This window comes from Cupressus sempervirens, chromosome 11 (genome assembly GCF_028749045.1).
Source record: "Cupressus sempervirens isolate cs-2001-9-10 chromosome 11, ASM2874904v1, whole genome shotgun sequence".
Lineage (NCBI taxonomy): Eukaryota > Viridiplantae > Streptophyta > Pinopsida > Cupressales > Cupressaceae > Cupressus > Cupressus sempervirens.
In genome coordinates, this window is record NC_143128.1 from 650,357,378 (window position 1) to 650,645,735 (window position 288,358).

General features: G+C 35.8%; 3 protein-coding genes and 1 pseudogene across 4 annotated transcripts; 2 read left to right on the forward strand and 2 right to left on the reverse strand.

The window, feature by feature from the left end:
* The first annotated feature begins 5,511 nt into the window (after positions 1-5,511).
* LOC149531447 (P-loop containing nucleoside triphosphate hydrolases superfamily protein) lies at positions 5,512-217,397 on the forward strand. Of its 2 annotated transcripts, none has more exons than XM_089810337.1 (8): positions 5,512-5,739; positions 52,190-52,888; positions 53,146-53,237; positions 73,808-73,907; positions 75,985-76,239; positions 130,525-130,718; positions 216,268-216,689; positions 216,823-217,397. In XM_089810337.1, the coding sequence occupies exons 1-7, from the start codon at positions 5,590-5,592 to the stop codon at positions 216,545-216,547; spliced, it is 1,770 nt and encodes a 589-aa protein (XP_089666463.1). In that variant the 5' UTR covers positions 5,512-5,589; the 3' UTR covers positions 216,548-216,689; positions 216,823-217,397. The 2 variants fall into 2 exon arrangements, with proteins under 2 accessions (XP_089666463.1, XP_089666464.1); XM_089810338.1 differs by having other exon boundaries at positions 216,914-217,397.
* A 22,247-nt stretch (positions 217,398-239,644) lies between these two features.
* On the forward strand, positions 239,645-244,616 carry LOC149531448 (expansin-A10-like). The gene is made up of 4 exons (XM_089808340.1): positions 239,645-239,692; positions 241,805-242,003; positions 242,702-243,008; positions 244,307-244,616. The coding sequence occupies exons 1-4, from the start codon at positions 239,645-239,647 to the stop codon at positions 244,614-244,616; spliced, it is 864 nt and encodes a 287-aa protein (XP_089664466.1).
* Positions 244,617-248,365: 3,749 nt separating this feature from the next.
* LOC149531449 (uncharacterized) lies at positions 248,366-248,800 on the reverse strand. The gene has a single exon (XM_089808341.1). It carries the CDS (start codon positions 248,798-248,800, stop codon positions 248,366-248,368), a length of 435 nt encoding a protein of 144 aa, XP_089664467.1.
* An 11,828-nt stretch (positions 248,801-260,628) lies between these two features.
* Positions 260,629-263,283, reverse strand: LOC149531450 (sucrose transport protein pseudogene; annotated as a pseudogene).
* Between the last annotated feature and the right edge of the window lie 25,075 nt (positions 263,284-288,358).

Sequence of the window (288,358 nt, forward strand, 5' to 3'; positions counted from 1 at the left end):
AGATGAAGGATTAGAGTATTCAAGCCTTTGAAAGGATTTGGTTCAAGCATTCAAGATTCATCATTCAAACCCTAGATCTATCCATCATGGTGATGTGATCTTCCTTCAAGATCCTTTGTTCATCTTCAAGATCTATTCATTCTTCCCTCAAGGTGGATTTCAAGCATACAAACATTGAGGTTTTGGTTTACATTTATGGTTTTGATTTACATTATTGAGTTGAAGCTTTCATATCAATATACTTATTTACATTCAAATACACTTGCATATCTATTGAATATCATAGCTTCGTTGATAGATCTACTTCTATTACTTGCTAGCATTATTTATTTCAACTCCATTATTAAGATTGATTCCAAACTAGGATTTCACTAAGGTAAACCCCCTCATCTGAACAAAAAATCCCTTTTTCTTGCATATACCAATGCAAGATAACGAATATCAGTGCAAATTTGGATACCCATTTTGCCAAACTTTTAGGATCTGCAAAAAAAAATTCGTCATAGTACAGGTCAAGGTCAAAAATAAAGGGGTAAGATTGTACCCAGGGTAAAATCTTACCAAGCATTTGGGTCAAGGTTGATCTAGCTCATAAAAGAAAAATATTTTTGGGTTTTGTAGATCTCACATTTCAGTTTAGGAGTATGGAAATCAATAGTTTCTAGGACTGTTTGACAAGATTTTCAACAAGTTCTTTTTCGGAGGTAAGTACTTTCATTTCTTCATTTCAATATTGGCATTTCCAAATTTACATTCCATCCCCTTACAGTTCAAATGTACGTGTAAAATATAGGTTTAAGGTCTCTTTCACATGCATTATTCTAAACCCTATTCATCCATATTTTTTAATATTTTACAAAATATAATTTTTTTAACTGTTGCTTAGCTTGGGTTAACTCTCCTTTCACAATAGTATTGTATTTCTCAAGTTCTACATGCTCTATTTTAAATGTATCAAATTCATATGTCATTTTTGTAAGATGGGATTTTAGATCTGTATTCTTAGATTTTAGATTTGATTCAATCTTGCTATCATCTTTCTTCAGACTTAACTTTAGTTCGACAATCTTCAACTCATGGTTCAAAATCTCATTCTATTTCTTTAATGTTGCTACCTCATCACTATATTTTTTCTGTTCACTAGGTTCTTTTCTAGATTTGAGATGATCAATCTTATCTTTCAATTTCCCAATGTAATATTTTACATCTTCATACCTTTCTTTCACTTTGTCTTTTTCTTCAGTAAGAAGATCGATCTGCTCAAGGGCTTCTTCAAGATTCCTTTGTAATTGTTCCATATTCATAGGGATCTTACTCAAGCTATTAAACCTCTTCAGAGTAACTGAGCTCTCTCTGGTACCAATTGTTATAAATAGGTAATACTAAGAGGGGGGGGTGGGGGGTGGGGTGAATTAGTATTCTACAAACTTTTGCCCACAACTAAATATCGTTAATTACTTTATAACATGCATAAAGTAAACTAATAATGTTCAACAAGAAAGATAACCAAAGAGAACTCATAACACAATATTTTGTTAACTAGAGAAACCCTGACCAAGGGAAAACCCTGGTGGGGATGGTACCCACAAAATGATCCACTAAACAAAAGTATCCCATTAAGGATGTTGGCCTTGTTAGGAGTTTATGAAGTACATATAGTGTCTCGGTCCTTGTTAGAGGACTAGGCCATGTTAAAAGCCTCAACCTTGTTAGGAGTTGGTATTACAGTTATAGAATGTATGCAAGATGAGCCCACTGCCCAAACATGCAATTATACAATATAGTTCCTTTATACAAAGAGAGATAGCTATTGTTGATATCTTCAATATCTGATCTTTCTTTTGTTGCTCTTCGCATATCTCTAATCATACATTAGAATTCACATCATATAGTTTGCATAATACTTTGCATAACATATATCAATTGCACACTACTTCACATAATGTGATATTTCCTTTATACCATTGTATTTTACAAAATTTGCCAGTTGACCTTCAAGCTTTCACACACTTGGCAAAACACAAAACTAATTCATGCTGACTTAGGGTTAATATCGAGAATGATGTCCCTAATTGGTTAAATAATTATTTGATAAATAAAATGATTCTTTAACATGTAATCATCATTTCTTTGTCATGCTTTGTTCTTTCCTGCACATTGTCTGTTTGGTAAATTGATCATAACTATTGCTATACTATCTGTACTGCCACACACACTTAGCCACATCATCATGACACTCTGTACTACCTATCCTTAACTGCACACATGCCAAATATTGCTTTGTCTTTTGTACATACCAAAACTGTTCCTACTCTACTGGATAACTATCTGACACTTAGATAATTTCCTAAGTATAACTGCCTTGACTTCCTTTTCATAATATGCTCAGTTCATACTGAAATCATGCTGTCATAAATGACAACATTTGATGATTACCTTAGCCAAGTTTTCAACAATCCTAACCCTAACTATAAGCATATCTAAAACCTTAATCATAAGCCAAATACTAATCCTACAATAAGCCTAACCTTAGCCCTGACCATATACTAATGCTAAGTTTAACTATAACCCTATTTGTTACTCTTCTCCCAACTGTAGCCCTACATATAAGGCAAACTATCAACTTAATAGTTGCCTTATTATCCACCTAACTACAATTCTAACCCTAACCCTATCCCCGACCCTATTCCTAAACCTAAGTCTAAATGTAACCCTAACCATATTTCTAATGTTAAGTCTAATTGCAACCCTATCTATAACCCTACTCATAACCCTAACCATATTCCTAACTATAACCTTAAAATAATATCAACTCTAAAATTTACACCACGTATCTAACTAAATAAAATACAACATATAAAATAAATATTAGGAAAAATTTAAATTAAATGAACTACTAATTTAGCCAACATGCTATTATCTTGGAGACTTTGGTTGGTAGTGTGATGTATCATACAAAAAATATTTAATGCTCGATAAAAGTTGCCAAAAAGTTTAGTCACTATCAATTAATGGACAAAAGGCTCCATGGTGGACATTGGACCACACCTGTTGTAAGTTGAATAAGGAAATGTGGGTGCACCAGGAAATTAGATTACAAACACATAAATAGAAATGGGCAACCCAATAACATTGGGAACCAACGATACTTGTCTTGTTGCTTCCTATGGACCACTGCCAAATGTATGCTATAAAAAAAATAATGACCTTCCAAATACTACCAAGATTGGAGACAAAACAATTTGCAGCAATCAAATAAGCATATATGAAACAACCATGCTTTGGAGATGAAATAGTGAGTCTCTTGTGGGAAATTGTGTTACGAATGGAGAGAGCAAGTTATATGACAGAGTGCCACTAGGAATATACGATGATTAGGTAGGTGTTTTTGAAGGAGAGTGTTTTCAATTTGGGGTTCAAGAAGATGAGTATTGAGGAAGTTCATAAGACTAAGTGGGAGCTACTTGAGATTGAGATCTTGAAGTGGATGCAGGATCTGAAAGTGTTAGTAAATATTTTATTTTCAAGCAGACAGGTGTAAAAGGATTTTTGTAGGTATTCCTTCTATTTCAGAGACACACTTTGAGGAGCTTGCAAAGGGGACAATGTTTGAACTTCTTAGTTTTGATGAGGCCATAACAATTAGTCAAAGGGATCCAAAAAGCTCTTCAATATTTTGGATATATATGAGATATTGAGCAATCTTATACCTAAAAAGTTATGTATTTTCTGGTGAATTTGGTTTAGAAGCGAGGCCAAAAGCTTTTATCGGTTGGGTGCTATTGGAGGAAGCCATATGGGGAATATTTGTGAGGTTGAGAATGCCATCTAAGGGAAGTAGCCAAGAGCCCTATACCTAGAGGATCCTTTCATCCTCTCATCTATTATGTCTTGAATTACATGAGACTCGCATGTGATTATGAAAGGGTCCCTTTGGTTGTTCACATTATTGTCAAAGGGTTGGAGGAAATTAAAATCCATTGATATTGAATATCACAAAGCCAAATACAATTCTCCCTAGTGAAATCAGACAACTCATCGACTTGATTCTATAAATACAAAATATTAGAGATGCACATAAGATAAGATATAAACATGCATGTAAGCATTATTCTTGATGCCTTTACTTAGTCATGCAAAATTTATGGATTCTTTTAAACGTCTATGACCTCAACGTACAAAACAATCAACAAATTTCACTAAAAAATGAATTGAAATTGCTTCCTTGATTGGCATCAAGGGACCAAAGTTTTTAAGGAAATATTTTTTAGTCAAACTTGTGTAATGGTAGACATCTTTCGAATTTCACATATAGTGCACTCAAATTACATTGTCTAAGATTAAAATTTCTCTTTTGGTTGCTTAAAAATCTGCACTCCTTCACCAAGATCAAACATTCCTCATAACTCTTAATTTTTTTTTAATCCTTTTGAGGTTGTGATCTATTTTTCCTGTCTTCATGATAAGTTCGGGCCTTCAAATTCTTTGGTGGTACTTTCCATGACAATTATCTTAACCTTTTTACTACAATATGCCCAATTATCCATGAAAAAATAGGAGCTACAACGTAAATTCTCATGAAAATAGCTTAATTTTTAGGAATAAGGTTTTTAACAATTTTTTTAAATTTAAAAGTATTATATTTAGTGGTTTTAAAAAATTGTTAAGGGTGATTTGCTTAAGAGGTTTTAATAAGAAAAAAATACTACATAATAATCATGGAAGAGGCTATTTGAGAATAACTTTAGCATTATAGATGTTATCTTAGCTCACTAAATATTGTTATTCTATTTATTCAAATTGAAGACCAAAAATATCTATTCTAGAAAATTCAATTTGATTATGAATTCAAATTTTAAAATATGTAATAAGTTTTAAGTTATTTACATTATTACAAAAAATAAAATACTTAGAACAACTCTAAGATCATGCAGATAATTCCTATGTCACCATCCAAGGCAAAAATCACTCAAGACTTATGTTTACTCCATGTCAAGAGTCAAACTATTAAACAACCTTCCCATTCATTGATCTAAGAAAAAAAAGAGAAAGATCTATTGTAGAAACTTTCAATGTGTATATATGTCTATCGACATAACTATTGCACCTCCTTTCCATATAGTATTCTACTAAATTTAAGAAAATCAATTATATCTTCATGTTACACAAATAAAACTTAATATATAAAATTGAAATAAAAACTAAAAAAATAATTTAATACTAACTTAAAAAAATATATATAACAAAAAACAATAAAATAAATTTAATTCATACTAACCTTAACCTAACCTATATACAAGCATGGATATTAATTGTTTTTGATGTGTGTATTTTCATCAAATTCCCACTCCAAACAAATATATATATATATATATATATATATATATATATATATATATATATATATATAAGTAAAAGTTAGTTAATATTCTAAATACAAATTATATAAATAAAATGTAAAAACTAAATACAAATTATATGAATAAAATGTAAAAACACCACTGCATGTTCAAATCGAGACAGACCTAAGTTAAAATTATCCTTTGTTAAAACTCGTCTGCTACTGGGTTGAGCTCCACGGCAGAAGACATGGCCAAAGGAGAAGATGCAATTGCCAAAAAGCGCAACAAAGGTATTCGCAAACGCCTGAGGAAGGATTTGGCTACCTCTTCCCCTCACATCAAAGGTATCATTGCTGCAAAACGCCGTAAAAAAAACCAAACGCGTCGGATATGCAGAGTGAGTCCTCGTATCACCTTTCACTTCTTTAATGATTTCCCTGCGAATCTTCATGTTGGATAAATAAATGCGAATGGTAGTATTTTTCAATAATCTTTTGCCAATTTGCATAGCTAAAAGGTATCTTTGAAACTGTTTCCAAACAAAGAATTTAGGTTTTTGGTACTCTGAAAAATGTAATGTGTTTTTGGCAACTGTAAGCTTTAAACGAAGGTTGCAAATCGTGGGATGATATGTTTTCAGTTACTTAAATGGCTGCCATAGCCTATTCCGATGTTAGGTCCATGTAGTAGACCTTTGACGAATGAGTGTTTGGTGACTGGTCACTGGTAGGATGAATGATGATGTCGAAAACAACCTAAGAGATTGGTTTTGCAAAATTGTTGTTCGTAATGTTTATCCGGAACCCTTCTTGCAGTTATTTATTTGAATTTCAAATATTCCTTTTGTTGAGCTAAAATAAAATGTTGAAAACAAAATAAAATCTTAAACTATGCCAGACAGAAAAATAATGTGCAAAGTTAACGCCAAGATTTATAGTGGTTCATCCAGAATGTCTGGACGTCCACTCTTCAAGCAGAGTAATATATCTATTCGAATTAATTTACAGTACAATGCTCCAGTAGAAATTAGATTATTGTTACACATTCCTTCTTCATTCTTAGTGGAAGACGAAAGGACATGTAAGAGGAAGAGATGAAAATGATTGGGCTTCACCGTCAGACCATCAGAACTGTTTTACAATATTCCTCTACCATAAAACCATTACAATCTCTCACTTGAAGTCCAATCAGCACTGCACAGAGATATCCCCTACTTGGAATGCTTATGGCTATGTCATGACAATGCCGAGAGAAGCTCTACAAAATTCAAACTTCTCGCGGGATACAACTTTTGTGAACACATCAGTTGGATTAACCTTTGTATCAGTCTTCTCTAACTATAATCTTCCCTCTTCAAAAGCATGATGAATGAAGTGAAATCTGGTTTCTATATGCTTTGTGCGACTGTGGAAAGCTGAATTTTTTAGCCAAGTGAATGACACTCCTGCTATTAGAAAATAGAGGGAAGTTGGATTGTTTAAATCCCAACTCTTGAAACAACTCTTTAGCCCCCTTAGTAAGAGCAATGTATTCAGTCTCGGTAGAGGAAAGAGCAACAACTTGTTGCTTACGATAAGTCGAGCTAATCGCTGCCTCGGCAAAAGTAAACTCACAGTAGTAGATCTTTTTTTGTCTAAATCTTCAGCCATATCAGAATCAACATAACCACAACTATAAGGAGTCTTACTATTCAAACATAGAACATGAGAGGAAGTGCTTCTCAAATACCAAAGAATCCATTAGACTGCTTGCCAATGAATTTTTCTTGGATTACTCATAAAACCACTCACAACTCCCACTGCATGAGCAATATCCTTACGCATGCTAACTATTGCATATATCAAACTCCCAATCGCTGAAGAGTAAGGAACATCATCCATCTCATGTTTTTCTTCCAGAGTGGAAGGAAACATTTTAGAAGCCAAATGAAAATGATCAACCAATGGAGTAGCAACTGATTTTGTATTTGACACATTGAACTTTTATAAAACTTTTAAAATATATTTTTCTTGAGATAATCTGATTTCTCTATTATGTCTTCTACAGATTACATCCATCCCAAGAATCCTTTTTGCTGCCCCTAAATCTTTCATGGCAAAATGAAGAGCTAAATGTGTTTTTAGCTCATGAACAACTCACATACTTGTTGTCCTCAATTTTGACATCATAAAATTGAGGCAACCCTTCGCAATTTTCTCATGGATCCGTAGGTGCATCCTCTTTGTTTTAACTTTTAATGCATCGATAAAGTATCATAAAGACACTTTGTTATCCTTGAATTGTGCTTTGTGTTGCTCTGTCTATGCGTTCTTTTGAAGGTTTCGATTTAGTTGAATCCCCAACTGTTTGTTAGTAAGAGTTTTTCTTCTTTGACTGCAAACGCTCTTTTTTTGGCAAACTTTCGCATCTTTTCTTTGTGTTGTAAATAATCTTTGGTCTTGTTTTTGCCTTGGGATAATAGCCCTTGGAATTCCGCTTGTTTCGAGCTAACTTAGGTCAAAATCTGAGTTGTCTAGCTCAAGTTATAAGGGATATTTTTGTTAAAAAACCTCATAAAAGTGGGCTTTTTATTGGCAATTGCACGATATAAAATTATATTTGATATCTAAAGTGGATTTTGTGGTCCATTTTAAAATTTCAACTCATTTTGAGTTGATTTGACCATAGTTTTTTATGTTTTATGAAAATAGCCTATTTCAAGACTATATTTCATGTTACTTTATTAAAATCTGTAGTTAGATATTAAATTTAATTGCATAAGACACTTAAATGCACTTAAGTGGGTTTTTATTACATATTGCATATATCCACGTGCAAATGACTATGTGAAAACCCACTTCCAATAAATTATAAGTTCTAGCATTAATTGAAATGAACTTTTTATATGCAATAACATGTTTTAATGTGTTAAGTGGGTTTTTAATATGTATTTACATATTTTAAACTTATTTAATTAATATAAATGGGAAAATCTATCTCATTTACATATGTTGTTGCATTTATAAGTTTATTTTAATTATATTAATGCATTTAAATGAGGTTTTTCAAACTCATTGCATATACATATTTTAAAATTACCATTTAATGAACTTTTAAAGCTAAAATACATGTTTTACTAAGATGTAAATGCACTAGGTGGTGATTTTGGACCCAATTGCATGTGTACATAATATTTTAAAACCCATTTCACTTAGCCAAAGTGACATTTTTTGGCCCAACTACATGCATTTTAAAATGTGTTTTCATGTTTTAAAACTCCACTAAGAAAAAATGGCCATTATTTGCCCAATTGCATGTCTTTAAAATACATGTAAATGGTCTTCAAAAGTGCGTTTTGCACTATGTCTAAAATGAAAAACACAAAGTAGCGATTTTGGAGCATATTGCATAAAGAAATCCCGCTTTTAACTTGCAGCTTGCATTTGGAAGGTTTTTGGGCACATTTTTCACATGCAAATGCAACCAAAAAGTGTGTTTTTACTTCACAATATGAGACTTTTTGATCAAACACCCTAAAGTAGTGATTATTAGCTCAAAAACACATGTTTTTGCCTCTCAAAACTTCACTTTTTAAGGCGTTTTTGTCCAAAAACGAGTTTTCCAGCCTTCACATGCTCATATCTTGAATATTTCTTGGTCGTTTTTGATGATTTAAGGGTTGTTTTTGCCTAAAATTACCCAAAGAACACATTGGGCTACTAAAAAAGGGAGTTTGTTGAGAGTTTTCTTCATTTCTCAACCCATTTAGGACACGTTTTTACTAAAAAATGCCCTACTTTTGAGCAATTTGCACCATTTAAACAAGTGTTTGTTTCAAGGTAAGTTTAAAAGCATTTCCCATCCTTCCTAGCTTACATAGAAGTCTTTTAAATCACTTGATGTGCTTTGGACATCATTTTCCAAATTCTTTGCATGTTGCACATTGCTTGGTCAAAACAGTTGCTAAAATGATGCAAATTTTTGCTCTAACTTCCTACACTTGGCAAGCTACGAATTTTGACTCATCTCTTGTAAGGACACTTAATCTTGCAATCTTTCTAAATCCAAGAAATCTCTTTGATTGCATTTTCAGATTTTTCACAAGTGCTTAAAAAAGACTTCCTCTTTTGCCTCTCGAGAAAAGGGTATGACCCCTTATTTTTCTTAAGGTTTTTGTTGTATATATTTGTTGTGTTCTGTATGCAAGTCTCATCATTTCCATTTTCAGATTTGTATGTTTTTGTATATATGTTGTCTCTTCTTCTTCTTCAGTCTTCTTCTTCAAGTTGCATATGCAAGGTCCCATTTACTTGCATATGCTGTCAGGGATAAAATCTCGTTTTAATATGGAAGTAAGTTCCTCTTTTTCACTAATGTGAATGCAAAGAAATCCCACCAATACGCATTCCATGAACCTCCATATGGCTGCTGTATGGATGAAGAAGAATTTCCCACTTGCTTGTCGGATACGTAGTATGACTTCCACCTATTAAAGTATGCTATGTTTCCATTTCATTACACTTCAGTCCTCATTTGCACATCTTAAAGCTTGCTGTCCGCATATGCAATCCATTCCAAAAAACCTGTTTTTGGTTTTTCTACTCATTTTTGAGGCATTATGAGCTTAACCCATTTGCTCATTTGCTGTCCGCAATCATCCCAAACACTTCCCCTATTTATACTTTGCCCAAATCCTTGTTTTTACACATCAAAAGCGAGAAATGGACCCATCTATGCTTGAAGGAACATAAACTCAATAACAAAAACAAGCATAACCCTGAACATGCAAAGAAGAAAGAGGAATGCGAAGCAAGAGTGATCGCATGATGGAGGCTACAAGGAGGTGAAAGAATGATTAGAAGTATAAAGTGCTTTCAAGCTAGTCGATGAACACTTAACGAAACAATCAAGGATTCATATTCATACTCCATTTCAAGATGCTTCCACCAAACATGAGCACAACAATCGTAGAATATCGGGCATCTTGTAGCAGCACGAAGACCAATCAAGCTTGATGTAATAGAATTTGTGTTTTGTAAGACGCTTAGAATATTATTTGTAATTGACATATTACATGTGATGGAAAAACATGATGTAATTGCATGTGATAGTATCACGTGCAAATTTGTAATATTTAATCAAGTTGCAATTGCATTAGGCATACAACTTTGAATAAAGTCAAAGTAGTTAGTTAGAGATAAGTCAAGGTGGTTGAGGTTGTTCCACTTTTTCCTCCACCTTTGTCCCTTCTATTTCCCTATATAAAGGAGGAGCTCATTGTAAATAATCATCTTTTGCCAAGGCAAGAAAATTCTGCTAGTTTATATGTGCACTCTAAGACTTTGTGCTTGGATGTAAATCTAAATTGCTATCAATAAAAGAGGCAACTTGCTTTCAAACTTTGTGTTCATTCAAGGTGTTATGTGACGACATTTTTTGGATATTGATAGTGAGTTTTAGAGCTTTGATCAAGGGGGATTTGAATTTAATCGTGTAGACTTTGTGCTGCTTATTGCATTTAGAGCCAATTTGAACTTTTGAAGACTTCGTGCTGCAGGAGGACAAATTATAATTGATAGTAGTGACTGTAATCATTTAGATTTGAAAACTTTGGGCTTCAGTTGTAAGTGTTTTTATTAAATTTGAGAGTATCCAGTAAGAGACTTTGTGCCTTACTGTTTATTCTTCTTGAATCCTTATTCGAGACAAATGCAGGAGACTTTGGGTTCCTGTTTTTGTTTCACAAAATATAAAAAGTAAACTGCTGCCCCTGGTGTTGTTCTTACATCAATTCCAGGGTCACCAGTATTATCGTAGCAATAAGGCACTTTTTGTTAAGGTGGAAAGTTAGAGTTGTAGGCAAATCATCCTGAAAAAAGAGGAATTGATCAATAGAAACATCCTTTTTGAACTTTCAGTTAAGTTCCTATTGAAACCACCTACGGCAAAAAGGGAGCCTTCCCTATTGCTGAGAGGAGAGAGAAATCTGATGGAATGTTGCCTAAAGTCACAATTTTGTAAGTCGTAGTCAGTGACATACATACTTTTTAGCCAACAATACTATTCCCAGCAGCCAACATGTCATCAACATAAAGCAGCAAAATAAAAAATTCACTAGTAGGAAGCCTCTTATAGTAAACACACGGGTTCAATTCACAGTGAGTAAAACCTTGGTGTGTCATAAAATTATCAAAGTTTAAATATCATTGGCGTGGAGCTTGCTTCAGCCCATACAAACTCCTCTTTAATTTGCAACATAAATGCTCTTGCCCCTGTTTAACAAATCCCTCCGATTGCTCTATGTATAGCTTTTTCAATATCACCATGTAGGAATGCTGTTTTTACATCAAGTTGCTCAAGCTCAAGGTCTGATGCTGCTGTTATGCCCAAAACCAAACGAATAGTCTGCATTTTTACCACTGGAGAGAATATTTTGTTAACGTCAACACCCTTTTGTTGAGAAAATCCCCTCACCATCAATCTAGCCCTGTATTCTGTCCATCTTCCTCTTTTATCCAATATACCCATTTATTTTTCAAGGCCTTACGATTTGGTGGAAGAGAAACCAAATCCCAAGTCTGATTAACATGTAAAGACTCCACTTCATCTTTCATGGCATCCATCTAATACACTGAATTAACATTATTACACGTTTGCTTATATGTTTGAGGCTCTACATGATCATAACACAAAGAAAATAATAATTCATTGTCATCAAATCTCCTTGTACGGTTTCTCTCTCCGATAGATCTTCCTAGTTGTGTATTTTGCTCATTTGTGGGACAATGAATGTCATTCATAGCTTCTATATTTCCAATAGAAAAATCGTTTTTAGTACCCTGTTCAGTGGATTGATTTTGGATTTGAGTATCATTTCAGACATTACTAATGCCTTGTTCAAGTTGAATATTATGACCACAAGAATTTTAATTATTTAGGCAATTCGAAATGCCTCGAGATGTTTGTGAGTTGTCATTTGCTTGTTGATTTGTCATGGTCGACTCCTGTCCAGAATTTGGATGGATTGTGTTTGCATGGGTCTCGTGTCTCTTTGACCAGCCAAGTCGCCGACCTTCTTGCATTGAATTACTAGGAGAATGAGGTAAATGTGACATGGTTGTATTGTGTGCATAGTGTCCAGGCATTGTGCATCAAGTGCGAACTCGACAGAGTATCATGCGCTTGGGGGAATTGACCGCCCAATAGAGAAGTTGAAATTATAGAATAACGCGTTGTCTCAAGGCAAGAAAGGGGACATGGAGACACATAAGTTGGAGGGCTAGTCAGTATGTGACTAGATGCAGAATATGAAGGTTGCGCCCTAACCAAAGGAAGACGCTCTGTTAAAACAACATTGCCCAACATAGAGGAAACACGAGTAGTGTGAGAGGGGTCAACATGCATTGGAGACAGAGCATCATGATTTGTGGTCTGCTCATTGCTAATTGTGGGAGCATGTGAAGTCTGGACCATAGGGGAAAACAAGGCTGTAGTGTCTATGGTAATTCCATATGGTGACAGAGGTGTGGTAGTAGATTTGAATGGAGGCTACAACGAATCACACGCAATACTTGGAGTTACTACTATGGGTATATTGGTGAGATTGGGTTGTGTAGGGATTATACAAGGCATAGGTTGTGAAGGTATAATAGTGGTAGTGGGATGAAATGTGACCCAGGGAGTTTTATGTGTGTGTGAGCCATTAGCAAATAAATCAAACTTAATAGAATCAGGAGAAGAAATGTGTTGCGTTTTCAAACTTGAGAATGATTTCTCATTGAAGATTACATTCTGACTGCGAATCACCTTACGAGCAATTGGATCCCACAATCAAAAGCTGAATTGATCCCCACCATACCCCAAAAGCACACATTGTTTGGATTTAAAATCCAATTTCGTTCTCTGCCCCTTAGGAATGTGAACATGAGGATCACAACTGAAAACTTGCAAATGGGAAAATGAAATTTTTTTACCAGTCTACCTTTCTTTTGGAATATCAAAATCAAGGCGAGATGAAGCAGCTCAGTTAATTAAATACACTGCTGTATCGCATGCCTCTGTCCAAAATTCTTTCCCTAAACCAGCATTTGATAGCATACACTAAGCTCTTTCCAAGATAGTCCGATTCAACCTCTCAGCTGCACCATTTTTTTGAGGTGTATAAGGGACAGTTTTAATACGTCTAAGACTAATGCCATGATTTGCACAAAAACCATCAAACTTCAAACAACAAAACTTGCCACTATTATTGGTTAAGAGGCGTTTAATGTTCTTCCCAATCTGATTTTCAACCATAGCCTTCAAATATTACAATTTTGAAAACACTTGTGATTTCTTATTCAACATGTAAATCCAAACTTTACGAGTGCAATCATCAAGAAATGTATCAAAATAATTGACACCACTGATTGAAGTTACCTCCATAGGACCAAAGACATCGGAGTGCACGAGTTCTAATGGCAAAGATTTCTTCTCATGACCCGTCCTTACGAAGCTGGTTCGATTTTGCTTGCCATAAAGACAATGTTTGCGTAGCTCCAAATTGAGTGATTTAAGACCTGAAAGTTGGTATCTTTGAAGCATTACTTCAAGCCCCTTTTTGCTCATATGACCTAGCCTCTTATGCCAAAGTTCACCATTACTTTCTGCAACCACCATGGCTGCTCCCACTTCACCATTGCACTCTAAAATGTATAAAATTCTAGATTTCTTTCCTTTAGCCAAAACCAATTGCCCTTTTGATACTTTCCACGAATCAAGATCAAAATTGACATTAGAACCTTGTGTAAATATTTGACTCACAGATGTCAGATTATGTTTGAATGTAGGAACATGCCTAACATCCTTTATAAGCCATTGATTCCCATTTTTCAGCGACAATAAAATATTCCCTTTGTTGACAATATCACATTCTTTGTTATCGCCAAGAAATACTTTACCAAAAATACATTTGTGGTAATTTGTGAATGGACTTCGACATGGAGTAGCATGAAGACATGCATCGGAATTGAGAACCCACAGACTTGCATTCGTGTCAGTAGCTACAAGAACCAAAACTCCATCTTTAACAGCTTTTGTGTGTACACCATCATTCATTACTTTATTTTGAGCCTTTTTGTAATTCCAACATTGCTTCTTTGTGTGCCCTGGCTTGCCACAAAACCAACAAGTGACATTTCTTTCTCTAGAATTTGTTGTCGGTAAATTCTATGTTATAGTTGACGGGTATAATTGTATCCAAAAGGGTGCGTGACGGTTGAGTCACCCCTTCGGGAAAGTATATGTACATTGTCCGTAGGGACTATTGGAGGATCGTAATCATTATCATTGTAAGCGTTGTATTAGGAGTGCATATTGCGTATATGAATAAATAATCAGTTCTGTGTTACATCCTAATCTACTGAATGCGATAAGTATCTGTATACCCTCTACGGTAAACATTTGGCGCTGTTGCTAGTCGAACTTGGAACAAAGGAAGTGTTATGAAGATTAATGCCGAATTTGCTTAATAAAGATAGGAATAAGATAAAAGATAAGGATGAGATATGCACAACACAGGAAGTATTAATTTTAGCACAATGGGTAGAGTGTAGACAGGAGCTTCAGCAACTTATTGATGGACACCGAGGGGGTGAAAGAGCACAGAAGGAGGGAGTGCATTCACCTAGTAGACCGAGGAGTGTCGAGGAATTGCTAGAAGAAACTCGATAGCAATTGAATTTGGTGGAAGAGACAAGGGAGGAGTTCTTTAACTTGTATACACCGAGGGTAGAGAATCTGAACAGAAGGGAAGTAACTTGCATGGCTCGTAATGCCGAAGGAGCACGAGCGTGGAGTGAACTCTTCGTTCCCAATACACCTGATGAATGGATATAGGTAGAGAATCAAACAACTTCGCTTGAGGAAGATCTTTTCACACTGGGTAACGCGATTGTCCAAAGTAGGGTGGTTATTCGAAGCAGCGTGGTTGTGCAGAACAACGCGGGTGCTCAGAACAACGTGGGTACTCAGAATAGCGTAGGTGCTCAGAACAATGCGAGTACACAAATACCACAAAATCAAAAGAAAACAGTAATGGCAAGATCAAAGGAAAAATTGCCGAAGTTTAATGGTGATGGGATAGTCGATCCAATTAGACATTGTAAAACCTGTGAAATGATCTGGATGGCGAACGACGTAACGGACCAAGATGATTGGATCTGACAGTTTCCGGCGACCATACGGGGTGTAGAGATTGATTGGTTTTCAAATGCCGATCCTCAGAAATTAATTACATGGCATGGCCAAACGTCAAGAAATAATTCATAGCAGAATTCCGACTACTGAGGGATGATAACGAAAAAGAAGCGGAAATATATAGTATGAAACAAGGGAAGAACGAAACAATTCAGGTATATGCAAGAAGGCTGGAAGAGTTAGTGGGGAAAATGGAGAGCCAGCCAGCGGACAGATTAAAGAAAAGATGGTTTGTTGAAGGGCTACGATCAACACTAGAGAAAAAGATGAAAATTATACCTCTAGCGTCGTACATAGATGCGTATAATCGGGTGATGGATATGGAAAGTGAGCAGAAAACGAGCAAAAATAAGAAACACAAATCGTTTGACTGAGATGATTCATCTTCCAAAAGTAGCAGCAGCGACGAAGAATCAAATAAGAAAGTTTGAGCATTGCAGAAGGATATGTTACGAATGATGAAGTTCAAAAATCTGAAAAAGAATTCTGACTCAATGAAAGGGGAATTGTGGTGTATGGACTGTAAGGAGGAGGGCCACACAAAGGGCTCTTGCCCATAAAAACAATTTTGCAATATCTGCCAGATTGCGAGACATTCCACCAAGGAATGCTTGTTCAATATGAAGAAAAAGGGACATTAGCAAGTGTTATTGACGTAGGAAGTGTCCACCGTAGGAGCAGGAATGGACACGAATAATGATGCAACCTCAGGTGAGTACCGGAACAATAATCGATGCAGACGAGGCAGTAATAATAATAATAACAATAACAATGGGGGTCGAAGTCGGATATAGCATGACTCGAGTGGACGGCCGATGATACAATGCTGTGCAACCTTAGGGACACTTCACCAGAGACTGTACCACGAAGGAAATGCCACAACTATTATGCAGATAGTGTGGTTTGGGAGACCATGAGGATTCGAAATGCCCTAAGCAAGGGGTGAACCTATTAAGCATAGAAACGTGTGATGAGGAGACATTAGCCATCACCCGTGAGCAAGCAAAAAAGGCAATGTACCCAGATGCAGAGGAAGGAAAGAAGAGGTTGCAGCAAGTACGAACGGAATTGGAAAAGCAAATGGAAGCTGAAAAATTATAAACAAAAGACACTGCCAACACCTCAAAGAGGAACTTGGCAGAACATAATATTATAAGGCAGGTAATGCAAATGGAAGTTCCCATGAAACTGAATGACTTTACAATGCCTTAGTTATGAACGACCATATTGAACATGACACCATTTCCAAAAGCAACGGAAGAGACAGGAAAGGATGGCAGCAGAACAACTGCAATAGACCCAATGCTACTGGCACTCACTATGAGAAGACATTTTGTAGTAGTAGAGATGGGTATCTTGGGAACCGTACTCATGGATGTTAGGAATAAGGTGTCTCAACCTTGGATAATTCCTATTCTTATTATTTGTTTTGTAAAATATATTTCTTGCAAATAATGTTGATGTGTCGGCATCTTGAATTGTGTATAAGGAGATCATGGCTAAAACGGCTATGATGGATTCCTATGACACGTAAGAGCTATGTCAGGAAGATTCAATGACAAGTGAAGACATGTGGCAACTGATAAATTTGAGTACTGTACACTCTACCCCAATCGTGGGGTTCGGGGTTCCTATTTTCTCGGAGAATGGTAAAAACTGTAATACGGTTACCTTTGGGAGTAGCCCAAAAGTGAAGCGCATGTTATAAGTGTTTTTAGGGTTGCGAAGAGATGTGATGCGAAAAAGTGTATTGTTGGTACTGTGAGTTGCTACTGGAGTCTTTTGTTGTCACTGTTGAACTTGCATTGCAAGTGTATTGTAACCTTGTGTTGAAGATAATACATTGGACAGGTTCTGGAGGGGTGGGGTTGTTTTATCGAAAGGTTTTTCCCCACCGGCAAATCATTGCGTTATGTGTTTCTTTCTCTATCTATTTTCTTTATGCTTGGTTGGCTGAAATATTGTTGTTTACACGATATTGAATCTATAAGTGTAAAAGATTTTAATAGGATTTGCACCATACTTATCTTAAGAGATTAGTGTAGGAAGCTGTTTCCGCACCTGAGTTTCCTTACAACGGACACAATCGTCGATGGAGGGTCATGAGTGAATGTATTATTAGAAGATGTATGGAAGAAGTTGGGACAACCTATGTTGTGGCCACCTACATTTCAACTACTCATTGCCAATCAGCACCTGATCAAGCCTTTAGAGACCCTGATGGCGTAGCTTGTAACCATCGGAACACAACCATTCTTATTGGATTTTGTGGTCATCCTGTTAAAAAAAAAAGGGTATGATGCCATCTTTGGATGGGGCTAGATGGTATAGGCAAAGGTGAAACATGATTGGAAACGGAATACCTTGTCCACAGAAGGCGGAGGTCGAAATTTGTAATTGACTTACACACATAAATGGTAGGTGAGGAGGCATTGTTGTCGGATTCAAAAGGCGAAGGCAGAGGAGAAGACGAGGGGAAGAAGAGAATGGAACCTAGTGAAGAAGGAATATTGAGATTGGAAGGAGGGTCTAACTATGATGACTTGGACTCGGTGAATGGCCTACTCCATTGGCAGATAGAGGACTACGAACTTTTTCCAAGCTGTAACATGTTAGAAGTCGGAGATGGAAAAGAAGAGAATGAATTTCCGAAGGAGTATAGAGAAGTGAAGGAGGGAGAAACACAGATCGATGAAACACCAGTGTATAAGTTTAGTGAAGACAAATTAATTAAGTACGAAGGGCCTACAGTAAAAACAATGAACTTAGGAGATGAAGCCACTTTGAAAAATATATTTGTGGGAGATGATTGGAATCTAGTCCTGAAGGCAGTAGCGTTCAAAATATTTATGGAATATAAGGACATATTCGTGTGGACGTATAAGGACCTGAAACAGGTGCTGTCGGAGTTATGTGTCCACCGGATACCACTGATAGAAGGTGCAATACCCATTCGGAAGTGGCTGTAGCAGATGAACAAAAATTATGCTGCATGGGTCATTGATGAGATCGACCGAATGCTGGAAGCTAGAATTATTTTTAGGGTGCAAATGAGTGAGTGGGTATCACCGATTGTGATATCTCTGAAGGACACCACTCAGATAAGAATATGCGTGGACTTTCTATGTCTAAATGTTGTTATGATCAAAGATCTGTTCCCGATACCATTCATTGATAGCATTCGGGAAGAAGTTGTGGGGCATGAAATTTGTTCATTTATGGATGGATTCTTTGGATACAACCAAATATCCATTGCCGAAGAAGATGGCTTAAAACAACGTTCATCATTAAGGATGGGGTATATGCCTACAACAGGATGTCGTTCAGATTATGTAATGCTCTAGCAACATTCTAGAGAATTATCTTGCACATATTTGATAAAATGTCAGTCGGGAATTTTAAGGCATTTCTGGACGATTAGTCAATTTTTAGCGTAGAGGACAAGCATATAACTGCACTCGGAGAATGCATGGAAAGATGCAGATGGGTGAGACTGACACTGAACCCAAAGAAGTGTAGATTCATGGTGCTGCAGGGGAAGCTACTAGGACATATAGTATGCAAAGTAGGATTAAAAATGGATCTCGACAAAATCTGGGTAATCTTGGATATGCCACCGTTGACAGATGTATCAGAGGTAAAGTCATTCCTTGTACACATTGGCTACTACCAGAGATTCATCAAGAACTTTGTGAAAATATCCTATCCATTAGACAAGCTAACTTGTAAAGGAGAACCGTACAAATGGGAAGCGGAGGAGAATGAAGCTTTCGAAGGACTAAAAACAAGATTAGCTACAACACCTATCCTGGCTTATCCGGACTGGGATAAGGAGTTTCATGTCCATTTTGATGCATCAAACTACGCGATTGGAGCAACATTGGCACAAATAGGTAACCACGGATTGGATCATCCAGTATACGTTGCGAGTAGACTGTTATCTAAGACGGAGAAAAATTACAGTACGACAAAGCGAGAGGCACTCGAAATGGTGTACGCAATACAAAAATTTAGACATTATCTACTGGTGACGCTATTTGTATTTTATGTAGATCAAGCATTGTTATATCTTGTAAACAAACCGATCATTCGGGGAAGTATAAGCAGATGGCTATTACTATTACAAGAGTTTACATTCAAGATTGTGGTACGACCGGAAAAGTTATGTAAGCGTAGATCACTTATCAAGGATAAAATCAGGAGAGCCACCGGTGGGGGTCAATGATGATTTTCCTAATGCACAACTATTTCAGATTGCCTTACTACCATCCTGGTACACGTGTATTGGAGAATATCTGTGAAAAGGACAATTTCCTAGGGAAATGTCACCGAATGAGAGAAGGAAACTAGTGCTAAGGAGGCAGATGTTTCAGTTGATCAACGGGTTACTGTACAAAATGGGACTTGACCAGAGTTTAAGACGGTGTGTTCTAGAAGAGGAAATTCCAAAGGTGTTGAAGGAAGCACATGAAGGACCAGCAAAAGGACACATGGGACTGGAAACAACTGTTCGAAAGATACTTCTTGTACGGTTATGGTGGCCAACTATGCACAACGACACCGGGGAGTGGGTTGTGGTGTGCGATACATGTCAGAGAGATGGGAAACCACTAAAGAGGGACTTCATGCCTTTGAATCCTTCACACACACAGGAGTTATTTGAAAGATGGGGGTTGGACTTTCTTGGACCCTTCTAGGTAAGTAAAACTGGAAGATGCAGGTACATTGTGGTAGCAACGGAGTACCTTACCAAGTGGATAGAGGTGCGAGCCCTATCAGACAACTTTGCGGTAAGCACAAAGAAATTTATCTGAGCAAATAATCACAAGGTGCAAGATTTCGCTACAATTGACAAGCGATTGTGGGGGACATTTCGTCAATTATGTCATCCGACTGCTGATCACATAGTTCAAGATTTACCATTCTTTGTCGAGCCCGTACTATCCGAGAGCCAACGGACAAGCATAAGCTACGAATAAGATCCTAGTTGGGTTGATTTATAAATCTTTTGCAGTTGAAGGAGAAAATTGGGAAGAAAAGCTACCATCCATGTTATGGGCGTACCATACTTCATACAAGGTAACCATGGGACACATCCCGTTTCAGTTGATGTATGGGCAGGAGGCTGTGTTATCGACGGAATTCATGGTACCGAGTTTAAGGATCGCGATCTAAAACAAACTTGAAGATATGGAAAGCCTGAGGGAAAGATTGTATAATTTAAATAAACTTGATGAGTGACGATTGTAGGCACAATGGGCCACTGAGGTTACATAGAGGGGTCATTGAAGTGAGATCAATTGTAGCGGGATCCCAGAATCAGGAAGAGCATATAAACACAAGAATAAGCAAGTGAGTACCGTACGATCATTGAAGTGAGTATTGTATGGATATTGCATCATAAAGTGGGGACTATACGACAAGTTGAAGGAGCAGCAATAAACAAGAGTGGGTATATTGTACGGTCTAGGATAAGATAATACACAACAACAAACAAGTGACAATACCGTACGACAAGCAAAGGAGAGCAAGCAACCCATACCATACAAACTAGCAAGGAGAGGGAGATAGCTGTACGGTCGTGAGGTAATACATAGGCAAAGCGCTTTGAGCCACTATATGGTTGCAGGCAGAAATTGATAATCTAAAAGACAATACACCGTACAACTATAAGTGAAGAGTGAACTCGTACGAACAATGAAGATAACGTACAGGTAGGGGTTATAGAACATTGGATTACCGTATGGATTGTAGTTGATCATTATACGGATTGCAACCGATCCTCGTACAACACAGAATTGTGTAGCTATGGAACACAAGTAATTTCAATACCGTACGACCACAAGAGCAATAAAAGCACGAATAAACATTAAACAACACAAGGGTAAGATAACCTACCGTATGGATAGCTTAGCAAGGATCAACTCAGGTTACCACCATACGAACAACAAGTCATATAATCACCGTAGCACATAGAGGCACAACAGAAGGAGATTGCCATATGATTGGAGAATTGGAAGCAACATTCAGCAAAGAGTAGATTGTAGTACGGTTAGTGAAGGCTTGATTAAAGGCAAAATATACCAAGGACAAATAGCTATAGCAGCCGTACAGTCATACGAGGAGAAAAGCATTGCATCCGTATAGCCGCAACAAGCAAAGGAGTGAATATGAATTGGTTAATAGCTACCGTACCATCATTCAAAGAAATGTTTCAACTGGCCTAACGGTTTTTGTCTTCTTCAAGCAAAAGAACAAAAGAGGTGACAGTATGCATTCAGCCGGAAAGAGAGCGTGGAAGAAGAAACTAGAAAAGGATTCATCAAGCAGCACAATGAACAAAAAATGTACAGTCTTTACCATTGGGTGTACGTATTGCAGGCAATACAGACAAAAAGAAAGCAAGGGCATAGCCGACTGCAACAACACATCTCACACCTCAGAATGTGGCATTCGAGGGTTTGAATAGACTGGAGCGTAGAAAATGGTGGCAGGAGGCTCAAAATGATCACTTTGCAAAGGACAACATATAGAGGGTACAGGTGGAATGGGTGTTGTGGATACTAGTATTCTGCATTTGTGACTTCGAAGGGTTTCTTCGCACAATGCTAGAAACCTATGATAGGTTTTCACAAACATGGTCATTTCCTTACCTCATACAGAATTTGGTGATATCTTTCAAAGCCGTAGACTTCACTAGGGTATTCGACATACTAGGTCATGCGCAGGGAGGAAGGAAAATCAATAATAAACCAAAGAAACTCGACTAGAAAACCAAGGAGCAGTTGGTAGAATTAGTATGTGGGAAACGGCCGGAGGCAGAAAGTGAAGCATTGATGGATTCTTCAAAGGCAAGAGGACTAAAGAAATCTGAGGTGCTAGAAGGACATTGGTGTTGTTTGATGGATTTAGTGAAGAGTAGACTCACTGGTTCGAGTAGTGCATCAGACATTTCATTTTTGCAGGTGACCATGATGAACGGTATCATGAATGGCATGGTGTATGATTGGGCATCCTTGTTGGCTGAGCGCATACAGGAGTTCATGTCACTGCAACACAAAACCTTTTACATGCCACACTATGCCATTGGCCTATTTCTTGATGCGACTACACGAATGATACCGAATGAGATGTTGGAAATCAAGCCAGGTTTGATAGAACTAGGGGAGCCACCGATTATGCAGTGGAGGCATCTTGATAGTCCTGGACAACAGAAGGCCATTGGACAAAAAAGGATGCAACAAGAGGTAGAAAGTTCTGAGCACGAGAATACAGATAGTGGGAGACAGGACGCATCTTCCAAGGACAGTGACAACTCAGAGGAGGAAATGGAGGACGAGGATGATGATGAGGAAGTCAAAGTTATTAGAACACTGCCCCTACTATTGTTGAGGACCCTTACAGCTACCTCCCACTCACACTTAGTTCCCGCAAGCGTTCACATTCCTGGATTCAGATGGTCTAGGCAACCTGTTGTCATGACACCAGTCATCATAGCAGCTAGACCAGTAGCATGGCCAACACCACAACCAACAGCATGACCAACAGTATTAGCACCTTCAGGGAGTACCGAGCCTTTAGTCGATACAACTAGATCGAAGGTAGCCATGGGGTTAATTGAAGGAGTGGTCAAAGAGGGCTTGCCAGCCGTACCAGAGGCAGGGTCTAATATATTTATTCCAGATGTGGAGATGGACACTCAGGAGGGAGTGATGGAGATACCGACAGGCGACAGTTTGAGGATGTCGGATGTCCACTTGGATGTGGAAGGTTTAGACGCAGTAGTTACGGTGGATGCAACATCGCTAGCACCGACGAAGGAGCCAGACAGAGAGTAGAGTTCAGAGGTTGAGCTCTACTTGAGTACGAGGTTTAACTGTATGCCAACAACACGAGCTACATGCATTCTCATTCCTGTGTGAGAGGTTGCTTTAGAAAGAGATTCTCTATAGACACAAGTGGAGGAGAGTCACTTGACACAGACGATGAGGTACCACCTAGCACCGTTGAGCGGATGGTGGAAGTAGTGGAGACAACCATGGGTGCCTAGCAGCAGCCTATAGTGGGGCCAGAGACAGTGGTGGGAGAGGTTGTGGAGACATTTCTCGCTGATGTAGCGACTCGTGTTGGCCAAGCGGTGGCTTTTGCATAGACACTTGCCTTGGACTTAGTGGTCAAGGAGCTGGAGAGCGTCATATCCTTCATGAGAGTGGGATGTCCAACAACCTTTATAGTTTGTTTTGAGGAGTGCGGATGACCAAGTGTGGAGACTGTGGAGATGCACTAGGATTGGGCCACTACGACAGAGACAAGTATGGAGAGCTGCATTGAGACTCTGGTTGAGGAGATAGTCCGAATACACAGGGATGCTTATTATACCCTTTGGAGGAGCCAGGTAGACCAGGCAACTGCAGAGAGGGCTCGGGAGGAGTTAGATGCCAGGCTGGCAACAATGAAAGCGGAATTAGATGTAGAGAGGGCAGCTTGGGAATTCGAGCGGGCAACACTTTTGGGCCAGCAGAGTTAGCTACAACAGGTGGCAACAGAGAAAGAGAAGGTGGTAGTAGAGAAGGAGAGGGAGCATGGAGAGAGTGCTGAAATGATGCTGTCAACCTTGGAGCTTCAGATGGAGGCTGAAGTAGATTTGAAAGTACGAATAGGGCAAGTATAACAGCTTTGAGCAGAGCTGGACAAGCTTAGAGCACAAACATCTACTACACTTGGGATGCTTCCCTCTTCTTAGTTGTTTAAGTTTTGATATAATTAGTTGTTTTGGTTTTTGTTGTACGAGTTGTCTCTAGTTTGTCTGGAGACGACTTTACTTTTTGGGGGGAATGATGTTGGTAAATTCTATATTGTAGCCAACGGGTAGAAATGTATCCAAAAGGGCGCATGACGATTGAGTCACCCCTTCGGGAAAGTATATGTACATCGTCTGTAGGGACTATTGGAGGATTATAATCATTATCATTGTAAGCGTTGTACTGGGAGCACATATTGCGTATATGAATAAAGTATCTGTTCTGTTTTACATCTTAATCTACTAAATTGGATAAGCATCCGTTTACCCTATACGGTAAACAGACTCTGAATGATGATTTGATCTGCCTCTTCCGTTATTGTTATGCTTGCCTCTTTCGCAACTTCTACCTCTATTGCTTGTGCTCACAGCTGTAAGAGTACTACTAGAAGAGGGTTCTTGATGCTTCCTTCTCATGTCTTCATTGAGTTGTGTGGCTGCAACTTCGTCAAATTTCAGCTTAGTCTTGGCTGCTACCAAAGTGCTCACAGCCATTACTACACCTTCCCAGCTGTTTGGAAGTGAACATAACAATAAAATGACTTTTACTTTATCATCAAAAGGTATACCAACTGAAATTAGTTGAGTCACTAGTGTATTGAACTCATTGAGATGATTCAACATTACTCACCCTTCTTTCACTTTTTAGATTGTATAACTTCTTCATTATTAACATTTTGTTCCATGTTGAAGGTATCTCATATAATGAATATAATTTTTCAACCAACTCTCTTGTTGTCTTCTCTCCTAAAATATTAAACAAGACATTGCTTGAGAGAGCTAAGAAAATTGTTGCCCTTGCTTTCAAATCCATTTTCTCCTAGTCATCATCTATTATAGACCCTTTGCCTTTTGTTTACCAAGCAATGCAGGTTGCAAATCCTGCTTGATAAGCAAAGACTTAATCTGCACTTTCCATAGCCCAAAGTTTTGCGCATAGTTTTTTTTTTTCAATTTTCCACTTATCTGCCTCATCAGTAGCGCTTGTAAATCTTCATTGATTTTAAGAAAAGAAAATGTGACCAAGAAAATAAAATAGATTATTGAACTAAAAGAAAATGCTGAAAACAAAATAAAATCTAAAACTATTCTAGACATAAAAATTTTGCCCAGAATTTTTTAAAATTTTCTACTTATCTACCTCATCCATAGCGCATGTAAATCGTCATTGATTTCTAGAAAAGAAAATGTGACCAAGAAAATAAAACAGATTGTTGAGCTAAAAGAAAATGCTGAATAAAATAAAATATAAAACTATGCCAGACAGAAAAATAATGTGCATAAGTTAACACCATGATTTATAGTGGTTCATTCAGAATATCTAGACTATGTCCACTCTTCAAGCAGGGCAATACCCCTATTCAAATTAATTTACATTACAATGCTTCAGCAGCAATCAGTTTGTTTTACATATATTCCTTCTTCATTCGTAGTGGAAGACAAAAGGACATGGAAGAGGAAGAGATGACAACAATTGGGCTTCACCGATAGGCCATTAGAACCGTTACAATATTCCTCTGCTAGAAAACCGTTACACCTTTAAGGTCAAGAAGCTATGGTGTAATGATACCAGGGGTTTGTAGAAGAGTTTACAAGCTGTGAATTAGCCCACTGCAAGGAGGCGCCCAAATTGTGAGTAGAGATTTGGGGAGGTTGTAGTGTAACTATTATTGGGTACATTTACCAAATCCTCTTATCATCTATATTTTTAGGACCCACACGAAAGAGGTCCAATCCAATACCGAATTATTTATGTTTATTTTCATCCAAATTGAAATGTAATATACCAACTCTTTCCCTTTATGCAACCCAAGAATTTAGGTTTTATGTATATTTCTATTATATTATTTATACGTGTACACCTACACACAAATATGAACACATGCATACGCACTTTTTTCTTTGAGTGGTTTTTCTATTTTTTTACTCTAATTTGTTTCTTGATAGATTGCTTCCTTCTCGTTCAAATATGGGTTTGTAACTCACTAACTACATGAATAAAGTACAATCCTTACAAATACTGAGACTGTGGTCAAAGATTGCTCTACACATTGGTAAAACTAAAAGGGTGTGCTAGGTCATAGGGAACCTTTTCTTTTTTTAGTTTATGAAGCTCATAGGCTAAGTTTGAAGAAGTAGTTGGAAAACTCTCACTTGACAACAACTCCCCAAGGCCCCCAAAAGAAAATCAGCAAAAACTCGGCCAATTTTTCAAAAAAGTTGGGGAAAAACTCAGGAACCTAAAAAACAACTTAAATTTAATTAAAAAGACATTTTCTTTTGCAAAATTCAATGAGAAGATGCATGTAATGAGTTAATTAAAGAAAATATAAAAGAAACAAGAAGAGTTTAGATATATATAAAGGCATAGTTAGTACAAAATCACATTCTCATGCAAAATGTTGATGGTGGGAAGCAAAATAGTAAATAGTTTCTGTCAAACTGGAAGTAAATACATCATTACAATCACATTCCTCTTCCCAGCTCTACTAGCATGAATGTGAGAGGGCCTAGTTTTGGAAGAGGAACCTTACATTGGGCGTGACTGGGAAGTCTGTGGCTGTGCCACCTTGCTCGTTATACCTAATGACTTGCTCTTTGTCTTGGATGTATCTCCTCCTGCTTGTGGCATTGGTAATGACTCTTCATTTGACTCCTCATCGTTGTCCTCCTCAATTTCATCCAATCCAGCCCCCACCTCCTCCATGGCCTACGTCTCCATTTCAACGATGTCACCCTCTAAAAATAATGGACCTGACTCTTGTGTCGTCCAATTAGAATAGGAATTTATATCATCCCTGTCAAGTAGACTAGGTACTGAATACTGTGCCATTTTCATGTGCAACTTAAGATTATATTGCACATAAACAAGGTCACTGAGCCATTTATGAGTCATTTTGTTTTTTTTCATTATGTGGATGGACTCAAATAAGCTCCAATTGCGGTCACAATGGGATGCGGTACAAGGCTGACATGAGATTCTAAGAGAAAATTGCTTTAGATTGGGGGTATTACCACCCCAAGTTTGGCACTAGGCATTTGCAAAATAAAATATTAATAAGTTATAAAGCAATGAAAAAGAGAACATAACTTATGAAATTGCTAATGTTTTAGAGATTAAAACATTAAACTTTTACGTTTTACCTGGGGTTTGAGTGCCTCTTGCTCTCTTTGCTAGCTCAGAAGAGAAAAAATAACCCTTTGATTCCCACATAGATTTGTGTTGAGTTTTAGAGCCCAAAAAACAAAGAAGATAAACAACAATGAGAAAGAGCCATAACTGAAATCATAAACACTAGAATTTATCCTGGGAAAGCCCTTCGAGAGTGAAGGGAAAAACCCAGCCACACAACAAAAATATATCTTTATTGATAATGAAATGCTCAAGTGTACAATATCCTTTGCATGATGCAAAATATATAACAATAGGAGACTCTTCACATGATAACCGAAAGGTTTCTTGAGATTCCTATAACTCCTATAATTAATTATGACTCTTCGAACATTCATGTCTCAATGCATGAGAATGACACATGTCATTTACATTTAATATTACAAATTAAAACTTAAGTGACTTTTTGAGCTGAACGTAACAATAACGGTAATAACGTTCATATCTCCAGAGATAAAGATCTCTATCGTAGCTACCATCTTCAACACTCCCTCTTAGCCAGAGAGAGATCTTTAGCTGAACAAACACAAAAGACTGCAACCAAAATGTTAATGATGAAATTTTATCCCATATATCCTATTAGATTCATGGAAAACTATAACAATCAACCATATTCATGGAATCGCTCAACATGAAACCTTGTAACAATTAATCACATTCATGGAATCTCTCAACATGAAAACCTATAACAATTAATCACATTCATGGAATCTCTCAACATGAAAACTTGTAACAATCAATCACATTCATGGAATCACTATACAAGAAAAGATTTGCAAGACTCACAGCTAAGCCTTTGTTCATAGACTCTCTCAATGTGAACTGTCTTGGAATCTCTCAACATGACATCCAACTCCCATCACGGAATCTCTCAACACGATGACATCATGGACTCTCTCAACATAATGTTCACTATCGCATAGTGAAAGAGTTATCATAGCTGATCTTACAATCTCATTTTATTCACACAAAAATACAAATAGGCATAATAAAAGCAAGACTTGGTTCCATTTAAGTCTCAGATTTTACAAATACCACAAACATCACAATCATAAATAAGAATGAAGGGGATTTCTTAAGCACTCCCTCTTAATTATGAAGCCTCCCTCTGAAGCTAAAATCTCCCTTTAAAGTTCAACATCTCCCTTTGGAGTTATAATCCTTATCTTATTGAATTCTGCAACCAAGAGAGATTAGTAAACTAATGTATTATATAAAGAGACAAATACTAAAAAGAAAACACTATTACCAGCTATATAAAACATTGAACTTCCATGGAGCCAAACATTACTCCTGAAGTGTATGTTGCTTTCTCAACAAAATCCTTTCACACAAGAATACTTTACACAATATTAGTCAAAGATAGTACCAATTACAATGCCTCATCGTGTTGCCCTCTATATATTATTTTGCAAAAGAAATGCTATTAGACACAAAACTAAACAGGCTCCCACGTATACAAAGCTACCCATCTTTTAGGCCCCTACCAAAGCATCCATTACTAAAGCCATTAAACTGACTGAACCTAGAACCTCACCCAGTAAATGTAAACAAGCTCTCCAAGACTTGTAATAGTTGGTACAAAAAGGAGGCTCCTAGCTTCAACACGTGTCCAAAAAAAAAAAAAAAAAAAAAAGTCCGCTAAAAGGTCAACAAACAACGCACTGCGAAAGCAACCCACTATGAAGCCATTAATTTTGCAAACATCAGAGCCATAATTCCGATACAACTTAATAGACCTCAAATAGCTACAGAAGCGTTAAGATCCCTGAACATAACAAATTGTCTAAAAAAAAATATAACAATTGTCAGCAAGCTTGCACAACCCAACAATAAAAATGCTAACCATTAAAACATGGTTGTGTTGCTAAAGGACCCATATGCATTGCTCACGATGAGATAATATGGCACTTAATTAGACATACAAGACTCGCCTGCCTACCCAAAAACATCATTTGTCCCTTGACCTTGAGATTAATACGAGCACTGCCCTGATCCATTGGATTTTTTTTTCTCTTCCTCCTGGTTGATGGCACCCGAAGTTCCACCATTATCCACACCCGACATTGACATGGCCAAAATCTCGCCAAACAATGACAATTTTTAGGCGAGAAAGAAAAAAAAGAAAAAAAGAAAAACTCTAAAACTGGCTTAAATCAACTACGATGGTGGCAATAAAAAGTATAAACAAGGCAAAGACGAAAGGTAGTTTGAAATAGAAGATTTCACTCCCACTATTATCCGACTAGTTGTGATGAGTGTAAATGAACAGAGGAATAAATTGGGGGTAAAACTATGCTCTAGTTTAATGTCATTTAAAGTCCGCGATTCTCCGATTACATCATAAGAATCACCATCCAAAATAATAAAGGGTGCGCGCGATAAAGTCACTGCACATAAATAAAAGATGAGACGCAACACCCGTTACATAGGAAACTTATAAAAAATCGACATCAATACTATACCAAACCAATAAAATAAAACAATCGACACCATATAATAAGACAACATTACATTGTCATAGAGCATAGGAATGGTAAACATTGACGACTGAGGAAGACAAATGGCATAGGAACAAATAAAAGAAAAGAGAACTTCAAGCCATAGAAAATAAATACACAGTTTTCAGAGGGAGATCTGAACAAGAAAACCACCGATAGCTATCAAAGATAATCAAAGACTGAGAATGATAATTTGAAATTTCATATTCACTGGCGTAATCCAATAAAACACATGATCTTGCAACTTTAAATCTAGATTTAAAAAACAAAAATACCAATACGAAATTTATGTTTTCTCATAACTATGCAATCATGATCAAGATAAATATTCAATAGAAGCAGTCACCATGCACACAAAAATAGATGGCATAGATTTTGCAGAAGCGCCTTGGCTATTACTGCCATTTGATAGCCTCATCAATTGATAGTGGCACATGTCTCACAAGATTGACCTATTAGCCTATGTTGTTATTTATTCAAAACACCATGCAATAGCCCATAAAAATTTCAATCTTGCCTGACCAATAAATATTTGAAGACACAATAAAGAAAATAACATTAACCTTTCTAAGCTGTTATCTAAGCTAGCTCTGATACCATGTTGAGTTTTAGAGCCCAAAAGACAAAGAAGATAAAAAACAGTGAGAAAGAGCCATAAGTGAAATCATAAACACCAGAATTTATCCTGAGAAAGCCCTTCGAGAGTGAAGGGAAAAACCCAGCCACACAACAAAAATATATCTTTATTGATAATGAAATGCTCAAGTGTACAATATCCTTTACATGATGCAAAATATATAACAATAGGAGGCTCTTCACATGATAACCGAAAGGTCTCTTGAGATTCCTATAACTCCTATAATTAATTATGACTCTTCGAATATTCATGTCTCAATGCATGAGAATGACACATGTCATTTATATTTAATATTACAAATTAAAACTTAAGTGACTTTTTGAGCTGAACGTAACAATAACGGTAATAACGTTCATATCTCCAGAGATAAAGATCTCTATCGTAGCTACCATCTTCAACAATTTGTTGTTCGGTCACAACAAGGTCTCTCTGCCCAACATCAAATATCATCCTCTCAGTGCATGCAGAGGGGCCTTCCATAACCTCACCATTAGGATCTGAAAAGGAATAATCATGCCTAAAAGAAACAAAAAGTGAATCAAGTCTTAGTACCCAACTTAAAAACACAAAGTAAAATGAACTTAAAGTGTTATTAAAATCTGAAGAACCATAGTACTTGAAACGAGGGTTGAGGAAGTAGCTTGTTGGTGGAGTATGTTGTTCTACGTGCTATCAGTTATTTCCTAGATGGGATCAAATTTGAGCCTATCCCTGTTGTAGACATTTCTAATAGACTCTTTGGCCCTATCCATGGCCTCATAAAGACATCCCATTGGGGATTGGTGCCCATCAACTAAGTGCATGACTCTAACTAAAGGCTTAGATATCTACAATTGAAATTTGAAAAATAGAAATTAGTTTACAAAAAGATTATTTAATGAAATTACTAACTTAAGTTACAATTTAATAATGAGACTTGAATCAACTTTCAAGAACAATTAAACAATTAATGTTACCTTCACAATCTTGGTAACCTTTTCCAAAGAACTTTGGTGAAATACTATCTGTGCCACAACCTCTCCTTCAACCTTCTTTGAGTAAGGTGAAGCAACCCAATCAAGACACAACAATTTGTTTCAAAAGCAATATTGTGCTAGTAATACTTTGCAACGCCAAGAAAACCGTTGCAACCTTGTGATAGCAAGTCTCACCAAATCTTTGTCTTTAGTGAACTTTCATTTAGAACCCATGGGTGATTATAGATAAATTTGTTGACTAGCCTTGCATCTTCCACAACAGGAGTCACCTAATCAAGTTTTCCTATGTCCTCCAAAAGAAGGTCAAGGACATGTGCTACACAAGGTGACCAACAAAGTGTGGGGTGCCTCTCTTAGAGGATTCTACCTGGCATATTAGTAAAAAATTAATGATTAGTTGCCAATTGTTCATATTTTACATCAAAGGTAAATTGAATAATACCATAGAATTAGATTCACTATTCATATGCAACATAAAAAATTAAAATTACCTATTGCCACAAATGTTGCTGCATTATTTGTGATGATTTGCACCACATTCTCTAGTCCTACATCCATCACAACATTTTCCAACATTAATACCAATGTGTGTGCATTTTTCACCTTATTGGAGGCATCAATAGATTTCCAAAACACCACATCATCTTTGCTAGCAACCGAAAAAAAAAAAATGGGTCTATTCTTCCCATATGTCCACACATCAGATAGAATGGTGTAACCATATTTATTCCACTCATTTTTTTGTTCTTCCACCATTACTCTTGACCTATCAACTGCTTTTTCAAGCAACCTACAAAATTAAAGTGAAATCAAGTGTTAGTATATGATTTTCATTTAATAAATAGGAAATAACTATTAAAATATAAAATATAAAAATGAACTCAAAGTGGGTTTTGATTATTTACTAACCTTACACTCAAATCCTTGTGAGAAGGTGCCTTGTACCCTTTACTTGAAACTATCAATGTAGTCACCAAATTCAGCCAATAGGGACTATCAACCACATGCATTGGGATATTGTTGAAAAACCAAAATTCTGCACATGCAATATTAGCTTGCTCATGCACCTTGTTCCATCTAGTGGCCTCTAATGATGGTTGTGCTCCAGGTGTGTTCCTGGGCCCAAAATAGCTGCCTATCTCTGATGTTGATGGTGATGAAGAACGAGGTACTCTAAAAGAGAGAGTGGAAGCGGTAAAAGAGGCACTTTGGTTACGGATTCGTGGGCCACGAAAATATCCCACTATGTTATCAAGTGTTGCATCTTCTTCTTCAACATCAATAGCAGCACCTTGAGTTTCAGCTATGTCTGTCTTTATAGCTAATCTTCCCCTCTCCCTATTCAATTTATCTCAGTTTGGGGACAGCGGGGGGACAATGAGGGTGCAGTTGCGGGGTGGAGCGCAGGTGGGGGGAGGGGGGGAGGTTGCATAGTATACATATATGACTGAAAATGCTAATTATCAAATGATGCTTCAACATAACATACCAAATATAGTATACTATAGAAAATTGAAATGCGATTCACAAACCATAAGTTCAAACTTGAAACTTGAAACTTCATAACCATTACAAATAACCATTGAACTTAGTAAAATACTAAAACTTTTAAACATAATAGTGATAATGAAAAATGAAAAATATAAACCATACATAGTACCATGTAAGTCAACCATTGACTAACAATTTATCGAATGACAAAGATAAAAGATTCAAAATTCATTGTTCAAATATAAATATCATATAGGGTTCCCATGCTTAAAAAAACAATAAAAAAACAAAATCAAGAAACTTTTTTTTTTTGACTTTTTCGGCTAGTCGCCGGTCACACCCCGTGCACACATTGGGCACACCCCTACACTCAGGACGCACTCGCATCCTGCCTTGGTGTGCCGACCGGTGCGGTCGTGTTTTGGCTGCAGTTGTGGAACTTGGGTGTGCGACGTAACCGCACCCGGGACATGTGCGCATCTGGTGCGGGGGGCTTTAGGGTGGGTGTGCACACCCGAATTACACTGATTTTTTCTCTTCACCAGCTGCAAGTAGGGAATTAATGAATATTTTGAATTTCCTGGCTGCTCTGTCATAAGGATTTGAATCATGTCTCCTTATGCCTGCAACGTGGTATTTGAGGCGGTTTATGCTTCCAGAAATTACTTTTTCACATTGAATGCATATCATCTTCGTAGGCTCATTTGGAGCTTCAGAGGCATAACACTATGCCTTATCTCTTCCATTTCTAGATTGAGTGCATATATAACCAAATGGGTATCGTGTTAGTGGTCACACTTGCCATGCTTATCTAATGCTTAACTGCTGCCCTACACATAGAAATTTAAAATACAAATTAAAATTTATAGAAAAATAATTAAACAAAGTTAGAACATAGAAATAGAAACTATGTAAATTAGTTTGATTATTTTTAGGCATCATTTAAAGTTAAACATTAACTACCCAAACTGCTAGGGTTTGTTTTTAAAAAAGAATTATACATTCTTAATAAAAAACAGTGATAGATTAAAAAAAATTAATGTCAACTTCAAAATCATTTCTAACCACTTAGGAATAAATTTGAATTCATTTACTGTGGTATCTCAAAAATCCAGTTGAGCATCATGACCATATCATTATAGTCTCGTTGCAATTCGAGCCATACCAATTTCTTAGGCAACTTCGAATGGTGAGACTTGTTCTTCAACCACTTACTGTTGATGACCTCTTTACAAAACTGAGTCTTGACTGTGTAGACCCTAAGTGCTTGCTCCTTTGTTTTTATCACCATTCTTGGGGGCGAGGGTATTCCAAATGCTTGAGTTATGACTAATGGAGAGAAATTTGCAATGGTGTTTCCATCAGAGTCCTTGATCATCCTATCTTTGGTGCTATAATGCTTTGCACACTCCACAACCAATTCAAGATGTTGAAAGGATGGAGGGAAACCAGCTGCAACAACGATTCCATTGTTCACAATTTGAATGACCAAATGCATTGACTGATGGTCTCTGTATCCAGATTCCAAACATCCTTCAGTTGAACTCACTCATATCAAGGCCACCGAGGTTAGTGTCTCCAATTTCTGCCCACTTGGAAATTATTTTGGATTTGGGGTAGAAGCCTCTTTTCTTATTCTTTAACAATTGCCCTCTGATTTTGCTTGTTCCCCTAGAATCTGCCATTTCTACTTCCCGGAAAATAGTAAATAGACATACATAAGAGCATGCAAGAAAAAAAATAGAAGCATTTTCTCCAAAAGGAATTTTTTTGGAAGATTTGTTAGAATTCCCTGATTTCTCTTCATAATGCACCTTCCCAAAATCTATCATTTTTCATAGACTTCTCAACTTACTAAAAAGGGTTCTTCACAATTTTTACAATTTTCAAGAAATATTCCCTTTCATCTCCTCAAGAATTCCTCTTTCGAGCAATTTCACGTTCTTCCAAACAAAATCTCTTTAGATTTTTTTTTACGAGCCCTCTGAATCTCAACTCTTCCTTCTCAATTTGGTCTTCAAACCTATGTGTGAGAATGATATAAGAATGGGCTTCTTATATAGACCATGCCCATGAAAAGTTGCCTTAAAGACTGCAAGCTAACTTAGGAAATTGCATTAACTTTCCTGTCAAGTTTTCAAAAATTTGAAAATATTCTCTTACAAGAAATGCCATTTGTCATTGTTTTCTATTGTTTTTTGAAAATTGCCATTTTGATCCCTTTAACTTTGTCTTGAAGTTTTATGTCCTTGCAAACTTATTTAATTTTTTTGATTAAAATATTAATTATCGAGGAAAAGTCTCAATACTTAATTAATTACTTCATCGGAAAAGCACTTTTATTCCCCTTTTCCAAAAAAATGATTTATCTAAGTTAATCAATCTTGCACTTTCTTGTATTTTGAATTTTTTGAATTGTTAAATTATTATTAATTAAATATGAAACATTTCATTAATTATGTCATTCACACAAAATATGAAACTCACTATCCAAAAAATGTGTAGTTTTTAACCTTTTCTAAATTTCGGGGATTTTTTTGGAATTTTAAAATCTTTCGACATTTTCCATGTTTTTCCAAAACTCCAAAAATTCACAAGATCTTGAAATTTCCAAATTTGAATTTTTTCAACATTTCACTTTTTTGGAGTCCCCAAAATTTTAAATTTTTCTAGAACTTTTTTTTTTGGAAATTTTCAACTTTTTCCGAAATTTTGATTTTCTCCAATTTCTTCAAATGCTTTCAGAATTTTGATTTTTTTCACTTTTTCAAGGCCTCATTTTTTTTGGGATTTTCAAAATTGCATATTCCTCAAGATCTTTTTTTTTTCTTTAAATTTAAAATTTTGCATTTTCAACAAAATATACACTACATTCATCCAAAAATCAATCTCTTCATTTTTTGGCTCAAATTTATCCCTTGTTTGTCTTAAATTTTTTTCAAGACTTGATCAATTAAATATGAAATTTCATATTAGAAAAGAAATTCATCTTGATGTGTTTCTACCTCCTTTCCTACATAAGATTTATCAATGTCTCATAAAATCTTACAACAACCCACGTCTTATTAGAGTATTTAAAATTTGCTTGAGCGCATCCTCTATTTTTTGGAGTATTCCATGTTTCAAAAAAAATGTGGGTTGGGGTGCAAATTTGTCAGTCACAGATTACTCCCTTTTTCCAAATTTGTTACCCAACCAAATTTGCACTATAGCGCATTCGCAAGGGTGTCACAGATTACTAAGTTTTTGTAACTTTTTCGTGACTATGTCAAAATCGCACTCTCGGATGAGGAGAGGCGTGGTTTTGGGTATGTCACTGATTTTTACTCTTAGAGGAATTTCGTTGATTGCATGGACTTGCGCTCCATTGTTGGCGGACATTTTATTTTTCAAAATTCGTGAACTTGGTTAAACTTGCATTTATTACGTGGATGGGTATGCAAAAGGTTCATGTAAAAGGTTCTCTCTTCAAGCAAAAGTCCAGGCACGTTGAGGAATCATTTTGTGCACTCATTCAAGTCTTATAATATCCAAAATATTTTTCTTCTATGGACACCATGGATATAGATCTAATAACCTCTGATTGTTTTGAATCATCATCGAGATTTTCTTTGCCTCAACCTTCACATTTGTTGCTTGCCTTCGAGAAATTTTGTGTGAGCATCTTTTGTAAAATTTTACTTTGTCTTTTGTATTCAACATCATTTTGGCGTTAATGGCAAACCATTGTGGGAGAGTGGCATGTCACATCTATGCAGGTCATGTATCTTTGCTATTCTATAAACATAGTTCATTTCCTTTATCATGCCCTAGATTTTTATGGTGGTCCAAACTTCTTCTTTAAAATGTGCTTGATGAGGTTACTTCCATACTTGACATTGGCATTGTTTTTTTGTATTTTATCCACAACAAGCCAACCTTCCTAAAAAGCTTGCACATCGATGTACATGGAGGCTATAGATAGAATTTCGTTTGTTTGCAGATTTGATGACTTAATGTAGTATGTGTGGGGGCCTAAATTCCTTTACCATCAGGAAGACATGCTAGAGTGCAATTGAAGCCTTGTCATGGATTGTTCTTGATCATCATTCCTTAACGTAGTTGGAAATGTGCTTAAGGTATGCTTGAAGGTAATTGGCAGAATCTCCACTAAGCTCTTTCCTTGGTTGTACTAGTATCGTATGGTGGATTTCAACTAGTATTTTCCCTCATTCAACATCTTCAAATTTTTCCTTTTCTAATTTTGAATTATTCTTGAATCTTTAAACTTTTCCTTTTATAACTCTGATAGGATGAAACAAGGGAGCCTCCTCTTCCTTAATGAACTTTTGTGTCCTTTGCTTTAATGGCTGGCATGACAAAAGTATAGGTCTCATAATTTTTTTTGAAATCCTGTTGATTCTCATGAAGGTTGCAACTTCGAAAGATACGGAATCGAAACATAGAATAAGACAAACCCACCCTTTCTCAAACAGATCACAGGGAAACCTCTAGAGATGAAGCTCAAAGCTACTGAGACAGGAAAAACCAAAAGGGCCAAGGAAACTTAAAAAGATAGGAATCGCATGCAAGTGGGCAATGTGTGATAAAGGTCACAACAAGTGCCACCTAATTATCCTTATATGGTAGATCCATTTAAGAGCACGTGCTTTGAATCCTGTCCTGTGGAATATATCTATAAAAACTGCAAATATTTGTTGCTCGATTGTTAGAAAGTAAATTTAATTAACTCTTTCGATTGTATTAGCACCTGTGGATGAATCTATTGGCTTATGGTTCTCAATCTCTTGCCTCATCTTTGAATCTTCTCCATCCTCTTAAACTTTTTGTAATATCCCCTTTTCTCGGGCCTTAGCTAACAACTAGCATATCATCAAAATACAGTTACTACTTCACATTCATGAGAAGGCAATTATAACAGTTATCTTACATATTCATATGAAAGAGATTAACGGTCACAATCAGTTTAACCAAAATATCATAACTAACAATTGAAGGAATTAATCAAATAAAACGAAATTGGAAATTTTAAGTTTGCAATACCCTCCAATCCCAAACCAGTATCCGCCTAGGGCATCAGCTGCAAAACCCTGGGTTAGTCTGCACATACTACTTAGGGCACAAAAGTTACACCATTGTATCATCATAAACAATACCATTTAAGGCAACAAGACCACACTAACATCCTTTTTTCCCATTGCTAATTATGACAATTAAGAGTAAATAAAAGATACGATTAATTTATATTCACATGAATGGAAGATAGTTATAACAACCATCAAGTAAGCCTATCTCATATATGCAATTACATTTCATGATCAATTTGTAAAACCAACTGATTTCATTGATTTTCTAATACATTTAAAAGGAAACAGATTTCTAAGCTATTGAAGGGAATAACTGATTAAATAATATTAACCATCTAACATTTCTGCAACTTGAGTTTTCAAATATCATTAAAGTAAACTACTTGTTACCAGAAGATATTGAATGTAGGTTGTATTTCTGTCTCATGCAAGCCTTGGCATCTAGTGGAGAAGAGAAGCATTGTCAGGGGCTTAACCTCTCAACTGCGGACCCTTAAATATCCCCACACAATCTCATCAAAGAAAGGTCCTCCCTACTTGAAAAAATAGATAGGGGATACCTTGTCGAGCCACAGAGAATCATGGTATATAGAGTGTATCAACCCACCGCTAGACTAGACAACAATATCTAAACATTGGACCTCCATGAGCTGACTCAATTTTCTTTATGCAGTTTTATAATTAAATTTCTTCATTTTTGATCTCATTTGTTCTTGCAAGGATGTTCTCTCCTCCCACCCTTTTGGCTTGACCTTTTCGGTCTTTATGGGTGCTTCCTAGGAGATCCCGAGATAATATACAAATCAGGTTCAGATTGGGTATTCTGTTTTTAATGTTATAGCTATGCCACCATGAGCAAATCTCATCTCAGAGGCATATTGCCAACACCTTTGTATGAGTCAGGATGATTATTATGTACAAAAGTATTTTTGGTGCTTGCTTGTAGAGCATTTCATTACAAAATATGTCATTGGAAAATAATTGCAAATTATTTATTGTGATCACATAGACAACTTATAATTTTTCATGACAGTACTACCAACAAACAATCTATATGCATGGCATTGAAAATGAAGTTCAGTGATCCAATAACAATTCCATTGGCGACCAATCCATGGCAACAATGTTAGCAATGAGCAAAGTACACAGATGGCAACGTAGTAAAACCATTATTTGCTTAACAATATCAGCAATGAGCAATATAGATAAATGACAATGCAACAATAAAACAATGATTTCATAACTAGTAATTGAGTGTTGCGCTGCTTGGAGTGGTCTTGAAACCACGGGCCGAGACGCAAGTAGAGTGTAAGCTGGAATGTTTGGAAATGAATTCCACAGAGCCGATGTATCTTCTAGGCTCACTACAATGCAGAGCTTTTGCAAATGATTCGATTTTAAATTCAAACTCGACTTTGTTGCCGTTTGATAGAGTTTTGCAGAGTATAACGAAGCTTGGACAATAATGAAAATGTGCTCGCATGGTCTTCGTGAGAGCATAAATAAGCAGTCCAAAAATGCTCCTTCTTGGTTGCAAGGAGGAGACTGAGGTGGCGGTGCAAGCCAGTTAACAGTTCAAAAGAAATTTCTTCCAAATCAATTAAAAGAGTAACTCCTTTGATTTGAATATTAAAAAAAAAAAAAAAACCCGATAAGAGATGGGCAAACACTCAAATAATAATGAGCAAATATTTAAGATATTCAAAAAGGTTATCCTTCCACATGATTCTAAAATATATTGGCAACATGGTATTTGTGCCACCGCTATGTTTACGTACATATATATATGTGCATAAATTTTAATCATAATTTTTTTTTTATATTATTATATTGATTTACGCACATATATACATACATGTAAGTGCAATTATAGATTTCAAAATAACATGGTGTCAATATATTGAGATATATAATCAGGAGGCTACACAACGATCGTAGATAAAAAAGGTAACAATTTATATAATTTAAATGCTTAATATTTTTCTTGATAAGCGTTATGAACTGATTGGTTAGCTCATGGTTGTCCATGTACACTCTTGCTTTCCTAGCTGTTTACCCTTAGCCATGGTGGTTCAAGACTCGTACCTATTTGCCTAGTGATAGGTGGTGCCCTCGTGCCCAATTCCTTACTAGCAATGCTTCCCCCCTTTTGACGTGCTTCTGCAAGGGAAGAAATTTTCCATGATGATATCATATTCCTCAAATCATAATTTCTAAACAAGTTATTGTTCACAAAGCATCATAATGACTAACTACCATTTCACTTCCTAAGAATGGGTAACCAACTTTCCAAGACCTCAAGATAATAATATAATAACATCATAAAGATTAACTTGTCATCTTCATATTAAATCATAATGATTAACCATCTTACCATTTCACATGATCATAACTAATTTTACTTGTCAATTGACTTCACATAAAACCTTAACGGCTATATGAACATTTTTAAATTGAGCGAAAAATTGGGATGTAACAGGTTATCCTTACACATGATTTTAAAATATATTGGCAATAGGGTATTTGTGCCACCTCTATGTTTACATACATATATACATATATGTTACATAAATTTTAATCATATATCTCCTTTGTATTATTATATTGATTTACACACACACACACACACATATATATACATGTAAGTGCAAGTATAGATGTCAAAATAATGTGGTGTCAATATATGGAGATATGATCAAGAGACTACACAACGATCACAAATAAAAAAAAGTTAACAATTTATGTTATTTAAATGGTTAATGTTTTTCTTGATAAATGTTATGAACTGACTGGTTAGCTTATGGTCATCCAACATACACTCTTGCTTGCCTAGCCGTTTACCCTTAGCCATGGTGTTTTAGGGTTCGTACCCATTTGCCTAGTTATAGGTGGTGCCCTCGTGCTGAATTCCTTACTGGCAATGCTTCCCCCCCTTTGACATGGTTCTGCAAGGGAAGAAATTTTCCATGATAATATCATATTCCTCAAATCATAATTTATATAACAAGTTATTGTTCATGAAGCATCATAATGGCTAACTACGATTTCATTTCCTAAGAACGCATAACCAACTTTCCATGACCTCAAGATAATAATATAATAACATCATAACGATTAACTAACATGTCATCGTCATATGAAATTATAACGATGAACCATCTTACCATTTGACATGATCATAACTAATTTTATCTGTTAACTTACTTCACATGAAACCTCAATGGCTATATGAACATTTTAAAATTAAGCCAAAAGTTGGGATGTAACAGGTTATCCTTCGACATGATTTTAAAATATATTGGCAACATCGTATTTGTGCCACCTTTATGTTTACATACATATATACATATATGTGCATAAATTTTAATCATATATTTCTTTTGTATTATTATATTGATTTATGCACATATATTTACACATGTAAGTGCAAGTATATATGTCAAAATAACATGGTGTCAATAAATGGAGATATAATCAAGAGACTACACAATGATCGCAGATAAAAAAGATAACAATTTATATTATTTAATTGCTTTAAGTTTTTCTTGATTAGTGTTATGAATTGACTGCTTAGCTCATGGTCGTCCAATGTACACTCTTGCTTTCCTAGCCATTTACTCTTAGCCATGGTGTTTCAGGACTCATACCTATTTGCCCAGTGCTAGGTGGTGCCCTTGTGCCGAATTCTTTACTGGCAATGCTTCCCCCTCTTCGACGTGCTTTTCCAAGGGAAGAAAATTTCCATGTTAATATCATATTCCTCAAATCATAATTTCTATAACGAGTTATTGTTCACGAAGCATCATAACGGCTAACTACCATTTCACTTCCTAGGAATGAGTAACCAACTTTCCAAGATTTCAAGATAACAATATAATAACATCATAACGATTAACCATCTTACCATTTCACATGATCATAATTAATTTTACTTGTCAACTGATTTCACATGAAGTCTTAATGGCGATATGAATATTTTTATTTGAGCCAAAAATTGGGATGTAACATACCCTTCCCCTTGTGTTTCATTGTCCTCAATGAACTTTGAAAATTTAACAAACACTATAACGGACATTTAAAATTGGGCCAAAATTTGGGATGTAACACTTTTTGCATAGCTTGGCTTTCAGTTGTATTCTGATCTTGAGGATTTGTTCATGTAATTCAATCCCCTCTTTGTCTAGAACTTGAATTGGCATTTTGATAGCTTGACTTGAGTTCCTCTTATCATGTGAATGTCTCGAAGAGTCTTGGTTACCATCTCTTGCCCTTCTAGCTTCCACAACTTCTCTTCATCGACTTACCCTGCAAGAAAAAGGAAAATCACTTATTAAATTCATTAAATGGAAAGAGTACATAATATCAAAGTAATCTGAAAGCACAAATGAAATAAATTAATGAACTTGATCAGATGTACCCATTGAATTTTGAAAAGAGGGAAATTTATTTTAAGGTTAAGTTGGAGGTTTGAAGGGTCTTCGTCACCACATCTCTTTACCTTGATTAGTTCAAATCAGACTTCACATATTTAGATTTTGTCATTGTTTTGCCTAGATCTGCTCCTTTTACCCCTATTTTTTGATTCTCTTGAAATTACAAGCTTCATACACGGGTTTTGATTGAATTTGATGTTGGCAGGGTTTGATATTCAATAAATTTTATTGCTTCTCTCATATTCAAACTGCTGATGTGGAATTCACTGCTAAAGAGGAGTTGCAATTTGCTGTTCAATCAGAGGATAATTTGCTGATCTAATCCAGAGGTAAATGACCCCTGCCATAGTGTTGAAATGAATTCAATTGTGTCTCCTTATATAGTAAGGTGGCAGGCTTCAACATGGAGGCCAATGTGACCAATAGAAATGATGTCATTTATTTGGAAACACTTTAGTTTCCCAAGATTAATATGTTAAAATGCTGGGCTGACCTGCATAAGGGAGGCAAGGTTTAGGTGTTTGAATTGAAGTCACCAATCCTGGGCGGAAATCCTATGATTTTTGGATTTTTGCCAAGGATTTTATCATCATGGCCAGCTTTCCGTTTAAGAATCAAGACACCAACTCTTCTCAAGTTCGACCTATGGGTGGAGAATCAGAAGCTAAAGGATTTTGGGGGGCAAAATTCCTCTAATTAGAGGAATTCTGCCAAAGGATTAGTTAATCTCTTTGGTTGAATTGATTTCCCTCTTGATTTGCTATGCTAGCTCCCCTTTCCCAAACTCAAACTTCCTTATGATCAACTCTATTTGGCACGCATTGCATTTAGAGGGGGTGGGGGATTTTCAACATCGGAAGAATTTTGCCACATTTGACTTCACCTTATTTACCTTAAAACACCCAAAATTGTTCTCCTAGCATTGCTTAGCAAAATTTCAACTCATTCACGTCTCACAATATAATTTTGACCATGCTAGGGGAATTCAAAATCTGAGAATTTCTCGACATCTCAAGATTTCCACAATGCTTTCTACTCCTCACATTTCCCTGCGACTCAATTCACTTCATTCTTACCCCTTCAATTTCCAAATTGTTTGACAACTGTTCCAAGAAATTTGACTTAGCAAACAAATGCATTCTAAGGGTGGTGGATATTTCAACTTTGGAGGATTATTAAAGGCGGATATTCTCTAGTTAGGGGATTTCTGCCAGCTTTGTCTTGTCATTTTGACATTGTAAATTAATAAACTTACCATCTTAACAGCATTTGAGCACTTTATTCTCAATCTGTGCCGTACAACCCTTTATCATCAATTTTGATCCAGTTTTGGTCGTCACACAAGGGGGCAGAGACTTCAAGATCCGAGGAATTTATGGGTGCATTCACAAATCGGAGAGAATCCCATCAACCTGCTTTGATTTCAGCTTCAGATTTGTTTCAAACAAGTGCTTCCTACTTCAACAGTAAGCCAAATTGGTCATGCTCGACTACCTCTAAATGACCTCAAGACTTGACTGGCTTCAAAACTCTATTGGTCTGATTAGATCAAACTCCACTCCTAGGCCTTGGAGACTTGAGGTGATTCATATAGAGGGGGACCTGTATAATAGAAAATTCAGAGAGTTTAGGAAGAATTTTTGAGATTTTATAATTTCATAACGATAGTAAAGGATGATCTGGTTTGTATGTCATTATGTTTTTCCGAGTTATTATTACTGATTTCTTGCATGTTAAATCGGTAGTCCCTCTATTTATTTGTGGGATCCATCAATTTTTGATTCAAACAATCTATGCAATTGATATAAAGAAACACAATCATATTAGGTGTCTTGGTTTGAATTTGAAGTAACTTGTCTCTTTGTTTTTCGAGATTGGTTTTCCTTGATTCATCATCATTGCATATTGAAAAGATATGTTTTGGTGAAACACCCTTGTAAGCTGTCGTAGTTTGAAGTCTTATTTGGTATTTGTATGTTTTCCATTAAGGTTTCTATTATTCATTTTCCCTTAGTTGTGTCTTTCCTCTTTTGTGTGCTTTCAAGTTAAAAATATATAGAAACTACAAAAACCCCTACCATCTATGGAAGTTGCCCCTCTCAAATGCAAGAGAAGATTTTTTTTAAAAGATAAGTGCTACCAAATTAAGGGGTAGCTTTTGTACAAAGGTTATTTAAAGAACGATGGTGCCTTGAATGCTAAAAGAGATCCATAAGGAGCCCTAGAACTAGAACCAACAAGACACCCGTATGATAAGAATGGGGGTGGGGCCAAATAAGCAACCAGAGTAAGATTAGCTAGGAGTTGCCTTCATCTCCACAATATGAGGGAGGCCTGACCATTTAGTAACATCTGAACTAACAATGAGGTCCTTGTCCAGAGAAACCACGATATTAGCCATACAATCCACAATGCAATTGGCTTCACAATAAATGTGATGAATAGTGAAATTGGCAAGCTAAGATAACAAACCCTTGATAAGAGTGAACCAACGGTTCAACTTCCAACTAAAATGACCCTCAGCCAAAACAGCAATGAGTCCCCTTCGATTTCAACATCGTCAATCCGGAATTTGAGGCATAACTTGATCCCTAGTGCCAAAATGTTGCACTTGGCCTCCTTGTTGGTGCATTCTGAAAGCTTCTTTGAAGCCCCCCAAACAAATAATACTCTTGAAGAATCACGAATGGTGCATCCAACCCCACCTTTCGCAGGGTTGCCTTTAGTAGCCCCATCGAAGTTCAACTCCCAACCATGTGTGACAGGCAGACCCCAACAAGCCAAGGAACGCTTACCATTGCACTTGTTAGGGAACTTGAGATCACCATTGAGATTCAACCATTTGGACATAATGTCCTTGTCACAACTGGAGAATCTTGACTTGCGAGAGACCATGTTTCTATTGTTAGTTGTCTCAATCAAGGTCTTGTGAATGACTTCAATGAGTTCATCGTAGTCCATGGATTTGCCTTTTAAAATCTGTCGGTTCCTCTCTTCCAAATGTGCCAAATGACCATGGAGGGAGCTATAATCCAAATCAAAGACCATAGGTTACACCTGGAGAGGGGCTAACAATGAAGTCCAAAATGTTATCCTGTTTAGGACCGAGTCGTTGAAGTTTAGATTGGATCCAATTCTAACCAACAATGAAGTCCAAAATGTTATCCTGTCTAGGACTAGAGCCATTGTAAGTTTAGATTGGATCCAGTTCTAGCATGTGTAAGCCATAGGATAGTCAAGGAAGAGATGAGTTATGATCTCAGTTGCTAGGCACATGCAACACCTTGAGGGATCGATAAAGCCTAGGCGCCTCATTATTTCCAGTGTCAAGCACCTGCGGTGAAGGACCAACCACAAGAAATCATCTGCTTTGGGGAGGGCGAACATGCTCCATTACAAGATGCTAGGCCACTCGTGGTTCTAGGCCTGTGTGGTTTGTAGTAAATACCCAAGATGCGATGAATATTCCCCACTCTTGGTGCCATACTAAAAAATGGAGTCCTTAGCCTAATTAAGAAGGCACAAACGATAGCCAACTCCAACATTCAATTACTGATCACATCAATAGGCAATATGGGGTATGAAACATCCATGCAATCCCAAATTGCGCCGAACACACCATTTTGCAGACCACATAATCTTTGACAAAATGGTCATAGAGTTCCACTCTCTTAGGAACTAGATCCTTGATTCAAAGGTAAGGCTCTAGGCTCCCTAAACTGTTCCAAGAGTCACGCCAAAATTATGCTCGCTCGCCATTGCCGATATTCCAAGATAGATGATCACAAATAGTATGCTTACAATTGTTCATGAACCTCAAGATAACTAATTCTCCAAATTGTCTCGGGATCGTGAGAATGCGAGAGGATGCTCATAGTCAAGGTATTTTACTTCCAACACTCTGCACCTTTGTTACATTATCCAAATCAGCTTGGTACCGAGGGCCAGGTTCCACTGTTAGAGCCCTTAGATACTAGTACCCCAACAAGCTTATCCACATTTCAGAAGAGGATTTAGTCTGATATCTTTAGAACCATCCTACAAATTTTTGCTCAAAGCACCCTCGATCTCCTCAGCTTTGGAGGTGAGCTCCAAACAGGACAGTAGTAGGCCGGGGTGGCCAAAAGAACTGCCTTAGTCATCGTGATGCACTTGGGTAATGTGAGCCATTTAGTGTGCCAAGATATAGCCATCATGTTCGATCTCTCGATGATGTCAACCCAATGCTTCGTGAAACTAATACCGCTAAAAACTTTGACACCCAAAAATTTGGCTAGTAGAACATGTGTGGAGAATTAGAGAATAGAAGCGATCCTTTTTTGGGTGCTTTTCCAAGTGTTGAAGAAGAAAATCTTGGATTTTTCTATTTTATCACCTCGCCATTTTGCCTCTCCTAGTTTGAGAGAGTAACCTGAATGCACTTGGCTTTGTTGATGCTAGATTCGCCATATAATGAGGTGTCATCAGCAAAAAGTGAATGTGTAGCAGTATCAAAATCGCTGCAAATGCTTTTACCTTTCCTGTTGGAGTTGCGCTCTTGATTGCGTATTTCAAAGCTTCTGCCATAATGACAAAAAGAGAGGGCGATAAAGAATTACCTTGCCTAATGCCATTTGTAGCTTGAAAAACCCCGCGAAGGTCGCCATTGATGGAAACCAAGAACGTAACAGAGGAGATACAAAAGGAAATAAGATCCCTTCACTAATCGTAGAAGCCCATCCTTTGCATAAAACCATCAAGAAAGGACCAAGAGGCCTTGTCATAAGCCTTTGCCACATCTAATTTTATGATAATGCCGAAGTGTTGCTTGGATTTGAGAGTGTGCTTAATCTCGTTGGTAAGAGTGATGCTATCTAAGATGTTTCTACTAGGCACAAAATTGTTTTGTTACTGCAAAATAATCTTCCCCTAGAACTTTTTCAGCTTGTTAGTGAAGATCTTGTATATTAATTTGTAAAGGCTGTTACAAAGAGGGACTGACCTGAAATCATTGAAAGTTTTACACTCCTTTTTGCGAATCAAAGTGATAATGGAATTGGGGAGGATATGGGCAACCATGTTTGCTTGGGTAGAGAACAACTTAGGGGAGATCAAGAATCTATCCAATTTTTCGGAGATGGTTGTAAAATCCTTGAAGCGATTAATCCGAGTGAAGAGACCATTCAATTAGCCTTGATGTGTCCACAAAATCTCTAAAATCACAAATGACTTGGTCAACCAATTTGATGCCACTCAATTTTTTTGAAAGATCATGAATTGCATTGAAGTCCCCACCATTGAGGATGATTCGGTCCTAGGAAGATTTCATGAAGTCCAAGAGAGAATACTAGATTGCATGCTTGTCCAATGTGGCAATGGGCCCGGACACGTTGACGATAGTGAGTGAGTGTTGCAAGAGTAGACTATCACTTGGTAGCACAACAATGAAGATCCTTGTAAATAGAAGACATTGACTGGGCATCTTCCTTCCATAATAACTCAATACCTCCATACGCCCGTTTGGAATCCAAGAGAAAACTTTTTCAAGGACAACAATAATTTTCGAAAGCAAAACCTTCATCTGAGTTAAGTTTAGTTTCCTGGAGCACTAGCTGATCCGTGAAGAGTTGAAGCTGCCGCCTAATGAGGCGCCTTTTTTCAAGAGCCTTTAGGCCCGTGACATTTTGGGCAATAATCTTTATTGCTTGCCAAGGGAGAGAGCCTCCCTTGGTACTTAGAGTTTCCTGATGTCAGTGAAACCTTTGGTTGTGACTTCTTCCTCCCTACCTGCCTGTTTGACTTCCTCCTTCTCAACCTTCTAGTCTTACAATGTTTCCCGTTCCAATAGAGGTAAAGCATTTTGAGCAATGCAACTAAGGGTGATGGTAACCAAGACATCCTTCCCTAATTTAGGGTTGTCATTGGAGTTAAAGGAATCAAATTCCTCCTCCAAAGCAGCATTTTCTGCCTTAGCTAATTCCGAAGTGGATTGGGACACATTATCAGCGTCAAGGGGATCAAAAGTTAGATCTAGCAATTCCGGACCTCTAGGACCAGCTAGGGTTAGGATGGCATTTTGCCGTAACCTCATGACCAAGATCCTTTGCATATGGAGGTGGGGTGACATTGGAATGGTGACACGCAACAATTTGATAGGGGTGCTGAGGGCATTCATCACCAAAGCGATTCTTGCCACAACAATGTGAGGAAAATCGCTTATTGATTTCGATTTCCATAATTCGAGTCCATCTGACACTGTTGACAATCGAACCTATAAACTTAGGAATCGGTCTGATTGCAATAATCTCAATCTTGGTGTAGTTTCCAGACTTACCATCAATGACATCCATGTCCAATTCTAGGAGAGTGCCAAGGGTCCGTCCAATTTTCGCTTCAACCCAATATTGCAAAGTCATGTGATAAAATTGAATCCAGATTGGGGAATCATACAGATGAAATAAGGATGGATTGAAGTTAGGGGACCATGGCATCATGAAGAGTGGATGAGAGTCCATGAACCAATTGTTTGCCGAAGTAATGTGCCACTTATTCCCTTCACTCGGGAAGACAACAATGAAGAGCTGTATTAAAAGGAATTTGATGACGACTTCTATCTTCCAGTTAGCAGCAATCCAATCCTTGACAATCCGATGGGAAGGCTTATTCCTAGTGAATCTGCAAACGAAACCAAGCCTATAGAGAATTTCATAGTCTTCTGCCATTTCATTGGACACATCAATGTTGACTGGTGCTGAGTCTGTTGAACCCAAACCCTTGACATCGCTGCTTCATGGGAATCATTGATGCCATTTCTGGCTTTTCCCCGGTGTCCCCTAAATTTACAAGATCACCTTGAAGAAGGCAACTCAAAGGATCGCCTTTGCTTCGCTAGCTCAAGGAAAGGATCATGAGTTCCCTAGACTGCCCGTTCTGTAAATTATCGCAGGTCTATTGAACAACCCTAGCTTCTGGGTTCAATGGGGGGATAGCCCAATTGTGCCCAAGAAGGTTCAGCTCTTTTGAGATCTTAGGTTGACCCATCGCCCCTCTTCAAAGCCCCATTGTGGGATATGCTAAGGAAGAGCGTTCCCAGCAAAAGAATGACTGGGGAATTTCCAATTTTCCTTGGCTACCCATTCCTTGATGACTTCCATGGGGCACTTAGTCTCTACTTCCTCTGCCCAAAGACCAATGCCTCTATCTCTGCTAATATTAATCCCTGTATCAAACTTCTGCTCTGACTGGACAGCTACATCACCCTTCAGCTCCTTGCGCGAACACGGCTCTGAATGGGCTGCTCTCTGTGCTTTGCCTCTGCGCTGTGCTTTACCATCCACTCTTCATATGTTCAAACATTTGTTACTGCTCATTGGATGAGTTACTTTGAAATCTGCAGTGACAAATCTATTTACCAGCATGTTTCAAGGGATATTTGTGTTCGAGTGCAACATTTCACATTCTCCCTAGTGCTACCATTTGTGGGAGCTATCATTCAGGTTTTTAGGTCATTGTATGTTTAAGGGTATAGACAAATCTAAGGTTCTATGGTAGATCTAATAATTGTCTTATGCAAAGGATTTATTTCAGAACTTGCCATGCAAGAAATATATTCAACCTGAACAAATCTGCACAATCTGTGATTTTGTGCTTATTGGAAATCAAATAATATAAAATAATCCATCCGGGTTATTGCATAGATGCCTTGGTACATAGGACACAACTGTTCCTTTACCATCTTTGCATAAAACTATCTTCATAACATTTAGGATGGATTTGTCTAGGATGTACAAGGTGCTTCTTTTATTATGGTGGTCTAATACAACTCTACCAGAAGTTTTCTGTTTGGATAAACTTTGCCAAGTTGGATACCTTTTAAAATCCATTACCAGCTCCCACTTGGAAAACACCCCAAGGGAAAAAAAACTATAGCAAATCTTACAAATGAGGGAAGCAATTTGACCAATTAGTAATTGCATCATGACGCGCCATCATATGTTCATTGTCCACTCCATCTGACCATTAAATATTGAGCAAGCCAATGCTTAAATCCTCATTGCATCTTTATATTGCCATTCAAGTAATTTTTTTTTCATATATAGATCCAAATGTCAGATCAATTTTATTCTCAGGAGGGAAAATATCTCATGCAGTAAATGAGTTTACTTGTCATAGTCACTAATTCTTAAGACAAATGATGGCTGAACAATCCCCTCGTTAGTAAAGTGTCTGCCTATCACCTCCTTAAAGCAATTCTTGAATGGAATGCTATTAAAATGCCTACCAAATTGTTGGGTAGAGATGTTTATGGTTGCTAAGTAATTGTTATGAAGCTATGTCATGGATTTACTTGTCTGTTTGGATATAGCATTTAAACCTGAATTGCTGCAAACTTGTTGTATCAATCTGCATTATGCCTACTTTTATAATATTGAATCCAGTCACTTATAATGAAATAATAAAATTTTGTTTTGAGGAAGATGGCATGGCATGTAATTTACTTCTTTCTTCCCTTATTGTTTAGTATAACTTACTAAATTATGATGTTTTGTTTATAGCTTATGTAGAAGTCTTGCCGAGTACCTTCATGATTTTCTATATCTGAAGCTTTATGTATTTGGTTGGTTATTGTTTACTGTACTGGGTAAAGAAATCAACGCACAGACCATAGATATGAATAGCAGAACTTCTTATTATTATTCGCATATGCCAAACAGTACATTATGCTTGATAAGATTAATGATAGAAGATGATAATAATTTACAATGATCCCAGACGGGATATAAATACTATCCGCTGAACCTTCTCGAAAGAGTTTGTCGGCCACAAACATTATATCCGCTACAAACTATTTACCCATCGGCTACAAAATACAAAACACCGACGACAATCATTCCGTCGGCTACAGAAACACCGACGACAATCCAGTCGGCTGACAGTTATGTGTTTGCTAGTTATTGGGAATCTTTTCAAGTTGTCAAATTGTCAGTTGTTTTTGTATGAAATTTTTTAATCAGATTCAACAATGTCTTTCTGCGAACTTCGTCAGTCCAATTCTAATATTTTTCATAGATTTGCCCATATGATGCTATCAACTACCAGATTAATTATCTTACCCTTTTTCTTTGTGCAATGAGTATAATTTAGTCAGTCAGTGCTTCAGTAATCTGTGCATCTGTGGCCCTTCCTCATTCACATCTCTATGTAAATGCTTGGACATATATTGCAAGGTAAAAGAAGTTTACTAGGTCACTTCTTAGTGAGAAACCTCTTTATTGTATAAGAGGATTCTTATTTTCTTTTACCTTAAACATTGTTCAGCAAGTTATATGGCCCTATCTTCTTGGATTCCAATCTGGGACCTCCCATCTGGAGTACACATGCCTTCAACATCAAGTTCACTCAGTTATGATTTCCGTGAAAAAAGAATAGGAAGGTATTAATGCTATGAGAGAATTAGATTCTCTGTGTACAGATTTGCAAAGCATCTACGTTGGATTTCATTTAATATTTGTCTACTCGAGCCATTTTCTAATGTTTACTATTATGTTGTTGCAGGGTATGTGCTATACACTCCCAACTCCCGAAAACCCTTTTAATGATACAATTGAGCAGATCTCTCAGAAGAAAAAAGGTGGTAAAAAGAGATTACTTTCTAAATCTGGGATTGAAGAACAACACGTGGAGAAGAGAGATGCAGTAGTTCAGAATTCATATCTTGCTGAAGATGAGATCAGCAATCCAAGTGAAAAAAGAAAGAAAAGAAAAAGGGATTTGTTAGATAACATGGAAACCAGTCAATTGCAGAAAAAAGTCATCCAATCAAATAAAGTTAGCAAGCCCTCAGAAGATGCTATTAAGTCAAAGAAGAAGAAAGATAAACTAAGTGGGACAGCATCTTCATTTAGACACTGCAGAATTTCTGAAAGTCCAAACAATTTGCAGATAAATGCCATCCCGAAGATGGTTTTTAAAACATCCTTGGATGCAATAAGGAAATTAGAACTTGAAGAATGTGTAATTCCTGAAGGGACTCAGAAATTAACTTTGAACAATAAGTGGGGAACAGAATTTTGGAAAGCATGTTTAAAGGGTTCAAACATTTTGGGAGTCTCAAAAGTGTCATTTGATTTCGAGCAAACTGCTTGGGTAGTTTCTGCTGCAGCTTCTCACGTCATAAGTAAGGTGACAGAGGGTTCAGTTATCTGTGGTCCTATGGTTTTGTACATAGTAGTTTCCCAAGAACATGCACAGAAGGTCAGTTTGTGGTGTTTACTATTTACAACTGCTGAAAAGCTTATTATTTGCTCTGATAGGTAGTAACTTTATGTGACCTTTTGATAGGCTTCAGCATTTTTGCATTTTTTAGTTACCTTCAATTTTTTGTTGAGCAATATCTGACAGCTAGCTTGGATAAAAGAATATTGCATTGTTCTGACATGTTACTATCCAATGAAGTTGGATGTTAAATGGTGTAAGAATATTCTTTTCCCTCATTAAATGATTTGCTTCAGGTGAGAATGGTATTCAAGCCGCTCAGAAAGCTTCTTGGAATCCAATCAGTGAGCTTACATTCAGGAGCTTCAGTCAATCATCAAATTGATGGGTGAGTCTTGTTTTGAAGATATCAACAGAAAATCATGATCTCACACACTCTCTCACACACAGACACAGACACAGACACAGACACGCACGCACGCGCACGCACATGCATGCACACACATGTGCACGTACACACACGCACACGCACACGCGCACACACACACACGCGCTGTCGATTGACTAAGGGAACTATCTTTATATTGTATTTGATAAAGATATGACTTTACTTCCATTCAATCTAAGTTATATCAGGCATATCGTATATTGGATTTCTGTAATTAAGCACTTGATTTTTTTTAAGTACTGAATTTTTTATGCGCTCACACACACACATACACCCGATAATTAATTGGCTGTCGATTGATTAAGGGAACTATCTTTATACTGTATTTGATAAAGATATGACTATAGTTCCATTCAATCTAAGTTAAGTTATATCAGGCATATCGTATAGTATTATTAATTTTTTTATTGGATTTCTGTAATTAAGTACTTGATTTTTTTTTTAAGTACTGAATTTTTTATGCATTTCAGTTGATAGTAGTTGCTGGAGTGGATTAGCTTGGAATTCCAGATTTGGATTGCACATTATCATATTGAAGGCTGCTTGACGAGCAGTGTTATTCATTTGGTTCCTAAATAGTCGATGTATTAGTATATCTATTATTCATATTTATGTGCCCAAATGTTTTCTCTGAAATGGGAGCCATAAAAGACACAAAGACAGTGGCATAAAAAATAAAATAACTGCGTAGGAACAAAGGATACAGAAATAAGAATAACGCCTCTTTAAAATAATGAATCAATATGTTAGAAGTTTTGGCACGGATTTTGGGAGTAAGGTGTTTTAATTGACTGAAATATACTCACTATCTGTGAAAGTAGGATGTCCAAGTCGGTTGCGTGCTAGTCTTTAATTATTCAGGGTTGTTTGACCTTCAAATAAAGTCATGGTCTAGCTTTTGATTTATATTGTGTTCAAGTCTTGCTAGATGTGAACAACATTATAATTCCCTTATTTGCTAAATGGACATGTCAAATAAATCATGATCAATTAATTTCTTATATAGTAAGTGCTTGTTTGTTTCTGGTTGAACAGAATGACTAAGTAAAATATCCTTTCAACCTTATGCAAGACATAGTTCATCATACATTTAACTTGTCACAGTTTACAATCTACTGTAAATCAATTCGCTGCTTATCCTTACTCAAGCATATAGACGTAAGCAACAAAATTAAGAAGTATCAAAATATTACATAGATAATTGGTAAAAACTTGAATTAGTTAAGAACAAAGAACATAAATCTTCTTATAGGTTTGTATATGAGATGTTCATTAAAAGAAACATACAAAGAATAAAAACTAGCTATTGTTTACAAAATATCTAGGAGTGACCATTAAAATAGAAATAATCTATATAAGACAATACTATTGTAATGCTCTTCAATCCAATTTCTCTAAGGAATATTGCGATAATAGATAGCTTCTTATCTATTTTGTAATCTATTGTAAATATTAGAATGTTTCTAATGTTTAGTTAGTTGTTTTTTGGATTCATGTTAAAATAGGTTTTGAGGGGACCCAAAACCCCTTACAAAATCCATTAAAATATAAAACGATAAATCCATAGTATCAAAGCAGCAGAAAACCATAGGTTTTACAAGGATTTGAAACCAGTGTTACAAGACTTGGTGAGTTTGGCAAGGACTTGATGAGTCCCGAGGTGAGCCTAGCAAAACTTGGCAAACTGCCTCAGGACTCAGACTCTGTCGAATCCTGACCAAGTCTTGGCTGATTCATCGAGTCCTGTCAGCTTGACTTGGCTGGCGGGCAACGTCTAGAAAAGACAAAGAAATATATTTTTTTGTTTTTTTTGGGATGTTAAGCATGAGTAAGACCTAAAAAGGTCATTCCATTACTTGCAAACACAAAATAGAGAAAGAAGAGTTAAAGGAAGACTATTGGGGTTTTGGGATCCAACAATGGCAATGGCAGTGGAGGAGGCTAGAGCACGAGTAGACCCATGCAGGATCTTGAGGCCTAGAGTAATGGATCCGACTTTGATGATGAGGATTATGAGGATGAGTGAGGATGATATTGATAATGATGAGAATGTCACTAACATTCAACCTTAGACATCGGGAGAGAGAATGACTCTAGAGTCTTCCATGACCTATCTTAGGCATACTCGTAGGAAGACATAGGCTACTATGAGCCTTTCTTTTGATATATGTTTTGAACTTTTGATTCCATGGATTGTATATTCCATGGATATTGTAGACATTTGATAGCTACACTATATTTCAGAGTTCTATTATGTTATTCATTGCAACTTTAAGTAATTTCTTTCAAAAATTTGCATTTTTACTTATGTGATCTATGAAAAGTTGTATATGTGTGCAAAGTAGCTTCTATTTATCTCAATTATTGTGTATTTGATGTTAATTGGCTAAATGATGCACGAAAAAAACTTAAAATCTTTAAAAAACTTTGAATTTCATGGGTTTTTTAATTTGCTGAGTCCTTGCCAAGTCTAGCTACCAAGATCAAGTCTGAGCCCAATTTGGGCTTGGTTGAGTCCGAGTCGAGTTCGATGCTGGTAACATTGTTTGAAATGTTAGTAATTTATACATTAATAAAGTAGACCAAAACCCCATAAGGGTAGACACCTATCTACTGCTGGAAACAATAGGGACCAACATACACAACCAGAAACTAGAATTAGAAACCAGAGACCACACTGAAGACGAACAAGACAAAACGACCAAAAAGCCAAAATGAACAAGCAAAACACTAGGATAGCTCTTTCACAACCTTGCCCAGGTTCTACCCGAGATTGGCCACTTCTTCAATAGATTTCTTCGCGGTCAATCCAAGAGCAGCCTCAATAGCCTTCTTCGTGCTCAACTTGGTATGCTTGCTAGGGCCTCCGCTTAAAGAGTTAGCAATAGGGGACATAGTTTCCTCCGCACTTATCTTGCCCAAACTAGCAGTAGCAACACAGAGACTAGAAGTAACCATATTCATATTCTGCACACGATCTTTAATTAGTTGGCAAAGTTTTTCCTCATAATCCAAAAGTTACTTGGAATGTCTCCTACCTTAGCTTCCATATCCAGCCTTTTGTTTCTTTCTTTCTCCAGGCTAGCCTGCAAGTCCCTAACCTTCCTCTTTAGAGAATTCATCTCATTATACTTCCAGGTGTCAACCATGAGGGAGATATCAGCCCAGAATTTAGCTTTGTGAAGAAATTCCAGATTGCCCTCTCTTTCTTCCTTGACCATTTCATCAGTTTCATCAATGACATAGTTGCCCTACTCCTTACCATGCTTAGTATTAATTTCTTCAATTCTTGTATCTTCCAGACCCTTGAAGAAATCCTTTTCCTTCATGAAATATTTAGTTAGCTGTTAGATAGAATAGAAGGTTTCTATTCCTTACAATTGTTTCCTAAGGAAACATCGTTTATCTATTTGTATATATTGATCTATTGATCACTGTTGATAACAAGCAAGTATTTTACCAATTACTTTCTAATATGATATCAGAGCAAATACTTCAATTTTTTTTTGAATAAATATAATAAGTTCGTTTGTGAAAGAATCAGTGCCTTTTGTTATTCGAAAATATTTCAGCCTTGGCTTTTACTCTGCAAATTGTGCCCTTGTGTTGGTTGTTTTTTTTTGCCTTTGCAAGGTTTCAAAGTTGTTTTTGGAGTTATTATTGTTGCAAATCCCGCCCATTTTCATGAGTTTTTGCTGCAACCCTTGATCATTTTTTCGGTAAAAAACAACTACTGTTGTCACTTTATATGGTTGTTTTTTGCTTATATGGAGGCGTCTAGGGTTTCTAAAACCCACAACATTAGATTCACGCTTAGAATCTGCTATTTTTTTGTAAATTTGACATTACTTTGAAGCTTTTTTCAATCCAGGCTACTTTCTCTAGGTACCTCAATTTTCGAGCCAGCGGATCTAGAATTTGACAACAAATTCTTTCCAAGTTTTTCGAGGTTTCTTTTGTGTACTTCATTTTTTTGGGTCTTTCGATTTTTGCGTTGGAGTTCCTGCTGTCATAGATTTTCTTGTTTTTTATTGAAAAAGATGCCATGGCATCTTTGACAAATATTATGTAGAGGGAAAACAAAAGTTTAATGGCCGAGATTATGGCACATGGAAGCAACAGATGTTAACAATCTTTGAATATCAGAATACTGATTAGATTGTTCAAGCTATTACACAACGTCCGACTGTAGCTCGTACCGATCAAGATACATGGGATCAGAATAATGGGAAGGCGGTGATGCTTCGCAAATTATCAGTAGTTGATGATTAGCTCGCTCAAATTCCATCCGGCAAGGCATTTGTCGAGCTATGGGAGCGTCTCAAGAAACTGCATAAGACTAAAGATAAAAGCAGGGCTTTCTTTCTCAAGAATTCACTATTTTCTATTGTCATGGATGAGCAAAAATCGCTCCAAGAACATTTCAATAAGATTCATGATATCCGTGATCAATTGCTTGCCATTGGACTCAAGATGGAGGAAGAGGACATTGTGGTAATAACCCTAAAAAGTTTACCCAACTCCGAGCATTTTATCGAGACTCTCAACATCACTTCTATTAGTGTTGATCTGAAGTTATAGATCTTTGTACTTCTGCTTCAGCAAGTTGATGGAAACAACAGATCGATAGTTGTTCTAGCTCCACCTCCACAGAGCAAGCCTTTGTTGCTAAATCCTTTCAGAAGGATAAAGGCAAGTCTCATTCACAATGGTTTTCTTGGTAGAAGTCATTTGCTCTAGCATCAGAAGGCTCCAAGAAAAAGAACATTTAATGCAACTACTGCCACAAGTATGGTCACATGAAGGTTGAATGTCAGGAATGTTTGGCTACCCAAGCTAAGTGATTTGGTTCGTAGCCCAAAGCAAACAACACAAAACACACTGAGCAGACAAATTTTCCTTTTACACCTTCATGAGTAAAATTCTTGCGGATAATGTGAAGTCGTCTGCTTGGTACATTGATTTAGGCGCCTCTCGTCATTTCACCCGCCAGCCTTTCTTAGATTCAATTTTCTTGGTGGAGGGGAAGAGTACACTATTGTCGACAAATGCAACATTCAGATTCAGTTTGTTGGGAGGAATCTCATTTTCCTCGATGTGTACTATGTTCCAAGGATGGAACTAAATCTACTCTCAGTCACTCCAATGTTGTGACACTTCCCATGATTGGATATCACCTTCAGTTCAAATCACTACACCATCACTAATAGTGATACTCGGTTTGTTGTTGCAATTGGCCTTGAGGATCATTGTCTTTTTAACTTGTTGATTTTGGTGATTCTCAGGACCTAGCTATGGCTGCTCGGTGGTCTTCTGTCAGTTCACTTTGGCATCAACAGTATGGGTACTTAAATGTGCATTATCACTCTCAACTTGCTTAGGAAGAGCTTCTTCTCGGTTTTCCAGAGATTCAGCCTTAGCTTGTGTTAGTGTATTTAAGGATTGTTTTTCTACAAATGTAACAACACTGCCATAGTAATTGGTGTCTTTCAAATGCAGATTTGAAGACATATAAATATGAGAGGAGACATGTCTCATGAAGAGACATGTCTCTATGGCTAGTCATCATTAGGTAATAATAATAATATATATTAACAATAATATAAATAACCATCTATATTTAACATATATATTATATATATAAGAATATTTGTATAAATGATGATTTACCATCAGCAATGTATCTCATGACTGAATCAATCCAACCGAAGCTATAAAGTTAACACTCCCTCTTAGCTAGGGAGGATTGTTACAAAACACATTATGCTTTCAAGTATATGAAGAGATATCATCTCAGAATGATATACTTGGAATGGAATATTTAAGGATATCAACTATATCCATCAAGTTAGGTGTTATTTTTCAAAATAATCCGATGTATGTTTCAACAAGAAATATCAATCATATGATATTCATCATACTTATATTCTTTTGGTATGTTTCAAAAAGAATATGTTATATCCTAGTAGGATAAGAGTTTTCTGATTTTTGGCACTCAGGGACAGCAACTTAATGAAGTCAATCAGATAACTAGTAATCAACATGTCACGAACTCTATCATGACAAGTATCATGATGTACGACACTCTGGGACAACAACTTAATGTAGTCTAATCATGATACATTCATTATCATGACTAGTGGCACTCTGGGACAGCAACTTGATGTAGTCTATCATGATAACAGGTCTAGCTATTGATAAGATCATCACCTTTCAGTAGGTATCCTCCAAATATATATATCAATGAAAGATCGTCACCTTTCATGACATAATCCACATATGCAAAATAGTAACAACCATGAACCAAGTTAGAGGGTGGAACAAGGGCTTTCACCTCAACTTCTTTCTCATAAAGAAGAATGCATTACAAGGAATTTCACTTAGAACTTCTCTCTCATAGAGAATATATCATTCAAAAGGGATTACACTTCAAAATTCTCCCTATGAACAATGATCCTAGGAAGTCAGGTTTTGTAGTTACTTCCTTAGAGGCTCTCTTCGCCCAAGGATGCCTGTCGTTCTCCCTTTGAATCTGATATTAATCTTTCGACTTCTTAGTGACAAGTCGTTACTTCCTCATGATTAATCTAAGTATCAATCTTCTAGGCTCCTATGTTGCCTTTGGAAAAGTGTTCAACTCCCTCTTAATGAAGGAATCCCTTGTCTTGACTTTATTTCACAATCCCAGATGTTATCACTCACAAAAATGCCTTCTAAGAATGTTTTCCATATTTGAATAATCTCCACATTGTGTATGGTTCAAGTGGGAATGGAACATTGGTTATCATTCCCCGCCTCAATGTAAAATATCCATTTATTCCATTATATATGGAATTTTCAGTCACTTGTCCCAACTGAATCATTCGTGTCATTTTACATATTGGTTCACATTAGTTTTAATTTACTCAAGAAAATAAACATTCGCTTCATTCATATCTCAAGCTTATTTATTCTCTATAAAAATAACTCCAACCGTAGAGAAGGACAGATAGTTGGAATGTTGCACTTAGCCATATAGGCCAGATGCTTGAAATATTAAAGCTTGATGATTAATATTCTCAACACTTTTATAGTACGCCCTTGGTATTTTACCCAAATGTGTATACAAGCATCTTCAGGCCTTTCGCGAGATACAATTTTACTGGAACACCTAGAAATGGGCAAGTATGAATCATTTTGCATTGAGATCTCACACATAAATTTTTTCACTTGATAATCGAGCACTTGATATTTTTATTGCAAATCCCACTTCTTCAATATATTCTATCAATGTCATATGCACCAAAAATATTTGGTCTCTGCTCTTTGCTAGTATGTTCAATATCCATTTCTTGATTGTATGTTGTTTGGCTTGTTTATTTATCTCTTAGTGAATACTAAAAATTAATGATTTTCTATTGATTGCTTATCATATAAGATCAATTGCTCCATTTTCTAATGATGAGTAGTGTCACGAAAGGACACATCTAGGGCTATTTTAATTTCTGCATCTTCTCATTATACATTAAATAATACCCTTTTGACCATTAATTACTATTTTATTGTAGTACTTCTCCAATACATTAGCATATGATTCGTGTCTCCATTCACTAAGATATTAATGTTGAGTCTTCTAAACAAATCTGGTACACAAGGAGGACTGTCAATGCAAGAAGGCGTTGTTTACATTCTGCTCAACAATAAGCTGAACTTCAATGGATTTGAGACAACAAATTTGTAAGCTGGAAGAGTCATTTTTTTTTTCAAACTTGTACATCAGTCATCAGATATGTGTGTTGGACCCAATGCTACATTGTTGGCATTGAGCAGGCTGCCATAGAAGATTTAGTGCCCAAAGATTTTAGAACGAGCGTCTTGTATATTACTCCAAGGCTACGTTTGGCTTGATTACTTTCTCTTTCTAACAGATGGAGCCACTCTTGAATTTTCAATACCAACCTCTTTATTGAATGTAAATATTAGGAATACTAATAGTGATGGACACTAAACTAACACAACTTAGAGTGTTGGGGATTTATCTAGTTCTTATTCATAGAGGGATCTTATATCAACTAGTTGCAAATTGCAAAATATTTGGCCATACTTGGAGTTTATGGTTGAAAATGTATAGAGGATGTATCAGGCTTGGGACAATTATATAGCTATGTTTGTGTGATAGACCTTACTATTTCCAATAATATGACTAACTCCTGTGGTTCTGGTGTGTTAGCTGCCCTGCCAACTATTTATTGCAATTAGATTAGAACTCCCGACAATGACTTCTGTCAACTCTCTCTATCACATCTCACGCAACTTTATTGTAGAAACCTTTTCATTCGTGTGAGTGATGTTTCCCAACTATTATGTAATTCGAAAAAGTGAGTTTGTTATGCATGTCAGGCTAGGAAGCAACAATGAACACCTTTTCCTGTTAGCGATTCATGGTGGCCTTGTCAGGTACTTCAGCTTGTTCATGCCGATATCTGTGGCCCTATGACCACTCTTGTTCTTGGGTCCAGGTATTTTGTGTGTTTTGTTGATGATTTTAGTAGAAAGATGTGGGCATATTTTCAAAAATAACTCAGATGTGTTTACTGTATTTCAAAAGTTTAAACCTTTAGTTGAAAAAGAGTACGAGAAATCTATTATTGCTCTTAGGATAGATAATGGTGGGGATATTGTTCTATTGAATTCTCTAGCTTCTTTTATACTCATGGCATCAAGCGCTAGTTAACCACACTCCACACACCACAACAGAACAGTATTGTTGAACATCAGAACCAAACAATCACTGAGATGGTTCAATCCATGCTCAAACACAGACATGTTCTGAAGAAGTTTTGGGTAGAAGAAATTAATACTACAATCTATGTATTGAACCGTTCACCCGCTGTGGCGGTCAAAGGTAAGACTCTAGAAGAGGCCTGTTCAGATCGCAAACCCAAAATCAGTGACTTGAAGGTTTTTTTTCTCTCTTGCCTATGTTTGGATCCCTGATGCATCACACACCAAGTTTGATGCCAAGAGTTAGAAACTTGTGCTTGCTAGATACAGTAGTCTTCACAAAGCCTACCGCTTGATCGACACTAAGACATCTCGTCTCCTGTACAGTTGTGATATAGTCTTTGATGAACAATGAGGACCATTAATGCTTGTTTCTCTTGTTCCTGATCCAGTAGATCAGCTTATGAAGGCTCATGATGGGTTTACAAAATAAAATACAAGTTTGATGGTTCTTTGGGTACGTACAAAGCTCGTTTAGTTGCAAAGGGCTTTTCTCAACGTTAGGGCGTTGATTATGAGGAGACCTTTGCTCCTACAACAAAGATGAGCACTATTAGATTAGTCCTAGCCATGGCAACTCAGTTTGGTTGGAAGGTCCATTAGATGGATGCCAAGATGCTATCTTGAATGGTGACCTACAAGAAGAGGTCTACATGACGTAACCTCGTGGTTTCAAGGTTTCTGGTGAAGAACATCAGGTTAGTGAAAGATCTCTATGGCTTGAAGTAGGCCCCTAGCGCATGGTACATGAAAATTGATAAGTACCGCAATGATCAAGGCTTCCAGAGGAGTTCTTCAAACTTACAAATTTGTACATCAAGACTAATGATAGTGGCATCATCCTTCTGGTTATTTATGGGATGACTTCTTTATCACTGGTAGTTTTGCATCTTTGATTCAGGGAATCAAACAAAGTTTATGCCAATTCTTTGATATGATTGATCTCGGGCTCATGCATTATTGCCTAGGTGTTGAAGTTTGGCAACAAAGTTTGGCAACAAATTTTTGGTATATTTGTTTCTCAATCCTAAATATGCCAGGGCTCTATTAGACAAATTTCGTATGTAGGATTGCAAGCCTCCATCCACATCCATGGAGAAAGGTCTTAAGTTATCAGCCAAGTTTGATTCTCCTCCAGTTGATGATACAACATATAGGCAACTAGTAGGTAGCCTCATCTCCCTCTCTGCTACTAGACATGATATCAACTTCGTAGTTAGCAACATTTCATGTTTTATGACAGCTCCTAAGGCTGATCATTGGATGGCAACAAAGCATGTGCTTCGTTATGTGAAGGGCATTACTGATTATGAACTTCTTTACTCTTGGAGTTCTAATCCTAGACTCAGTGGCTTTAGAGATTCAGATTGGGCATGTTCTATTGATGATAAAAAATCAACTTTTGGATATGTGTTTAGTTTGGGATCCGGTGCCATCACATGGACCAATAAGAAGCAACAGGCAGTTTCTCTCCACCACAAAGGGTGAATACAAAGGGACAATTAAGGCAAGTTGTGAAGCTGTTTGGCTTTGTCAGATGCTTGGGGATATGCAGATGTCAACAACAAGATTGATCACTTTGTTTATTGATAACGAAGACGTTATCAAGTTAGCACGGAATCCAGTCTTCCATGAACAAACCAAGCATGTGGATGTTCACTGACATTACACGACAACTGGTTGAAGATGAGACAACAGATTTGCAGCATGTTCCTACAACGGATCAGATTGCAGACATCCTCACCAAGCCTCTTGTTCTAGATAAGTTTTTCAAATGCAGAGGACAACTTGGTGTAGTGGATAGATTGACCATTAAGGGAGGGTATCATGATAGTAGATAGCTTGTATTATTATTTAATGGCTATCTATTTTGTTATCTATTGTAAATATTATAATGTTTCTAATTTTTAGTTAGCTGTTAGCTAGAATAGAAAGTTTCTATTCTTTACAATCGTAATCATTGTTAATAACAAGCAAGTATTTTACTAATTACTTTGTACTAAGGAGCCCCTTTAACTTAATAGACTTAGAGAGGGACAAACACATCCAATGCTAGTCATCAACAAGGATACACACTTTTCTCACAACAATTATGATTTGGGACAAACACTTCCCATCCCTAGTGTCTAGAAATAGTACTCTGGGACAAACACATCCATTTACTTACAAAAAAAGATTGAATACACTCATTTTCACATATGCAACCACCCTTATAGATCATTGGCACTTTTATCACAAATGATATAAGACGGTTGTCAGTGCCACCTAGGAATCGATCTTGGCTTTAGTCCTTTTGGCACAAGTTGATTTGTCACTACAATAGTTTTACAATCCCCTTGCTATTGATTGATGAGAGAACACTAAATTTCCTCTAACTTCATGTGGTTACATCCTCTAGTAGATTTGATTTAGAAAACATAGTCCTCACTATCTTTGTGTGGAGGGTCTTTAGTAACCATCCTATTGCGACCTTTTCACATATTGCCCCATTCCAAATTCGGACCCCCTCTTGTTGTTGTTGGCCTTGTCTTTTTGGCTTTCATTCTTAGTAGTTTTTGGCTCAATCCCCTAAGGTTCCCCATGTTCGAAATAAGAATTGGTGACATCTGGCTCCTAGAATGGAAATTGTGTTTTTGTTTGTGAATTAGGTCAAGTGTGAACGAGAATTGATCTTTCAAAAAGAATGCCAGTGTAATTTTGAATGTTTTGACATACTTTCTATTTTTAGAAATGTCTACTTTTAGTTTCATTGCATCTTGAAATGCCTAATTTTGGGTTTGGAAGAACTTATTATTTTTAGCATTGTTTATTTATAATAAATTTCATCGTCTCCCTAATTGGGCTCATTTTGACTTTGGAACAAATTATTGTTTTTAGAAAGCCTAGTTTTGGTAGATCTATTTTGGCAACAAGTGAGCTCTGGTTGATAAAGAGATAAAATGTTATCTTGTTCTATATCTAGAAGAATGGGCAAGTGAGTCAATCAATCAAAAAATATTTAAGTCGGAAACACCCTTGAAATATCAAAAAGTGGAAGGGGATGAAAAAATTAGAAAAACGGTTAGGTTTGAAGAACATTTTAAAAAAAATAATATAAAAGCAAAAGAGATGAAATTTCACTAAGTCATGGATTTCCTTGAGTTGAAGAAATCCTCCACAAGTGCCAAAATGCGCCCGAGAGCACAGGGAGAGACAAAAAATAGCCAAATGTTGGAAAATTCTCCTCTATGGAAGAATTTGCAAGGAAAGATGAGAAAAATGGCTATGTGTTGGAAAATTCCTCCTCTATGGAAGAAACTACAAAGAAAGATGGAAAATGCCCGTGTGTTGGAAAATTTCTCCTCCATGGAAGAAATCGCAAGGAAAGTTAAAAAAATGACTAGGTATTGAAAAATTTCTCCTCATGGAAGAAATTTTAAGCAAAGATGAAAAAATGGCAAAGTGTTGGAAAATTTCTCCTCGAAAGAAATTGCAAATAAAGATGAAAAAATGCCCAGGTGTTAGAAAACTGCTCCTACATGCAAGAAATTGCAAGGGAAGATGAAAAATTGGCTTAGTGTTGAAACTATCTCCTCAATAGAAGAAATTGCAAAGAAAGATGAAAAAATGGAAGTGTTGGAAACTTTTTCCTCCATGGAAGAAATAGCAAGGAATATATAAAATTTGGCAATTTTTGGAAATTCCATCATTTTTGCAGTTTACTCATGCATTTTCCTTGGTCACATTGCCCTATCGGGAAATAATATGGTGAGTAATTCATTGGTTATGCTGGCTTGTGAATACTTTTGTTAAAATCAAGATCGCCGATAAGAACAAGTGATAAAATAATTGATGGAATATACTAGACTTAGATTTACTTACCAATCTGATACTGCAATTGTGCTTGCTCTGATTGTGCAGATCTCTGGGACTATGTATTTATTGAGTGTGGATGGATTTGCTGTAATTAATTGTAACGCCCCGCCAAGGGATCCAAAAGAAATAACTTGAAGTTTTACTAAGTTTGCCAAACATTTTTTTTTTTTGAAACAAGAAAGAATAACATACACATCAAACACATAGTAGCGGAAGCAATAACATACAATCAACTATAGCATACATAATAGGTTACATTTCTTAAGGATCCGAAGACGTTGAATTACATATTAATTTAACTAACAACTACCACATCCATATGAAAGAATAATTAAAAAGTCCAATGTCCATTTTAATAATATACATTTGTTCTGAATGCCTCTTGGCAAATTAAATTCAGAATGCTCAATCATCCATTGTACGTCACAGGATATGAAAGGTTTAAAAGAATATAAATATGTAGAAATAGAAATACATCCTCCTCCTCGGATCCATGATACAAGTACAATAAAATAAATGAAACCAATAACACACATGATACAATCCATCCATCATAAAACACAACTAAGTGCGCGGTTCCACCCATCTGTCAATAGCATCATAAGACCATCGTGGGCCCTAGCCATCCCTCGCGCGTAACATCCTCAGGCCACCGACTAGATCATCGGAGCTATAGTGATAGGGACGTCACTACTAAACTATGCTACAACATACATAAAGAAATCTAACATGCTAGAATAAAGCATAAGATGATCTTACAAAGTAGATAACATCACCTATCACATGCTAATCATCAATATAAGGAAATGCGTTAGTAAATAACATCATCTAAACATGATAAACAAGCATCCCGCGAAGCTCCAACCACAGTGACTATGGATGGATCTCAATGGTAAGAGTGAAAAAGCACTACCACCTGACTGCGTGGAACCTAAATGGCCGACTCCCACCATGCTAAGGAGATAGTCTCAAGTCCCAAACAAGATATCAAACCACATAACAAAATACTCTCTAAGTCTGGAAATCCCTAAAGTATTCTAACTCAAGGGTTCTAAAATAGATCGACATCTAATTCCCAGAAGCACACAAAGACACGTAGGAAACCTACCATGTAAGTGGGCAAGTGTCATCACACGAATCACGTTGGAGTTACCTTGGTAGTTTCTTAGGACTCCAGGGTCCTTAGTGATCACTATGCGGCCACTATTATCCTCTTGTATTGAAAATGCATACTATAGAATGCAAGGTCGCAACCAAGTGTTCTCTCTACTCCCATTCTAGTCTGTACTAGCACTCGAGGCATGAGCGAGAACATACAAAAACTCTTATTAGGTTCATTTTAATCCCCATTTAATGTAATGTTTTCACTTATTAAACAACTTACAATGAGTTACCCTCAGAGCCACTTAGGGCCCCCGGCCCCCATTGCAAGCCACTTTCCGACACTACACATAGATAACCTACCCTAGGCTCGTGAAATCACAAATCAAAGGATCATATAAAATCACCTCAGCCCTATACAAGCGACTGAAAAGCCTCAATATTCACATCAGTTCTCCACGAGCAATTGGAAAGCACAAAGATAACTCACAACATCCATTAGTTCTCAACGAGCAACTGGAAAGTATCCCAAAATGATAATACTGATCAACTACTCAAAACAGTTAAGTCAAACATGTCACAATATGACATCACCATGATCAAGCAAACACTTCAGTCCCATAAGGCGACTGGAAAGTAACCCAAGTATAATTGATCAAGGACTCAAAAATGGTTAAGTCAAGTATCTCATATACACACACCTTAGCTTCGCATAAGAAAGCTAGAAAACAATAACAATCAATAATCCACACACATCATAGAGCATGCCATCACATACCATGGTTGAGTAAAAATAATCAAGATTGAGATCAACATCAGCATGACATCACAAACACATAACCTCTGAGCCTCTGGTAACATCCTAGGACTGGTCAAGCGAGGTCACACCCCGAACCCCAAAGCATAAACAACATGCAAACAAGAATGTAGTTTTCATGGTTCGATTTGATTTGTAAACACGTAGTTGAGTTAAACAACAAAGTTCTTAGTTTTTGTTTTCAGTATGTGTTTTCGAGTAGCTAAGAATTTCAATTTTACCCTTGCAGTTAAATCCATTCTCATTCATATAATTAGAAAATCATATCATGACTTAGAAGTAATAATAATCATTTATTAAATTATTAAAATAATAATAATAATTGATTATTAAATAAAAATACTCCCAATTCCATTAATAATCGAATTTTTAAATAGTTAATATAATTAAAATATTAATTGATATTTATTTAATTCAAACTTATTCTAATAATCATTTACATTAATAATTATTAATTATTTAATAGTTATTAATTAATTAATAGTCAAGAGTTATTGACAAAATTCTTTGATAAATGATATTTACTAAAATATTAATTAATTTAATAATTAATATTTAAACTATGAATCAAATCTCTCTCTTGTTTTATAAATAACATTTACTAATTCATTAATTAATTAAAGTAATTAATAATAAATTTATTAATTAAAAATTATTAATAATTAATAAATTAATATTAAAATAAATTTAATTAAATTAAATAATAATAAAACGATTTTTAAATTAATATAAAAAAATAAAAAATAAACTAGCGTATTTTTAGAAAGCCCGTCGGCTTTGTACATGGCCGTGCAGCCGTAGCCCTGGCTGCTGCCGCCGGCAGCAGTAATAACTGTTGCCATGTATAGCAGCAGGGTTTGCGTACGTTGGTAGTCGTTGAGGTAAGTAGGGGGGGTGGGGTGAAACCTCCTCCCCAAAAATTATATATTTTTAAAAATTTTTCTTTTAAAAATTATTTTATATAATTTAAAAAAAATTAAAAATAATGTTATAAGCAATAAACAAAACCTCCCACCTGTTATGATTTTTCTTTTAATATATATAGTTTTTAAACATTTACAATTTTACACTTAGAGGAGGAATACGAATATCCATTGAATTTTTTTTGATTTAAAAATTCCATATTATATCAAAACCCATTTCCCCGTTTAATTTTCCATAATCAAATCTATTGAAAGAAGGTTTCAACGATATTATATCCCCCATGTATTCATAAAAATTCCCACAAGCATTTTGATAAATTCAAAATATAATATTGAAAGATTCATCGCAGGGAAGAAAAATCGAACAAACAATTCTCAGTCACGATGAAGACAAGAAAGGAAAGAGCGTAATCAACTATTCGAAAAATCACAAGCATATATTTGGACTCTGATGCTAATCGCTACACTCAAGACAATTGTAGAGGAATCCCTCCTCTCGAAGCCTTCTCTATTCTGAAATTCTTTTTCCTTCCTAAATTCTCGTCCTTCGAAAATGAACCCCCAAGTTGTGATATGGAGTTCTATCCTTAAATCGGGGCACTAATTGTGCGTTCACCCGAGAGAACTCTGGCTCACTAGAATTAACTCTTAATTATCTTTTCTTTACCTTTCCCATGCACATTTATTGAATTATTAATTTACTTTATTTAATTTTTACTTGACTTCTCTTTAATTATTTTATTAAATTTTAGACTCATGCACGCACTTTATGCAATTAAAATATCTTTATTAAATTCACTTGTTTTATCTTTTTAAATTAATTTCTTACATTTTCATCTCATGCATACATCATGCAATCGAACAACTTTTAATAAATTAATATATTTCACTTTTAAATTTATTTTCGAACATTAAATTTGATAACTATTTATTAACTTAAATAATAATATTATTTAGCATTTATTTAAAAACGAACTCTAAATTTATAATTATTAAATTAAATAAATATTATCATGTTCCAAATTTATACTATAACTTTTATCTTCAAATTTAATTCTTTTATTTAATTAATTTCTCAATTAATTAAATATTATTAAATATTAAAATATCATAATAATTTTCCATTAAATTAAATCATTAATTTAATCTTTTAATTAGACTTAATTAATAGAAAATTCACCAAAGACTCATAAAGCAACATATGAAAACCCATCAAAGAAAAACACATACAAAATCAAACTAAAGGGTTATAATGACGAATTAATGTCATCCAACGCATTCAGAGGTTTATTGACTCAGATACTTGTCCTAATTATCAATTAGGACAAATGGCTTAAGGGTTTAGGATTTGGACTTAAGAATTTATCTCCCCTCTCTTACCATTGAGATAATATAGTAGGGTACACTCATCCTGGCAATTCAGGGAAGTCGATGCCTGGTACTTGCAACTTGCATAAAATCCACGCATGTACAAACACAATATATACTAAACTAAACAGGCAATGGCAGGAAGTGGTGCATCGTGTAGATCCCAACTAGCAAGTGCCTACGACTCCCTTCCTTAACCACATCAAAAACGCCATACATAAAGAAAACAAACACGCACACCATACAAATGCAGTATGGGGTAAGTATCCATAAGAAAACACATAATAATCCATCTAACTAATCATCATCAATAACTGAAAGCACTGTAATAATCATCATGCATACATGAAATATAGAGTACCAAGTAATCTCATCATATAATAAACTGAACGTAAAACAATATTTGATAATCTCAAAATAGTACTACTAAACATCAAGCATAAGCTGACCTAAAAGAGTTTGGCAAAGATAATAAAAATGCGAACTAGGGGCAGGCATTACATTAATGGCTTTGGTTGTAGATACAATTGCTATAACTGAATAATGATCAATGTCCTTATTGCTGGAGTAATCGACGAGTCTGAGAATTGCCTTGTGATTGATTTCAGACTGCTGATAACTCTTGGGATATATATGAATGGTAATATATCTCCGTAGGGAGATGACTCTACGTGGCCAATGGCCACGTAGGGTCATGTCCCTACATGGACATAATACTAAGCTGTAAGTGATCTTAATCGGTAGTTAACAATCTCACCCGATAACCATTCGGTGTCCAATTTCATTTGTCTTTACTTATAACAAGAGCCCGCTATGACAAGTGAAGTCATTTATGAATAATCAAACATACATATATATATATATATATATTTATATAATTCTTATCAGTAATATAAAACAGTGTTCATTCAAATGCTCAATATCAGTTCGACTGAAGCTATACATCAACACTTGTGAGCTTTGCCGATTTTCATAACTATGCTAAATTTTATAAGGTGTAGCCATGTCATATTTGGTTTTATTGCTTGCTCATATTATTTCAGATACATAATCATTCAATGTTTTCTTTTAATATCCCATAGAGCTATGTTTTAGTTTCAACTGTAGATACCTCATGTTGCACTGTGCTGTACTTTCTTCTTTCATTGACTTGATATCATTCTTCTTTACTATGTTATGTTTTCTTGTCTTTGGTTGTAGACACAATTGCTATGACTGAATAATGATCGATGTCCTTATTGCTGGAATAATCGACGAGTCTGAGAATTGCCTTGTGATTGATTTCAGATTCCCGATAACTCTTGGGATATATATGAATGGTTAAATGTCTCCGTAGAGACATGACAGTCATGTCCCTCCATGGACATAATACTAAACTGTAAGTGATCTTAATCGGTAGTTAGCAATCTCACCTGATAACCATTTGGTGTCCAATTTCATGTCTTTATTTATAACAAGAGCCCAATATGACAAGTAAAGTCATTTTTGAATAATCAAACATATATATATTTATATAATTCTTATCAGTAATATAAAACAATGTTCATTCAAATGCTCAATATCACTTCGACTGATGCTATACATCAACACTAGTGAGTTTTGCCAAGTTTCATAACTATGCTAAATTTTATAAGGTGCAGCCACGTCACATTTGGTTTTATTGCTTGCTCATATTATTTTAGATACTTAATCATTCGATGTTTTCTTTTAATATCCCATAGAGCTATGTTTTAGTTTCAACTGTAGATACCTCATGTTGCACCGTGCTGTACTTTCTTCTTTCATTGACTTGATATCATTCTTCTTTACTATGTTTTGTTTTCCCGGGGTTATTAGAATTTTGCCTTGGTTTAACAAGTTTGAGAACTAGTTCCAATGGTTAATCACTTGAGAACAAATATTATAAACATATAAATAGTTGGAAAGTTCTTGGAATATAATTTATGATGATATAAAAGCTATTTTACTACAATTGTTATTAATATATACAATGAAAGTTTGTACAACATGTAATGTCCCCATCTTTCGTGCCTCTTAATGGAGTTCTTAGCCTTTCATTCTCCAAAGGCTAAGAGGAGAAACAAGGAAAAAATCAATTAATTATAAGGTTATCAATTATATGAATATTAAAAGATAACCTTATATATAATTAATGTTAAAATAACAAAGTAAAATGTCTCTTGAAGCTTCTTATGTTTCTAGAAGCTTCTTGAAGGATACACCTCCTTATGTTCCTAGAAGCTTCTCATTATGTTTCTAGAAGCTTCTTGAAGGACCCACCTCCTCATGTCTTTAGAAGCTTCTTGAAAGATCCACCTCCTCAATGTTCCAAGAAGCATCTTAAAGGATCCACCTCCTCTTGGAGAAAAAGTAATCATCAAGTTCTTGACAATTGCTTTGATATGTTCATTTGTGGAGTTAAGGGTTTCTACAAAGTTACATCATTAGTCATTGGGAATGATCCCTCCCATTGATAACCATAATTGAGGCGGTGAAAGATCCTCCGAAGGGTTGCATCTGTTTGGGTGAAAGATGTTCAATCTTTCACATTGGTATAATTATCATTGAGTTCTTGACAATTGCTTTGATATGTCCATTTGGGGAGCCAAGGGTCTCCACAAAGTTACATCATTAATCATTGGGAACAACTACTTTCATTGATACACATAACTGAGTTGGTGAAAGATCTTCTAAAGGGTAGTGTCTGTTTGGGTCAAAGATATTCAATTTTTCACATTGGTATAATTATCATCGAGTTCTTGAAAATTACTTTGATATGTCCATTTGTGGAGCCAAGGGTCTCCACAAAGTTACATCATTAGTCATTGGAAACGATCATTCCCATTGATAAGCCTAATTGAGGTGGTGAAAGATCCTTCGAAGGGTTGCATCTGTTTGGGTGAAAGATATTCAATCTCTCATACTGGTATAATTATCATTGAGTTCTTGACAATTGCTTTGAATAGTTCATTTGTGGAGCCAAGGGTTTCTACAAAGCTACACCAGTAGTCATTGGGAACGATCACTCCCATTGATAAGCATAACTGAGGTGGTGCAAGATCCTCCGAAGGGTTGCAGCTGTTTAGGTGAGAGATATTCAATCTTTCACATTAGTATAAGTATGTTCAGATTTCATGGAGGTCAACTTGGTATGAGTGAGCTTCTAAAGAACATTCCTTTGTAAGCCAAGAGTCTTGGCCATCACTCAATGGTTGTAATCAGTTATTTACATTTCATTCTAATACAATGTTTAGACTTTTTTGAAGACTTTTGCAAGCATTTCTTTTGTTACCAATTGAAGTTAAGCATAGTAGAAGCAGTCTGCAAGATATCCCTTTGTGTAAAGTGTTTGATAAGATCAAAAATCATAAAATTGGAATACGAATTAGTAAGGGATATTACACAACAGCCTTAGGATTCTTCCATTTCAATAACTGTGTTCTCCGCATTTGTATGCATCGTTGTACTCTAGAGTTTATTGTTCCATATGTGATATATGTTGGGGTAGAAAGAGTTCTACTTTCTGTCAGCATTGTCAGAAAGCTTAACAGACTTGCTATAATAATCAACTCAAATTTGTATCTGCAAATATTCATATAAAAGGACTAAATAGTATGCTTGATGTTTTGATCTATTTGTTCTATGTTTCAAGAAAGCTTAAAATTATAATTTCGGTTTCGCAGGTTGAGTATATGCAAACCAGAAATATTAGTCTCCACACCTCAACGGCTTTTGGAACTCATTGAATTGAAAGCACTTGATATATCAAGTGTTTCTTTCCTGGCAAGCTTCTATTTCAACCTTATATCTTTGAAGTACTTGTTGTATACTTATGCAAACATTTTATGTACTTAAATTGGTCTGTGTTTGATAAAGTTTGTTTAGTTCTTTGATTTCTGCTGGATGCCTATCTCTGACAAAACATTCTTTCTGGTAAATTGGATTTAATTCTTCACACTTTTATATCATAGATTCTAGGTTCATAGGGAAATATTTTAAGAGCACTAAAATTGTAGAAAATAAGTAGATCTCACTAATACTGCAGTTGAATGATAGATGAGCCAGGAATTTGCATTACATAGGCATTAGATCTACTTATTTTCCTAGCTCATTTAATACTCAATGCTCAATGTTGTTCAAAATATGTTACTATAACCTTACTTTCTTATGTTTCATCATCAAGCTTCAACTGCTAATAACAAGCATAAAAAATCACAATGAGAAGATTTTGATGTCACAAAAGATTGGACATCTTGGTACAATATTAGGTTACATATAATATGAGCTTTATGTTTTATGTAACCACTGTTTTTGACATTTGTATTACATCTTGAGAGGTTGATAAAATGTTATGAAGACAACAGATGACCTGCAGATAGGATTGCCTCTCCACTTCTAGTAATGAGACTGTAAAAAGGTGAAACTTTAGCATTGTCCTATTCACCAAGAAAAGCAATGAAATGACAAATGGCTTAAATTTGCATTAAATTCTAGCCATTTAGCCAAGATTATAGATTATTTCTTTCACGAGAACTGATGTACAAGTTTATGACTAGAGAAAAAGATAGACCATCAAATGTTGTTTGGAGCAAAGAACGAACCAATCTTAATAATAATAATTTAGCTGTGCAAAAAATCAGGATAAGAAGTAGACACAAAATTAAGCCATGATAAGCATAAAATGTGAAGTAGACACAGTAAGCTAAAATATAACATTAGACTATAGACCATTCACCTGTTATAATAGCAAAATACTCTCTTCTGAAGGAAACTTCACCAAAATAAAATAGATTTTACACTTGTTTATCTCGTTAATATAAATTGAAGATTCTTGTGATATGCACATTGAAAATTTTATTTAACATGTAACATTGATAATAACTACACACAAAATTTAATCATGTGTGACAACATATTGATGCTATTGACGGAGTTCTTAGCTTTTGAATATAGATAAAATTAAACCATGAGACATAAAACACGAAGTGTGGACAACAAGTGAAGATATAACCTTGTAATATCGACACCATTCACTTGTTGTAACATTAAAATACTATCTTTTTGGCTAGAGTCCCAACCAAAATAAAATAGATTGAACATTTTTTACCTTGTTATTTTATTTGAAAGATCCCTGCAATGTGTACTTTGAAAATTTTATTTAGCAATTTATTCATCTATTTGTATGCATTGGTTGAATTTTGCATAAATATTATTTATATGTTACGTGAAGTTTTAGAATGCATTTGCAATAGTGTTACAACAAAAAACTGCCTTCCTTTGACTTAAATGCACCACTTCTTGACTGCTTGCAAGTTTGCAACTACTTGTGCTTTCTATGCATGTCCCGATGAGCTCCGATTTGTAGTTGTGCTCTATAAATATTGCACAACTACACTATTCACAAAATATTTTGCCATTTCATAGGTTTCAAGGGTTTTACAAATTGGCAAGACATTGTTTTTGATGCAATTTGAATTGAATTTAAATGCAAAAAGGTTGTTGAAAATTGGGGTCAACAGTGGGATAAATTTGCAAAAAATCAGGTATAATTTGGATTTTTAATTTTTTTTTGCAATTTTACATGCTATATTATGGTGCTAGAAGTGTATTTACCATTACTCTAGTTCAGATCTGGCATATTGCTCCATGTACTATTGTAATATCTTCATAAACAGTCTCAGTTGTGTGTTGAGATGGTTGTGAAAGTATCAGTATAACCGACCTCATGTAGAAAATAGTCTTGATATTATGTTTTTGTACATTCTTTACTGAGTTTATGTGTTTCTGAGCTTTAGTGACAAAAAAAGGTCATTCATGTACACTGATTAAATTATTTTTTTCAATGTCACTGAAATTTCAGGTTATTGATGGCCTAAACAGTATTCTGGAGGGATACTCCGCAGAAAATCTGAAATCATTGGGATCTCATATGTCTGGAAATCCACAAGCAATTGTTTTAAGTAATACATACGCTGGCATGGTGACCTCTCTAGCTCAGTCCATACTTAAAGACCCTGTGCACAGAGTGTCATCAGATTGCTCTATTATTCTTCAAAGTGCCTGCATTGCTCAAGCTGTTTCTGTTTTGACCTCGGAAGACATGAAAATACAGAGGGTATGCTTTATTGGCTTATATTTATGTTTCACCAATATGCATCAATATATTAATATTTAGGTAGTAATTTTTCAGGAATAAAAGATTTATGCAAAGATAATATTTTCTGCTGCTAGCAAGGTACCTTTTTGTACTCGTTTCTTAGATAGTACTTCTGCAGTTGGTACTGCATAATTTTATTAGTCACCTTAGATGTACATTAGAGTTTCAATACTTTTGAGTCTTGACAAGGATACCGCATAATATATAGGAAGTTACAAGCTTCATCCATTATATACTACCGTTAAGTAAAGGATATATCTTGTAAACAAGTCAAATTTGAGATGATTGAAATCTGAAACTGTAGCTTGATTTGTGTTGCCATTCATTATATCCTATCATTACATGAATAAACTGAAGATAATTAAGAGGTGCATTGAGTTTACACTATGTAGTACCTCTTCAGAAATGACTGCTGCCTGCCTATAACTTTGACTATGCCTTCCATTTGTTTGCCCCTTCTGTGATAATATATTTTCAACTCTGAAATTTGCTTCCAGTCTGTTTTAAGCTATTTTTGGGATCGACATCATTGCTAGTTGTACTAGTAATACTTCATCTTAAGGAAGGGAATTCCTGAATCTTCATTTAGAGTTCATCTCAATTAAGAAGGGTGATATATTTAGTAACTTAGGGATGGAATTAATCTGGAGATAGTACACTGATTGATGCAATTTTGCTGCTTGACCAATTGATTGGGTCTTAAGGCTGGGTTCCCAAGAGAAGCAACAAAGCATATCCAATTTTTTTTTTATTACAGTCCCACTTGAAGGAATAGTAATTTTGACCCTTGCATGATGATATTTACTACCCATTGATTAAATATACAATGAAAGAGATTGTGCTAAGTTGCGCGCATGCCATTTCCTAACCAAACCAATGCTCAAGTCTTTAGTCAGAACATTCAATCTATATGCCCTTTTCATTTAAGTTTATTTTTTTTGTGCTTATGCAGCTGTCTGTGACTACAGATTAGAGACATGTTTTATTATCTTATCTTTGTTGGATGGATGGCAAGGAAATGAATAATAAGATTGTCATGTCCCCATTTTGGAGGTAGTTTGATTTAATTAATTTAATTAATTAAGTTGTCCAAAATAATGAATATTTTATGAGGATGACTAATTAATTATTTTAATTAAATAAATAAGTGGTATTAAGTTAATTATTTATAAAGTTATCAAATAAATAAATATTAAAAGATAACTTTATATTTAATTAATTTAATAAAGTGACTTGAATTATAAAATATTTTATAAAGTCACTTAATAGATAAAATAAAATAATGCTCTAGAGGTTTTTGCAGAAAGTGGAGAAAAAGAATATATAGGCATGGAGGGCTCATTGTCTATCGTCCAAGTTTATTTTCTCTATTGTGTCTACTTGAGCATTTGTGGAGCTTGAAGTCCTGCAAGTATTCAGCTTAATCATTGGGAACAATACCTTCCAAGTGATTGCATAACTGAGGGGGTGAAAGATCCTCTGAAGGGTTGCCTTTTGGAAGTGGCACTTAGCCATTTCAAGTTGAACTTAATTTGTATACTCAGACTTATCTAAGGGTTTGAGTTTTTGGTTGCAAGAGGAAAAAAACAGATCCGAAAAAGCAAGTGAAAAAGTAGATCCGAAAAATTGAAGCGAAAAAACAGATCTGAAAAAGCAAAGCGAAAAGGCAGCATTGGTAAAAATTATTACAGCCATCTACAATCAGGTTCCTTTGGATATTTTATGCATTTTTATCATTTAGATGCATATTAGAAGATAAGGCTGTAGGTGAAAGTTTGTATCAGATTTAAGCATTATTCTTGCAGATGGAAGCCAAGAATCTTGGCCATTTCATACTAGCATTATAGTTGACATTATATGTGCAATAAAGGTGACATAAGTTGCTGGTCTGACATAGTTGTAATTGAATATGTTAGCTTATTAGTTTGCATGCCAATTGTTTGACAAAATGTCAATTGGCTGTGGGTTCTGTTTTTGGCATAAATAATGTTATAATTTTGCGTACCAAGTGTTTGTATTAATGCCACTTGGCTAGAAGTGCATTAACGCCATGATAGGTTGCATCCAAAGTGTTTGTCATAATTACTCTTTGCTGTAGCTGCATATTGCAAGTAGTTTTAGTCACATTTATGTATTGAATATTGTCAAAATAAGTTGCACATTCATGTTAGGTCATTGTTTAGTCAATTTTGAGCCCTCTTGCAAAAATTCTGATTGATGCTAATTGAAGAAAAGAGTCATTAAAGCAAATTGAAATACTATATCAGTCATATGACCCTTGTATATGAAGTGTTTGACAAAATTTCTCAGTTCAGCATTAGAGGTTTTTAGTGGCCTATTGGTAGGGGTCATTACAAAGAGGCCTTTTGTAAAGATTTCCCTCACATTAGTATGGGCGAAATTTTGAATTAGAAAAGCTGATCTCTGAATGGAAACCTTACTACTCTACTTGGAAGACGGCAATACAACTTGAGGGCCTCTATCCTGAGTAAATCTAGAAGTTTGGAGGAAGGAATAATAATCAATTTGTGTCATAGAACATGCAAGTTTTGGCCATTAGTGTGCATGGTCATTAAAGCTTTGGAACATAGCGCTCATTGTGTGAATGGTAAAATGATCAAAATTTTATGTTCTTATTTATGAGCAACTGGATACCCTCTTATTTTATGTTTTAACTAATTCACACGCAGTGGTATCAGAGTCTGGTACAACTACCCGGCAAGCTTAAATCCTGTACGTGCGGGAGGACTTTATCACAAATACATTAATGTATTCTATGTGAACAAAGAGGAGTAAAGGTGTGGAGATATTTTTAAATATTCTCAGCGCCTTTCTATACATCACTGTGGAAACTGTCACAGAAGAACCTTGATGTCATATGCTTTTTAAATTTTTTTGTTGTTGTTGCAGAGTCTGGTTTGCACTTGCATAATGATCAGTATATATTGACTGGAGCCCATAATTCTGTATCAAAATCTCTTTCACCTAAAATAAATATATCTAGCTGAAGAATAATTTTTGTCTTTTGAAGCCTATGTCATAAAGAATTGAGAAGATGGCTGCAGACAGACTCTGAATTGAGAACATTTCGATTTGTATTAGGCTCAGAATTCAGACATAAATTGCACTGATGTCTGAGCAGAAATGATTTTTTGATTGACATTTAACTCTTTTTTACCTGAAGAAGCCGAGTTCGTTCAAAATTTGTTCAGATATTACAATAAATATAAAACCTTTCACTTATTAATACAATTGCAGTACCAGGAAAGGAAAGATAATCATTATTTGTTTTCCTTGAGAGATATTCATTATCATTTATATTTAGTGGTTGAAATTATTCTAAGCAGCCCCTTATTATCCTTAACGTGAATGATCAAGAAAGGGCTGCAATTGCAAGTGAAAAGGCAGCAATGGAATGACCCATACCAATAGGCCACTAAACAAACCCTAAATTTAACACACTACTAAAATATATTGCTGAAATAAAAGAAATAATAGTGTTAATGTATTCATTCAATGAAAACCAAATGTTTTTACAAATGATATAACAAATTTCAGCACCAAAACATTATGACATTGCACATTACAGAGAAACCCTAACTGGCTGTATACAATTGAGAACTTGTTGCAACTACAGATTGAAAAGAAGAACCTGGATTGATCAAATACTGGAGACTGACTGCTAAAGATGATATGGTGAAAGTGCAACTCCAACTGAAACTCCAAATCAGCAATTAAGCACAAATGAAAGGACTGAAATATCCTTCCCACAGCTGCAATAATTCAGGTGATCTCTCACACCCTCAAAATTGCGTACCAATTGAGAGTTTTCGTTTTCAATGGCCAATTGTGACTATTTGCAGAAACCCTAGGCTCCACAACGCACATAAGCAAAAATCAATAATAAGTCTCAATGATAGACAATGAGCCCTCAATGTCTATTTATTCTTTTTTCCTTGATAGGCCGGCCTCCCTTTTTAATTTTTCTCCACTTCTTCCAGCAACCTCGAGAAGCTTTTTTTTATTTAATTTATAAAGTTACCTTGTAATATATATTTTTTAATTGATAACTTTATAATTAATTCCTCCCAAAAAAAAATGGGACATTACAGGTCCGCCCCTCCTAAAATTGCTTGGCCTCAAGCAATCTTAATGTTGGATGCTGCAAAATCACTTCTCCCTCTCAAGTAGCATCTTCAATAGGTAAATATTTCCACTTAACTAGATACTCTTTGATTACTCTCCTGCGAAGCTGCTTTTCTCTACTATCCAGAATGAATTCTGGCACTAAGATCAATTTCCCTTCATCATCCAAGGGAGGTAATACTACAGAAGGCATCACATTCTGACCCAACGCCTTTTTGAGGCGTGATACATGAAACACATTGTGCACTCGACTATCTGTGGGAAGCTCCAACTCATAAGCCACCTCACCAACTCGTTTGATGATCTTGAATGGTCCATAATAGCGTGGCTTGAGTTTCTTTGTACCACTCTTCTTGAGAGCGGACTGCTTATATGGCTGCAACATGAGGTAAACCATATCATTTACCTCAAAACTACGCTCAGTCCTCTTCTTGTCTGCATACTGTTTTTGCTGGTTCTGAGCTCTAGCAATGTTGTTTTTGAGAGTAGCAACTATATCCTTACTTTCCTGTAATAGTTCACCTGCACGGGGTACTCGACTGTCTCCCAACAACAAATCTAAGAAACTAGGTGCCTCATAACCGTAAAGTGCCATGAAGGGTGTCATTTGTATAGTCATATGATATGTAGTATTGTAACAATACTCACAGAGATATATCCATCTGACCCAAGCTCACTGTTGATCTGCCACATAATTCCTCAAATACCCTTCCACCCATTTGTTTACAATCTCTGTTTGACCATCAGTCTGTAGGTGATAACTAGTACTAGGTGTAAGTTCAGTGCCAGACAACCGAAATATCTCTTGCCAAAAGTGACTCATGAAGCGGCTGTCCCTGTCACTCACAATGCTCCGAGGTAAACCGTGTAATCTAAAAATCTCCCTGAAGAAGACCTCTGCCACGTAAGTTGCTGAGTATGTAGTAGCAATAGGGAAGAAGTGAGCATATTTTGTCAGCCTATCCACCACCACATAGATACAATCACGCCCCTGGGCCCTAGGCAAGCTCGTAATAAAATCCATAGAGATGCACTCCCACTTCCTGTCAGGAATAGGAAGTGGCTGTAGGAGCCCTGCTAAATAAGTGTGCTCTTGTTTGTTCTGCTGACAAACATGACACTCATGTCGTTGGTAGAAATTGTGTATCAGCCGACGGGTCCCTTCGGGAAGGAAATTGTGTATCAGCCGACGGGTTCCTTCGGGAAGGAAATTGTGTATCAGCCGATGGGTCTCTTCGGAAAGGTTTTTGTTATGTAGCAGACATAATGTATCTGGCCGACGGATACCTTCGGGAAGGTTCGTCGGAAAGTATTTATAACCCCTTCGGAAGCATTGTAATCGGGATATGAGAACCTAATGTAATATCGGGGCATATGCGAATAATAATAAGAGTTATGCTGGTTGCTGTTCATGTTCGTATTCTTTGTCTATGTGCGTTTCTTAATTAACTTATGCGGTAAACATTTGGCGTCGTTGCCCGATGGACCTGGTACGCAGGCAGGGGGATATGAATTAAATGCCGAATCAGTTGAACAAAGATAAGAATAAGCGGAAGGAAAAAGATGACATATGCGTTACACAAGAAAATTTAATTTTGGCTTAGCAAACAGAGCGCCGAAGGAGATTCCAGAAGATTGCCGACGGAAACAGGAGTGCAGAAGGATTGTTGAAGGAGACTCGACAACGGCTTGAGTTGGTGGAAGAAGCGTGGGAGGAGTTTCTGAATCTGCATACGCCACAGGAAGAGAATCCTGACGGAAGGAGATCGACTCGCACGGCTCGAAGTGCTGAAGGAGCACGAGCGTGGAGTGACCTCTTCGTCTGAGATATACTTCCGGGACGAACAACTTCGATTGACGAACCCTCTTCTTCACCAAACAGTGCGGGTGTTGAAAACAGTGCGGAAGCAGAAAATAGCGCGGGTGTTGAAAACAACGCGGAAGTAGAAAACAACGCGGGTGTAGAAAACAGTGCGGGTGTGCAGAACAGCGCGGGTGTCCAGAACAGTGTGGGTGTGTAGTACAGCGCGGGTGTTCAAAACAGCGCGGGAGTTTAGAACAGCGCGAGTGCTCAAAACAACGCGAGAGTGCAAAACAGCGCAGGTACACAACAAAACCCCCGACATATAGTGATAATGGCAGGTCCGAAGGAAAAATTGCCTAAATTTGATGGTGATGAAGCAGCTGATCCCATTCGACATTGTAAAACATGTGAAACGATCTGGAGGGCAAATGGCATAACAGATACAAACGAATGGATTTGACAATTTCCCGCTACTCTACGGGGTGTTGCGATTGATTGGTTTACTGATGCTGATCCACAAAAATTAAACAGTTGGGATAACATTAAGAAGGATTTCATTGCAAAATTCCAACTTTTGCGTGATGATAATGAAATTGTAGCAGAAATATTCAATACTAAGCAAAAGAAGAATGAAACAGTACGGGTCTTCGCCAGGAGATTGAAGGACTTAATCAGTAAAATGGAGAATAAGCCGGCAGATGGACTCCAGAAAAGATGGTTCATTGAAGGCCTTCACCCGAAGCTACGGAAAAAGATGAAGATCGTGCCACCATCAACATACATTGAAGCGTACAATCGGGCAATGAACCTCGAAAGTGACCAGAAGACAAAGAAGAAAAAGAAGACCAGCTCATCAGATTCAGACGACGATGACCCTTCAGGAGAATATAGTAGCGACAATGACGAGGGCAGCAACAAGAAGGTCCGTGCTCTCCAGAAGGACATGATTCGGATGATGAAGGAATTCAAGAACATGAATAAGGAGACTAAGGGCAATGAACTGTGGTGCACGGAGTGCAAGAAGGAAGGCCATACAAAGGGATCCTGTCCGAAAGATTAATTTTGTGAGATTTGCCAGATTTTGGGACACTCGGTAAAGGAGTGCCCTTTCAATTTGAAAATAAGAACACCGCAGCAAGTGTTCCTGACACAGGAGGCATCCTCGTTATGAGCGAACGGGAACACCAGTATGGAAGGAGCCACATCGGGCGGATACAGAAACCACCGGCACGGTCAAAACAACAACAATAGCAGCAACAATAATAATGGTGGAAGAAGTCGAATCTAGTATGATGCGAATGGCCGACCGATAGTTCAATGCCGTGCATGCAATCTGTGGGGTCACTTTGCTTGAGAGTGCACAACGGCGAACACACTGAAGTTACTATGCCGATAGTGTGGACCTGGCGATCATGACGATGCTAAGTGCCCGAAGTCTGGAGTAAACTTGATTACCGTCGGGACAGGTGAGGAAGAAGCTCTGGCAATCACTCAGAAGCAGGCGAAGCTATACCCTGATCCAACGGAGGAAAAGAAGAGACTGGAGGGAGCATGGGCAGAGATCCAGAGAGCAACACAGGCAGAAATGGCACACCTGAAGGACACGCCTGGTACCTCCGTACGAAACTATGCAGAACAGAACATCGTACGGCAAATATTGCAAGCCGAGATACCCATCAGGATAAATGATCTGTTGCTCACTATGCCTCAGCTCCGATCGGCACTCACAAACATTGTCCCCGCTGCTAAACTCCCAGGAGAACATGGAAGGGAGCAGGAAAGTGGAGCAAGTACAGCGGACAAAAAGGAGAAGGAAAGTGGCGCAAGTGCAGAAGATCCGATGTTGTTAGCCCTCTCATCTGGACGCCATCCAGCAGTAGTCGAAATGGGAATTCTCGGGACTGTATTGACAGAAACGATTGTGGACGGAGGGTCTGGTGTCAATGTGTTGCCTGAAGACACCTGGAAAAAGTTGGGACAGCTAATGTTGTGGCCACCTACCTCCCAATTGTTAACAGCCGATCAACATGGAATCAAGCCATTGGGAGTACTCACAGCGCAACCAGTGACGATTGGAACACAACCGTTCCTGTTGGACTTTGTCGTGATCCCACTGAAGCGGAGAGGATATGATGCCATTCTGGGCCGAGGGTGGTTGATACAAGCCAAGGCAAAACACGATTGGAAGAAAAATACTTTATCACTTGAAAGTAAAGGCCGGAAGTATGTCATTGATCTACACACTTAGATTGTTGGAGAAGAAGCTCTATCGTCAGATTCCGAAGGAGAAGATGATGAGAGGAGGCAGAGTATGGAACCCGATCAGGAGGGAGTCCTATGATTGGAAGGAGATGACGATCTGGATTCAGTAAATGGTCTTCACCACTGGCAGATAGAGGATTACGAGCTCTTTCCAAGTTGTAATATGCTAAGGATCGACGAAGGTAAGAAAGAAGAAGGAAATGAATGTCCGAAGGAACACAGAGAAGCCGAAGGAGGAAATGAATGTCTGAAGGAACATAGAGAAGCCGAAGGAGGAAATGAATGTCCGAAGGAACACAGAGAAGCCGACGGAGGAAATGAATGTTTGGAGGAACATGGAGAAGCCGAAGGAAAAAATGAATTTTCGAAGCAACACAGAGAAGCCGAAGAAGAAAACGCGGATATGACTGAAGCTGAAGGACAGAACATACAGTACGAACCCAAAAGAAGGAAAGATTCTACTATACGATTGCGCCGGAAGAAAGTATTATGTCGAACCACAAATATAGCAGAAAGGTACCAGCAGCAAGGAAGACACACGATACGGTCTGCACAGGCAAAAAAGAGGAAGGGTTCAATAAAAGTTGTAGCAATACAAAGTGAATGTGTTATTGACAGACAGAAGGGGCAGTTGAAGGAGTCTATGGTAGCGAGCTTCGGGAACAAACTGGGCGATATGGAGATGACACAGAACAGGCGTAGCAGGTTTCAACTCGGACATTGGGTGTTGAAGTACGATGACCGGAATGAGATCAAACCAGGCAAGTTCAAAGTTAAGTGGGTCGGGCCGTATCAAATCTGGGAAGTAGGGGACAATGGAGCAATAAAATTATGGACTTTGGATGGACAGGAAGTGCCTCAGGCGGTGAATGGCTCGAAGCTGAAGGTATACCACTTCCGGAAGACTTTTGCGTCACAGAATGGCCTTCGGGAGACTCCTTCGTCATTGCAGATCGACGGTGACGATGGTCAAAGGGAAAACTGACTTTGCTACTCATTATTATTCAAAAAAAAAAAAAAAAAATTAGAAAAAAAAAAGAAAAAAATGGAAAAAAAAGAAGAGAAGAGGAAAAGGAAAAGTACCGTACAGATTTCACAGTAAATTATGAGCGCCGTACGGCTTCCCCAAGCACCGTACGGATTTCACAATGAAGGAGCGCTGTACGGATTTCTCACAGGATGGAATGTGCCGTACGGTTTTTAGAGGAAAGAGTCTGTACTGTTTTTAAGGGGCAAGTACCGTACGACTTTTTGAGGGAAGGTGAGTACCGTACGGTCCTTAACACCTGAAGGAAGGAGAATACCGTACGGTCTTTGATATCTAGGAAGAAGACTACCGTACGGTTTTTGATATCTGAAGGATGGTTTACGGGTTTCAGACAATCCAAAATGTGGTACGGTTTTCAAGATGGTAGTACGGTTTTGTGGTAGTGTACGGTTTTTTTAAAGAGCCTGAGAAGGATAACGTACGAAATTTGGAGCCAAATTCTAATTTGCATCGTACGGATTTTGAAGACTTGGTGGGATATTACAGTACGGCTTTTCCAGAAGATTGAAATAGTGAAGATGCCTTCAGAATTGTTTCAGCAAAACTCGTGTGCGTGGCAGCTCCAGGAAGGAGGCATCCATATGTAATCAGCAAACAGTGTCAAGATTGAAGCCATACGGATTTCATCACAGAAGGGTGACAAGAGGTTTTCTAAAATAAAAAAAAAAAGAAAACGACGACAGAATCAAGTTGTTCAGAATGAGTGACAGATGATGCCAAAGGGAAGGGGACGCATCCGTGGTTGCCAAAAAGAGTGCAAAATCGGCAGATAATGACAAAAATGGTGTGTTCCGTGCATTTCTATGCATATCAGTCGTGGGAGTTTGACCAGTTGAGAAGACTTAGAGCTGCTGCAGGCATGGAGTGTCTGTGTACCAAAGGCACTGAGAGTAGGTGTTGGCTGTGAGGCTGTCTTGGTGGATGCGTAGAGAGCTCGGGAGGAGCTGATCATCCAATTGGAGGCAGTGCAGCGACACTTGGTTCAGTGTACTCGGAATTGGAAGGCAGAAAGTGGCACAGGTGGCTATCAGGGTCAGATGTTAGATTGGCTAAGGTGACAGTGTTGAAGACCAGTTAGTCAGTCAATGTATTTTGGTTGTTGATTTCTCTCAGAGATTTTGTAATAGTTGTCAGGAGACGACTTTTCTTTTTGGGGGGGATGATGTCGTCGGTAGAAATTGTGTATCAGCTGACGGGTCCCTTCAGGAAGGAAATTGTGTATTAGCCGATGGGTCCCTTCGGAAAAGTTTTTGTTATGTAGCAGACATAATGTATCTGGCCGACGGATATCTTCGGGAAGGTTTCTCGGAAAGTATTTATAACCCTTTCGGAAGCATTGTAATCGGGATATGAGTACCTAATGTAATATCGGGGCATATGCGAATAATAATAAGAGTTCTGCTAGTTGCTGTTCATGTTCGTATTCTTTGTCTGTGTGCATTTCTTAATTAACTTATGCGGTAAACAACTCACGCACATACTGCAAAACATCAGCCTTAAGTCCCTTCCAAGTGAATCGTTCCCGTACTAACCTGTAAGTCTTGAAATACCCAGGATGGCCTGCTGTAGGTGAATTATGGAATGCTCTCAAAATCAACTGCTTTACTTTCGATCCTGGGACTAAGTAAATCCTGTTCTTGTAGATGATCAAATTATCTATGAGAGTGTATCTAGTGTCGATTGTTGTCCCCTCCACTATAGAAGAGGCCCACGTGTCTTTGGCATATTCTGCTACAATCAAGTGTCGCCAATCCTCTGATATTTGAATCATAGAAGTGAGGTGTGGCCTACGGGATAAAGCATCTGCAACAATATTCTGTGTCCCCTTAACATATGTGATATCAAAATCATATGATCAAATTATCTATGAGAGTGTATCTAGTGTCGATTGTTGTCCCCTCCACTATAGAAGAGGCCCACGTGTCTTTGGCATATTCTGCTACAATCAAGTGTCGCCAATCCTCTGATATTTGAATCATAGAAGTGAGGTGTGGCCTACGGGATAAAGCATCTGCAACAATATTCTGTGTCCCCTTAACATATGTGATATCAAAATCATATGCCTGTAACTTACTCACCCACTTCTGCTGACGATCATTCAGGTCTCGCTGTCCCAAAAAGTGCTTCAAACTATTATGATTAGTTTTAATACAAAATTTGCTGCCCACAAGATACTGTCTGAATTTGGTCAAGGCATGCATGATGGCTAACATCTCCTTATCATATATGCTGAATGATCTCTCAGCCCCTCTGAGTTTCCTACTCTCATAAGCTATAGGATGCTTGTCCTGCATGAGTACAACACCAACTCCCTCTCCAGAAGCATCACATTGAAGCTCAAATGGCTTCGTGAAATCAGGCAATGCTAATACTGGGCATGTAGTCATTATTTCCTTGAACTGCATAAAACAGTCTTGTGCCTCCCGAGTCCACACAAATGCCCCTTTCTTCAGCAAATTTGTCATGGGCGCTGCATGTCGTGAGTAGTCACTAACAAACTTGTGATAGAATCCACATAGACCAAGGAACCCTCTTAATTGTGTAAGGTTCTCTGGTGGTGGCCAATCAACAATAGCACGGATCTTTTCAGGATCCATTCGCACTCCTTCCGCACTAATGATGTGTCCAAGATACAACAATTCTGTCATCCCCAAATCACATTTGGACTCCTTGGCATACAAGGACTCGCTCTGTAAAATGCTTAATACTGTCTCCAAGTGCTCTAAATGTTCTTGCCATGTCTTGCTATAGATCAAAATATCATCAAAGAACACTAGCACAAATTTCCTCAACTGATGGTGGAAGACCTTGTTCATAGTGGACTGAAAAGTGGCAGGTGCATTAGTCAAACCAAAAGGCATGACTACAAACTCAAAATGACCGTAATGACATCTAAAAGCAGTTTTTTCAATATCGTGCTCTCGAACTCTGATTTGGTGATAGCCTGATCTCAAATCAATTTTTGTGAAATAACAAGCCCCATGCAATTCGTCTATCAGCTCATCAATGCGTGGGATGGGATACTTGTTCTTTATAGTTCTCTTATTCAACACCCTATAATCAATACACATTCGTAGAGTTCCATCCTTCTTTTTTTTACCAAAACAACAAAAGATGCAAAAGGTGACTTACTTGGTCTGATGTGTCCCATTGCTAGCAACTCGTTGATGGTCCTCTCGATCTCATCTTTGAGTCGTTTTGGGTGTCGGTATGGTGTGATCATGATAGGCTTAGCACCTTCCTCCAACTCGATAATGTGCTCAATACCTCTGTCTGGTGGCCTGCGTGGTGGAATCTCACTGAATACCTTCCCATACTTGATTCTCAATTTTTGAAATATTTGGATGATATTCAGTCTTATGTTGCTCCCCCTGGGTAGGCATCAAGGCACATATTGCTGCCCACTCTATATTATTATGCCTGGCTAATCTCTCCAACCGCCTAAATGAGATAGTCCTAACATCACCATTACGGATAGCCTTCAACAGATGAGTCCTGCCATCCACACTTCTGGATGGGCTTGGAGAATGTCTCTCAGCCATATTCTTAGTTATGCTGGTTCCTTTTTAAACTAAATTAAATGGTGGCTGGGTAACCCTATCAGGTTGGCAGGAAACCGCTCTGATACCACTGTAATGACCCGTACCAATAGGCCACTAAACAAACCCTAAATTTAACACACTACTAAAATATATTGCTGAAATAAAAGAAATAATAGTGCTAATGTATTCATTCAATGAAAACCAAATGTTTTTACAAATGATATGGCAAATTTCAGCACCAAAACATTATGACATAGCACATTACAGAGAAACCCTAACTCGCTGTATACAATTGAGAACTTGTTGCAACTACAGATTGAAAAGAAGAACCTGGATTGATCAAATACTAGAGATTGACTGCTGAAGATGATATGGTGAAAGTGCAACTCCAACTGAAACTCCAAATCAACAATTAAGCACAAATGAAAGGACTGAAATATCCTTCCCATAGCTGCAATAATTCAGGTGATCTCTCACACCCTCAAAATTGCGTACCAATTGAGAGTTTTCATTCTCAATGGCCAATTGTGACTGTTTGTAGAAACCCTAGGCTCCACAACGCACATAAGCAAAAATCAATAATAAGTCTCAATGATAGACAATGAGCCCTCAATCTATTTATTCTTTTTTCCTTGATAGGTCGGCCTCCCGTTTTAATTTTTCTCCGCTTCTTCCAGCAACCTCTAGAAGCTTTTTTTAATTTAATTTATAAAGTTACCTCGTAATATATATTTTTTAATTGATAACTTTTAATTAATTCCTTCCAAAAAAAAATGGGACATTACGAGCAACTACACAACATTTATCTTTTCAAGGCTTAGGGTTGTGATCCTTCCTATGTTCGAGGGTATAAAAGGAGGAAGCCTCATTTGAGGAAGACAATCGAGTGTGAATTGGAGAAACAAAGGAGACTGAGATATAAGGCAGCAATACAATAGCCTTAAGCAACCATCTTATCTTGAGATAAGTTTGAGTATAATATTAGATTATAAATTAATTGATATGTTATTTTCTTTATGGATTGGTAAAGTTTATATCTTTTTTTAATTATAACAAATTTACAGTACATTGTCATTTGTCTAGAATCCTCATAGATGTTATTGGTAAAATCTATAGTATAACTGACAGGTAGAATTTTATCCGAAAGGGCACATGATGGTTGAGGCACCCCTTCGGGAAAGTATATATACACCGTCCAGAAGGGACTTTGAGACATCATAATAATTATATTGTAAGCATTGGAGTGCATATTGCTTATATGAATAAAGTATCTGTTCTGTGTTATATCTTACTGTACTACATGCGATAAGTATCCTTTTACCTTGCACAGTAAACATTAACATGTGAATGTGATGTGATGGAAAAAAATCTATCCCGTTATAGTTAGTCATAGTTAATGTATTCCATTTTGTTTATCTGTCTCAGACATTTTATAATTGTTGTCCGGAGATGACTTTACTTTTTGGGGGGATGATGTTGTTGGTAAAATCTACAATGTAGCCGACGGGCAAAATTGTATTCGAAAGGGCAGATGACGGTTGAGTCACCCCTTCAAGAAAGTATATGTACACCGTCCGAAAGGGACTTTGAGAGATCATAATAATCATATTGTAAGCATTGGAGTGCATATTGCGTATATGAATAAAGTATCTGTTTTGTGTTATATCTTACTGTACTACATGCGATAAGTATCCTTTTAATTTGTACGGTAAACAATAGATTGAACTGATTTTTCTTCCATTGTCACATACGAGAGCCAAAAAACAGTGCTCCACTACCATTGGGGATGTTGGACTAGTTGCGAGGACAAAGAGACAATTGGCCTAAGTTTGAGGATGGTAGTGGGGTATGGTGCTGATATACATATAGTATTTGGAATGCTAGATGTGAAAAGATGTATAAGAATCACAGTTGGAATGAAACTTTGGCAAATTAGTAAAATAACAAATTTGCAAATACTAAACACTTGAATACTAAAAAAATTTCTATTTGGCAAATGAAGTTGTTGACTTGGAGATTTCTATTAGATTGAAAATGTCATAAAGAAGACTATAGCGAGTAGCTTGATATCAAAACAAGTATAGTGTCAAAATGTAGCTAAGGGAGGCCTCTAATCATCCCCTATGACAAACTTATCATCACTAGAACTACTAGACTTCTCACGGTCAAGCTTTGCCGAACTCACAACCACCATGTAACAAATGAATTTTCTTAACTAAAAGGAAAGAAACTATTATCTACTTTCAATTAAATATGAAAGTAACATTTCAACTAAACTACTAAACATAACATCTTAAAATCCATTTCATGAAATATTAATTGAAATAACTTTCAACTAAATTAATTACCAACTGTATTAACTACTTTCTAACATTTTTATATAAAAGTAAAGTAAATCATTACTATTCGTACTAAGATTCAAAGTAAACTAATTGCATTGAGAGAGTAGATAAAACATACAAAAGTAATCGAAGAGTCTTGAATTGGTTGTGCAAGCCTCGACTACTAGATAAGAGGAGAAGCATTGGCTTAGGCTTAACCTCCCAAACGTGGACTATAACCATCTCCACACAATCTTTTGAAAAGAAAGGCCCTCCCTACCTTGGGGCTAGGCTTGGGGCAGTACTAGTCCAACTATTCGAGCAATACTGGTGTTTAAAATGTTCGCACAGTTATGGATGGACATGTTTGAATAACTGGCGCTATCGACATCATGTGATCTTTTAGAAGGCAAGCATGCCTTTAACGACCTTGGCCAAGATTTTTGGATGGGTTTTTGTTACTCAATCACCATTGCTCGACTTGATAATAGAATAGATTAAGACGACATGCATGAGCTATTTAATAATTCTTTTAAAATGTAATAAATTCATTAAATCGCTTCTAATTCTGGTTTTCTTGTTCTTGCAGATTTTCTCTCACCTCTTCACCCTCTTTCTTGGCCATCCGGTTGGGTGAGTCCTAGGTGTCAATTCTTTAACATAATCCAACTCTTTTTCTGAACTTCAGTTGGTGTAAAGAAAAATATAATTTAATTTCACTACTGTCATAATACAGTTTTATGACCCAAGAACCTCTCTTTAAGGACTTACAAGTAGTTTGATTTTGGAATCTGACTGTAACAAGACGCGTCTGAACATAGCATATATAATTGATTTTGACTTAACATGGGAAGGATGTGTTGGTTAGACTTAACATGGGAAGGATGTGTTGGTTATCAAAATCGTTGATTAGAAACCTACGAGCCTTGCCTGCTCGATGCTGGGTATCAAATCGATTTTGGCCAATGTGACTGGATCAATTGAATTGATTCAAATCCCCTGCGCTTTTTGGCTTCACTAAACCAAGGCCTCTACATCTGATCCTGGATAGCAAAACTTGGATCCAAGATGATTTATAGAGAATAGATTTATAACAAAAATAATTTCCCTAACTGGCAAAAATTTAGGAAAACTTCGGGCTCGTAAGTTATGAATATTATCCTTCGAATTTTAATAAACTTGTGAATGCTGAAATAAGATTAAAAGGTGAATTACTAAAACAAAGTAGATATCAAACCCTTAAAAGAAAAATATTAAAAAATTGCCAGCATACAGATTGAGAATTATGAGGAAATTTTATGATCAGTGCCAAAGATTAATTGGGTAATAGAGTCAAATATATATTTCTTACGTACAACTTTGTGATACTAGTTATATTATATTTGTAAATAATTCTGTTATTATGATGCCTCAAATTGTCATGCTTTTCAAGTATTTAGATCAATCTATTATGCTTTAACCCTTATGTGGACACAATAGATACAAATAAAGAAAATAATTATATCTTGCAATATTTGTATTTATCAGATCTAAATATAAGCGAACAATTTGACACACTTATCATAACAATGAATTATAAACAAATAAATAATAAGATGATCACAAAGGACAAATTATATAAATTTAAACTCTATAACAAATAAAACTCTTACTGATTTTATTGCAGGAAAGTTTGTATTGAAGACACTCAAATTGTTGATGCTCTATTCAACACAACTTGATCTCAGACAATATTGAAGTTTACGCCCAAAAGAATCTCAATTTCCACCTGCTTAGTTCAACATTCAATCTCTTCCAAGAAAGGAGTTCAAATATCACATATGCTTCAGAATATGTAAAAAATTGTTTTTTAGATAATGAGCAAAATTGTGTCTTGTTTGATTTTGAATCGCATATTTATAAAGGTTGAGATGATGCCAGTTGCCTTTTCACCGTTGCAACCTTTCAAAACTAATAATCGACCACTAATATGATCTTAATATAATTCAAACTTCGCTACAAAGTAACTGGCAACGTATTCCTCATTTGCATAAATATCACGACTTCCTTTCCAAACCACTCATGATCTCCTATGTGAATTGCAAATTCGCAAGTGGTGCAACATCTCGACCTTGGAATAAATAGTTAATTGCCAAAAACCAAGTGGCTCTGACATCAATGCTACAACTTCTCTATCCCTCGAGTAGCCTTCTCGTCGTATCTGAATAACTCCCCACACATCTTCTACAGGTAAGATGCGGAATTCTTCCATGAAGACAAGGGCCGACATGTTTATTTGTAGAGACGGGCCATTGTATCCTTGCTTCCGCTTGACTTGCAATCTAATTCTTTGCACACAACAACACAAATTAAAAGTAGGGAAAATATATATACAGAAAAACTCTAATATATTTGAATAGAGAGAAATTTGGGAAACGAAAAGTAAAGGGATCAAGAAAGCCGGTTTCGTGTTATACCAAACAGGTTTAATCCTTTGAGCCTTGGGAAGTCTCCAATTGCGCATATGAATGCTTCAGGTGTCTCTTCCACACATTTATAAGTCTAGTTCTTTGAATATTCCTCGATTGTCCCAATCCATATCATCATCACTGATGCTAACCTCCACTAAGAAATTCTCAATTGCATCATCAGTTTGTTGGCAATCTCTATCTTCTTTAGCAATTTGCAATAACCCAGGATGATTCCATATCTTAGATAAAGAATGATATGCACTAAAGAAACATTTTCTTTGCAGTCCTTTTGCATATACAATCTTGTCATTCTTTGTAAATCCGTGGTATTCTAAAAATCTAATAGACAATTTCCGCTGCAATGAGGAGAGCTTTACAGATATTACATATACAACTTTTGGAGGAAGGTCATCCTTCATCACATTCATGCCCATGCGTTGCACAAAACCTTTCAGGTGCTCATACAAAACATGTGATCTTTGGTTCATAATTTTCACATCATCTGCTGTTGAATTAGCATGTTGGCCATTTTGTATAGGATTCTGGAACCTGTTCCTAAACTCGTGCTTAGTTCCTAGAAAGCCTTCTCTTACAAAATTCACCATGCAATAGTATTCCATTAGATTATTTTGCAAAGGTGAACCTGTCAATGCAATTCTGCGTTGGGTCTTCACTTGTTTCAATGCTTGAGTTATATCAGCCTTCGTATTCTTAATCATATGGGCTTCATCACAGATGAGTATATCAGGTCCACTCTGTAAAGCTTGACAAATATCATCTACAACAGTTTTGTCTCTCACATATTTCCCTAAAGATAAGTTCCGGAATGCTGCATAACCTATTAAAAGAACTCCGCCCTTTTTGTTCTTTCTTTAATTCTCCACGAACCACTTATAACTGCCCTACTCATGATTGAAACATAATTCTTGAATGCAAGTAGTGGATAAGATCAAAAAATCTTCTCTTGCCCATGGTGCTCAGGATTCTAAATTCTCAAAAACATTAGAAATTTTAGAGTTCCATCAGTGGCTTTTTTGGGGACGTATGCTCCCTGTGAGCATAGCGAGATTGTAGTTATCTCTGGAAGAGCAGACCTGTCAAAAGATTAAGAGCAATCAGTTTGTGGAATAACACATATAAAAATCTATGAAAAATACAAAAAAACAAAGAAAAGAAATAATTCTCCCCTTGCATGCTTATTGAAAAAATGGCTTAAGGTACTGTCCATGGATTGGAAAATCTTGCATGCAACCATCTGTATCCTACAAAAATAAGATTGTTCCCCAACCTCATCAAAAATTATAAATGGTCCGAGCCATAAAGCCTCTAACTTACCATGGTTTCCTTTGTCATGATCCTTAGCGCTCCATTTCAAGACCCAATCACTTGCCTTAAAAGATCGGTTTGAAGATTTTTTGTCATAAATGAATTTAACTTGTTGCTGCTTATTTATATTTTGTTCCGGTGCTAACCTTCTTACCTCGTCTAACTCAATTAGTGCACTTAACCTATTCTCCATGAAATTGATATCTTCGAATTGTTCCTCAGTAACAAACTTGTAAACAGGCAATAAATTATTCAAGGGAAGCTTGGCTTCTTTGCCATAAACTAGGTTGAAAGGAGAAAAACCAGTTGACTTTTTTACCATTATTCTGTTCGCCCATGGTGCTAGATTTAGCTTTGAATCCCAAGCGCGCTTATTGTTGTCCAACATTCTTCTGATAATCTTGAAGATGTTTTTGTTGCTAGACTCCGCTTGTCCATTGCCTTGGGGATGATATGGAGATGAGTATGATATCATGATGCCATATTTCCTGCAAAACTCAACAAACTCATTAGATTTAAAACACATGCCATTATTTGCTATTATTTTTTGAGGGACTCCGAATCTAGTCAATATATTTTCAGTAAGAAACTAAATTACCACCTTACTTGTAGATTGCCGAGTGGGTATAGCCTCTACTCACTTGGTAAAGTAATCGGTGACGACAAAAATCCAACTATGTCCACCACTTGACTTATCTCTAATCTGTCCTATAAAATCAATTCCCCACATTTGGAAGGGCTCTTCTATTTGTAATGTTCTTAAGGGAAGTGCGCCATCGTATTTCAACTTACCAGAGAATTTCTGACAAGCTTTGCACTTTCGAACATAAGCATGACAATCTTTAAAGAGTTAAGGCCAATAATAACTTGCTCACAATATCTTATGTGCGGTGGTCCTAGCTGAAAAATGACCACCGCAAACTCTTTCATGCATCTCTTTGAGAATAATTGCCGACTAGGCAACATCTAAACAAAACAATAAGATTCCATCCTGATTTTTTAAAAATAAATCTTCCTGAATTAAAATATATTTTGCAGCTTGTAATTTAATAGTTCTTTTTTGATTTTCATTCAAATCATCTCTACATTTAGTATGCCGCAAATAATAAACTATATCTGTGTACCAAGGGCATCTCTCAATACTAACTTTAGTTTGATCATCGTCAATCTGGTTTACTTGTACGGCCTCCAAATTTGATTCAGCCATAAGCTTATCCAATCCCTGCCCTCTAATTAATTTTGTGATATGAGTATCTATATTAAATTCTTGGATTTGATTTATCCAACGACATCATTTCTCAGTAGTTTCAAACTTTCTAAATATATCCTTAATGGCAGCATTTGGTCCGTAAGCAATGACTTTAGCTCCGACTAAATAAGGTCGAAAGGATTTAACCGCCTTAACAAGAGCATAGGCTTGCTTTTCATTTATGTCATAATTGAGTTCAGCAGCGTGTAAACTTTTACTAAAGAATGCAATTGGCTGCTCATGCCCCTCATTGTTCTTTTGTAATATAACATCGGCTATATTATGGTAAGAAGCAAACGAAAAAATTTGGAAAGGCTTCTTAAAATCAGGGGATTTCAAAACTAGAGCCTCTTTTATAGCTTTCTTTATCTTAGCGAATGCTCCTACAACATCATTATCTCAAGCGATCTTTGCTACCTTTTTAAGCATCTTAGCAATAGTTTTAATGATCTCAACAAAATTAGAAACAAATCTTCTCACGAAGTTGATTTGCCCAAAGAACGATTGGATTCTCTTGGTTGTTTTAGGTATTTGAATATTATCGATGGCTACTACTCTCTCTGGATCGATTCTTACCCCTTCCTTAGAGACAATATGACCTAATAATTTTCCTTCAGTGACCCCAAATTGACACTTTTTAGGGTTTAAAGAAATTCCAAATTCAAGAGCTCTTATAGAAATCTTCTCTAAATGCTTACAATGATCTTTTGCTTTCTTAGAATAAGCGGCGAGGTCGTCCTAATAAACTACCATAATTAAATCAATTAATCCATCGAAAGCAACATCCATTGTCCTTTGAAAGGTAGCTCCTGCATTCGTTAGCCCAAAAGGCATCCTAGCATAGACGTAAGTACCCCAAGGTGTTGTGAAAGCAGTCTTATACTGTTTGGACTCTTTAACTTTAACTTGATTATTACCCGAGAATCCGTCCACCATAGATAATAGTTCTTTACCAGTTACTTTTTGCAATAAAATTTCCATATTAGGTAATACTTAATTATCCTTAAGAGAAGATATATTCAAATTTCTGAAATCTATACATAATCATATATCACCGTTCTTCTTTCTCACTGAGACTACATTTGAAACCCATGTAGAGTTCATAATAGGATTAATAATTCCAGCATCTCTTAACTTAATGAGCTCATCTTTCATTTTTTGAGCTAGGGTTGGATTTATTAGACGTTGTCTCTGTGTAAATGGCTTCGCATCAGGTTTTAGAGGTATTTCATGTTGAAATAAGTCTTCCTTATGTGCTTTAAGTTCGTCATAACTCCAAGGAAAGACATGTCTATACTTTCTTAACAGAGCAATCAAGTCAGCCCTTATTTTGGATGACAATTTCTTTCCTATATAAACCTTTTTGGGAGAACTTTCACTTCCTAAATTTATTTCCTCAATATCATTTTGGATTTTAGTGGATTTGCTATTTTTTGTACTCTCCCTTTCATCAAAGATTCGCTCTAATGCCACCAAACCCTTAGGTATTTTATTTGTTTTTAATTGCACTGTTTCTTTTCCAAACAATGTTTCCTTACCATCTTTTTCTTCAACACACCCATTCCAATCAATGAACTGATTTTCATAATCCTTCTAACAAGTTAAAAATCTAATAATATCTTTATCATCTTCAAAAACTTGCCAGTTTTGCACATTATTTGGTACCGAAGGTCTGTTTTTCATTTTACTTGAATAACTTCATCAAATGGGATATCTATTTGCCTAATAGAAAGGTTAGCCATTATATCAGCTAGGTAGTTAACTGACCTATCAATCCATTTAATAGAAAAGGCATCAATGAATTCTAGCCAATCCCACACATAATTTTAATATTGTTTTAACCTTGGGTTCCTAGTTGAAAACTTATGCCTAATTTGGGAAACAATTAGATCTGAAAACCCTAAGATAGTGAGTATAAGCCTTTGCGATATCAAGACAAACGATTAATGCCTCATATTCAGCAATGTTATTAGTACATTCAAAATTTAATAAAAAAGAAAATTTAAAAGTTTTACTTGATGACGAAATAAATATAACGCTGGTCCCATTTACTTCCTTACTACAAGCATCGTCAAAGAACATTTGCCAAATGTCATTACAATTTTCTTTCACGTAAATTGAAATTGGATTAATAGTTTTAGAAGTAGGTTTAGTTATGCTTATTTGGAAGTATCCATGTCGGAATGGCAAAAGTTGACTTCAGGATCCGAAATATAATCCTCAACTAGGTAATATGACTGGAGTTCCCTCTCAATTCTGATTTCCTTGCCCCCTACAGGTATGGTAGCATAAGACAAATCCAGTTGCTCATGACCACCAACCAAATTTGACCACTGTCTAGATAACAACATGCCATAACTCGCTGATATCTCGACTACTGTAATGTTAGTTCTATATGATATATGTGGAAATGATGAAAAACAAATGTCAGCTGACTTGATTGTCGTCGGTGATTTTGTACTTTGTAGCCGATGTCGTCGGTGATTTTGTACTTCGTAGTCAATGTCGTCGGTAAATAGTTTGTAGCGGACATATTGTATGTGGCCAACGGACTCCTTCGGGAAGGTTCGGCAGAAAGTATTTATACCCCGTCTGGGATCATTGTAAATCGTCTTAGGAAGCATAATGTAATATTCTGGCATATGAGAATAAAATACGGAGTTTGCTGTTTGTGTTCCTATTGTCTATATGCATTAATCTAATTTACCCGTACGGTAAACATTTGGCGCTGTTGCCCTATGAACCTGGAAGGAGGGAGGAATGAAGTTTAATGCCAAATCAGCTTAACAAGGATCGAAATAAGATAAAGGGAAAAGATGGAATACGTACTGTGCAAGAAAATTTAATTTAGGCGCAGCAAGCTGAACGCAGAAGGAGGTTCCAGAAGACTGCCGACGGACACAGAAGCGCGAAAGAATTGTTGGAGACTCGACAGCGAGTGGAGTTGGTGGAAGAAGCAAGGGAGGAGTTTTTGAATTTGTATTCGTCGAGGGAAGAGAATCTAGACGGAAGAAAATCGGCTCGCATGGCTCGGAGTGCCGAGGGAGCACGAGTGTGGAGTGAACTCTTCGTCCAGGATACACTTCTGCAGGGGACAACTTCAAAAGATCTTTCTTCACCAAGGTTCGTAGCTGTTGAGACCGCCGGTGTGGGAGAACAATCTGCCGGTGTGGGAGTACAGTCTGCTAGTGTGGGATTGCAGACCGCTGGTGTGGGAGAACGATATGCCGGTGTGGGAGTGCAGACCGCTGGTGTGGGAGAGCAGTCTGCTGGTGTAAGAGTGCAGACCGCCGGTGTGGGAGTACAGACTACCGGTGTGGGAGAACAGTCCGTCGGTGAGGGAGTATAGTCCGCCGGTGTGTCAGTACAGTCCGTTGGTGTGGGAGAACAGTCCGTCGGTGTGGGAGTGCAAAGCCATGTTGGGGGAGTGAACAACGCCAGTGTTGCAGGACTGAACAACGCTTGTGCACAAAATCTAGTAGTGATGGTAGGACCAAAGGAAAAGTTGCCAAAATTCGATGGTGATGGTACGGCCGATCTGATCCGACACTGTAAAACATGCGAAATGATTTAGCAGGCAAATGGCATAATAGATACAAACGAATGGGTCCAACAATTTTTGGTGACCCTACAGGGTGTTGCAATTGATTGGTTCGCCAATGCAGATCCCCAAAAGTTTACTGCTGAATTTCAACTGTTGCGTGACGACAACGAAATTGTTGCAGAGATATACAATACGAAGCAAGGGAAGAATGAAACTGTCCGCGTCTACGCCAAGAAATTAAAAGATTTGATAAGTAAAATAGAAAATAAGCTAGCGGACGGACTTCAAAAAAGATGGTTTGTGGAAGGTCTACGCCCGAAGTTGCGGAAGAAAATGAAAATTGTGCCACCGTTATCATACACAAAAGCATATAACAGAGCATTGAACTTGGAAAGTGAGCAGAGGACGAAGAAGAAGAAGAAGAATAGTTCCTCCGACTCAGATGACGACGAGTCCTCAGGTGAGGATAGCAGTGATCATGAAAACAGTAACATGAAGGTCTGCACCCTATAGAAGGACATGATCCGCATGATGAAGGAATTTAAAAATATGCAGAAGGAGACAAAAGGAAGTGAGCTGTGGTGCACGGAGTGTAAGACGGACAGTCATACTAAAGGGTCCTGTCCAAAGAACCAATTCTGCGACATTTGTCAGATCATGGGACATTCGTCAAAAGAATGCCCCTTCAATATGAAAACCAGAGGACATCAACAAGTGCTCCTGACACAAGCAGCTTCCATATCAGGAGGGAACGAAAATGCAAACATTGATGGTGCCACTTCGGGTGGGTACAAGAATAATAGAAGAGGGCAAAATAACAACAATGCGAACAATAACAATAATAATGGGAGCCGAAGTCGAATTCAGTATGATGCAAACAGACGACCGATCGTTCAATGCTAAGCATGTAATTTGTAGGGTCATTTTGCGCGGGATTGTACAACGGCAAACACACCGAAATTATTATGCAGATGGTGCGGACCTGACGACTATGAAGATGCCAAGTGTTCAAAATTCGAAGTAAACTTGATCACCGTCGGGATGGATGAAGAAGAGGTTCTGGCAATTACACGGAGGCAAGCGAAGGTGTACTCGAACTCGGCGGAAGAAAAGAGGAAATTGGGTGAAGCGCGAGCAAAAATTGAGAAGGCATCGCATGCGGAGACATCTCAGTTGAAGGACACCACCGACACCTCAACAAGGAACTGCGCCGAGCAAAACATAATAAAGTAGGTGATGCAAATGGAAGTCCTGATCAAATTAAGTGAGTTCACAATGCCCCAATTATGAACGGCCATTCTGAATTCTACACCACTTTCAAAAGCAACAGAGGAAACAGGAAGCGACAGTAGTGGAATGACGGCAACAGACCCAATGCTTCTGGCACTCACAACAGGAAGGTATCTGACGATCGTCGAGATGGGGATTTTGGGAAATGTTCTGACAGACAATGGTCGACGGAGGGTTCGGCATGAATGTGTTACCAGAGGATACTTGGAAGAAGTTGGGAAAGTCGACGTTGTGGCCACTTGCATTCTAGTTGCTCATGATAGACCAGCACGGGATCAAACTGTTGGGAACTTTAAGGGCGCAATCGGTAACTATTGGAACGCAACCATTTTTATTGGACTTCGTGGTCATTCCATTGAAAAGAAAAGGATATGATGCTATTCTGGGACGAAATTGGTCGGTGCAAGCAAAAGTAAAACATGATTGGAAACGAAATACCTTATCAATGGAGCGCGAAGGCAAAAGATTCATAATTGACCTGCACACACAAATGGTAGGTGAGGAGGCAGCATCGTCAGACTCAGATGGTGAAGGCGAAAGTGATGACGAAGGAAAGAGGAGAATGGAACTGGACGGCGAGGGAGTATTGAGACTAGAAGGAGGATCAAATGACGACAACCTAGACTCGGTGAATGGCCTTTTCCATTGGCAGATAGAAGACTATGAACTCTTTCCGAGTTGTAATATGTTAAGGGTCGACGAAGGTGAGAAAAAAGAGGAAAATGAATGTTCGAAGGAATACAGAGAAGCGGAAGAAGGAAAGGCGGTTATGGTTGTAGCTGAGGGGACGAACATACAGTCCAAACCCAAAAAAAAGAAAGATCCCACCATCCGGTACACGGTGAACGGACCGCACAGAAAGAAAAAATGCATCGCAACATTAAATTAGTTGAAGGGTGCCGACAGCAAGGAAATAATCTAGATGCGCAACGATCGCAGGCCCAGTGGGCGACGAAGGTGACACAATCACACGTAAGGCATGGCATGACAAGCATCTTAAACTCAACAGGTTTCAGTCGAGGCAGTTGGTACTCAAGTACGATGGACATAATCAAATCAAGCCAGGAAAGTTTAAGATTAGAAGGGTCAGATCATATCAAATTCGGGAGGTAGGCGACAATGGAGCGATCAAATTGTGGACTTTGGATGGGCAAGAGGTGCCTCAGGCAGTCAATGGATCCAAATGGAAAATATACCGTGCCAGGAAGATCCCATCGTCGTCGTAGAATGGCCAGATGACTCCCTCGTCGTTGCAAAATGGTGATGTCTGGAGGGAAAATTGAGGTGCTGTATATTTGGAAAAAAAAATAATTTTTTTTTAAAAAAAAAAAAAGAGAAAAAAGAGAATAAAAAAAAAGAAAAAAGAAGAGAAGTGAGCGGAAGAGTTTCCACAGGCACAATCTGCGGACAGCTGCTCCGTGGACAGCTTTTTGCGGGTGGTCCCGTGGACCCCTTCCTGCGGGGTGATGTCCCGTGGATCCAAGGCTCCCCCACGGATGTCTTCCCGCGTGCTTCTTTTCTTGTCCGCGTGTGAGGTTTCCTTGGTTGCCGCGGACCCCCTTTTTATTTGCTCCCACAGACTTCCTTTCATTTCAGCAGTTGTGTTAACCTTTCGCGTGCTCCTCTTCCCTTCTCCCGCAATCATTGTTTATTGCTGAGTGTTCATCGATGGAGGTTCTTTTGCCGTGGACTTCTTTTGTCTTCCGTGGGTGTTGGTTTCCCACCTTCCGCATGCGTTTGATCACTTCTTTCGCGGGCTTTGTATGATCGCCAACCTTTCGCGGGTAGGCCCGTTCCCGTTAGGGTCTTTTACCTTTGCGTGGAAGTCTTTATGTTGTCTATTTGGTTCTTGCGCAGAACATCCTCGTATCCCCACGGCTTAATTTATTGTTTTCCGCTGTCAAGCGACCAACAACAACCGACCAGACAAGCACAGTAGCGTGAGATGGGGACTTCCATTTTCTACTGGGCGTAGGGGAATTCATAAATAAGTTGCAGACAATCAAGATGCCGAAGAAGGTTTATAGGTGGTTTGCTAAAAAAAAAAAAAAACGACGTCAGATTCAAATAGTTCAGAATGAGTAACAGATGATGCTAAAGAGAAGGGGAAGCATTAATGGTTGCCAGAAGGAGTGTGAGATTAGAAGAAATCGCAAAAAAAGTGTGTTCTATGCATTTTTGTGTGGGTTTTGGAGTGCTAATTTGGTCTTGGCGGCGAGGGGCACTGCCCCTCGACCCCGCCGAGGGAATTGCCCCCTAGACCCCCAGTCGTTGTGGATATCATTCGTGGGAAGTATGACCAGTTGATGAAGAATTAAGCTGTTGCAGGCATGAAATGTCTGTGTACCAGAGGCACTTGGAGTAGGTGTTGGATGTGAGGCTGTCTTGGTGGATGCATAGAGAGCTCGGGAGGAGCTGATCATCCAGTTGGAAGCAGTGCGGCGACACTTGGCTCAGGGTACCCAGGAGTTGGAAACAGAGAAAGCAGCACAGGTGGCTGTCAAGGTCAGCTTGATTAAGGAGACAGTATTGTCTTAGCAGAGGCTACAAATTTAACGTGGGTTGGAGACTAGTTCGGTGCAGGCTTGGACGAATGTGATATTGGTGTCGCAAAAATAGATCTATCTTGTTAGTCAGTCAATGTATTCTATTTTGTTAATTTGTCTTAGATATTTTGTAATTGTCGTCCGGAGACGACTTTTCTTTTTGGTGGGAATGATGTCAGCCGACTTGATTGTCGTCGGTGATTTTGTACTTTGTAGCCGATGTCGTCGGTAAATAGTTTGTAGTGGACATATTGTATGTGGCTGATGGACTCCTTCGGGAAGGTTTGGCGGAAAGTATTTATACCCCATCTAGGATTATTGTAAATCATCTTAGGAAGCATAATGTAATATTCTGGCATATGCGAATAAAATACGGAGTTTTCTGTTCGTGTTCCTATTGTATATATGCATTAAGCTAATTTAACCGTATGGTGAACAACAAAATTCAACATTTTTAATAATTCCAACTATAGGTACAGATCTATTATTCATAGCATAGCATTTGCCAAAAGGAGTATCAACTTTGAGACCTATTTTTTTCATTACATCAGTAGACATGATATTATTTGCTGTGCCAGAATCAATCATACAATTCTTTACCAATTTATTATTTATCAACAATGTTAAATAAAATGGGTCTACTTGATTTGACTTTTATTCAATGTTGTTCCTAAATATACAAGAGGTGACTCTTTGTTATTTCTCACATCATTCTTATTGCTAATATCTTGTACGCTAGATAATATCTTCAAAGTCTCGTCCCTGTAATCAAAAAATTTCATCATTTCCATTAGAGGCATAGTAATTTTCAGCTGAGATAAAGCATGATTCATAAAACTATGATAGTCAGATATTTGCTTACCATTAATATGCATGACTGGTTGCTTGGTCAGCTTATAGGGCTGATTACCTTCTCTTTGCTTGGTTTGGGCTTGATTACCAGGTTTTTTAGGCATTTCTACCTGCTACTAATTTTTTGCAAATATACTAGCAAGACTACCAAATCAGCATTATTGTCTTTATTTCTTCTTTGGTAAGTGTGTTTAGCATGTTCTACTGCTGCAATGGTATAAGCTCTTCTTTCTTCTACTGTTAATCTGTGTAAAATAGGTGTATCTTCCTCATCTAAAAACACTTGTTGAACACAACGTTGCTGATTAGAGCCCTTGTAATAACAATCAGAATTTTGGTGTTCATCTGTAGAGTCATCTTCATCCCTACCTCACAATGGTTTTGACGATATGGTGTTGACTACAGGTTTCTTCTCATTTTCCTGATTTTCTTCCTCAAAAACAGTTTGTGCAACAATGCAATGTTTAGGATCATGAGGCAGTTTACGTACATCACACCATGGGCCATCAACGATGTTGACTTTCTTTAAAGGATCAGGGGTGTCCTTAGCATAATTCAGTGTTTCTGGTTTCCCGCCTTTCCAATTTGTATTGTAAGGCATGTCCTGCAGTCTTACCCTATCATTTCTGTGAAAGGGTGGTCTTTCATTTCTATTTTGTTTGACCTTTATTTCCTTTAACATATCCATTATTTCTTTTAGTTCATCCTTCTTAGGATTTTTATGATTGTATAATTTTGGATCATCCCTCTTGTTGATTCTCCCTGTTGCTTTCCTATCATTCTCAATTGTCATGGCAATTTTGAAAGCTTGTGGCAGCGAAGAAGGTCATTGAGATCTTATCTCATAGTGGGTTTTACTATGAAATGCACTTAAGTAGAAATCAATTAAAAATGAATCCACCGGTCTCGTTTCCCTTGGAATCCGGTTGAGAACTTTGTTAAATCTTTTGTTGAATTCTGATATTGATTCATTTGTATTCTTTTTAATGCTGGTTAATTCATGTGATGAAAAGGATGTATCATTGTGATCACCAAATTGCTCAATAAACTGATCAGCAAAATAGCACCATCCAGAAATGGATCCATCCGGCAAACTTCTATACAATTCTGCAGCATCCTCAATTAGTGATTGAACAAAATGTTTCATGAATACATCCTCGTGATCTTCCTCAAAATCTTCAATTACATTTTTCAGATTAATTACATGTCTTTCAGCAGATTCTATTCCACTTCATGAAAATTTTGGAATAGCATTCTTTAAGTCATTTGATATAAGATTTGGATATCCTCTAATCCCACTGAAATCAAGTTGTCTATATCTTTCGATTGCCACAGGCTACCATATTAATTACTTGATTTCTAATGCCCTAATTTTGCACCATATGACCCTGGATGTTTTGATTGTTATTATTTTGATTCAACCCATAGGGCTGTCTAATGTTTCCACCATTTTGCAAAATTCCTCTATTATGTTGCCCATTGTTCCATGTCCGTTGATTATTATGGAAATGTTTGTTAAAATTATTATTTTGATTCCTATCTCTTTTGTTCTCATATAATGGATTAACATGACTAGTAGCAAACTGTGTCTCCAGATTCTTTCTATGAGGCAGATTGTACTTTGGTGGTGTATTCATTTCATTTTATATTTGATTAGACCTTTCTTCCTTCCACCTATCTAACTTTTCTTCATTACAAGCTTTTCTAGGCGGGGAGGCAATGAGATCTTTTGATATTCCTATTTTTGCGAGGATATCATCCAGCTGCATTTTTAATGTTTTGGCCAATATTGCACTATTACCGTTTGTTGTTTCAGCCATCTTTTTAATTATCATATCCTATTGCATTATTTGTTCTTGTTCTTTGTCATCCTCAATACGAGTTATCTCGCATTCTGGCTCTTCATCAACCTTAGAAATGTGAAAAAATGGATTACAATTTTCTTCATCCTTTTCAGGACTGTTATGATTTGATTCACATATTTCAGGTTGTTTGTTGGTCCTTTCCTGAAAGTTTCTATGTTCTGTGTAAAAATTTTTTGCCTTTTGATTTTTACCTTTCTTATTTCTTGGCTTTTTCTCAAAAGTTAATTGTTCAAGTCTTTTAGGTCGGGGATTTATTGATCTTCTACCCCACGTACACTTCAAAAGTAAACAAATGAAGCTCAATAAAATATATTATCGAAATAAAATAGGGTCGCCACTTTCTCTTAAGAAGAAAGAAATAAATATCTAGGTTCTTTATCCATCAGAGTTAATGCCAACAACTTGAGAATGATTTGCTGAAAATAACAAAAGAGCTTTTGTCTTAGTTGCTTTCAAATAATTGCGTGAAATGGAGATAACTTTAGATTAAGCAAAAATTAAGACTTTTGAACACAATCAGAAATCTCAAGAAGAACCTTATGAAATTTTGCTCAAATGCTGATAAGAAAATTGAATATTAGAATCTGAAAATTATAAAACAGCAAATGAAAATATTAAAAGTAAGTTTAATAACACGTTCATGATTTTGGTGAATGCTTAAAAGAAACAAAATTTAAGAACTCACCACAAAGCTGTGCTTAAATGAAACTCTAGACTGGTCTGATGGAGTATGCAAAGCTTACTTGCGACTTGTCCCTAGTAGAGTCGCCAATCTGTTGGTTATCAAAATCATTGATTAGAAACCTATGAGCCTTGCCTGCTCGATGCTGGGTATCCAATCAATTTTTGGCGAACATGACAGGATCAATCGAATTGATTCAAATCCTTTGCGCTTTTGGCTCCGTTAAACCAAGGCCTGTACACCTGATCCTGAATAGCAAAACTTGGATCGAAGATGATTTATAGCAAATAGATTTATAACAAAAATAATTTCCCCAAGTGGCAAGAATTTAAGGAAAACTTCCGGCTCGTAAGTTATGAATATTATCCTTCAAATTTTAATAAACTTGTGAATGCTGAAATAAGATTAAAAGGTGAATTACTAAAACAAAGTAGATATCAAACCCTTAATAGAAAAAGATTAAAAAATTGCCAGCATACAGATTGAGAATTATGAGCAAATTTTATGATCAATGCCAAAGCTTAATTGGGTAATAGAGTCAAATATATATTTCTTACGTACGAGTCAAATATATATTTCTTATGTACAACTTTGTGATACTGGTTATATTATATTTGTAAATAATTCAGTTATTGCGATGCCTCAAATTGTTATACTTTTCAGGTATTCAAATCAATCTATTATGCTTTTGTTAAATCTATAGCCCAAAAATCAAAAAATTAATAGCCAGCAATAAGAAAGAGAAAAATTGAAACAAAGAACACCAGAAATATATTGAGAAAACCCTTTGAGAATGAAGGGAAAAACCTAGCCAGACATCAAAATATATCTTTATTGATGATAAAAGTTCAAGTGTACAATATCCTTTGCTTGACACGAATATATAACAATAGGAGAGACTCTTCACATTATAACCAAAGGTCTCTTGAGATTCTCATAACTCCTAATTAATTAATTATGACTTCAAATATTCATGTCTCAATGCATGTGAATGACACGTCATTTACATTTAATATTACAAATTAAACTTAAGTGTCCTTTTCAGCTGAAGATGACAATAACGATAATAACGTCCAAGTTTAGAGAGTCATTTACATTTAATATTAAAAATTAAACTTAAGTGTCCTTTTCAGCTGAAGATGACAATAACGATAATAACGTCCAAGTTTAGAGATAAAAATCTCTATCGCAGCTACAAACTTTAACACTCCCTCTTAGCAATAGAGAGATCTTTAGCTGAACAGTCACATAAAGCTGCAACAAAAAAATTTCAATGATAAATTCTGATCGTACGAATTCAAAACATAATTCATGGAGTTACTCAACATGAACACCTATAACAATGAATCATATTCATGGAATCACTCAACATGAAAGCCTGTAACAATGACTCATATTCATGGAATCACTCAACATGAAAAGATTTATAAGACTCACAGCTAAGCCTTTATTCACAGACTCTGTCAACGTGAACTGTTATGGAATCTCTCAACATGACATCCGACTCTCATGACGGAATCTCTCAACGTGATGACATCATGGACTCTCTCAACATGATGTTCACTATCGCATAGTGAAAGAATTATCATAGCTGATCTTACAATCTCATTTATTCACACAAGAATAGAAATAGGCGTAATAAAAGCAAGACTTGGTTCCATTTAAGTCTCAAATTTTACATAGACCACAAGCATCACAATCATAAATGAGAATAGAGGGGATTTTTGAAGCACTTCCTCTTAATTACGAAGCCTCCCTCTAAAACTATAATCTCTCTCTAAAGCTCAATATCTCCCTTTGAAGCTATAATCCTTTTATTGTTGTATCTTGCAACCAAGAGAGATTATTAAAATCAACTATCAACGCTAAAAATAATCTTTTTTTAGCAATATAATCATAAATACTTATCTCTTTATGGTCTAATTTCATACATACACAAAGAGATTCAGAATGATGCCTCTACAACTAATTTAAATCTTATAACATTATAAGAATACTTATCTCTTCAATTCGATGCAAGAGAATAGAGATTTAAATCCTAGACAATATATGAATGCGAACAAAACAAAACCCAATACTGCCAAATGACAAAAGCTTAGGTTGTAAACTCATAAAACCATATCATACGAGTCTAGGGATAACTTCAGGCAAAGAGCATCTTGTAGATTCAACCATGCGATTTATGTCTAGGTGAATTGATGTCGATGACTCCCACTATACATATTCTTACAACGGTTCTTCAAAACCATTGACATGAATCCAAACATATCATCTTTGAGGTATACCATAGCTAAGCAAAGACAATACATGTCATGCATGCAGTTTCACTAAACAAAAAATTGTGACCAGCTTGCTTGAATAAACATGTCTTATGATTCTTGCAGATTATGAGTCTACCTTCACCTCCATGTTAGATGCGATGGCACTATATCTTGCAATTTAAAGACAAATATTGCCCATGCAAATTTAATTCCAGACAAAAAATAGTCTCGTACAGCTAGCTGAAACAATATTCCAATATAACAGGTAGTAATAACAAGTAAACTGCTCGGTCTAACATACAAGCTTCAGTTTCTGAATAGCAACAATAATATTCACTATCTGAACTATCAAGAAAATCCCATGTTCTAGCAAACAATAAGGTTGACCAAAGATGGATAGACAAGGAACTCCTAAGAACGTAGTTCCAAAGGCACACGGTGTACAACCTCGACTCACTATACTCTTCACCGCTCAAAATCTTGCCCTTGCGCCAATGTATGAATGGCAAAATAGCAAGGTAGAGTCTCACTCCTAGGCAATTTATTGCACTCGCATCCTCCTTGCAAGCTCATGCCACTCAAATCCTTGAAGGTATTCACTACCCAAGGATTTATGCACCAACATTTTACATTGAAAAACTTTGCAATAATGATCCGACTAGGGTTACATAGTTCATAAGCCTGAAGAGCTTCCAGTAGATATCTAGATTTGTTATTCAATGTGACCTGACATTCCTTAGACACACGTTGTGAACAGAAGAGACTTCCCAAGCTATCGACGGGTGCATTAAACATTAACTAAGATGGTGAAATCTTCAATCTGCCTTGCCTTTACAAAGTCTCTGCTTTATCGAGGAATATCCATTGCCTAGAAACATGTAGACATTTAGAGAGTCCATGATGCATTACCAAGGAGTTGTTTGCCCAAAAACTCATGCCAAAACATGTCACAAGGAATGCGTTAGTTAAAAACAAGAAAACGAGAATATATTTATGCCAACAATCATTCATACTGTAACTGCTCAAAGCTCTTAATTTCATAGATTCCAATCTATTTGAAAATTTCAACAATCTTAATGTCAGAAATTCGAATCCCAGCAGCCAAATCAATCAAAGACGAGGAAAATACTTACCTCAAACACGTCTCCATCATTTGAATGCTTCTATATCACATTATTAAATTAATTAAATATAAAGTTGCCTTGTAATATATTTTTAATTGATAACTTTATAAATAATTGACTCCTCCAAAACGGGGACATTATAGGTCCGCCCCTCCTAAAATTGCTTGGCCTCAAGCAATCTTAATGCTACATGTTGCAAAATCACTTCCCCTCCCAAGTAGCATCTTGAACAAGTAAATCTTTCCACTTAACCAGAAACTCTCTGATTACTCTCCTGCGAAGCTGCTTCTCTCTACTATCCAGAATAGATTTTGGCACTAAGATCAATTTCCCCTCATCATCCAAGGGAGGTAATACTGCAGAAGGTATCACATTCTGACCCAATGCCTTTTTGAGGCGTGATACATGAAACACATTGTGCACTCTACTGTCTGCGGGAAGCTCCAACTCATAAGCCACCTCACCAACTCGCCTGATGATCCTGAATGGTCCATAATAGCGTGGCTTGAGTTTCTCTGCACCACTCTTCTTGAGAGTGGATTGCTTATATGGCTGCAACATGAGGTAAACCATATCATTTACCTCAGAACTACGCTCATTCCTCTTCTTGTTTGCATACTGCTTTTGCTGGTTCTGAGTTCTAGCAATGTTGTCTCTGAGAGTAGCAACTATATCCTTACTTTTCTATAATAGTTCACCTGCACGGGGTATCCGACTGTCTCCCAACAACAAATCTAAGAAACTAGGTGCCTCATAACCGTAAAGTGCCATGAAGGGTGTCATTTGTATAGTCATATGGTATGTAGTATTGTAACAATACTCACAAAGATATATCCATCTGACCCAAGCTCGCTGTTGATCTGCCACATAATTCCTCAAATACCCTTCCACCCATTTGTTTACAATCTCCGTTTGACGATCGGTCTGTGGGTGATAACTGGTGCTAGGTATAAGCTCAGTGCCACACAACCGAAATACCTCCTACCAAAAGTGACTCATGAAGTGGCTATCCTTGTCACTTACAATGCTTCGAGGCAAACCATGTAATCTGAAAACCTCCCTGAAGAAGACCTCTGCCACCTGAGTTGCTGAGTATGTAGTAGCGATAGGGAAGAAGTCAGCATATTTTGTCAGCCTATCCACCACCACGTAGATACAATCGCGCCCTTGGGCCTTGGGCAAGCCCGTGATAAAATCCATAGAGATGCACTCCCACTTCCTGTCAGGAATAGGAAGTGGCTGTAGGAGCCTTGTTGGATAAGTGTGCTCTTGTTTGTTCTGTTGGAAAACATGACATTAACGCACATACGACAAAACATCAGCCTTAAGTCCCTTCCAAGTGAACTGCTCTCGTACTAACCTGTAAGTCTTGAAATACCTAGGATGGCCTGCTGTAGGTGAATTATGGAATGCTCTCAAAATCAACTGCTTCACTTTCGATCCTGGGACTAAGTAAATCCTGTTCTTATAAATGATCAAATCATCTATGAGAGTGTACCTGGTGTCGATCGTTGTTGCCTCCACTATATCAGAGGCCCATGTGTCTTTGGCATATTCTGCTACAATCAAGTGTCGCCAATCCTCTGATATTTGAATCATAGAAGTGAGGTGTGGCCTACGGGATAAAGCATCTGTAACAATATTCTGTGTCCCCTTAACATATGTGATATCAAAATCATAGGCCTGTAACTTACTCACCCACTTTTGTTGATGATCATTCAAATCCCGCTGTCTCAAAAAGTGCCTCAAACTATTATGATTAGTTTTAATACAAAATTTTCTGCCCACAAGATATTGTCTGAATTTGGCCAAGGCATGCATGATGGCTAGCATCTCCTTATCATATATGCTGAATGATCTCTCGAGCCCTTTGAGTTTTCTACTGTCATAAGCTATAGGATGCTTGTCCTGCATGAGTACAACACCAACTCCCTCTCCAGAAGCATCACATTGAAGCTCAAATGGCTTCGTGAAATCAGGCAATGCTAATACTGGGCATGTAGTCATTATTTCGTTGAACCGCATAAAACAGTCTTGTGCCTCCCGAGTCCACACAAATGCCCCTTTCTTCAGCAAATCTGTTATGGGTGCTGCATGTCGTGAGTAGCCACTGACAAACTTGCGATAGAATCCACATAGACCAAGGAACCCCCTTAATTGTGTAAGGTTCTCTGGTGGTGGCCAATCAACAATAGCGCGGATCTTTTTAGGATCCATTCGCACTCCTGCACTAATGATGTGTCCAAGATACAACAGTTCTGTCATCCCCAAATCACATTTGGACTCCTTGGCATACAAGGACTCCCTCTGTAAAATGCTCAATACTGTCTCCAAGTGCTCAAAATGTTCCTGCCATGTCTTGCTGTAGATCAAAATATCATCAAAGAACACCAGCACAAATTTCCTCAACTGATGGTGGAAGAACTTATTCATAGTGGACTGAAAAGTGGCAGGTGCATTAGTCAAACCAAAAGGCATGACTACAAACTCGAAGTGTCCACAATGACATCTGAAAGCAGTTTTCTCAATATCTTGCTCTCGAACTCTAGTCTGGTGATAGCTTGATCTCAAATCAATTTTTGTGAAATAACAAGCCCCATGCAATTCGCCTATCGACTCATTGATGCGTGGGATGGGATACCTGTTCTTTATAGTTCTCTTATTCAACACCCTGTAATCAATACACATTCGTAGAGTACCATCCTTCTTTTTTACCAAAACAACAAAAGACGCAAAAGGTGACTTACTTGGTCTGATGTGTCCCATTGCTAGCAACTCCTTGATGGTCCTTTTGATCTCATCTTTGAGTTGTTTCGGGTGCTGGTATGGTGTGATCATGATAGGCTTAGCGCCTTCCTCCGACTCGATAATGTGCTCAATGCCTCTGTCTTGTGGCCTACCTAGTGGAATTTCACTGAATACCTTCTCATACTTGATTGTCAATTTTTGAATATCTGGATGATATTCAGTGTTATGTTGCTCCCCCTGGGTAGGCATCAAGGCACATATTGCCGCCCACTCTATATTGTTATGCCTGGCTAATCTCTCCAACCGCCTAAACGAGATAGTCCTGACATCACCATTACGGATTGCCTTCAGCACATGAGTCCTGCCATCCACCTTGAATCGTATCTCTATATCCTCCAGTCTTAGGGTAACCTCCTTCAAAGAATGTAGCCACTGCATCCCAAGTACTATGTCCATGTCACCCATGTTGACCATATGATAGTCTGCCTTGAACTTATAGTTGTTTAGGCGCAAAGGTAGATCTCGTACCATCCTGTCACAGCGAAGAGTATATCCATCAGCTACCTTGACTCTCAATTCTTCGAACTCCTCAATAATGAGTCCACACCTCTCCACAAATCGTGCATCAATGAAATTATGTGTGGCACCTATATCCATTAGAGTAATCACCTTCTGTCCTGCCAAGACTCCTCGGAGTCTTAAAGATCCCCGTCTTTGAATACTAGACAGATGTGCCTCCTATAAATGTAGCTTTGGAGCCTCTTTTATCTCAGCACTATCTACCTCCTATTCACCCTCTACCTCATCAAGATCCTCATCATGGTGCTCTAAGCTGTTTGAATCTGAACCCTCGTAATAAACCCACATCGCTGAGTTAGCGTTCCCTTTAGGCCTCATAGGACAATCATGACCAAACTCATAGGGACCTTTGCAAAAAAAGCGTAGCTTCTTCCTACGTAGGTCATTAAGCGTTTCCTTATCCAAACGTGCAGCTGACTTGCCCTTTGAGTCACTAACCTTCTCTTTACCCTTGCTGAATTCCCCTTTGTTATCTCTAAATGATGAAGAACCCTTCGAACTAAACCGGTTTTCTGGAGCTGCAAGTTCCATACTGCGGGCTTTCTTCATGGCTTCCTGTAATGTAGGAGGATCAAAGGCATTTACCCACCCCTCGAGTGGTTCAGTTAATCCCTCTGTGAATAAAATGACTAGCCTCCGTTCTGAAATGTCAGGCACCATCACTGCAAGCTTTTGAAAGTCATTGATAAATTGTTCTAAGCCTCCTGATTGTCTCAATTGGGCTAACTCCCGGAAATGAACTTCAGGATTTTTTTTATCAAACCTTTCTATTAATCTATCCACGAACTTTTGATAAGTTGTTATCTGAGTGTGTTGCAATGTGATCATGCCATGTGTCCACCAATCATGTGCTGCCCCATCTAAGTGTAAAGTGGCATACTTGAGTGCTTCAAATTTTGTCATAGTCTTCAAAGATAGGAAAGTATTCACCTTATGAATGCAAGCACGAGTAGTCATTTTTCCACTGCCATCAAATGTGGGTAATACTAACTTGTTGGTGACTTGTTGCAACTCACTGTGTTTATCTGCCTGCTTCTGCCTGGCAGCTCTGTAGTTCAGGTACCTGTCAAATGTCCATCCATCTTGTACATATGTTGGTAATGAATCCCACTCATTCCTCGCTTGTTGGAGTTCATCTACAATATTTGTTACCATAGCATCAAGTGTGCATGCTGGAGTTTCTTCTCTGAATGTAGGACGTGTGGGTTTGTTAGTTGTTCCAGACCGTGTCCTATGTTGTGATCTTGCTATGCTCCTGTCATCCTGGTCATTATTATGATTATTTCTCCTATTTTCCCCAATCAAATGTTGCATCATAACCATCATTGCCTGTGTACTTGCCTCTATTGACTGTAGAAGCCTCTCCTGATGCTGTGAAGTCTCATCATCTCGCATAATTCTGGGTGGGCTTTGAGAATGTCTATCAGCCATATTCTCAGTTATGCTGGTTTCTTGTGTAAATTGTAAACTAAATTGGCTGCATAAACCCTATCAGGCTGGCAAGAAACTGCTCTGATACCACTATAATTACCCTTACCAACAAGCCACTAAAAAAAACCCTAAATTTAATACACTGCTGAAAGTATATTGCTGAATAAAAGAAATTTTTCTACTTAAATAACTGATGTAAAATAGTGCCAATGTATTCATTCAATGATAACCAAATGTTTTTACATATGATATGCAATTTTTAGCACCAAAACATTACAACATGGCACACTACAGACAAACCCTAACTGGCTGAATTCAACTGAGAACTTGTTACAACTAAAAACTGAAATGAAGAACCTGGATTGATGAAATGCTGGAGACTGAATGCTGAAGATGATATGATGAAAGTGCAACTCCAATTGAAACTCCAAATCAGCAGTTAAGCACAAGTGAAAGGACTGAAATATCCTTCCCACAGCTGCAATAATTCAGGTGATCTTTCACACCCTCAAAATTGCATACCAATTGAGAGTTTTCGTTTTCAATAGCCAATTGTGACTACTTGCAGAAACCCTAGGCTCCACAACGCACACCAACAAATATCAATAATAAATCTTGATGATAGGCAATGAGCCCTCAATGCCTATTTATTCTTTTTTTGCTTGATATGTCAGCCTCCTTTTTAATTTTTTCTCCGCTTCTTCCAGCAACCTCTAGAACATTATTTTATTTATTAACTTTATAAAATATATCACTTTATTAAATTAATTAAATATAAAGTTACCTTGTAATATATTTTTAATTGATAACTTTATAAATAATTAACTCAGTGCCAAAGATTAATTGGGTAATAGAGTCAAATACATATTTCTTACGTACAACTTTGTGATACTAGTTATATTATATTTGTAAATAATTCTGTTATTATGATGCCTCAAATTGTCATTCTTTTCAAGTATTTAGATCAATCTATTATGCTTTAACCCTTATGTGGACACAATAGATACAAATAAAGAAAATAATTATATCTTGCAATATTTGTATTTATTAGATCTAAATATAAGCGAACAATTTGACACACTTATCATAACAATGAATTATAAACAAATAAATAATAAGATGATCACAAAGGACAAATTATATAAATTTAAACTCTATAACAAATAAAACTCTTACTGATTTTATTGCAGGAAAGTTTGTATTGAAGACACTCAAATTGTTGATGCTCTATTCAACACAACTTGATCTCAGACAATATTGAAGTTTACGCCCAAAAGAATCTCAATTTCCACCTGCTTGGTTCAAAATTCAAGCTCTTCCATGAAAGGAGTTCGAATATCACATATGCTTCAGAATATGTAAAAAATTGTTTTTTAGATAATGAGCAAAATTGTGTCTTGTTTGATTTTGAATCGCATATTTATAAAGGCTGAGAAGATGTCAGTTGCCTTTTAAGTGTTGCAACCTTTCAAAACTAATAACCAACTGCTAATATGATCTTAATATAATTCAAACTTCGCTACAAAGTAACTAGCAACGTATTCCTCATTTGCATAAGTATCACGACTTCCTTTCCAAACCACTCATGATCTCAATGCATGAATCACAAATTCGCAAGTGTGGCAACATCTCGATCTTGGAATAAATAGTTAATCGCCAAAAACCAAGTGCTTCTGACATCAATGCCGCAACTTCTCTATCCCTCGAGCAGCCTTCTCGTCGTATTTGAATAACTCCTGACACATATCTTCTATGTGCAAGATGCAAAATTCTTCCATGAAGACAAGGGCCGGCATGTTTATTTGTAGAGACGGGCCATCGTATCCTTGCTCCCACTTGACTTGCAATCTAATTCTCTGCACACAACGACACAAAATAAAAGTAGGGAAAATATATATACAGAGAAACTCTAATATATTTGAATAGAGAGAAATCTGGAAAACGAAAAGAAAAGGGATCAAGAAAGCCGGTTTTGTGTTACACCAAACAGGTGTAATCCTTTGAGCCTTAGGAAGTCTCCAACTGCGCATATGAATGCTTCAAGTGTCTCTTCCACACAGTTATAAGTCTAGTTTTCTGAATATTCCTCCATTGCCCCAATCCATATCATCATCACTGATGCTACCGTCCACTAAGAAATTCTCAATTGCATCATTAGTTTTTTGGCAATCTCTATCTTCTTTAGCAATTTGCAATAACCCAAGATGATTCCATATCTTAGATAAAGAATGATATGCACTAAAGAAACATTTTCTTTGCAGTCCTTTTGCATATACAATCTTGTCATTCTTTGTAAATCCGTGGTATTTTAGAAATCTAACATACAATTTTCGCTGCAATGAGGAGAGCTTTACAGATATTACATATACAACTTTTGGAGGAAGGTCATCCTTCATGACATTCATGCCCATGTGCTGCACAAAACCTTTTAGCTGCTCATACAAAACATGTGATCTCTGGTTCATAATTTTCACATGATTTGCTGTTGAATTAGCATGCTGGCCTTTTTCTATAGGATTGTGGAACCTGTTCCTAAACTCGTGCTTAGTTCCCAGAAAGCCTTCTCTTAAAAAATCCACCATGCTATAGTATTGCATTGGATTATTTTGCAGAGGTGAACCTGTCAGTGCAATTCTGCGTTGGGTCTTCACTTGTTTCAATGCTTGAGTTATATCAGCCTTTGTATTCTTAATCATATGGGCTTCATCACATATGACTATATTAGGTCCACTCTGTAAAGCTTCACAAATATCATCTGCAACAGCTTTGTCTCTCACATATTTTCCTAAAAATAGGTTCCGGAATGCTGCATAACCTATTAAAAGAACTCTGCCTTTTTTGTTCTTTCTTTAATTCTCCACGAACCACTTATAACTGCCCTGCTCATGATTGAAACATAATTCTTGAATACAAGTAGTGGATAAGATCAAAAAATCTTCTCTTGCCCATAGTGCTTAGGATTCTAAAATTCTCCAAAATTTTAGAAATTTTAGAGTTCCATTAGGATGGGCTCATCGAATATTCTATTCGACGATTTCAATAATGAAACATGGAATTCAATGAGACAGTTCTTACCGTTGTATTATGAATGCAAATATTTAGCATTTATGAATTTAAATGGCTGACCGCATAACTTGATTAGGAAGATGTGGAGCTTGGCTTGACTCTATATAGCCGACTATTCTTGACGTGCGTATTCCAATGTGCAGAGCTCAAACAAATAATGATTTTGATTGTCCTCCAACATTCACAACAATAAAGATGACAGAATAATAAGATTGCAGCGGTATATATGTAGTTCTCCCGACTTGTATATAAATAAGACAGTTGAAGGAAATATAAAGGCTTCCAAGAAGCCGTGACTCTTTGGCCAGTTATAAAAAGAATATAAACCAATCTTCTTGGATCACCAATAGAAGACGCCAAGTGTACATTCTTGCCTCTTATAGAGATAAATAATTATGAGGAAGAATTCAAAGGTGACTTAATCAAAAGGAATAAATTATAATTTATATTTATATATACATATTTGCATATATGTATATTATTTATAAAGGTGGCATCATATTATTATTTGTCCAAGGTTGTACTTACTAAGGTATGCATATCTAATTACACGTATCACTTTGGAAGATTATTTTATCTCCACATCTTCTCAAGGTATACGCATATTTAGGTATATGTATTTTAATAGATATGAGCTTGTATAAATTAATACTATGGTGGCACTCTACATTTTATACCTATGTGCATGTATATATATATATATATATTTGAATTGATGAGAAGGTCAACATAAACCATTAAAGGTATGTATTTTGATTAAATTAAATTGTTTAATGTTTAAATGATTGTCCAATAGCTCATGCATGTCGAATGATTGTATCCCGTTATGTAAGTCGCTAGGTGCTCACCAAGATAGAGGTCGTACCTGTTGATCAGATAAATGGACTAAGGTAGTACCCCATTTTGTAGATCCTGTTAAGCAATGCTTCTCCCCTTCATTTGCTCCTGCAAACACCCGTGCAACATTTTCCACAATAATAACAAGTTTCCAAGATAAATCCATATTAACATTTAACATAGATATTTGTAAAGAAATTAGTTAATAACCATAATTCTAAAATCAAGCAACTGCTAACTACTATCATCAACATATGACAAGTAATGGTTAACGACCATCATCATTAAATGGTTATACATAATAATTGATAACAACCAATTTCATAAAAAACAACGGTTACATTTAACTACCATTTTCAGATGAACATGAAAGAGAAATCCATTCAACTCAACGGCTATAATAATTTTACTTAGGTCAAAATTTGGGATGTAACACACCAGCCTTGTATTTGATGTTTGTAGCCTTGCCATCAAGATGTGATAGCTGCTCTTGCTCTACATCCAATCATGCTGTTGAACTCTCGTTGTACACATGTGACTTGCAAAATTCTGTCATCAGTGGAAAATGTTTTCATTTCATTTATTCATGGACTGATCGTAAAATTGGATTCATTTGGACTTGGTGACCTTGGGGTGCCCCATATGGGCCGTAGCAAAGGATTTAACTATTTTCTTTCATCACATGGCTCTCAAGAGTGACAAGCATCAAAGTAAAATTTAAAAAGGCAGGATCTCAAATTCAAAGCTAACTCTTCATTTCATAGTTATGAACTAGGAAGTAGTTTACGACCAGCAATTCAAAGTTGGGACAAGAGGAACCAAGAAGATTGTAACCGAAGCTATCAATACAAAGACAAAAGGTCCAAGAAAAGAAAATAGGCAAGGGGTTCCATTTTTTAAATGGGCGATTTGTGACAAGATCACTAGAGGACCCCACATTAGCATTCTATAGTGAGTACATTCAGCCAATCATTCAGCACAAATGGAAGAAGTTGAACATTCCCTTGCATATCTTTACTTATGCTTTGAATCAAAAGTGGTACATGCCTGGGCCTAGTAGAGTTACACTCGTTCAAGATGATGAGGTGAAAGCAAGGTTCTTCAAATGCATTGATAAGATTTACAATTCTACTACTGCTAGCATGATTCACACTAAGTGAATAAAATTTGCCACTCTTAGGGTTTATTAAATATTTAGATGTGCCTAAGATGGATATATGAACCATGGCACAAGATGGCCCAGTTTTGTGGTGAGTTGTTGTGGACAAAAATCAAAGACTACCACACTAGTCATTTATTTGCTATCTCACATTTCTATTTCTTCAGCTATTCATAGGAATTGATCTATTTATAGCTTAATCCACTCTCTTAAAAGGAATAGACTTGCCTCTAGGGGAGGAGAGTAGCTTGTGGCCATCGATAGTGCTTGATGTATCATTGATCACAAGTCACGTGTGTACAGAGAGAGTCCAACAACACGGTTAGATGTAGAGCCAAAGGAGCCCTCATAGATTGATGGTGATGCTACGAACATCAAAAGCAAGGCTAGTTGTTGTAAGTTTGGCGAAGCTTGACCATGAGGAGTCCATTAATTCTAGTAATGATGAGTTTGTCTGAGGGGATGATTAGAGACCTCCCTTTGCTACATTTTGACACTATACTTGTTTTGATATCAAGCTACTCATTGTAATCATCTTTATGACATTTTCAATATAAAAGAAATCTTCAATTCAACAACTTCATCTGTCAAATTGAAATTTTATTTAGTATTGAAGTGTTTAATATTTGCAATTTTATTATTTTATCGATTTGCCAAAGTTTCATTTCAAATGTAATTCTTACACACCTCTTCACATCTAGCATTTCAAATACAATATGTATATTGGCACTACGCACACCCCCCACTACCATCCATAAACTTAGGCCCTTTGTCTCCTTGTCCTCGTAACTAGTCCAATCAATGAGAATTTTGCATAAATGACAATTTAATATAGAAAATTATAATTCATAAAAGATACAAACTTTACCGATTCTTACATATATTTCAAAATATCTAATGATGACATGTTAATACTTGTTTTATGTAGGATACTCAAAGAACAAAGCTGATCATAACATATATGTCAAAATATCTAATGATGACATGTTAATACTTAATTTATATGTTGATGCTCTATTAATAGCAGGTGAAGATCATTTAATTCAAAGATGCAAACAAGATCTTATAGCTGAATTTGAAATGAAGGATCTAGGCCTACTACAATGTTTTTTGGGTCTTGAAGTATGTGAAAAGAAAGATCATATTTTTTTACATCAGGGGAAGTACACTCATGACATCTTGGCTAGATTTGGGATGATGGATAGCAAACCTCTAGCAACTCCAATGGAAACAAATCTACACAAGCTAAAAGGTGGTGTGAATTCAGAGTCTAGTGATCCCACTCTTTATAGACAGATCATTGGATCAATTACGTATCTAGTAAATACTAGACCTGATATCTGCTATGCCAGCATTGTTCTAAGTCATTTCATGTTTGAACCAAAGAAGATTCATTTGATGGCTGCTAAACATAACTTGAGATATCTACATGGGACTATTGGTCTTGGTTTGAAATTCAAAAATATTGAGATTAAACTTGAAGGATATACTGATTTTGATTGGGATGGTTGTTCCATAAACCACAAGAGTACTACAGGGTGTTGCTTCAGTCTTGGATCAGCAATGATATCCTGGTTTAGTAGAAAGCAACCTACAATTGCCTTGAGTTCCACAAAGTTGAATATATGGCAGCCTCCATGGGAGCTCGTGAAGCAGTATGGTTGAGAAAGCTATTATTTGGACTTTTTGGGAAGAAGCTAAGTCCAAGAGTGATTCATTGTGATTATCAGAGCTGCATCAAACTTTCTGCTAATCCTTTCTTCAAATCGATCAAAGCACATTGAGACTCCTTACCATTACATAAGAGACATGGTTGACATAAATGTTATCAAGCTGATTTATATCAACACTAATGAGCAAAATGCTGACATTTTCACCAAGCCTCTTGCAAGGTTGAAAATAGAGTACTATAGAGGTAAACTTGGTATGACAAATTTGTAATTACATTTGTAAGGGACATTTGTAATTACAATTGATTTTCATAGTGTTTGGAAAAATCCGGCATAAAGAACCATGATGGTTACCAAGGTGTACAGCAAAATCCGGCCCAAAGAACTATGATACCACTTTGTTCCAACACTTTTGGTGTTAGGAGATGGATCAACTATTGATAAGGTCATCACCTTACAATACTGACCTTACACATGTGAAAGATCGTCACCTTTCATAATCTAATTTTCAATTTTTCATGAATATATATATAAACTTGGTATGACAAATTTGTAATTACATTTGTAAGTTTTATATATATATATATATATGACCTTATCAGTAGTCGATCTATCTCCTAACACCAAAAGTGTTGGAACAAAGTGGTATCATAGTTCTTTGGGCTGGATTTTGCTGGACACCTTGGTAACCATCATGGTTCTTTGTGCCGGATTTTTCCAAACACCATGAAAATCAATTGTTATGGCTTGTTGGACCAGATTTTGCTGGACACCATAACTTAATAGACCACATTTACAGTGATGTTTATTCTTGTATTAAATCTGTTTAATTCCATTCTTGCTAAAGAGGGGAGTGTTAAGAATATTAGCCTCATAGGATATTGAAGCAAATATAATATATGATAGTTCATATTATGTAGATCTGGTTGTTATTTATATATATATATATATATATATATCACCATAATCTTATATATTTAAAATATCAAATGACCAATTATTTGTCAGTTATGAACTGATTTCTGATTATCGAGCATCATGTAATGATACCGATCACATCTAATATGTATCAGTTTTGTTTGTAATTATCACCGATTGTATTCTGTGATACTCTTGTATCAGGCATTACTCATAATATATGATCGGACATTACTCATTATATAAGATCAGACATTTTGGTTATACTGATTCATTAGCTTTGTTATGTTAATCATCGATAGTCTTCAAATGGTGTATTCTTAGAACATAATGAATATGTGTTGAGACGTGATTACATAGGGTCATGCCCCTACGTAATCATGTCTCAATACATATAATATACATCATTTACAACTACAGATTATATTAATAACAAAGGCGTATAGATCTCAGTCTGGAAATCAGAGCAGTATAAATATATTAAATAAATTAAATCTGCAGCAGCATTGTATAAAGAAGATCTGCATATATAAATTAAGAGTTATTATTATCAGTAAAATATATACATAAGAAGAGATGCAATTTAGTTAGTCTCCACCAACAACGATAATTAAATTTATATATTCATTATTATGTAATAATATAATGACAGTTATAATTTTATAGTTTTATATATAACTAATTTCCATATATCATTATTATATAAATTTCTCTCAATATATATATTTTTATATTTATAATATCTCATGGGATTTGAATCAAATAAATATCTAATATTTTCAGTCCCATAAACCCTTGTGGTTTTTTGTTGGACATTAATATTATAATCTTATCTTATCTTATCTTATCAATAGTTTAGATTCATAGATTTATCTGATTGAAGCTACCGAAAAATAATCACACCTTTGAAATGCAAGAATGGTTGAACTACGAAAATGTGGTTTACCTGAAACTTAGAGAGAGTAAATGCATCCTCAATACTGCTTTCAACTTACTCTATGCACACACGACCTCACCATTGGGACGAGAATCACCGTAAGGTAATTATTTCTTTGAACTTTGTCCCCTTGTACATCCTCTCAAGCAGACACCTTTCCCAACTGGCTGCATTTCCCACACCACTTGATCATCCCCTTGCATTAGCTTTTCTACCAACTTTTAATGTTTTTCCACCTTCGTATTTTCCTCACATCTGATATAAAACTCTAAAGTTTCTGAATGTTATCATCAATTTTTTTTGTGATATTCACTATTTTGTCCAGCTTCCAATTGTTTGTTCTTTGTTTAATAAGCTTATTCATTATGATTTGTGAATATCCATCTAGATGAAGCACTTGTACCCACAATCTCTTTGCCAATTTCATTGCTAGGAAAGCTTTTTTTCTTCTGCTTCATTATTTGTGCCCCTGTTGAGCCTTTGCATACACTAGGTTAGATTGTTGCACTTCCAATCTTTAGCAACACAATCTGCTTCTAATGAACATGGATTCCTCTTTGTGTGAAATTCGAATTTTATTTAATTCTACCATTTTCTGGTGCTAAATATTCTCTTGAATTGTCCTTGATGGTTGATGGATTAACACATACACAAAAATCTAGTATTTATGTATTTGTAAATAAACATATGATTTTATACCGGAGTTATCGATGCTGGTTCTGATGTTGATGTGGGTGCACGGTGCTGATGCATGGAGTTTTTTTGGGGTGATTTTGGGTGCGTCTATATATAGAAAAATAAACCATTCCATAGCATGATACTTCACCATTGATAGTTCAAATTGAAATAACTAATTAGTAAATTACTCAAGTTCAAGATTCCAATGCAATTTGAATTACAAAATCAAAACATAGTTTGTTGTTGATCAATCAATAGTCAAGGCTTTGGATTCACAAATCACATTCAGTCAATCAGAATCATAAGTATTCTTAAAAATATCCACATTCTCATCATCTCCTTCTGCTGGAAGACATGCAAGTTCATTTGAATCAAACATGGTTCCACTTGTGCTAGATGCACGTGCCATGATGTTATCAACATCATCATCTGTCATTTCAGTAAGATTCTGAAATGTTGCATCCAAGTTTCGCACGCTCAGGGGCTACATCCCAAAGCTTGGTTGACCCACCCTTGTATCCATCCTTGTTACGTGACAAAAGATGCAAGTTGGTATGTAAACAAACCAAGTTCTCAGCTTTCTTTGAGATGAATCGGCTGTGCTTCATTGAATGGATGTAGAGTATGTACTCCAATTCCGTGCAGCAGCATAAGAACTTGCAACTTGGATAGTGTTCTTAAAATTAAACATACAAATGAAAAGCAAATTAAAGAATGTTGAAGACTTAATTGTAGAATACAATTGCTAAACAAAAATAAATATAAACTTACTTGTGAGAGGATCTTGATTGCAAGAGGCTGTAGATTCTTGAATGGTTGACCATACATGTACCACCATTTGAAAGCTCCCATGTCATTTTGGTCCTTTATTGCATATGGAGTAAGTTTTGATCCTTAAGAAAATAAGCCAAATTCTTGCCTCAATTTTTTGTGCATTCCATCATTTGGGAAGAGTATTGCAAATGCATTGTAGTGCCCAGTAGCAACGTCATCTGTAAGTGGTGCAACTCTATCTAGCATAGCAACTACAAGTACTTTCTGGCTGTAGTATCTTGAAGATAAGGCATATACAAGGAGGTGCAATGGGGTAGTTATCTTCTCCCAACGGTGATGAATGATTGCTTCCACCTTATTGCACAAGGCTTCACATTTTGTGGGGTTATTCTCATGTGCTTCTATGGAAAGCTTTACCTTTTCCACCATGGTGTCCATGTCATCGTACACATCCCCCAAGTAAGGTGCATTTGTATTAGCCAAGCATAGCATTGTCATGATAGGCTCGGTGAAATATACAAATTGCACGCGAGCCCACCGAGTGTCATCCAAGACCAAAGCCTTGACCTTTTGGGCTCTCTTTGAATTTGAAGCCTTCCATATACTCCATTGGCTAGAAATAACCATTCGGCTCGACACCCTTTGGACCTTGAATAGTCATCTCATAACAACAATATGAGATGCAAATCTAGTCTCAATAGCCTAAACAAGTTAACAATATGATAGTAAATATTAAGCAACGTTATATACAAGTAATAATTTGATAACTGAACATGAATATAAAAATTATTCAAATGAAATAAATAAATGAAACTAACTAATAACAATTTTAAACTTATGTTCAATAACTCCAACTTGGAGGATGATTTGAGTATCGATTGTGACATGCGGTTGTTTGTCACAAACATTTGTATCTCCTCTCCTTGGTATATTTGCTTCACCCAATCTATTTGGGTGCCAATTTGTTGCATGACTAAGTTGAGAGAGTGTACAGTGCATGGTGTCCAAACAATATGGTTGTATCGAGACTCAACCAAAGCACCTACAACACTATAGTTTTTGGCATTAGCTGTGACCACTGGTACCACATTCTGACTACCCACCATCTCTATTGCCTCAATGAGAATTCTAGAAATGAATTGTGAATCCTTTAACTTCTCCTTCACAATCAACCACCCGCAAAAACATTGCCCCTTTGGGGGACATTGCAATCACATTAATCAATGGTTGGTTTCTTGTATCTTTCCATCCATCAAATACAATAGTTATACCGGAAATTTTCCAAGAAGTTATAATTGGTTGAAGGTCTTCGTCTATAGAAATCTTTTCCTTCTACAAAAAAGTAGCATGCATTTTTTCAAACCCAGGACTAGTGTAATCAGCCAGCACTCTAAGGATGACTATGACCATTTCCTTTCAATATGGTGATCTTACGAAGTTGAAAGGAAGACCATTAGCATAATGGCAACGTGCAATTGCTTCATCAGCAAGCTCTCTGGCCTCCATTTTGAATGCTTGATCCAACAAACCTCTTTTGTGGGTAATAATTTCTACTTCTTCCTCTTCCTCTCCTACTTGCAAGAATGGATGTTTGGAGGATGCAACATGATCGGTGGGCACATTATCTTTGCTCTTTTGGATGAAGGTTGATACAACCTTCTTTTTGATTTGTGCACTAAACGATCAACAACTTACATTAATTATTTAGTAAAGTAATTAAATTGACTTGACTATTCAATTAAGTGAAATTTAATTAGGTCACCTTGTTATTATTTTTGTCAAGTTCAAAATCAAGTATGATAGGGAAAATTAGAAGGGTAAGGAAAGAGAAAGCCACAAGTCTTTTGTAGTACATATAAAAGAATAGGTTGAGCTTCATTTGTTTATGCTTAATTTATTAATTTCTTTTGAAGAGCTTTGAGATTCCCACTTTCAGTTCGTAAAGGATGGAAACCCTTGGGACTATTAAATTGGACATAAACTGAATTTAGGGTGAAGGTATCTTTTAGGTGTCATTTATAAAGATCGAGTGCTAATATTATATTGAAGATTTTTATGGAAAAAAAGTATTATTTTATTATGCTTAATCTTTGGAGTTTTGGCATTTATTATAACTGCTTGCAAGGCTTTGAGATTTATTATATATATTTCAATGCCAATACTATCTAAGGAATAAGATATTTTCTTCATATCGGCGTTATTAAATGAAGGTTGGCATTTCTTTGTGAGCATTCACTTTTTAATGGCATGCTGAATATTTGATTAATCAAACTATTTGATAATGGAAAATTAAAGTGGCATATTAGGAAGAATAATGGAGCATTATTTTTTGCAAGGGTAGACAAATAGTCGTCATTGGATAATATTTTTCAAATCTTGGGAAAATAATCAAAGGAAGGCAATTTTAGTTATAGTTGGGCTTTTTTGCTTGGCTTGCACTTTGAGAATAGTATTTGGTTGAAAGGCATGATTATACTAGGAAGTATATTTGAAAACAATTGACATCTGAATAACTTTGGTAGAACGTTTTTAGCTAATAAATTTCTTTCTTTGCTGTTTTTGTATGATATCAAGGTTATTGTGGAGCATTGTCTCAAGATATTGCAAGTGTTTTGGGCCTCTATACTCGATGTGTGGGGTTTTTTTAGCCTTAATTTCTGATCTAGCTTGAGGCTTTGATTGTGTGAGTTTTTAGAGATATGCTTCTACTTTCTAGTAAATGTGTAGACCTTCCTCTCCAGAAGGATGCAAAGAGGAAATAGTACAAGGAAAAAAAGAGTGTGATGGAGAAAATCTTCAACAAGGTAGATGCTTCCACCCAAAATTTGTCAAGAATTATAACATGGGTGTTTTCATTTGAAGAACACAAGCTTTGTTCAATTATTTTTGAAGAGTTTTAGTTTGTTAAAGAAAAGCCCGTCCCTCAATTGTAGACCTTGAAGGATATTTCTACCTTTGCATTGGAGAGGGCCCAAGTGATAAAGGGAGATGAAGCAGTAGACTTCCATGGGTGGTATTGTACACTAGTCTTGAATAGGGATGCCCTGTAAAGGGTGACAAATGATTGCCAGTGTTTGAAGAAAATATTCATGGTACTCCAAGATGGAATTTTCAAAACCTTAAGGAGAACATTTGAGTTTGAAGTAAACAAAGAAGAAAATATAGCTGTGGAAGTATTGAGAGAATGGATGAGGTAGTTCACTTCAAAGGCACCAATGTCATTAAGAGGAACCAATTGAGGGGACTTGTGACCCTCAAGACTTTCATGACAACTTATCTCTAATAGTACAAATGATTAGGATAAGACTTTTGCCCATTGCATAGAGGAGCTAGATGTTTTTGAGTATGGAATCAAGGTGCCAAGTGTCCCCATGAAGAAGCTAGATGAAATCATGTAAGCTAGATGAAATCAAGTCTAGGTGCATTGAATTTGCAAGAAAGGAAAAAATCAAAGGGAATAATCTTCTTGGGGAGGATTTATTGTATGCCTTCTCACTGGTTAATAATTAGGTGCTTTATTTTGATTGACCCACTGTTTGGTGCCTTTTGCCTAATCTACTTAACCCATTTTATTATTGGCTCTTCAAGGAAATGCAAAATTTCTGTTGGCTCAAATGTTGATTAAATATAAATGGGTGATGGTTATAGCAACTCTAATTAGGGCTTTCTTTGAGTTAATTTGGGCCATTGAATTTGATTTAATCTTGGTTGTTCATTGTACTAGAGGTCCCTATATAAGGCCTGCTCTCCTTATTTGTAAAAGGAGATTGTTGGAAAATTGTTGTGAATATGCAACCAAAATTGCCATCTTTTCATTGTGGTGTTGTGCATGGCGAACACTTGTAGTCTTTTTTAGTATTATATGCTGATCCATCTTTCTCACTTAGAATATAATTTGATTAAAGCACTTAGTTTGAAGTTTTCTTTGAGTAGTTTAGTTGGATAAAAACAATTGTGAATGTATCTTTGTTTGAGTTGATCATATACCAAAAGGCCAACTGCATACTGATTGTAAGTATTGCATTGTGTAGTTGAATGACAATATTATGAAGTTAACTTCAGTTGGTACTCACTCGTTAATTTGTATCTATAGATGGGATTGATGAAATGGTAGTAGTTTGAACTTTGAACATCTTTTGAATATACCTTAGAAGATTGTGCTGGGTGGGTGGAGTTGATGGCAAAAACACATCTAGTAGAATTATAAGGATAGTCACAATTTCTTAAATCCTAGAGTAGAAGTCAAAGTTTCTTAGATTCGAAGGTTTAGTTTCATTGTATTTCATTAGTTGGAAGTGGTTAGTTTTCATTGCACATTGTGAAGCTATATTCTTTGAAGTCAAGTTAGTAAAGTCTTAGTGAAATTAGTTTATGTCCCCTCGTGATACCAACATATCACATAATTACTACTGAGGGAGTATCCACAATTAGAAGGAATCTTGGAGTCTCCTTGAAGCTATATCCTTTGAAGTCAAGTTGGAAAACTCTTAGTGAATTAGCATAAGTCTCCTCATGATACCAACATATCACATCATTACTACTGAAGAGTATCCACAATTAGAAGGAACCTCAGAGTCTCGTTGATGATCTTTCTTTGCAATCTTTAACATATGTGGTATCTTTATTCAAGAGAGGATTCCATGGTCAGTATTTCATTCTGAAACACCACGTGTTTCGTTCTGCATGTTGTAGTGGTCTAAAACTCACATCAACACTATCTAGTCAGACTATATAAAAGCATGCTTTTTCAAGATATTATCTTGTTTAATGGCTTCTTGTAACAAGGCTCTAGCCTACTTTAACATATATTTATGCTTACCTTAAAGGTTTTGAAAAGATTGGCGAGATGTATTAACAATTTGAGTCCCATTTACCAAGAAAATAAAAATAAAAATTGGGGGTTTCTTTAGGCACTCTATTCTTTTACTATTATGATGTTCTGTACGTCTAAGTTGCATTAACCAGTGCCACTGCTTATTAGTTTTACCACAGCCTCTTTCTTTGCATTTGACAACATTGGCTTCTCCTGCAATATCTTGATGAATTATTCTCGTGCTTTTCTTTTTTCATATGTTATCAGTTTATTTCTTGATTTATTGTAATATCTTGCTGTCTGTGATTGGCATTCATATAGGTTTTGAGGATTTTGCGACAAATAAAAGACAAGAAAATTACTGCGTTAGCCAGGGTCGTGTTAGTAGTTAATAATGCTGGGAAGGCCCAACAAGTAGTGCCTGCCATGGAACACGAAGGATATATTGTTCAGAGTTTTATTAAAAATCTAGGAGTTGAAGAAAGGAAACCTGACAATAGTTCAGAGAATAACAGGTTTGCTTCTCAATCTCTCATTAAATGCATGGAATAAGGGATAGTTGCAATTGATCTTGGTTTCCAGATGCTAATGCTCAACACACTCTGACTGCATCGAGTTCTGTCACTTTTGTTGCCTTTAAAAACAAGTTTGTATGCCTTATTCTGATACTATCCTAAATCCTTTTCCATGCAAAGCGCAATGTGTGTAATGTTTTCTCGCAAATTTTTTACTACTTGCTATTTGTTAATCTTATGAGCAAATGTTCTCTCTATGATGTTTTACCTTTCAACTGAATTGTTCTCTATATTCTATTTATATAAATTTATGGTACTTGATGATAATGATCTGGCTTTTTAAATTGGCTAAGATCTTTTCTGATTAACATTAAGATAAGAACAGGATTAGACTCAGGCTGTAGATATAAGATACAAACAGAAGGGCCTAATAATGAAACAGTACTGAGAAAAATCAACAAAGCATAATTTCAAAAAGTGTGCTTAATTAATAGAAGGCCTTTTTCAGGCAGAGCCGAAGGATGTTTCAGGATAGTTAGATGCTTTTTCCTTAACCCCCTTACTCAAATTAGTGCCATGCTTGGGCAAGCAGTATTTGTTTTGGTTCAAAGTTAAATATATCACAATTGATTTTTTTTTTTTTTTTTAGACTGCAGGAATCGGTGCAACACGGCCCCCCTATAAACTGCAGTGCGCCTGGTAAACTTTTTAATGTGACCGGTAGTGCTGGCGCGACATGCCCACCGGTACCACGAGGACGGGGGAGACTAGAATCCGTGACCAACCCCCTACAACAGGGAAGATTTAGCCAACCGAGCTAGAGCCCCCGCCCCGTATCACAATTGATTTGATATTAGAAATTTTATGGATATTTTAGATAAAATTGTGTCATGAATGCTACTATTTATAATTTTATGGTTTACCTCCTACCAACCTTTACAATGCAAAACATTCGGTTGAATTTTTGTATTAGGCTGTGGAAAATTGTAATGTCCCCAATTTTTTAAATGACAATTAATAAAATTGATTTTCATCAAGTCGTCAAAAAATAATTAAAATACTCCAACGATGACTTAATAATATTTAATTAAATAATATTATAATGTCATGTTATTAATATATTTATCCAGTCAGTGTATTTTATAGATAATTCTTGTAGATTTTTACAAGGGGGCATCAATATATTCAGCCATTGTATACTGCATAGGGTAAGAAGTTCAACACAAGTATAACACGATTCAATTCCGAATAGGTACTTTATTCATGTATGCATTTGCAGATTACAATGACTACAATGATTTCCGATTACCATGATGATTCCAAAGTCCATCTCGGACATGTACATATACCTTTCCGAAGGGGTGACTCAAGCGTCACGCGCCCGTTCAGATACTACTCTACCCGTCGGCTACACTATACATTTTACCGACAACAGCCATTACCCTCAGAATTTGCTTTAGTTTTTTCTTATCTTTTTTTACTTTCCAAGACTTGCTTAACATCCTATTTGTAGAAGCCTGTGATGATTGCCTACATCCCTGTCAGGTATCTTAAGATTCACCTTTTCTACTTCAAAATTCCCAACGGCCGGTTCCCAAACTTCCTCTTCACTGAGAGGCTTGGCCCCCTTTGTAATCCAGGTTCCTCTCTTGTAATCTATTACCCCTCTTCAAGTAGCCTTAAGTTTCTTAGGTTTTTGGGCTGTTCCTAGGCATTTGCTAACCATATCATCTAGATGCAAGGAAATTGGAAGAGTATTCCACTGCTTACTTATGACAACTTTAGTCATTTGAGAGCTTTGTTGGGAGTGTACTTAGTAGAAGAAGGTTGGTTTGCTGTGGGGTTAACCATAGCTAGCAAATCTGCGAAATCAATAGTATCAACCAAGTCTATGGTGACCTCTGGCTGATAGTCCATATCAAGTTTAGAAAAATCCATCTCATTGTGGAGGCACACTATATTTTATTAAATTAAAAGAAATATGTTTTAAATACATTGATTTTATTATCAATCATATACATAAATATAATTTTTGGTTAAAGATATGAAAGAGAAATTGATAATTGAAATAGTTGTCCTCTTCTCACTGTCTCTTCCTGAATGTAGATCGATAATTGCTTCTTCAATTTGTTGTACTTTTCCCTTACCCTTCAATCTCGATCTAGTTTTTCGAACAAGGGAAGTGGTTGCTAGGGTACTCTTTAGACTTTTTACTAGGAGCAATTTTCATGGGCTTGGCTTTGGAGTTACCTGCATCACAAATTGAAACATTTTTAACAACAAAGGTAATATGTGGCTTGCGTTCTTTAAAGTATTTTGTGGATTTCTGCCTACTGGTTTGAACTTTATTAGCTCTCTGCTCATTTAACCATTTCTCAGCCCTCCTTATGATTGGGGATATTTTCATTTCTAGATTGTCTCTATTCAGTCCTGTCCAATTAACCTCTGGAACTAGTAACAATTTGACCTATTCATACATAGAATCCATCAGAGAACTTCCATCATCTTCAATTCCTCTTGCATCCATCTTTATACCAAGACTAACAGTTTGTTGCAGGGTAAACTTGCTCCATAGTCTTCTTACAACTTCCACTTCATCAGAGCAATTCTCCCAGTAGTCTTCCATATGTGATAGAAGTAAGAATTCTTCTCTCAAAGCTAGGTGCTCTCTAGAAAACCCCTGTTATCAAAATTAATTCTTACTTTATAAAATTGAAAATTAAACTTCATCAGATCCACTTCTAGATTAAGGGCTTCAGAAACAGACTTGCATTCACAGAAACTCAATTCAATTGGGAAAGCAACACCTGGCTCCTTTTTGGGTGAATATATTTCGCTCACATGAGTGAGTTGTTTCCATAGTTCCACTATTACCAAGCAATTCAATGCATATCTATGTAGCCTCATTGGTTCACCTTCAAATTCACCTACTCTGAGATAGAGGAAGCGTGAGAATTGTGTGTATTAGCTGTTGTAGATACTCACTAACTGCATAGCTTCTTCATACATTCTCTTATAGGGAATCTCTTCCACTTCATGTGTTAATTTACTAGTAAATACATGATTCACCCATCGGTAGTTTTCACAACACCTTTTCTTCTATAGAAGGGGGTAATACTGATAAATTTTAATTCCTTCTACAAATGGTTCATGGGGTAAGCCTGTCCATTCCCTCGTGCAGGCCAAACAATAAAATAGACATGGAATGATATAAAACCCTTGATGCCCAAAATGACCATTATTCAACTGATCATGCGTTTCCTTCGTAATTATTTCTCCCTAGTCGAGGAACTGGGTACCCTGCAGGATAATTTGAATAAAGAAATACATCCACTTCTTGAAGAAAAGGCTTGTTGAGAACCTTTCACCTTGTACAACAATACTACTAGGGCTCTGATACGAGGTTTCATGTGCTCCCTCGTGATTTTCCTAGTCAGTCTTGACCCTGCATTCTGAAATTTTAACAACCAACTCCTGGCAATCACATTTCTGTATACTTGCTTCTTTTCATTAAAATTAGACCTAGACAATTCTATAGTAAAATTAGAATAGGTTTCTTTTACTGGAATCCCCATGGCACCAATCATGGCCTCCCTATTGATAGAGAATAAGATCTCCCCATTGAGCTTCCTAGTGCACTTATCCCTTGGGTCATATCTATTCATTCGATCTCTGACAAGTACAGGGCAAATTATAGTTAGGGGAATAGCCATAGCTTCAACTATGCCACTTTCAACAGATTTTTCCATAATGGAATCTTCTTTAGGGTTTTGGGTTCTTTCTACGAAATCGTTTAAATCATAGTGAACTAGAAATGTGTCTTTGTGCTCGGGAGAAGAACAAACTAGACTAAACTCATTCATAAAGATTTGAAATGTCGTTCTGATGGTACCAGAACTCAGAATAACTAAACTATCAGTAAAGTTTCAAATATGTTACCACGTTGAATTATTAATAAGAATGAGCAATTCAAAACTCACCTCTAAAACTGAAACCTTTGCAACTTCATATTTGTAAAATCCAGTTATCTTGTGCATTGCCTTCTCCTTGCCAATTTTTGTGCTTATTTTAGCACAAGGTTGCCTTTAAATCATCTTCCCACAATGAAAGATTTCTGGAATGATGACTCTATCTTCTATTTATGCCAATTAATTGCATGGGATTTTGCCCTCGATGAAGATTAATTACCCATGTTTTTGACATGTGAGCTTATTAGCTCATCATCAGTATTCCTTTTTGAGAAACTGCGAAATTCATAGTCCATGATATGCTGCACCGCCAATCACTTTTCATTCAAAATAACAGTGGTTTATTCTCCACCTTTGATAATCGGCTAACCGTTTGTACCGCTTGAACTGAGTGAATTGGTTCAACGGGTTCAATGAGTTTAAGCAATTCAAAGGCAATTCCATTTTTCAATTGAACATACAGACATATAAGAATGAAAGAATAAGATATGGATTGACACAACACTTTAATATCACCAACAAGGTTGAAGTTGAACCAATTAAACTACTTTAACTTATTGAACTAGTTCAAGAGGCTTAATTGGTTCATCACTTTACTGATGGCCGATTTCATAACAAGGACATGAAACCTTTGGGCACGATTTTGAGAACGTTGAACCTGTTGAACCAATCCAAGAGGTTCAATGGCCCATAGGGTTCAAGCGGTTCTATGACTTATTACTTGACTTATCCTGAATTTGACACTATTTTTAAAGGAAAGACATGACATATGATCAAAGAGGCTTGACTCCAATTTGACCTACATGTGCTATAAAAGTAGAAAAGTTGGGGTCGGGGTAACACAACTTTTGACCCCTTCTGATATTGCTATTAGGATTTAATTGTATAGTTTTTGAGTCAAACTCATTGACTTATGTTTATTATTTAATGAGTAGTGATTCACACAGATCCTAAATCCTAGGATGTCCTAGTGCTTCACCTCTGTGAGCATCACCTAGATCCAATGAGTGTTAAGTGTTCCATTTATTGTCACGAGAGATGGATTTGTGTGAATCACTACTCATGAAACATGAGTCAATGAGTTTGACTAAAAACCAACCTAATTAAATTCTGATAGCAATATCACAATTTGACTTGTTGTGGAAAAATATCTCTTACTTTGACCCCTTGATGTCCTATCTACAAAAGATGGCAATAGACTCTAGTATAGCTTCCAAAATAATGTTTGTGGCAACACTCCCATTTGCTACTATCCCCCAAATGTTTTTCTTATCCTTGTCTTCTCTTGTGGTAATTTGTAGGAGAGGATTCTTGGGGATGAACGAGCCTTTTGCAAACTTTTTGATGACGACTTGGGAATGGTGCTCAAATGGGTTAGAGGTTTCTGCCTCTTCTACATGAACGTCCATATCTTTGGAACCCCCTATGACTTCCCTAGTACTAGGTCTTTTTATTTGTGATTTTGAGTTTCTTGCATTGCAACAACCATGTGATGACTATCACTACTTCCCTCACTCTCACTGCTGCTCATGATGTTGAGAATAGAAATGTAAAATAGTGCTGCAATTTTAATAGTTATTTTTGCTTGAAATGTACTCTGATGAATCCAAGCAATGCCTCTATTTTGTCTATAGTCGCTATGTTTTAGTTGTCTATGTCAAGTGTTTGGTCATGGTTAAAGGGTCTAGAACTTGGTTATTAAGTATTTTGTAATGTTTAGCCGAACTTGATATCATGGTCATGAACTTATCTTTAAATTCCATTTTTAATAACAAAAACTTTTAAATGGTTATAGCTATGCTTAATCATAGTTACGGTTTAATGGATGTTAACATAAAAAGTAATGAGACTTGGACCTGGCTCGGAGTTGCCAGTGACTCGGCAAAGTGACAAAACCCTTGAAATTTTGAGATTTTTAAGGATTTAAATAATATTCCATGCACCCATTATTGAATAAAGCTTAAAGACACAATAACATCATGAAATAGAACGTAATTTGATCACATACTTAAACATACATCGATTACATAAGTACAAAGGTAATTGCTAAATACTAAATTAGAGCTGAAGGAAATAGAAAACATAGATATATAAAATGATAAATTCATGAAACCCATCAAAATGTATATCAAATCCAACACATCAATAGTCATCATCAAATGTTCCAATCATATGTTAAGTGAAACAAAAAGTCAAAACAAGACTATAGCTATGGCTCCTAGTCCTCATCCTCTTCCTCATCCTCATCCTCAACCTTAGACTCAGTATAATCTACAAAATGCCTCTTAGTAAGGCGTCTAAGGTAGGTCCTGGATGACTGATTAGCTATAGCATCAGCCTGTGAGGTGCCTATAGGATCAACTGTATTCTCTGTCAATGCCTGTGAGATGCCACTAGGAACAAATGTAGCTCTTTGGTCCTTTGCTGCCATAGCCATGGCCTCAGCTTCTTTTTCTGCCTCATCAACCCACTCTAGGTCCTCATCATCAAAGGTAGGATTAGTAGCCTCAGTGATCCACTCAGACTCTGGATCAACCTCTTCTAGAGTAATTGGAGAGGTGTCACTATCCAAAATCTCCTTTGTCCTAATGCGTAGGTTGTAATGCACAAAGACTAGCTTATTCATTTTTTCCACAGACAACGTGTTACGCCTCTTCGAGTGGATGTGCTTGAACATGCTCCAGTTGCGCTTTCATCTACAAGTGCTACTTGGTTGGTTCATTTTGCGGATGGCGATTTGTTGAAGGTTTTTGGTTGAAGTCCCAAACATTTGTCACCATCTATCTGAATTTTGAAAAAAGGAAAAGAAAAAAATATTAGTCTCATTTCAAAATTTGAACTTTAAAGCTAGAAAGTTAGAAACTAGATAGTATATATGCGCATCACTGCATATTGTATAAGGCTAAGTTGCAATTTTACCTGGCTGCAATTTCTACGACCTCCTTCGCAAATTTGACTTGAAAAAATGGGCCCTGTTGCATTATTATAGGCATCCATCCCAAGCAATATATCTATGGCACTAGTGGCCATCTTCGATATCACAGTGTATAGGCTACTAAGAACCTCCTTATTTGCGTCGAAATCTTCACGGAAACAGTATGTCAGATTGAGGTGATAGGCTGCTACGTGGATGAGTCTATGAAGCTGATTTTGCCATCTTCTATCAATTATGTCCCAAACAAGGCCATACTTGTCTTCAAGTCCTACATATTTGGCTCTAATAGCCTCCTTGGCCCTATCCATGCCCTCATATATTTAGACCATAGCAGGCTTCTCCCCATCAACAACTCATAGGAGGGCTTCAAGGGGCGCAGTGATCTACAAAACAATTAAACGAAAAACAGTTTAGTGAATGATGAAACTTTGCAAAGTTGCACAATGAAAATAAAACAAAAATATGTATGAGATAAATTAATTTATAAAATTTTAAGACTTAAGCTTTTAAAATTTAAATTACCTCCACAATCTCCTTACATGGCTCCCAAAAACCTTCTTCATAATAAATGCATTTTGTTGCATCTATCCTTGTAGGGATGGTGGCAAAGGAGGAGGAATTCGATTGTGGACCAACAAACATGCACCTCAAAGGTAACTTTGAACTCAGCAAGGATTTTAGTGTGATAAAATTAGAGGCAAATCTTGTGATACTGGGACGAGCCAACTTCTTTCCCTCCGTGTATTCCCTCATAATGTTGAGGACCAAGGCATGATTATAGATGAGCTTGCAAAGATTTTTGGCCTTAGCAACACATGATTTCACCCATTCAATTTGTAATGTCCCCTCTTCCATAGTGTAATGTAATGATAATAAGAAAGAAACAATAGATAATGAGAAATTATAATTACACTATCTTAATAATAAAACATTATAATATATAAATCATCTATATTATAATTATTATACAAGATTATATTAAAAGGGTGGCATATAAGAGTATAAATAAATAATAATAGAAGTCTAATAAATTCAATAATAAGATAATATAGTAATCAATTATCAAATGACCAGGTTAATGATAATATATATTACTATTATTATATATTATACAAAGACCTCACAGCAGGGGCATACTACACCTGCCACTTAGTATGAATTGATCAATAATAAATTCAGTTCAAATATGAAGAATGATCATGAGAGCAATCAAGATAATTGTTCAGATGAATATGCTATGTGAGACGATAAAAGGAGTTGACTTTCATAGGGTCACACCACTAAATAATGCATCGTGAAAGGCAACATATATATTGCATTTATCGGTAGAGAGTCATTCAGCGACTGCTTTGTTTATCAGTCAAGGGAAAAGGGTTAGCATATAAATAATAATATAGTAGAGAACACATCCACATCAGAACAGATGAAATTCTAATAATGCCCGTGATAGCACGAAGATATAGAGCATTTTTCTTAATTGACATTGAGGAAACCACAATCATCAAGAACATAACATTTGCATACCCACGATAAGTCTCACATAGTTTCCTATATCACGATGATATTATTGAGCGATCATATAGTCATAAAGAAAATGATCCACATACAAAGATAGAGCCGTTGGATGAGAACGAAGAATATGGAGCCATTGAGAACAAAGAATATAAACTTAGCGTGTTATTGCTAAAAGGTAGACCAATATGATAAATGACAATCAGACTTAACAATGAATTAGTTAAAGTTTCCGAACAATAATCATTAAACGAAATGTAAGTATTTTCTTCCCTTGGAAAGATAACAAGACAAATATGCCTCTTGATGCCAAATGATGTAACCATTCAATAATGAAAGATATATATTTAAAAAATGGAGGGACGTGGAAAGGAATTCTCGGAGAATAATGTGTGTTATAAGCAAGACGGAAGATTGGGAACTTTAGACAGCAAATACATGAGGAAGAGCTTCGACCAAGTGTGTGAAATATAATGTTTTAAATCATCAAAAAAAACATCATCCAATCAGAAATGTCTCAAAGCAAAATCATTAACCCGTCTCAAGAAATATATATGTTCAGTATCAAGTTTGTGAATAAAGGAAGACATGGAATAGAAAGTCCCAGTATTCAGATCATTAGCCAACAGCCTCTTGGCCCTAGACGCAAATTTCAACTCTTACAAATAAAAAATAGCGCCACTCTTGATTGCAAAGTCATCGGACGTAACAAGGAAGCATTTAGGTCAAAGATCTTATGGAATCACTAAATTAGTCCCACATAATCGGCAAGTGTTCATGCAGATCAAAGATTATACCAGACCCATATGAGATTATTGTGGCATACTAATAAAACCATATAGGACATAGCAAGCAAAAGTGACCAACCAATTAATCATACATCAAGAGCTATATCACATAAGCAATTGCATAGTTATACTATGCTGCCAAGAATAGCATAATGGTACAATTGTCATAGATCGGATTAATATATCTCAAGAACAGCAATTAAACATATCTTTGATGGATATGAGAATAACCTTTAAACCTACATAATCTAAGATTTTTATAGAGAAGATAAGATTCATTCAGAATTTAGAATATATCACATTTCTTGAACAAAGAGATCATCATCATACAAATCTGTAAAATATAACTCCTACATAAAGTCATCTAGTAAATTTACTCTAATTTATAAGAGTTTTAGAGAAAGAACTCTCCTCCATTCAAAAGAAAACCGAAAACATTAAAAGATCGAAAAAGAGGACACTACACAATCTTGCCAATATCCTCTAACATGAGGTCAAGGCAATGGGCTGCACATGTAATCCAAAAGATTCTTGGGTGTCTCCCCATCAAAAGTTTTCATACAACAATTTTAAATTAGTTAGCAAACAATTAAAAATTTAGATGTTTTAAAAAACTTTTAATTTTCAAAATTTAATGAAAAACTAAAATAAAAAATTTAGAAACTTAGAAGTTAAAATTTTACTTGCAGCAACATAATTAGCTGCATTATCAGTCACCACCTGGACAACATTCTCTTCCCCCACCTCCCTTATGACCTCCTCAATAGCCTCACATAAGAATTTTGCATTTTTGACATGTGAGGAAGCATCTATAGACTTGAAAAACATGGTGGATCCTGAAAGTGAAAATAAAATAAAATAATTATCATTGAATAATTAATAAAACAAAATTTTAGTTATTCAATAATACATTAAATTTTAGTCTTCGAGAAGTAGAGGATGATGAATTACCTCTGCTAGAAACAAGAAAGTTTAGGAGAGTCCTATTCCTCCTATCTGTCCATCCATCCGTTATAATGGTGCACCCCTTTTGGCTCCAAATCTTTCTATGGTCCTCCAACTCAAGTTTCATCTCAACCATTTCTAGTAAGAGGGGGCCACTAAACTCATCTTTAGTGGGGGCTTTAAACTCCATACCACAGATGGAAACCGCATCAATCATCCCTTGCAAATAAGAAGTCCTGTTACATTTATAAAAACATTTTAATTAACATATTTCAACATTAAGTTAAAATCATACATTTTATTTTAAAAATTGAATTTAAAACTTAAAACGTAAAACAATCAAATATAAATGAAATTGAAGTACTTGGCTGGTATAAATGGAATGTTGCAGAAATACCAAAACTTGCAAATTGCTCTTCTTCTAGCTTTATGGATTGCCCTATTCCAGACCAAGCTCTCAAGTGAGGTTTGTGCATCAGAGTGGAACGTGGTACAAAAAGATTGTCCAACCTAGATATTCTGACTCTAGGATGAAAGGTAATGCCAGTACTACTAGCAGGGGCAGCGCCACTAGTAGTGCAAGGAATAGATGTAAAAGAAGTACGGGAAGAACCTTCTCCAACACAACCTATTGAACCTAGGGGTGTAAAACTAGATACAAAAGCAATTCTAGATAAGCGTGGAAGGGAAGTGGAACTAATCTGAGCTAACTCTGCTAATTGTTTTTCTCTTAATTTCTTTTCTTCTTCATATTTTGCTAAGGCAACATAACAAAAATGTTGAGCCTCAGGAGTTGCAACTTTACAAGGCTCAACATCATGACCACGTATGCTAGCGATATGGTATTTCAATCTATTTATCCCCCCACTATTAATGACCTTACAAAATAGGCATTTTGTTTGAGTTTTACCTCTACCTGGAAAGTCTATGGTGTACTTCCAGCACTCATCTTTTTTATTGCCTTTAGAGAGCTTGGGTTTTCTAGCTTTAGGACCCATTATGAGTAAGGAAAAATGTCAAAGTTGCTGCAATAAGACATTTTAGACCAAATATTACTATTTAAGCATTGTATTTAATGAAGATCTAAAGTAAAACAAAACCCATAACCATACAAAAAAAATTCATCCAAAAAACCCATAAGCATAGAGAAAAAAATCATCTAAATCCAAAATATCAACTCTTACCTCTTTGAAATGAGTTGAGAAGTGTTGAGAAGAGCTCCTATAAACTCCTTGATGATCTAAATGCAAGCATATAGTTGCTCCAATGTTACAAATGCAAGCTTTTTTCCTCTTCCTTTCAGCTGGTTGCAAAACAATGACACTTTATTTCTCTTCTTCCTCTCTCTCTCTTTTTCTTTTTCTCACAATAGAGTGTTATGAAAGCCCTTTTAGGGCTCTAAGGATAAGAAAGAACCAAAAAAAATATTAAAAAACAAACATTTTTTATTGTTTTGCCTTAGCTGGATGTTGACTGCTGTGGCTGGGTCAAGACAGTCGTGACCCACGAGTCATGCCTTGACTCGCGAGTCAGGCGAGTCATCACACCTGACCTGCCGAGCCCAAGTCACGGGTTATTTTGACCCAGCAAGCCATGTTTGACTCGTCAACTCGGGAGACTCGCCCGACTCGCAGCAAGTCTCGTTACTCTGCATGAAATAGATATTCCTATGTTGTTGTGCACACTAATGCTATGATGCAGGAGCAATTAAGAAGCAGAATCAGTCAATTGCTATGATGGAGGACCAATTAAGAAGTAGAATTAGTCAAGCCTGCGCTTAAGGAGATTCATACCATGCATTTAGCTAAGGACCAAGTCAAATTGATTGAGCAAGAGCCGACATTTAAGAAGTCAGTATGTGATTGACAAGAACTTGTATGGAGTGTTTATGGAGCTTTAATGACCATTCTCAATAAGGAGTAAATCTAGAAAGTTGTTATGCTATATCTTCTCTGCAACTGAACAATTAACTATTCCTAATCTGTTGCATAGCATTCCTCCTTGCAATGTAATCTGTGCCCTCGTTACTTTTGGGAGTGGACTAGTTACTTGTTAGAATTAGTTAGTTCTCTATAAATAAAGTTCTGCCACCTCTTAAAAACAGTTAAGAATTCTAGCTGTTGTAGATTTTCTGGTTTCAGCATATAAAGAACAGTTTCAGTTTTAGCTTATGTAGCAACACTTTCTTTGATGAATAAGATGATGTTGAGCTTATAAACATATTTGTTACTTCTGGAAATACTTATCCAAGGGGTTCCACTTGGTGAGGGCTTCCCTATTTTTGTTTGGTAGTTTTTTTCTAATTTTCCTTGAGTGTATAGTTTCTGTTCTGGCATTTGTCTGTTCCTGCAGTCAATAGAGACAGTTTCCTGTGATATTTCCTGCAACCAAGGCAGACAAAGTGGCTTCTTGTCTGTTTGTCCTGAATAGTGTTGTTGTTAGTTTTTGAGTTCAATTCTTGCAGTAGGTCTTGTAATTCGTGACAAAGCTCACAATGAAGAGGACGTCAGCCATGACAAAATCAACCATTTCAACAACCAATCTTAATGCCACCTCCTGCAGCAAACACTAATTCCTCTAAGCCTACTCAATTACCTGCACAACCTGTTCCTTATCCTAATAAGCCACAACAACGACTTGTCTATTCTAAAGATCCAAACTAACACCCAACTTATGCTGTAAATAAAAGTGATATACATCTAAGGTCCAAGACAACCTGCCCAGCACAGGTTCTGCCAGTTATAACTAAGATGCCCATGGAGGAATTACAACAACCAGTTCTTCCTGATCCATCCGTCCAACCAAATCTGATGAAAGAACGAAAGTTCCAAAATAATATGATGCAGTCCCTCCATTTCCCCAAAGGTTAGAAGAAGAAATGACCAAATAAAAAGCGGAATCAACCTTCGATATTATAGACCAATTGAAGCATATGTGTCAAGATATTGTTTTCCAAGCTATAAAAGATGTCCATATTTATGGTAAAGCCATTAAGGAAGTTTGTATAAAGAAACCTGGTAGAAAGGACCCGCAAATTGTGCATGTCCTGGGTCAATTAGGAGACATTATACTTGGAAAGGTGACAATACCTAAATAAGCTGAGCCTAGTAGTCTTGTAGTTGGGGTTGTCATCAATGGTATTCAAGTTAAAAATGCCTTAATAAATTTTAGGGGCAGCCACTAACGTGATGACAAAAGATATCATGCAGCATCTTCAAATCACCAATCTCAGACCTACATCTATTATCATGCAGCTTCTTGATAGTTCTACCATTATGCCTGACGGAATGGTAGAGGATCTTGTAGCTACATTGGATTCTTGGGAGTACCCAGCTGATTTTATCAAGCTCTCTCCTGAAGCCACATTGAAACGATCTATCATTTTAGGAAGGCCTTAGCTAGCTACAACTGATGCATATATAGGATTTCAGTTGGGAGACTTGACTATTTCAGATGGTCTGACCACAGAAAAACTTGCTCGCTATCCACCAGCACAGCCTCATCCTGATTTAACTCAACCAATATGGCAACCACAAATATGCTTCATACATTGTTGTCACATGAAGTACAAATGTCATACCTCACTGAGGCATCTATGACACCTTTAACTAAGGAACTTGAGGTTTCAGCGGATCAATATTTGAGCATTAATAACAAACTCACTCAAGAACAACAAATGTCTTTGACAAAATTACTTCAATCTTACAAGCAAGCATTTGCCTGGGATTATATTGATATGAAGGGTTTGGCTTCTAAGTTGTGTACCCATAGAATCTATCTCAAGGAGGATAGTATGCCACTAAGACAGTCACAAAGAAGAATTAACCCTGCATTAAGAGAGATAGTAAAAGGAAAATTGCAGAAATCGTTAGATGCAAGGTTTATTTATCCCATTTCTGATAGTAAATGGGTGTCACCCTTGTCATAGTTCCTAAGAAAGGCATAAGGTTGTATAGATTATAGGGAATTTGTAATATCCCGAACTCCAATAATGCAGCAGTATGATTAAGAATATCCAATATGTTATGACAACTTGAAAGGAAGCAACTTTGGGGTCATATTATTCTCTAAAACACAGTAGTCCAAGCTCACGTTTTGTCTATTACAGAATTTAAAATTATACATCCATATGCAGAGTCTGAACTGTTAAAACAATATTAATTTCATGAACACAATACAAATGAAGGTAGCAAGAACCTGAGTGTGATTGTTGATGGAACTGGCTGCCTATACGGCTCCAATCGATCTGCTTTCCACTGTATGTGCATTCTGCAAATCCCAGCTCTGAATGCTACTGCTGCACTCCCGTTTGATGTAGGAATTGACAACTGAGGTGAATGGTCTGGATATGTGGCTTCCTTATTCCACTTGCGGCACACTTAACATCACCCCTGATATGTGCAGGGCTTGCGGACAACAGTTAGGATGTTTAATATCCCTCTACAAATCTGTTATTGCAGGGATGGGTCTCCCAATGCTTAATGGTTGAAGACAGACCTGGGCTTATCTCCCGACCGTATGGAAGTTATCCGTGTTTCACCTGCCTCACACTCTCCACACTAAAGACTGCAACTACCGTTCTCCTTACTGGGGTCAGTGTACCTCAGGTCTGTAGGGTAGATACATGCCTGTAGTTTGCCTTGGCCCGACTGCTTTCGCTCTGTAGTTTGCCTTGGCCCGACTGCTTTCGCTTCTCCCTTTCTCCTATATCGTGGATCACTGATCCTACGTTTTCCCCTTAGCCAGTGCAAACTAAGACTCCCAATAATTCTCCACTGTTAACTGCTGGAAAAAGAACTGAAACAAGCACTATTCTGTGATTTCCGTACCTGAACCTGTGTACACACTTCCAAGAGATACTGGGGCTATGTCTAGTCTCCCAACTTCTCAAGGGGTTTCGTCCTTAAGATAGCCAGTCGCATTCAAGCAACCAATTTTCATAATCAATATGTTGATATATTTCCATTGTGCCAATCCCAATGAAGTTCCTTGCTTTTATAACCTCAATATGAGGCTAAATACAAGCTAGGCAATGTGGGATAAAAGCCATTTTTGTCTTTTAGTCATTTAAGTTACTTTTGTTATAAAATGACTTTAAGTCATAAAGTAACTTTATAAATCAACTTTATAAATCAAAACTTAAATATCTCCTTAGTGAAACCAATAGAATCCTGTGACTGGCTGGCATCCTCAAGATTAATGCCATTAGCTATCTGGATGGAAAGATAGACCAACAAGGCGCCAGAGACCTAGAGCAGAGAAGGGGACGTTACAGAGTTAAATATTGCAACTAAAAATGATCATTTCTCCCTTATATAGATCAAGTCTTAGACTCTTTAGCAACGAAGCAATGTTTTTTACATTCTTGGATGGTTTTAGTGGATATAACAAACTTAGGAAGAAGATAACTTTTACTTGTCATTGGGGAACTTATGTTATTTTTGTTCTCTTCTTTGGCTTGTGCAATGCTCCAACCACTTTCTAAAGGGCAGTCATTAGCATAATTTCAGATATTTCAAATGACTGCTTGAAATTTATATGGATGACTTTATTGCATATGGCAGTATCTTGAGGCAGAATTGAGCAATTCAAGAAAAATACTACAAAGATGCAAAGATCACAATCTATCTTTGAACAGTAAAAGTGCTTCATGATTATGCAATAAGGGGTTATGCCGGGCCACTATATTTCAGGGGCTGGTATCCAAGCTTATCCAACAAAAATTGAAGTGATTCTCAATCTTCCTGTCCCTAATAAACAAAATGACGTAAGAAGCTTTTTGGGACATGTAGGCTATCATAGGAGCTTTATCAAAGATTTTAGCAAAATGGTAGGATCATTATATACTCTGTTAACAAATGGAGCTCCACAAAGGTAGACCTGGATGTTTCTTTCATTTGTGAGAGGATAGCCATCACGGCTAGCTACTACCCTATAGACGCTTGTATAGTTTGTGGGGCTCTCCATCCCTATATCCGATCTTCCATATCATCCTCACTAGGCCATCCATGTTCTATAAAGAGCTTCCTAAACTCCTTGTGACATCCCTCCTTCATGCACTGTAAGAGTGATTCTACTGCGTAGACTACCGCTCTCATATTTGCTTCCTTTCTCTCTCTGATCATCTCGTGTGTGGCAAATGTCATGACTTCCAATTCTGCTAGGACTCTCTGTATGGATTCCCTGAAGGGTGTTATGCTTTCTGTACTTGTTGCAGCTCCATCCTCTCCTACATGATGATTCTTGCCCTCCGTTCCTCTTGTTTCCAGCTGGCGACCCATATCCTTGGGTTCTCCTATTATCAAGGTTGACGAGGGTGGGGGTATGCCTTCCACTCCCATCTGAAATTTGGCCAATAAAGTGTTAGCCTCATTCTTTTCGTCCATCCCAATGACATGCTCAATTTTCTAGGGCATGCTCTTTGAAGGGCTTGATGGTTCCGGAATAGAAATGGATGGATTGGCTTGGATTGACACTACTATTATTGGCGTGATTACAAGCACAATGGGTTGTGTTGTCTCACCCCCTATGAAATAGTGATCCGTCTAGTGTGGGCAGCCTTCTTAGTAGATCTAATATTTACGACATTCGCATGCAGAATCAACTTTGCATGGACTAAGTGTGCTACGATGAAAGGTGAGACGGTGTAAATGATATACTCTTTGCCCCCCAATCTGGAAGGGATGACATGTTACTGACCCCTTTCTTTTCCATCAAGGTAGCCCCAACCATTTTGCCGATTGTACTAGTCATGCCAACTGAGCCAACTACTGTGCCAATTTTACCTACAATGCTAATCGTGGTAGTTGTGGCAATTGTTATGTTCCCTCCCTTTTTGTCGTCTATATGGACGGTGTCCGTACGAATGCCAACCATATGGATGACAATAGCGGAGGGAACATGACAATTAACACAACTGACACGATTGACACTATATAGCTGGTTATCCAATTTTTTTCACAAATCTCATACAACTATTAAGTACCTTATGAACAAACCTACAATAATGGGTAGATTGGCAAGATGGTTCCTCTTGATGCAAGAGATTGACAATAATACTTGTTATCCAATTTTTGTTAATATAGATCATGCAACTATTAAGTACCTTGTGAACAAACCTGCAATAACAAGTAGATTGGCAAGATGATTATTCTTGATGCAAGAGATTGACATTAACATAATTGACAAGCTAGGAAAATCCATTGTGGTGGCAGATTTTCATTCTAGACTACAAACATAGGAGGATTCTGAAATTATTGATGATTCTTTTCTAGATGAGTAATTGTTTTGTATTACTATTCATAAACCTTGGTATGCATATATAGCTAACTGTTTAGCTGCTAACAAAATTCCAACTTAATTTCTCCCCAAAGGGCAAAAGGTTGCTTGTTGAAAAGAGTTTCGACATTTTTTTTGGATAGCTAGTTGTTTGTACTATATAGGGTTTGACCAAGTCATGAGACAATGTGTCAGAGAAGATGAGACCTACGACATTCTGCATGCATGTCATGATGAGCTTTGTAGAGGGCATTTTTCTATCAAAAGGACAACGGTGAAGATCTTATATAATTGTTACTATTGGCCTACTCTAAACAAGGATGCAACCAAGTATACTAGGAACTGTGGCAAATGCCAAAGGATAGGTAGAACCACTCAATTAGATGAAATGCCACTGTATCAAGTGATTGTTACACCATTTGACAAATGGGGATTGGACTTTGTTGGATCTATAGATCCTCCCTCAAATGGGAGATCATATATCTTGGTTGGTAATTATTACCCATTTTTAGCAGGTTCCTGCAGTTTGCCAGGTCAATTCACCATTGCGACCCTCGTGAACTGACAGTAGGATTTGAGGGTCTTAGTTGTGTGGTTATAGGCTTTCCAGTAACCTATGGTGTGTTTTGGTTTCGTTTGAGAGACTTACTATTTATAGTAAGTCAAGCTGTTGGTTCTGATGAGCTTAGTTGAGTCAGAGGAGTTGGAGGATGCTCTCAGTTTTTATTTTGGGCTTTAGGTTTGGGCTTCAAGAATCTTGGAGGAAGCGTCTATTTATAGTAAGTCACCCCGTCAAGTTCATTCATCATCTTTCATCATTAGGATCACTTTGGTGTTGTCAGATTTTGATTCTGATGCTTCTTCAGTTGTTTTCGCAAGACGGGTGAATTATTATTATTATTCATCTTAATATGCGAATGTTGTTATTTTTGTTAGTGTTGTTGGTTGGTCACCTTAGTATCATAGCTCGTTGGAACTGGGACAAAATTTTTTAAATCATGGGAACAGGAAATAGTGGCTTTACATGTCAGATTTTGAAGTTATAGTGGAAAAGGTCATTTTCGGAGCCAAAAGCAATTAATAAATTAGTTTATAATGATGCTTTATTATGTTTTAATGTTGTGTGTGGGAAGCTTCTTAAGTGAAGTTCATTTGGGAGACTTTGTGTTAATTTTATAACTTGATAATCACCTGGTCTGAGAGTGCAGATTGCAGACTCTCTAAAACTATCTACGTATGGCTTGGTATTTATATTCTCCTCTAGGCGGCAACTTTTAGACTTGTTAATGTTACAAAGAAACTAACACATTTTGTTAGTTATTATTTGATATTAATTAATCCAAGAAATCGCCGATTTTATGAGGAGATACATAGCCAACCAAGTGAAGGGATATGCCCCTTAAGGATGACGTCCTTTGGTCTGCTATTTAGAGGGTTGTGAATGTAGTTTAGAAGACACACAAACACAACAATCTGCTCTTCTAAGTATTCTACTTACTGCGAATTGGAAATTCAGAGATATTGTTATTCATTCAATATTGAGTATAGAGATTTGGACCTGCATTAAAGATTAGTGATATCTGCTTCAAACAATTTGATTCTACATATTATTTAAAAGATCATTCTTAGCCATTCGAAATTGAACTATAAGTCTGATTCAAGAACAAAAGAATTTGCAGAACTTTACATGGTATTAGAGCCAAGTTATCAGATCTAGGGCTCTGCAAAATTTTAGTAATCAGACCTCATATATATTCAGTAGTTTTTCCTCCTATCTTCAACAGCATATACAATTAGACTGGAGGACAAGTTAGATGGAGGACAAGTTCACGAAGCTGAAGATTCAAACAAAATATGACACAAAAGATTAGCGCATCTAAACTTTAGAACTTTATCAACTATGGAAGAGATGGTTACCGGATTACCCAAATTAAATAAAGATCACCCTAGTATTTGCAAGGGATGTGCTCTGGGTAAAAGCACTAGAAGTCTCTTTCATGATAGTACTAGGAAAACAAATAATGTACTAGAATTAATTCATTCAGATTTATGTGGACCTATGTCCGTTCCTTCTCTTGGAGGATTTTGGTATTATATCTTGTTCATAGATGACTTCTCTAGGAAAACATGGATTTATTTTTTAAAATGCAAGGAATCAGAAGAAATCCTACAATGATTTAAAGAATTCAAAGCATTAACTGAAAATTTTTCACGACATAAAATTAAAACCCGTAGAACAAATAACATAGGAGAATATACCTCAGACTTGTTTAAAAGGTTTTGTAAAGAATCAGGGATCAAGAGGGAGTACATTGTTCCTTATAACCCATAACAAAACGGGGTAGCTGAAAGAAAGAATAGAACAATTATAGAAGTTGCTAGGGCTATTATTTTTGACCAAAATCTAGAATACTATCTTTGGGCAGAAGCCTCTTGTATTGCTGTATATATTTAAAACAGAAGCCCTCACTCCTATCTTAAAGATAAAACCCCTGAAGAAGTATTTATTGAAGTAAAACCCAATATAAGTCATTTCAAAATTTTTCGATGTCCTATATACATTCATGTTTCAAAAGAAAAGAGAACCAAATTAGAACCCTCTGAGAGGAAAGGTATCTTTGTAGGGTATAGTGAAACTTCTAAAGCGTATAGAATTTTCATACTTGGACATAAAACTATTGAACTTAGTAGAGATGTAATCTTTGAGGAAGATCTTGCATTCAAAAGAGCCATAAGTTCCGATGAACCTTCTCCTTTATCAAGTTCTGAAAGAAATAGTGACTCTGAATCCCATAGGGAGAACTTAGAAGAGGTCGAAGATGAAATTCAAAATATGAAGCTTGAAGAAAATTCAAAGAAAAGACCACTTTGGGCCATAAAAACAGTTGAAGCAGCTCAAGACTTTGCTGCACCTTCAGGAACAGTCAGAGAAAGTAAAAGGCCTAAAAGATTCTCCCGTTATACAACAAATATGATTGATTTATCCAAAACAGTGCCAACCAATCTTTCTGATGCTATTAAACAGCCAGCTTGGAAAGAAGCTATGACAGAAGAATACCAATCAATCATGAAAAATGATGTTTGGAAAATTGTTCCAAGACCAAAAGGAAAGTCTGTTGTTTCTTCCAAATGGATATTTAAAATAAAGCATGCTGCTGATGGTAGTATTGACAAATATAAAGCTAGATTTTTAGCCAGAGGATTTTTTCAGAAAGAAGGGGTTGATTATGAAGAAATCTTTGCTCCTGTTGCCAGATATACCTTCGTACGAACAGTCTTAGCAATTGCTGCATCAAAGGGATGGAAGGTACATCAGATGGATGTAAAGACAACATTTCTAAATGGAAAGATTTCAGAAGAAGTCTATTAGGAGCAACTATAAGGATTTGAATCCCATGATCCTAACGCATTTGTTTGTAGGCTCAAGAAAGCTCTCTATGGGATTAAACAGGTTCCTAGGGCTTGGTATGAAAGGATTGATAAATATCTCACCGTCTTAGGATTCTCCAAAAATGAAGCCGATCCAAACTTATATTATAAAAGAGATAAAGATGATATGGTAATTCTGATATTGTATGTTGATGATTTATTATTCACAGGTGATGATCATCTTATAGATCAGTGCAAGAAAGATCTAACTAGAGAATTCGAGATGAAAGACTTGGGGGCTTCTCCATTACTTCCTAGGAATGGAAGTACAATAGAATTCTGACAATATCATACGTAATCAAGGAAAGTACACATTAGATATCTTGAAGAGATTTGGAATGTGGAATTGCAAGTCTATGTCTTCTCCAATGGAGACTAATTTACATAAACTTAAAGAAGCAGCTATAGAATCACCTCCCATAGATTCTACTCTCTACAGACAGATGATTGGGTCCCTTATGTACTTAGTAAATACAAGACCTGATATTTGCTATGCTATTAATGCCTTAAGTCAGTTTATGTGTGAGCTGAAGGAGATTTAGCTAGTTGCTGTTAAACACGTTATGAGATACTTAGAAGGCACTCTTAATTATGGACTCAAATATGAGAAAGTTGCTTTAGATTTGCATGGATTCACCGATTCAGATTGGGTTGGAAGTGTTAAAGACAAGAAAAACACTTCAGGATGTTGTTTTAGTTTAGGATCAGCTATGATTTCATGGATATGCAGAAAGCAGTCTTTAGTAGCCCAGAGCTCCACAGAAGCCGAATACATTGCAGCAGCGATGGCTTTCTGAGAAGTAGTATGGTTGAGGAAGTTACTTGTGGGATTATTTGGACAAGCCATGAATCCTACGATTGTTCATTGTGATAATCAATGTTCCATCAAACTCTTAGTGAATCCAATTTTCTATGATAGATCCAAGCATATTGAAATTCCTTACCATTATGTAAGGGATATTGTAGACAAGAATTCTATAAAATTGGAATACATTTGTATTGCAGATTAGATAGCAAACATACTCACCAAACCTCTATCTAGAGTAAAGATAGAACATTTCAGGAGGAGACTTGGTATGGTTGAGTTGTAATCCATTTGTACTCTTTTGATTATTAATAAAATAATTTTATTTTTGTTAGGTTATTGACTATTATGGGCTCCACCATGTGTAATCATTATTTAAAGAGGTGACGATCTCTGAAATAATGAATACTTGTGTAAAAGGCATTATGAGAGATGACGATCTCTTAGATAATGTACTAAACAATAGATTTTACTGTAAGATCTAGATGAGGTCAAGATCATATTGTGATATTGACATTGCTATGTTCATGGGTCACAATTTGAATAAAGGAAGAATTTTAGTATTCTCCGGGTTTATCTTGTATTCTGGTAGATCTTAAACTCAGGATCTTGTTGTGATATAGAAATACCAATTTCTATGAGTCACAACTTGGATAAATGAAGAAAGGCAAATTATTCTTCAGATTTATCTTATGATTTATCACTAGTAACAATGATTTGTCATATCACAGATTAAGTAATATGACACTGTGTTATGTGTTCTATGATATCACATACTAAAAAAATTTAGACAGATATAGAGTATTAATTCTTGCTTATTCATCTATATTGATGTTGCTAGATATGATATCTCTCTGAGTGATTATCAAGTTAAGAGGGAGTGTTAATTTTATAACTTGATAATCACCTGGTTTGAGAGTGCAGATTGCACTATCTCTAAAACTATCTACGTATGGCTTGGTATTTATATTCTCCTCTAGGCGGTGACTTTTAGACTTGTTAATGTTACAAAGAAACTAACACATTTTGTTAGTTATTATTTAATATTAATTGTTAATCTAGCAAATTGCCAGTTTTGTGAGGAGATACATAACCGACCAAGTGAAGGGATATGTTCCTTAAGGGTGATGTCCTTTGGTCTGATATTTAGAGGGTTGTGAATGCAGTTTAGAAGACACACAAACACAACAGTCTGTTCTTCTAAGTATTCTACTTCCTGTGAATTGGAAATTCAGAGATATTGTTATTGATTCAATATCGAGTATAGAGGTTTGGACCTGCATTAAAGATTAGTGATATCTGCTTCAAACAATCTGAGTATACATATTATTTAAAGGATCATTCTTTGCCATTTGAAATTGAACTATAAGTCTGAGTCAAGAACAAAAGAATTTGCAGAACTTTACACTTTGTGCCATTTGGAGATTATAAATATGAGCCCATTTGATGAATAAAGCATCCGATTAATTGTTTTCTTTTGTTGCTTGTGAAGAGTTTCTGAGTTTGCTGATTTCTTTGCCCTTGCTGAAGTAAAGGGTTTGGAATTAAGAAGTGCCTGGTAATTTACGACTGAGATATTGTGAATTAATTTTGAGGATTGTCTTAATTAAATTATAGCATTTCCCGACTGTTATGTACTATACCTGGGAATTTCATTGTGGCTGGAGAATTTGTGTTTTGGAATGCCATTATTTTCTATCGTTTGGTGTGGTTAAAGAGGAATGTACTGTGGCTGCCGTCCCTGTGTTTGGCAGCGATTTCAGATTTTTTGGAAGGCTGCAATCAATTATTGGAGGGCAACAATCAAGTTTTAGAGCACCTGCAATTATAAGCAAGGAGCATGTATTTCTGAACCTGTGAGTAAATTGGATTATTTCTTGAGAGCTGCAATCCATATTTCATCTGTTAGAACTTAGAAGTCAATTTCCAGATTCATTATTGCATTCTTGTAAATTTCCAGAAGTCAAATTTTAAATTGGATATTAGTAGCATAGCCATCAATTATAGAATTACTTCTGAATTGTTTAGTGGTGCTCATTTGTCCAAATTGATAAAGACAATCAATTAAAATTGTGAGCAACTGGCTATGAATTTAAAGCATTATTTATTGAGTGATAATAATTTGCCTGCCAAATGTTTGACAAAATATCAAACTGTGAATTAGCAAAAGCAAATTGATGTTTGTTAAGGACATAGCCTGTTGAGGGTTTTTAGAGTGGTATCAGAGCAGTTTTCTGCCAGCTTGCAGGAATTGGGCTCAGTTTTTATTTTGTTTGGTGCTGACTTTGAAGATTTTCAAATCTAATTTCTAGAGTGACCAACACTTTATTTTTTCCAACTATGGATAGATATAGCACTGGCAGTTCTAACAGTCAGTGGAGTAATGAGGAAGTTAGCGTAAAAATGAATGCCTTGCAGGAGAGTTTGGAGAAACTGAAGCTTCATCAACATAGGTTGGCAGAGAGCTTGTTGGATCCGGCGACAGTTGAGAGGGCAACGAGGTATATGGTTTCTGCCTTTAGAAGGCCGACATCGAGGTTGCAGTCAAGGAAGCTTGAGTTTTCCCCGAAAGGTGTCCATGATGCTGATGTACGTATATTTAGTATGATACTTGCTAGCTTGATCCGCAGTGTTGATGATGGACTCATTTCACAGAGATTAGTAGATGTGTCAGTACCCTTGGTGGATAGCAGCATTGAGCTTCAGCAGGTTGAGGCTTCTAGAGTTGTTGCAGCTAGTGCAGAGATAGATGGTACCCTTGGTGGTTAGCGGCATTGAGCTTCAGCAGGTTGAGGCTCCCAGAGTTGTTGCAGGTAGTGCAGAGACAGTTGATGCTGTTGTTACTACTGGCACTTCTGGCTCTCTCGAGGAGGGGATTATTATTGGAGATTTGTACGTGAGTTATCATAGTGTTACTCTAGTACAGGGGGCAACTGCTTCCTCAAGTGGGACAAATGCATGGATGGAGTCACTCAGCTGTGATGTTGGTGATTTGTATGTTACAGTAGAGTTAGTAGATGTGGGTTCATGCTTTAGTGTTATTGATTCACAACTTGACGTTGAGTCATGTGTGCAGTATCAGGTGTCAGCAGTTGAGGCTTTATTTTGGAGATGTGGATGTAGATAGTATGGAGACATTTGATGATACATTTGATGATGCTATGAGTTGCACCGGTTACGATATCCCTTGACAGGTATCAGCTGATGACTTCGAGGAGGTTTTGGATGGGTCCCAGGACCAGTGTTTATAGGATCTGTCTTGAGGTGGAAGTTGAGACGTGTGGGGATATTGATATTGTGAGGGCTTCCATTTCTTTAGATGAGGAGTTGATTGAGATACATAGTAGTAGTATCTCGGATGCAGAGTTGTGCAAGGTCGATAATACACATGCAATGAGTGATCTTGTGATGCAATGATTGATCTTGTGGTGGGCAATTCTAATTTGGTTTCCTATCATAGTTCAGTTAGTGAGACAAGGAGCTTGCATAGGAGGCAGGGGTTACAGAGGCATCATGTGACCAGTCAGTTGAAGGTAGTATATCCAATAAAAGGGAAGGTAGTATATCCCATGATAGTTTTTTGTGTTTGTATCTAACGTATGTTGTGTCCATGTTGGATACTCATTTTATTTCCCCCCTTAAATGGGTCATGTCCTTTGTCAACAGGCATGCTCGAGATTACCCCTTGATTGTTTGGTAGTATTATCTATTATTAAATGTTAAATTACTTAAAGTGGATCTACACATTAGACATGTTTATGTGATCATTATAATAATTATTCTGGATGTGTTTTATAATTGATTTATTATTAGTTGTATTATATTGAATTGGTATTTATGTTTTTCTTTAAAGCATATTTTTAATTGAATATCTAAATCATAAATTATAGAATAATTATTAATACTTATAACAAGTAATAAATATAAGTTATAATTATTAATATTTCAATTATTAAAATCTAACATTAAATTTCATTATGAGACGGGGTATTACAGAAATTTTTACCCGTTATGGGGTTCCAAGGGAGATTGTAATTGATTACGATGCAGAATGTATTTCCACTTCGATCACAACCCTAGTCAATGAATAAAACATAAGGCATAGGAAATTCGGTTGTTATCATCCAAGGCAAATGGGCAGGCTGAAATTACAAACAGAGAGATCGAGTCCATTTTAACCAAAATAGTGGCAGTCCACAGGAAGGATTGGTTAAACAAATTGGCTGAAGCAGCCTGGGCCTATAGGACAACATGGAAAACCACCACTAATTTTATCCCATTTGAGCTGCTGTATGGAAAAATAGCTATGATGCCTATTGCATTTAAACATAAGTCACTTAGGACAACACTGCAACTGGATATGGATCTCTGTGCAACCCAGAAATAAAAGATCCTGCAGCTAACACTTTGGATGAACACAGGAAATTTTCCCTGCAGCAAGCAAAAATGGTTCAAAATCTATGCAGGAAATGGCATGATAAGTACATTAAAGATAATAAATTCCAACCTGGTGATTGGGCACTTATATAAGATTCCAGGTACAATGACAATATGGGGAAATTGCAAACACTTTGGTTGGATCCATATGAAATTGCAAAGGACTTTCAGAATGATATTGTGCAACTCTCCACCGTTGATCTTGACAAATTGCTGGTCAATGGTCATAGGTTAAGATTGTATTATAAGCTGACCACAAAAGAGGAGTTCTTATAGTAGTTTATAAACCACCAACAGTTCGAAAATCCTGCAGTAAAACTAGAGTGACTTAATGTCACATCTCATCCTAGTTCTCTGTCTGCATGCAAGTATAATAAATACTCACATTTTGTAGTTGTACATTGCTTCATAATAAACGTCTCACCTCACCAAGTCCTAGATGAAGCCATACTATCCTACAACTTAATGGAAATGTCATGTCCCCTATTTTGCCCCTTAGGATTTAATAATAAAGAACAAAATAAGGAGTCAATTCAATACTAAATTATTAAATGTAGTGTTAATATAATAAAATAAGAGGACATGATAGGAATAAATAATATATTAATATAATATATAATAATATGATATATTATTATATTATTATATTTTATTATAATAGTATATTAATAAAATAAGAGCATTAATATAATATATAATAATATGATATATTACTATGTTATATTATTAGATTAATAAAATATTAAATAAATAAATATCAAACTAAGAGGTATTATTAATATTAGTCATATTATACAATTTATTCTACATCCTTAAAGATACTTATCAATTAAATTATTAATCAAATGTTTAACAAATCATACTATCAAAGACGCATCCATTCATAATACATATCATGCATTAGAGAAGGGAAATAATATTCTGGACGGACCATGGATGAGGATAGTGGAAAAAAAACATCAAACGATCCAAGTGAAGATTAAGAAGGCACATCAACACTGGGGATTGGACTCTACATTATATACGGAGAAGATTTTATTCATTCGGAGCTTGTGGAATGCATTGCATATGAATTAAAGGTACAGTCAGCAGACCCTGTGAGAGTTGGAAAGCAAAGCAATGGACCACCTACCGCGTGTGACAGAGGGAGTTTGAGACGGAGCACAAAAATTATCTTAGCAATATATCACTGCTAACAGAGTGTAGACCATTGGTCTGTCAACCAGTCACGGGCAAATGTAGATGTTGACGTTGTTATTCGTAACAGCTGTGCAAAGCAAGTCAGTGGATAGAGAATAGAGTCCAAATCAAAATACGAAACAGTGGAATGTATCATATAATACGTAGTTAAGGCATTGTGGATTACTGCGACAGAAAATGAACATTGCCGATAAGAACCAACATACTTGTGATATGTCAGATATCATTTTACATTATCTGAAGCATTCTTACCTTATGCAACTCTTACATCTCACTTATTAACTTTAATATTATAACACAGAGTTAAATATCATTTGATATTTCCATTCTGAATTATTATTATTTTTTTGATCGGTAAACAGCTGAAGCCTAGATTAGTTAGAATTAATTATTATTATATATTAAGCGAAGGTAGATTTGAACCCAAGACCTCCCACATGAGAGGCTCGCAAGTTACCATTGCGTTGTAGGCTTTTGCCTTATTTCAGTTCTGAATATTATTATTAAACAAATTGGTTGAATTATTGAATACTGGACAGTATCGAATTATCTCAAAGAATAGTGATATAAGATTATGCATCAAAAGAACAACTGCATAGGTCATCCATTAAGGATTGATAACTTAATTAATAAAAGATTCAAGCTAGTTGTCCTAAATTCCAAGACATCGAAAGTAGGGACACTGCAGGAAATTACATGAAATGAAATAACTAAAATGCTCAACAAAATCTACTATTAGAATTGAACTAAAATGTTTAACTAACAACAACACTGCTCAGGACAAACAGACATGAAACTACTCTGTCTGCCTTGGCTGCAGGAATAGTCAGGAAACTGTGTCCAACGGCTGCTAGAATAGACAAATGCCAAAACAACTATGAACTGAAGGAAAATTAACTACTGAACAGAAAAGGGAAAATCTTCACCAAGTGGACCCTCTTGGATGAGTATTTCTAGAACTAATTGAGATGCTTGTAAACTCAAAATCTCATCTCATTCATCCAAGAAAGTGTTATTATCTAGAGCTGAAATTGAAACTATTTGTTATATGCTGAAACTGGAAAGTCTACATTATCTAGAATTCTTAACCTTTTTGAAGAGGCATGAGAACTTTATATATGGAGAACTACTAATTAATTCTAACAACTAACTAGCCCACTCCCAAAAATAGGTGGGCACATGCTATTACACTGCAAGAAAGAAGGAAAGATATGCAACAAATAAGGAAAAATTTGTCATTCGGTTGTAGACAAGATATAGACTAACCACTTCTTTCAAGATCTACTCATCAGGGTTGATCATTAAAACTCTGTAACTGCTCCATACGAGCTGTTGTTAATTAAATATTGATTTCTTCAATGTTAATCAGGTGAATTCAGGAAATTTGTCTACAACAAACATAAATAGTGCAAAATCAACACATGAAATGGCTTGATAAGTACGTTAAACATAAGAAATTCCAGCCTGGTGATTGGGCACTTTTGTATGATTCCAAGTGCAAATACAATATGGGGAAATTGCAAACTCATTGGCTGGGTCAATGTCATATTATAGAGGTCTTTTAGAATGGTGATGTGCAAGTCTCCACCGTTCCTGTCAAATTTAACTTACTGGTCAATGGTCATAGGTTATGATTGTACCATAAGCCGACCACAAAAGAGGAGTTCATGTAGCAGTTTATAAACCACCAAAAGTCCAAAGTTCTGGCAGCAAAAGTAGGGGGGCTTAGTGTCCCACCTTCCTAGTTCTCTATCCACTTGGAATCATAATAAATAGTCTCACATTCTGTGGGCATACATTTCTTCATAGTAAACTTCTCACCTCCATACTACTTCACCTATCTTCAACCTCATCCACCATTTATTTCATTTCATTGCATTATTTCACTGTGCTAATCACTGATATGATGGTTATTTACATTAACTGTAAGGTCATGTTGTAATCAATGCCCATATATGGAAAGAATTCAGGTATGCACACTCATGCTTATTTGTTAACTGTTAGATTCATTTATTTCTTCGTAATTTAATTGACAATTGTATAGCAATCTTTTCTGTCTTCACCTCCACATGTGTGGGCACATGTGTCTATTTAGTTTGGGAGGAGGTACAACTTCGTGTCATATCCATGTCAGCTAATGGGAATGTTTTTGCACCAGCATGTTTGCAACAACACTTCATGCTTTAATTTGTTTTTGGTTTATATTTTGATGTGACCATTCGTGTGTGTGAAATCTTTTCTTTTCATATCCTCCTGTATATCTCATTATATTTTCTGCTGCCGCCTTTGAGTGTCTTTCTTCGAGGTTTCATGTTTTTGTATGTTCAATTACATGTTGTGTTAAAATAACAGAAGATACAAGGGTCTTTTCAGAAGTTCTTGGTTGCAGAAAGGTTGTTAAGAGTGAGATTTGGGTTTCTCTTCCCAAATTTTTTCATTTTGGAGGGATTGCATGCCATTTTTGGGTATATAATGAATTTAAGATCTCAATATCACTATGGGTGGTCCGGTGGTTGAACATGAGCCCACAATTCATGGTATTCCTCCTCAAGACCCTTTTCCAAAATAGAATTTCAGAATTGCAGGTGGATGGACTACTTAAAGTTGAATGGGTATAATGATTAGGTAGCCACAAAATTTTATCAAACTTCTTCTAATGGAGAGGCAAGAGTGAAGTGATTGAACATAATTGCTTCAGAAGAACGAATTGTGGAAGTGATAGAGTTGTCTACGACTGGAGAGCAATTCCCTGTGACAAAAGATGTTGGAAGTGCAAGGGCTCAATGCACTCATCCCTATGATCCTTCACTCGTTAAAAAAAAAGGAACAAGAAGGGTTTCTTTACATCCTAAATGGGGGCAGCTAGCTGTGTATATGCAAAGGAAGGCAATCCTATTTGCACTCAATCCAATTCAAGATTTTGAGCCTTATGTGCATGGGAGCAGAATGAACGTGCCAATTGTACTCTACAATTTGCTTTCAATCAGTGCAGTTGAAACCTAGAATGGTAGGCTAAGTCACAAGAAATGTTGAATCTCATCCATGAAATTTGAATTTCAGTGAATTTTTACCCTTTCAAAACTTCATCCAAATTTTATGATATTTAATATATTATTATTTTATTTGAAAGTTGTTTACCGCATAGGGTAAGAGGTTCAACACATGTATAACACGATTCGATTCAGAACAGGTACTTTATTCATGTATGCACTTGTAGATTACAATCCGATTACAATGACTACAATGATCTCTCATTATCTCCTTTTTCCAAAGTCCATCTCAGACGTGTACATATACCTCTCCGAAGGGGTGACTCAAGCGTCACGCGCCCGTTTGGATACTATTCTACCCATCGGCTACATTATACATTTTACCGACAACATCATCCCCCCCCCCAAAAAAAAGAAAAAGTCATCTCCGGACGACAATTACAAAATATCTAAGACAAATTAACAATAAAATACATTAACTGACTAACTACAACAAGATAGATTTGTTTCTGTCACATCACTTTCACGTTCATCTTGTGCCTGCACCAAATTGGTCTCCAAACCACGTTGCATCTGTAGCCTTTGCTAACACAATACTGTCTCTTTAGCTGACCTTGATAGCCACCCGTGCTGCTTTCTTTGCTTCCCACTCTTGAGTACCCTGAGCCAAGTGTCGCTATACTACCTCCAACTGGATGATCAGCTCCTCTCGAGCTCTCTACACATCCACCAAGACAGCCTCACGTCCAACACCTGCTCGAAGTGCCTCTAGTACACAGACACTCTATGCCTACAATAGCTCCAAGTCTTCACCAACTGGTCAGACTTTCCACGACTGATATCCGCAACGACTGGGGGTCTAGGGGGCAACGCCCCCAGCGGGGTCGAGGGGCAACGCCCTCACACAAAACTACACAGAACACACTATTTCTGTCATTTTCTTCCAATTCCACACTCTTTCTAGCAACTGCTTATGTCTACCCTTCCCTTTGGCATCATACATTACTCATTCCGAACTGTTTCAATTTGTTGTCGTCTTTTTTTTTTTTTTAGCTCTTCCACTTCCTCTTTCCTGTAGACTTGCTTTGTGAATCGGCTACAACAATTCCTCTTTCTTTCCTGATACCCTTCGTCTCTGAATATAAAGAATAGATAAAGTTATTTCAGATGAATACCTTATTTTCCTTGCGGCTTTATTCTGGTCACCACTCTGTAGGATGGCGTTCAGCTTGAGACCATATGGTCTTATTCACTTTGCCCTCAATCCGTACGGTCTTATTCACCTTGCCCTCAATTCGTCTTTTCAACCACCGTATGGTTGCCGTACTGTCCTCAATCCTTACGGCTTGTTCCTCCTTCCATCTGTACGGTCCTATTTTTTGCCGTACGGTACGACCTGATTTCATTCACAAAATAAAACCTCAAGACCGTACGGTCATCTAGGGGCCGTACGGTCATTTACGACCTTTGATTTCCATCTTTAATATTTCATTCAATTTGGCACATATTCTCTTTTGGGCCGTATAGTCATCCAACCAAGTCGTACGGTCATTTTACTACCTCCATTTTTCTTTTTTTCTGGCCGTACGATCTTTTCTATATGGTTTCCTACTTCCTCATACGAATTTCTAGATCTTCCAATTACTTTTATTAGTTATGGCTTACATTTTTAAATTTGTCAAGGCCGTACGGTCATCTAGAAGGCCGTACGGTCATCCAAAAAGTCTTTTTAAATTCCCTCACTTCCCACTTTATTACCATTCGGTCACTTTATTATTATTCTATTATTTGCTCAAGCTTTTTCTTCATACTTTTTCCTTTGATGATATCTTCTAAGGCCGTACAGTAGGCCGTATGGTAGACTTTTGCTCCCTTTGACATTTAATATTTAACATTCCACTACATTTACTTTATGCTTCAAGTTTTCTTGTTTTAGCACTTCATACTTATAAAACTACAATTTATTACTTGACACTTCAACTTCAATATTATGCATATGTACATTATTTACATTATTTACAGATATCTTTTCTTCGTTCAATTATTTTCCCACGGAGGATCCTTCCTATTCCTATATATTTTCAACTTTGATCCATTTACCGTATTTGGTATTTCTTTTCCATCTAGTGTCCACAATTTAATTGCTCCGTTATACCCAACTTCCCGTATCTTGTACGGTTTAACCCATTTAACTTTAAATTTTCCAGGCCTTATTTCATTTTGTCCATTATACTTTAGTACTAACTGACCAGGTTGAAATCTCTTTAATTTTAAACGCTTCTGATGCCATACCTTCCACCTATTTTGTGCAACTTCCACGGCCCATGCTGCATAGTTCTTATTCCTTCGGTACGGCCGCTTTCGTACGGGTACCGCACCTTCAATTAATGGTATCCGGTGGACACATAGCTCTGGTGGTACTCCTTTTAAGTCTTTATACGTCCAAGCTGCTGCCTTCAATACTGGGTTCCAATCATCTCCTACAAGAATGTTCTTCGGATTTTCCTCATCACCCAAGTTCATTGTTTTCACCGTCAGCTCTTCATACTTCATCGGTTTATCTTTACTGAACGTATGGGTAGGTGTTTCATCCACCTGCGCTTCTCCCTCCTTCAGTTCACTGTACTCCTTCGGAAACTCATGGCCTTCTTTTCCTTCCTCGATACTAAAAATATTGCAGCTTGGAAAGACCTCATAATCTTCTATTTGCCAATGTAGCAATCCGTTTACTGAATCTAGGTCATCATCAGTTGACCCTCCTATTCTCAGCACCCCTTCATCATCTGGTTCCATCCTCTTTTTCCCTTCATCATCACTCTCGCCACCGCCTTTTGAGTCCGACGACGCGGCTTCTTCTCCTACCATCTGTGTATGCAAATCGATTATAAATCTCCTACCTCCCTTCTCCATTGACAGGGTGTTCCTTTTCCAATCATGCTTTACCTTAGCTTGCACCAACCACCCCCGTCCTAGGATGGCGTCATACCCTCTTCTCTTTAATGGAATAACTACAAAATCCAGTAAAAATGGTTGTGTCCCAATTGTTACCGACTGCGCCATTAGAGTGCCCAAGGGTTTTATCCCATGTTGATCTGCTGTAAGTAACTGAAAGGTGGGTGGCCATAGTGTTGGTTGTCCAAGTTTTTTCCAAATATCTTCCGGCATCACATTCACTCCTGATCCTCCGTCTACTATTGTATCTGTTAGCACCGTACCCAGAATGCCCATCTCCACCATTGCTGGATGTCTACCTGTCGTAAGTACTAATAACATCGGTTCTGTTGCTGCTGCTATGGTTGTTTCCTTACTATCCTTTGCTTCCTCTGTCACTCTCGGGGACGGTGTCATATTTATGATAGCCGTACGCAACTGTGGCATGGTGAGAAGATCATTTAATTTAATTAGCACTTCCGTTTGCATTATCTGTTTCACCATGTCTTGTTCCGCCAAGTTTCTTTTCAGAGTTTCATCAGTGTCTTTTACTTGTGACTTCTTTGCTCTCATCTGCTTCTCTATCTCTGTTCGGGCTTTTTGTAACCTCTCCTTCTCTTCTTCCGCTTTCGGATATTTTGCCTTCCTCGCCTGCTCCCGCGTGATTGCCAACATGTTCTCATTGCTTGTTTCAATACTTAATAAATTTACGCTTTGCTTTGGACATTTTGAATCTTCATGGTCCCCCGGACCACACCATCTGCACAATAGCTGTGGCGTCTCTTTTGTAGTACAGTCCCTCGCGAAGTGACCCCAAAGATTACATGCACGACATTGTATCATCGGCCGTCCACTCGCATCATATTGTAGTCTACTTCAGCCTCCATTGTTATTGTTATTGTTTCCACCCCTTCCGCCTCTATTATTATATCAATATCCACCTGAAGTTGCATCATTGCCCGCGTCATTGCTATTGTTCGACGCTTCTTGCGTTAGTAACACCTGCTGATGTCCTTTTGTTTTCAAGTTAAACGGGCACTCTTTCAAGGAATGCCCCGCCACTTGGCAGATGTCACAAAATTGCTTCTTCGGGCATGAACCCTTTGTATGGCCGTCCTCCTTGCAGTCCGTACACCATAGTTCTCCTTTTACTATATCCGGATTCTTTTTCAAATTTTTGAATTCTTTCATCATCCGCAGCATGTCTTTCTGTAGAGCTTTCACTTTCTTGTTTGATTCCTCATCACTACTACTACTTTCTGAGGATGAATCATCTGAATCAGAGGACTTATGCTTTTTCTTCTTACTTGTCTTCTGTTCACTTTCCAAATCCATAACGCGAGTATACGCATCGGTGTACGATGCCGATGGTACAATCTTCATTTTCTTTTTAAGAGTCGACCGTAGCCCCTCCACGAACCACCATTTTTTCAACCCATCTGCTGGTTGACTCTTCGTCTTTCCGATCAGTTCTTTTAGTCGCCTGGCATAGGTTCAGACTGTCTCATTCTTTCCTTGTTTGGTGCTGTAGATTTCTGCCACTATTTCATTATCATCTCGTAGCAATCTGAATTCTGCTATAAATTCTTTTTTAACATTTTCCCATGTATTAAGTTTCTAAGGACTAGTGTCAGATAACCAATCTATCGCCACACCCCGTAGGGTCGCTGGAAATTGTCTTACCCAATCATCCTCATCCGTCACACCATTTGCTGTCCATATTGTTTCACATGTTTTACAATGTTTGATAGAGTCTGCTGAACCATCACCGTGAAACTTGGGTAACTTTTCTTTAGGGCCAACCATCGTTACTTGTCTTTGATTTTGAGGTACTTGTGTACCTGCGCTGTTCTGAGCTCCCGCGCTGTTTTGTGCTCCCGCGCTGTTTTGGACTCCTGCGCTGTTTTGTGCTCCTGTGTTGTTTTGGACTCCCGCGCTGTTCTGTGTTCCCACGCTGTTCTGGACTTCCGCGCTGTTCTGGACAACAGTCTTGTTCCCAACAACCGCGTTGTTTGGTGACAAGTCTTCAAGTGATGTTCTATTCTTCGCTTGTATCCGTTCGTTCGGTGTATCAGGAACGAAGAGATCCCTCCACGCTCGTGCTCCCTCAGCACTCCGAGCCATGCGAGTTGCTTCCCTTCCATTCAGACACTCTCCCCTCGGCGTATACAGGTTAAGGAATTCTTCTCTTGTTTCCTCCACCAAATTCAAGCGTTGTCGAGTTTCTTCCAGCAATTCCTCGGCACTCCTCAGCCTACTAGGTGAGTGCACTCCCTCCGTCTGTGCCTCTTTACCCCTTCGGTGCCCCTCGGCAATCAACTGAAGTCTCTGTCTGCGTTCTGCTTGCTGTGTTAAAATTAAAATTTCTTTTACTGTACTTAGTTCATTCTTATCTTTCACCTTATTTCGATCTTTGTTTGGCAAATTCGGCATCAATCTTCATATCATTCCTTCGTTCCAGGTTCGTCTGGCAACGGCGCCAAATGTTTACCGCATAGGGTAAGAGGTCCAACACATGTATAACACGATTCGATTCAGAACAGGTACTTTATTCATGTATGCACGTGTAGATTACAATCCGATTACAATGACTACAATGATCTCTCATTATCTCCTCCTTCCAAAGTCCATCTCGGACGTGTACATATACCTTTCCGAAGGGGTGACTCAAGCGTTACGCGCCCGTTCGGATACTATTCTACCTGTCGGCTACATTATACATTTTATTGACAACAAAAGTAATATTGAGTTGTTTAGTTTAATTATTTAGCAATGTCAAACTATATTAACAATTTTTACGGATATATTACTTATTTTTAAAAATAAGTAAATCTATAGAAGATATATTTGATGGTGATGTTTTTTCTTCAAATTTTACCCTTGCTGAATTCATCTGAATTATATAATTGATGAACTCAAATTCAAATTTGAACTTTGTGACTTAGATGGTAGGCCACATTCAGTGTCCCATCACTGCTTGACTAAATTGTTAGTGGAAAAATTTTTCAGATGACTGGGATGAATTTGTTAAAAGGTTACTGAGTGTTCGGCCATTTACCCAAAGAATTTATAGACCAAAAGGAGTTGTCAAAATGACTATGGGGGCCTTAGCCAAATTTGCCTGAACCTTCATCCGCTGGTACTGATGATAATTCTTCAGAAAAGCCTAGTGTTGACACATCAATATGAGCCCCAATGAGAACTAGGGCTGTCACTAGAAATAAAAAAGGGAAAGCTAAGGAAATTGAGATTAGAGGAGAGAAAGCAAAGAAACAGGAAAGTGAACAGACTTGCCCTAGTCCTAAGAAACAGAAAATTGAGGGAAAAGATGCTTGTGCAGCCACTGAGCAGGTAGAAAAATCTTCCAGAAAACCAAGTATAGCGAAACCTTTTAGGGTTATAGATGCAGTACCACAACGCTGAAGCCACTGACTTAGAGGAAAACCTAGGAACGTAACACAACCAGGGAAGTCTAGTGCCAGTGTTGATACAGAATTATCAGAATCTCTTCATATGTCTTCATACCTCCTCTCAAGAGCAAGCTTCTGGGATTCTCTGAGAGAAAGTTTACAACCTTCCATGCGCGGTGAACAAAAAGATTAATTTTTAGATAAGTGTGTCAAAACAGGAAGGCATAGGAGAGGAATTTTTTTAAGAGGAACAAAACTTATTTATGGAGGAGGATCAGCCACAGGACAGCCAGGGTTTACAAGTGCTTGATGAACTTATTGCTGCTGCAAAACATGTATCAAAACAAGTAGAAAGCACAAGGCAGCTAAAAGGAAGATGTGGGTATCAAAGCATAGGTCCTCTTCTTTTTGATGGGCATATGGGGTCTTGGATTTGTATCATTGATATGATGGACATAATAGCAAAGCACAAAAGAGAAAAGCTGCAGTTGCGGAAGGAAATGAACAAGAAGAGGCGATTGTGAAATTGAAAGATAAGGTTGACAATGTGGTTGCTATGGTACTTCAACTTATGTAATATAGGATGCCACCTATGGTCTATTCCATGCATTTAAAGGAACTTTATCTTTCTTATAGCCTAATAATAATTGTTAGAAATTTAATCCTTACCTTGAGACTCTTAAAGAGTTCTATCGAATTCATCAGTCTTCACAACACGAATATGAGCAGGTGGCTCCTTTTGAAGGACTGTCAGTTATAAGACATTTGGTGCAACACTGGAACAGTCTGAGAAATGGGCTTAAACATGCAAAACTACGCACTCTGCCGAACTATCATGCAACTGTCATTGGGGAACACAGGTACATTCAATTAGAAAGGGCTATGGAAGATAACGAGTTACCCCTCATCTTCCAGCCACCAATGCTTCTATGGCCACCACCAAGTTATAGGGAGAATGGAAACACTTAGAATGAGGATACAGATAGAGCCAGGTGGGAAGGGTTGGAAGAGGTTAAAGGATTTTAATGGAGTCTAGCTAATGCAGGATCGGACCAAGTTACTCCTGTTTATTACAAGATTAATGCTAGGGTCAGGAACTCTTCACTTGCTGTAGGTGTCATGTCCCCTTCTCAGTACTGAAGAGATGGGCATAATTTAATCTATCTCCACATCCGGATAGATTAAATGTTGTTGGCAGGATGTTTACCAGTCACAACAGGAGTTTAAAGCAACGTCACTTCAGAACTTCATTAAAGTGAGAGGAAAAATAAAGTCATTTCATGTTTATAAAGTATTTTACTTTATAAAGTGACTTAAGTCACTACAGGACGAAAATGGAGTTTTATCCCACATCCATCGTGCCAACGTCTTTCCCTCACTTCGAGGTTATAAAAAGGAGAGCCTACATTGGGATTGTTACCAACAAGAAATATATGAATTGATATTCTTCTGAGTTCTGGTTGCTTAGTTTGACTGGTTTGTGATATTGAGGACGAAAACCCTCAAGTCCAGGGAAGCTAAGGAAGTTGGACGTAGCCCCAACTTTGCCTTCAGATTTCAATTTCTTTAACAAGGGCAGAAGTCGGCAATGACATAAGAAATCAGTAAGTCTGTTGTTTAATGTTTATCTAGAAGCAAGGAGTTATACAGGAGATTATTTTTTTGAATAGCTGGACGTTGAAACTAATAACCAGCTAAAATTATAAGTCGGAGTCAGTCCCAGATTGAAGCGTAATGTTAGACTACTTGGCTGAGTCGGATTCCACCTATTGAAACTTTGGAAGGAGATTACCAAGGAAGTCAAGACGGAATTTCTAGAGCACCTGGTCGTCACACGACTCAACATTTATCAAGAACCCACGCAGCAAGCATAGATTAACTCGGCATCGGTTTCAGAACCCCACGCGTTTGATATCAGGCAGGGATAAAACGCGGGAGGCATCGATTTTCTCTGAGTCGTGGCTGGATACCCGTCGAGGAGGAGTGGACGCAGGCTTGTATGGCGAGTGGTGTCGGGTCTGCATATACAGAAGGTGTCGAGTTTACAAACTGAGTGAATCCAGTTCGAGTCTCTCAGCATTCATGATGCCATTTCCAGAACTACCGGTCTGTGTTAAAATCTTCATCCTAACCTGTTACTTTGAATGGTATCACTGAACTCATTGTTAATACTGGAGTCATAAACCGATATCTTAGTATTTGTATCTAAACCCAAGATGACATCTGCAGCAAGCTCTTGGAATTAAACTGGTACGGACTGTATTTTTTGTATTTGCATAATACAAGTTGTAAGTTTGATTGAATGCATTGTTTACTGGTAGAATTCAGAATTATTGACGCTGAGGTCGGGTTTAAACTGTTAATGAGATCTGTAACTGCCATGTGGAAATTAAGCAATCAGCTCTGGAGTGCTGTAGTGTTGATTTGGCAGTAAGATTCAATTAAATTTATTGGATGTCGTATGCTGTTTGAAATTTTGGTGCACATCAAGTGTTTGATGAAATGACACTAGCCTGGAATTAGTTTCTGTTGTACCCTTTATTCTCCAGTTAGTTCAGTTACAGTGGTATCAGAGCTTATTCAGTTTGTAGGAGAACTGTTTGACCGAATGACTATTTAACTTCTTCCAGCATTTTGTCTATAAAATTAAGCCTCAGAATATTACAGTGGTATCAAAGCTAGAGACCCTGCCAGCCTGTGGAAAACTATTATTGCAGGTTTATGAATGAGTAAGAGGCAGTATACATTCCGACATCTTCAGCCGGAAAGGACAGAGTCTTCAGAACATTTGGTAGTGGAAGACAGTTATTCGGTGGATGAGGATATAAGCTTTGGGCCAGAAATCCAGGTTGAACAAACGACTAGAGTTGAACAGGTTCAGGAACAAGTACAGGTTTCTCCTATGGCACGTAATGAGGAAGCAATGGATAGGGAAGTAATGGAGACCATGCGAGCTATCAGGGAAGGACAAAATAATATTGCTGCAGCATTACAACAGCTCACAGGTGCCATGCAGCAGTTAGCTCCTGTTAATAGGAGAGCTCCCAGCCACCATAGTGGAGGTGGTAGCATTGCAGGAACACCCCACACAGTAAGGACTCCTACTCGGAATACAGATAGACCCTTGATGCCTGTTTTTGTGGGAAATAACGCTGGAGAAGTAGTGGCTCATCCTGAAACTCCAGCCTTGTTAGCTGATAATGTTATAGTTACTTATGACGAGTGGGATTTACTTCCGGATCATATAAAACAAAACCTGAATTTTAATCAATATTTGAACCAAAAGAGGGAAGCTGAAAAAATCCATCACGATAGGAGGCCCAGGATGCAAAACAGGGATCTTAAACATGCTATGAACAAATTAGCACTTCCCACGTTTGATGGCAGCAATAAAACTACAGCAAGGGCGTGGATTCATAAATTGGATACTTACCTAACACTCAAGCCCATGACAGAAACAGAAGCTATCCGATTTGCTACAATGCATCTTGAAGGCGCAGCCTATGATTGGTGGCACCACGGTCTAGTCACTCAAGATCACGGACTCATCACTTCATATGAAGTTTTCAGCTCAAAGCTGATCACCCGTTTTGACAGGAAAGACATCGAGGTTTACTACAGAGATTTGGCTCAGTTACGACAGAGCGGGGCTTTGGATCATTATATAGATGAGTTTCAGCGGATTTCAGTAATGGTACCTGACATGTCCGAGCAACGCAAGGTGATGTTATTCACAGAAGGATTGCAGGACAGATTTAGAGGCTTGGTCAAGGTCCTAAAACCGAACACCTTGGATGACGCCATTAAGATTGCTCACGATTTGGACACTCCTTCGTTGTCGCAGCCTCCTAAGAAATCCTATAAAGGATCCTCTTCTTACAATGGGAACAAAAAACAGCAAAAAACAAATACCCCCAGATTGGATTTTGAGTCACGCAATGAATTGAGGAGGAAGAAGTTATGCTTTACTTACAGGGAGCCTTGGACTCCTGATCACAGATGTTTGGGTAAGGGCAAAATTCACTATGTTGAGATCCATTCTGAAGAGGAGGAAGAGGTAGAAGAACCACGGGAAGAGGATAGCAGTAGGGACAGCGAAGATGAGAAGGAAGATGAAGAGCAGATGGGTAAAGATAAGAAAAAGGAACAAACTACTCCTGAACAATCTCCAGTTTTAGCTACCCTATCTAGTGAACCAGCATGTCATCCTTTCAGGGTGAAAGGGGTTGTTAGAGGCCAGCGTATTATTTGCCTTTTAGATACAGGAGCCTCACATAATTTCATTAGCACACAGATGGTATCTAGGAGGGGATTACAGACAGTGGCCATACCTGAGTTTGATGTTAAGGTAGCTGGTGGAGATGTTTTGAGGTGCACAAAGAAGGTAGCCGGGCTTCGGATTCAGTTTGAGGGTTATCTTCTAGAGTCTGATTTTTATGTGGTTGATCTAGATGGGTTGGATGCTATTTTGGGCAGACAGTGGCTGAGTACTCTTCGTAGATATACATTTGATCATGTGACTATGCAGTTGGAGTTTTCACAGGGTGATAAATTGGTGATCCTTAGAGCTATCTCGGATAGTATTCCCCGGGTGATTTCAGCTCACAGGATGGAGGCTATCTTGAGACATGAGGATATAGAGTGGGCTACTCAGTGTTTTATCTCGTCCAAGGAGATACAGGGTACAGGACAGCGATATCACTGTGATATCCAGACAGTTATAGACAAACACAGGAAAGTGTTCGAGGATATTCCTCCAGGGATTCCTCCCGATAGGGGATTTGAGCATATCATTGAGCTTGAGGAGGGAGCTAAACCTGTTATTACTACACCTTATCGTCATCCTAGGCATTACAAAGAGGAAATAGAGAAGACGATAAAGGAGCTTTTGGATATGGGGCATATCAGACCTAGCTCTAGTCCCTTCGCATCTTCAGTAGTGTTGGTTAAGAAGAAGGATGGCACCCTTCGGATGTGCATAGACTACCGCGCACTGAACAAGAGAACGATAAAGAACAGATACCTGATTCCCCGTATTGATGAGTTGTTAGATGAGCTTCATGGGGCAGTTTATTTCTCTAAGATAGATCTTCGCTCGGGGTACCATCAGATTCGGGTTCGGAAAGAAGATGTGCATAAAACAGCGTTCAGATGCCATTACGGACATTATGAGTTCTTGGTGATGCCTTTCGGGCTCACTAACGCACCAGCCACCTTCCAGTCTTGCATGAACCATATTTTTAAGAAACAGCTAAGGAAGTGTGTTTTAGTATTCTTTGATGATATATTGGTTTACAGCAGAACTTGGGGGGAACACATACAGCATTTGGATGAGGTTCTTAGCATCTTAGTGGAGAACTTTTTATTTGCGAAGGAATCTAAGTGCAAATTTGGATTGACTGAGATTCTCTACTTGGGTCATGTGATTGGAGCTGAGGGAGTTAAGGTGCACCAGGAGAAGATCCGAGCGATATTGGATTGGCCGCCACCGAAGGATGTATCAGAGTTACGTGGTTTCCTTGGTCTTTGTTCCTATTATAGGCGGTTTGCTAAGGGTTTTTCACAGGTTGCTGCACCCCTTACTGATTTGACTCGGAAAGGGGCTTTTTCTTGGACAGAGGAGGCCATGATTGCATTTGATAGGCTGAAACAGGTGATGAGTTCATGCCCAGTTCTAGCACTCCCGGATTTCTCTAAGCCCTTTGTTCTAGAATGTGATGCATCGGGAAGCGGAATAGGGGCAGTTTTGATGCAGGACCGACACCCCATTGCCTTTGAGAGCAGGAAACTTCGGGGCAGCGAGATATTGTATTCCACATATGATAAGGAGATGCTGGCCATAATGCATGCATTGGCAAAATTTAGACAATATTTGGTAGGGAGTAACTTTACAGTCAAAACTGATCATAACAGCCTACGTTACTTCCTTGAACAGAAAGAATTTAATGAAAGACAACAGAAATGGGTCAGCAAGATACAAGCGTATGATTTTGACATTGAATATGTCAAAGGGAAAAATAATACTGTTGCTGATAACCTTTCACGCAAACCACCAGCGCGGGATTGTTACATCATTTCTGAAATTTCAGCGGATTGGAAATCACAACTTCTAGTGGAGTATTCCAAAAATGTACACGCTTGTCAGATTATGGATGGCATACTTCAGGATGAGAGGTACAAGGTGCTGAACGATATCATTTACTACAAGAATAGGATCTACCTAGTACCTGATTCTAAATTAAAGGAGGATATTATGCGCAACTTTCATGATGCACCCACGGCAGGGCACCCAGGATTTTTCAAAACCTACAGGCAAATTAGAGAGAGATTCTCTTGGAAGGGGCTCAAGGATGATATTCTTCAGTATGTTAGAGAGTGCCAGACTTGTCAACAGAACAAGTCAGAACAGGGATTTCCTGCTGGATTACTTCAGCCTCTTCCCATTCCAGCCCAAAGATGGGAGAGCATTTCTATGGATTTCATTACCGGGTTGCCGAGGGTCCAAGGTAGGGATTGCGTCTTCGTAGTGGTGGACAGGTTGACCAAATATGCACATTTTTTTGCGATATCAGCAGATTGGTCAGCTTCTCAGGTGGCTGAATTGTTTTTCCGAGAGATTTTTAGACTCCATGGACTACCCAAAACCATTGTGAGTGACAGGGACAGCAGATTTCTCAGCACTTTTTGGCAGGAGATCTTTAGATTGACTGGTACACAACTGACTCCGAGCACAAGTTATCATCCACAGACTGATGGCCAGACCGAGATAGTGAACAAGTGGGTGGAAGGTTACTTGAGGAACTACATTGCAGGACAGCAGAGAGCGTGGGTCAAGTGGCTGTATCTGGGGGAATACTGTTATAACTCCACTTATCACATGTCTATACGGATGACCCCTTTTCGTGCTCTCTATGGTTATGAGCCTCTCTCCTTCAGTGATTTGGCATTATTAGACAGCAGAGCACCATTAGCCAGGGATTGGATTGAGGAGCAACAGGACATCCTCCGAGCTCTCAGAGATAATATTCAGCAGGCGCAGAATCAGCAAAAATCGTACGCTGACCGGCATCGCACCGAAAGGAGTTTCGAGGTTGGTGACAGAGTTTTCCTACGACTACAGCCCTACAGACAGAGTTCTTTGAAGAAGAGTGGGTCCGAGAAACTTAAGCCCAAATTTTATGGACCATACGCCATCACCAAGAGAGTGGGAGAAGTCGCTTATGAGCTGGAGCTGCCAGGTGACAGCCGGATTCACAACGTTTTTCATGTCTCGTGCCTCAAGAAAGCTGTGGGTCAGCAGATCGTACCTTCTGAGATTTTACCCCCGCTTGATGAAGAGGGTAAGCTTATTCTGGTACCGGAAGAAGTGATTGAAACCAGAGAGAGGAAGTTGCGCAACCGAATCATCAGGGAATATCTGATTCGTTGGAAAGACTTGCCTTATGAAGACGCCACATGGGAAGGTGAGTCTATATTACATCATCCATCATTGAGATTGCTTGAGGGCAAGCAATCTCGGGAAGGGAGGACTGTCATGTCCCCTTCTCAGTACTGAAGAGATGGGCATAATTTAATCTATCTCCACATCCGGATAGATTAAATGTTGTTGGCAGGATGTTTACCAGTCACAACAGGAGTTTAAAGCAACGTCACTTCAGAACTTCATTAAAGTGAGAGGAAAAATAAAGTCATTTCATGTTTATAAAGTATTTTACTTTATAAAGTGACTTAAGTCACTACAGGACGAAAATGGAGTTTTATCCCACATCCATCGTGCCAACGTCTTTCCCTCACTTCGAGGTTATAAAAAGGAGAGCCTACATTGGGATTGTTACCAACAAGAAATATATGAATTGATATTCTTCTGAGTTCTGGTTGCTTAGTTTGACTGGTTTGTGATATTGAGGACGAAAACCCTCAAGTCCAGGGAAGCTAAGGAAGTTGGACGTAGCCCCAACTTTGCCTTCAGATTTCAATTTCTTTAACAAGGGCAGAAGTCGGCAATGACATAAGAAATCAGTAAGTCTGTTGTTTAATGTTTATCTAGAAGCAAGGAGTTATACAGGAGATTATTTTTTTGAATAGCTGGACGTTGAAACTAATAACCAGCTAAAATTATAAGTCGGAGTCAGTCCCAGATTGAAGCGTAATGTTAGACTACTTGGCTGAGTCGGATTCCACCTATTGAAACTTTGGAAGGAGATTACCAAGGAAGTCAAGACGGAATTTCTAGAGCACCTGGTCGTCACACGACTCAACATTTATCAAGAACCCACGCAGCAGGCATAGATTAACTCGGCATCGGTTTCAGAACCCCACGCGTTTGATATCAGGCAGGGATAAAACGCGGGAGGCATCGATTTTCTCTGAGTCGTGGCTGGATACCCGTCGAGGAGGAGTGGACGCAGGCTTGTATGGCGAGTGGTGTCGGGTCTGCATATACAGAAGGTGTCGAGTTTACAAACCGAGTGAATCCAGTTCAAGTCTCTCAGCATTCATGATGCCATTTCCAGAACTACCGGTCTGTGTTAAAATCTTCATCCTAACCTGTTACTTTGAATGGTATCACTGAACTCATTGTTAATACTGGAGTCATAAACCGATATCTTAGTATTTGTATCTAAACCCAAGATGACATCTGCAGCAAGCTCTTGGAATTAAACTGGTACGGACTGTATTTTTTGTATTTGCATAATACAAGTTGTAAGTTTGATTGAATGCATTGTTTACTGGTAGAATTCAGAATTATTGAAGCTGAGGTCGGGTTTAAACTGTTAATGAGATCTGTAACTGCCATGTGGAAATTAAGCAATCAGCTCTGGAGTGCTGTAGTGTTGATTTGGCAGTAAGATTCAATTAAATTTATTGGATGTCGTATGCTGTTTGAAATTTTGGTGCACATCAAGTGTTTGATGAAATGACACTAGCCTGGAATTAGTTTCTGTTGTACCCTTTATTCTCCAGTTAGTTCAGTTACAGTGGTATCAGAGCTTATTCAGTTTGTAGGAGAACTGTTTGACCGAATGACTATTTAACTTCTTCCAGCATTTTGTCTATAAAATTAAGCCTCAGAATATTACAGTAGGACAAACAAGAAGCTAGGTTTTTCTGTCATTGTCAAGTGTATGTAGTAGATAGTTAGAAGATAGTAAGAAGCTAGTTGTACATAGCAATAAGAATTCAAGCAGTTAGTCTGTGTTAATAAAGCATCAAGTGCATCAAGGAAAACTGAAAAGTCTTATCAATAAGGCAATTTTCCTAGTTAGTATTAAGGGGCACATTAGAATGAGATATGAGAATGAGTTGGGATCTAGGACGACAAGATCATGTATGGTGTTTAATGTAGTTCATCATGAATCCATCAAACTTGAGTAATATATGTATCAATATCATCATGGCAAAAATCACCATATGATGATAAGTTGATGAAGATAACAAACAACATGTTAACATTAAGAAAGCATGCCAAAGAGATGAATGATATATCATAGTAGACAAGCCTCATTGTGATTATTGATGAGCAAGTTATAATGTATCGATCAACAAATAATGATCAAACATGGATGAATACCAAAAGAAGGAAGATACAAGTGATCAATATTCACTATGCCTTAGTTCTCATTCACTTCAAGGAAGGAGGATAATCTGTTATTGCTACATACAATCGATTAAAGAATACAATTAGCAATCTATTAGTCAGCTATCCAAGAGACATCTTGTAGGGAACATATTCATCAGCAAAGTCAGTTGATATCATTACCACATAAGAATGCTGTCATGACCCCTCCTAAATGGTTAAAATACTAAATAAACATATAATAATATAATTTCATCATTAATATACCTTATATATAAATAATAACAATTCAAATTATATATATTGTGATTGGGACACAAATTTGTCAAATAATATTGAATCAATAAACTAAAGGGTTGTATTCAAATTCATCAACAAATATGGCATTCAATATTATATTGAAACCAATTTCCATAGTGATATTGTATATAGTGATATTCTACATATATATAAACACTTCAATAAATATCTTAAATGAGAATGATTACATTATACTCATAGTTACACTACTCTGGGGGATGATGGAACTGGGGGGGGGGCAAGTTTCCGGGACGGGGGGACAAGTTACGGGATGGGGGGATAGAGGGACCTTAATTTGGGGACAGTGGGGGGACAGCGGTGGGGCATAGGAGGGTGTGTGTGTATATATATACGTATGGTACTTAAAATGCTAGTTATGAAAAGATGTATTGCAATATAAGATATAGAGATGTAAAAGAATAAATGCTTGAACATTGGATTGAATTGGAACATCGAACATCGAACATGAATGGTCAAATCAGCAAATAGACAACATCAGGATGTCCCCCATCCTCGATAGAGGTGGCGGAATTTGGTGGCATTGCTAGCAACGGGGGGACAGAGTCCCCAAGTCCCCGGTGTGTCCAAGTCTCAGAGAAGTGAGGCAAAAAGGGGCCGGACGCATCCCTGTGGTACTATGATTATACTATAATTATAATATAATAATAATTCAAACACAATACTAAACTCATTTCATATCCTCAATCTCATCATTATAATAATGCTAAGGAAGCTAATTAAGTTCAGCCACTTTGGAGGGGGCCCACAAGTCAAAAAGGATGCCGTTCTTAAACATACCGCTCGGATGACATATATATATTGGAATGAAATGCATAGAAGAGAACATTATTAGAAAAGGAAAAAGAAGCCCGCGAAAAAAGAAAAGATAAACCCGTGCAAAATTATATATAGCACCAAAGGGGAGAGGATAATAAATAGGGTGTTAAGTATATGAAGAACTGAAATATAAAGGAATACACATACAAAGGGAATATTCATAAAATGAGCACATAGGAAGGAGATAATTAAAGCACCATATAAAATAAGGAAAAGACACGGTAGCATATATTAGAGGGAAAAGATCGGGAAGCAGCAATTTAAAGACATAGAAAAGCTTATTAATCATACAAGGCAACTAGCAAATAACAAGCATCGATTTTCTGAGCAGAGAAGTCAACAAAAAGGAACAAGAAGACTTACGTGAATATGGAGGAGAAACAAATAATTAGAAGTGAGATAAAGTAGGTATGAAGGACATGGTGTACACACTCAACAGTGCATCGAATAGAGTGAAAAGGACATTGGACCCACCACCACATGTTATGTAGGTTAATTCACCTTTACAAGGAAGATGAGAATTAGTGCCTAAGGAATATATATAACCAACTTGGAAGCCATCACAATAAATCGGTATAAGAGAAACCGATTAAGCCCAAGAGAATACAAGTGGGTCATACCCCACTAATATAGTGTTATATTTAACAATAAAAAAAAGAAGATACTAGGAGTAAGGAAATGACATAAGGTTAAAGAGATATCAAATACATAAAGAAATAAAAGTATAATATAAAAAAAGAGACCTAATTGAAGTTATCATTTGTAATTTGATTATATATGAAATAATTACCTTTCATGTAAAGGATCTTGTAAATCTTTGAAGCAAGTACATCATCAAGTATTATCGATCATAATATAATTGATTTCAGATCACCGAATAAAAAAATTTCAAGAAATTAAAGAGCTTAACTAAAACGGATTATCACAAGTGGTATCCGAGCATAGTCCTACCATCCTGTGAATAGAGGATAATGGAAACGCAAGAGGGAAAAACAAAGCTAACCACCATGAATGACCTAATGAATCAAATGATATCCTACATGGAACAAAACAACCAAACACTGATTAATCAAATGGAAAAACCTAACCAAATACTTCTCCAAGCACTGCAAAATATGGAAAATTCAATCAGTAATAATCTAAAAGGACAACCTACTCATATAAGAGATACTAGCTCAAATCACTCGGAGAATAATAATGTCTTCTAGGGTCAAGGAACCGCAACCCGCATTCTTACCCAGGGGAGAATTATTAAGAGAGGAAGAAGGGATATAACAACTCTTCAACTGAACTGAGGATATAGCAAGAGCATATGTTGAACTAGAGCCCCATATTAGGGCAGTGTTATCATTTAGAGAATTTTGTGAAGATGAGAAAAAGGAAATACCCAGGAAACATGTTAATAAGGATATTAAGCATAAAGAAAATAAGATGGATGTTCCAAACTTTGATGGACCAGAATAGATCATAGCATATGATTGGCTACAAACATTGAACACTTACGTAACATCCAACCTCATGACTACAAAAGATGCACTCTAATTCGCCATTATCTATCTAGCTCGTAGAGCACGAGAATGGTGGTGCCATTTCTAAAACACTTACGACTATGAAAATATTACCTAATATAAGGAATTCACACAAAATTTTATGAAAAGATTCGATAGAAAACATCCCCAAGAGGATTTCAAAAGACTAACACATATTAAACATGTTGTATGGGACAGTCGAAAGTTACATTAGTGAGTTTGATAGAATATCGGTACAAATGACCAGAATGGACGAGGATAGATTCACTTATCTATTTATAGACGGATTAAAGGAACCACTTAAAGGATGGCCAGTTCTCTAAAACCAGGAAATCTCAAAGATGCTTTTGAAGAACCTCTAAATTTGGAAACCTCTTCAACAAGAAACATACCATTAGGCAGTCGAACAAAACAATTTCATGATAGAGATGAATGACACAAAATAATTTCCAAAAATAAAATGTTTTCATTGTAATGAGAACTTTGAGGGTGGACACATATGCCAAAATGAGAAAGCCCGAAAGCAACGAGAAGAGTTGAGAAAGAGAAAGTTATGTTTTCGATTTAAAGAGTCATGGGAACTAGGACATAAGTGCATGAAAAGAAGTCAAGTTCATACCATAGAAGAAATATTTAATATAGAAATAGAAGGAACATCATCGAAGAAAATTAAGTATGATCAAAGGAATCTCAATAACATCGAATCAACAAACAAAGAAGAAAGTCAATGGAGTTTCGAGGAGTCGATGGAGTATTGAGGAAATTCATTCTAAGCCACAAGAGTAATTCAAATCATTTTTTGGTAATTATCTTGTTAATGTATCCTAATTTTGATTATATTGTATTCAAGAAATAAATAAATAAATTAAAGGAAATGCAATTAGGGGAGAATTGCAAGGGCACCCTATTGTAGAAATAGTTAAGGGAGAACCACTATGAAGGCACCCTACTGCTATACAATGAAGGGAGAACTGCTAGGGCACCCTATTGCAAATACCTTTCCTATGGAGTCTACAATTAAGGGAGAATTGCGAGGGCACACTAGCACAAATTAGTTAGGGGAGAGCTATTGAGAAAGCACCCTACTACTTTGTGATTAAGGGAGAATAGCTAGGGCACCCTATTGTAGTACTAGTTAGGGGAAAGACAACTTAATGTCCCTAATGCAAGAAGCTTTCATACAGAGTCCACAAAAGGGGGTACCACTAGGACATCCTATTGTAGTACTAGTTAAGGGAAAGATGTTAAGGGGGCCTTTTGGAGAGATGTGACAAAGATAGAAACAAGCATCCCACTAAGTAGACCACCCCATGTGGATGCCTAACACCTGCCAATGGGGCCAATGGGGGTCAAAGTTTTGCCCTTGGACATAGTGTGGGATTGACTTGGACTAACTTATCATAAATATATTTTTCTTTAAAGCTTTTATATGTATATTGATGCTCACTTTGTGGTTGCAAGATTCATAATCAAAAGCATAATAGTGAAGAGAAGTTTGAAAATAGGACGAGCATATATTGTCTGCTTTGTGTCTACTTTGTGTTTTCACTCATCAATGTGTTTGTGTCATGTCTACATCATGTCTACATGCATTCATGTGTCTTCCTCTATACATTAGTATGCTTCACGTATGTCTTGTATTTTCTTGCATCACACTTTGCATGGTAAGATTTGTAAATAATGTCATTTCTTGAGGACAATAAATTTTGGGAAGGGCAGACTGTCATGACCCCTCCTAAATGGTTAAAATATTAAATAAACATATAATAATATAAGTTCATCATTAATTTACCTAATATATAAATAATAACTATTTGAATTATATGTATTGTGATGGGGACACGAAATTGTCGAATAATATTGAATCAATAAACTAAAGATTTGTAATCAAATTCATCAATAAATATAGCACTCAATATTATATTCAAACCAATTTCTGCAGTGATATTTTTATATAGTGATATTCTATATATATACAAACACTCAATAAATATTGCAACAAACTAGATTCGTTAGATTGGGAGATTATATGGCTCCCGCTCATGCTGCTCTCGCTCATGATTTTCAAAATGCGGATACTCTCGCCCACCGTCCTCCTGCTGCTGTTGCGACTGCTCACTGTCTTCCTACTGCTGTTCGTGAGAGGTTCTCTGCCCATTAAGTTGCATCTCTTGGTGGGTCCTCTGGGCTGTCTTAGATGACCCTCTTTGGGTCTCGGGTTGTTGCGGGGAGGTTTGCGCCTCGGTGGTCTTGCTTCGGCTAGGAGAGGGGGACTTCGTCTATCGGCTGTGCCTGTTTGTAAGTAGCCCCATTGTGATTAATCTAGATTCATAAACTATTGATGAGATTTCCAAATATGTGGAGGATTACTCTTTTATTGCTGCTAGTTTTCGTTTTAGGGGTTTCTGGCCCTCTCTTCTGGATTTACATGCTTGGATTTCCAAACATTGGGAACCAATCATAATTGATATAGTTTAGATTTACCCTGTGGCAAGGGGTTTTTTTATTATGAAATTTGCAAATGTTGCAGATAGGAAAAACCATTATGTGTAGTTGTTTCTCTTGGGAGGAGAGGTTCCTCTTGATGGCCAAACCTTGATAGCAGGGATTTGATCTAGCTATTGAATCCTTTAATAAGATACCTTTATGGGTAAGATTGCTGAATCTTCCTCTTCACTTTTTGCTGGATCCAGTCTTGGAGGCTGTGGGGGAGGCCATTGGGGATTTCTAAATGGTTGATTCAGAGTCTTCTAGTGCGTTTAAGACGACGTATGCTCACATTCTTGTGGAGGTTGATGTTACCAAGCGTCTCCCTGAACAAATTACTTTGGCTTCTCGAAATGGTTCTTGGACCCATAATATTGATTATGAGGGTATTCCTTTTAGGTGGAGGATATGTCATAAGACTTGCCATCTTGTTGTGCGGTGTTCCTCTGATAAGGTTAGATCGAAGAAATCACCTTCTTGGTGGTTGGGGGTTTTGGACCATCACTATACGGTTCAGAAAGTTCCCAAGGACGGGGATGGGGTGGATAGCTCATCTTAGAATGATCTTTCTTTGGCAGATGATACGGTTGTTGTCTTTGATGATATGGATTCTGTTTCTAAGGTGGCTTTGGTTCAACATGTTAAAGATGTCCCTTCTTTTGCTGCTGACTTTGTCCAGAACATTGTTGCTAGTGTTGGTTCAACTGTCTTATCTCCTGTTGTTGTGGGTATTGAGGCCCATGTTTCTTCTGTGAGGGTTTTGGGGGTTAGCAGTGGTGCTACCACTTTCCCCCCTATGGATACTCTTGCGGTCTTCCTTGGTTCTTCAGGCTTATATCTGGATTGGCAGATGGCCACTGAAAAGGTGGAGGATGGATGGACATCAGTTAAAGGAAAAAAAGCCAAATCCTGCAAACCTTCATTTGATATGTCTTTACATTCTCAAAAGACTGGACCAAACTGTAAATCTTGATGGTCTTTTCTTTTTTTCTGGGCTGGTTTTTAGCTCTCTTGTTGGGAACTATGGTGTGTCCCCCTAGTTTGTCGGGTGGTGTTCCACAGTTGTATTAAGATCCTTCATTGATGTCTTTCTTGTCTTTTTGTACAAGGTTTTAGGTCCTTTCAAAACCTATTTTTACGTAATCAAAACACTTCAATAAATATCTTAAATGAGAACGATTACATTATACTATAATTATAATATAATAACAATAATTCAAATACAATACTAGACTCATTCATATACTCAATCTCATCATTATAATAATGCTAACGAAGCTAAAAATTTGGCCACTTTGGAGGGAGCCCACAAGTCAAAAGGATGTCTTCTTTAAACATACCACTCGGACAAAATATATATATGGGAATGAAATGCATAGAATAGAACATTATTAGAAAAGGTAAAAGAAGTGCGCTAAAAAAGAAAACATAAACATGTGCAGAATTATATATAGCACAAAGGGGAGAGGATAAAAAATGTGTCAAGTGTTAATTATCGTGGATCTCTGATAGATAAAACAATTACAAATAAATTCTTGCAGAGAATATCTTACTTGATCAATGCAGAATATCTTTGCTCTTCTATGGCAGTGATCTTGGTAATATATTTGTTTATCCTTCGCCTTCAGCAATAACTATAGCAATGAAGTGTTGTATAACAAAACAATGGTGATAACAGAATGATGCTTATACAATACTGTCGCTAACTGCAAGTACTTGGATGCCATGCGATTGATGCTTTCCCTGCGGTAGCTTATGCACATATATATAAGAGTGAAAGACATGACCCCAAAGAGTCATGTCTCTACGTGGCCCTTGGGCCATGTAGAGACATGCCTCTTCGGAGGCATGTTAGTTTAAATAACAACCAACCTTTGCATAAGTTAGTGCCCGATAACAATAACGAGGCACAATAAGAAATAACACACAATAATAATAAGGCACGATAAGTATTGACACCCGATACAAGGCATGATAAACATAAGTGCTTGATGATTATGAAGTCTGCTGATTAATCAATAACATGATCTCAGTACTACTGCTAATTCATGAACTATTACAAGGATGTAAGCATATGTATGTGTATGCGTACATTAACATATATATACATATATGTATGCTTGTATCTCTGTGATTACGGAATCAACAGTAGTTTCATAATGTCAATTAATTCATGTTTTTCTTTTTTTGATGTTAAACATTACCACTCCCTCTTTAACTAGGGAGAAGTAAAACATTAATTAAGTCAGAATCATCATATAATCAACATAATAAATGATCTCTACTTGCACTTAAGCAATGTTTAGAGATATCCACTGTGATAAAGTTTCCATGATCTCTACTTGCACTTAAGCAATGTCTAGAGAAGTCCATGATACATTCATAATCTCTACTTGCACTTAAGCAATGTCTAGAGATGCACATATACTTGCACTTAGCAATGTCTAGAGATGCTCATAATAGATTTATTATTTACAAGATCATCACCTTGTAAATAATTTTCTACAAATGAATATGTCCACGAAAGATCGTCACCTTTCATTACATATCAAATACTACTAACCAATAGAGACAAACTCAAATGAAATAAATATTTTAATCCGAAAATTTGTCATTACAATTAATCATACCAAGTTTTTCTCTAAAGTATTTCGGTTTCACTTTAGCAAGAGTCTTGGTAAGGATATCAGCCGTTTGATCATTTGTACATATGTATTCCAATTGAATAACTCCTCGATTAACCATATCTCTGATGTAATGAAATGAAATTTCAATATATTTGGAGCGGTTGTGAAATACTGGATTATAAGAAAGCTTAATACAACTTTGATTATCACAATAAATCACAGTGGGCTTCAAAGGTCTTTTGAAGAGATCTAAAAGCAACTTTCGTAGCCATACTGCTTCTCTAGCACCCAAGGAAAATGCAATGTACTAAGCTTCGGTGGAACTCAATGCTACTGAAGTTTGTTTTCGACTAGACCAAGAAATCATACTAGATCCAAGACTGAAACAATATCTTGAAGTACTCTTTCGCTCATCAAAATCTGAATATCTAAGTAGTTCAAGGTTGACTTTGTTATGTTTGATTCCCATTCCAATAGTACCCTTCAGATATCTTAATATGTATTTAGCTCCATGTAAATGTATCTTCTTAGGAGCACACATAAACTGACTCAAGGTGTGGGTCGTAGAGCATATGTTCGGATGAGTATTGATCAAATACATTAGGGATCCAATAATTTGTCTGTATTAAGTAGGATCTGCAACCTTAGATTTGTTCATATCATCTTTTAGTTTGTGTAGATTTATTTCCATAGGGGTAGCAACCGGTTTACATTCCATCATTCCAAATTTGGTTAAGATATCAATTGTATATTTTCCTTGGTTTAGTATAATACAGTTGTGTTGTTGCCGGATTTCTAATCCCATAAAGTAGTGAAGTAACCCTAAGTTCTTCATTTCAAATTCTGCAGTGAGTTCTTGCTTACATTTCTTTATGAGATGTTCTTCACCTGTAATTAGCAAATTTTCAACATATAATACAAGAATAACCATATCATCACCTTTAATTTTGAAGTATAGATTTGGGTCAGTTTCATTTTTGGCATATCCTAATTTTAATAGGTGATTATCTATTCTTTCGTACCAGGCTGTAGGAGCCTGTTTGAGTTCATAAAGTGCTTTCTTTAATTTACAAACATGAGTCTTGCTGTCATAAGTATTGAACCCTTCTGGTTGTTCAATGTAAACTTCTTCAATCTTACTGTTGAGAAATGTTGTTTTGACATCCATCTGATGTATTTTTCATCCTTTGGATGCTGCAATTGCTAGGATTGTTCTGACTAAAGTGTACCTAGCAATAGGGGCAAAGGTTTCTTCGTAATCGATACCTTCTTTTTGAGAGAAACCGCGGGCTACAAATCTTGCCTTGTATTTTTCAATACTACCATCTGAAGCATGTTTAATCTCGAACAACCATTTGGAAGAGACAACTGATTTGTTCTTAGATCTAGGTACAACATGCCATACATTATTTTTCAATATAGAGTTATATTCCTCAATCATTGCTTCCTTCCATGATTGATGTGAAAGTGCTTCTTCAACATTAGTAGGTTCAAATTTTATGAGTTTAGATAGTAATGCAACATAACAAGATTGATTTTTGGTCCTTTTGCTTTCTTGAATTTCTTCATCTGGTTCAACTTGATTTTCTGCTAACATTTTTCTAGCCCAAAGAGGTCTCTTCTTATTGATATTGTTGATGTTTTCAGATTCTATATGATTAGACATGGAAGAGAAGTTTGAATTATCCTCCCTCTCAATTTTTGTAGGTTAATCTTCTTCTGAAATAGATTCATCACTATTACTAGAAATTTCAAAGGCTGTGTCTTCTTCAAATATTACATCTTTGCTAATTTCAATTGTCCTTTGCCTAGGAATGTAGATCCTGTATCTTTTTGTGTTTTCACTATATCTAATGAATATTCCCTTTTTCCCTGAAGGCTCCAATTTGGTTCTTTTTTCTTTTGGTATGTGAATATAGACTAGACATCCAAATATTCTCAGGTGGCTTAAATCTGGTTTAATGCCTGTAAATACCTCTTTTGGAGTGGTATTTTTTAATATGGAGTGAGGGCATCAATTTTGAATGTAGACAACAGTATTGGATGCTTCAGCCCAAAATAAGTAATGAAGATTTTGATCATGTAACATGGCTTTGGCTGATTCAACAATAGATCTATTTTTTCTTTCAGCTATTCCATTCTGTTGAGGATTATAAGGTACAGAAAACTCCCTCTTAATCCCAATAGAAATACATAAGTTTTTAAAGATATTAGATGTGTATTCACCTCCATTGTCAGACCTTAGGGTTTTGATCTTTTGACCTGATTGGTTTTCAACTAAGGCTTTAAATTCTTTAAACTTGGATAAGACCTTAGATGATTCCTTTTGTTTCAGAAAATAGATCCAAGTTCTCCTAGAGTAATCGTTAATGAGAATTATATAGAAAGGACATCCATTAAGAGAGGGGACTGACATAGGACCACAATGATTTTTATGAATCAATTCAAGAATGGATCACTTTTGGAAAAGGAATGTTTAGTATTTTTACTTAATGCACACCTTTCACAAATACTTGAATGATCTGCTTTCAGATTAGGTAGACTTTTTACTATTTTCCCTATGGATGATAAGGCTTGAAAGTTAAGATGACCTAGTCTCCTATGCCAGATTTCAGAGGAGTTTGATTTATCATTACTAAGGGTTAAGTTTAAATTAGGATTTTGATTATTACAAAGCTTATAAAGACTTCCATCTCTTATTCCAATAGAGATGGCTTTCTTAATAGTTGAGTTCTTAGGCCAAGATAGAACTCTATCTTCTTGAAATGTAATTCTGTACCCTTGATCAACAAGTCCGAAGATGGAGACAAGATTTCTTTTGATCCCTAGTACATATATGACATTCTTGTGTTGAAGTGTGATTCCAGAATTCAGTTGTGTAGAACAAGAACAGATTCCTTTAATAGGGTGAGAGGAATTATCTCCAATGGTTACTTCTTCTAGTTCATGTTTTGAGAAGGTTTCAAACTTATCCTTAAATCCGGTGATGTGACAAGGAGCTCCACTATCTATGATCCAAGTATTGTGATTAGTGTTTAATTCGCTTGAGAGAGCTATGAGGAATGCATAATTTTTTTAATCCATTTTCTCAATATTTTCTTCTTTAACTTCTGCTAAAGCTGCTTGAATTTTTTGCTTTTCTGGACATACATAATAAGAGTGACCAAGCTTATCACATTTAAAACATCGAACTTTGGACCAGTCACGTTGTTTGTGAGATTTATGATTTTTGTTGAAATCCTTCTTGTTATTGTTAAACTGTCTTCTTATTTGATTTGGTGTATAGTGCTTGGATGTCTCCCTCTTGATTTGAACTTAGACCTCTGGAAGCTAGTCTAGACTCTTCTTGAGTGCATTCATTCTTTAGTTGATCAAATTTTGGAAGTTCGGGTCGTGAACTTAAACCTCAAATGAAGGTTTCCCATGACAGAGGAAGACCTCTAAGAGCAATCATGCTTAGTTCTTTATCATCCACTTGGTTTTTCATAGTTGCAAGTTGATCTTTTAACTCAGTAATTCTTAAGAAATATGAGGTTATGGATTCTCCACTTTTCATCTTTATATTAAATAGATCTTGTTTCAAAGTTAATAATCTACTTGTATTATTGATTTCAAATGTATTTTGAATGGAGGAGAACATTTCAAATGCAGTTTGAAGATTAGCTATAGATGGAAGTATATGATCCTTTATTGAGTCTATTATGTTCTTCATTGCTTTATTATTATGCTTTTTCCATGTTACTTTCTCGGATTCATTTTTAGGCATGGGTAAATTTGATTCAATATATTTTTCCAATTCCATTTCTCTTAGCACAATTAATAATCTGATTTTTCAAGATGAGAAGTTTGATGTTCCATCTAGCCTATATTCTATTCTTACGTGATTCACCATTTTAATGCTTTGAATTTTAAAACTTCTTTCTATAACTTTGTAATGTCCCCTCTTTAGTTTGACATGGCGTTAATCGTGGATCTGCCTATTTCAAACTCTCGTAGGCAGATGGGGTTGATGAGAGTGTCATTTGGTGATTAGATGGCTCATTGTGCTCTTGGAGATATTATTTTATTTATATTTTATCATCACTTCTTATACGGGGCCTACATGTTATAATTCTAAGTTGAGTTGCACTTTTATTTTACAAAATTATTTATTATAACAAAAGTGCATTATAATGAGATTTTATAATGGATGTTTCTAGAAGTTCTTTGTAACATTTTAGAAAAGGATGTTTCTCGAAGTTCTTAGTAACTTTTTAGAAAAGGATGTTTCTAGAAGTTCTTAGTAACTTCTTAAGAAAGTAGATAAATAGAGGGCTTGGGCTCCCATTTGGATAGACGGGAATTGATGATTCTATTACCATTCTCTTTAAGCATTTGTGGCACCATCCAGGTCTACAAATATTCAACGTAATCCTTGAGAAGGATACCTCTCAAGAGATTGCATAACTGAGGAAGTGAAAAACCTTTTGAAGGGTTGCACTTTGGAAGTGGTATTCAGCCATTTTAAGTTGAGCTTAATTTGAATACTCAGACTACCTGAGGGTTTGAGTTTTTGAAAGCAGTCCGAAAAAAGTAGATCCGAAAAAGCAGTCTGAAAAAGAAGTCCGAAAAAGTAGGTTCGAAAAAGTAGTCCGAAAAAGTAGATCCGAAAAAGCAGTCCGAAAAAACAGATCCGAAAAAAGCAGTTCGAAAAAGCAAAGTGAAAATGCCGATCTGAAAAAAGCAAGTGAAAAAGCGGAACAAAAAAAAGCAAAGCAGAAAGGTAGCATTGGAGAAAAATATTACAGCCATCTACAATCAGGTTTTTTTGGATATTATATGCATTGTTCTTATCATTTAGATGCATATTAGGAGGTAAGGTTGTAGGTGAAAGTTGTAACAGATTTAAGCATTATTCATGCGAATGTAAGCCAAGAGTCTTGGCCATTTCATACTAGCATTGTAGTTGACATTTTATGTGCAATAAATGAGACATAAGTTGCTGGTCTGATATAGTGTAATTGAATATGTATTTATCATTCATGATCAGCTTATTAGTTTGCATGCCAATTGTTTGACAAAATGTCAATTGGCTACAGGTTCTCTTTTTTGGCATAAATAATGTTATAATTTTGCATCTCAAGTGTTTGTCAAAATTACTAATTGTTGTAGCTGCATATTGCAAGTAGTTTCAGTCACATATATGCATTGAATATTGTCAAAATAAGTTGCACCTTCATGTTAGGTCATTGTTTACTCAATTCAGAGTCTTCTTGCAAGCATTCTTATTGATGCTAAGTGAAGGAAAGAGCCATAAAAGCAAACTGAAATTTTATATCAGTCATATGATCCTTGTGTGCAAAGTGTTTTCTGGAACCTTTATCAGCATTTTGGGGATCATATTTGAGCAGGGTCATTACAGTGGTATCAGAGCCAGGTTATCCTGCCATCCTAGTGGGTACAAACTCAATGAAAAGGTGGTGATATGACAGATTGGAATGTTCAATCTTTAACTCATCACTGTAATTTAAGAAGAACCAGGGCTCATCTAAACACAGGACAAGAGGAATAGGGAAATTTAGAGGATCATATTGATATAGGTGAACAAGTTATTGGCAATATGGGAGACATGAATACTAGGGATCCTGGAGAGGACAAATTTTAATAGTTATTAGAGACCTTGGCATAGGGACAACGATTAGCAGAACAAAGGGCACAGGAACAGAATCAAAGATTGGAGCTTATGATGCAGATGATGTCTCGTCAAATGGGTTTGAATGCTAACATGGGTGGTGGAAATAATCAAAATGGTAATAATCCGAATGGGAATAACCAGGATGGGACACAAAATGGAGGTGAACAAGTTGGGAACAATTACGGTCATGTACCCCAGCAAGCTAGGACAGTGAGTTCAAGGCCTATGATTCTCACCTTTCCTCCTAGAGCTCCGGAGCAGCTGGAACCAGAGCCCCTGATCACTGATATACAAGATCAGCTGAGGAGAGATTGGGAAGCTGGGGGACCAGACTTTATTGTTGCAATCACCTTTAGGGAGTATATGGATGTGCGGATGAAACATATGCCACGTGGACACGACAGGAACCTGAATTATGAGCTACGGAAGAAAGTAGAGAAATTTCAGTTACCATATTATGATGGCTCGGGGAAGTCTATAGCAAGAGCTTGGGTTCAAAAGCTTGACACATACTTTCAGTTGAACCCTATGCTTAAAGAAGAAGCTATTAAGTACACAACAATTCATCTGGATGGGTTAGCACACAAGTGGTGGCATCATAGTATGGTCACTATGGTTCATGCACACATTACCTCATATGCGGAGTTTACGGAGAGATTGATTGAACGTTTTGATAGGAAGGATCTAGAACTCCATTTCAAGGAGTTAGCTCAGCTTAAACAGTGGGGATCATTGGAAACATACATTTTAGAGTTTCAGAAACTTGCAGTGTTAGTAACAGATGTATTTGAACGAAGGATACTGGTTTTATTTATGGATGGGTTAGCGGATCCGTTGAGAGGGTGGATTAAAGCTCTCAACCCTCCCACTTTGCAAGAAGCCATTAAGAAAGCTCGTGACATGGATTCCTCTTCAGTGTCTAAAAATAAATTCCAGGCAACGAGTTTCCCTTCGAGAAAAGATAAGGACAGGAAACCTTTTCATAGAGAGGCTCAACTGCCTAAGGAGGAAAGTAAGAGGTTGGACAATGAGACACTTAATGCCCTGCGTAGGAAGAAGCTATGCTTCTATTGCAAAGGTCCGTATGAGTATGGCCATGACTGTCCTATGAGACCTAAAGGGAAGGCCAACCGGGTGATGTGGGCTTATTATGAGGGTTCAGATTCAGATAGCTCAGAAAACCATGATGAGGATCCAGATGAAACAAAGGGTGAGCAGGAGATGGACAGTGCAGAGCAAAGAAATGAACTAGAGCTACATTTACAGGAGGCACGTCTGTCTAGTATCCAGAGAGAGGGATCTTTCAGACTTTGGGGAGTCTTGGCTGGGCAGAAGGTTATTACATTGTTGGACACATGTGCCACGCATAATTTCATTGATGCACGATTTGTGGAGAGACGTGGACTCATTACTGAGGAGTTCGAGGGACTGAGAGTCAAGGTAGCTGATGGATATACTCTTCATTGTGATAGGATGGTACGAGATCTACTTTTGCGCCTGAACAACTATGAGTTTGAGGCGGACTATCATGTGGTCAACATGGGTGATATGGATATAGTACTTGGGATGCAATGGCTACATTCTTTGAAGGAGGTTACCCTGAGACTGGAGGATATGGAGATATGATTCGAGGTGGATGGCAGGACTCATGTGCTGAAGGCTATCTGTAATGGTGATGTGAGGACTATCTCATTTAGGCGGATGGAGAGATTAACCAGGCATAATGTTATGGATTGGGCAGCAGTTTGTACTTTGATGCCTACACAAGAGGAGCAGTATAAGGCTGAATATCATCCTGATATTCAGAAATTGAGGATTAAGTACGAGAAGGTATTCAGTGAGATTCCACTAGGCAGGCCATCAGACAGAGGTATCGAGCATATTATTGAGCTAGAGGAAGGCGCTAAGCCTGTCATGATCACACCATATCGGCACCCAAAGCGACTCAAGGATGAGATGGAGAGGACCATTGAGGAGTTGCTAGCTATGGGGCACATCCGACCAAGTAAGTCACCTTTTTCATCTTCTGTTGTTTTGGTAAAAAAGAAAGATGGAACTCTTCGGATGTGTATTGATTATAGGGAGTTAAATAAGAGAACCATTAAGAACAGGTATCCCATTCCTCGCATTGATGAGTTGATAGAGGAATTGCATGGGGCTTGTTATTTCACAAAAAATGATTTGAGATCAGGATATCACCAGATCAGAGTCCGTGAACAAGATATTGAGAAAATTGCTTTCAAATGTCATTATAGGCATTTCGAGTTTATAGTCATGCCTTTCGGTTTGACCAATGCACCTGCCACTTTCCAGTCCACTATGAGCAAGGTTTTCCACCATTAGTTGAGAAAATTCGTGCTGGTGTTTTTTGATGACATTTTGATCTATAGCCGATTATGGTAGGAGCATCTAGAGCACTTGGAGACGGTGTTGAGCATTCTACAGAAGGAGTCCTTGTATGCCAAGGAGTCCAAATGTGACTTAGGGATGACAGAGCTGTTATATCTGGGACACATCATTAGTTCAGATGGAGTGTAGATGGATCCTGAAAAGGTTCGCGCTATTGTTGATTGGCCTCCACCAGAGAACCTTACACAGTTGAGGGGATTGCTTGGTTTATGTGGTTTCTATCGCAGGTTTGTCAGTGGCTATTCACGACATGTGGCTCCCATGACATATTTGTTGCAAAAAGGGCCATTTGTGTGGACTCAGGAGGCACATAACTGTTTTATGAGATTCAAAGAATTAATGATGACGTGCCCAGTTCTAGCATTGCCTAACTTAACGAAGCCATTTGAGCTTCAATGTGATGCATCTGGAGAGGGAGTAGGTGTTGTACTCATGCAGAATAAGCACCCTATAGCTTATGAGAGCAGGAAGCTTAGAGGTCCCAAGCGTTCATTCAGTATATATGATAAGGAGATGTTGGCCATCATGCATGCTTTGTCCAAATCTAGACAGTATCTTGTGGGTAGCAAGTTTTGTATTAAAACCGATCATAATAGTTTGAGGCATTTCTTGGGACAGCAAGACCTGAATAATCGCCAGCAGAAGTGGATAAGTAAGCTGTAGGCATATGATTTTGACATCACATATGTCAAGGGAACTCAGAGTGTTGTTGTAGATGCTCTATCTCGAAGGCCACACCTCACTTCTATGGTTCAGATATCAGAGGATTGACTCCATTTGATTATAGCAGAGTATGCCAGGGATACATGGGCCTCCGATATAGTGGAGGGAACAATGATTGATACTAGATACACACTTGTAGATGATTTGATCATTTACAAGAACATGATCTACTTAGTCCCAGGATTGAAGGTTAAGCAACTGATCTTGAGAGCACTTCACGACTCACCGACAGCGGGGCATCTCGGGTACTTCAAGACTTACATGTCAGTTTGAGAGTAGTTCACTTGGAAGGGGCTGAAAACTGATGTTTTGTAGTATGTTTGAGTGTCTTGTTTGCTAGCAGAACAAACAAGAACACACCTATTCGACAGGGCTCCTACAACCACTTTCGATTCCTGACAGGAAGTGGGAGTGCATCTCCATGGACTTTATCACAGGTTTGCCCAAGGTACAAGGACGAGATTGTATTTTTGTGGTGGTAGATAGATTAACGAAATATGCTCATTTTTTCCCTATCACCACTACATACTAAGCAACTTAGATAGCAAAGGTCTTCTTCCAGGAGGTTTTCAGATTGCACGGTTTGCCTCAGAACATTGTGAGTGACAGGGATAGCCGTTTCATGAGTCACTTCTGGCAAGAGGTATTTCGGTTATGTGGCACTGAGCTTACACTCAACACTAGCTATCACCCACAGACCGATGGTCAGACGGAGATTGTGAACAAATGGGTGGAAGGGTATTTAAGGAATTATGTGGCAGCTCAGTAGCGAGCTTGGGTCAGGTGGATATATCTCTGCAAGTATTGTTACAATACTACATATCACATAACTATACAGATGACACCCTTCATGGCACTTTACGGTTATGAGGCACCTAGTTTCTTGGATTTTTTGTTGGGCGATAGTCGGGTACCCAGTGCAGGTGAATTATTACAAGAGAGAAAGGATATAGTTGCTACTCTCAGAGACAATATTGCTAGAGCTTAGAACCAGTAGAAACAGTATCCAAACTAGAAGAGGACTGAGCATAGTTTTGAGGTAGATATGGTTTACCTCATGTTGTAGCCATACAGGCAGTCTACTATTAAGAAGAGTGGTGCAGAGAAACTCAAGCCACGCTATTATTGAGCATTCAGGATTGTCAGGCGAGTAGGCGAGGTGGCTTATGAGTTGGAGCTTCCCACAGACATCAGAATACATAGTGTGTTTCATGTCTCATGTATCAAGAAGGCGTTGGGTCAGAATGTGGTGCCTTTTGCAGTATTACCTCCCTTAGATGATGAGGGAAAATTGATCTTAGTGCCAGAATCCATCCTGGAGAGCAGAGAAAAGCAGCTCTGTAGGAGGGTGATTAGAGAATGCTTGGTTAAGTGGAAAGATCTACCTGTGGAGGATGCTACTTGGGAGGGGGAAGCTATTTTGCAGCACCCGGCGTTTAGATTGCTTGAGGCCAAGCAATTTCAGGAGGGGCGGATTGTAATGTCCCCTCTTTAGTTCGACATGGCGTTAATCGTGGATTTTCCTATTTCAGACTCTTGTAGGTAGATGGGGTTGATGAGAGAGTCATTTTTTGGCGTTATTTGGTGATTAGATGGCTCATTGTGCTCTTGGAGATATTATTTTATTTATATTTTATCAGCACTTCTTATATGGGGCCTACATGTTATAATTCTAAGTTGAGTTGTACTTTTATTTTACAAAGTTATTTATTATAACAAAAGTGCATTATAATGGGATTTTATAATGGATGTTTCTAGAAGTTCTTAGTAACTTCTTAGAAAAGGATGTTTCTAGAAGTTCTTAGTAACTTCTTAGGAAAGTAGATAAATAGAGGGCTTGGGCTCCCATTTGGATAGACGGGAATTGATGATTCTACTACCATTCTCTTTGAGCATTTGTGCCACCATCCAGGTCTGCAAATATTCAGCATAATCCTTGAGAACGATACCTCTCAAGAGATTGCATAACTGAGGAAGTGAAAGACCTTCTGCAGGGTTGCACTTTGGAAGTGGTATTCAGCCATTTCAAGTTGAGCTTAACTTGAATACTCAGACTACCCGAGGGTTTGAGTTTTTGAAAGTAGTCCGAAAAAGTAGATCTGAAAAACAGGTCCGAAAAAGAAGTCCGAAAAAGAAAATCCGAAAAAACAGTTTGAAAAAGTAGATCCGAAAAAAAAAGTTCGAAAAAGAAAAGCGAAAAAGCAGATCTGAAAGAAGCAAGTGAAAAAGCCGAACAGAAAAAAGCAAAGTAGAAAGGCAGCATTAGAGAAAAATATTATAGCCATCTACAATCAGGTTCCTTTGGATATTATATGCATTGTTCTTATCATTTAGATGCATATTAGAAGGTAAGGCTGTAGGTGAAAGTTGTAACAGATTTAAGCATTATTCATGCGGATGTAAGCCAAGAGTCTTGGCCATTTCATATTAGCATTGTAGTTGACATTTTATGTGCAATAAAGGAGATATAAGTTGCTGGTCTAATATAGTGTAATTGAATATGTATTTATCATTCATGATCAGCTTATTAGTTTGCATGCCAATTGTTTGACAAAATGTCAATTTGCTGTAGGTTCTCTTTTTTGGCATAAATAATGTTATAATTTTGCATCTCAAGTGTTTGTCAAAATTACTAGTTGCTGTAGCTGCATATTGCAAGTAGTTTCAATCACATATATGCCATTGAATATTGTCAAAATAAGTTGCACCTTAATGTTAGGTCATTGTTTAGTCAATTCAGAGTCTTCTTGCAAGCATTCTTATTGATGCTAAGTGAAGGAAAGAGCCATAAAAGAAAATTGAAATTTTATATCAGTCATATGATCCTTGTATGCAAAGTGTTTTCTTGAACCTTTATCAACATTTTGGGATCAGATTTGAGCAGGGTCATTACAAACTTTTGAAATTTGAGATTAAATTTTACTTTGTAAAAGTTTTCCTATCAGTACTGCTCTGATACCATGTTAATTATTGTGGATCTCTGATAGATAAAACAATTATAAATAAATTCTTGCAAAGAATAACTTACTTGAACAATGCTGAATATCTTTGCTCTTCTATGGCAGCGATCTTGGTAATATATATGTTTATCCTTGTCCTTCAGCAGTAACTATAACAATGAAGTGCTGTAGACCAAAACAATGGTGATAACAGAATGATGCTTATACAATACTGTCGCTGACTGCAGGTACTTGGATGCCGTGTGATTGATGCTTTCCTTGTGGCAGCTTATGCACATATACATATGGGTGAAAGACATGACCCCGAAGAGTCATGTCTCTACGTGGCCCAAGGGCCAGGTAGAGACATGCCTCTTTGGAGGCATGTTAGTTTAAATAACAACCAACCTTTGCATAAGTTAGTGCTCGATAACAATAGCAAGGCATGATAAGAAATAACACCCGATAATAATAAGGCACGATAAGTATTGACACCCGATACAAGGCATGATAAACATAAGTGCCTGATGATTATGAAGTCTACCGATTAATCAATAACATGATCTCAGTACTGCTGCTAATTCATGAACTATTACAGGGATGTAAGCATATGTATGTGTATACGTACTTTAACATATATATATATATATATATATATATATATACACACACACACACATAAATGTATGCTTATATCTCTGTGATTATGGAATCAGTAGTAGTTTCATAATATCAATTAATTCATGTTTTGCTTCTTCTGACGCTAAACATTAACATCAAGTATATAAAGAATTGAAATATAAAGGAATACGCATACAAAGGGAATATTCCTAAAATGGGCACATAGGAAGGAGATCGTTAAAGCACCAGATAAAATAAGGAATCACGTGAATGTGGAAAAGACGCGTTAGCATATATTGGAGGGAGAAGATTGAGAGGCAGAAATTTAAAGACATCGAAGAAGCTTGTTAATCATACAAGGCAATTGACAAATAAAAAGCATCGGTTTTCAGAGCAATGAAGTCAACGAAAACGAACAAGCAGAAGATTCACGCAAATATGGAGGAGAAACAAAGAATTAAAAGTGAGTTAAAACAGGTACGAAGGATGTGGTGTACACACTTAGCACTGCATTGAATATAGTGAAAAGGAAGATGAGAATTGGCGCCTAAGGAATATATAAAACCGACATGGAAGCCAGCACATTAAATTGGTATAAGAGAAACCGATTAAACCCAAGAGAATACAAGTGGGTCATAGCCCACTAATATAGTGTTATATTTAACAATAAAAAAAGAAAGTACTAGGAGTAAGGAAATGACATGGTTATAGAGATATGAAAGACAAAAAGAAATAAAAAGTATAATATAAAAAAAGAGACCTAATTGAAGTTATCATTTGTAATTTTAATTATATATGAAATAATTACCTTTCATGTAAAGGATCTTGTAAATCTTTGAAGCAAATACATCCTCAAGTATTATCGATCATAATATAATTTATTTCAGATCATCAAATACAAAAATTTCAAGAAATTAAAGAGCTTGATCAAAAGGGATCATCACAAATGCAATCAGCATGACAAATATCAATGAACAACCAACAGGCATTAAGGATAACTATCATATGAAGGGAGATATTGTAACATCCAACTGCTTGGATCAACCACAACAAGACTTATTATCAATAATTGAAGTTATGAATATCAATTAGGCCAAAGATAGTAAGCAACAATTATAAATACAGTAATTTCAATGAAAAATCCATTCAGAAGAAATGGAAATAGAATTGCGCAAGTCATGGAGTAAACCGGCAAAAGGAAAGAAGCTATCGATGGAGTTGAATTTAACTTATTCAATTTATTGGAGACTAGACATCATTGATTAGAGAGTTGCTAATCAATCCATTAAGGACATCGATTGAGTAAATAATCTTAATACCTAGTCAAACTAATAATAAATATCTCATTGCATTAATATTAAGTCGAGTAGTGTGATCATAGGTAAGGACTGACTGTGTATTAAAGAAGAGTCACAACCCTTTAAGTGACACAACCTTTACAAAAGGTACACAAAGGACATTAGGAGCCTTGCAAGACATTCCAACAAAATTATTAATCTCTCTCTCTCTCTCTCTCTCTCTCTCGACACACACACACACACACACATCACTCAATCTGAGCATTTGGCGTAGTGTCAAATGTCGGTTGCATGTAGAAATATTAGAGGGAGCACCACCATTATTGCAAGCACACCAAGCTAAATCAGAAGAATCTCATCTATCATTGTTGCAAGCTGATATATTCAGATCAGAAGCAGCATCATCTATTATTGTACTAAGCATATCAAGACATATCAGAATAGCATTTTATCGCTGTAAGCAATAATATTATATTTGCATATCCATATTGTTATATCAGAAATAACACCATATCACTATAAGCAGTATTATCATACACCTCTGGATGTTCATAAAGACAAACTAGGAATAGCACATAATCCATCACTATAAGCAATAGGAATACATAACATGTAGCATACTTCATTTTGTTATAATAGAAACAGCTATTGATCAACATAGCATATTTTCCATTGTCGTATCAAAGAAAGCTAATATCATTTAGGAAGAATACATATTAATATATAGACCAAATCATCTTGCATATATCTTATTGATTGAATCAGAGATAGCAGTGATATTGTCTCATATATCCTACCAATTGTATAGCATAAAATTGTGAATTGATATCATAGTTTATTATCCTTGGTTTTATTTGAGACATTGAGGAAAGAAGTCTCTTGCAATCAATCTTTGCAAGTTAATTGTCGCTATTTATAACTTCTAACAAAAGGGGACATTAATGTTCCCTCGATAAAAGCTAAACACACCATGGGTTTTCTCTTTGATCTACTAATATTAATAGAAAAATTAAAGACAAAATGTAAAAGAAAAATGAAGTTTTCGATAAAGAAAACAAGAAAGACCTTCAAAATACAAACTTACCTAATCTTTCTTGAAATCAATAGTGGACTCTTTCCATTCCTTTGTAGACATGTCTAGATGCACCAAAATAACTATAGACGTCTACCCAAATGTGATTCAACAATATGTGTTTTTCTCAAACTCCTCCTTGGTTTCCTTACAATGAATCCAAAATTTGCTCAAAACTCTTCGTTCTTCTTCTTTTGCTTGAAAATAAAATAAAGTTACTTTTGTGGTGGAGGCAATTGTAAGTAAAAGTAAAAAATGTTAAAATGCTGATTTTTATGCATTTTTTTCTTCTGGTTTCTTCAAGATTAGCAATACAGTTGAGCTAGCACTTAGGACTCACACAGGCTTCGTGAGTTTCCAGACTTGGTGAGTGTAACTCACATCAAGACTCTTAGTTTAGGTGTGTCCCAATGTGTCCTATAATATCTATGTTGCACGAGGTTTGGGGACATTCCTGGTGGATGGGGATACATGTTTTCGGGACATGTATTTGGTGCCAAGTTTGAGAACACTGAGGGGATGACGTTGGGGAGTGGTGCTGACATAATGCTAATAAATATATTATTACTATTAGACTTGAAAAATTACAGTTTGTTTCAAAAGCTTAAAAATGTATAACATAATAATTAGAATCAAATAGTAGTATTTAAATGGAAAATTTCAAAATTGAAAATATGGATATCAAATCTAGACATTGTAACATCAATTTTCAAAATTGTTAATTTTTCATTTCACAATCATAATAATAAGATCCAATGCTCATCAAAATTACAATCAATTGATCGCCAAGATCCATCAATATTCAGAGTTCAAACTTCAAAAATAAAAAACTAAATAGTAAATCTTAGAAGTTGAGTCTAATGACTTAAATCTTCCCCAAACTCCTCGCCTAACTCCTAAACATCCTTATCATTTGAAATGTTGGACCCTACAATCTTATCCACACCAATACCAATTAGCCTTATTCTATAGCATCATCATCAATCCGTGTTGGCTCTTGTAGCTCTACATGCCATCTAGGAGTTGGGCTCTCCTTGTACATAGACGTGTTGCAATGAATTAGACACAACACACTATGTACTGCCAAAAGCTCTTGTAATGGCCCTGTTGGTTCCTAAAACCGCAGATTGGAATCCTACGAGCTTTGCCTGCTCGATGCTGGGATATCCAACTGGTTAAGGCCAACTTGATGGAACTGAACAATACGGTCCGAGTTCCCTGCACTTTTGGCTCTGCAAAACCGAGGCGGGTGTACTTGATTCTGGATGAAACACTTATATCCAAGACGCTTAAAGTAGATTAATTAGAATGCGAATGCGACAAAAGTTTTCGTAATGGCAAGAATTACAGAAAACTTTTAAATTTGCAAAATTACGAATTAAGAAAAATAAAAGAGTATATGAGAATTGTTTAAATAAAATTGATTATTATAAATGAATTACAACAAATGAATATATTAATTCTTTAACGGAAAGAAATGAAATAGCTGCCAGCATATGGATTATGAATCAGAAGTAAAAGACTAGTGCTTAATTAAATGGGTAATCAGAGTCAATATTATAAGTTGAGATGTACAACTTTATAAAGTTTTATACAATTTAACTATAAACAATTTTAATAATTCAGACATGACGGATCAATTATATAAACACAATTTTAAATTAGTCTAAAATGCACTTTAACTCCTGCGGAGACAAATTAGACATAAATACCGAAATAATAAAATATTTCACAATATTTACGTTTATCAAATTTAAAATGCAATAATGACCCAGTCCACTTTTCCGAATATTAAAATATTTAAAGAAAATAATAGAAAAACATTTATAAAGGACACAACTTAAAAAAATGAAAACTGTAATGCAAATAAATTAAATAAATACTTCTTACTGATCCGGAAATAAAATTGTACTGGAGACACTCCTTACGGATGATGTAGCCAATATAATTCGACTCCAGAATCGCACAAGAATTTATTCCATAATTCACCATCCACATGCATAGTTCAAAAGGTCATTTTCTTTTCAAATGAAAAATATAATATAACATAGAGTATAGCATAGGTAAAAAATTGAAAATATGAATATTGAATTGTCTTAAGTCTCTCCCGAGTTTGATTTCACATCATATATTTATAATAAAGGATGGAGGGACATTCCTCAACCGTCACACCTCTTCAATATACCTAATTCTAGCTTAATGATTATAACCGCAAGGATTATTTAATCTTTCCAATTGTTTTAGAGCATATCATAACTTGGCTAGACTACACGAATGATTAATTGAAGAGTCGAGCAACATTATTCCAAACACTCGTTTATGAATTCTTCACACATGGACGACAACCTCTTTATATAATACGACACATTTGCAGGTCCTCAAACTCCCGAGAGCTACTGACGACCATGAATGAGTCACCCCTGGCTTTAGTCAAATCCTTCTTCCATTATCCAGACGCCTGCAACAAATTCAAAATGATAAATATTAGAAATCAAATCAAAACAAATAAATCTCTTTGGTCTATATCCTTTTAATTTCTTTTTCTGCGGCATCTGCTCCTAGATAGATTTATTTGGCTCCCGATAATGTCATTAGAAGGCTTTCTTCTCTAAAATTTCCAACGTCCGAATTGCACCTGAAGCTTGCTCGAATATGGTCTCATTATTTACAAATGGTTTGCCTTGTCCGAATGTGTGTATCCAATGCGGCCAATGATTTCTTCCGACCCCTTATTGTCATTGATTCCTTAATACGCTGCTTCTTCTTCATAATGTTTGGCGGCTTCCTTTTTCATTGCTCCTTATGAAACAAATTCATAGGTTTTGCTTGTAAACTCTTTATCACGAGTCCCCATCCAAAACATATATATTCTCCACTGCCTGTGCTATCGACACTTGGTCTAGACACCCAATTCGGCTGGTAATGCCCCCTTGTCCCAATCTCCTTTTGTATTTGGCCTCGTTTGTAAGCCATGGGTCATCGAGGTAGCCATTTGCATTGCTTGGAGAGGAGATCCGAATCTCACCTTCCACTTCAGCTTCTACTTCTTCACAAGTCTCTGGATCAACAACTATCATCTCAATGCCCAGTTCTGATTGTGAGCAGATTCTAGCACAAGGCAAAAGGCCTTTGTAAGTAGGAGCATGGGTTTTATTGGCCCCCTCATGCAGTGGACACAAATGTGCAGTTTTCTGTAAGTCCATAAGATGGAGCCATGGCAGAAGCACTCAGACCATATACCTCACATTTCTTCACAAAACTTTCAATAATACTACCATATATCGGCTCATTAATCACTATAAGATTTCTAAGGGACACTAGATTCAATTTAATCTTTGGCTCTCCCTTTGATCCACTGCTCATGTAGTTTTGCACTAAAGGAAGGGCAAAAGATGGTACTGGTGTACAGGTAGCCTTGTATTTGCTCACCATTTCGAGCCACAAAGTTGGCCTTCTGGTGATGATGAATGGAGAAGTTAAAATACATGTTGAAACACTAACAATGATCAGTAGAAGGAACATGAGACCACAATAATGATACTGAGGAAGCCATGAAACTATGACACTCGATGGATCAAGATCATATGCTTTTCTTGCTGCTCTTACATTGTGTGCTGCAGATCCTTCTGTTAGCAAGACTGGCTTGGGGTTTCCCGTTGCACCAGAAGTGTACCATATCAAATATATGTCTTTTGCTTTGCACCCACTACACTTTCCCCATCCTCCATCAATTAACGAGGTCTTGAGTCCATTGGCTTTGAATAAGGATACCAGTGATATCCGCTGAACATTCTTAAACAAACTACCAAGTTCATTATCATATGTGTGCTTTGTGACACTTGAAATATAGAGCGGATGAGCTATGGCAGCCTTGGGCGGAGTATGTTGCAATCATCCTTGACAGTTTACACCAATCTTCCTAAAACAAAGAAACACATTTATTGTGGAGAATTTGAACATATGACTTATCTGTTTGTTACATGGTGGTTTTGAATATATCCTATTTGCCCCTAGTATGTGTGGATCCTTCACCTCGTAGGAATAGACTAGTGAAGCAGGATTGCCACTAGGTGCAACATGCATAACAGATGTAGTATCATTCCCTGTGATAACAAATACAGGTTGTGAAGATGATGGTATTTTAGACACCATTGTTTCTGTACCTCTTTTGCTGGGACTTGGAAGCTTATTCAATGTCCTTGTATCCTCTGATTCCAACCTAGATTTTGAATTCATATCAAGGACCTCGGCCTTCACACCAAGCAACTGTTACCAGCTACCAGCGGTTGAAATATTGATCCTCACAACCAAGTTCAAGATTATATACTGGAGTACAAATCTGGCATTTGCTGAAATAAGAAAATAATAACCTTTGACTGGAACAGATTGCCTACTTCATGCTAATGTATTTTAGAGGGTAAATATTTGCTCACACATACATCACTCCTGTATAAATTCCAAATGTCTTCCATATATACACTTGATGTTTCGTTGGATGTGGTATAATAATATTCATCTGCTTCAATCTGTGTGATGTGAGACCATACTTTGCTGATGTTTGATATCTCTACGATTAAAACATATGATCCATGTATTCTTAAAAGAAATGTACATACGAACCAACTTTCTTCTCCACAATATCCTGACCATGGCGTATTATTTGAATATAAGAGATGGGTAAGATCTGAAAATTCCGTCTTTGCCATGGTGCTTAGGACTAAAATTTTGTGAAAATTTGGGTTCCATCAGGCCCCTTGTATATATTTTTTGGATTTGGACAATTTTGTTATAATTCAAGCCACAAAAGGCCAAGTTTTAAACAATTATTTCATTTTCCGCAATGACTGTATTGAAAGAGATCTGTAAGTGTTCTTATTCAACGTGTTAAACAACATAGTAATTAATGAATCCAAGATTTGCTACCTTGATATTGATGAAGACTAATCAACATAAGTTTATTTCTCAGACAATAATTGTTATGGGATCCTGTTTTCTAAAATGTTCATTCTAAAGATATCAAGAGATCATAAATGTTATGCCTTGTCCTTGATCATTGAACAAATGTTGATTATAGAATGTGAGGTAAGGTTTGATTGGTCAATCATTGTAAGGTGTCTTATTGCTATTGTATTTCTTTTCTTTCCAAGATACACCGGAATATTTGAAGTGCTCCCATTATGGAGTTTATAAATAACCTAATCCAAATGTACACTTTATTTTCTACCTTCCTCTTCGATCCTTGAGAGACCAACAAGGATGCACTATTATATGGCCATTTGTGAATGAAGAGATGTAGTAAATGGACATGCCTTATCTCTTCTTAATTGCATCTTTTTATTATTATAATTATTGACTACTCTTTCCATTAAATAGTCAATCTATCTTTTAAACTAATTACAGTCTTTATCAGATTGTTGGTTATACATGTGTTTGTTTACTGATCGGTTGGATCAGTATTAATATCACTAATAATAATATTCTTTAATTATTATCAATGCTCAATATTAACTATCATTGTAATTGTGCATATGTTATCAATTCCTGGCAGATGAGTTTGGTTTGCAAATTGACTTTTGTCCTTGAAATATCATTGACCAATGTCTCATGGAAAACAATTGCTGATTCCAGCTATACTTACCGTATTTCTTCCTAGGATATATGCCTATCATATTTGAAAAATATGTTCCCCGGGATATGGTATGGCAATGATATTTGTTAAATTTTTTCCTTCTTATTATGCTTGCTGCATTGAATATTCCCTCATTGATAGTAATATGGTATCATTATATTAATACTGCATAATGTTAATGTATTGACTATTTATTATTTTAGTGTATATTATATTATTAATAATATAGTAGTTTTATAAAAAAATATAGTATTATTCAGTGTAACACCGGTGCTGGTGTATGTCAAGACAAGTTTCCAGGATGGGGGGACAAAAGGCCTCAATCCTAGTTTAGATGGGGGCACCACGACTTCTTGCCCCTCTTAGAAGTAAGCTTGTTTCTCTTATAAAATTCTAATTAGGATTGTATTGTTATAGTTTATTTAAGGTATTTTTCGTTCTTCATTTTGTATTTTTTGACATTTTTAAAGAGGGAAATGCTTGAAAGTTTCTTTGAGGTTGAGGGACTTTTAGGTGTCTCTGAGACCTAGCATACCCCAATGGTGTCTCCTCTCAAGAAAATGCCTCTTCTTAGCTTGAATTTTGGGGAAACATCCCCAAGTTGGCAGAGAAATGTTGTGGAGGTGGGGGTGCGCTAGAGAGATGTTTTGAAGGTGTCGTCCCATCCCCAAAATGTCCCCATCATGGAAAATCCACGACTTCGGAGGTGGGGGATGGGATGCATTCCTGTGGAACAATGTAATACTAATGTGCACAATGGCCATAGAAGAGGAGTTGAGCTTCACATTGCAGTTCTAGGGTTTGTTTGAGTTCATACACTTCATACTGCATCATTACTTGTAGGTTTTCAGATTAAACCCCTTCGATTTCTTTCTCAATTATGTTTTGAATGTTACAAGGTAGGGCTATGCTGATATGGTAACTTCTGTTTTGTACAACCTGTGATTTCTGTACTTGACAAGCCCTCATTCTCACTTTTGACAGTCATTGAGGGTTTCTTTCTTTCTTGTGTTAATATGCTTAAGATCTGTATCTTTGAGTCTTTCATTTGCAATGAGGGTTTGTGGCAAGAGTGATCATCCCAAGCATGTCTGATTGTGATGTCCCCTTCTAGCTAGAGACATCACTTTAGCTGGTGATTAGCCTATCAGAGACCCTCGTAGGCTAATAAGATTGGATAGAGGGTCACCTTGGTGTGGAGATCCTCCAAGGACCAAAACAGAGTACTCTTCTGGGTTGCCAGAGTTTGTTTATGATGAGTTTTCCTTTGAGTTTGGCTTGGTCAGGCTATTTTTAGCAGTTTTGGAGTTATAAAGATAGACCCCTGCTATTTTTAGAAAAGGGGTATGGTCATATGCAGTTCTATCATGTTAGCTCCCAGTCCAAACGACATTCAAAAAATGTTGAGTAATAATGGAGATATTAATGTTTATTTAGTTAAAATAAACATTATTGGTTTTGAGCCTATATTGTTAAGTTATAATATATAACTTAAGTGAGGGTCATGATATCATAAAAGGGGCCATTGTTTCAATTAATTGTGGGTCCAAGCTTATGGAAAAATTAAAAGGGATTTTCTAAGTTTTAATGTAATAACATTTTTTATGTTATTATTATATCTTTTATCCCACATTGAGCATGGAGACTCATTCTGGAGTCGAGGAGTCCTTATAAACAAACCTTGTCTTCCTTCAAGAGCAGGTTATGAGAAGTGCTTAAAAACTTTGCCTTGTGAAATTTCTTGAAGTTCTAGCAACAAGGGTTTCTACAAGTTTGAGAAGAATTCAGACTTGGAGGACGTAGTATCTTCAGAGTTGATGCAATTTGAGGGTGTGAAATATCACTTGAATTTTGCCTGTGAGTTGACTTCATTCTGGAGTCAATATTGTGTTTAGTAGGAAAGAATTGGATGAATCTGTTACAGGTTGGAAGGGGTTATAACAGCAGCTACAGTGCTGTGAACAATACAGCGCTACAGTGAATTAAAAATCAGAGATTTAATATTGCGGTTTTTGATAGGCGCTGCCCAAGGAGGAAGCAACCAGCAGCGTGGTTGCGTATCAGAGACAAAAATCAGGTTTTTTTCAACTATTAATGATGATGTTTTTAATGTATGCTTCCAGCAATAAGTATTGTACAAACATTAGGAGCCATCTGAATAAATGAATTTGATTAGCATTATAATCAGATTTGAGTTATAATTTGAGGTAGATTAGTTTTCAATATTTGTATTTTCTTTTCATCAACTCAAAAACCCAAAAACAGCTTAAAACATTCAAAAACAAACCAAAAACAATTATTACACCCAGGGAAACAAACAGTGATCAGCGTAGAGCCTATTTGGGGTTCTTACATTGGTATCAGAGCCTAGTTCCTGCCATCCTGAGGGTTTGGGGAGTCATATGCAGCCACCGGAAATTGGACCACACAGGTACCATACTCGTAGGAGAGCTCTGATTGAAAGAGAACAGTTACAGGAAACAGGAAATATGGAAGAGAGGCATGATGGTAGTCCACCTAGAAACAGGGGGAATAATGATGATCAAGATACTAGAGAATTCTACCGTGCTATGGTTACAGGGCAGCAGCAGATGGCACAGGCATTACAGGCACTCACTACTATGGTAGAAAGGATGAACCCACCTGTTAGACAAAATGGGGAGCCGAGAGAACAGGGAGATAACAGGAGTGCTACAGGTAATCAGAGACCACAACGGACTCATTCCAGAACAGCTGATAGGCCTACATGCCCTACATTTGTTCCGGAGGAGCCAGAAGAAGCTTCGGTAGAGGAGGCGACAGGAGACCCCATATTCACAAATGCACTCATGGCTGCAAATGATGAATGGGAATTATTAGCTCCGCAGGTTCGGGAGAGGATGACCTTTGAACGCTTTGTAAATCAGAGGAGAGAGCATTACAGGTCACTCAGACAAGATAGGAGGCCTAGAGGTCAAAATAGTGAGCTGAAGAGGGCTACAGGCAAGCTTACTATGCCTACATTTGATGGGAGTGGTAAGATGACAGCTCAAGCTTGGATTCATAAGCTTGACACATTTTTGGCACTGAGGCCAATGACAGAGATTGAAGCTATCAAATATGCCACCTTGCATTTGGAGGGAATAGCACATGATTGGTGGTACCATGGTATGGTAACACTTCAGCATAACCAAGTGACAGAATACCAGGACTTCGTGGATAGGTTGGTTGAAAGATTTGACAAAAAAGATTCAGAGATTTACTTCCGGGACTTGGCACAGCTGAAACAAACAGGCAACTTGGAGTATTTCATTGGTGAATTTCAGCAGTTGGCAGTCATGGTGCCAAACATTTCAGAGCATAGATTGATAGTTCTTTTCATTGAGGGCCTATCCGAACCACTGAGAGGTTGGATAAAGGCATTTGATCCTATTTCTTTACAGGAAGCGATGAAAAAGGCAAGAAGTATGGAACATGCAGTCCCAACAAACAAATTTCAGTCCAAAGGAGCATCTTCTAGTAAGGATAACAAACCATTTTATAAAAAACCAGAGAGGACTGATTTTAAAAATGATTCTAAAGATAAAACTCCAGCACCTTTTGACAAGGAAACATTAAACGATTTGAGGAAGAAAAAATTATGTTTCTACTGTAAGGGACCCTATGATGCAAACCATGATTGTCCTCTTAGGCCAAAGGGAAAAGCTAACAGAGTTATGTGGGCATACTATGAGGAATCAGAATCAGATAATTCAGATCAGCAGTCTGATATAGAGGAAATAGATGGTGAAAAAGAGGAAGACAAGGCTGAAAACTTGTCTAAAATGGAGTCCAAGGATGGGGAAGGAGATGGGCAACTTAGGGAAGCTTGTCTCACTAGTATTAAGCAAGAAGGGTCATTTCGGATGAGAGGAGTATTCATTGGACAGCAAGTCATAACCTTGGTTGATACAGGTGCCACTCATAATTTCATTGATGCTAGGATGGTGGAGAAGCGTGGCATACAAACAGAGGAGTTTGGGGGAATTAGAGTGAGGGTAGCGGATGGCTATGTCGTCAAATGTGATCGTAGGATCACTGGACTCCCATTGAAAGTTAATAATTATGACTTTAAGGCAGATTTTTATGTTGTACCTATGGGAGATACAGATATAGTTCTTGGGATGAGTTGGTTGCACAATATTGGTGAGTTCACTCTTAACCTCAAGGAGATGGAGATGAGGTTTAAAGTGAATGGGAAGACACATATTCTTAAGGCAATCAGGGATAGTGATCTCAGGATGGTCTCTTTTCGTAGAATGGTTAGATTGATTCGACATGATCAGGTAGAGTGGGCAGCAGAGTGCATGTTGATGCCATCACAGGAGGGACAGCATAAGATTGAATATCCCCCTGATATTCAGGAGCTTAGAGTTAAACACTCTAAGGTGTTCAGTGACATTCCACCAGGTAGACCACCAGATAGAGGTATTGAGCACATCATTGAGTTAGAGGAGGGGGCTAAGCCCATCATGATTACACCTTACAGGCATCCGAAGAGGTTGAAGGATGAAATTGAGAAAACCATAAAGGAGTTACTTGCTATGGGCCACATTAGACCAAGTAAGTCTCCTTTTGCTTCTTCAGTGGTGTTAGTAAAGAAGAAGGATGGGACATTGAGGATGTGCATTGATTACAGAGTGCTTAATAGGAAGACGATTAAAAACAGATACCCCATTCCCAGGATCGATGAGTTGATAGATGAGCTTCATGGAGCTTGCTTCTTCTCAAAGATAGATTTGAGATCAGGTTATCACCAGATCAGAGTTAGAGAGCAGGATATCGAGAAGACAGCATTTAGATGTCATTGTGGCCATTTTGAGTTTGTAGTTATGCCATTTGGGCTAACTAACGCACCTGCTACTTTTCAGGCAACAATGAATAGGGTTTTCCATCCTCAGTTGAGGAGATTTGTACTTGTCTTCTTCGATGATATCTTGGTATATAGTAGATCTTGGGAGGAGCACTTGGTTCACCTGGACACGGTCCTGGGTATATTGGACAGAGAATCCTTGTATGCAAAGGAGTCGAAGTGTGATTTGGGCATGACAGAGTTGTTGTACTTGGGTCACATCATCAGTGCAGAGGGCGTGTGCATGGATCCTGAAAAGATTCGTGCCATTGTGGAGTGGCCTTCACCGGTGAACCTTACACAGTTGAGGGGCTTTCTAGGACTATGTGGTTTCTACAGAAGGTTTGTGGATGGATATTCCAGGCATGCAGCACCCTTGACAGATTTGATGAGAAAGGGAGCTTTCTTGTGGAATCTTGAGGCACAGGAGTGCTTTGAGAAATTTAAGGGGTTGATGACTTCTTGTCCAGTGTTAGCATTACCAGATTTCAGCAAACCTTTTGAGCTACATTGTGATGCTTTTGGAGAGGGCATTGGAGCGGTGCTTATGCAGGAGAAGCACCCCATTGCTTATGAGAGCAGGAAATTGAGAGGGCTAGAGCGGAGCTTCAGCATATATGATAAGGAGATGTTAGCCATTATGCATGCTTTGGCCAAATTCAGGCAATATTTGGTAGGTAGCAAATTTTGTATCAAAACCGACCATAATAGCCTAAGACACTTTTTGGGGCAGCGAGATCTCAATGATAGGCAGCAAAAGTGGGTGAGCAAGTTACAGTCCTATGACTTTGACATTACATATTTTAAGGGGACACAGAATGTAGTTGCTGATGCCTTATCACGTAGGCCCCATTTGAGCTTATTGACAGACATATCGGAGGATTGGAGACACTTGATCCTTGCAGAGTATGCAAAGGACACTTGGGCAGCTGGATTCATAGATGGGACTATTCAGGACAACAGATACACCCTTGTGAATGAGCTCATCATTTACAAAGGACGAATATTTTTGGTGCCAGGATCAGTAGTGAGAAGGGTGGTTTTGAAATCTTTTCATGATTCACCTATGGCAGAACATCCTGGTTTCTACAAGACATACCGACAGATTAGAGAGCGATTCACATGGAAAGGGCTCAAAGCAGAGGTACTTCAATATGTTAGGGAGTGTCCCACTTGCCAGCAGAATAAGCAAGAACACTCCTATCTAGCCGGTTTACTTCAGCCACTTCCGATTCCTGATAGGAAGTGGGAGTGTTTGTCTATGGACTTCATCACAGGACTGCCTAGAGCCCAAGGCAGAGACTGCATATATGTGGTTGTGGATCGCCTTACGAAGTTTGAACACTTCTTTCCGATCACTGCTACATACACTGCTACACAGGTGGCAGAGTTGTTCTTCAAAGAGATATTCAGATTACATGGCTTACCTCGGAGCATTGTAAGTGACAGAGACAGCAGGTTTATGAGTCACTTTTGGCAGGAGCTATTCAGGTTGTGTGCGACAGAGCTCACTCCGAGTACTAGCTACCACCCTCAGACAGATAGTCAAACAGAGATAGTAAACAAATGGGTGGAGGGATATCTCAGAAATTATATAGCAGGGCAACAGAGGGCATGGGTAAAATGGATTTATCTCTGAGTATTGCTACAATACCACTTATCACATGTCTGTTCAGATGTCACCCTTTATGGCCCTGTATGGGTATGAGGCACCCAATTTTATGGATCTGCTTTTGAGTGACAGTAGAGTGCCCAGTGCAGGTGATTTGTTACAGGAGAGTCAAGACCTTGTTAAGACTCTCAAGGATAATCTAACTAAGGCACAAAATCAGCAAAAGCAGTATGCAGATCAGAAGAGGACTGAGCGGACTTTTGAGGTTGGAGACATGGTGTATCTTATGTTGCAGCCTTACTGTCAATCCACTCTCAAGAAGAGTGGTGCCGAGAAACTCAAGCCACGATACTATGGTCCATTTAGGATTATCAGGAAAGTGGGAGAGGTGGCTTATGAGTTAGACTTGTCGGCGGAGAGCAAGGTGCACAATGTTTTTCATGTGTCACGCCTCAAAAAGGCGCTAGGGCATCATATTGTGCCTTCTACAGTACTACCACCCCTGGATGATGAGGGAAAACTTGTTTTGATACCGGAGGCTATCATTGATTTTAGAGAGAGGAACTTGAGGAAACGTACCATCCGAGAATATTTGGTGAAGTGGAAGGATTTGCCGGTAGAGGATGCTACTTGGGAGAGCGAGGAGATTTTACAGCATCCAGAGTTGAGCTTGCTTGAGGACAAGCAATTTCAGGGAGGGCGGACTGTGATGTCCCCTTCTAGCTAGAGACATCACTTTAGCTGGTGATTAGCCTATCAGAGACCCTCGTAGGCTAATAAGATTGGATAGAGGGTCACCTTGGTGTGGAGATCCTCCAAGGACCAAAGCAGAGTACTCTTCTGGGTTGCCAGAGTTTGTTTATGATGAGTTTTCCTTTGAGTTTGGCTTGGTCAGGCTATTTTTAGCAGTTTTGGAGTTATAAAGATAGACCCCTGCTATTTTTAGAAAAGGGGTATGGTCATATGCAGTTCTATCATGTTAGCTCCTAGTCCAAACGACATTCAAAAAATGTTGAGTAATAATGGAGATATTAATGTTTATTTAGTTAAAATAAACATTATTGGTTTTGAGCCTATATTGTTAAGTTATAATATATAACTTAAGTGAGGGTCATGATATCATAAAAGGGGCCATTGTTTCAATTAATTGTGGGTCCAAGCTTATGGAAAAATTAAAAGGGATTTTCTAAGTTTTAATGTAATAACATTTTTTATGTTATTATTATATCTTTTATCCCACATTGAGCGTGGAGACTCATTCTGGAGTCGAGGAGTCCTTATAAACAAACCTTGTCTTCCTTCAAGAGTAGGTTATGAGAAGTGCTTAAAAACTTTGCCTTGTGAAATTTCTTGAAGTTGTGGCAACAAGGGTTTCTACAAGTTTGAGAAGAATTCAGACTGTGGAGGACGTAGTATTTTCAGAGTTGATGCAATTTGAGGGTGTGAAATATCACTTGAATTTTGCCTGTGAGTTGACTTCATTCTGGAGTCAATATTGTGTTTAGTAGGAAAGAATTGGATGAATCTGTTACAGGTTGGAAGGGGTTATAACAGCAGCTACAGTGCTGTGAACAGTACAGCGCTACAGTGAATTAAAAATCAGAGATTTAATATTGCGGTTTTTGATAGGCGCTGCCCAAGGAGGAAGCAACCAGCAGCGTGGTTGCGTATCGGAGACAAAAATCAGGTTTTTTTCAACTATTAATGATGATGTTTTTAATGTATGCTTCCAGCAATAAGTATTGTACAAACATTAGGAGCCATCTGAATAAATGAATTTGATTAGCATTATAATCAGATTTGAGTTATAATTTGAGGTAGATTAGTTTTCAATATTTGTATTTTCTTTTCATCAACTCAAAAACCCAAAAACAGCTTAAAACATTCAAAAACAAACCAAAAACAATTATTACACCCAGGGAAACAAACAGTGATCAGCGTAGAGCCTATTTGGGGTTCTTACACTGATTTCCTTTTTAATAGTTATATGCTAGGTTGAAATCCTCACTCTTTGCATGTTAGCAACTTATAAGGTTTTAAATTCAGACTTGTATGTCTACCAATGTTGACTCGCTCCTTGTTCTCAACTTAAGTATTGATGGTGGTTTAGGGCTTTTTGTCACTAAATCAAGTTGTTGGATTAATGAAATATAACTCTTGATCTTCACCTTTAGAGGCAGATCTCAGAGTTGCTGAATGCAAAAGCCCAAATGTAGTTCAATCTTTTATTCTTATGGACATTTAGAGATTTGGAGACTTTCACCAAAAAACCAAATTTGCATGTAAGTCTTTAAATCTTGCCAACTTATTAATTGGTGGGGATACAGACCTTGTCATCATCAAGATACATGTTAAAACCCCAACATCTGCCAAAGATTCAAATGCAAGTGTTCCGGAGTTCCGTTGCACCATTGAAAAGATTTGCAGAGTTACATGTGAATCCTGGAAACTTGTAATCTTTGGGGATCAAATTCATGTCCAGATACTTGTGAAGTTTACACAACATAGTGTGTCACATCTTGTCTTTTTGTAATTGATGAGAGTTTCAAAATTTCTTTGTTATTACAACCATTTTGGCACATACCACCCAAGCCTTTGAACCCCATTGTAAGCTGGCAAAGGTGTGGAGCTTCACATTCTTGAGTAACATAATTTGATTTCTTAAGTTCCATACAATCAATGCAGTACTTAGTGAATAATCTGTAGGTGCAGTTGATTAGTACAAGAGAGAACTGGTTTGGGGAGTCATCCACCAATCACGTAGTTGTTTTCTTTCTTGAAATATCTTGAACTAGAATATTGTCTCAAATCTGATTTGGGTTTTTGATTCTTGACATGTTTTGCTTCACTTCATTGCATAATAATGACATGCAAATATGCAAACTAAGGATGTAAAAGAAATGATATATGTTTCCACGAAAATAAGTGATTTCAAAGACAAATCTAATTGAAAATGATTCTGATATAAAACATGCACTGCTGTTACATCAAATATACTGCTGTTACAATGCTAGAACATGTGTAAAACTTACATGCAACATACCCACATGATTCCACTCCAGTATCATCAAAGCCCCTGTGAGACATGATCCTTTGTAGTGTGATAGCTGTCCACAAAACTGAACAATGTAATGCACCTGTGAATCCTGAAGCAAATCCACTGAGGGGACTGATTTGGGTTCTTGTACAAATCACCAAACCATCTAGGGTTTTATTGGGCCTAAATAAAAATAACAATCTCTAGAATGCCTTCACAATTCCCTTTGCCCCCCTTTAATAATAGTCTTTTCCCTATTTTGAGAGATATTTTATTTCATTTCCCTCCAAAATTCAATTTTATATTATAATTTAAAGTCGACATTGTAATAAAGTCACTTTATTAATTAATTGACTTTGTTGAAGTCACTTGTAATAAATAAATTCAAATTTCTAATCAAATGGAGTAAAATAGTCATTTTCCAAATATTAAATTTATTTAGACAACTTTAAAAAAGTTAATTTATTTCGCCAACATTTTGGTACATTGTACTTCTTGCAAATGGTAATCATTGCTGGTGTGTCTTTTTAGTTCTTGTTGGATGAATTAGTGAGCACCCTATTTGCATTTCTGTCAGGGGTCTTGTTTCATCCAAAAACCATTTCTAGAACAGTAAATAACTTGGCGATGACACCATGCTGTGTTGGCACTTTTTGTGCTCTCATGCTTAGCTGTTCTAGTTGGCGTAAGATATATAACATCTTACCTCTGGTCTGCAATGGTGAAATGAAGGTGTGTAATAGCCTTGGTGGAGTTAAAAGGTCAACTTCTGAATGTTTGCATTTATGATACGAGTGAATCTATACGTAATTCTTTTGGAGTAAAAGGTTTAAGGATCATTGATATTGGCACAATATGGCATCAGGATTAATATGTATAAGAAGAGAGTTCTATCCACCCTTCTGTTTGGTATGCTAAAATAATTTACTAGTCACAAACGGTACCAAACAGAGCATTGCTAGACTGGTACAAAGCAACTTTGAAGGGCTCTTCACAATGAAAACTTCTCTAAGGAGAATTCTAGTGCTTGTAATCATATATTATACAGTCTTTAGTACCTCAGGCATGACAAATACCATCCAACAGAATGGTGCATTGTTAAAAATATGTTTTGTCATCCTCTGGAAAGTCTATTTTTTTGTTTAAATTTTATGAGGAAAATGCCAATCTTATTTCTTATATGGAAGAGTTTGCCTAATGATCACATTCTTTTAATTTGCATAAATGAACTGAAACGACTTAGTAGCAATTGATACTTTCCTGGCTTTGATGACTATTGTGGTCCTCTGGAATGCCAAACAAAGAAGCGTGGTATGATGTATGGTTGTAATATGCTTGATCCTTAACCTGGGTGAATATTTTATTGAGCTTGGAAGATTTTATTTTCAGAAATAGAGTAGGTATATTGAAATAAAATTAATTTTGTGATTTTGAATTCTTGACACAGTTTAAAAATGATGCAAGAAGGATCAGTGGGAGTTGTGGTGGTTTTCATTGTGTATTGAGTGAATTTCAAATTTAATAAATATTTCTAAACCTAGAAGCTATTTATTTTATATCTTATGATTGTTGGCATTTAAAACAATATTTGAATGTTCATTTATTGCGATATGATTTATTTCCTTCGAGGGTTAATGCATTGACATGCATCTGTTGTTCTTATGAATGGAATTGAAACAGGTTAGAGATTCTGGTAACAACTGAAACCCTACTTCAGGCAGATATACTTAGTGAAGCACAATTTCTCATCTTATATGACTTCCCATCATCTCTTCAATCATATAGAAAATTGCTGAGTGGAATGGCACGCTTTTCAGTAATGGGTATTCTGTACAGTTTCTGTTCTGGAATAGACGCACCTGTTGCAGCCGAACTAATAAAATTGCTCGATGAATGTTCGCAGCCAATACCACAAACTTTACGAATGTTAGCTGATGCAGCTTCTACTATTCAGTGCTAAACCTCTAGTCTTGGTAGTTTTTTGCAAGATGGGAAAATTACATCATTAAATAGTATAATATGAGATTAGCTGCGAATTGCAATCTGGCACTCTCAAATTTAGAAACAGAAGCAAATTTTGATACATAAAGTGGAATCACACGGTATGCAATTCTACTGTTCAATTTTAATTGAATCTCTGCAAAAGGATGAATTAGGTTCTTTTTCAATTCAATGGCAACCAATGTTTTCCATTTATTGGAAAGGTTATGTATAATTTACTTTGCATGGCTGCAGGAATCCCACTAATTTTCAATGGCCGCTGTTTCTGAATCCTTCATTTCATCATTGCGCAATAGTGCTCAATATATTTGATTTATCTTGGCAGGTTGAGGAGAGCAAGATACATGAACTGTTGAAGATAATTAAGATGTTTATTGTAAACCAAGGTTATGCCTCTCCCAGCATACACATAGATACGAGGTATCAAATGCCAAACACAGTTCCCCAAAGCTTGGATATCTTGTTATGATATATAATTGTTTGTGTAAACAAAATAAGCTGAAGTGTTGCACCCCTAAAGCAGTTGTAACAACAATGAAAACATTATATCACAAGGACAAGAAACAAGAGCTGTGTTGGAGCATGACTCTCAGCCTATTGGGTAAGTAGAAGGAAAATAAGATGACCAATTTGCAGGTGCATTAACTGGACAACAAATATTTACTATTGTTATTGTTTGTACAAGTCAGGCATAACCATGTCAAATTATTTGTCAAGAGGGAACAGATTTCTACATTACACTTAGAATGAAATGATTTCATTTAAGACAAACAGACAATATATAATAAAAAAGATTTTTTTTTGCTTTATCAAGGCTAATTTAATGATGTTTATTGAGTTGTCTTTTAAATTATCCTTTTAAAACAAATTGAAATTCTAAAATTTATTATAAGATTAGATACTTTTTCTCTGTTTAATGACAGTAGTTATAATATTTTTTCCTACAATTCTCAACATGAAAATGCACCAAGGAATATTTGGTTTTAAGAAAAAAGAATGGGAGGTATTTACAAATGAAATATGAAATGCCTTCCATTCTTTTTTTCTTAAAGTGAAAATAAAATATAGAAACATCTTAGTTTTATTTTATTCTATTTTAAAGCAATTAGAAACATCTTATTAATGAGAATGTTAAAAAAACATTTTTTTATATTTTTGAACATAATATTGTAACAAAATTGATATTTATAAATATCTTATTTTAGAGAAATCTATAAAATATTTCTTACATGATTTAATTAGAAAAATATATTAAAAAATAAGATGTTTTTAATTACTTTATTTTAAAAGTTACTATAAAATATTTCCTCCACCCCTCTCCCCCAGTACGCACACCACTACTAATAGATGTCTCTTATTCTATATTTTAACAAAATTGATATACACATCTTATATTTTGTGCCAGCCCTTTGAGAGTAATAGGAATATCATGAACAACAAAATTTAGAGAAAATAATTCAATATTGAATATGCACTTAATATAAGTTTATAACAAAATTGATATATACATCTTATATTTTGTGCCAGTTCTTTGAAAGTAATAGGAATACCATGAACAATAACTTTTAGAAAAAAAAAATCAATATTGAATATACATTCAATATAACTTTATCATTAAAGAAATAGATCATTAATTTTTTTGAAAATATTAATTTGTAATTTATTATATATAAGTATTTTAATTGATTTTAAAATATAATTACAAATCACAACTTCACACTAAATTGAGACTAACAATAAATGTTCATCTTTCTAATCACAATATTACCCTAAATAAATTAAAGCTTACCTAGCAAATTTAAGACTTGCCTCTAATGCTAAATTAAGTTGAAACCTAAATTTAATTATAATCTTAATTCTAACCATAACTAAATATTAATCATCATGTATCTAATATATTAAATATCACAATTCATGTTTAATTAACATTGAGAGAGAAAAAGAAGGCATATGATAGTGACATGAGGGAGGGAGAGTGAGAGATAAGGTGATTAGGAGGTATATCTAGGGAGAGCCATATTATATTCTCAATAGATAGAGGGGATAAAGGGAGACCTAGTTAGGGGGGATCGAGAGAGAGGCTCAGGTTGTGTTTCTAATAGAGAGAGGGGGGATAGAGGGAGACTTGGGCATGGGGATAGAGAAAGGAATATAGAGGAGATAATGGGAGGGAAGAGAGTGAGAAAGGTTGATTAGGGGTCATAACTAGAGAGAGCGGGAAGGGATATGGGAGGGGGGAGAGAGAGGCTCATATGATGTTTAAATTTTTTTATCACAATTTAGATTTTTTCAAAAATGTCTTCGATGGTGCATGATGATTGCTACTAGCTTATATATACTTGTTAGAATTAAACAGCAGACAGAAACAACAATTACATGCAAACATAAACAATATCAGAAAATAATAGATCACACAAAAAAGAACACGAGACACCAAGATTTAACAAGGTTCACCCAAACCTTGGGCTACGTCCACCATACAAGTCTAATATTATTACACAGTGATTACAACCTGATTACAATTCTTATTCCCTTATAACTCAATAGTGCCATAAGAACCAATTTTTGCATCACACCTTATGAAACAATCCCTAGCCTTAGCCCTTTTATATAAGTATTTTTGTCACTTTAGGGTTAAAATTAGTTACAACATGTCGGCCATAAAATGACGAATATAAACAATAGCCAATTGGTGAATAATAGCCATTGGTGAATTTATGAAGTATGTACAGTACTAACATTTGTATATATAATCCTTCTTGAGGCACCTATTTTTCATCGAATCCTAATTTTTTTTGAGTGGGTTAGAATTACATGAAAATAGTCACCTCGAGAAGGATATCTCTCGACAAACACACGCACATTATCATATTGGATGATTCAAAGAAAGCAGATTTGGATTAGACTGGATGAAGCCAAGAAAGTAGGCTTTGGATCCATATTTACCAATGTAAAGATCTCTTTAGATTTTGTTCAATCCATACTCTTCTATTCATGTTAACCTATATGCACGAATTATGGTGTATTACATACATTCCATAATAGATGTGGCACTTTTATACATTCTAATTCTTTTGAAAAAGCATTTAATGCAAATTAAATATGATTAGTAATTTGAGTCTAATCATGTGCTTAGTATCATACATTCCATAATAGATATGTGACATTTATACATTCTAATTCTTCTCAAGTAACATTTAATTCAAATTAAATATGATTATTAATTTGAGTAATCGTGTGCTTGAGCCTAATTTGGCATTAAAATCTTTTTGAAAAAGTAAACAAAGGGTGTTTTCCTACCAAATTCCTCGAAATTTTGTTTGGTTTCCCATGCTGGAATCCAAAGTCACCCAAAAGTCGTCTAAATTCTGTTATGGTTCCTCTAAGAGAATGCCTAGTCAAATTCAGTTTCTATGGTAGACTTTTGACAGAATCTGACAAGGGCTGGACTTTTGAGATAATTGAACCAAGTTTTCCGAGGAGATAGGAAATTTCTAAGTACCTATATTAAGGTGAAAGTTGACTTTTAGTGAGTTGTTTTTAATTGATAAAATAGTTTGGTATTTTTTACAAAATTTGAAGTGAACCTATTTAAATATTTTTTTAAATAAATATTTTTATATTTTTAAGTTTATTTTAAACATTAATTAACAAAAATGATTTTTTAAACTATGTCAAAAATTCGAAAATAATGAGACAGTTACATTTTGAATCTCATAATTAATTCTAATTAATAGAACATGAAACACCTCTCTCTACCACACAACTACATATTTTCAGCATAATGCAAAGCTATGGTTGTTACTATTGAGTGTCCATGCAACACAGTAGAATTGATGTCTTATATTATATACGTTGTTACATATTTAAACTGTGGGTTTATTAGATGGAGGTATTCATCACACAAAATCAGAATATTTGTGTTTGGTGGGAATTGAGATGAATCGAATAAGCAAATGACTATTGATCTTGGAAAACTGTAGGATTTGATCCATGGAGATTTTTCATGCCTAAATTCTTATTTCTCCTTCAAAGACTTTATAATCAATTTCATGGTGTAAATTTGATTTGTGGATCAACTGTAAAATCTATCACTACAATTTGAGGTTTGTGCAAAGACTATGATCCATTAGTTGTTTAGCTTTGACTATCTAAATAATAAAATGTCTTGCACTTTCATGCATGTAATGCCAAGATTTTAACTTAAAATGTTGGTACAATGAATACCTTACTTTATATTTTAGTAAGGCATGCGTTTAGAGGCAATTATGAATGGTGACATCAAAAGTATTGATGGTAGTGGAGTTTATAATAATGGCATTATGCATGAATCTTGATACAATGGTTATTGGCTCCTTCGAGCCAAGCATCAGTTATGGGTGTTGTTTTCTCTTTATATTTTGAATGGGAAATTTGTATAAACATATTATCAAATCTAGATATTTCTCTTTATTTTTCAATGAAGGTGCTGTCATTATTAGTTTCGATTTAGAGTGACACTTTATTATATTAGATTTGGATTTCTGAGCAATTACAATAAGTTTCTTTGACTGCACAATTATTTAGTTTTGTTATCTGGCCTTTTGTAATAAAAATACTAACAACCATAGATTTAGAAGCATATTAGACAAGCTAAAAACTTATTTTGTTATGTGAGATTGGTTGAATCTTTGTTTACTACACACAATTAATTATGTCTTGTAAGCAATTTGATGACATTACAATGCAAAGAGATCAAGAGTTGGGAAAATTCTTTGTGGTCAATAATTTGACTTAAATTAGGGTGAGGACTTTTGATTGGTTAGATAATCAATTAGATGTCTTAAATATTATATTAAGATTTACATGTTTTAAATTTAAATTGATTTGTAGATAAGAGACACAATTATTTTAATTTAAATTTATTTAAAAATACAACAAAATTGTAAAGGTTCTATCAAGCTAAAATTTTTTAAAATCAATTTAAAATGATTTGCATGTAATAAAGTTGACGTATTCTACAATTCATAAATAACCTTAGCTTTATCAGCTTTCCAATTTTCTTTTCCTTCTGTTGTAAATGTTTTATATTAGTTTTTTCATTACATAAATCAAATTGTAATGTATTTTTATCACAACACTGTGTAATAATTTATTTCTTTTGATGGCAATTTCATGTTGAGCCATATTCTAAATTTAAAGTCTTGAAATATAGAAACTAGATGTTTCTAAAGTAACGAGAAACAATATATGTGTGCATCTTATTTTGGAGTAGTCTATAAAAGATTTAGAAAAATAAAAAATAAAATAAAAATGTTTCTATTTGTTTTTAATCAAGTGACATTTCTTTAGATTTAAAAGTTCTTAAATAAATTAATATTATTGATTTTTTTTTGTATTTATAATCATAATAATTTATTATTCTTAAAAAAACATTTATTATTATTAAAAAAATTAGTTAACAAAATTATTATTTATAAAAGATTAAAAAAATCTTCATTTTCTATTATTGATAATCTTTATGAGCTATTTGAATGAGAATCCTAACCTTAATCAAGATTCTAACCCTATGAATAACACTAAATCGAACACAATAAGTATCAAAACCTAACCCTAATCAAAAGTACAATTCAAATTAAAACTCTTAAAAAATGTTATTTAAAACATTAACCTTGATTATACTTCTAACCTAAACCCTAACCCTAATGATAATTATTAGCCTTTCACATGATACCCTAAACCCTAACTCTAACTATGACACATACCCTAGAAGCCAAATCATAATCCCAAACCAAAAATCTAATCCCATCTTAACGTAAATAGTCACTCTAGTGCTAACCATGATACAAACCCTAATTTAACCATAATCTTACCTTAAACACCAACCCTACCCACAATTCTATCTCTAACCTTATTTATAAGCGAAATGCTAACAATGATGTAAACCCTAGCCTTAACCAAAATATTAACCATTATCTTAAACCTTATCCCTAACCATAATCCTAAGTCCAATCCTAAATATTAATCATAAAAATAATCCTCACCTTAATGCTAATCATATCTACACCCTAGTCCTAATCCTTAGTTTAATCGTATTTTTAATCCTAACTATAATTTTAACCTAAATCCTAACCCCAATGATAATTTTAAGCCTTTCCTTAACTATATCCTTAACCATGATGTATGTCCTAGAACAATAAATGTAATGCTTAGGATTTAGGAATAGAGCTACAATTTCTCAATGAGGGCTAGGATTAGGCTTTAGAATCAAGGATTAGAGTTCAACATTAATTTTTTCTAAGGTTATGATTAAGATTAGAGTTATGATATGGATTCACATAATAATTAGTACTAGGTTACAATTGCGATTAGGGTTTAGCATTTAGAGTATTAGCGTATAAGTTTAAGGTTTACCATTTAGTATTAGGGTTGACCATTCAGGACTATGGTTTACCTTAGTATTAAGGGTTAATGGTTTAAATTTTAGAATTAGGGTTTAGATGAGGGCTTAAAATTTACAATTTAGGATTTTAATATAATGTTAGGGTTAGGGTTTATATAAGGATTATAATTTAGGATTAGCATTATGATTAGTATTTAACATCTAGGTTATGATTAAGTAATAAGGATTAGGATTTAGTGTTTATGATTAGGACTGAGATTAGGGTTGTTGCCAATATTAGTATTAGGGTATGAGTTTACATATAGGTATTATTAAATGGTTAGGGATAGGGTTAGAACTCTAGGAGTTAGCATCCTAACCCTAGCCCTAAGCATGATTCAAACCATAACCTTAACCTTGAACCCTAACCAAACCTTGATATGTATGGTCGTCACTTTTCTTACCAACCTTATTGATAATCAAAGCCTTGCACTAATAATTCCTTAAACCCTTACCCTAGCCTTAACCATGATATATACCCTACAATCTTAAACATGCTATAAAGTCTAGGATTATGATTAAGATTAGGGTTATGATATGATTTCATATAATAATTGGTACTAGGTTAAGGTTAGGATTAGCGTTTAGTATTTAGTGAATGTAGTATGTAGGATTAGGATTTATCGTTTAGTATTAGGTTTGACCATTTCTTATTATGCTTTATTTTAATATTCATCGTTTATAGTTTAGGAATTAGGATTAAAGTTTAGAATTTAGGGTTAGGATGAGGGATCAAAGTTTACAATTTATAGTTATAATATTATGTTGTTGTTAGGTTTTATAAGGGTTAGAATTTAGGGTTGATTAGGGGTTAGAATTTAGCATTAGGGTTAAGTACTAAGGATTAAGGTGTAGTCTTTATGACTAAGATTACTATTAGGGTTTACCATTTTGGATTTGGGCTTACTAATACTATTAGGATTAGGGTATGGATTTATATATAGGTAGTATTATTGTAATAGTTAGGGTTAGGACTCTAGCGTTAAGCATCTTGGATTAGGGTTTATGTTAAGGGTTACGTTTATATCATGATCTTGGGGTTTGGGCTTTTCTTAGGATTATTGCTATATTTTAATCACTAATACAAAACCTATCCCTATCCCTAACACTATCCCTAAGCATAATTCAAACCATAACCATACCCTTGAACCCTAACTAGACCCTAATATGTAACATAATCATATTTCTTACTTAAACACCAATCTTAATGACAATTCAAAGACTTGCACTAATAACTCCTTAAACCCTAACCTTAACCATGAAGTATGTACACAATCCTAAACCAAAACCAAAACCTTAACCCATGTCCATTGATAACTATTTACCCTTAACCCCATGTCTAACATATTTATAATTATTTACTCTTAACTTATTTATAATTTTTGCTCTTATCCTAATTATAATTGTAATCCCAATACTAATAATAATTTCAAAGTTGTCCTTAACACTAATAAAAACCCTATTCATTCCTTGAAACCAATTATAATTATAATTTAACAACTAACCTTATTCATTATTCTACTTATAACCATGGCTATCAACCTAGCTACTTGCTACTATATACTCTATATTTAAAATAAGACAAGATCCATCAAGTTCTTGTATTTTTTCATCATTCAACTTTAATATAGAGAAAAGATAAAGTCAAATCCTTATTCTAATAATAACCCATAAGGGAACTCCCTAAATCCAGCTAATCCCAATTAAAATCATAAACTCTAACCCTTAACATTGAATCCTAAATCTAATAATCCTAACTAAACTCCTAAGTCCTAACCCTAATTAAAATAATAAACTCTATCCCTCCCATAAACCCTTTACTCTAACTATAATCTTTACTAAATTCCTAATCCCTAACCCTAACTAAAAACATAAAGTATTTACTCTATCATAAAACTAAACCAAATCCTAAATGTATTACTAATATTAACCTTAATCCTAGCTTAACCCTAATTCAAATCATAACCATAGCCATGTAACATTGAAAAAATCTAAATACTTACCTTTAACATAATTATAATTGGAATCCTAACCGTAATAGTAATTTCAACCTTTCCTATTTCACTAACCAAACTCTATTTCTAACCCTAGCCCTACCACTAACACTAACCACAATTTCACTCACTAAAAAGACATAGACCCAACTTTAATACTAAAACCCTATCACTAATTACAACCCCTAACAATGAACAAGTGTGTTTGCGTTGAATGAAATGGTGTAAAGCAAATAATAAATGTAAACCAACATTAACGCTAATACTAGACTTAACCATTATACCATAATAAAACTAATTATTCAATGTGTTATACACATTGCGACTGCTACTATATACTCTATATGTAAAATATGCCTAGATGCATCGAGGCATTGAATTTTTTCATCTTCACCATTAATATTCATTAAAAATAAATTCAACGCATCTTGGCGTATTTAACATATAGAGAGAATATTAGCTAGTTTTTAAAATTCATTTCTAACTTGAAAATATATCATTAAAAATTAATTTTAATTTTAAATGTACTATAATTTAAATTAAATCTATAAAATTAAATTCATATTTTATACAAAATTCTAAATGTGAAAGGGATTATAAAAACTAATATAGCTATTTGTACTTTTTTATTTATTTGATTGTCTTGTAGGCTCTTCCCTAACTATTTGTACATTTGAATTGTCATTACAATAGTAAAAAATATCCGATTTAGAATAAAACTTATAATTTTAATTTTCTTAAAAAAATAAATATAAAAATAAAATTTACTAAAATAAAAAATTACTTTTTAATGGTGAATTCTCCTAGTCCAAGGAAACAAGTTGAATGGACTCTGCTGAAAATGATCGACTAAAGATTAACTTTTTGATGACACTGCTAAGGGTGATGCAGGACCATTAGGAATAGGCATAGTAGGGAGGACTCACGATGGTAGCATTTTGGGTTTGTGCGTAAAATAATCAAGGACGGAAGTAATAATAAGGGAGAATGTGAAGCGGCTGTCAAGGCTATGAAGATTATCATACATAGAAGGAGACTCCCAAATTGTAGTGAATGACTTAATGAAGGGACAATTGGATGGGACATGGCTATTCTCTAAACAAAATGCAGCTTTGAGCAAAAAAAAAAAAAAAAGAATACAACCGATTTTGTTGAATTTTCTTCATGACTTGTAGTTGAAAATAAAAAAAAATCTGAGAAAAAACTCTAATTGAAGGCCTGCCATTTAGATAAATATGTTATCTTGAAGAATTTTAGGAATTCAAAAACTCGTGTTAAGAGAGGCTAATACTCTGGTGACAAACTATCTAACATTGGGGTGGTGGGTTGAAGCGAGGATAATTTCGAGTTGTGGGAGGATTTAGAAATATTGCAATAGTAGATTTGGATGGATCAATTTTTAAAACATTCCAATGATGAATGGGCATTGTGGGTGAATCAAAAGCTTTGTATCAACTAATGATTTGGATTGAAGTGGATTGGAAAGAAGCTCACATGGAAAGCAAAGATGCATGTGAGGATTAGCATGTTAAGACAAGAGACACTCAACACATGGAAACACTTGACAAATTGATAGGAATGAAGGGGTCTATTAATGAATTCGATATGGTATTTGACACATTGATCAATTAATGGAGGCTCTACAACATGTCCTTCAAACCGGTTCTCACATGATTTAGAAGTCAGGGCATAGGATAACAAAGGCAAAAAGGGTAGAAAATACTTCAGAGAGTTGGATGTATGATTGCACTATCGAGCTTTCTAGAGAAAAGCTATAGTTTTAAGCAGTTATCTTGGGGATTTTTTCAAAGCATTGATATTTTGAAGAGCTTGGTGGATTTGAAACTAGCAATGGAGACAAATTTTTCACTTCACACCAACGAATAGATTGCCGATTTCAATGGCTCCATCTCTGTCAAATGAATGAGGAATGTCTTAATACCAAAGTCATTATTACCAATTAAAAAATAACATACTTTTAAACTACACTAATAAGTACTATTAAATAAATTTTGAATAAATAAAATTATGTTATTTATTACAATCTATAAAATGATAGTTGTTATTGGAAAAATAGAACAATAGAAACAAAATAGAGAAAGAAAGAATTTCCAGCTTAATTTTATTGAATAGTAGATGCAAATTTATACAGTAGCTTGACTGTAGAACATTCCTAAATGATTGCTAATTAGATTGACAACAAACTACTTCATGATTGACAACACCCACATAAACTTGACACTTACTAAAACTTATGAACACCTAACTCAACACATCTACAATAAGAACTTGATTCAAACTAAACTCTTTAACTTAATCCTAAACTAAACTTGTGTTACCAACAACTCAACAAGACTTGACACATGTGCAACAATTATTATTGACTATTGTTGGAACATTAACTCCAATAGTTGTATCCTCCACAAATATGTTTCTCTAAATCTTTTAAATAATTTTAAAAATAATTCTATTGCTAATGTATAAATTTATACACTAAAAATTTAGACAATGGTTTCGAGTGGCCCCTCTGTTGTGTTTTAGGCTGGGGTTTCTCCTCCTATGGTTCCTACTTGGGTGACTCTCTGTTCCCCTGGTGGTCTGGGTAGATCAACCACTTCATATGTTGATGTGGTTGCCTATTAGGTTGGTATTGGAGGTTAGGCCGTGCGTTTGGGGCTCCATGCTGCTATTGCTTGTTGCTGTAAGTAACCCGATTATGATCAATCTAGAGTTTGATATTGTTGATGAGATTTCCACATATGTGGAGGACTTTCCCTCTACAACTGCTATTTTTTGTTTTAGGGGGTTTTGGCCTTCTTTGTGAAATCTGCATGCTTGGATTTTCAAATTTTTGGAGCCTATCATTTCGGATTTAGTCCAGATTTACCTTGTGGCAAGGGGCATTTTTGTTGTGAAATTCGCTACTATTGAAGATAGAAATGCCATCCTGTGTCATGATTTCTCTTGGAAGGAGAGGTTCCCCTTGACGACTAGACCTTAGTTTACGAATTTTGATCTGTCAACTAAATCATTTAATAAGATTCCTCTGTAGGTAAGGTTGCCTAATCTTCCCCTTCACTTCTAGCTAGGTTCTGTCCTAGAGGCTATGGGGGAGGCCCTCGAGGATTTTTTGGTGGTTGATATCGCATCTTCTAATGTGTTTTAGATGACCTATGCTCATAATCTTGTGGAGATAGACATCTCCAAGGGGCTCCCTGAAATGATTAAGTTGGTCTTTTCTAATGGCTCTTGGATTAAGCTTCTTGATTATGAGGGTATTCCCTTCAGATGCAAGAAATGCCATAAGACCGACTAGGTCTCACTGCGTGTTTCTCCTCTGAAAAGGTTAGATTGAAGAAGTCACCTTCTTGGTGGATGGGGTTTTTAGATGATCACTACATGGTTCAAAAAGTTCCCTTTGTTGGGTATGGGTTGGTTGATTCTTCTCAAGATTCTTTGTTGGCAGATTGTGTTGCTGTTTTTGATGATTTAAATGTAACCCTTATGATGGTGACCAATATAGTTGCCCCTCCTTTGGATGCTGCAAATGTTGATTCATTTGTTGCCTCTCTTGTGGATCTGTCTCAGGATGGAGCTGCTGTCTCTCCTACTGCTATGGTCGAGTCTCTTACTGTGAGGGTTTTGGGGGCTGGTTGTGGTGTGGTTGACTTTGTGTGGTAGAAGGTTGTTGGGAAGGTGGAGGATGGATGGAGAACAATAAAAGGAAAAAAGGTGAAGCCCTCCAAGCCTTTGTTTGATATGTCTTTACGTTCTCAAAAGATGGGACCAAAATGTAAATCTTGAGGCTTAGTTTTCTTTTTGAGGCCGTCCCTTTTTGTTTGGTTCTCTTGGGCCTTTTGGCCTATTATTTTCTTTGTAGCATGACATGGTTTAGGACTAATTGTCTATTTCTTTTGTAACCATGGGGTTTTAGGATCTTGTTCAAAACCTATTTAGGTGGTAGAAGTGCACTGTGTTATCTGTAAGGCCACCCTAGTCACCTTATTTTTGGTTGGCGACCTGTTTCACTCTAGGAATGTTGTATTTTAGTTTGGGCTTCATTGAAATTTTTTGATATGTATAGGGTTTCAAGCACCCTTCAAAACCTATTTTCCTTAATCAAAAACATCCACACAAGTTTGACATTGGGATTTAACGTGGAAACCCAATTTGGGAAAAACCACCAACAACATGTCACTAATTTTCACTCTTTTGAAGTGAGCCCTGTTAGGAGCCAACCCTTTTAAATTTTACAATACACACTATTAAATGTGACCCTATTAAAATATTTAATCACCCCATTACGAGTGGTGGGTAAAAGCACAAACTTGTGTCACCTTTTTATAAAGAAACATGATATTAGAATGTGATAGTTCAACTTTAATGAGCAAAAAATATGGTATTTATGTTTAGAATTTGAAGATGATGTAAACCAATAAAATGTGTAGAATTGGATGAATTTTATGCCTATAATTTTAATAATTTTTTTGAGTAAGAATTTATTCATTTTTTAAAATTCTGAAGTCCCTTTTTTAATTGTAAAAAATATAGGGTGAAGTTCCTGTCAAACAAGTATATGCTTGAAATCATCTCTTTTTGTTTTGGTTTGAAAATATCTTATAGATAACATGTATATCTAGGGAACAAAAAAAGAAATAATTATTTTTGATGTATATTTTCTTTGTTATAAGTACTCAAGGTCAACCTTATCAGAATCCAATAGTGTTTTCCTCCTATCAAATCTACATCTTTTTGAAACAAAAGTACATATTCATGAAGAGGACTCCCTCCTCCAGACATAAATATAATTTTTTTTTTTTTTTTGCTATGATTTACTATTTTTTTCTTTTTTGAGGGATCATCTTCTAAAATGTTGAAATATCAACTTATAATATTTTGAAATTATAAATAATCAAAACACTCAGGAATTTATATAATGATGATATTTAATCTGATATCTATAAAAGGGTATTTTAATTTTTTGAAAAAAAGAGAGTTTTGATAGAGAAATGAGGTTTGAACAAAATAGGTTTTGGTATCCTAAAAGGTGACAGAGATATGTTCTTTTACCCTAGCCTTGTTAGAAGACTTTAGAACATTCCATTAGAATGTCACCTAGGTAAAGGATTTACACAGATTGTTAGATCAACCTTGATTAAAGGATTTCAATATATTATTTATAATGGTTAGAAAGAAATATCAGATTTGATCTGTTAAGTATATCTCACTTTGCATGCACAAATCTTTGTTCAACTCCTAATACTAGTTCACTGTTTGGCCTTCATTGTCACCTCAATCTCAAATTCCCTTGGCAACCCTTCAAGAAATCACCCTTCACTTCTTCTCTACTCAATTAAGCCTTCTACTTAGGTATGCCAGTCAACAACACCAATAACAACTCCAACACTTTGAAACTTCTTCACACACACACACAACCTCTCTATAATCTACACTCTATACAATTTTTTTTCCTCTACACCTCTTTAAATAGGTACTTCTGATCTTTTTCCGCTTAAACAACACCATAGATTTTAGGGTTCACAATTCGATCCATCAGATACAATGTATCTAATCACCATTCTGTTTATCTCTTATTTTCTAGAAACATCTCCTTGAATTCATCTCTTAAGTTGATTGCCTAATCCTCTCCTAAAATTAAATGATCCAACTCATCGATCCTTATCTTTAACACATTTTCTATATCCCAAGAAGTTAACTTAATGAGATGGAAATTATGATTCCTCACAAATAGTAAAATGTTGTTCCTTGGCCAACATTAAGTTCTGACACTAGGCCATCACCAAGTTACTCGGTCACTATAAAAATTCTTGCTTAACATCAACACCATCACTCAGTTGATATTGATGCTCGATCATCACTAAATTTTATCGACACTATGGCTTGGTTGACACTAGCATCACTCGACATGTCCATCAAAATTTCTTAGTCTTTTACTCTGTTAGTCGGTCAAGCCTACACATTTAATTTATCTTTTCTCACACTTTCAAAACTTGAATATTACTGTCTTCTCCTCTTGCAACATGATTTAAACAATCACTTTATCTTATCAAATTTTAACTAACAAATGCCCATTTGTAGTTTGCTCTTCATAACTCAACCTTTCCCCTAGATGCTTTTTAATGAACAAATTCTCAAATCCTCTTCATCAATCAAATAGATATGACATTTAGATTAGATAACAAACTTTCTCACCAATAGATTTGACATAATGACAACGCTAATTTTTTCCATTGTAGTTTTCAACAATCTCCCTCTTTGGCATTGATAGCAACACCTCAATTTTTTAATTTTTTTTTGGTAGAAATAATTCAAGATACCATACAATCCAAAATTTGTACAATCTTTGAGTAACAATCTCAATGTATTAGACCTTTTATTAACATCCTTAGTTTCATTCTAATGCATATCTCTAACCTGCCATCACATCTTAAAAGTTTATGAGTCCCCTCTAAGTAATCACTCCCTCTTACTTAGAATGTCTCTGCTAGCATCTACTTTCTCCCTTTGGGATATTCTTTCCCATTGGATTCATAATCTCTCTCTCTTTCATAGCTATTTTTGTTAGTTTTAATGACTTTTTCTTTCATATATTTTCCCTCTTTACCATTTTTCATGTATATTCTCCATCTTTTCTTTCATGGATTTATTCTCCCTCTTTGAAAAAAATGCCAAAGACAACATCTCTTTCTCATACATATTGATTATGTAGATAATATCATGTCAGGTTTGAATTCTTCATCTGTCATCTTCATATGTCTAACCTGTTATACTGTACTTCTTCTTCACTACTACCTTAGGCAACTCCTAAAGTAGAACTATCTACATCAATGCACAAGATAGTTTGATCATCACATTTGATGTAATGCTTCTCTATACCTTAAGTAGCTTTTTCTAGAGGAATCATCCCCAATTTACCTCTAATATATTCATGATAATCCTTAGGTAAAGCTTTAGTGAATATATCAGCAATTTTCTCTTTTGTGTTCACGTATTCCAATTTTGCTTCTTTGTCTTGAACTAGCTCTCTCAAGTAATGATACTTGATAGCAATGTTCTTTTCCTTTGTGTGCATAACAAGGTTCTTTGGTATGTTAATAAAACTTGTGTTATCACAATAGATAACCACTGGATCAATAGTCTCTTCATTCATACCTTTCAACAATTGTTTGATCCAAATGATATTTGTATAATTTACTATTGCTGCCACATACTCAGCTTCAATTGTTGATTGGGAAATAGAGTTCTACTTCTTACTTGTCCATGAATTTAGTCTCTTTCCTAGAAAGAATGCACCCACTTGTGCTCTTTTTGTCATCAACACTTCCTGCCCAATTAGAGTCAGTGAATACTTTTAGTTCAAACTTATGATTGTTCTTGTAATACAATCCATAGTCTTTTGTTCCTTTCAGATATCTCAATATTCTCTTTGCTGCCATCATATGATTGTCCTTAGGACTTGCTAAAAATCTAGCAATTATCCCAACAACTAATAGAATATCTTGTCTGCTATGAATAACATATTGCAATTTACCAATCATTGACTTGTATTGTTTCTAGTTCACATTAGCAGAATTATCATTCTTATATAGTTTGTGTCGAGTAGCCATATGTGTACACATTGGTTTAGAATCTTCCATCCCAAAAGTTTTTAGTATCTCCTTCATATATTTGGACCGAGTAATGAAGATACCTTGCTTCATATGATATACTTGTAAGGAAACAAAGAATTTGATCTCACCAAACATTGACATTTCAAATTCCTTCTTCATTTCATCAGAAAAAGTTTTGCATAATTCATACTTTTCTCCAAAAATGATATCATCAACAAAAATTTCAAATATCAATACCTCATTGTTCTTTCTAGCCTACAAATATAGATTGTTGTTACCATCTGTCCTTGCAAAACCAATCTTCACCAAATAATTATGCAGTCTTTCATACAATGCTCTAGGGGCTTATTTCAAACCATATAAAACTTTGTGCAACTTGCACACCATATTCTTCTTGCTGGGATCTAAAAACCCTTTAGGCTAATTTATGTATACTTCTTCTTTCAGTATCTCCTTAAAAAATGTAGATTTGACATCCATTTGATATACCTTGAATCCTTTATAAGAAGAATATGCAAGTAGTGACTCCTTATCTTTCTATAGGGGAAAATATTTCCCCATACTCAACACTTCCTCTTTTGCATATCCTTTGCATACCAATCTAGCCTTATTCCTTGTGACTTCACCATTCTCATTCAACTTGTTCCTAAATATCCACTTTGTTCCAATAACATTTTTGTCTAAGTCAGGCCTGGGTACAAGAGACCATGTTTTGATCTTTTCAATCTGTTCAATTTCTTCATTCATAGCTTGTATCCAATCTTCATTCTTCAAAGTATATTTCACGGATTTGGGCTCAAACTCACAAATTAAGCATGTATCATTTCTGAGTCTTTTTCTTGTATAATTCCAAACTCTTTATCTCTAATGATCTATTCAGGTGCATGATGATTTCTCACATTTTTTTCTAGTACAAACTCTTTTCTTTTGTGTTCTTCAACAAGTTCATCTTGAAAAATAATTTAAAGCTTATTATCTCTCACTTGTTTAGGTTCTAGTTTAGGTTTTGCATGGTCAACATTTCCTTTCTATTGTTGAACTTCTTCTATCTATGACTTGACATCAGTTATCTATTTCTTGACACTCATTGTCCATTGCTTAGAAACTAGCTATTGCAACTTGACATCCCTAGTCTATTGGGGATCTACAACTTTGATTTCTTATTTAGGTGGGATGCCTAGAGTACCATAATTCACATATATGAATGAACTATAATCTTCAGGTCCTATCTTACATTCAACTTTATTTTTTCTGTATATTCATCAACTTTCACATTTGCATTTTCCACAAGTTTGTTAGTGTTAGAAACTTAAAGACTTATAAGTTTTTCTCTTAGTGGAATATCCTAAGAATACACCTTCATCACTTTTAGCATCTAGTTATCCATTTCTAGTGTCTTTAAGTATGTAACATTTACTTCCAAAAACTTTAAAATATTTCACATTAGGTACATATCCATACCACAATTAAAAAGGCATAGCATTTGTACCTTTCTTGACTTGTAGTCTATTCAGAGTATAAATAGCTATACTTATAGCTTCTGTCTAGTATTTATGTGACACATTCTTCTCCATCATTAGTGTTCTAGCACAATCCATAATTGATCTATTCCAATATGAGGAGGGGTCCTAGGTGCAGACATCTATCTTTTGATTCCTTTGTCATTGCAGAATATGTTAAATGTATTGGAAATGAATTCACCACCTCTATTAGATCTAAAAAAATTTAGACTTTTCCCTTTCTCCTTTTCAACTCTGGCTAAATACCACTTAATTAAACAATTGAAAAGCATCATATTTTTCTTTAAGAAACATCACAATCATCATCCTAGAATAGTCATTAACAAATATAATGAAATATTTCTCTCCATAGTAGCTTTGAACTCAAATAGGTCCACATAAGTTAGTATGAACCAATTCCAAAATGTCATTAGATGAATATGTTTTCTCTTGAAACTAGACTTTGTCATTTTTCCCAATTGACATTGTTTACACATAGCATTGTCAGGTTTCTTCAGTTTTGGAAAACTTATTACTCTTTTCATTTTACTAATGCTAAACAAATTGTCAAAATTTAAATGACATAACCTTTTGTTCCATAACCAAATATCTTCATATTGTGCAAACAAACATGTCTCATCAGATAAATCTAAATAGAACAAGTTACCTCTTGTTTGATCACCACTTTCAATTAGTTTACCATCATCAACTTGGCACATTGATCAATTAATGGAGGATTTACAACATGTCTTTCAAATCAGTTCTCCAATGATTTAGAAGTTAGGGCATAGGAAACCAAAGGTAGAAAAGGAAAATAATAGTTCAAAGAGTTGTCCATGTATGGTTGCACTGTCAAGGTTTCTATAGCAAAGCTTCAGTGTTAAGCAGTCAACTTGGGGTTTTTCAAGTACAATATTATGAAGAGATTGGTGGATTTGAAACTAGCAATGAAGGTAAATTTTTCACATGGCTCCATCTCTGTCAAATGAATGAGGAATGTCTTAATACTAAACTCTTTATTACCAATTAAAAAAGAAAAACTTTTTAACTTAATAATAGGCACTATCAAATTAATTTTGATTAAACAAAATTATATTATTTTTACAATCTATAAAAAGATAGTTGTATGCTCCACAAATATGTTCCTCTAAATCTTTTAAATAATTTTTTATTTATAATTCTATCGCTAATGTATAAATTTATACACTAAAAATTTAGATAATGTTTCATATGACTATATTAACAATGCCAAGACACAAAGATAATGTAAGGTTATTGTTTGTAGGTATGTCATGGAAGGGCTATCCACATTATTGACATTTATTGCATTGGGATACAATCATAATTAAAAGTTGCAATTAATTGATATTTATCTATAGCTTCTATTTTTGTTATTTTTTGAGTTCAAAAAATATTTTAAACCTTACAAGATTAATCTTGACCAAGTAGAAAACTCATTCAATTTAAAAATTAAACTTCACAATTTATTAAAGGAAAGACTATTTTTGGTATAATACTAATATTTAGTGAATTTAGAATATATATTATATAATACCAATACTATTGCCTAAATTCTGAAAATAAATATATAGTAAATAATAATAGGTTTTTGACAAATGCATTTATTTATAAAATTATATATTAAAAGATAAGAGCTTACAAACTTAAAAATAATAATAATTAAGCTTGACTTTAGCCTATTATTAATAAAAAATATTATTAAATGTTATTCAACATATAATTTTAATAATCTGAATAATTAGAAGAAATGGGAAAAGTCAAAACTAGGAGGCAACTTCAAATAAGACATTGAATATCAAAGCATAGAAGGAATAGTGATTAGATATATTTAATATTCAAGTGCAAGTAATCCTACAAATTTACCATTATTATATTTTGAAAAAACTAGTGCAAACTTCTACTAATAATGAGGCTTCATTCAACAAAACACAAAGAAGATAGTGATATTTTAAATACTCGAGGGCGTCATGTAGTTGAATAAGAACTAAGAAGTGCCTTGAGATATTGGAACATTTAAAGATTTCATCAATAGTAAAAAGATATGTTTTTTTAAAGCTTCCACTATCACGAATAAATATTAGAGGAGAAGAGAAAACTTTTGTTAGTCCCTTTAGGCAAGACTATAGTTTTCGATCAACTATTTTGTATTAATCTTTTATTTTCAAAATTTGCTTAAAATTTCCTATTACATGAAAATTTTGAATTTTATTTTTTGCTGTTCTATCGAGTGTGTCCATTTTTGTAGGCAGTCTCTTCATTTTCTCTCAAGGAAATTTAAGTTAAAAATAAAGTTGTAACATTTGGCAAAGGCTAAATCTTAATTTTTTTTTTCCATTATTATGGTTGAAGGTGATAGAATCTAATACGTTCAATTAATTAGTATTTCAATAGTAAGCATATTTTTTTTTGGATATGGTATCTTTTGAATACACTTGTTTGCTAACTAAATATTAAATATTTGTTTTTAATTTTTTAGATTATTATTTAGATTTCAATAGATTTTATTATAAAATAATTGAAAATTCACTAATTTTCTATTTTTTTAAAGTATACATTTCAAATGATAAATACTAACTATTTAATTCAATTCTAAATTTAAACATTTTTACCTCAATATATACACTTTAAAAAAATTGATAATGTTTTTTTAAAAGAAAAAGAAAATAAATTATGAAATGCCCAAAAATTGTGCTTGTTATCTAGCTATTTACTCTTTGACAAAAAAAAGACTATTGATACCATATTGGTAAAGAGTTTAGAACAAAAAGCACATAGATAAATTTTGTTATTTATATGTAGCACATAGTATTATACTTGTTGAGTTCAACATATAGTTATAATACATTTAGAATGTTATACTCATAAATGTTACCTTGAAAAGAAAGATTAAAAAAATGACTTTCAAGTGTTGGGATGTGTGAAGAATAATAAAAATATTTCTATTAAAAGGTTAAAAAAAGAATCAGAGTGAAAACCAATAAAATAAAGAGAATATTTGACACATTATTCATATTCTACTCATATTGTAAATGTGGATAAATAGTGAAGGATGCTCAAGATACATAAGGTCTACAAAGATCAGCTATGTAGTAGACTTGTAACAACACTAAAAAATCTACCATCAACATAACAAACAAGTATACAAAATAGTGAAATCATAAGGAAAAAATTGACGTAGAAGCATCCTGGGTGTAAGGGAAATCTTGCATCGCCTAAAAATATTTTTTTTTTTGTCATTTTCAATAAGAGCTATTTCAGTATAGAGTTACTATTTGTTGAAAATTACTATTTTTGCTAAGTAGGTCATACGATCTTAGAATGTTTTGATTTCACATTTGGAGGTTCATCTTATTCATATCAACTGACTAATTGATTTACATCGACATACCATATGCATTGTAGAAGTTATTGAGGTTTTTGGGTACAAAACCTTTGAGCTCGAATTTGATGGCCTTAGAGGCTCTGGAGTGAGGCTGTACTTGGGCTTACTAGTGCTTGCATGTGTCTAGCATTGTAGATCAGTAGTTGAAGATTCTAAAAAGTGCATACAGTTTAAAATTAGAGTTTGTATGCAAAAGTTATGGCCTCCAGAAGTTGGGGTACCTAAAAATATAGTTAGAGCTGACCCTATATAATAAATTAGGAAATAATAATTAATTGGGGTTTGATCGGCCTCAAGGGCTAGGGTTAGTGCGTAGAACCTTTCCAAGAGGTTAAAAATTACCTATATGAGGAAGGCCTGTTGTGATGTTTAGGCAGTTCTAGGTAGTTGTTCATAGCTCTGAGTTGAAGAATATTTTAAGGAAATCATCCATGTGGCTTTTCATATTGTATTTATGAAAATATGTAATTTCAAATTTGTGGAGATAATAAGAAGCTCATTTTCTATTCTTGCAAAAATTCTATTGTTCTTTATTTCTGTGTGTATTTGTGGTATTAAGGGGATCACCGTTCATCAAGTTATTGAGGTTTTTGGGTACAAAACCTTTGAGGTCAAATTTGAAGACCTTAGACATTGTAGATCAAAAGCTGGGATTCTCAAAAGTACTTATAGTTAGAATCATAATCATATGAAAAAGTTATGACCTTTGGAAGTTGGGGCACCTAAAAATATAATTATTGTTAAAGTTGATAAAAGCTTAACTCCATAGCTCCCAAGAATCACTTGCATGCAAACACCTATCACAGAAAGAGAGAAGCATAAAGCTATGGAGGCTGAAATTCTCAGATCCACAAATGGGACATTCTTGATGAGCAAAAAGAAAAATTGATATTATCAAAAGTGAATTTATTAATTACAAAGAGATCAATCCTTATAAAAGGAGATCAAAACCGTTGCATGATAATACTTAATAAAAGAACTAATTATTATATGCCAAAAGTTTAATTTAAGTGACTAGAGATAATAAGTGACTTAATACTTAAATCAATATTGTTCAATTAATAAGAAAATTTCTCAGCAACTAAAACAATTTACCTAGGTCTAGTTTGCATTATTTTTGTGTAGGATCTTAAGGTAAGTCAGTCAGCATGGGTTCAGTGAGTTTTATTATTTTATTATTTGAATTCTGGAAAATGTATGCTAAATGAAGAGGGTTATCACTATTAGATCAAATCAGGCCTAGGTTTCTCGACTTGGTTTGTACCTCTTCTTGCAAAGAGTGATTGTATATTGTGGCAGATCTTTCATATTGATATGAAATGTCGAGTTGGTCATTGCTTGAAATTATTTCGGAATGATTCTAGTGTGACCTACATATTATTTGTATGGAAATCAATGCCTATAAGAAGTGACATTTGCAGAGACACATAGATCAAAGAAAATAGGGTTAATCTTATTGTTGGATTGGTCAAATGAAGGTGGAGGAGATTAATTGCAGGAGGGAGTGCCATCTTATACTCCAGTAAGTGTTTCTAAAGTTGTAGGACATCATTTTATTCTTCTTCTAGTTTGTGCACAAGCATAAAGAAACAAGTGGATGGTTTCAACTTTGCTCCATTTTATAGGCATCACCAAGCAACATATCAAATGCTGACACCATTCTAAAGATTTCAACTCTAGAAGAAAATACACCACTGGGCATTACTTTGAACGGACCAAAGATTGACTCTTTTAGAAGGAAAAGAAACTTGAACATTTACATACCTCTTCTCCCTTTAAAGAAAATCGCAGAGCTGCAAGGGCATGGAGATCATAAGGGCATGACAACAAGATCACAAGGGAAATGATCAACTCTATAGTTGATCAAAAAAAGGGGAAATGATGTCATGTTTTAAAGTTTTTTGTTTATGATAATGCCAACGTTGCAACTACAATAACAATGTCGATATTGCCATGATGCTGCAAAAAGAAAAATTTTAAAAAAAAATCACCACAAATTACACCGTCAACAATTTGACCCCAAATGTTGTAGTGCCGAGAAAATAAATATTTTGTATCTCCTTCTCACCTTGGTGCGGATCATGATAGATCCCTTGTCCACAATAGGAATGATTCCATTGTCTCCTGTTCTAATTTTAGACTTGAAATTTTTATCAGTAAATAAAAACAATTTTTCATTACCACTCATATGGTTGGATTATTTGTTTCACCAATATTTATATCAATCACATTTGCACTTTGTCTTGATTGATCACTTTATTTTATTTTTTCCGCCTCCCCTTGCCTTCTCATCTTGAGCTTTCTCCTTTAACATTTTTTTGCCCAAAGTTCCCATGACCTCTACCTCTAGAGCCTCTTCTAGAGTTACTTCTTCCTCTCCCTTGCCTCTTGGCTTGAGCTTTAAACTTACTTTTGGGAATATGTTGCAGATCTATTAATCCACTGCTCATGGGTTTTGAGAGAACCCATTATCTCATCTACAATCAATGTGGTGAGGTCTTTTGTCTCTTCAATGGTAATCACAAGAGTATTGATACTTTTGGGCCAAATGTTTTAAAAATTTCTCCACTATTCTTTGCTCCTCACATTTTTCTCCATTTGACTTCAATTGTTAATCAAACCAGAGACTCTTGAACTAAATCTCAAATAAACTCATTATCCTTCATTTCAAGATTCTCAAACTCTATTAGAATCATCTGTAACTTCACTAAAAGGACTTTATCAATCCCTTTAAAATTTGTTTCAATCAAGCTTAATGCTTTTGCATCTTTCCTCCTTGACTCCTTCAACTGTGTCTTTTGATTATTTGTGAGAGGATTATACTAGCTGGGAGAGTCACATCATTGAATCCATTGCCCACAAACTCTCACAAATCATTTGCAATCACAATAGTTTTCATAATCTTTTCCCAAGTATCATAGTTTTGTCCATTAAAAGACGGTGGCTGCTGCCAACTCTTTCCTTCATCTCTAGCTATGTCTCCTACAACAAAAAGTTCAATACCAAGAAAAACGAATACTGAAACTCACAATTCAAAAAATAACCTCTTATCCAATCCTTAACATTCTTTCAAATTTGTAGACCAAAATCACTCATGTGATAAAGTTTTGGAAAACTACCAACTATCCTATTATGAAAAAACAAAGTGATTGGTAGACTGAATTACCAAATGAATAAAACAATCTGATTGAAGCACCAAAACTAGTGAACATCTGAATATAGGTATATCAAGAATATCAAATCATATTGTAAAAAAATTAGTAATAACTATAAAAATATTATGTGGAAAAATAAAGAATAAAATACAGTTAACTACATTTCAGAATGTTTGAAATCAATGATAAGCATAATAACATTCTTCTTCATCAATGATCTAAGTATTGACACATTATATATTCTGAATATATATTATGATAAATCATTTTGTAACACCCTTCGTAATTATAAAAAACCAAATTCCTGCATTCTAAGTTATTAAATCTTCTCATTTATTATGACATTATCTATCTACTTGAACCTTTATATTGTACCGTTAACTTATTTATTTTTTACAGCCTATTTATCATACACACTAGAACATCTGCGAGAGTTGTGTATATTCCCTCATAACGATAAAAAACTAATGCCAACAGTTGTTTTGCAAAATATTACAGAGCCCAATTGAAGATTCTTTGTAACTTGTGAAATCAAAATTTAATTGGCAATGTAACAGTACGATGTATTTTGCAAAGCATAGAAAGATACATAAAATGCTACCAAAAAAAAAAATTACACTGTAAACAAATATCCGCTCTTGCACTACCCCCAAGTTTGATTCGATAGCAGAAGGAGATGACACCAGCATTTAAAAATAATAATAAAATATTTGGTTCTCAATAACATGGGCTTTAGTCAGAACAATATACTCAATTGCTATAGAGCTAAAAAAAAACACAGAAACTTGATAATAAAGCACACAAGTTAAAAGACCAAATAATAATATGTGCAAAGCCCACGGGTTAATTACATCATTTTTCTGTCCATAATAATTTCCCTCTGTTCCTTTGAGTATTATAGTGTGAAACGTCAGTAGTCACTGGTTCTAATCCCAAAACAATAAACTATCTTAACAACAATATCTGATCTTATGTAATAATTTGATCACATCGTCAGAAATTCCAGCTGTGCACAAGATTAAAGTATTCACAGCACTTTTCTTCAGATGCTATATTAGCCTCACCTTCTCCTTGCACAGATAGCATGTGAAGATTTGGCTTAAAGTAGAATAGACTGATCTGCATGAGCTGCCATTGATTATATACAACAAAATGGCTGGCATAGAAAATTTCCATATTATGGAAAGGGTTCTTTTTGTTACAGCAACTGTCTGGTTATACTTTTATGAATCAGTGGAAGCAAATATCAGTGGTGGGTGGAGTTCTGCTCATGCAACATTCTATGGGGGCAACGATGCATCTGCAAATATAGGTAACTAAAATGGGTAGATTTTTTTAAAAATTGGGTAACTAGTCAAGTAAATTTGAGAGATTTTTTTGGTTGAATCATACTCATTATTACAGTAGTTTCTATCATTCATGGTGATTGAGTATCAAATGTAATATAATTCATTGTATTAATTTTAACTCTGGCAATAGTTTCTGATGATTAAGTGTAAAATATACTATGATTCATTGTAATAATATTATTTACTCTCTCTAAATATTGATCAGAGAATACAATCAAACTATGGTTTATTATCACAATATTGATGGATTGATCAAAGAATTTGATATGTTTCATTTTCGTAATAGTCTTTACTCTTTCAAATATTGATTATATACTACGACAAGGATATGATTTATGATCACTTCACTAATTAATGATGAAATATGATCTAAATTATTAGCGCAAACAATCTTAGACAGTATAAACACTCAATATGACCTAAACTATGATTTTTTTTAGCTGGTTGAATTCACAACTAGTGAATTCTTTTGAAGCTGCGGTATGACTCGAAGTTTTTTTCGGTTGGCTTCGAGCCCTTTCTTTATTGAACCTAATCAGAACAATCTTTCATAGTATAAACACCCAATCATATTATGATGGACTATGAAAATATTATGTCACAAAAATGCTCTGGAATTTTGAAAACTTATAATTTAATGTTTTGGGTTCTATCTTAACAGGAGGAGCATGCGGTTATGATAATGTGTACGATGATGGCATGGGAACGTATACAGCTGCATTGAGCACTGCATTGTTTGAGAATGGTGCAGCGTGTGGGGCGTGCTTTCAATTGGTGTGTGATGCAAAATTAGATCGGCAATGGTGTCTGAAAGGCAAAAAGATTAAAGTCTCTGCTACTAATTTCTGTCCTCCAAATAACAATGGAGGATCCTGCAACTCCCCACTCAGACATTTTGATATGTCACTGCCCGCTTTCAACCAAATTGCTCTTGAGAAAGGAGGGATTGTGCCCGTGCTTTACAGAAGGTATTGCCAAATATTCTGATTTGCTTGAAATTTTTTAGTTAATCTGCATTGTAGCCTTTGATTATAAGTAAATGGGTTTTCTTTATATGTAGATTACTTTTGATATCTTTAGAAATGAATAACTCTATGAATGTAGGAGCTGCTAACGGCATTACTGACTGTTAAAATGAGGGTTTCTAATAATTCGAGTTCTTTCACCAATGAGTTTTTTATCAAACTCAGATCAATTTAGTTATCTGATACGATCATATGCATCATAGGCTAAACTTCTTTGATCACTAAAAGCTAAAACCTGAGAAGTATCTATTAGATCACCTGATCCAACATCATAAAAAGACAATAAACTTTTCTATGAAATGGGACTTAGTATTTCATCATTATCTTATTTGAACAATTAAATTTAAATTAATGTATATATTAATATATTTTATTCTTTAAATTTTGGTATTTGCAATTGGGTAAATTTTATATTTATCTTGTTATATTTTTCATTGTATTAGTAATCTTTATTCATTTTATTAAATTTTATTCTTTTATTTTGTTATATTTATATTTGAATTCTAATTTTATTGAAGTTTTATATATTATCAGAAATAATATTCTATGTTTTAAGTTAGTTTATTGTTGATTTTAACAATCACACTTTTAAAGTAATCATACCATACACTTGCTCCAATTTGAATAGTTATCTACAATATAACAAATAATTTAAAATAGCACATTCTTACATTAATTTAGTTTATAGTATTCAAAAATAAATTTTAGTGAGTCTATCCTCTTTGTTTACATCTTTAGAAAATTATGACTTTGTCATAAAATATTGAGTTAAATTAGTCTTCTATGTTGATTAGGCTTTTTAGATTAGACAGACATGGTTTTGAAGCATTAGATATCAGTCAAAAAGACATGGGGCTGGCCCCTAATAAAGCTGTAGGTCAGCCAGAAGTTATGTTCTGAATCTTCTCTATTTTTTTAATTCTTTTATTTAATTTGTTTGATCTACTTTTATCTTTATTTTCTTAATATATTTTCCTTTGTCAATTTCATAATTTCTTCTAATAAATATGTAATAAACTTCATTCAACTCTATCTTTTTACATTTCAATATTAAATTATTATTATTATTTTAAGTTTTAAAATTAAAAATCCCTCAATCTCTCATAGATTATATACTACTAACCAAATCAATAAGCAAGGTCACTGCTTCCTTATGCTATGAAATATTAATCATCAAATTATCGATTTCTCCAAAATATGTGGGTTTCTAGGCATTAATATGACTAGTGACTATTATGCAGGGCTAAATGTGCGAGGAAGGGAGGAATTCATTTTAGCCTAAAGGGGCATTCCTATTTCAATTTAGTGTTGGTGTCCAACGTAGGTGGCAGTGGAGATGTGATTAATATGTGGATCAAAGGCTCAAAGACTTCTTGGCAAGCAATGCAGAGAAATTGGGGTGCTAACTGGCAAAACAATGCCAACCTCAATGGACAAGTTTTATCATTTCGTTTAACTGATGGAGATGGAAAAACTCTCATACTAAACAATGTTGTGCCTTCAGATTGGCAGCCTGGCCAAACTTTTGCAAGCAACCGACAATTTTCCTAAATAACTGACATGGAGGATAGATTCTCAACAGAATAAATGATAAGAAAGAGAGAGTTTTTGACAATATTTTGAAGGCCAAAATGGTGTGCAGGATCTTTTGTCTGTTCATAGACAGAAAATGTAATACATGGGAATATAGGATCCAGTCATGTGACAACTTCGTTATTTATTTGTCTTTCAAAGAATAAAAACTATTCAGTTTAATGAAATTAGATTGAATTGCCCAATGTTTGTTAAACAAAAAAAAATATTCACCATGTGATTGACAGTTTTCATAAATGTTTTCTGAATGCATGCAGGCTTCACGTGATATTCCAATATTGGATCTTTTTCTAGTTATTAATTTAAAAGAGATTTTAAACAATTTTTAGGCAAATTGTAGCGACTATATACTCAAGTGGAGTTCTAAATTTGTTTAATTAATGGAAATTTAAGAAATCGATGCAGTAGGAGGAGAAGAATAGAATCTTATGATGCACAGGCCTTCCATGTGCCCTGCAAAGAATCATATTGCAAATTCAGGATAGTAATTTAGCAAGTGTATCTTGTTCTATCTAAATTCAAATATCAGTACTGGTTGCTGAGTAGAATTTATACAAAATGTTTTAGATTGGACCACATATTGCTACATTCTTTACTGCTTTAGATACAGTTGTCTTTTCTACAGTCTGTTTATCTTAGGATTATATCTAATTGTATTTAAAAGATTTAGATCTTATCGGGTTTCAGACGCAAGTAAGTAAATGGTAGTATTCCATGCAATTTCTTGTGAAAACTATTGGATTTATATATAGTATCTCATTTTGGTGTAAATAAAAGTAAATGAAGATATTTGAGTTATTGCTTTTATGAATCAATTTCATTTTGTATTATTTTTTTTAGAAAGTTATTATTCTAAAGAGAATTATAATCTAAAAGTTTATTTAATTTGTATTTTTTGTTTCAAGTTATTTTTTAGTGTTAATATTTTTAGTTATATTTATGTATAATTATTTTCTTAATGAATTTAAGAAATAGAGAACTAATTTTAGAAATTTATCTATTGTAAATCTAAATTTTAACCATCTAAATTTTTGTTCTTCAATCTCAACCACTGTCATTAGTTCTTATGTTGTAAATTCACTTCAAGTGAATTCATTTGAATTAATCCTTTAATTTTAACTACCTGAATTTTTGTTCTTGTAGTGCGTTATTAGCCGAGAGACTACTTTAGTCTCATATGAGACCCACTCAAACCATGCAACATCTAAAATCTGTGTAATTCATCATTTAAAAAAATTTAAATAATGAATTACACAGATTTCAAACTCGTAAAGATGGGACCATGCATTGTCAGCATATTATGCTTGGAAATAATACGCTACCTTTCGAAAGACTTGGAAGATCATTGAATGACTGGCGGAGAGCTTAGACCGCACCAGAACGACAACATTTTATTGTGGGCCCAAGTTATACTTACTTCACAGACAAACTAACATTTAGATATCACCCAAGTTCTTGCAATTTATAATGCAGAGACTCAATACAGGTGTCAAACCAAGACGTAATGGGATTTGAATAATGAATCCTTAACTACCTCGGTGTAATGAAAATTAATTACTTTCTTATTCACACTCTCTGGCGTAACTAGTGCAATAATAATGCCATCCCATTCGAAACCGTTTTTCGTAACTGCTCCTGATATACATTGCACGCCATTGATTGTAATTCATCATTTTTTGGAACTCTCAAACTTGCAGAGTAAGGATCTTAACCAGCTTGGCAATTATTTGTTTCTTACTGTCTGTCATTCCATTTTCTAAATTCTGTAATATTGTTTGAAGCAGGACTTTTGCAGCGATGAATTGTTAGGGAGATAAATAATTTGAAACCAGTTGGCAACCATCTCAAGCAGGTTCCAAATCTGGCTTTGTTTGCAAAATTTATCTTTTTTAAAAGACTTTTGTTAGATTCAAATTATATTTCTGTCATTCTTTGAATACAAACAATCATGATTTAAAACACATTCATAGTTTTGCTGTTGCTGAATGCTCTTGCCTATGATTTTATCGTCACCTTCAACTTTACTGAAGCGATGAGTTTGAAGAACTCCATTCGCTATTCACCCTTTTCTTTGTTTGAGATCCCTAGTTAAGTTATATGTATTTTTGCTAATCTTTGTAAAAAAAGTCAATGGCTCAGGTCATTTGTCGTCGTTCTTTCTGAGATAATGAGATGTGGATAGAACATAGTTCTCTTAAAATTTCACTAATGTCATACTAAAGGGGAGAAGTTTCCTGGTAATTGTTGCAAGACTTTGGGAGTTCAATGCATATCCAAAGTATCCCTATTTGTCATAGCAAGATAGACATTGAATGATTGCAAAGGCTGGAAATAGGTTGGAGTTTTCACATGTCAATCAACATGATCGTCCATCACGTGTCATGTGTGAAGTTTGATGTCAAATTCTAGTTGCGGTAGACTTTTCCTTGACATAGGTTTGTAAGAAATGAATGACAGTGATGCCATCTTGAGCTTCAATTCTCTCTGATGCAGAGTCCGGCAACAACCACCTTATAGCCTTCCAATGGCTTGACCATCCAACTCTGGATTCAAGGACCTATCTCAAGTCCTTTTACCCACACCAGGTATGCTCAACCAATGAGCCCAAAGAAGTAAGCTCCTTCCTCACTTCACCCACTGACTCAACCTGTGGAGACAATCTATGGACACCCCAACTAGCCACAATCCACAACTTGTTTGGGATCGATCAACACAAAATTCCACATAGAGGTGCACAATTCTTGTAGCCTTTCAAATTTGCTATTACACCTCTCTCCAAAATTTCCTTAACACCTTAGGGCTTCTCTGCCTGTTCAAAACTCTTTTGGATTCTTTAATGGATCCCAAAAGCCTCTTGGAAGATCTTGCTTGAGCACCCCCCCTCAAACCTTGATTTGGTACCTAGACCCAATTGATAAGTTTGGAATAGGGCTTCAAAGAAGAATGGAAAGGATGGGTTTCCAAGACCCCCAGTACTTATGGCAATCCACAGACCCTCAATACATTAACCATCAGTACTACATCAAGCTGGAAGTGCCCTATTTCTCGACTGTCTCCAACTTGGCTTTCAAACCTGGTCAAGCACATGGTCTTGCTTGACCTAGAACCGGCTTGAAACACTGCTTACCCTGCTCACCGTACCTCCAACTTCTGGAGTCATTTTAGAAGTTTTCCTAACTTGCATATTCCTCAATTTCAGTGGGTTCCACCTGAGAATGTGCAAGTTAGGGCACCATTTGCGGGAGAGCCCTAAAATCAGGTTACACAGATATTTCTAATACAATCCGTAGATATCTCTCAAGCTACAACTCCAAATAGTTTCAGACCAAAATAAATGACTACAACCTACACGCCTTTAGTACATTCAATCACAGAGCAAAAAAAATAGACCACACCATCCACTGCAACACAGGATTCACTAAAAAATAACAACTTTTTTTTATTAAGCAACCTGAGTAGCTTTCAAAAGTTCAAAACTTCTTGCCTAAGACAAAACTAACCCAACTCACCCTTAGAACAATCTATTTCTGACTCCTTGGTCTCATTGAGCCACTTGGTTTATAACATGAACACAATGCTAATGGACCTTACAATGAGTCTTTTATTACAACGTAAGGATCAAACCCCTATACTACCATTCCTAATAGCTCGAATCCTGCCTTGGAGTGGCTGGGTGCCCTGCACCATACTCCCTAGGCCAATTAAACTCAAGCCTCTTGCGTTGGCAGGTTGGACACCTCATATCCCAATCTCTTAATGGCTATTTCAGTGAGCCAACTTACATCTTCTATAGGCTTGCCTCTCCACTTGATGAGATAGTCCATGTGTATCTGCCTCCGGGTCCTTTTGCCTTCTCTCTTATCCAAGATGCATTCAATCTCAAGTGCCACTTCCTTAGGAAGAGACCTGATGGTTTCATCATCCTCCTTGAGTAGTGTATTGCCAATACTATCTTTCTCAGGTCCCTTGTATGCATATAAGTTAGAAATGTTAAAGGTATTAGAAAGCCCAATGTCTGGAGGCAACTCTACCTTATAGGCATTCTGACCACACTTTTGCAAGATCTTAAAAGGACCTATCTTCCCCATCATCAATTTACTGTACCTGCCTGCAGGGAGTCTTTCCTTCTTTAGATGGACCATGACTAGGTCTCCTACTGTAAATTGAAGGTCTCTCCTCTTGGTATCAGCAACCTTCTTTTATTTCTCTGTGGTCTTTACCAGTCTGTCCTTAACTTCTTTATGGATTTCTTGCATGACCTCTGCAAAGTTAGTGGCTTGTGCACTACTTCTCTCCAAGGATTTAACATCTCTCAACTCCATCACCCCTCTAGGATGAGTGCCATTAACAATTTGAAAAGGGCTCAGTCTAGTGGTCCTATTCATTGAGTCATTATAGGAAAATTCGGCTTGTGCTATGACTGAGTCCCATGAGGAAACATGTTACTTGGTAAGGCATCTCAATAGATTTCCTAATGATCTATTCACCACCTCCGTTTGGCCATTTGATTGTGGATGGTATGTTGATGAAAAGGACAAATCTGTTCCTAACTTCTTCCACAAGGTCCTCCAAAAGTGACCAAGAAACTTAGCATCCCTGTCAGAGAGTATGGATATTGGTAACCCACGTAGTCTAATGACCTACTTAAAGAAGATGCCCACAATGTGAGAAGCATCATGACTGGTTTTGCATGGCAAGAAGTGTGCCATTTTTGAAAATCTATCCACCACTACACAAATACTGTCAAATCCCTATTTTGTCTTTGGTAGCCCAAGCATAAAATCTAAACTCACTGCATCCCAAGGCCTATTTGGTATTGGTAATGGGGTATACAATCCTGCATTAGAAGTTCTTCCTTTTGCTTTTTGGCATACTACACAAGACTCCACAAACTTTCTTACATTTGTTAGCATCTTTGGCCAGCGATAAAATCTTCTAACCAATTCAAGGGTTTCATCTAACCCAAAGTGACCTGCTAGGCCCCCACAATGCTTTTCCTTTACGCTATTTTCCCTTAGTGATCCCCTAGGGATACACAACTGACTCCCTTTGAATAGAAGTCCCTCTTGTAGCATGTAATCAGCATATGTACTATGGTACTGTCTTGTCATGTCCTTGCAAACTTGATAGACCTCCTTGAAGTCTTCATCTTTAGCATACATGTCTTTAATGGAATGGAACCCACCGTTCTCCAACCTCACCTCTTGGATGGTTAGATTTATTCTACTAAGGGCATTAGCAACCTTATTTTCTGCCCCTTTCTTATGCTTGATAGTGAAAGTGTAGGATTGGAGATACTCCATCCACTTCACATGCCTGTGATTCAGTTTCTCTTGCCTGTTTAAAAAAATCAATGCATGGTTGTCAGTATAAACAACAAACTCTTTGAGCAATAAGTAATGCCTCCATTTTCTTAAGGACTGAACCATGGCATACATTTATAAATCATAAGTTGAATACCTTTGCTTGGCCTCATTCAACTTCTCACTAAAGAAGACAACTGGCCTGTCCTCTTGGCTTAAGACTCCTCCTATAGCCTGGTTGCATCACATTCAATTGTAAATTTTTTATTGAAATTAGGTAGCACTAGGACTAGTTGCTTTGCCACTTTCTTCTTCAAGGTTTCAAAGGCTCGATCAGCCTCTTGTGTCCACCAAAACCAACACTTCCTTCCACCTTTAATGGTGTCTATCATGGGAGCACTTACATTGCTGAAGCCTCTAATAAAATTCCTATAGAAGCTTGCTAGGCCATGGAATCCTTTGACCTCACTTGCTGTTGTTGGAGTGGGCCAATTTAATATGGCCTCCACCTTACTAGGATCCATCTTAAGGTTCCCCTTGGAGATAAAAAATCCCAAGAAAACCAACTCCTCCTGCAAGAAGACACACTTCTCTAGATTGATCCTTAACTTCTCTTCTAACAACCTTTTCAACACTTGTTCAATATGATTTAAGTGCTCATTTTTGCTTTTGCTGTAAATTAGAATACCATCTAAATATACTACAAAAAAGTGGTTAATAAAGGGCTTGAGTACCTCGTTCATGAGTCTCATGAAGGTGCTTGGTGCATTTAAGAGCCCAAAGGGCATTACAATCCATTCAAAGAGCCCTTCATTTGTCTTGAAGGTTTTCTTCCATTCATCCCCCTCTCTGAACCTAATCTGATGATAACCACTTTTCAAATCCATCTTGCTGTAGTATTTAGCCTCTCCTAAACAATCCATCAAATTGCGCGCGCATGGTGTGTGTATGCATGTGTTTTTGTATATGCAAGCTTCTGTAGACATTATTTAAGCACTAATATGCTACTTCATTGTTCATCAACTTGTAGAAAGACATTACAAAAATAACACATTACAAAATATAGAAAAACAAGGTTTGACCAGTTCTACTGGGCATAGACGATGATTTTTGCATGGTCCTTGTTGCTGACAATGCAACAAATAATAGTGGACCACCAATTGAAGGAGGAGTCCACACTTCATGATGAGTAGAAGAATAGAATATTGTTAGCAAAGACATTTGCAATGGATAAATATCAAATGAGATACTAGCGAGAAACATCCACAAAAAAAAAGGTAAGTGTTATAATGTTGATCAAAACAAACAAAGTGTTACTTACATGAAGGTATTGTGCAACAATCCTAACCATTTTCACCATGTGACCTTGCAACTGACACATATGTCTATACAAGAACACATAAAATTAGAGATCATGATCCATAAGATACTATAAAAGATTAATATCTATTGAACTTCTATTATTGCTTACTTTCAAAGATTGGATTCTGCGGTCCAATTCTATTCTCAGTGCCTCTTTCTCCTCACTTTTGTCACCCTTGATGATAATTTTAACAAGCTCATTAGTGTATCTTTGCGTAATTTTTTGGGTGATGAATACAGGGTTAGTACTGAGGCCAATGTCATGTAGATATGATGCCCGTATTTCAAATTGCATTTGATCAGCGATCATTGTAGCTTTTTCCTATCATTTGTGATATCAAATATTCGTATAAATTCATCAAAATAACTCCAAAGCCATAAAGAAAAGAACATAATAATAGGACATTTGTTTCTATATTAACATTAAAATTTACAATAATTAATGCTTACCTCTATTGAAGGTGTCTGAGATGGTGCATCCATATTGCCCTGTGAAAAAAATTAGTAAGTCTTCGAAATCAACAGCGAAATTAAAGTAATAGACTTACCAAAAAAAAAATTAATAATAAAGTAGATTGCATATGTAAATCATTTGTCTTAAGTTAAAAATTTAGCATAACTAATGTTTATATCTAAAAAAATATTTGACATGTTCTACTTAATGTTTATATGTGCACATATGGTTTGGGAAGAAATATTTGGTCATACAAGACTCTACATAGTTGACATTGATCGTATCTGAAGATTTTATTGATCATCATGATCTTCATCCATGTCATCATCATCATCATCATCATCATCAAACTTGTCACTTTGATCATCGTCGTCACCACCACCATCTTCATCACCATCATCATCCTCTTGATCACTATCATCATCATGACCATCATCGCCATGATCATCACCATCTTCATCACCATGATCATGATCGTCATCAACATCATCATCATCATTATCGCCATTATTGTTAGCATGACCAAAATCATCACCATCTTCTTCTTCTTCATCACTGGGTAACTGTCGTTCTTGATAATCATTTACTTCCTCTTGTGCTTCTTCAATATCTTCTTCTTCGATCACATTATACTTTATTGGCCTTCCTCTTGGGTGATGTCTAACAAAAAATGACCAACCTTGTTTGTCTGGAACACCAAAGTAAAACACTTGCTCGCATTGACTTGGAAGAACATAGGGTTCATCTCTGACTGGCTCAAATGACCTTGTGTTAATCATAGTAAATCCACTATCGTGTTCAATAACAGTCATATTGAGATCATTTCGATTCAGTCATAACCTAAACCATTTGATGACAAATAGAACTATTTTGAATGAATCAAATTTTCACTCAAGTATATCATCCAAAATGCCATAGTATTTCTTTTCAAATTGTTGAGGATGTATTTCAGTTCTAGATGAAATATTAGTTACTGCGAAGACAACACTTATCCCAGAATCACACGTTTTCTTCATTTCATCTAAATTTTTTGTGCAAAATTTATAGCCATGGTAGTACATAGCTTTGTGGTGTTTGACCTAAAATTATTCAAACATGTCATGAATCTTCTCATTGATCTATGAGTTGATATTAAACTTATGTCTCATGATTAGTAATCTTATGCATACCTTTGTATCTCTTAAGTCATATATTGGATCAAGTACCATTGGCGTAACATTAGGATCTCCATTAAGATGAGCTTCTTTAACCAACGATGCAACACCATCCCATGTTAATGAGAGACCATTTTCTTGAGACTGTTCAATCCACACTGTCATCCAATCAAGATTGTTTGTAATGTACAAGTGTAGTGCATCCCACTCATGACCAACTATAAAGAAGACAATTACACCAGTTAGAAACAACTTATATATATTGATGATGGATAAGAATTGTTAAATTACAAAAAAAAAATTATAATTACCTCTCACCCTCCTCAATCTACCTTTCCCCGTCAGGTACTCCCCTTTGAATTTGTCATTATAGTTGGGATCTCAAATGAGATCTACATGGATACCTACTGCAAACTTTAGAAGATATTCACTGATATACACCATGGTATGGTATATCATATATCCCTCTATCATAGAACCCTCAGGACATTCTCTTTGTTGAACTAAGCCCTTCATAAATTTCAAGTGCCTCTCAACCATCCACATTGATCTAGCTTCTATAGGTCCGCACAATTCAATCTCCTCAACTTGATGTATGAGGTAGTGTTCTTGAGCATTGAAAAACGTTGGAGGTAAACACTTTTGTATTTCACACATAAGCTATGGAATTTTTCTCTTCCAATATTTTATATCTTTTTTATCAATTTCTTTAGATGATAACCACCTAAAAGAGATTCAATACGCAAAAACACATATAGGAGATTTCAAATAAAATTATACAATAAATTTCAAATAAAAAGCTACAAATCTAAGAAAAAACACTCTTCTAATCTCATGTATTTTCCAAGATCATATATAACTTGTTTAATACTATTGTCAAACTGTTGTGGAAGGGATAGACATAAGACGAACTGCAATCATTAAAAAATGATCATTTTAATATATTATTAAATAATGCAATTGGTACTACATTCAATCTTACAAATATACTATAAATAGATAACATGACTTACCTTGAGGAAGGTATGCCAATCATGTGTCTTCAACCCTGGCCCAAAATCACCTTTCTTTGATAGAAAAGTGCTTATATTTGTAGCAAATCTTGTTGAAAATTTTGTTTTTTTTATGACTTCTTTTAATGCATCACTTTGTTGCTCCGTTAATAACCAAGGAAGGGCACTTGTATTTATGCGGTCTCCATTCCTATTTGATTCAATGAAAAATTTTAGTGCATGATTATATTCATGAATGTTAGTACAAATTTTAGCAATTTTTTCTCTATCACGCCTTCCATTCAACATTTTCCATAGTGTCTTTGTTACATTCTTTCCAATATGCATAGCATCAAACAAATGCATGATTAGGAGATCTTTGTAGTATGGTAACCTACTAAATTGAGTAGGATAACTTTTCATTCCTCTAAGAAGTTGGTCATTGATGCCTTGACACCCTTCACGAGCATCAGTTATAGCATTAGTAAATATAAGACAATATCAAAATACAAATTGCAAACTTCAGATGACAAATTGGACATTACCTCCACGATTTAGTTGATCGTATTCCAACTTCCTTAAATGAGGTGTCATTCTTTGTAGCCTTGATGATGTCTCTTCTTTCCCATTGAAAAGATGTTTTTTAGCAATTTGATACTTATGATTATGGTGGAGAAAGTGTCTAAAATCATCAAACACCTACTTTCCTAAACTTCTCAAATGATGACATTTCATCTTCAGACCACAAACTGGACATGCAAATTTTCCTTTTGTCTGAAGACCTAAAAGATCATGTATAATTAGATCATGTACAATGATCACACGCAACTTAACCATTCGATAGTAATGTGTAAGCACTATAACATACCAAAAAAATGTAATCTTAACAATATAACATACCGCAAAAATGAGTTAGCCCAGGGGCATCATGTATTGTCCATACAAGCATTGCATGGAAATGAAATTGTCGATGTCCTATCTGTCTAGAGATGTCATACATAGTGATGCCTTTCCATAACTTCAACAACTCATTAATTAGGGGCTCAATATACACATTCATATCTTTAACTTGGTATTTACCTAGCAATTGAATGAACATAAATATTACGTAATTATTATAACCATTTTCATGCACTATTTATAAATTAATTTAGATAACTATAAAATAAAAAAATACCTGGCACAATCATTGACAACATTATGTGCTCTCTCTTTATGGACATCCAAGGAGGAATGTTATTGTTAATAAAAAAAATAGGCCATACTGAGTAAACAGATCTCATATCTCCATATGGATTGACACCATTCACCGTCAATGAAAGTTTCAGATTACGAGGTTCTTCTTTAAAGTGTGACCATGTTTCTTTTATCTCTTTAAATCTAGAACCATCGGCAGGCATTCACATAATGTCATCCTGACTTCTATTGCGTGCATGGTAATCCATAAATTGTACCAAGCTAGTGCACCTGAATAACCATTCAAGACATGAAATAATGGGAATGTACCAAAGAACCCTGTGAGACACTTTTTTTGTTATTTGATCTGATCGATATCTACTAACATGACAATCAGGGCATTCTATTTCAAATTCATGTTGTTTATGATATAGAATGTGATCATTGGGACATGCATGTATTGTTTGATACTTCATTTCAATCTAATCCATAATGTTAGATAATTCTCGGTATGGACGAGGCAATGTTTGATGGTGGGAACAAAAACTCACTAATCAACCTACAACAACAAATATGCATTGTTAATATAATGAATAGTAATTGTATGCTAACATTGAAGATGAAAAAAATGACATGCCTTAGCATACGTGACATTGCTACATTGGATATACTATTCATAACCTTTAAGTTCACCAACAAAACTATAGCTTGGGAGCCTTTGTATAAGGGCTTGTGTGCCTTCTCAAGTAAAGGTATATCAAGATCATCTTCATCATTATTATTAGATTTTCTAGTACCATCATTGTGAGCCTCTTCATTACTTTCCTCAATACCATCTTCTTCAATCATGTCCTCTGGCACATTATCATCTTCTTCCATGGGAGTGTTGTCCTCAGCTTGGATATTTACACCTCCATGTTCCTCCAGTAGGAAATCCACATTCAGCAATAGATGAAAATCGTGGCCCTCTTCATGAAAATTTTGGCCCCCTTCAACATGACCATATTGCCTACAATGACTCTGGGATGTTGTGATTAGAATTTTTCAATTATTTAAGCCCTTACACTTTTTGCAAGGACAATAAAATTTATCAAGTTTTCTTCGAAACTGAGCCCACAATGTAGCCATTGTCTCATTATTTTGTTCTAGGTTCATATTGTCAAGCATGGTCTTTCTTCATAGGAAAATATACTTACAAATAAATTTGACATGTTGTGATTAATGTTTATATCTGCACATATGGTTTTTGTTAATTAATATTTTCAAATGTAACTAAAATGATTACAAACATATCAAAAAGGACTTTCACAGGGTCTTATTACATCAACTGTTCTAACATGGTCATGTTGGTTATCTTGAGACCTTAATGTCTTCTCATGCCTTCAACTTTGACCTTGATGCTCCTGCATCATTCTTCCAAGGATCAAGGAAAGTTGGATCATCATGGAATTGAGTAGGTAGACCTTCTAGGAAGTTGCAATACTTCAACCTTGTGTCATGTCAATGCAGTGGGTACTAGACAAAAAATTTAAGTTGATGAGAAATAGTTGTTATGAATTCAAATTGTAAGCGTCACCTCAATGCATTGGGTATTAAATAAACAATTCAAGTTGATGAGTATGGGTTTTTATGAACCACAACTCATGAAATATGCATTAAGTCCATACCTGTTGTTTACAATGAGTATGGGTTTTTTTTCTAAGAACATACCTATTGTTTACAATCAGTAAGTTTCTATATCCTCTAAGAAATTTGAATCAATGAGCCAAAGTCACACGGTTGAAGATGATGATTGTCCCCTCAAAGTGCCGTCGTTTGATAAATTGTTGCATTGAAATATGATCTAGAAAGGGCCTTTCCACATAGTATGTTGGCACTATTTGGCAATCATCGATCATGTGGTTATTGCAAAGAGGCTAAGGACCAAACATGGAATCATGGAGATAGTGCACAGATGTACAAGGAAAATTTGTTGCTCTTTAGCTACTAATCTTGCTTTGTGCTTGTCAATTAAAACATTATTTTTAAACTTGATCTTAATACTTTTTATAATCAATGGCTTTCTTTCCAATGTCTATCTCTGAACTCAACACATTTTTTCATTTTTCTTTCCTTCTTGCTTCATCATAAATACTTGGTTCACAAGCGCTTATGGTGTTCTTCTTGCTAAGATTATGAAGTGGACAATGACTTTCAATCTAGATAATCAAATGTTTGGCTCAAATTTTTTGGGTAAGTGTGATGATATGTAGTGCACTATAAATTTCCTCTTCAATGAAAGGATTAGCACCTCTAATTTTCAAATGGGCGATCAACCAAAACTAGCTAACAATCTAACCTTAAAAATACATTTTATGCCAAATTCCAATCATAGTTAAAAACATTTAGCTATTGGAAAATGACAAGATTATGTCTTATTTCAAATATGAAATAAAATGGGCAAGAAATGTGGAAGAATGTTGAGTTTTTATCCACCAAAACATGACTAAAATTGTATAAACTGAATGTATTTTTAAAAATAATGTCAATTCCCTTCAAAAGAAATATTTTGCATGCAACTTACTTGCTGAAGGTATTTCAAGTTTAGAAACTCTTTATTCATAGGATCCATAATAGTTGGAAGCTTTGACCTATCTATCAGTTGTGGCTTGGCCTGTAGCAACAAAAAATTCTTAGTGTATGCATCTCAACATTTAAAAAATACATCAAATAATTTAGGTCAGTTCCAGTCTATAAATTAACTGGCATTTGTTTCTTCTTTAACATATTCAACAATCAAGTATAATTAATAGGAATACAAGAGCAAAACTTGGAATTCTACTAATGTCACCAATGTTAATCTTGGGTACTAGTACAAAGCTAGTAAGAAATCTGTAGTTGTACCAACCAAGATATTTACAAGACTTGATCACAAAAGGTTCATTTAGCACAAAACAACTTCAAAAATATTGTATACATACACTCTTTGATGCTGTCAAAGGGAACAATTATTTTAATGATGTTTTACGTAAGAATTGCTAGAGGAAATGATAAGTATGATCTCTTTGTTTGGTAGAATCCACCATTAAATTCCCTTGTGATTCACTCTAATTATGTTTCCCTTTCCATCTAGGATGATTTTCTAGATGTACTCCTAATTTATTAGTATGACAAATCTTGTTGGAGCTGCAAGCTTCACTACCATGAACAGGTTCGATTGGAGATCTCAATTCAACATATTAATCATGCTTATGTGAGAAATTTAATGGGAGTTCATACATCACCACATTGTTTGAAATAGTTTTAATAACTACCTACTCTTATCCACTCCTAATGTTAATAGTAGAAAATTCCTTTGAGCATGTATTGTCTAGATTGGTGTCTCAAAACTAACAAAAGACACCCTTTGAAAATGCATCTTGCATTTTCCTGAATCCATAAGTGACCTTATATGAGGGAGAAATTATACTAGAATGTACAAGGCCTCTATATACACAATATTCTTGAACCGGGTCATGAAGCATTCACATGTTCAACTTCATTCGGCTAAGTTCCTTCTATGAGAAGAAATACACATAAGAAAATAAATTCATTCAAAAAACCTGTGACAACTTATCATGACATACAAAATGGAGATGATACCTTCTATTTGGAAAATAAGTAAATATCCCCAAGGAAATACCAAATTCAAACTCATGCTCAGGTAGCATGTGTCAACATTCCCCATTGACCTTAGTTGCAAGGCTAACTAACTTATCAAGAGTGTGTATCCCACAAATGAAATTGGTATAAATGTTACAACCACCAAATTTGGAGGGCATGGAAATTCAGTCATCACTATCCTATGTAGTACACTTAATTTCATATGTTGGAATCATTTTGTGACTTGAACACATGATAGTCCAGTAGTTTTTAATGTCATCTTCATCACAATTTTTCTATGATAGTCTAATAGTTGCAGGTGGTATCTTCATCACAATTTTTCCATGATAGTTTGTTATTCATCCAAATGGAAACCCTTGTAGGGAAGATCTAATTGCAATGCAACAATTAAATGTAATGTTGAAATATAGGAGAGAGATTCTTTTGGTTGAACTAGAAGATAAATCATCTTCTAAAAAAATGATAGAGACTTTTGGTGAAGGATCCAAAGTACATCAATTCAATTATAGTCTAGTAAATTTAGGTGCCATCTTCATCATAAGTTTTTGAAGATAGTCCAATATTTGTAGGTGTCATCTTCATCAAAAAATTTCCATGATAGTCTATTAGTTTGAGGAGTCATCTCCATCACAAGTTTTCCATGGCCTACTTGTAATTAGAGGTGCATTAAATACCTTTTATCACTACATGAGCTACTAGTAGATCGTGATTATTCATTATCATATAACATAGAATCACATGAATATCATGTTTTATAGCCCACATGGCCTAAGTATTGAGGGAACAACTCCAAGCACTAAACACACCAAATTTCAAATTATTATCTTTATGTGTTGATGTTTAAGTTGAATGTTCTAGAGTTGAAGAGAGAAACACACAATTTTTTTTTTCTTTTTATTCTTTTTTTGAATATGAAACTGTTGTCTAAATGATACAATATAATTATGCATTATTAAAACAAAAATACAAGAAAAATATGATACCAACATAACTATATTTATAAAACAAATTTTTTTTCATTATTATTTCTTCTAAGATTTTACAACTATAGCTTCTACATACACATTTCCTTTCTTTTCTTTCATTACCATAACAAAAAGTATAATAGTTGTTACAATTAACCAACATTCCAAATGATAAATCTGCATCTACACACTTTCAATAAAATGAAACAACAAGTACATTACATTCTTTTTGCAACTAGAGTCTTTTTAACACTTATCATCAAAACATCGCTGAGAAAAAACACTTGAGCGGAGACTTTCCCATTTATATTACACAACAATGGCTGAACTTTGGCATAAAAAATGATAATGATAGTAATAATATTCACTTCCATCTTCAATATTATCATAAAAACCTACAAAAAAAATACACATGTACCTATGGAAATATGCTCGAAGAGAAATCCCTCTCCTTGACCACCGAAGATGCTGGTGTGATTGGAGGTCGTGAATGGAAGAGCTTTTGAAGTCGAGCACAGTAAGAAGAATGAAAGAAAGACAATATCGAGAGTTTCAAACTACTATTCCACCCCCCCAATATTGATGCAAATATAGGCCCCCCTTTCATATTATTCCTAGGGCTAGTAGGCATCATTAATCAAGTGGGTGGAGAAAACCTAAAATGAAACTGGGCTCAGAGAAAACCATGCGAAAATGAAGAGATAACCATGCGAAAATGCTCAAAAAATGTCAAATGAAATCGGGCACAAAAGACATAAAAGGGAAAATGTTTTTTTAACTTTGCGGATGTATAAGCCCTGTGTTGGTCAAAATTTTTACCAACACGGGTCTTATATGTAAAAAAATGAAATTTTTTCATTTACATTTCAACCAACCTAAATTTATTTAGTTGATGGTCAAAATTTTTGGTCGAAAAATGATGTTAAATGTAGTAGTGAAGGCCTGCAAAAACAACCAAAGCTGCAATTTTAATAGAGCTATGAGGAGTTACAAATTCATGATTTTCAGCAAGTTTGGTGATGATAATAGTACATGCAAGCAAAAGGCACAGAATGAAGTTTGCGATTGCCCACAATATTTTAGGGCCTGTTCTACGAGCCATAGTTTCTATCATCAAAGAAGTTTCTTTTAGCATTATTGAATTCAGCATTAGGCCAAATGATCCTAATTTGACACCTTCATCATATAAAATTGGAAGAGGTTAAGGACCAAAAGGATTTCCCTTATAAACTTCTTGACCCATCCAATCTGTGTCAAAGAGTAAGAAGGGGAACCACTCAAGCCATGTCAGTGTAGTTACAATAAGTAAATACAACATTGGAGAAGGGAGATCTCTGAAAACACGAAATAGCTCCCATATGAATGTCTCCTGGGTTGCTTCATCAGCCTCCTACTCCTCATCATCTTCATCATTTTCATCAACTGGATTATGAATTTTACCTCCCACTGCCTTTACCCTCACTTTTGCTTCTGCTTGAGCCTTTGACCATCTTTTTTCAGGGGTGGCTGTTACACTAAGAATGGTAGCAACCACTAAGAGGATTATTGCTATAAAAAATGCAGACTTTAGATTAGCACAGTTGACACCACAAGCCTCTGTTCTTGTGAATGAAAGAATTTTATACTATTTACTGTAAGAACCACTCGCAAATCCTAACACATTCCCTACTACCATAAATAGTGAGAAAAAGGCATTGGCACTCCTATTTCATCTTTGGTTTTTTCCTACCAGAGGAAAAGCGTTTAGAAATACATATGGATGTAGCTTCAAGAGGCACTAGAATTCAGTAAAATATTTCAATCATCAAATTAAAGTCCTTCATTTAGCAAGAGAATACAATCTAGAGTTCATTTATGGTTGCCTAGTTTTAATTTCTTGTGACTATTTCTGAAGAGCAAAATTTTCTCATGGAAACACTATATTTAGTCCTTGAATGACAGGGAGATTCAGAATTCTTCCCTCAAAATTTGCACTACTTAGCCCATGAAAATGAATAACTTTTTCCTTGGAGTGAAATTCCCTATGGACAATGTCCCTCTCCAAGGAATGCGAAGAAATCAAACCTTTTTGGGATACAATCAATGAAATATAAACCAAATATGGATGTTCTTTTTGGCAAGTTTCTCCGTTGAGAAAAGAAACTGCATTTGCAATAGAGGAGTCTTTAATGGGTACACACTAGAATATAAAAAATCCAAACCTATCTAGCACTGCCTTTGATGAAATATGCACTCCTAACAGGAAATGCTTGACATAAGATAATGGGATATAGCCTTTAATGAGCATAATTATTCAAATTACAACCATCAAGAGTTAAATTTTAAAACTCTATAACCATTAATGAAATCTAATGATAAACCATAGGAAATTATTGGCTTCAACCAAAGCCTCTTTAAATGTGGTATGGAAACAATTTCAAAGACCTATGATGAGCTATGGTAACAAAATATTTTGCTTGACAAAGTTTTTGAAAGCAAAAAAAATTGGTACATCCCTTTGTAAATGGTAAATAAAAAATATCCCATAGGTAAAACTTTCTCCAGAAGGAATAAATATAGTTGATTGCAGATTAATATAGTAGTAGTTTCATGAATCTAAACATTAGTCTCTATAGATTAAAAATTAATCACCTCACCATCCCGTAATGGCTGATCTTAACAGAGACATTCATTAAACATATACTTCCTTCAAGGTCTATTTTCTACATGGCTAAGCTAAGGAGGTTTTCCCAGACAACCCTTCATGGAAAAGTCTTGAACATTGGGCATTGAAGATTGAAAACCTCGAGAGGTGGGAAATGTCAAAGTTTTGCATTAATAAAAAATGTTTCTTTCTCTAAATATTTGAGTTGTTTTATACATGGTACTTTTTTTTGGAAATTTTCTATAAATGGTCATGTTCAAGCGGGATTGGAGCTAACACCAACATAGGAAAAATGTCTGCAAGTTGACCATTACCTTGAACAATACTACAAGATGACATTGAAAAAAAGAGAGGGGAAAAAGAAATGTAGCTCAAAAAGGTTGTAAGTAAGGCCTTAACCATCATCTTAAACATAAACTTTCTAAATACCATTGCAACAAATAGTAAAACAATATAAGCATGACATACCTGATAAATCTATGAGGATTGCCCTACAAGGCCCTTGAAGCATATTGTTGGCAAGATAAAGGAGCCAAAACCCCAAAACAAAAATAGTAATAGTTCTTCGCCTGTATGAGATTGAATAACCAAACATACATTCCAAATTTTCTAAAAATCTAATGAGCATAACTGCCATTACCACAATGCATGCTCCCATAACTATAAATGGCTTCCTTCTTCCCTGGGAGCACTCACATCTATCACTATAATACCCCACTATTGGTTACACAAACATGCCATAAATAGGGCCACATAGCCATATATAACTAGCCCATGTATGAGGAATACCTAAAACCTGCACATATGGCATCAATAAGGAGAGTTACAAAGCCCATCCAAATTGCATCCTTGCTACCACTGATGCAACCTTGCTAGAGTTCTCAGAGGAACTCCATTCTTCACTTTTCTTCCCACACGAAAATTTCTATTCATGATTAAAACAATCCCACCAACTCCAAAAAATTGGTATCCGTATGACAAATAATACCAATTTTTCAATGAAACTCATAGTCAATTACTATGGTGATAAAAGAGGTTTCAAATGACGGATATGCTGATAACATTAACTATTGCATGAACCTAATGATTCTAGATTATATATATATGATGTCTTGTGATTCACATATGAGCAAGTCACTATAGTCTTTGGGATGTATATTGGAGCTACTTACTATGTATGTGATGTATGGAAAGCAAATTAACTTGTGTACCTGTGATGTGTATGAGCAAGTTTTTGTATATGAGATAGGTGCTCATTATAATCATGATGTGTGTGATTTGTGATATGATCCTTATGAATATGTGTAAGTTGCTGCAAATAATGATAGGTGACGATAGAGATGGAAACATCACCTGAATACAATGAGTATATTTATTAGTATCTTTATTTGTGATGGCACTAAGTTCACACTTAATTAATAATAATATTGGATGGTTGGTAATGTGCTAGTGTAGCATTCTTTTAGATTATTGGGTTTTAATTGCCCAATCCTGAATAATTTTCAAAAAAACACAAAAATTAAATTTGAGATGTGTGGCAAGATTATCCAACACAATCTCAAATCTAGCTTAAACACATTTGATTTTGACAATCTCTAGTATTCAATGAGGAATAGCAAGCTCGAAAGAAGATACATAAGATTTGAATACACATAAATCGATTCTTGGAGCCAATAACATAGTAGAAGCTAAGGTTGTGCTCGGGTCTAGTTACCAAAGTCAATCACAATTGTAAAATTGCATTTGGAAGGACATTGTCTTATCATGACAAATGTTGTCCTAGGGGAGATTGTATTACTGGAGAATTAACAAAGTGATGGAGATCCTCTCAAGTCTACTTGCAACATTCTAAAGTTTCAAAATATTATGGTAAAAAAAGAGAGAAGCATGGATGCAGCCCAACTTTCTAATGTGGCCATCAAGTCAAAGGATCACATGCATGCAATGACCTTCATGGACCTAAGGAAAATCAGTGCCAAGGATTGGTGAGAAGATAGGCAAGTACACAAGTCAAATACAAACTCAAAAATGCATCGCTCATAATCCTCTACAGAGTGGTAGATATCTTGTGTGGAAGAAATTGTGATCTCAAAAGGGATACCACATTCAAAGGTGCTTTTGGATGCTTGGAGGTGGCTAGTGAATACCACCTTTCCACTGACAATGTTGGCAAATTTCTCTCTTCGGGCCACAAAAGCAATGGTTGTATTTTTGGGGAAATTTTTTTAGAATAGATTGAAAAAAATGAAATTCAAAACAAATGAATCGTGCATAAAGTGTCCATTATGTTGGGGGATGACTATCTTATGGCAAAAGGCAGATACCGCTCAAATGTGGAAATTACATCATTGTTTATGGGGCAGTGCTTGGAACTAGATACAACTACAAACATGAGAAGGGTCAGTGAACTTGGAAGCAATAGCTAGAAACTATTTACTATTCCCAAGCTATTATCTATTTGCAATTCTATATTAAAACAACAAATAAAACTAAGGCCTCACAATGTTACAATGCACTAACTTGCTATAAATTAACTTTCTAGAATGATGACATGGTGAGTAGACCCAAGTGGGGGTGTATATTTTACAGATTAAAATGTTCATAACTATCCAAGCTACTATTACAAATTCAAGTAACAGTATGAAAGAAACATTTCTACAATTGCAAGAATGAAGTACAAAAAAGGGCTAGACCTAAACCAGTGCATTCTTCAAAATTCATCATGTCAACAGGAAAAAGATCATATAATGTATCTCACTGAACAGATAAGCATGCAAGCCTGAAACCCAGACATCAAAAAGCTTTGGCTTAGCTTAAAAAGTTATAGCACAAGAACAGAAAGTAAACTGGAATTTTCTTGGAGGACTGGAAGTGATACAAGAGTTATGTGAAAATTTGACAAAAAATAGTTGAAGAGTTGGAAATCAAGAAATGACCTAGATCTATGCTTGAAAGCATTCTTGATCCCACTGATCTAGGTAGTAAAATTATTAAGTTTGTACTACTTAATAGTCATAAGGTTTCTAATGCAAAAGTAAAGATCTGTAGTATGTTAGTGCCCAAAAGCAATAAATACGCCAGCCCATAATAATAATCTATTTGTTTCCATGTCTTACATATCAGTAGTGACTCACTAACTTATCAGTAGAACACATCAAGGACTACTTAAGTCAATGGTACTAAGTTTGAAAATTTAAACAAAATACCCATAGCTATGCATATAAAAAACTTACAAAGGTTGTGTGGATATATCCATGGAGTTGCTGGTTTCTCAGGTTAACTATGTTGGATAGTAAAAATGTTTTCTAGAATTTTTTTCACAAGTTTGAATCTATCAAAACTAGCAGCCACTAATTTATTATGTCAAATCAACATACCCAACATCTAGCAGATAAATGTACAATACGATTTGTGTGCTATTCACATTAAATTGTACAAAAATGATCCCTCAATTGAGGTCAAAGTATCTTTTAATGAGTACATCAGATATGTTGGTCTGATTTTTTGTGAATCAAATTTTCTTAGGATCATAAAAAAAATCAGATGAGAAGTTTCTGATAAGTCATAGGGCTTTAGGTTTTGGAATAGTATATTTTGATACCTTTGAAAAATCTGTGAAAAGCCTTAGGTTTGTCCTTTTAAGTTTTTCCTGGCGTGAAATTTAAAAAAAAAAAAACAACAACAAGGAGCAAATATTATTTTCCCGCCTACTTGATCGCCGTTGTTAAGTCTTTTGAAAAAGGGGTTTTAATCTTGCCGTCTTATTTGATTTGAATCTACGGTTGTCACATGTTCGCTATGGCAAGATGATCATATGTTATGCATAGCGAGGTAGCGACCATGGGAGAATTATGTGTGATACTAAAAAGTGGAGTCTGATGCTGCAAAATGTGTTGGTGGGAAGATCTATTGACCATGTACTATGTCCCAGACTAGTCAGTTTGAAGAAGAAAGGTAGATGGAAATATTTGCAAGTGGTGTCACCGAAGTTTAATTTTATTCGACAATTTGCCAAGTCGCTAACTAAAAACACTTGCAACTTGCCGGTGGCGATATAGCGAATGCTCAAATTTTCCAAAGATAGCATCTTTCTAAGATCAGAAGTAATTTTGAGGATCCCAAGGAAGATATGGTGCATGTTTCACTTTTGTCCCTCTACAGGTTATTGTCTTTTGTAGTTTCTTTTTTTGGTTGTTGTTTTTAAAGTGCTTACTGAAACTTGCCATATCACTAGCTGAATTTGTGGTTTTTATGCCAGTAGCGATGTAGCAATTGCTCAAAAAATGGTAATGTAACTGAAAAATCCTCAAAGGTGGGCCCCGAATGAGTGACGTGATAAGGCTGATCTGTGCAGATCAAATTACATGGTGGCATCCTATTGAAATATCTTTGAGCAAAAAAATTTTGATTCGTCGGAGCTCGCCATGTCACTAGCCAGATTGTTGGTTTTTTTGCCGGTAGTGTCATAGTGACATAGCCATTGCTAAGAATTATGACCAAGCCATTAGGGTTGTAAGAAGAAAGGATGGTGTGCCTCTGGTCTCAATTACTCCTGAAGAAATTAGAGAGGTTTTTCACTTGGAACCATTATCAGATTACCATGTGCAAATCAATCTACTAGAATTAGAGAATGAATATAAAGCAAAGAAGGATGTAATCAAGGGAGGTGTACTGAGGGCACATATTAGTACAATAGGAACTTTGCCAGTAATTACTGCAGCATCTAGAGAGCCTTTTAAGAAGAGTCTTTTTACTTCTTGGGCTGTAGAGATATACAAGACCTTATGCTGAATTTTTGGTGAAGATGAGCAAGAACTTATGCCCATTGGTTTCATGTACATGATGGTTCAGATTGTTTCCTTCGGTGTAGATGTTATTTTTGATTTTGCTTCCTTTTTGGCTGAAGAAATTCACATTGGTTTAGTTGGGATTGCGAAGGGCAAGGTGGAAAAAACTTTTGGTCACTACTCTCTATTAATGCATACGTTTTTGTTCAAAGGAGTGACATATTTTTCTAATGAGATGGAACTAAATAGAGAGGAGAATGGGGAAATACTACCAATCCAGTTGTGGAGTGCAGATATGACCTGGGATGCAAGTAATGCTAGTTTTGTTAGATTTGATAGATATTTTGCTTCTAAGCTGAGGTGCCTTATATTGAGTGACAATCCTAGAATCCCTAAAGCACTAATGAGTCTCATTAGGCCTATGGATAACCACCATGACTTGAAAGTTTGACATAATTGGGGAGATATCATCCCTTACTTTGTTTCTACTATTTTTAGAATATATGGTTTTAGAGGGAGTCCTCATGTTTTTCCTTACCAAGTACTTTTGAATGAAGGAGTGGTTGAAGTTTTGTGGCAGTTAGGGTGAGTTGAAGAAATGTTTTTGTTGAAAAGGAAATTAGGGTCAATTTTCCCTACCTGCATAGTGGCCCATCAGTTTGTGATTACAAAAGGGGGATGGCTCTTTTTACATAAAATTTTGGAGAAGTATATGATGGCTATCTCTCATCCCCATTTTTGTGATTCTGAGGGATTTTTCAATCAGATGTTGAGCCATAGAATCAAGTTGGGACTGGTCAAGCATGATTCTTATTATCCAGAGGACATTATAAGGAATGAATTCTCATTGCAAGAGCAAGAAACTAAAAAGGAAAAGTGGAGAGTTTATTCCTGGGTGTTAGAATTCATTCATTGTTTTGATAATAAATATGATCCTTTAGATAATGCTGTTAAAGAGGCTGACAAAATAAGTAAACTCATGAATCCACTCCCTGAAATAATGGAAGTCATGAATGAAAATAATTTTTTTTTATTGATTCCTATCCTGATAAGGCCAGAGAGGTCATAAGGAGATTGGATTTCACCCCAAATGTGGGAGCTGGTAAAATAATTGTACAAAAGAGGCCTCGGTATACTATAATTCAGAATAAAAGGGTTCCTATAGATAAGGGAAAAAAAATAAAAGGATCTACTAGTATAGCCCAAGAGGAGAGACCTGATGAGCCTAGTCCTAAGAGGCAGAAGGTAATAATAGAAGAAAGGCCTCAAGTTGAGGAATATTCGCCCACTCAGTCCCCTCTGAGGATTGGAGAAGAACATCTCACTGGTGAACAGATCGAACATATGGGATAATAGGGAGGTATTTTTATTACTCAAGTAGAATTAGATGAGGGTAACCCTCCAGAACCTTCCCTCCCAAGTTTGGATCTAACTTTTGCAGATTATAGTGGTAGGGAATTGAACCCTATGTTAGAGCAGGCAAGTCATAAATTTTTGATTGGTGAGAGTTTTGTTAAATCTAGGGCTTTTTAGCAGTTTGCATGGAGGGAAAACATGAACATTTTTGAGGAGAAATGTAAAAAGATGAAAATAGAGCATCCGAAAATGGATGAAACTTCCATTCAGAACCAAACTAAAGAAGAAATGATAAAATAATTGTAGAATATAAGCCCCGAGGAAGGGAGGAAAATGGTCAAGGCATCTAACATTTTATTGTTACCAAATTGGGATATTGCTGATTCTTTAATTTTTAGTTCTGTTTCAAATAAATTGACTTTGCAAGACCAAAATAAAAAGAACTTTCAAGGCACTACATTCATTGAAGATCAAGCTACATTTCTCAAGCTGCATTGGTCAATTGGTCATTGAGGAGAGGATCCAGACCCACATCATCATAGTCAGATGACTTTGGCTTGATGGGAAGCTTAATTGTGAGAAGAGTTGTTGATACCTCACATGTGCAGACAACATCTTGGAATGTGGAATCTTCCAAGTTTCTTTTGGATACTGCAAAGGAGGAAGAGGCCATGTCTGAGTTATAGGGTAAATATGAAACACTTCTTGAGGCCTATAATAGGGAGGTAAAAAGGAGAATTGAACTTGAAAACAAGGTAATGGGGAAGTCCACAAGGCCAAGAATAACATACCCCTATCCTCTAGTGGAACCTTTTAAATCCACCCCCCTTGTAGAACTACTAGACACATCTCAAAGGCCAGAATATTATACAACTAAGGATTTTGAAGAAGAAAAAAAAAAGCTATGGGCTTTACATGTAGAGTTAAATACACAATATGAGGATAAGCTTAGAAAGGCCCTAATGTATTTGGTAGATAAGATTGAATGGCCCTAATTTTTTGATCAGTTGGCAAGAGTAATAAGTATATGGGAGCAACTGAAAACCCATGATGAAATCCTCAAGCCTATTGTTAACAAGTGGGGAAAAAGGGAAAAAGAAATCACCCTTTTATGTTATTCAGTTATAAGGTCTTTAAATGACCATATTGAAAAATTATATGATATTGCTAATGACTTGACAGATTTTGATAACAGGAGAGTTGCTTTGCAACTGAAAATTGTTTCTTATTTGAATAAATATAAGAATAAAAAATTTGATCTGTTTCCTTGTGCTTTGGATAGAAAGAACCAATTGAAAAATAAGGATGAATGGAGTAAAAAATTGGATGACCTTTTCTGCATAAGGATAAATAAAGTTGTTAATGAAAAGGGGCATGCCTGGTGGGCCACCATGATAGAGGAATTGGTTAAAGTCTAGTTATTTTTTGATTCTTTTAGGCAAGAATTTGTTGGTTTTGAAAAGGAGGCTGATTATATATTAATGAAACAAGATGATATCCTACAGTTCAGCTAGCCGGATGACATACAATTTAACACATGGATGGAAGATATTCCTTCGGACCAGCAGTTGGAGGAAGGTGGTTTAGATAATGATAGGGAATAGGAAGATGAGGTGCAAGTCATTGAGACATCAGCACTAGAATTGAAGGAAGAAGAAAGTGAAAAGGAAATAGTTCCTGCTCAAGGTGAAAGCAGTGAGTACCCATAGGAACAAAATGATCTAAAGGCATCACAAGATCACCCCTCATTGGCTAGCTTGGAAGCCACATATTCTGAGGATTCGAAACAATGAGAGACAAATTAGAAGTTGATAAGTACAATAGTAATAGGAACTGACCTACCTAAAAGAATATTTGATATGCCTGGCATTCTGTTGTGACCTTTTTATCTTTTGTGTAATGTTTTGTTCCTTGGACACCTGTCAATCACATTTTCCCTTTGCTTATTGCAACTCATATCTATATAAATGAGTTTTCAAGGCATTGTGATGGTCTGAGACTTGTGTAATTTTTTGTTTTCTTTCAAGAAGAGTACATATATAGTTGGTCCAATAGTATGCAAGGGTTTTGAGTTTGCTTCCATTGTACTTTCTGATAAGCAAATTGAAATGATAGAAATGGCAATCTATTCTGGGTATTCAATTGGTTTTCTATTGGGTATTGTATTAGTCATATGAAAAGGATAATACAACAGGGTATTTACACTATATATGTGTCATCAATTTCTATCTCTAGTTTATGGGTTTGTTTACTTTGAAGTCATTTAAATAAGGTTTATTTGGCTGAATGTAGTTTGGATGGGTTGTATGCTAGTTTTATTGTTGCTTTTAATTCCAGTAATTATATAAATGCTTCAGTAAATTAGTAGAGTTTATGAGTTCATAAAAGGGATATTGCATAAGAATGGAGATGGGTGATTGCATTTGATTAATTCTTATACAAGTTATTTGAATTAGATCTCCTGCCAATAGTCAATTTCTTGCCCAATGGATAAGGCACTGGTCCTATAAATCAGAAGTAAACAAGGATGAATTCTACTACTACATATCAAGTCATCTTATAAAATCAAAATTATTTCAATCCTATTCAAGAATTATAAATGCTGTTCTCAACTCATTTATATCTAATTCTTGAGTCTTAGGTAGCTATTATTTCCAAGAATATTTGTAAATTTTAGGAGAATTATGACCAGATCTGCTGATAAGGGATGTGTATAAGTTTGAGAGCATTGAAGAATTGAAGTGAGCCGTGTATGTATGTGAAGGTAACATATGAGAATCAGAATGAAACTAAGATAATTTCATACATAGTTGCATTAGAATTATCCCTAGGTATACCCACCTTGGTTTAGTAGAGCTAGAAGAGTAGGAAACCATTGTTTGGTTTTGTTGAAGTTGGGTTATAGTGATTCATTCATATAGTTGATATTGGGAATTGGCTAATCCCTTGATTGTGTGAGTCATTTCACTATGATATTAAGCATTTTGTTGCTTGATAGTTTCAGCAGTTTGAAACACCAACAAGATACACGCTACTCCTAATCATTCAAAGCACAAGCATGAGGGAAAAATGAATAATTATTTATAGTAGGACTATCTATGAGAGAATAGGACTATCTATGAGAGAATATAACACAACTTCAAGAGTATGAGCTGCATCTTTAGCCAGAGATGATAAAGAAAATTGCTTCTTTTCTTCTTCTTTTTTCTCCCACACAAGCATACCCATCTGCACATCATCTGCTAGAATCACTACATTACATTTTCTATTTTGGACAAACAGTTCCTTAAAATATTACTTCTAGATTTCACCAGGAAAGCTTGTATAACTTATGACAATGCATCTCGTATAGTTTCCTCATAGTATTTACATTGCTGGGGATCCAAACTCTACAATGAAGTTCTTTTGAAAACTTGCAAGCTAAGATTCCTTTCTTCTTTAAATAAAGTAGTGAAAAAGACTGCTAACTCAACAAGTTCATGTTGTGGATGCAAGCCATACAAAAAGATGAAAATAAACTATTGGAATGAAGAGGAAAGGAATGCAAATACAGATGTTCTACAATATATCAATCCTCCCAAAGATTGAGTTCTTGTTTAATGTCTTGCAAAGCAATCTACAGTAAAATGGCCACAAACCTATGTGAATGGGTCTGGATCAAATTCTGTCAGAGGTAATGCTACTAATTTGAGTGAAAAAGAAAATGGGAGTAGCTATGCAATATTACATTCTTTGTTTTTGATCCAAAGTTTTCCAACACCAAGACATCTCGAGATTCCCTGCATGCAAAAGAAATACAAAAAATGAATAGTGCATTATATCAGAAATATAAATTTTCCATAGCTTTATCCTTGCACTTAAATATATGCTAACCCTAAACCTAAACATCATCTATAAAACAACTTTGTGACCTGAAAGAATTAACAATGGCTTTTTTTTTTAAAATTGTGATGAGTAGAAGAGAAAGAGAAAATGTAAAAGAACTGAATAGCTTTGGAATCTGCCTCTGCAAATTTCTAATAGATAACAAACTTGGAATGATATCTAATGACTAGATTCTTACCTCCTTTCTCCTCTCCTATTGACCCTGCACCAAACTCCCACCCATTGCAGTCATGGTGTGCCCCAAAACAAAATTAACACTACAGTGACCTTTTTCTTATGTTTTGAAGGTCGAAATTTAAACAATTTTACCATAGTCAAAATTGGGTCAAAATTTTGATCATATCGGGCCCATTATTTAAAAAAAAATGAATTTAACAACCCAAATAGGCCTTTGGTCAAAAATGGGGGCCTAATGTACTAGTGCCACCTGGTTGCAATTGAAACATCTACTAGTGAACACTCCTGGAGTTCTACTCCCCAATCTGCCTCTTACATTGCCTCTTCTTCCTCTAAAACCTCCTCTTGAACTTGTCTCACCTTCCTAATTTTCTTTATTACTTGACTCCTCTTGGGGATTGTAGAATGAATCTCTCCCGTTGAACCTTCCTCTACCTCTATTATTATTATTGGCTCCCCTTGACTTGTTTTGAGAGTCACCTTTCCTTCTCTATTTTTCCTCTATCTTCAATGCCATCTAAAAACATGAATGCACTGACTTTGGGTTAAACAAAGTGAGTTCATCTTGGATGGAGTACTTGAGGCCATTCAAGTACCTTGCCAACTTCTTCTTCTCTGTCTCAGTCACCTTGGCCCTCAAAGTGAGTTTATGAAACTCTTTAGTGTAGGTACCCACATCCATGTCCTTTTGTCTTAGGCCTTTTAGTTGTTGGTGCACTAGGACTTCATAGTCCTCAGGGATGAATTGTTTCTTCACCTCCAACTTCATCCTTTTCCATGTTGTGATGGAATCTTTACCCTCATCAAGTCTCTCTATTTGAAGAAAGTTCCACCAACTCAAAGCAGATCCTTTCATCTTGCCCTTTGCAATCTTTAACCTTTGTGATTCAGGGACATTATCACATTCAAAGTGATTGTCCAATGCTTCAATCCAATCCATGCATTCCTCAGAATTAAGCTTTCCACAAAACATAGGGATCTCTATCTTGATTTCCCTTCTTCCTACCCTTTCAAGGGCTTCCAACATGACCCTTTGGTCCTCTAATAGGGCTTGTCTAGATCTATCAAGTTTTGGTCCATTTCCCTCTTCTTCTACTTTAGAGTCTTCTTGTGACCCTTTGTTCACCTTTCCTCTCAACTTCTCTATTTCCCTCTTCATCATCCTATCCTCTTCCCTTACAGCCCTACTCTCTACCATCTATTCTTTGACCAATTTGGCCAACTCAACATTAGTTACCCTTAGAGGGATCTCCCTCTCTTCCTCATTTTATGACATCTTGTATTCTTCTTGACTTCCCAATCAAGACTTTGGTGGCTCTGATACCACCTGATGTAGAGTCTTGCAGTAACCACCTTATAGCCTTCCGATGGCTTGACCATCCAACTCTAGATTCAAGGACCTATCTCAAGTCCTTTTACCCACACCGGGTATGCTCAACCAATGAGCCCAAAGAAGCAACCTCCTTCCTCACTTCACCCACTAACTCAACCTATGGAGATAATCTATGGACACCCCAACCAGCCACAATCCACAACTTGTTTGGGATTGATCAACACCAAATTCCACTTAGAGGCACACAATTCTTGTAGCCTTTCAAATCTGCTATTACACCTCTCTCCAAAATTTCCTTAACACCTTAGGGCTTCTCTGCCTATTCAAAACTCTTTTGGATTCTTCGGTGGATCCCAAAAGCCTCTTGGAAGATCTTGCTCTAGCACCCCCCCTCAAACCTCGATTCGGTACCTAGACCTAATTGATCAAGTTGGACTAGGGCTTCAAAGAAGAATGGAAAGGATGGGTTTCCAAGACCCCCAGTACTTATGGCAATCCACAGACCCTCAATACATTAACCATCAACACTACATCAAGCTGGAAGTACACTCTTTCTTGACTGTCTCCAACTTGGCTTTCAAACCTGGTTAAGCACATGGTCTTGCTTGACCTAAAACTAGCTTGAAACATTGCTTACCCTGCTCACCATACCTCCAACTTCTGGAGTCATGTTAGAAGTTTTCCTAACTTGCATATTCCTCAATTTCAGTGGGTTCCACTTGAGAATATGCAAGTTAGGGCACCATTTGTGGGAGAGCCCTGAAATTAGGTTACATGGATATTTCTAATACAACCCATAGATATCTCTCAAGCTATGACTCCAAACAATTTTAGACCAAAATAAATGACTATAGCCTACACGCCTTCGGTACATTCAATCATAAAGAAAACAAAAATAGATCGCACCATCCACTGCAACATAGGATTCACCAAAAAGTTAAAGGGATTTTTTTTTTCATTCAGTTTCTTTCACCTCTGTTACATCCCTGCTGCTACTCATACTCAATAGGTTTATAACCTTTTGTGACCGTTGGATCAACCAAAAAGGCCATTCCTAACCAAATAACAAATTTTTTTTATTAAGCAACCTGAGTAGCTTTCAAAAGTTCAAAACTTCTTATCTAAGCCAAAACTAACCCAACTCACCCTTAGAACAATCTATTTCTGACTCCTTGGTCTCATTGAGCCACTTGGTTTATAACATGACCATAATGCTAATGGACCTTACAATGAGTCTTTTATTACAACATAAGGATCAAACCCCTGCACTACCATTCCTAATAGCTCGAATCCTACCTTGGAGTGGTTGGGTGCCTTGCACCACTCTCCTCCACACTAACAATTTTATTTTATGTAACTGATTGCCATTTTTGTTTTCACTACTCCCATTTCCTTTTGCTTGAATGCTATTGAGTCAAATAATATGAGTTTCTAAGCCTTCCAGTCTTCCTCCATTTGTCATGTTTTTGCTTCTTCCAATAGTTGAGATTTAAAATTGATAATGTATAATAATCCATCATCTAATGCCAAGAAATTGTATCCAACATAATCAGACGACTGAGGCTTCGTTTCCATTGTCAAAAAGCCACCTTGGGGTAGGCTGTGTAAAAGACTGTTGGTACTTGTATTGCACAACATTGTGAATCAAAATAAAATTGAATAAAAAAATTGTGGTACGTATTTAACAATTAAAATAGCATAGAATAGTCTTTCTTATTCATACTCTATAGTTAGAGAAATTCTTCTTTCCTTGCTTCTTTGTTTGCCAATGCCCCTCCATTTTTCCCAAAAATCTATAGAAAAATTCTTCAAGTTAAAGTGAAATTTTCATTCACAAAGATATTTTAAATTTAGCTATTGTCCTCATGCATTCTCATCCATAACGGTTGGTATCTTTCTTCCCAGACCTCCAATATTTGATTGTTTTCAGAACCCTCTTTAACAATTTCTTGAATCGTGAGCATTGTAGTTAGAATTTTGGATTCTAAACAGTTAGATTTCTTTGATAGTTATTTATTCAACAATAAAGATTTTATTTTGAATCCAAAAATTAAGAAATAACAATTAAAGATAATAAAAGCCTTCCATTTATACCATAATATATGTTTCTTTAAAATGTTCAAAAGTCTATCCCTAATATATGTTTCTTGTGAACATTTTAAAAAAGGAAAAAGAGTTTTGTTGGCAAAAAAAGAAAGCATCCAACTCCAACACAAATATACATACAATTTGGAAAAATAATTCATGCAACAACTTTAAAATTATGAGCACCTTCATCTGGGAGTTCTTGCACATGAGCAAGCTACATATGCATAAATAATTGACATAGCAATTTTGATTTTATGGAAATACAATTACAAATCTTCAGACATTCTACTTTAGAGAAGTGTCAACAAGATTTAGCAACATCTTTATTCCATTCAAAATAGCAAGAGAGATTGGGCAACATCTTTATTCTTTGAATTGCTTTATAAAATTGAAATGATTCAATTTGTATTCGATATATTTATGTCTTTGGGGTATATATAAAATATGTGTGTCAATATGAAAAAATCGTTATAGTTTTTGAAAATTTTAGAATTCTGTATAACCAGGGCTGCTATGCATAAAATATCTGTGTCCATTCTGTCTGTCTCCACTACCTATGGCATTTTGATAGACTCAAACAATTTCATATCTTGTAAGCCAAGTTAAATGTGCTAGTGGATACAATTTCTTGGCATTAAATGATGGATTGAATAGTTAATTGCTTCATCAACTACCTGCAGTAAAAACCACACCTTATTATATTGCTCTCACAGACTAACTGCCAAGTAGGATCTTGGGAATAACTACACACTCAGGCATTAGAAGCCAAGCTAATAGATTTATGCATTCAACTAGGAGCAGTTAAAGGTGCATTTTTGGTAATGGCATCAAAGGTGACGATGATAATGATGTGAGAAAAATTGATTGGTCTTTCATAATCCAAACCCCTCTTTGTTGTACTCCACTCCATTTCACAATATGACATTTCATTTAACCAAAATTTCTCATCGCATCTTCCACGAATCATCATAATTCCTTCCTTAAAATCTAGCACCCCCCAGGTTCAAGAGACCTAGAGGAGAGAAAAAATTCCATATTTTCCTCTTCGTACAACAAAAAATTCAATCTTATAATGTTGTACCATAGAAAAAATCAATCTTGTTTGCATTACTCTTAGAAAGATGTAATCTTTTTCTATTGTACCAGAAAAATAATAATATTTTTTTTAATCCTTCTTGTATTCAAATATTTTATTCACCTCTTAATGTAGTTGGGTTTATATAAACAATATGTGTGATAGAAGAATCACAATTTAGATTGAAGCTATGCAACATAAGGAAAGTGGTTTGTCACTGAAATATTTTTCGTTTCTTAGAAAGAGTATGAATTCATAGAAGATTGCCTCCACTCTGAACGTATTATGAAAGTAATTAAACATTGAACGAAGTAAAAGATGGATGCATAGGAAAGACTTGAAAAATATTTCACAAAGTTGTTTGCCAAAAAAGCCTAATGTGTGAAATAGATATAGAAAATCCACAAACTAAATCTTCTCAAATCTTAGAAGAATTAGTTGCCAAAAAATACACAGAGTTAACATTTGAAAAGCCGAGAGATATGAATATATATTCATAGTTATTCTAAAAGTTAAAAAAAAAATGAATTTATAAAGTTAAAATGTGAACTAGAAATATATAACACACTTTTTCCTTTATTGGTTCTATTATTGTGTTCAAATGTATTATAATGATCTTGACAAAAATATCATTTATTATATTTAGGATTAAATTTGTAAGTGGAATGTAAAAGGAAAAAAATGTTAAATAAAATGATTCAATAATTAATATATATTAAATGAGAATGAAAGATTTATAAATACTAATATCAACATGGGTGAAGTTTAAAAATGGGAATAAATATTAATAATGACAAGATATGTAATTTTAATATGGTTTATTTCTATAGTTAAATATTATAAGTGTGAAAATCTTATATAATCTCAATTTAAAAATAATTAAATAAATTGAAAGTAGAAGACAAGATAAGGAATGCAAATTGTGGCTCTCAAAGATTAAAAACCCTAAGATTGCACTCTTCAATAGGGTAAGCTTTTCGAAGATTGGAACAAATTTCTATGGACAAAAGAAAAAATAAAATAAAAAAATATTTTTAATTCCTATGTGATATAATTGTTAATTCAATAATTAATATATATTAAATGAGAATGAAAAGATTTATAAATACTAATAATAGCATGAGCATGAGTGAAGTGTAAAAGTTGGAATAAATATTAATAATTACAAGATATGTAATTTTAAAATGTTTTATTTCTATAGTTAAATATTATAAGTGTGAAAATCTTATATATTCTCAAATAAAAAATAATGAAATAAATTTAAAGTAGAGGACAAGATAAGGAATGCAAATAGTGGCTATCCAATTGCTAAAACCTTTTATTTCATATCTTTATACATCTTTAAGAAAAAAGGAAAAGTGTTATTACTTAAAGTTAGAAAGAATACATAGATATAGCCTATCTTTAATTGATAGATGAATAACTTTCAGCCAGAATTAGCTATAGTTACATGGATTAGGTGAGAACAATCACTGTTTTTATTTTTCATTTCTTTGTACAATCATAGTTTTCTGTTATGAGATATAGTTGTCATACTCATAAATTAGTACCTTCTCAATATTACTGTACTTTAGTTTGATAGTTATTTGATTTATTATGGTTATTTTATAGGTTTTATCAAGGCTTCAGATTGATAGTTGAATTGAGAGATTACATAGTTTGAAATTGGAGACATTGATTGCTAGATGCATTCAAACTAGGTAGGAAATAAGTAGTATTAGACAAAAAATAATTAAAATCAAGAAATTTTGAATTGCAAAATAAAGAATGAATTATGAATATAAATATGAAGTATTAGAAAATAATAATAATAAAATGTAAGTCTATTTTCAAACAAATCATATTCGAAGGATAATTTGTCATTTGTTAAAGATTCATAAATTTTTTTTTGAAAATATTACCACTACAAAACTATCATTTAAAAATGTTTATTTTGAATCAAGACTTTAAAAGAAAAGAAATTAAAAAATAATTTTTTTTAGAAGTATCTTTATAAATGTATAATTTCATATGTAATTAAATGATTATTAATGTACATTGCAATGTAAAAAGTGACCTAAGATTATGAATATTAAACTATAGAAAAGAAATCAAGAAAACCATTTAAATAATTAATTTTTATCTCTTTTGCAAGATATAGAATAAATTATGAATGTAAATTTGAAGTATTTAAATTTAGAAATATGTAATATTAGATTGATAAAAGTAGAAAAATAAATAAAGATTACATAGTTTGAAATTGGAGACATTGATTGCTAGATGCATTCAAACGACCTAGAAATAATTCGTTTTAGACCCAAAATTATTATACATTAAGAATCACATTTTTGAATAAAGAATAAATTTAGAACATAAATTTGAAGTATTTAAATTTCAAAATATGTAGTATTAGATTGATAGCTGAATTGAGAGATTACATAGTTTGAAATTGGAGACATTGATTGTTAGATGCATTAGGATTTGATTTAAATGTTTAAATTAGAAAATTAATCTTTTATTAAATATTTTGAAGGTTAAGTTGTACAACATGGAATTTCATTATGGGATGAAAGTAGAAGTGTGTTGTGATGACAACGAAGCATGGATCCTTGCAACCATAATAGGATATGTCGCCAATGTCCAGAGGCCTAAGTTCATCATTGAATATGATAATTTTATAATAGATGAATGGACCCAAGAGCATCTTATAGAGGAATTATATATTGAATTCATTCGACCTTCACCTTCGGTTGTTAGCCTACCTAAAAATATTTTAGTGGATTTAGTTGTCGACATGTTCAAGAATAATTGTTGGTTGATAGGTGTTGTTATAAATGTTTTTGAATCTCCTTTAAGTCACCGACAATTTTTTAAAATCTTTTTTCCCAAAACTAAAACTCTTCAAGCATATTCTCGTTCCCTTGTATGTCGAGCCCATGATTGGGTTAACAGAATATGGATATTAAAATAGTGGATTTCAACATGACATTGTTTTGTTTGGATCAAGATCCATATATCTTTGGAGCATGAACTGTATTGTATTTGACATAATATATTCAAATTTTAATGGCTATGGGAATTTATTTCCATGATTTAATCTTTCATTAAAATTTTTTGTGCTATAAATTATTTCTTATATAAAAAATAACTATAGATGCAATTATTTTATATTGTCACCGCCTTTATTTCCATGCATTGATCTTTGCTTCAACTTCTTCTACTATTAAATATTTCTTTGATAAAAATAATGAAAAGTGTATTTAATTTTTTTGACATCCACATTTTTATTTTCTTCCATCTAAATCCATTTCTCATTTGTCTTTTAGGTTTGTTTGCTTATTAATTTTAAAAAACAATATTTTGAGGTCACGTATATTATATTGTTCACTATGAAGTACAAATTTACAAGGAATCTTCGTAAATCAAAGTTTGATTCAACATACAAGGAGATAGGAGACACGAACTTAGGGTTCATTGATATTATGGAATTTTTAGATAGAATGAAAAGGGATGAGGGAATGTCTCTTCTCTGGCAAAGATTGACAAATTCAGGATTGGTTGAAGCAGCTGCGTTCCCAATTTCTCTTCAATCTGTGGAATTGGTTTTGGCATGCGTACAGTATTATGATGTAGATGATAGGAAAGTTAAAAATTCCCAACGTGTAACATTGTCGGATAATACACCTAAATTTTTCAAAGAAGCATTCAATATTCCACATCATGACCACTATGCTATTGTTGATATGAAAATTGCCAATGATTACTATTCCCAATCCAATTCAATTGCAAGATGATTTTTGAATGATAAATTGATGCATCAACAAAATACCAATGTGAAAAAACTAGCTAGAGGACAACACAAAGTTAATTTTATAGAAGAGGGTAGAGATTTTATCACTCTATTCAGTAGGGTTTTTGGTTGTCCTCGCTCAAATCATTTTGAGAAATGGATGCTTTATTTCATCCAAAAAATTTGGAACAAAAAACAATTCGATTGGGCATCCATTATCAGCAACTGTTTGCATGAATAGTTAATTGATGTTCTCCATAGCAAAATATTCTCTATGACATCATATTTGGTCTATTTTTTGGCCTTACAGAATATAATTCCAAGAATAAATAAGAATGATAGGTTTGGAGAGGTTCAACCAGGAGTTTACAATTGTTTTCCTCAGTTAGAAATGATTGAAAGTGAAAAGTATTTTTTTAGAGTCAATGATGGTTTCACTTTCACTGTCATAAGAAGACTTCATGATGAAATAGAAAGAAGAATATCCAATGAGGTTGCTAATGAAATTGCAAAATATGGAAATTGGTATATCCAATTTTGGACATTCACCTATGTAAGGGTTTTTGGCTTCCATGGTTATCCATGGAAGTTTCCATGCTACCCTTCTGATAAACTATTGCTTTTGGAGTTGTCTAGACAAATTGTTCAAGTAATAAGACAATTTGGGGTCCGATGTTTAGATTTCTTTAAGTTTCCAATAACTATTGGTAACTACTCCTGTGCTAATCTTGAAATAGAAAAAAGTGCAAAACTAGATGTGGCTCATCTTCGAATTAATACTATTGGGGATGTACAATATAACTTTGATCCAATAGGAAGGATATCTAGGGTAAATTGTGTAAATGAAAAACAAATTAAAAAGAGGGACTATTATAGATTGTCACTAGAGCTCATGCAATCTTGTAATATTCATAATATTCTAGAAGGCCTAAAAGAAGATGGGAATTGATTTCTTCCATTATATGAAACACAAAATATATCTAGTCTCCCAATTGATCTAATAGATTGGTACTCTCATGAAGAAACTTTGATTGAAAGTCATTCAATGGATGTCATATTACTAACAATAGAGTGGGTCGAAAAGCCATTTACATTACTTCCAATGCACTCGGTATATCACATGTTTGAATATCATAAAAAAAAATTCACAAATGCAATAGATATTGTGAGAGATGATGTCATAGTGGGCCCACCTATGGTTTCACATGAAGTTCTTAGTGTAAATCAAGATTTTATTATCAATGATGACAATATAGATGAGGATGAAGGGAATTCACCTCCTCTTGAAGTAGACATCAATGATGTGACTTCTGATGGTTTGAATAAAGATAAAAAATTTCATGTTCAGTGTCCACAAAATGTTGAACATACATGCAATTCACCTCATGTTGAATCATATGAACATGTGCAATGTTCTCTATTGCCGGTCAGAGACTCTGTATTTCATTTAGATAAGAACAATGATGATGGAATACACACTGCATTTATAGAATGGAGGGATGATTTAGAAATTCTAGGTATTCACATGATTTGGAAGGCAATCAAACAATATAAAAGTGTCCTTGACAAGGTAATTGTGGCACATGATATTGATGAAACAATAGTTGGGGAGCTTGATTTCTTAAAAGAGGATATTCCAATTATAAGAAAGGTAAAGACAATGCATGTTGATCAATTAGTCTCAATTGGTATAAGTCATAGCAAAGCCTCACTCCAAGAATTGTTAAATGTATGTAATTTGAGAAGATCAACACTAATGAACTGTCATAAAAAATTGCACACAATAAAAAGTTTGCCAGATATATCGATGACTAGGATACAAAAGTTTATCGAAGGCTTGGGTTGTAATTTTTTTGATAGTTCTTTAGCATTGTGTTCCTCCGATCAGATTATTCAACAATTTTCTAAGTCAATGCACAAGAAATTACAGAAAGAGGACATTGATATTATGATGCAAAGAAAAAAAACAATATGTGATTTTCAATCACAAAGTTCAGATGTTGTGGATACTATTAGAGGTGTTAAAAACATAATTAACTCTATGAACGTGAAGCTCAAGTACCACTTGGGTCCTAACAAGAACCTATTGAGAGAAGTTGTTGGTGCCTTTGCACGACACTATTCTATATAGATAACAAACAATGTCAACACAATCATATATATTTTGAGAATACTCCAATTCTATAATTTATATTTGCACATGTAATGCAATTTTTGTTTTTAGAATAGAGTCCTATTATTTCTTTGTTAAAAACATATTAAATATATACATGTCCAGATGTTTTACATAATATCTCACTATTAAATAGTCATTTCATGTGTGACTAATACAACATACTCTTTTTAATGATGAAGTATATAATTGGCCTGCTTTTATAGTGTAATATTTCAAATTTATTATGTTTTCCAATAAAAAATGTTTTTTTTAAAAACATAGTATTTAATTTAGAACAAGGGAAATATAGTCTTATAATTATCTCTTTGAAAGATACAATTAACTATGGAAAGAATGTGATTTTATATGTAAATGAATAAATACAATAAATATTTTTAATGATATTTTAAAAGTTATGTATACTAAGACAATCTAATTTTATGTAAAAAACATTATAATCATATTTGGTTACATAAAATTATGTACTCTTTTATTTTATTTGAATTTCTCTAACAATCAAAGTAAAGAAACATAGTTTGAATAGTACTTTACTTCTCAATTTTTAGATATGCTACCAAGTTGTGCTAATTGTCAGTTTGAAGATGAGAGAAGACAATATAAAAAACTATATCAAAGAGAATATAGATGTAGACAAAAACAAAAGATGGATGATACAGAAAGGGAGAAACAAAGTCTACTCCATAATGAGAGAGAGAGAGAGAGAGAGAGAGAGAGAGAGAGAGAGAGAGAGAGAGAGAGAGAGAGAGAGAGAGAGATATTATAGAAAAAAAGAAGACATCATGGATACAAAAAAAATCATCAACAAAAATTTCTGAGTCGTACAAGTAATTTAGGCAGTCCAACTCTATTAGAACAATATAGACCATCTGAAGTTGAAAATGAACAAATTTTGATTACATCTTTTAACTTTCATTTTGTAGAGAATGAAGTGCCTCAAATATCTCAAAATCAAATGGACTATATATTAGGTGAGCATGATGAGATAGATATGCCACTAAGACATGCTATTTGTCAGTCTGAAGATGAGACAAGATAATATAAAAGAGAATATCAAAGAGAATATAGACATAGAAAAAAAAAGATGGATAATACAGAAAGAGAGAAACAATGTCTACTCCATAATGAGAGAGAGAGAGAGAGAGAGAGAGAGAGAGAGAGAGAGAGAGAGAGAGAGAGAGAGAGAGAGAGAGAGAGATATTCTAGAAAAAAAGAAAACATGATGAGTACAAAAACAAATCAACAGTAGTACAAGTAATTTAGGCAGTCCAACTGTCTTAGAACAATATAGACCATCTCAAGTTGAAAATGAACAAATTTTGATTACATCCTTTAACTTTCATTCTATAGAGAATGAAGTGCCTCAAATATCTCAAAATCAAATGGACTATATATCAAGTGAGCATAACGAGATAGATATGGCACCAAGATGTACTATTTGTTAGTCTGAAGACAAGAGAAGACAATATAAAAGAGAATATAGACATAGAAAAAAAAAGAGATGGATGATATAGAAAGGGAGAAACAATGTCTACTCCATAATGAAAGAGAGATAGAGATATTCTAGAAAAAAAGAAGACATGATGGGTACAAAAATAAATCATCAACATAAATTTCTAAGTATTACAAGTAATTTAGGTAGTCCAACTGTCTTAGAATGATATAGACCATCACAAGTTGAAAATAAACAAATTTTGATTGCATCTTTTAACTTTCATTCTATAGAGAATGAAGTGCCTCAAATATCTCACAATCAAATGGATTATATATCAGGGGAGCATGATGAAATAGATGAAAGCCAAAAAGAAAAGAATTGTAATGACTATATTCTACAAGATAATGAGCATAATGTTGGAGACATGGAGAAAAGAATGTTGGAAGGAACACAAAGTAGAAACTTGTCTGAAATAAATGTGGTTAGAAGGAATTCTAGGATGCAATATCATAAAGATTATAGAAAATGACGACAAGATGAAATGAATGAAGCTAAAAAGAAAAATAAATGTCTCATTCACAATGAACAAGATAGAAAATGTGTTGATAGAAGAAGAACACAGAGAATACTAGAAGAAATACAATTGCATAATAATAGTTCGACAACTACATCAGTGATTGAAAATGATCGTCTTGCATTGACAGGTGTTGCACCATTGAATTATATGGTTGAAAACATCAATAAACAAAATGAAGATGTTGGTTGTGGTATAAAGATTGAGAGGAGAAACAATGAAATGTTTGGAAATACTTACCAAAACCTTCAGATACTCTTTCGATGTCAATTAGATAATTTGGTTATGCCTACAATGTGCTACATGTGTTAGGAGTGTTATGTTAGCATTAAAGTTAAGCATACAAAAGAAGGTCCAATTTGTAGTAGGTGTCAGCAAGAAAAAGGAAATAACAGATTTTCAATTGATAACAATATGGACCTAGGTTCACAACCACCTGAACTTGCAGATTTGACTCAGGTTGAAGAAATGTTAATTGCACATGTAAGTCCAATTTTGCAAGTGAAACATGCAGCAGGGGGCCAATATAAATACAAGGGACACAAAATATGTTTCCCTCAAAATATTGAGCATGTATATCAAGTTCTACCATGCCCAATAAAAGACTTTCCTATAATAAAAAAAAAGATCAACATGATACAAACTATGACTTTACAGTTAACAGAAATTGGGTCTACCATGCTCTAAGGTATAAAATTGAGAATGATAAATTTTATGTTGATGTTAATATGGATACGCATGCATTGGATAAAATTGAAAAAAATATTGATTGTAATATATTCCATGAAATAAAGACTGTTCATGTAGATGTTGATAGTGATTTAGAACAAATCATATGTTTACAAACTTGAGATGGATAAGGCCAATGAAACAAACATAAATCATTCAACATCAATGGCAATGAGACCACTGAATCTTCAAAAGGAAATGAAACTCATACATGCATGGATTAATAACCCCAACATAGATCCTTTGAGTTTGATTGACTAGCCATCAATAGGTACATCTCCAGTTAATGAATATGTTACACCAAGTTTAATAGATATGACATTTTTGACATTATTTCCAAATGGAAAATGTGATTTGTTGGAGCTGCGTCTATGAAAAGTATACCTTCATGAATATGTGAAGCATCTAATTTAGTATAGGGATCATTGCTTTGGTAGACATCTTTGATTTAGATATTACATGGAAAACATGATAATGAGGCACTGTGCACACAATTCCAGTTCAATTTTCGTAAAAAGAAATATTGAAGAGTTGCCAATGACCATTGGTGAGTTACGTGAACATATGGAAAATTCCACTGGTACACACCTTGCTAATAAATTTATGCATTTTGGAATAGCCTTAAGAGGTACAAGGTCATATTGGAAAAAAAATCAGTTAGAATTATATGATTTGCTGAAACAACTAGGGACCCCCACAATTTTCTTTACACTTAGTGCAACTAATTTGTATTGGCCTGATCTACATGCACTCATGCCTGAAACTCAACCGTCAGATCCAAGGGAGGCTCAAAAGTGGAGGAGACAAAATGTTATTGATTATTCTCATATTGTTGCACACTACATGCACCTCAGACATACAATATTTTGTAAAGAAATTTTGGAGAAAGGCTTCAATGTTAAAGACTTCTGGTCAAGATTTGAATGGTAACATAGGGGATCTCCACATGTACATGGTTTTTTGTGGCTTCATGGTGCTTCAAATATGGATAAGTTAGATTGGCATAATGAAGAACAAGTAAGAGAAGCTGAATCTTTTTTCCATCACATTGTGCATGCATGAAATCCACAGGCATGTGACACTGAAAAACATATGCAGGTCATTCTACACTGAGTTTCATTGTGTAGACATTTCTATAATTATTTTTTTATAATCGTTATTTGCTTGCAACCATCTTCTCTTTCTCGATTTAAATATATTTGTTTTCATGAAGCCATTGCAGAATTTTGCACAACATCCATGTCTTAGAAACATAAGCCAAATACTAGAAATGAATGTGGATTAGGACTATGAAGAAATATTGAATACCGTGCAACGACATACAATCAGTAAAGAAGGAGCACATCTCAAAAAAGAGAGGGAAAAATGACATGCAAGTACTATCTATTTAATTTCTCTTAACAAAACTATTAAAATAAATTATTTATTGCATTCTAACTAATTGCATACAAATTGTAGGTATAATGCTCCTTGGGCAGTAAATATAAATGGATCAAAATTGTATGAGGATGCAAAAAGTGGAGAAAAAAAAACTTGAACCTCAAAGGAATGATGATAGAGTCAACTCTCATAATCGTTACATTTTGCAAAATTGGAGAGCAAATATAGATTGACAACCTATTTTGTCAGCACATGCTGTTATTAAGTATATTGCAAAGTATGCATCCAAAGCAGAGAAAAGTTTTGAGAGCTAACATCAAATGTTGACACAGTTGGCAAATATAGAGAATCCTGATGACTTTGCATCCAAAGTATACAAAATTTTTTTAACTGAGACTATTATTGAAAGAGATGTTGGAGCTTAGGAAACATGTCACATGCTCCTTGAACTTCCATTGGTGGAGTGCAGTAGAAGATTTGTTAATCTAAAAGTCTCTCAAAAAATATTTAAACCTATTAAGACAAAGAATGGAGATTGTATTGAAGAGAAAATAGAATCATTCATAGATTCATATAGAAGAAGACTAGTTTCTATGGACTCCATCTCTTTGATTGATGCCCCTAGAGCATGGATATATAATAAAAATAGAAAGAAATATAATAAGTGGAAGCCTAGAAAAATAGCTACAATTGTTACAGTCTATCCAAGGTTTATTTTGATTCCACCACGTGTATCAGACAAGTTTGTTGATTTTTTCTTTTCAGAACTATTGTTATATAAACCATTTTGTGACATTCAAGTTGATATTGGTGATGATAATATAACAATAATTTCAAATTGGGAGTCACTAGATTATGTTCCATGGCATTTTGAACGAAGAGTGGTTGTACAAAGTAGTGATGACAGCTTTGAATCTGCAAGTGAGAACAATGTAATGGGTCCTCCTAACATTATAGAGCATGAATGGGAAATCATCTCATGGATGCATCATGGTCAACTAATGGAGATTTCTAAAGTTGATATGCTACGAAGAAGGGATATGGATAGGAAACATAGTTGGTCAGAGCAATACAAGTTAGATGAATATACTTCACATGCAATCAATTTTATTAGTAGAATGAGGGAAAGTTGATACACTCCAAATCTTCAGCATGAACAAGAAATCAATAGCAGTAAATTGGGTGAAAAATAGAAAATGGCATTTAATGTTATTATGACACACTATAATGGTGGTGATAATATCACA

What these genes read in the sequence shown, in the direction of transcription:
- LOC149531447 (XM_089810337.1), top strand. Translation starts at nt 5,590, where the DNA reads ATGGCCAAAGGAGAAGATGCAATTGCCAAAAAGCGCAACAAAGGTATT. An exon ending in TATCAAGTGTTTCTTTCCTG is followed by an intron (nt 73,908 to 75,984) that starts GCAAGCTTCTAT and finishes CTGAAATTTCAG; the next exon opens with GTTATTGATGGCCTAAACAG. An exon ending in AAGACATGAAAATACAGAGG is followed by an intron (nt 76,240 to 130,524) that starts GTATGCTTTATT and finishes GCATTCATATAG; the next exon opens with GTTTTGAGGATTTTGCGACA.
- LOC149531448 (XM_089808340.1), top strand. Translation starts at nt 239,645, where the DNA reads ATGATTCCATTGTCTCCTGTTCTAATTTTAGACTTGAAATTTTTATCA. An exon ending in TAGACTTGAAATTTTTATCA is followed by an intron (nt 239,693 to 241,804) that starts GTAAATAAAAAC and finishes AAAGTAGAATAG; the next exon opens with ACTGATCTGCATGAGCTGCC. An exon ending in CGATGCATCTGCAAATATAG is followed by an intron (nt 242,004 to 242,701) that starts GTAACTAAAATG and finishes CTATCTTAACAG; the next exon opens with GAGGAGCATGCGGTTATGAT.
- LOC149531449 (XM_089808341.1), bottom strand. Translation starts at nt 248,800, where the DNA reads ATGGTCCATCTAAAGAAGGAAAGACTCCCTGCAGGCAGGTACAGTAAA.